Source organism: Meleagris gallopavo, chromosome 20 (assembly GCF_905368555.1).
Source record: "Meleagris gallopavo chromosome 20, MGAL_WU_HG_1.1, whole genome shotgun sequence".
Classification (NCBI taxonomy): domain Eukaryota; kingdom Metazoa; phylum Chordata; class Aves; order Galliformes; family Phasianidae; genus Meleagris; species Meleagris gallopavo.
In genome coordinates, this window is record NC_139423.1 from 2,402,976 (window position 1) to 2,674,845 (window position 271,870).

At 46.3% G+C, this 271,870-nt stretch overlaps 3 protein-coding genes across 4 annotated transcripts; 1 reads left to right on the forward strand and 2 right to left on the reverse strand.

Annotated features, from left to right (window-relative positions):
• Positions 1-48,612: 48,612 nt before the first annotated feature.
• Positions 48,613-73,194, reverse strand: LOC100547284 (heparan sulfate glucosamine 3-O-sulfotransferase 3B1). The gene is made up of 2 exons (XM_085240255.1): positions 72,664-73,194; positions 48,613-51,922 (listed from the first exon to the last, which is right to left on the reverse strand). The coding sequence occupies exons 1-2, from the start codon at positions 73,077-73,079 to the stop codon at positions 51,304-51,306; spliced, it is 1,035 nt and encodes a 344-aa protein (XP_085096381.1). The 5' UTR covers positions 73,080-73,194; the 3' UTR covers positions 48,613-51,303.
• A 9,639-nt stretch (positions 73,195-82,833) lies between these two features.
• Positions 82,834-177,827, reverse strand: COX10 (cytochrome c oxidase assembly factor heme A:farnesyltransferase COX10). The gene is made up of 7 exons (XM_003211410.5): positions 177,700-177,827; positions 177,043-177,167; positions 175,291-175,594; positions 166,626-166,750; positions 117,765-117,835; positions 97,923-98,155; positions 82,834-84,725 (listed from the first exon to the last, which is right to left on the reverse strand). The coding sequence occupies exons 1-7, from the start codon at positions 177,740-177,742 to the stop codon at positions 84,283-84,285; spliced, it is 1,344 nt and encodes a 447-aa protein (XP_003211458.2). The 5' UTR covers positions 177,743-177,827; the 3' UTR covers positions 82,834-84,282.
• Positions 90,247-98,324, forward strand: LOC146543061 (uncharacterized). 2 transcript variants are annotated; one of them, XM_085240254.1, is made up of 3 exons: positions 90,247-91,372; positions 95,569-95,732; positions 96,286-98,324. In XM_085240254.1, the coding sequence occupies exons 2-3, from the start codon at positions 95,702-95,704 to the stop codon at positions 97,290-97,292; spliced, it is 1,038 nt and encodes a 345-aa protein (XP_085096380.1). In that variant the 5' UTR covers positions 90,247-91,372; positions 95,569-95,701; the 3' UTR covers positions 97,293-98,324. The 2 variants fall into 2 exon arrangements, with proteins under 2 accessions (XP_085096380.1, XP_085096379.1); XM_085240253.1 differs by lacking the exons at positions 90,247-91,372; positions 95,569-95,732 and adding an exon at positions 95,757-96,142.
• Positions 177,828-271,870: the final 94,043 nt, after the last annotated feature.

Consider the following 271,870-nt stretch of genomic DNA (forward strand, 5'->3'; position numbering starts at 1 on the left):
TCCTGCACTTTCACTGATGAGATTTGTACCAGTTCTGATGGTGTTTCAGGTTCACACTTGGTCTGTTCCCCAAGCCCAACCCCAGTGCCACCATTTTTTGGTTTCACATCATGTAACACAGTGCTGTGTAAATGGGGCACACAGTCAATGGCCCCACACAACACAGACCCACGTCGCCCATTCACCGTCTCCTGCAGGAGCAAAGCCTCAGCAATCTGCCCATGATATATAAATCAAAGAGAGCAATTGCTATGCTGGATGAAGAAAGGGAAGGAATTACTTTCATTTGACCTATTTTGACACACTGGTTCAAAGACAAAGCATTCCACAGCCATTAGACAATATAAGTAATAATTAGAAATGAAAGCAACAAAAAGTAATTTTTTTTCCCACCTGTTTCCCACTGGAACTACTGCCGTGTGGAGGATGAGAAAAAGGAAGGGAAAAATAAGCACTAAAGTGCTGTGTGCTTCAGTTCCATTTATTTTAGTTATTTCAAGATTTCTCTTCTATGGGTTTGCTAAAATGCTTGTTTCCAAGTGATATCAAAACCAATTGGAAGGGAAGAAATGTTCTCTAGTATTCTTGAAGTTGAAAAATAGAAAGCTTCATTCATATTATGGGGGGATGAATATTACACAGGGACATTATGTAGGATATGTAACAGCAAAGGGAACATGATGCTGAGGGTAAGAGCACAGAAATGCACCAGGGCCTGGGTACCATTTTCTCCTGCGAACCAGCTGCCCTCCCCACACTCCATCTCATGTATTTCTCATGGCACCAGGTAAACCAAACCATTTAAACCATTTTCTAACAGAACCACAGAACAGAAGGAGGGAAGAATTAAAAGGAGTTTCTTTCCCTATCCTTGAGTGTCACTGAACCCCCGTTATTGTTGCATAAAGAAACCCAGAGATACAGTTGTTCAGGAAACTATGCGTTGCAATTATTTCTATAGAAAGATCTCCCAGGTGCACAACACTGCAGGCACAGAGATCTGTTCTGGCTGTTTGTGAGCTGTCGGTGTTGGTACGTTCTCCCCAGATGTGGCATCATTCCCTCAGTGTGCAGCCAGAAGCACCAGTTCTGCTAATAAAAAGTTCCTCAGGAGGGTTACAGAAGAGCCAAGGTCTTCATTAAGGGCTTGGGTCATTTCATTGGTCTGTTCTAACTAATGCAATAATATTTGCAAAAAGGCCAGGTGGATAAAGGAGTAAGCAAACAACGTCAGCAGTTTCCACGTAAAATAGACCCTTGACCATGACCATGGCCATAACCATGACCATGTGGCTGGAAAAATGATGCTTCCATCAAAAAAGGGACATTGCACCTTATCCTACTTGCTAGAGTTTGCACTCGGTTTGACTCACTGCTTGTTTTTATTCAAGAATTTGCCCTAGGGATGAGCAGGCCCATGCTGAATTAATGCAGGATTTGCTCAGCCACACAAATGGTGTCCTGGTGCTCCTCTGCCCTGGTTGGATGGGTAGGAGTGGAAGTTTGACTTTGATAAAACAAAATCGTGATGAGTGATGGGTGCATCCCCAGGAAGAAGAAAGGAAAAAAAAAAAAAATACTTTAAGAAAGTAAAGCAAAGAAAAAAAAATCTCATTCTTTTTTCTCCCCGAGAGCTTATTTCCTAGTTCACTTTATTAAAAAAACAAAACTAACCAAAAACCACAAAGTTCTTCCCCCAAAAAAGTGGAAAAGAGTGTCTCTGGTTTTAGAAAATTTCAGTACAACGTAAGGAAGTCGGAAATCTGGCAGTAGAGCAGAGAGCATCCTCCTGCCCCAGCCCATGCACTTTGCCCTGGTACCAGCTGCATTTTAGGGCTGTGCCAGCACTTCCTGGAGCTCTCCCTCCTCTGTCACCCCCAAATTGCTCTGCTGTCTGTGGGATGCTTGTCAGACACAGGGCACCCAGGAAGATGAAACGTGAAATGTTCCAAACAGACCAAAGGAAGCATTCTTAATGCGAGTAATTATCCTGTGGCGCTTCCTGCCATGCGATACAAGAGAAGCAAATAATGCAGAATAATTCCTCAAAGACTCAGTTACCGAGTTGAATAACAGCATCAGCTGCAGTCTCACTGCCTCGGTCCAGTATTATGGAGGCTCCTGGTCCTTGTGCTTCAAACTAATCCCCTGCTGGGATTAGAAAAGCAAACAATATCTGGGTATCAGTGACACTCACAACTTCAGGTAATGAGGAGGGATAAAGCGGTGCTCCTGGGGGCTGCTGGCGGAGGAGATAAAGCATTGGCTCTGCTTGCTTCTTTTTCCATGTGCTGGTTTAGTTTTGCATTCAGTGCAGAGGAAGCCTTTCTCTAATGGGGATATCTCTCTATTGCTTAAAGTTATCTGCTTAAACACGAAAAGCATCGTAACGGGATAAGGAGGCTGTGTTTTTCTGCACCAAACAGCGTGTTTGGCATCTGCCAGCTCCTCCTGGGCACCCCCAGTTCTCGGCAGTGTATATCACAGTCGTAGCCTTTCAGATGCTCTTCCTGTGTCCCACACCAAGCAGTGCATGGCCACACCGTGTCCCTGCTGTCATGCACGGCCACTCCTCTCGAGCAGGTGCCATGGGTTGGCAGTGTCCTTAAGGAGCAGCTATTTCGTGTCCTTACACAGTAACCCCGATGCTGCTACACGAGTAAATGGCGAAGTTACACATTAGGTCGTAACATTTCAGGACCTATTAGGAACAAAAGTGCCTTTGTGAGCACGCGGGTTACTGAATAACCTCCTCCATCCTCATAAAAAGCAGTGAGAGGTTGCAAGCTTTTTTCTTCTTTTTTTTTCAGCAGGATCTGGTTTATATGCAAGGCAGGATCCTGAGGCTCTTTTTGCATCCCCACAGCTTGCCTGCCTTGCTCTGAGCCCATCAGCTGTCCTCAGTGCAGGACTGAGTCCTAAAAAAGCTTTTGGGTCCTAAGACAAAGGGCTGTGAGGTTTGGCAATTTAGGGTAGGAGCAATAATACCCCTGAAACGCCCAACCCGCCCATCTTTGGCTGCGTGACATCTGCTCAATCTACCCTTGAGCTAATGGGAAAACAAATCAGGGCTTTCGGTTGAGTTTTGCAACCCTTTGGGGAAGGAGAACAAGCTACGTGTGGCCATGCTGCAGTTCATCCACTGGCACAGAGCACCCAGGTTAACAACCCTGATGTCAAAACCTGACCTCTCCCAGACTGCTGTGGTTGGTCAGCACAGCTCTGCCAGGGAGCCCTCCGGCTGTTGACTGGCCCAGCAGCAAGGTGGGAGGTGTACATAACCCCCCAGCCACCTGGTGCATCCCAGCTCAGTGGTTTGCCCTGACTGCTTGTCACAGCAGCATTTCTCAATCATTGGAACACAGCTGGGTGCTGAAGGCTGCTCACCTCCCTGCTGCTTCCCCATCTGCTATCGCCCCTGGGCTACCTCCTAACCAGCTTGCTCCACCTCCAAACTAGCCACATTTCTTTTTGGATTAGCCCTAATGGTCACAGCAGTGCACATCAAGCCCTCTGCCCCGTTTCTGTTCCAAATTTCTCCGTAGCACTTGCTGATGCACATCCAGCCTGCAAGCGGAGTATGGTAAGAAGCCCTAGAGCTCAAACAGTCCATCAGGGATGCTGAGGTGCCCCACAGCTCTCTGTTCTTGCACCCAACCCACATGGTACCAACCATGTCTCTAATGTCTACCTATCATCTCTCACCTCTGTGTGGAGATCTCCTGCTGGAGCCCCCCTGCACAGAGCCTGGGAACCACCCGTCCTGTGCTGTTTGACCTTCATTTCCTCTTCTGAGCTAAAGAGAGCAATCATCCCAGAACCTAGCTTCCCAGATCTCACACTTGAAGGAACATTAATGTTGCTGTAACTGATTACACTACATGCATTAAATAAAGTGGCATTACCCACCATGTGCAATGAGACATCATTGGGCAGTGTCAGATGCTCAGGATGCAGCATCCAAGGGTGCTTTTGCCATCATGTTACCCAAAATCCCAACAAAAGCAGCTGCAAAGCCAGCACAGAAGCTCTCCCATTGCTATTCCCAATCCAGCACCCAAACCACTGAGTAATGCACTTAAAAGCACATCTATAAATAAATTCGTGCTTTATATAAACCTAATTAGAATACACTGGCAAATTATCCAAGGGGGCTGGCAGACACATACTTTACTTCAGGTGTCAGCCACAGGAGAGCGTTATGGGTTTCACATTACAGGGAATGCATTGTGTCTGAGTTATACTGCACTTAGCCTGTAAGTGAAACAATAACAGCTTGGTCTGTGGAGATAACACCCCAGATCAGCTCCTTACAATAAATTAGTGAAACGCTCCACTCCCCAGCTCTGCAGTCTCACACCTCTAAGTATCAGCTCAAACTCTGAGGGTTTGATGGAAAAAATGGTGTTAAGTCTCATGGTGTTTGAGGAATTTCCCAATATGCACTGAATTAACTTTCTGGCTGCACTAAACAGAGCAGGAGAAAACAGCCCCATAGGAGACAGATGCAAGGCGAGAGATCCAAGCAGCTGTTTTGCAGATGAAATGAGATTGAGATTAACAGTCACACTTGGAAAAAGGTCTTTGTCCGTAAGTAACAACATTAACTCACATGCACAGAATCATTATGGTTGGAAAAGACCACTAAGATCATCCAACCCCAACCCATTCCACCAAAGTCACTGACCACGTCTCTCAGTGCCACATCTCCATGGTTTGTGAACACCTCCAGGGGCAGTGACTGCCCACTTCCCTGGGCAATTGTGCCAACGCCTGACTGTTCACTCTCTTTGTTTCCCCTAGCCTGGCATTTTGAGGATTTGTCTTAAATCTTTGAAGCCTTGCTCATCCACTTCAGTTGGAAAAAAAAAAAAAACATACAAAAAACTCTCATCATGATTTGCTGTTGTAAGAAGACCAAAACAGTGAAGTCTTGTTCAAAACAGCAGCATCTTTTCCAGGCTAAGCAGGTGGAAGAAAGCAGGCTTCATGGGTACAACCCCACAAAGGTTGTGCACCAGCGAGCTGAAAGTGCCTTTTTCTTCCTTATTTTTTTCCTTATTTGTTGTTATTTACATAAATCCAAAGTCCTGAAGGAGAAAAGGAATGGTCCCGGTGCCGATCAACCCAAATTAACCCATCAGGATCCTCTGGATCCTCTCCCTTCCCCACTTCAATGGGAGCATCCCCAGAGCCCGGCTGCACGTCCCTCAGGACTCCGCTCATTTAGGCCACTGCAGATAACACGAGTTTGTTTTCAGGGAGGCAAAGCAACCTGTCCATAAGGATTTCTCACGCTTCATGTGACAGCTCTGGTCAGGGGAAATACAACATTAGCTACATCGAAAGAAATCATAGAATGAATAAATTATAAAAGCATTCAGGGCTCCTGTCTGGGGTATTATTTCACATGCTGGTGCCGAGCAGGTTAAAGGAGCATGTTTGGCTGTTATTGCATTCCCAGATCTGCTTGCAGGGCTTCGCCATAGCCGTGAAAGTGAGATGATGGACACGAGTTCCTGCCAGCACAGCAGGACGAGGCACTGGCTGATGTCACATCGCCTAAAGAAAGGCAGCCCAAGCACTGACCTTACCAGCACCAAGGGAGCAACGCCTTACAGACACAGCCAAGTGCAAGTCCATCCAAATACAGCCCCAAACTGCAGTTTTACAGAGCACAGACAGTGCCTTCATCCCTGTCCTCCTCCTCACCGCCCAGCACACCATCACTACTTGGCTTAGCCAGCACCCACCACCACCATTCGTACACACGCCCACCATTTCACAAAGGAGGATTTCAAAGAGCTTTGCAAATATCACACAGTTAAGCCTCCCAACCCCGGTGTGGATGGGCTGGGTATTATTCATCACAGTTTCTCAGCTGTGGAAGTAGAGGCAGAGGAGCCATTAAGTGATTTATCTGGTATCACACAGAAAGCCTACAAGAGAATTAGGATTATCACCCAGATCTCTGGATTAACAAGCCTTTTTTAATGCAATTTAGTCCTGATCAAAACCATACAGTCCACTCTGTGGCTTCGCTCACATGGAGATTTCTAATTGTGCAGAATTTATACAGTCACATTTTTTCTAATGCAGGAATTTTCACATACACAGTTGTATTTTTCATGTATACAGTTGTGGGATTTTTTTTTATTATTCCCAGAAGATGACAAAAGGCAAGAAAAAGGGAGCAAACTAGCATTTCAGTCAGCAAGCTCGTGCAAAGTTTGCACCTTTGCCTTTCAGAATAGCCATCAATGGGATTTCAGTCCGATGATTCCTACAATTATGGGGAGCAGAACCCAAAGACAGGGGTGTTGGTCCCAGAACAACCTCTCTTGCGAACACTGAGCACTGAGGTGAGAGCTTGGCTATACAGAGGTGAGGGGTTTGCTGCCATTCCCAAAATGGGGCCAGGGGCTCGCTTGGGGTGATTGGTGGGTGAACGCTGTTGCCTTTGGCATGAAAGAGCTCCCTGGGTCGCTGTAAATTATAACAAAATGGTATTAATTTTGGCCTTTTACCCACAGAAATAAATGCCTTTTCAGGACTAAAGCCTACCCACACATAGGCTACAGGCCTCACCGGGGGAGAAAAAGGGCAGCTCAGAGCCAGAGGCAAAAGCAGGGCTGTGCTGCTGCCTCATCAATTTCAGCCCCGCTCCTCATCACAAAGGGCTTTCATCCACCCTGCTGCATGCCCACGGTCCCCATCAGGCTGATCTCCCCAGGCAAGCAGTAAATTGCATCCCCTGCAGCCAGCCCCAATGCTGGCCCATATGGTGACCCCAGTTCTGGCCCATGGGGCTCAGGTGAGCCCGAGCTCCCACCCCGATGTTCCCCACGTCGGCCCTGTGGGTGACTTTAAGGCACATCGTCACTGCTGCCTCCCAGAGGTGCCATTTACCATCTGGAGTTGGGCATGGATTTCACACTAAGGCATTACCTGCTGAAAGGCAGACTTTCCTGCGAGATCAAGTTGTTTGCATTTGGAATGTAGCTTGGTTGTGGAAAAAAAGAAAAACGCTGTAAAATTAAAATAGTGGGGTTTCGAAGCAAAACACTTCGGTTTTCTTTCGAAACAGCATCCAGAAGTGAGAACAAGCTTCATTTATAGAAAGAATTTAGAAAGGATTAAAAACTTAAAGCCAACAGAATATTTTCTGTCTGACTCAGGACCAGATGGTGGAATGGAAAAACAAAAAAAGACAATCCTCACACCCAAAATAAATTAAAAAATAAAAATAAAATCAGCCCCACTGCCTTCATTTCCCTCTTTCTATATAAAAAAAAAATCGCATCAATCCTGTCCAGATTCAGCAAGTCCCACTAAAAACAAATCCAGGTTCCCAATCCCTCTTCACTGATAGAGCTGCAGATCAGACATGGCTGGTGTAAGGGATTCCAGCCAAGATACCCCCAAACCCATTGATATCTCCACAGAGCCCCATGGCTGGTGTGTGAGAAGCAAAGATACAGTTCCCATTGCTCCCATTTTATTCTGCCTGGTGCCAAATGGTCCAACACTTTCGGCCCTGAGCTTCTGGGGGAACCTCAAGATTTTACTCTCAGCTCATTTATTTGTGGCCCTGAGAGACATGGTTAGTGGGCAGCGTGGGGATGGGTTGGTGGTTGGCCTAGATGATCATTTTTGTATTTTCCAACCTTAATGATTCTATGAATCAATCTATCAATCAATCATTCTACTCCCGCTGCATGGAACACAACCATTGCACATAGGTCTTATATTCTAAAAGCCTTCTTGGCCCTTAGCCCTGATGTTGGCCATCCTCTCTCCAAACCAAAGCTTTGCAAGGACCTTCAGATGTGCCCACAGCAAGCTACCATGGATGGTGCAAAATCCCAGCCCATAGAGCCAACACCATGAGCAGAACCTCAGAGACCACTGCAGAGAGCGTGCTCAAGGATGAGGACAGCATGCACGTTGCAACTACAGGTTGAGGCTGTATTTTTTTAATTGTCTACAAAATGAAAACACGTCGATTCCAAGCTCTTTACTGCTGTCACATCTGAAAGGGATTTTGCCACTTTGGTGTCAGAAAATTGGGTCTGCGAAGGAGCTGTAACAAAAATCTCTCCTGATAAGGAGGCAAATCGTTTGTAAATTGAGCCATAGTGTCTTTGGTTGTGTGACATTAATTTAATTCTCTTACTGCAGTGCATAGACAGAAACAATCTCTACCTACTTCACGATCATAGACAAAATGGTAATAAGCGTATAACAAGGAGCCCTGGAAACAAATAATGCCGGGTTTCTGAAGGGATTGTGTTTTGGAGTATTTGCATTTCAATGGGACAGAAAGCATCATTTCTCAGCAGTGCTTTGCCAAACTCTCTGGAGCACCCTTTTCTTTCTGTTGATTAATCATTTCATGCTCAGAGCCCTTTGAAACAGCGCTGCTTCAAGCAAGCAGATAAGTGTACATCTCTTCAGATAAATGGTGAACCTTAAGGCTCTGCTGTTTGCTCTTTTCAGCTACTTCAGCTCCTAAACTAGCAAACACACAACACATTTTCTAGCTGCATAAGAAGAGGCAGTGGATGTGAAGGACTGAAGCAGTGCTTCCTTACAGGTCCTTCAGCTGGGGCTGGGAAATTACAAAAGCCAATCTAATAAAAAGGTGATTTTTTCCAAGTGCGCAGCATGATTAAATATCAGCCAATTAAAGTTCTGATTTAATATAAAACCTGAACGTTTCCAAATGCATAAAGCAGTTGACACCAGCATGACACCTGCCCTTTCCCTGCAGCTCTCCATATGGAAAAGAGATCGACCTGTTTTCCCCGTGCTGCTCTGCAACAGAGGAGCTTGGACTGAGCTAAATTCACCAGCGAAAGTCTCAAGCTCAGGTCCAAACTGCAGACCTGTTTTGCTTTTGCCAAGTCCTCAGGATGCTTTATAGCAAATAAAAGAACAGAACAGTGTCAAACCTCTCATGCAGGTTGGTCATACATGTCTGAGAATGACAATGGCAGATGCTATGTGGGGAGAGCACATGAGCCCTGCTGCTTTCTGCAGTCCCTTCCTTTTGTACCGTGCAAACTGCTGAGTGTGGGATGCTGGAAGCACCCACTGCTCCATTACTGCGGTGTCTGCATATGGTGCTTCCTGCAAAGCCTTTTTAAAGTTCCCCATTAGAACCATTCTCATCAGTTTGCAGACCTCTCCCATGAAGCTTTCTCATCTCCAAACTGAAGAGTCACAGCCACAGAAGCAGCTTTTCCATCCCCATTTCAATGCAACACCTGTTCCAGTGATACCAGTACTGATTTCACTAAGCTACTTTACTAGAGATAAAAAATGAGACAGGTAAGTGTACATTTTTGAGGAAGCGTGCTGCACAGGGATGAAATTATGCTGGTACACCTATGCAGGGAGCAAGAACCCAGGGGGGTTCAGCTCAGGTCCAAGAGCAGTAACATTCCCTTAACACTTGAAGGAGTCCCATTTTTCATCACCATGAAGCCATCTTCTTTCCAACCAGAGACCACTGGGTCCCACTCGGCAATCCCTGCCCGACACTGCAGTGCATGAAGTGAACACAGGCATCATGAGTGTTGGAGTTCCCCTTCCTCCTCAAAGGAAAGAAGAAGGGCAGTGACACGAACAACAGGCAGCTTGAAAGCTGACTGATATTTTTTGAGCCACCAGGGAAATTGAAACTGGGTTCAAATTTCATTTTAAGTGATCGTTCCCCATTCCTAGTGCTCACATACATCAATGTCACAGGCGGTGGGTAATATATTATACATGTATTCCATGAGTGACTACACACTCAAGTATGAAATAATTTGTGTTCCACTTATGTACATATGAAACTACTAATCAGCAAAAGGCAAAGTTTCACAGGAAAACAAAAATCCAAAGCTTTATCAAATGTCAAATGCAGAAGTAGTATTGAAAATACAGTGGGGGGAGGGGAGAGAGGAATAACTTAAAAAGAGAAAGGGAACAAACAGACCAAACTACAAACCCAAATCGATGTTTTGGTTTGGGAGGGCATGGAGGAACCTAGGCTGTGTTTCTGGGGAGCTGAACCTTTTGTTCTTACGACGTGCTGCTTTCCTGACCTCCGCACATTCTCACACTTCCACTAACCAGATTAACTCATGAGCCTGCACAAACATTCATTGGCCGAGCCCACGGGAACTGCTGCTGTTTTTTGAGAAACCCTCTGGGATTTCCAGTTCTCATCAGTTTGGACAGCAGCATGTGAATGCTGCCATCCTGGCAAGTTACCCAGGAGCTGTGCAGGGGAAAAGAATCTGCAAGAAGTTTTTAATAGACACAGTGGAATGCATTGGCTATTCCATTCTTTTTTCCTTTCCAGCAGGTCTTTGCCATGCCAAGTCGGGAGGACATAAGGGATACATGCATTGCTCTTGCAGGTAATATACCTCTGATATTATCCATGGTTTTCCTACCCTTACACTGAGGGAATTCTAGATCTATTCTGGCAGAGCAGCATTTCATGAGGCATTTACACCTCCAAGCGTAAGGTCTGACTTCTCCTTACATAACTGAACATGGTAACAAACATATTCTTGAAAGGATTTACCAGTATCTTATAGTAAGAAAATAACAGGAGAACACACAGGGTGGGTGTATGCCCCTTCATGTAGCATAAAGGCTGCCCAAAGGATGCTCAGACATGGCACGGTTCAGCACTGAGAATGTCCTGGGATGTCTACTGCAGGATGAGCAGGAAGGGAAATTCATGTGTTCCTCCCCAGCCCTCTTCTGTAGCTCACCCCATAGGGAGATAGACATCTGTCCTTCTTCTAGGAGGGAGCTAGAGAAATGGGTCCATCCTGATGCTTTTTAATCTTGGACAGCCCAATGAGATGGTACATCTAAGGCAGCACACATCTCGTTTGTTTTTAATGAAACCCAGTTCCAAAAAGATTTGTGAGAATTTTAATTTTAAAATGTGTAACTCAAGCCAGAACCACTTGTGCCTTTGCTTTTCTTGCTTTGATCTTGGCTAAAACACATTACAAAAATAACATCTAAGAGAGAGAGCAATGAGCAAAGCCCAACTCAAGGAAAAGTTGTGTCTCTATACAAGCACACACGTGCCATCCTCTTTCAAAGACATCAGTTTGATAACTCTGTCACAAGGAGATCTATTCAAGCTCACAGCTCTTATGGGCAAAGAACTGCTACATTTTAACCTGAAATGCATCTCAGTCTGATATTATTTTCCATATAAGCCTGTTTTATAGTATCTCACATCCGGGTGAGCTCTAACAGTCTATTTCTCACGGAGCAGCTATATCCCACTCTTAGTGAAACCTCTTCTGTTTAACATCCACACTGCAGCTTAATAAATGCCACACTGTCATTTCCTCCACTTGCTGGTTTTTGCAAATGTCAAAGGGCAATCTCATAGCAAAAACTAAGCTTGGAAAAGGGAAACACCAGCTACCAATAATCTCAGAAGGGTTTGCCATGCAAGTTCTTTCAGGTTTACTTTGTGCTCATGTTTATTTTGAAGAAATCAGAGGATTTATTAGCACTGTCTGAAGCCATGCTGTGCTGAACACCAGCCAGCTGCCAGTGGAAACTACAGATCGAGAAGATATCCCTCATTTTCAAAACCTCAAAGCATCAGATGGCCTCTCCCTTTTCTAGTGTACAATAAAGTGAGCAGAAAAGTCAGTTTGATTCAAGGCTTGCTTGGAGATATTCATAGGCCCATTTGGCATTCCTTAAAAAAAAAAAAAAAAAGGCAAAACAAACAAACAAAAAAGCTTAAGCTAGTATTTCAGCATATTGAGGAAAAAAAAAAAAAGGTGAAACTCTTGATTAACCACAATCCTCAAGTTACTGTGAAATTTATACAGGGAACACTGAACTATTCTTCCTCCTCTGTCCTGCATTCAGTCAAAACAATATTATTAAAATATACATCACAGGCATTAAAGAGGCATTGAGTCCAAGCCAGTGCACTGCGTTGCCATTGGGGGTTTGGAGGGAAAAGGTGAATGGGCAGAGATGTTATCAAAATTGAAGTGGTTTTTTATGATGAATGTAACTGAGTGACAAACCATTGCCTAAACCAGACCAGCCCTGCATGTGGAGCAAACAGGCACAGTGTCTGCCTGTGCCTCTCGCCATGGCCAAGCCCATGCGTCCCTGCACCATCCAAGGTCTCACCCTTGCATGGGAGGATTCTGTGTTTCTACACAAGAAAGGCTCATCTATTCATAGTTCTAGGGCAGAAATCCAAAAAGGCTATTGGAAGCATTCTGCTCCACAGTGAGAAGCTGGCCTGAAACAAGGGCATCCTGTGGGGCTGCTCCAGACACACGCTTGGCCAATCATCCGCCCGATCTGCAGGAAGGCAGCACTGAGACAAGCAGGCACAAGGCAATATTCTGCTAGGGATGGGCCTGGGGCCTCTCTTACACCATGTATTCTTTGTCCCGAGCTGCTGTGCAGAAGGGAGGCGGGTGATGGATGCTGCCCCAACCCAACAGCATCGAGGCCTCCAGGCCTTGACCCATGCAGGTTCCAATTAGCCAAAATTAGTCAGCTGTGGCCAGGGTTTGTCTTCTCTTAAACACCTAACTGTGTGAAAGCAACAGTCCCTTTCTGCCCGTCGCCCACTCAAGCCTTTGTGGCTATACACCCTTCCCCGGGGAGCCTCCTCCGGTTTTGTTTCTCCCCTTTGCGAGCCGTGCCGATCATTAAAGGGTCTCAGCAGCCCCATTATCATCCTGGGCAATTCTTAACTCATTAGGCTTTAAAACTGTTGGACTACAGGAGGAAAATAAAACCACAAACCGAGCAAATGCTTCAGCACGATAAAAGGATGTTAATGTTTTACCCCACTGACAATGACGGAATCTGGAGGATAATTATTATGGATATTTCCATGGGTTTAGTGTTACTTTTTCCTGACATGAGGTCCTCCGTGCAGCAACTAATTAAAAATGGAGTTTAATCTGCAGCCAACCTCGGGGGTTGATTTGAATTCTCCCACTGTGAACTTTCAAACACGGGAGCACGTCTGTTTGCACCAACAGGATCCAATATCCTGCCTTTGCGATGGACTTCTTACATTTTGGCAGGCTGCGTGCCTATGATTATGCCAGACTGCAGCATTAATAATTCACCACCTGAACTGATCTTTCAGCATGAAACACAAGTAAAGACGACGTTAAGTGCTGCTTGGATTCCCTTCCACTGCTGCTCCCCTATTGTGTCTTCAGATTGTGCTTAATCTAGTGGGAATTTAGTACTAAATTAAAAAAAGTCACTTCTTAAGAGGTCAAACCCACATTTATGGCTCAGGAGAGAAAGCAGTTTTCCTGTTGAGTTTACCATTAATAACATCTTTGGTTTTTGTTTGAATCTCTGCATCAAAAAGAGATAAAACACTGTTAAATGGAGACGCAGGAGAGGAAGGAGGAAATTTTAACCACTTCCTAGCAAAAAGCTTATTAATGCTCCACCCTCCTTCCCTCTGCTTGTGTGAAGAAGATTACCTGCAGAGATGAGAGGGCATCCCCTCGAGCAGAAGGGTAATACTTTCCAGTTTGAAAGTACTTTCTGCACTGAAACAGAAGAGAAACCTCTTGTAGTGGGAAAAAGAAATGACACTAAAACATTTTATATGGCTGAAAATAATCTGGACCTCTTCACTATGCTCAGATAACTGCCAGCCTCACGTTCAGCTGCATGGGTTCCAGCAAAGGAGCCATGGCCAGGTTCTCCCCAGAGCTTTCTGCAGTGGCACAGCTGCTGTCTGTGCCCTCTGGATCCCAAGCTTTAGCAAGGCATGCATTATATGCCAGGTCTTCCCTTTCTCAGGTGTTGCTGTTATTGTTTCAGGTCAAAAAAAGAATGCGAAGGAAAAAAAAAAAAAAAAAGGAGATGGGAAGAAAAAGGAAGATAACCTCCATTTTGAACAAAGTTTCAGAGTTTTCCATAGAACTTGCTGTTTTCACACACTTCCGTGTGATTTCCTCTGCTGCCTTAATTGTTGCATCCCAAAAGCTATTACAAGGAAGGGAAAGCACTTTGCTTTCTGTCCCAAAATAGGCAGCGCTGCTATTTTACACACATCCACTGTTCAGGTGCCATTATCACATTAACACTCAAAGATCCCAAATAAGGTCAATGCCTTTGTCTGTCAGTCTTTGTACAGTGAAGAGACAGTCCTTGCCCCAAAGACCTTAAAATATAAATAGATAAGACAGACAAAGGGAGAAAGAAAGAACATTTCTATCGTTGCCACAGATAGGAAAAGGAAAGATAAAATGGTTTGCTGAAGGTCAGTGACACAGAGCTGAGGAAAGAACACTCTCAAGTCTCTATCAAGCATCTTTAACCATGGAGCTGTCAAAAAAATAACTCTATGTCCTCCAGTGTTTCATTCAGGCCTCTGCAGTGATGCCCAGGCGGGGAGCTGTAAGGAATCTCTGCAGGCTGTCACTAGTGCTGGGTTTTCAAGAAGTTCTGGAAGGGGTCCCAGGGGCAGTGCCAGGTAGGTCCAAAAAGGGATCCCCAATATCACAAGTTTGGACCTGACCACCAGTAACACAATTCTCAGAGGAAAGCTGGCATGGCTGCTCGTCAGCATCCATCAGCAGAAGTGGATTGCTGCATTCAAGCATCCACCCTCCAAGCAATGGGGTAAGAAAAATACAAAAGCAAATGGGAAAGGGTGCAAGAGACTAAAATCTACCAGTTGTGCCAACCACAGCACTAGGACAGGAAGGAGACCATAGAATCATAGAATTGTCAGAGTTGGAAGGGACCTTTAAAGATCATCTGACCACCTCCCTGCACTGAGCAGGGACACCCACAGCTCCATCAGTGCTCACAGCCCATCCCCTGACCTTGGCTGTCTGCAGGGATGGGGCGACACAACCTCTCTGAGCAACCCGTGCCAGTGAGATGCCTAGTTTAGGTCTACATGCTCCAAAAAAACAGGCATATTAAAAAGACTTCTTGGACAGAAGTGAAAGGACTGAAGGATTCAGTTCCCTACAATGCTTTTCACTTCCATAGACAGCCAGAGGGGGAAAAAAATAGGAAAAAAATGGCATAAGCCAGTCTGCAAAATAGCTTCTTCACCCCCAGTTAGTGGCTGGTGCATGCCCTGTCATCTGAGATTTTCCATCCTTTATTCATTTTTCTGGATGTCAGAGAAAAGAGCCCTCTTACAAGCTTTATGCCCCACTATATCCTATGGCAGCTGGCTCTGTGATTAACTGCGCCGTGTGGTGGCTCTCATCAGTGGCTATGGCATGCCAAGCAGGTAATGTTAGAAGTCTTATGTTGAAGCAGAGTTTAAGAGTGTGTTTAGTTAACCCAGGTTAAGGTCTGCAGTTTCTCTCTCTTTTCTCTGCCTCCCCCCAGCATAACTGGTCACAGAAATTTGTAGGTTTGGGATTTGGTGTTTCTTTTTTTTTTTGAAACCTTTGTCTTCATAGAGCTGCTGGTGTTAGATACACCACAGCAAATATGGATGCATATATAAAATAAGTGGCAATGCATGACAAAAATAAGTCACAGCTCTATCACCAGTGGCTTTCCAGGTGGGATTTGTGTGCTACCTTGGTGCAGGATCGCCAGCTCTGATGCAGGTAATGAAGCTTAATTTTAGAGCACAACAAGCATTTCATCCCATGCAACCATGAGAGCTGGTCCCAGATCAGGCTCTGGATTCGTCCCTGACCCCTCACATTACCACAGTTAATGACCTATAATGATATTTTAACCATGACTGTACCCCAGGTGACCAGTAGAGCTCATGGTTCACCCAAGACACTGACACCTCCCAGTCCTACAGTCCATGACCCACCTTGGCTCTGCCCCCTAAGCTTCCTTTTGGAAACCAACACCTCTTCTTAGACACAGTCTTTCCCGTAAACAACTGAGCCTTGGCTGTTACTGCAGCTACTGCAGCCATCCGGAGCCATTACCAGTGTTTAAAGACAGCTTGAATTACTGATGGATGGGGCACTCCAGCTCACAGTTGTCTTTTGCTGTAACTCTGCTGGTTTTCACAGCCCCAGGGGTTGTTTGTGTTCAGCTCTTCCAGGGACAAGGCAAAGATGTGGGGGTCATGGGAGGATCCTTCCAATGTGCCTGGGACCAGACCCAACCAAGAATGAGAAATAAGAGAGCTGAGAGTAACAGAAGCACACAACCAAGATTAGAAATACAGTCTTTCTAAACAGTATTAATGACACATTCTGCATTGTCAAAGTGACCATCTTTAGCCCAACTTGTGGAATATTTCATCTTTTTTCCCCCTTTCTCACACTGTTGCTCCCTGCTCCACACTTTTCACAGGGACTGATGTCTTCCAATTCCATCCTTTCACATATTTTCCCCAGATGCCTGCAGTACAAACAGTGTGAATAAGAGCAGTCCTGGTTAATAGGGACATTCATGGAGGTGCTCATCTCAAAGCATCTCCTGTAAGGCAGCCCTGTCCTGCCCACACCTGTCCTTTGTCACAGCTGGGCAGCCCAGACCTGGAATCCAATCCCAGGAGGGAGGTTATTTTATCTTCAGAGAAAGGCAAACAGAACAGGCACTCATCGATCTTGAGAAAGAAACATTAGCCAAGTCAAACACACGCAAATGTCTGAAGCAACAGGATGTTCATGATGTAATGCCTGGATTCACCTTGCCAGCTCCTCTTACACCAAGGACAGGCTTGAAGGGAAAGTGAAGAGACACGAACACAGGGCAAAAGATTTGTAAAGAACATTGACCAAACCTACTCTGAATCAGAGCTGGTTGCTCATAACAGCTCAGCTTTAGTGCTGGCAACCTCCACACAGCACTGCCAGACCCAGGGAGTCACCACCAGCTGTCCAATGTGTCCACTTGAGCTGGCTCCCCTCCACTGGGCCGTGTCCTACTGCCTTGTGCCATCCAGCCATCCACTAGGATGATTTCACGGGACTGCTGTGAAAAGTTTTGCCTTTTTATCCTATGGAAGGGCCCCTAGGGAGACGGGGATCTGACTGGGAGAAGAGCCCAGGCAGCTCCAGCTGCAGCCAGCTGTGGCTTTGTGAGACAAAGGCACCTTGGCAGAAAGAGAAAGAAACAGCAGGGCACCAACCCTTCCCCACATCACATGCAACTTTGTGCTAGGATTGATGCAAGGACTCCAGCAAAGAAGCTACTGCTGTCAAACCTACCTTTATCCAAGGCTATGAGCTGTATTTTAGTTATTGGCTCAAACTCTCTCACTTCTGGCCAAAGAGCATGTAGGAGGGATGGGTGTAACCAGCCTCACACTATCCCTTTCTGGAGCCAGCTGACAGTTGTCCCACATCACAGAGTTTGCTCAGAGCAGCAATGGGATGCATAGGGACAACAGGAAAGGATGCATTCCAGGCTTAGCTATAAGGCCATCCATCACAAGTTGGGAAGTTGTTTTGCCCTTAAAGTTCTTAAGATAAGTGCAACATAAAATAACCTTTACAGTCAAAGGGCAGTGAGGCCCTGGCACTGCTGCCCAAGGAAGTGTGAGTGTCCCATCCCTGCAGGTTTTCAAGGTCAGGTTGGATGGAGCCCTGGGTAGTCTGTGCTGGCAGCTGATCACCCTGCCCATGGCAGGGGGTTGGAGCAAAATGGCCTTTAGGGTTCCTTCCAACCTTAATCATTCTACGATTCTATGAAAAGTGGCCTTGGCTTCTTAATTCTACATCTCAACACACAGTGCTCAGCACATCTGAACTAAGGAAACCACTGTGGCTACAAGCACCAGCAGTGATTTAGCTTGTAAACATGCAGGGACAGTCTAGTGGTGTCCATAAGGATTACACTGGTCTGGATTGATTTCAATCACTGATAAAGGCTTACACCATTTTGAAATCCAGTTACCTGGCCAAACAAAAGCCAAAAGATTCACTACTCCTTTGCAAAATCTAGCTGCCAAATGAAGGAATCCCCTTGAGCACAGCCAAGAAAGGCAGCAGAACCTGGGTCCCAGCAACCCTTGGTCTTTTGAAATCTCCAGTGCTTCCCAAGTCTGGCTGGGAGAGATGGCACTGGGAGGAATCATGGTCCTTCCCCTGAAGCCAGTTAGAGGAATGGGAAGAACAGACATAATTAAAAAACACTGGGGGAAAAACTTAATGGAAAGACTGCAAAATGGGTGGTGGCTTTTTTTGAGTTGCAAGTCAAAGTTCTGTTTGATCTACTCATTTACCAGAGCTAGTTCAGAGAGCTAACTACTGGCATGGACCTCAAAAGTTTATTTCCTTGCCAGTACTCCCCGGCTTCTATTACTTCCTTTTAACAATAACACCATAAAATTAGACCTTCATTAATGCTGAATTCCACTTTAATTCACAGAAGAGAGCAAAGAGACCTGATGTGACCATCCAAGCAATGACTAAAGCAAATACCTCAGAGGATGCTATAACAAAGAATCAACACCTCACAGAGACGTGCCATTTTGCAATGATCTGCCTCATTAAGCCTGGCATGGTGGACTGACCATCCCTGCTCAGATGCCTTCTGATACCTGAAACGGGTGCAGGTGGGAGGCAACACACATCCCATAAGATTTCCCTTTACCCAGCTGGCCTTCTGCTTCTGGTTAAGAACTTTTAGCAATCATTTTTAATGCCAAAACACAATGTTTCTCAGCTGATAGGAGAACTGAATGATTCCAGTGGGAAATGAGAATTTGTTTTAGAGGGCTTTTGCTAGAAGTAAGCATTCAGTAAGTGGGGGGTCTTCCCTCGCCTTGCTGTTTCTGAAGAAGCAGAAGTTCATATTTCCTTTTTGGAAGTTTTAATTATTTCTGTAAAATACAGTTTGTTTTTAAGCTGGATTTTTTTAGTTGATTTGGCTGAAGTGGCATGTTGCAGCCTCTTGGGCTTTAGTAGTTTGTTTTTACTCTTTTGAAAAAAAAAAGGATTAGAAAAAACACACCTAAATGGGAGCCTTTGTTAGCAAAGGTCATTAAAAGTTCTGGGGAAACTTTTGTCTAATTTAGAATTGTTCTTAAATAACACTGTGTTCCTGTTCACATTTAATTTCTCACTATTTTATTTACATTCTGCACCATGGACTCTAGCATGAGACATGAGTCAGCCCCAACCCTGGAGATACAAACAGCCATTCTTGAACGTGCTACCAGAGATTTGTGAGCACTGCCTTTGAATCAGCAAACATCTGAGGTGCAAGCTTTTAAATGGAAACTTTCTTCAACATATCTCTATTTAGGATCAGCTCGTTGCAAATTTGCATTATCACAATCAATTCTGACAATTGTTCCCATTTCCACTGAAAGTGGAAAATGTTATCAAGAAAGCAGTTATCAAGAAATATTTAAAACACAGACAGGTTTATGGGAGCAATTCATTTATTTTTTATTACATAAAATCATAAAATCATTAAGGTTGGAAAAGACCTCGAAGATCACCAATCCAACCACAGACCCACGCCCATCACATCCCTCAGTGCTGTATATTGACAGCTCTTGAACACCTCCCCGGACGGTGACTCCACCACCTCCCTGGGCAGCAGTGCCACTGCTCACCGCTCTTTCTGAGAAGAAATATTTCCTGATATCCAACCTGAACCTCCCCTGGCACAATTTAAGGCCCTCGTCTCTCGTCCCATTGCTGTTACTTGGGAGAAGAGGCCAACCCTCACCTCAACACCACCTCCTATCAGGGAGCTGTAGAGAGCGATAAGATCTCCCCTGATCCTCCTCTTCTCCAGACTAAACAATCCCACCTATGTATGTTTATAGATATTTAATAGTCCCGGTTTTCTCTTTGGAAATCCACAGAAGGCCAACATCTGACACAACACATTCCTACCAGGGACAGCCCATAGTGATGCTCCATTTCTGACCAAAGAGCAGAACTGCTCTAAGCAAGTGCCCTGGCCCCTCTGCACCCCACAGCCCAAAGCTGCCTGGGCTGAGTGAGAAATCACATGAGCCTGTCTTGGCTTAGCTCAGAAGGGAGAAAAAAACTCTTTCCTTTAGAACTTCTGTTTTCTCATAGCCTGCAAAAAAATAAAGACCTGAAATCAACCCACCGACCTGGCAGCAGCCAGTCTTGTGCTTTATTCACGTGCCACAGTGGAGCCAGCCCAAGTGTAGCACCAAGCAGAAGGAGCCAGCAGTAATTCTGTGTGTTTATTTTCCCTGGGTGTGTGCAGCCAGCTGCCAAGCAGCGTTGCTTACCTCATGGGCATACAGCAGCAGCGTTGTGAGCCGGGCTGGGGTAGGGGAAAGGCTCCAAGGTTGGAGGTTCAAGAGGTTTTGTGTCTTCCTTAGGGTAGAAAAATCCAGGCTAGGTTCCCAGCTGGAAAAAAAAAAAAAAAAAAAAAAAAAAAAAGTAATAAAAATTACTTTATTCCTACCAATTATTCCTACCAAACCCAGTGCTTCTGACCTCCGTGCTGCTGGAGGTATCAAGTGAAATGAAGATTTATTCCACAATGAAATATTTCTACCCCAAGCCCCACGCCCTTTAGAGGCTCTGGTCCATTACCAGGCTCTGCAGGGCCTCCAAAGGCTGCTATTCAGACACAGCCCTGAGCATCCTCCAAGCTGTGGATGCTCTCATCCCTGTCCTCTATCCCCTTCCAGACAGCAGTCTATCAGAAGAAAGAAGTGTCCTCACGGCCTTCCTTCCCCTCCAGTCTGCATTTTTCATCCCCACTTCTTTTTCAAAGTAGAACAGCTCACTGCCACAGAAAACGTCTTTATTTTCTTCCTGTCAATGGTCCTTGGAAGCCCTCAGAGCCATCACTTCTCTGTACTTTGATTCATTCCCTTTCTCCTCCCCTGGCCCTCGTTCTGCCCTGCAGCCCACTGTTTGTTCTGCCCCTTTGGCTTCCCCATTTGCCTCTGAAAATGGAAAAAAAAAGCAGTAGAGAAGGGATGGGAAGAGAAGAGCAGAAGACAGACAGAATGATTTAAGTCACAACTGGGGACAGCTTGGGACCAGATTCCTTTCTTAGTGTTATTCTTGCTCAAAACATCAATAATTTTATCATTACGTTCAATTAATTATCAATCAGCTCTATCTAATCTTGTTGTAGGAGGAGAACTAAGAGATGGGTTGGACAAAAAGAACCCAAAGAAAACGATGATTTTTTTTTTAATCTCCATTTTTAAAACCAGCTGCCATCCTCACAACCAAGCAGAGCTTTGCAATCCTTTCCTCTGGGGTTTCTCACAGGTGTTGGGTCTCTGCTACATTTCCATGACTTTTTATTAACTGCATTCATTCTTCTGTTCCCATATTTCAGGTCTCAGGGCAGGGGTGGGGCACTTTCAGGATGCTTACGTTGATTGGCAATGGGCTCCCAAGTACTGGGCTGCCCACAGAGCCTTCAGTGCTGCCAGGGTTCCAGCCCGGAGCTCTGGGGTATTTGAGATCTCAATTATTTATGTGATCATGCTGTGGGTTAATGCTGACTGACACTAAAACACTGCCTAGATTTAGCTTCATAAAATTTTTATCCCCGCTATGAACTGCAAGTCTTTCTCCAATTTCATTTAAAGGAAACAGAGTATCGAAAAGCCTACTGAGGAATTCATGAGCATCTTGCTACAACCTCGCTTCTCCTCCTAGCCAAATCCTGGGACTTGATTACCATAGCAACATATCATAATTTTAATTCCCTTCCTGATTGCCCCTGCACAGAGCCCAGTACATCTGCTTGCCTTTCTAGGAGCTTGCCATGCAATTTGGGGTGGGTGTAGGGTGTGTGGCACTTGCTCCTTATGGCTCACGAAGGACTCAGGAATGGACAATCCTTTTTGGGGTGAAATACCCAGAAAGGGTCAGTAGAATTCAACTAACCCAATCCAGTCAAAGCTGATGCTCTGATGTGTGGGCATCGTAAAGGTGCAGGTTGATTGATGGGAGATCCTTGGAAGGAATGATTTTGGGGTTCTTTTCAGGATTTTACATATGGCAGCTTCCAGCACTGCAATGGAACTGGGAACACAGTGAGCAGTGTCTATGAAGGTGCAGCATCTCCAGCAGTGACAATCCCCTGCTTTGAGATGAACCTTATTTTAGCACTGGCCCCACTCAGAGGCAATTACAGGATTATAATCTCTTTGTCTCACTGGAGTAAGGTGCATGCACCGGAGACACCTTTCTCAACTCATCCACTGTAACTGTACAAATGCACCATAATCACTGAGAAGGAACAACCGTAGAACATCCTGAGTTGGAAGGAAGGCAGAAGCATCATCCAGTCCAACATCATCACCTTGCCAAACCTTAGGGCTAGACTCTGTGCTGAACTGTGGGCAGGACCTCGGCCCGACACCGTCAGAATGGTGAATTCAAGCACGTAACATTAATGGCTTGAGGCAGAAACCCCTTGTTCATACACAAGAGCCCATCAGGAAGCTCTGTTGGGTCATAGCATCTGGGTACTTGTTTCAGTGTACTTCATATATAGAAAAAAATAATCACATCAGAAATCTAAATGGAATAAAAGGAATGTGGGCACATATTTGTTATGGGACAGACTAACAAAGTGTTCCATTTTGATCAGTACTGACAATGTGGTTCTATGCATCAGTAACGCATCCCTGCCAAAAGGGCCAGCAGCAGCATAAACCTGCTATACAAGACATGCAGTTACGTGTTGAGCATTTTATGTACGTGCATGGCATTATGTACATAAACATACAATACATACTATATATCATATACAATATGTAACATAAAATATGCCCAATTTTGTTGCAGACCCCCAGAGAGCCACAACTCACTGAAGCACAAGGAAGACACAGGAGCTTCGCCTTTTCCTAAGGTAGAAATATGAATGAATGTGGCACTGAAAAGAGCAGACTGATTGTGGCAGTTGGGTGTGTTCCTCCACCTTGAGGGATCCACTTCTTCCTCTTGCTGAAGGGTTAAAAATTGGAATAGAAACTGCAGTGTTTTCCTTCTTTCTCTGCACTATTTTATTTAGTTATCCTTTCATTATTGTTTTCCTTCTTCTAAAATAAAAGTAATCTAAGTAATTACAATCATAAAATGGATGTGAGCAAAATGGGTACTGCGGGATTTATAAAACACAAATTTCCCTTTTCTGGGAAATACAGTCTCTTCTGCACTTAAGCTTTTCAAGCCCTGCCCAGCTCCGAAGGTGGCACAGACCCCATAAGGCTTGTAAGCCACAAAGAGGAAATCACTTAAATATCCAGCCCTCCCCAGGACCCACTTCAACACATGCAGCAGAGTTGCAGTGTGCTTTAAGCACACTAGTAGGGATGCTCCCTGCACTGCAGCAGGGAAGAACTGCCATTAGGAGCAAGTCAGTGGCTGCCCAACAGATGAGTTGGGTCCCACTGGGACGCACCACCATGCCCTCAATTGGAAATGGTGCAGCTCAGCTCACTGTGCTCACACTTAGGGATCCACCACCGGGCTGAATACCCAACCTACGTAAGGTCACCCAGCACCAGGCAGGAGCCAGCTCCTTCCCCAACAAAGGAGCCCATTGGGTTTTTATTTTTCTTCTTTTTTTTTTTCTTCTTTTTTTAAACTTTTCTGAATATGACCCAAAAAAAACCTTCCTTGATGTTAACTAAGCAGTTACTGGCAAAATTTCACCAATGTGAAAACAAGGAATCTTTCTTACAGGTTAAATGTAACCAAATTGCTCCAGTCCCGTCAAGCCCCCTTTTCTTTTCACCATTCCTTTATTTAATTTTTGAACTGATAACTGCTCTTTGCGTTTACGTCAGCCAGAAAGGGGGAAATCCACTTTGACTTAGGGAAGCAGAACATCAGTTATCAGCCTGAGACACCATGTAACCTCCTTTAGATATTAACAACTGCTTCCAAACTACTGGAAAATCCTCAGAGGAAGGCAAGACAGACCACTGGGCCCCTGTCAAAGAGCTGCATTTCCTCCATGGTCTGTTTTCCACAGTAGCACCAGAGCTAGAACCATGTGGGAGATGGCCGTGTTTGGAAATGTGGTGCCCCAGATACAATTCAGCATCTGAAATGGACTCCAGCACATCCCAAATAATTAAGTTCATGGTTAATTATACAAGGTCTGTGGATTAAAACTTTCCTTACAGATCATAACATCAAGATCATTCTAGAGATGTTATTTTGCCCAGAAAAATCAAGCGTTTTCGAGTCGATGCCTCATAGATACTGATTTCCTCAACAGCAAGAAAAAAAAACTTCATTACCTTAAATAAGCTCAGTTCATTTAAAAAGAATTTACAATCTGACAGATCAACTTTTTTTTATCACTACTTCCTAGAAATGAGAGATGGAAGAGATAAACAAAGGATCAGGAAGATGCACCAAAGATCAGATTTTACCTTCCTACCACAGTGGGAAGCCCTGATTTCACACAGTCAGACACCTGTGTACAAAGGCGATGAGTTCTGGCTTACCTGGAGAACTTCCAGACCTAAAACCCTGATTTTCTTCCCTTGTTGACCCAAAACCACAGTCAAGTAACGCAGGATCAGCTCCTGCAGACGCACTTGTTGCAGACCTCGGTGAAATTCCGGGAAGACAGATGCACCATTGGCAGCCCTGTACAACAATGTACATTTTTATGCTAAGTACATTTTTTTTTAATGTGCTGTTTTTTTGGCAACGTGACAGCGAAGTTAATCAGACCTTTCATTGCTTCAACCGGCTTTAAAGGATTTGTAATATTATACTCACTTCTTAGAGAGCAGAAGGAAATTGTTTGTCTGATTCAGAATCTGTTATTTATTGTGCATTAAGAGCACAATCACCTAATGCAGTCAACAGCAGGATATTTCATCCGTGTTTTAGGGAGGTGGGATTGGAAAGCCTCTACGCTGTCCTACCAAGTGACATAAACCTACTCTGATCTCAGAAGCCACCTCCCGAATACTAAGGAGCTGGGACATAATGGCTTTTAAAGAATATAGTTTCCAATTAGGTCATTGGTTTCAAACACGGTGTACTAAATTAGTAACATTTGGTGGTAAATTTCTTTGAAGTTCTCATTAATTTTGGTCTTGGATTTGAACTTTTCTTGGCCATGTTCCTTATAGAATTTGGATCCCAGTTATGTCAAAACAACTGATTAGCCCCGCAGTTTGAAGGCAAGGGGGATTAGGTAGGGCGGGTGTTAGATTTCATGAAAGGCCTATTTACCTCATCGTTTAGCATGACCAAATGGGAGGGCAGCCAACAGGGGCTACACGCTGGAAAAATTCCAGTGCTCCCAGCTCATTAGGGATCTCTGCTGCAAATGGCAGCGTTGCGCTTGCGATAGCAGCCACTGGTCACATCCAGCTCCATGTTGGGACATTCCCTGACCCATGGGCTCTGCTGCCCAGACAGGCTGCCCGCTTCTTCAGCTCCTGTGAAGGCGGTGGGAAGGAGGAAGTTCTTTAAGGAACCTTCACACGGTGCCTTCATCCTCATGAATGGCTCAAAGTAAGCTTTTCCCAACAAGTCGATAGAACTCTTTCCATCAGCTCCAACGAGTTCAAAACCAGGCTTTTGAACAGATCAGAATCACCAACGTGGAGAATTGCTAAGGAACTCATGGGGATGCTCTGACACAGCTCCTGTCTAAAGAAGCAATAAGTTTAATTCCGGAATTAATGAACCTTAGCCCAGAGGAGAAAATACACGGTGAGTCATGGCAGCAGCGAAGCTTGGGAAATCCTCAATGGGACATGCTGCAGTGAATGGAACCTGCAACACACACTTGTGTCCATGGTGCACATCTCCTTCCTGAGGGCTCTAATTAGTCACAGAACAAAGGAATGCACCCTGGGCCTTCCCTGGAGATCAGGGCCCGGTGTCACGGATCTGGCAAGCAGAAGGCTCAGAGGTCACATGAAGAAAAACACTCTCATTGAGAGCAGGCTGTGAGACAAGACGCTGTCTGTCCCCAGGGGACGCTTGATCTTGAGCCAAGATGGAGCATCAGGTTTGGAGGGTGCAAGGCCAGTGTTATTTACACGTCAAGTGTAGGCTTGGCACTGCTTTGAGCCCTCCCTGGGCAGCCTGTGTCAGTGCATCACCACTCTTTCTGAGAATAATTTTTTCCTAATATCCAACTTGAACCTCTCCTGGCACAACTGAAGGCTATCAGCTCTCATCCTATTGCTGTTATCTGGGAGATGAGCTGATCCCCCCAGTGCTTGCTCAGGAGCTCTGAGGACAGCAGTGGTGTTCAGCCATAATAACAAGGTGTAAAAGTGAGTAGAACTCATCTTTTCCTCAAAAGGAAAAAAAAAACAAACAAAAAACAACAAACAACCCATCTTGATATTGTGCTTTCATTTGAGAAAACAATTGCTTCTTATTTCCATCTCTAGACAGTGCAGCATCACTGCTCACAAAGTCCCCTCTTACACCAAATCACTGCAACTGTCCCAGTGCGGACCCTGTTCTCACCAGCCCCACGCACACGCTCAGCTTTCAGCATGGATTCAACCACTCCAGCAGGGAACTCTTAACACAAATAACACTCCTACACATGCAGAGGTGTTTGTAGGATCACGGTCACACAATTAATAGAGAACTAACTTTAATAAGCCTAATTAGGGTCGCTCCCCTACGGTGCAGAAAGTAACACTGATACCTTACTGGCTGGGAAGAGAGAAATCACAAGTCTGATGGAGCTCCTTCCCACAGCTTGGTGATCTCAGAGTGGGACTTCAGCAATCCATCCTATAAAGCTGGAGCTACTGAACACTGAGCTGGATGCATTCAGATGGAGCCATGGAAAATACTTTTTAATTCTTTGTTTCCCAGCAGTAGACCATGGCTTGGAACCATTTCCTTCACAGCTCAGAAACGTCCTTCACATAATGATGTCCAAGTATGGAAAAAATAACAGGGGGAACAGTGAGTGAGAGCCTTTTAGGAAGGGTCTTATCTGAAAGAAGTGGGGCCTTTTATAGTGTTTAATGGAAGTCTCGCACGGGAAAATGAGAAGACTATTGTGGCTCTTGCTGTCCTGCAGCTCTGCATCCATCTCTGCATCTGCAGGAGGAGCAAAATCCCATTCCAGACCCTTGGACAGCAAGCAGGCAGTAGGTAAATGTTTGTTCACCCTTGGAGTTTTCCAGGGTAGAGCACTTCCTCTAGTTCTTCTCGAATTAAAAATCACTCAGTGGCCTGCAACAGCTTCTCATCTGGCATATCTTGAAACCAATATTTCAGCACAATTTACAGCCTTTTGGGGAGGGGAGGACTTGGTTATTTAGTAACTTCCCCGCTCGCCCTTAGGAAGGTCAGATCCTTTTGTTCCCTGCCAGAAGAGTGAAAGCCATAAAGTAGAGGAAGGAGAGCACTGGAAGCTTGTTCCTCCAACACAGTGCACCTGGATAACCCCACAGACAGCCTGCATGCAGCCAGGGCACGTATGGGGAAGAGAACATTGGGGGTCTGATGCATCAGAGCACAGTACACGGCAGCAGTGCTGGAGGGCAGTTTAGGAGCAGAGCACTGGGACACAGAGTCCATGGATTATGTGCATTTAACTGAGATGTGAATGAAATCTGCCACTTGAAACAAAGCACTCAGCAGAAGCCAGAAGGGGCTGACCCCTATTGATTTCCCTTCGCTAGCCTTTTTCCTGCTAGGAGGTGGAAAATAGCAAAGCAAAGCACCTGTATAACACAGTGTGGTGCCCAGCTCTGCTGCCAGCAGCTCCTTCAGCTTGCAGAGCACAGCAGTGCTTATATGGGCTTAAGGCAGGCTGAAATAACAACAACCATAACAACAAAACAACGCTTCCCTGGAGGTGTTCAAGGCCAGCTTGGATGGAGCCCTAGGTAACCTGACCTAGTATTTGATCCGAAGGTTGGCAGCCCTGCCTGTGGCAAGGGTGTTGGAACCTGGTGACATTGGAGGTCCTGTCCAACCCAAGCCATTCTAGGATTCTATGAGCAAGAAGGCAGGAATGAGAGTAACTTGCCAAGAAGACCCTCCCAGGAGAGAATATTTGTTAACAACTTTTAAAATAATAGGCATTTTTAAAGGAAAAAAAAAAGTTAGCAACATGATTTCCATGCTATTTTATGTCCGAAGTTCCTTGGATATTTAATTGTTGATGTTTTCAGACACCCCAGGTAGGATCGCATTGCACGACACAGATGCTGCACTGTCTGTGCAGGCAAAGTTGTTACATCCATTTTCCCCCACAAACCCCCCTAAGCTCCCAGCCAATATTTTGGGGAATGAGGTTAAAAGCCCTCAGGTCTCAGAAAACCCACCAGTGGGAGAAACACCTTTCATTGCCACCACACATTTGTTAACATTTCGTTTCAGAAGAAATCAGAACAAAAACATCAAGGAACAATGGCCCAGGCTGCCGCCTACCTGAAGTCTTTCCTCACCCCGCTGAAGTACAAAACAAACATTTTTCCTCTATCTCCCTTATTTATTCTGAACAATATTTACCCAAGAGCTGAGACTTATCTCCAGGAAGCCTCCAGGGGAAAGGTAGCAGAGGAAGAGAGAATCGAGGAAAGCATTTTGAACAGCCCAGGCAGAGAGGCAGTAGTTCCTAACATCACCTCCATCCCAGCTTGCTTGCTCAGCCTGACAACCAACAGCTCGTTATGCAGTCCTAACATTTCTGTGCAATTTAAACATTGGTAATGCTGCGTGGTCTCCAAGGTCACTTTCTGAAGAGCTGTCTTTAGCCCAGTGGTTGCCAGCTAGTTAGGAATAAAAATGACAATTTCACTCAAGCAAATTACATCCTGGAAGTATATATAATACATTTCAGTGAGTGCAATGGAAATGATCAGGTGGGGGTCTGGCTTGGAATACATTAATTTACATGGGTATAAAACAGGTTCCTGGTATCCAAAAACATTCCAGCTTAGTCCTCAGAAAGAGCACATGTCCGCCTCACTTATCTCTGGATTTGTAATTCTAGTCCATTAAAAAAAAAAAGCCACCTCTTGCTACTGTAACTGCATGCAGCAGCCTATTTAGCAGGCATTCCTTTGGATATTCTTTATCCTGCAAGAAAGAGTGCATCCCTTCCATGTGCATCTTGTGCACAAAAAGCTCCTTTAACCTGTCATGTAATTTCCATTATTCCATTATTTCTTTTTTTTTTTTTTTTCCTGTTGTTATCTGAAGGGAATCTTTTTCTTCCTCCATCATCAATATGCTCCTTCTGCTTTAGCCAGAAATTGCCTGGGGCACCACAGCATTCCTTTGATGACTGACTGATATCACCCAGGCCAGGCACAGAATGGGCATGTTCGTTTTTGGAACTGATGGAAATGGTCTACTGGTATTTAACGTTGGCAAATGCCACAGGGTGTGCATTTGCCAAACACACAAGGAATATTTGCTCACCTTATAGGTTGGGGAAAAGGGAGAACTTTTGACCAGGCACATTCAGACCCACCTGAAGGGAATGCATGGAGCCAGTGGTGGCATTATATGGGGTGAAGAGAAGCCCTGGTGGCGAGGAACATCCATGAGTTTGTTGGAACAAGGTCCTAAAGCAGCAACAAGGTTGCCTACTGCAGAGCATATTGCTCCATGCTGCGCAGGACCGTCTCCCAAATGAAACCCTCTGCATTTAATTGAGCATATATTACATACCATGATGCACTTACTGGAAAAATTTGAAACTTTCATGAAACTCTAAGCACTGAAAAACAACTGCCAAGACCACGTGCTTGCAACTTGATATCCCTGCCTTATTCCTTAGAGTCAAAGGAAGCCTTCAAGGATGCCAACATCTTTGTTCAAAGGCACTACAGCCAGACATCCCTCTGTTGTAGAAGCCAGAATAATGCCACCTGCAAACCAAACTTAAAGTCATTCTACTTATTGCAGTCTGATCTCTCCTTGGCATGAGACCCACAGAGAATGGTGGAGCAACTGCCTTGACACCAAGGAGAGAAACTTTCCATGAAAAAATTCCTTTGGGGCAAATCTACTATACAGAAGTTTTTGAGTGAAGTTGCAACAGAGATAGAGCACAGTGATGGCACCAGTCAGAATTAAATGGAGCACAGGAACTACCAACAGAAATGTGCTGGTGGAGGCACTGTCTCTCAGGCAGAGCAGAAACATTGCTCTGTGTTATAAACTCTAGGTAAGACCTGCTCCCATTATGATGAGCCCATCCATATCCTGGTGGCTGGCAGAGGAATCCGTGGAGCTCCTATAGGACATATGGGAGAAGTACAGCAAGCACTGGAGCCAATAGCAATGACCAGAAGAGAACAGGTCCCATGGGATGTGCTATGGTGACTTTGTACACGTGGCTACACCCTGCCAGTATAAACACCACTGGAAGGTAATGTCAAGTGTTTTCCATTGACAGGTCTTAAACCTTAAGAGACAATTGACCAATGGGAAACACATGGTTCAGGCATGTCATCGTGATTTAGACCCAGTGCATTCCTAAATCTGCATGTATTGCCCATTTTTATGGTGTCAGCAGTCTCCACACATCGAAAACTTCAAACCCAAGGAGGGGAATAGGAGCAATTTGTCAGGAGCTCACAGACACAAGATTAAAACCTAAAACATTAAGAGCCTTCTGGGGTTTGGGTTTCTCCCCCACTTCCTCTCTTACCGAAATCAGGAAGTGCAAAGAAACAACTGTGAAAATAGAGCAGTTTTTTTTTTTTCCAGAAAGTTAAGTGAACTTTTTGAACCTTCTGTTCCATTCCCATGTAGGGCAAAGATCCAAGATAGTTATTCCTGTATTTAAGCAAGGTTCGGTCATCCTTAGTAATTAAGGGCACTAGATCAAGAATGAATTTTATTGTACCAGTAACACAATCACAATGGACCTTCATAAAATTTAACCACATAGAGAAGTGGGTTGTTTGAGATCTGCCATTCAAGCAGGCTTTATTGCGTTTATATATAGAATCATGAAAAATAAATTAAGAATGGGGATGACCCTTTGTCTACCTAGAGGCCCAGAAAAGATGTTTACCTCCGATACAGTTGGAAAATTAGCATTTTATAGGGCCTGGGATGCTGCCTAACATACAAAATACTTTAAAATTCTGTAAATAATGTAAGTAAATTAACAAGAGATAGTGACTGCAATGAATAAAACATAAGTTAAGTACCTTTCCGTTTCCCCTGAAGCCTGAAGGAAAAAAGTGACTAGATTCAGCTCTTTGGGAAAAAAAATTGCAAGTACTCATAGTGCCAGAAGGATTAGAGAAACACCATAAAGTCAATCTGAAGAATTTTCAATGGAAGGAGAAAAGCCAGGCTCCTGTGGCAATGAGGAGTCCCCAGGGTTGGCACAGATGCATCCAGGACAGTGCAACCCATCGGGTGCTCTGGTGTCACCAGGCTACTGAGAATACATCTCTCACCCATCCTCATCACCCTGGTCCCCCTTGGCTGTTCCCTGGGTACCCTGGCAGAGTGGCTCCTTGGATCAAACACTTCTGCAGGCTTTCGGTAGGACTTTGGAGAGGAAAACGCATTGCCTATTGGCTAAACAATGCACATGTCTTGAGGAAGACCTGTGAGGTGAAACGCATGCCAAATGGTGAGGCATTTGGTTGACACAACCTGTATTTTTACATTTACATTTGGGATCTGGCCTTGAAGCCCCAGCCTGATGTCCTTGGCCCAGCCAGAGCAGGAGCCTTGCAGCAGCACGCCTGCTTCAGGGCATGAACTTTATCTGATGGGCTGAAAACGTGGCCGCAAAAGCCTCTCCCAGGATGTTTTGGCTTGTGAGCCAGATGAACACCTGGAAGCAAAGAGGAGCCTGAAACAGATTAAATGAATTGGACAGACTTTCTCATCTTGTTAACATGCTGCAGGCTTCATTTATGTTTTGGGCAGGGTTTCAGAGTGGTTCTTTATTTGATTCAATCAGATAGCCCCTCACAAATCCGAAGCTCCTGCTTGTATCAGCATCACCCAGATGCTGTCCCTACAGAAAACGGTCTTTGTGACAAAGGCATCTGACAAATTCAAACAGCACAGACAGGCTGGGGCTGTGCTGCATGTAAAAGCCAGTAGAATATTCCACTTTGTCTCCTCTTTGCCACTTTCCACATCTAGTTTCACTGCCCCAGATCGCAGGAGGACCCCAACCATGGCAGCTTCCAGACCCCGAAATAAGACATCCAGCTGCAACCTGCACCAGGACAATAACCATCAACACCTCCTCTCAGAGCCCCAACCACAGCCACACCACGTGCCCTGGTTGGGATGCACCAACCCAGCCAACAGCTTTTAGTAATTTTCCTCTTGAGCAGCAACTTTCCTAACTCCCTATTTTTGGAAGTGACTCAGAGGTCCCTGTGGGGATGAGGTTTTTGCAGCCATGTCATGTCTGCAGGAGATGCATGGAAAGGACAGGGACAGGAATGCCCAGATGACACCAGCAGTGACGTACGCACACTGCCACAGAACTCTGCTTTGAGCCGCCAGCCCTGTCCATCCCCAGCACTCAGAAACACCTTCTCTAAGACAACACAGTGCAGTAGAAGATATAAGTGGCCTCAAAATTTAGTTGAGTGACTGTGTTCAATCAAGAGGAAGGACCCAAGACAGCAACACCTGTCATGTGTTTGAGAAAGACAAGGATCATTGACCTTCAAAGTCTCCATTTATGGTGCTCCCAGACCAAGGGTTTCATGACCAGGGAAATCCCAGCCTGTTTGCATCTGAAGTTAGCAAGTAAGAATGAAATCCTCCAAGAGAAATGTAGCTTCTTCTCTTGCTTCTGCTGTGGACCCAGTATTACATTGATTGTTGCCATGTGGTTTTGTGCTGACAGTATGAAAACACGCTCCGCGCAGGCATTAAACTGCTAACAGCAATTACCAAATCAGGTAAATGGAAGGATTTTTATCAAGCACCATTACTGTCAGATCTGCCTGTGTGCAATGCCTTCTAGCGGGCAGATAAATCACTGAGTTAGCTGTCTGGGAGGGCACACATCCCCACTGCACTGCTGGGAGCTTGGCTCATGGGAAGGGGAACAGAACAGAGCCTGCACTGCCCTGGGCATGAAGGAAGAAAAGTTTGGGTTATTTATTCCTTTTACAATCAGGTGCAAGGTACAACCCATTGTGCCTCAGTTCTTCTAATTTAGAATGGAGACGAGCCAGAACAACTTCCGAAAACATAGAAAAAAGAAACAACCCAACGTGCATACATCTTAGAGATGCTCCAATATCAGGAACTGACAACTGATTTTATTTTCTTCATGATAAAAGAACGACAGAATCATTAAGGTTGGAAAGAACCTCTAAGATCATCTAGTCCAACCCCAGCACATCCCCACCGTGCCCACTGACCACATCCCTCGGCAGGGGCCGACCCCCAGCTCTACAAATTCATTTCAGGAAGTTGTAGAGAAATCTGCTTATTTCCTTATTTGATGATTTCTGGCAAAAGTAGCCGCAGCTTACGAGCTTTTCTCAGAAAATGATAGGATTTAAAGTTCATTGCATAAAGTACAAGCAAGCAGAGTGGTTTTGTTTTAAAAGGCAATTTCCATCAAAAAATGCCCAAATAATTTGCCACATCATTCCTCTGCCTTCGCACACCAACACCATCCATTTAGCTTTAGCTTCGTTCAAACGCTATCAAAGACCCAGAGAGAAAGTTTCATCTGTGTCAGAATCCCCCCGCATATTTTTAGAAGTCTCAATTAAACCCACTTCAGGCCTGTCTGCCTTGGGCTGAGGGCTTGCATCCTGGCTGGACACATCTGTGCTCTAAGGGAAGCAGAGCTGTTCCACAGAGCAATTTGCCATTCCTGGGGCACAACCAGGCTGATGTACCCCAGGAGCAGCACCCAGAGGGGACCTGGACTTCAGGTACATCTGCAAAGTGGCCAACACTGCAAAAGGGACTGCAGAGCAGTGAGACCCAAAGGACGAGGTGGTGCATGGGACAGAATTAATCAGCCTGCACTGAAGAAATTCTCTTTGCTAGGGAAGGAAGCGGCTTTGCCCACATAATGAAAAATTTAAGAACCCTGGCCTGGCAGTTTCCTCCTGGGGAAGCAGCAACCGGAGGAGAGAGGCAGAGTTTTCCCTTTGCACATGTACTGCAGGAGGCTGCACCACCTCCTTGATTTCTTAAACAAATTGCCTTCTCCCCGTAAGTCCCTTCCTCTCAATGGGAAAGAAACAACAAAAAGAGGAGGAAACCTCGCCTTTCCAGTTAACATTCTGCTGAGGCTGAACTCACGTTTCTGCAGCACCCCAGCCTGAGCTAATCCCTGCACCTCCCTCTGCAGCTACAGCATTTGCCGCTCTTATTTTGTAGGGAGAAAGCTAAATTAGCACATATACCAGCCCCAGCATCCTTCCCTGCAGACCAGTCGACTCCCTGACCAAGGAGACTGCATAGCTATAGGAAGAAGCAGCAGCTCCTGTTCTTTGGGATCTCACTTTGGGGTGGGTAGGAACATCATACCCTGCAGCTCCGCTCCACGCAGGGACAGCACAGGCATTGTATGGAAATGTGCACCCATGGCTGGGAGCATATCCTCCATCCTCAGAATAGAGACGAGGGCAGAGGAGGTGGTATTGGCTGCGCTCCCTCAAACACCGTGGTTAAAACCCCAATGAAACCCCACAGTGGCTTCAGCAAACAGAAGCGGGGTCAGGCAGCACAGCAGCAGGACCCGCAGAACAAGCAGGGCTTTATCCACACATCTGCACCTCCGCTCCCATCGCCCGTCAGGCCAAACAAAAACAAAGGCACAAGCTTTCCATTTTCTCCTTTTATTACTCAGCCTTAAAAAAATAAAACAAAACCCTGCTCAGCCCCAGGATTCCTATTTTTATGGAGCCCATCCTGCCAGGCTATTGCTCCACGAGGACGTCATTAATGCTATTTACAGCTCAGCTAATAACCGGGCTCCCCGTGCTCGGCAGGCGAGAGCTGCACAGAGCCATTATAGGGGCGATCCCAACAAATCCCATTCTGCTGGCAGGACCCAAGCAGCAATCTCAGGGCGCCCCGGCTGTAAAATCAAATTAAATTAAGGATCCCACCTCACCTAATGCTAATTTGTGTAGCATTTCCATTAAACAAGGCTAGCTACAGAAAACATACACGAAAGCACTTCAACAATTTAATGGGGAACATTCCAGTAGGAAACATTATTAGATTTTCCTATTAAGCTGCTCAGGGCACACACTCGCTTAATAGATGTTAATTACATTAGCGAGGCTGCAAATTCAGCCCTGGTGGAATCTAAGTGACTTTTGCAAAACCGACTCCATTCTGGAATTTCTGCCTTGGTTTTTTTTTCTTCTTCTTTTAAATCCTTTTGTCACCATGATAGAAAATTGGAGCCAAGCCACCATGTCAGCACTCAGCAGTAGCTTTAAACCATTCCAGCATACCGGGGCATTTTGCTTTCACATTTCTAGAATGGAATTTTCACTAATTTCCCAGCTTGGCAAAATACTTGGAGAGAGCTCACGATACTTGATTAATGGCTGTTTTTGCCAGTGGAAAGAGTGGTCGATGTTCAAAACAGCAAAAGAAAAAATAAAGGCTGAATATTTCAGTTCAGTACTATTGCAAAGCCACTGAAGTATTTCATATTTCCTCCAGCAGTGCTTACATTCTATTGTCTTCAATGGGGATTCAAATACACACCTTGAGTTAACAAAGCATATAATGATTAGCTTAAATCAAGATCTAATTACAGAAGATTGTTGACAAATGATTTCAGACAACATATGAATACAAGCCAAGCAGTACAGTGCTTGCACCCAAATAAAGTTTCTTTTCAAGATAATTAATTTTGGCCTAAGCATATAACCCCTAATGTTTGGGCCCACCTCTGCAGACAGCAAACCTCAGCCATTTTTGGAAGCATCACCAGTTTCCCACTGGCTACCTGTAGTAATTAGACAGATCGATACAATAGGAAAGACATTACAATAAAGGTGTGATGATGGAAGGAACAATGTGATGGAAAGGTGCTGTAAAGGAAGAAAAGAAGATCGCCCACCTGTATCAGAAGATTCTAGGTTCAAAGAGGAAAGCTTCACCAAAGGGGAATCCCCAAAAGGAGATCCTTTCACAGTGGGGATCAACTCTTCAACAAGGTCTAAGAGAGGTGCAGCCAAGCTCCACCTCTTCCTGTCTCACAGGTGAATTGCCTTCACCTGTGTTCCCAAGGCTGATGAGGTCTTTTCCCCAGGTGATCTGTCAGGCCAGGACTCAACAGTTCCCATATACTACCAAAGGAGCTAAGCATGGATTTAAGACCCCATAGCCCTATAATGTTTCTAGCTCAGTCCTTGCTACTTCAGAGATGCAATTTTAATTGGGTTGCATTGTCCACCTTAAATCTTAACTTTTCTTCATGAATAAAAAGCAAGATTCCTGAAAGCTCAATAGCCTGAAAACCCAATCCCATTTCTGGGATTGGATGTGGTTATCCAGTGGACACGGTCAACTGTTGGCCAGGGCCAGAGCTGGGGCACATTCCGGAGACCCCAACTCCATGCACACCTCAACCCTGAGGGGATTTGTGTACCTACAGGCACGGGAAGGGCACTCCTTCTTGCAGAACAATCTCCTAAATCTTAATTAGTCCTGCTGTACCTTAAATTCAATAAAGAGCTGATGACTCCAGGCCCCGAAACAGCTTTTCAGTTCATTTAAACTCCTTAGTATTAGAAACAGTAAACACAGTAGTCACTTTAAATACATCCAAAACCTTACCCTAATCCCTTACTCTGAGCCCGCATGATTTCGAACAGATGTGTTGCATTAATAATTAAGATGAATTCAAAGGAAGATTAGGCCTGAATGCAAGAAATGGAAGGTGCTGCAGCTAAGCACAATGGCACAGGAAGGCAAAGGGCTCACCTGAGCCATATCTGCCCTTCCCTTCTGGAGGGCATCCCCATATTTCACCCACTTCAGTAGTGTGGCCCCTTGGGATATGATCTCAGTGGAGCCTTCTCAGCTGCAAGAAGAGGAAATCAGCCCTGAGGTTTTCTTTTATTATGATCCTTCCACCTCTGCTGCATTTTCCTCAGATGTGCACCTCCAAGACTTGTAACTTCCAGAGATGCCCATCTCAGCAGCAAGGAGCATCCATTTCTCTCAACTCTCCCAGTCCCTCTCCCATAAAAGACTCTAATCCTAGTGTTCCCATGCATGAAAGTGCTTCACGTTGACCTCCTGCATTGAGAAATCATCAGGGTCAGACACTTGAGGAGCTCAGACACTTTGGTGCAGGATGACTCCACAACCAACAGGGACTCATAGTGCTAGCTCCTGACCTGCGGGGAGCTGGGTGGAGATGGAGAACCATGGAAAAAGATGTTTTACCATGGCAGTGCTGGACAGACCTAACGTTTGAGGGAACTTCAGTAGCCCTCCTCCATCAGCCCCTTGGAGTTTGGTCTGAAACTTCTCCATCTCCACATCTACAACTCTCTGAGCAGACCAAAGAGCAGCAGATGTTTGCCTTCAATGCAGAAACAAGGAACTGCTTGTCTCGACACAGGATTTCTGACAGCTTTAAAGCAGACAGACACGAGCTGAAAGCCCCCATTAGCAATCTGTCGCCTGGGCAATTGCTCATATTCCGTCATTTTGGCTAAAGTGTCATTTAGACTAATTGGCCTTTTTCAGAGGCCAAATACTACTTATGAACTCTCTCTTAAAACTACACACAGCCAATAACTTCTCCAGATTGAAGTCTGTTGGGCTTAAAACATCTAATTAAGCAGATGATAACATCAACACAACTTCTGCTCAACTGCAGGAGCTGTCAACACACAGAACTGCCATTTTCTCCAGTTTTTATCATGAAATCCATCACATTTGGCATTTCTTCCACATCCCTAGCACAGGGCTCACACAATTATGTATGCAACCCTCAACTCTCTAATTTAACTCCATTTCCAGCATTAATGCTTGTAAGAAAGAAAGGGCTCTAGAAATCATGACCCAAGTGTAATTGAGGCTTCAGAAGTAGAAGCTAATTCAAAGAAAAACAGAACCCCTCCCTGCCATCATGCCCTCATTTATGACAGCAAAGCTTGATTGATTACTTAAGATATTATTCAGCTCAAGTGATGCATCAGGAACAAGGCTGCAGCTAATCCACTGAAAGCAGCACTAAAAACCCAAAAGCTGGAGAGACCTCATTCCATCTCCCACATCTCCCTGTCTGCTGTGTCAAGCCAAGAGACTGAGCTTAGCTGGACACGACAAGCATATTTCTTCATGAAACCAAAGGGCTCTTCAAAGGATGAGCATAATGATGCCAGCTGTTTTATCCACGGTCCCAAAAATAAGCATTAGGCTGGAAACACACAGCCTCAGACAAGCTGTTGTATGAGCAGGTCGAAGGACTGGGAGGGAGAGATAACCAGAAGGAAGATTTTTTGTATCCAAAAAGAAATCTTCATTTTGAGTAGCTGGTGGCACTAAGAATGATAGAGAATGGCAGAGAACACGTCAAAAGGAAAAGCACTTTGAGGCACAGCTAAACAGCACCAGCACTCTGCTCAGCCCAGGAAAAGCCCCATGCCAAGCAGCTGCAGGAGGAAAATCTAAGCCCAAGGAGGATGTTTAGTTTGGGACATCAGATTTGTTTTCCCCCAGCTGCACTCCAGACACTGCTTTTCACATCGCAAGTTGTCTTCAGCTCTGCTCAACGTATGCACAGAACAGGGAATTTGGACTGATGGCTACAGCCTCCTGCAATGGACAATTCCACCATTTTAAGGGCACAGAAGGTACAACTGAGGCTACTTTTAAATATAAGGAACTATAACTGAAAAATTGCTTCTTCACCTCAAGAAAGGTCTTTGCATTTATTCATCTCTACCTCTCCAAACCAAAGTCTCCTCCTGCAGATCAGGCAGACTTGGAGCCCACATCTGGTCATCTTACAAGCTGCTCTCCTCTCTGCACCAAAGATAAGTCCCTCTGCCATCAGGTAGCTCCATCTGAAACTGCTTTATCACTGTGAAAATATGCCTCTGCCTTGCTTTCTAGTGAAACCCTTCCAATAACTGCTGTACCTTTGTTTCCTTCCTGGGAATAACACCATCGACATTTGTTGGGGTGTTTGTGCTGTTGGCCTGCCAAGAAGCAACTCTGGCAACTTTCTGATATTCAGCACCTCATAAAAATATTGGAGTATCTCATAGCTTCCAGCAAACAGAAGCTGTTGCTAATCCACGTGCGGCAAACACCAATTTTTGTCGATAGGTTTAGGATTTCAAGAAGATTCTGCCTGTGAGGTTGTGGACCTGCCCCTCTGCTGGCAATGTCAGGTGAAGACTAATCCCAGATGCTCAGCCAACAGCCCATATCAGCATGGCCATCCACACACTTGTACTCACCCAGAGCTGAACTCGCCTGACCTCACTTGGCTTATGAGATCCCAGCCCAGAGAGGCATGGCTGCAGGCCAGTCAGGAAACAGATGTCTGCTATAGACACCACTCATTGATACTTTATTCCCATTTATTATTTATCTAATACACACTCTAGGACGATTAGGGTTCTGTTATTGCGAACTCTGTACTAATATTTTTATTAACAAGGTCTGACTAAGAATAACTGCTTAAGAAATGGAGAGGGTCCTCTGCTACCTATGGATAATTTCTAAGCTGTTTCTAAGCCAGCTTTGTCACCTGCATGCTAAAGTTCTTACGCCCGGGTTTTCTTCAATTACAGTGGGTGGAGATGGAAGGAAACACACAAACAACAGGGAAAATACATATATGTATATATATATTATTTTAAAGATCATAAAAGCAGCTAATAAGTCAGTGCAAACATTGACCATATGAATATAAAAGCAACAGCTTGAAGAAAGGGAAGAAAACAAAAGTAACTCCATGGGAGGAGGAAGGAATTCTGCCATTGTCGTGAACCCTTCCCACAAGGAAATGCAGAACTGGAGACCATATTTTCCTTAAAAAGAGAGATGTTGAGTTGGCTGGGGTCTTCTGACCAGGAAAGAAGCAACCAATTACTCACATACATGAAACCAGAGCAGCTCTTGAGTTACTGCTGTTTTGCTGCAGCAGAGAAGTCCCTGGAGGTTTTCAAGAAGAGGGTAAACGTGGCACTGAGGGACATGGTTTAGTGGGCATGATGGGGATGGCTTAATGATTTTAGTGATCTTTTCCAACCTTACTGTTTCTATGATTCTAAGTCCCTCGTTTGCTTTATCAGATCTACCTTAGGAGGAGAGATCGGCCCTGTGGCTGTTGTGGTCCAGAGTCACCTCAAGCACCAGATCCCCAGGACAGGGATACAGCTTGGTAAATTCCACCATCACTGGCCAAAGCAATGCAGGGGAACACAATGTTGTTTTATTTTATACATATCAAGGCCCAAAATAATGTAGAACATCTCACCAGGGGAAACCAAAATCAGCGTAAGTGAGGATCAGATCCTTTTCCTGAATTGCGATGTAGGAGTGAGGGCTGGGGGACAGCCTACACAAATGCAACCAGGGAATTATTACGCAATGACATTTTCCTTTATTCAGAGATAATTGATGATCAAGGCATTAGAACAGAGATTAATGTCAAAGGGTCACAGAAGATAGTCTAGAGGGGACCTTGAGGTCATCTAAATCCATCCAACTGCCCCACAAAGGGCTCATATGTGACAAGGTATTTAATTCCAAAGGAAGTAGGAATATTCTCAACAATATTTTAAACAAAAACTTCCTTTGGGTGGCTACCAAACACTTCACTCATTTTACTCAGGTATTAAAAAAAGTCTCTTAAGAAGCTATTTTTTTCCCCAGGTATTTTCAAAACAGAATCAAACTCTTAAGTGTACCCATCAAAAGAGGCACTTTTGAATTCTAGAGTGTTTCTAGCGAAATAATTCATCTTGGAGCAACCAAAACCCTGGGGGATTATTCTTTCCTTTCTTTCAGGCTTTGAGATCTGCCAAGAACTTTGAGCTGTTTTCATTTAAAAAAAAAAAAAATTGCTTAGCATTGCCAGGGGAAAAAAGCAACAACACAAAAACACCCAACTGCTTGCAAAGATCCGAGGATCATTCATTAAAGACAAGAGCCGCTTAGGGGACATGCTGGTGCACAATGCTTAGGTCTGCCTCCCATAGAGCAGCAAGGACACTCAGAGAATTTGTTCAGAAGAGCTTTGGTGCACTGTACATCTTTTTCTTGCCTGGTTTGAGTCTTGGTTCCTTCATGTGCTCAGCCAGGCAAGCCTGTAAGCAGGGGGTTAACAGACCTCAATTCATTTCTTTGCTGAGCTTGACTGAAAGCTGCCACCTAAGCATGCAGTTCTGGGATGACGGTTAGGAGAGCGTAATGCAGTATTTCCCTCCCATAATTAGAATTTTATCATGTAATAATAATGGGCAATGATTGATCGTGGCCCTTCACCACTGCAGGATGTTGGTCGTTACGAGGAACTGATTGATCACTGGGGCTGCCATTTGGCCACACCGAGCCCTTCCACTGCCTTTTAGAAGGGGAATGAAAGTCTCTTTAAATAAATAAAACTTGAAAAGTTCCCAGATCACTATCAAGAGACTCTTAGCCCGTTCCTACACTCATTGCAGCAGACAGGAAAACAGAAGGTTGTCACTGAGCTGCTTCAAAAAGCATAATTGGGGTGCTAGGAGCCCACAGGTCCTCTCCATGGTCACCCATCAGATGGGGAAACACCGAGTTGTAGGACAGCAGGGACTGTCCCCTTGGGCACAAGAAGGGCTTTTTCAGCTGGTGGCTCTGGCACAGAGGCCAGGTTTCTGAGCTCTCAGCGGGGCAGAGTTCCCATCCTCAGGTAGGATTTCTATCCGCTTTAATGCTGAAATGAATGGTGGGCTTTTTGGGGGCGAGGACTGAGCATCACACTGAGACGCAGCTCTTCCATTCCAACGGGTCTCAGTGTGGCTGGAGACCCCCTTTACCAGCCAACAGACTCAAGGTTGCATCCCTTCCATCCTTTCCCATCCCCTTGAGGAACCCAACAGTTTCTCAGGTGACTTAATGCACTGGTTGATGACAGTACATTAATAAACAGATCTGCTGCCTGACAGGGACACAGTGCCTGCACTCTGCTAGCAGCTGCCAAGTGTTGTCAAGCAACTAACTGCCTGTAATTGAGCTCTCTGAAGTGTCTGCCCTGAGGTGAGCCATGGAGAAATTTTACAAATGAAGATAATAGATGTTTATGTCACACACACACACACAATGGCAATCTCTGATTGCTCACTTGATAAATTCACCTTCAGCAGTGTCTGCAGCAGCTCTGCCTGCAGCTGGGTCCAGGTCCCTATGACAACCTTCAGTGTCTTGCCAATAGGAGTGACAGTGCTCACTGCCCTGCACTGAGCCTTGCCCACACACTTAACACCATCTCTATTATCTTTATCCCACAAACATTCATAAACTTCTCTAGATTTCCAGACAGGATTTGTTATCTGAACATCTGGAGGAGCGGAGCCATTCATGTTGCTAGCATTAATCAATACAGTTCCCTTGAAGCCAACACAGCCATACCAACCTGTCCTTGCCAAGAATTAGTCAATCTTTCCCAGCATACAAGCTCTTCCTGAACTCATTGTTTATTCCCAGGGCATGTCATTATTTACACTTTTAAATAGGAGAGTGAAGGTGGTGAATAGCAAAGGAGATGCACATGCGTTGAGCTGTAATAGCCAAGCACTGCTCCAAAATGTCATCAGGGTAAGTGAAGGCAATGCCAAGAGCTCTGCTTTGGGGATAGAAACAAACCAGAGACATGCAGGCAGGGTCAGCAGCTTGCCAGAAATATCCAAACAACCAAGGAACAAAAACCAGACCTCCCAAAAGGCAGGATTTGTTTCCTCTCTTTAGGTGACCTTCTAATAGGGTCATGGACTTGGGAGGAATCAGAGAAACAAATCAAGCACCTGGAGTTTAAATGTCTGAGGTAACATTTGCAGAAGTGATCCGTTCTGAAGATCACATCCCAATTAGCTGTGTAATTACCCAAAGCGTCAGTGCGAGCAAATTGATTGATATCTTCAAGATAGAGGCAGGCTACAGGAACCTGGTTTCCATTGCCTTTCCATAGGGAAACAAATGCCAAGTGCCTAAGCTGCTTTGGAAAGTAAGATTGTACAGAATTGGGGGGGAAAAAAAATAGAAGTGCTTGAAGACTTCACAAAGAATTTGCAAAAATTGCCAAGTGACACCCAGAAGACTGAAGTCTCCCACCACTCTCCTTCCTCGAGAAGAGCAGCAAATCAAGTCCCTGGAAACATTGCAGCTTCTCAACTTGACTTTCTCCATCTGCAGTGATTTCTTGGCTTGATCACCTGTGCAGACTCAAGCAAGGACAGTTGTCTTCGTCTCTGCAGAGCTGCATGTGGACCAAGAGCTTGTTTCCTTCAGTGGGGGCTCTTCCTGGGCTCTGCACAGGCAGCACACAGATGTGCACTCCTTCCACTGCCTTTCCCATCCTCATGCCCCAAACCCATTGCTCAGAGAAGTCCTGTGCAAAGCCCATCACCCAGCATCGCCCCATCCCACTGCACAAATTGCATCCTTCTGGCTGTCTGGAGGCAGTTATTCACTGTTGATACACAAATACTGAATGTTTTCCAGCACAACAGCTGAGTTTCCAAGCGTGCTCCCAAACAAAGCACTGTAAAACAAACACACAGAGAGGAAGTGTAACGAGATCCTCCTCGTGCTGTTCCCCCCCAGGGCTGGGTGATGTTAGCCCCACATATGGCACATGCATTTCTCTAGGCCTGACAGCCAGCTGTGTTTCTCTACAACCTCTCTGGCCAGGCCAAGGGAGATGGAATAAATCAAATCCCACCAGTACCACGGGGCAGGATGGAGCAGCAGGAAAGTACCACTGCCCATGTATTTCCTCTAACAAAGCTGCATTTGTAGTTGGCTTCAATTCACTTTTTCCATCACTCTTGCGATTAAAGAAAGTCAAGAACAATCTGGTAGCAATGGGTAGAGCAGCTCCACCTCTTCTTGGTCAGCATCTTCCCAGGCAACAGTGATAGAACAAGAGGTAATGGCCTCCACTTGCACCAGGAGAGGTTCAGGTTGGATATTAGGAAACACTTCTGTGAAAGAATGGTCAGGCACCAGTACAGGCTGACCAGGGAGGTGGTGGAGTCACCACCCCTGGAGGTGTTCAAGAACTGTGGAGATGTGACACTGAGACATGGCCAGTGGGCTGATGGGTGATCTTAGGGGTCTTTCCCAACCTTTGTGATTCTGTGATTCTCCAGCAGGTCATTCATAACATGGAGTCTTTTGAGCCTAGCACAGAGTGCAGCCTTGGATCAAGGTTGGGCTGCCTGGGGCCTTTTCAGTTTTGCAATTAAATGTCATGCACCAGAGTCCACCTGCCTTATGGTCTGAAGCACATGAGCATGATGAATCTGCTCACTTCTCTCCCTGCTCCTTTGTGAGCCCAGCTTTGGGAATTCAGCACAGGAGACAGGCTGGTTATCCAGGAGAACATGGATGGGAAGATTGTGGTAAATCCACACCAGCTGTGACTCTAATCCCTCTCGAAGGCTGTTGGTGAAGCAGGAGAGAAACATTGAGCTGTTGGTGACTTCTCTTATCAGAAGGCAGTCAGAAGTGCTATTTCAGTCCTGATGAGAGCTCCAAGAGCTCTGCCCAGCCAGCCCTGCCTATGCATTGCCTTAGCGGGCATGGCCCACTCAGTTTCAGAAACACCAGACATAAATACCTCTGAGCAACCGCAGCCCACGTGAAGGGCAAAGAAAGACAATATCTGCAGCATCCCTTTACACTCCTACCTCACCCATTTTCCCTATCACCCTTCAGTCATCTGCTATTGCCTTCAGCTTCCTCCCCAGCTCACCTTTGAAGGCAGAGGATCCCTGCCAGCTGGGGCTGTGCCCACACTGCTGGAGCACTGCTTGCTGCCCTGCCTGGGGCAGCTGCCAACCCAGTCACCCCGCAGCAGCCCAGGCTGGCTGCTAACCACAATTCCTCCCACACGAGGTTGCTCTCAGTGACTGTGGGTAGCTCTACTTTTGCACAGGTTGGAAACAAAGGAGTCTATCACAGGTTCAGGCCAATGTATGGAAAGCACCAAAGACTTGGATGTCTTTCCGGATTACCTGAGTTTCTTTGATCTGCAGCTGAGATTGGACGTTTCAGAAGGAGTATTCACTCATCATTTAGGTTATGTTCAATCTCTGCTTTCACCAGAAAAAGGGCTCAGATGCACAATGGAGAACACAAACCTCTAAGTTACAAATTCAGCACTGCTCACCTGTGAGTAGCAGAACAGAAAGCTCCCTGGTTCTGGGAGCTGCCTGAGGTCAGAGTTGGGATGCTGGCTGCAAACTGCACTTGTCATCCAGTCTAAGTTTTGTATGGGAACTCCAGGGACTGGGGAATGAGTTACTCTTCAGATAACAAATCATTAGTGTCTCTCTCTCTCTATATATACACACATACGTGTGTGTGTGTGTGTGTGTGTGTGTGTGTGTGTAAAGACGTGAACAAAAGCAGTAAACCAGAAAGAGTGACACTTCCAATGATCAAGACACAAGTGCCTGGGACGAAGTTACACACAACAGGTGGAAGAACCAAATTTAAAGCCCTGGCAATAGCCTGTGTACTTGAGAAGAGCCAGGATGCTTTGGGAAACAGAAGAGTCAGAATTGTTGCTTGAAAAGCACTTATAAAAATTATCTGCAAAGTACAGGAAAATGCCTTCAAAAGCCAAAACCCAACTTTGTACCAGAAGAAAAGAGAGGTTTAAGGGAGAAGGGCCAAGCTGAGGTCCTGAGGAAGACGTGGGCTAAAGCCCACAAGGATGGCTGGAATAAGGCTACAGCCTTGCCCCAAAGCACCAGTGGGCTCCCTGCCCCCTCCTACACACACCACAGAATTACCCAGGGATGCTGGTCTTATTAAAAAGAAAATTCTTTGCTTCGATGCCAAAGACTTATATAAAAAAAATTCATGGTCAGATTAATGAGAGAGAAAGTCATTAGAAATCAAAAATGAGATAATTCTGCTGTAGACATGAGTGATGGTGAGAAATAAATTATATTTGGCTGACATGACTTAATTAGTTGGATACATGGCGCTTTCTTAAATTTGCTTCAGTGAAGCTTTTAAGCTTTTGACACATAAATTCCCAGCTAAATAACCTACATGTCAAAGCAGCCAGTTGCATCTTCCCTGCCAAGAGATTTTTGATCACGTTACTTTAAAACTTCATTCTTTTGTTCAGGGTTTTGGTTGTTATCAGGGCATGGCACTTAAACAAGAGCCAGCTCTGAGCTGGTTTTTGAGGACAGCTGGTACTGGTGTCCTCCCAGCAGCTCCTGGTGGGATGGGAAGAAATCAAGCCAAGACAAATGGCAATGACTCCATTGCTGTGAGCAGCCTGAATAACCAGAAATACTTTGTGCTGCTGCAGTGCTTCTCGTCAAGCACCTCAGAAGACTTTAATGAGCATGAATTAAGCCTCACAATTATAGCTGACTGTATAAACAGTTGCAAATATTCCTCAAGGATGCTCTTCAGTTCCGAATCGTTACAGCGATAGTGGCTGACTTCAGCAATCCTATTTAAATCCCATTTGTGAAGGCAAAAGTCAGGATCTAGAAGTCACGAAGGACTGGATTGTGATCCACTGAAAACAAAGGGAAGCAGCAGTAAATATGGCTAATAGGTTGGTTGATCTCCCTGTTTCTAAACCCTTCTCTATCCCCCACGCTATCCCATCTTCAACACCAGTTGGTTCCTCCCAGTGAATTAGTGCATGGGACCCTGCAAGGAGCTGGAATATCCCTCCTAATGAAGTCACATCCCCCTCATGTTGGGGAATCTTGGTCGGCCCAAAGCTCTGCAAACTCAAAGTGCACGTGAAGTTTTATCCCAGCCAAAGGTGCCAACACTAATGTTTGACACAGGGATTCATCCCTCCAATAAGGAGGCCATTAAACAAGGTGCTGAACACTTGTCTCCCATAGAAACTCCTAAAGGATTTATTACTAATTTATTGCTATTACCTTTTTGAATACATGTATTAAGAGTTAACACTGTGATTCTTAACCACAGAGAGAAATTGGAGGATAATAAAGAAGGGCTTTATTTAAAGCTATTAATTCAGATCTAGTGGCTAATTGAGATTTTTTTTTTGAAGGGGAAGAAAAGCACAGATAATTGAGGAAGAGAAGCAAAGCAATCCCAATTGCGGTTCCCCGGCAGCTTGGGAACCAGGGCCACCAGCATCTGTGTATGGGAGGTACACAGTGCACACCAATCCCAGGGAAAACGCTCACAGAAGTGACCCCTCCCTGAAGCCAGGCCCAAGCAAAAAGCATCTCAGTCTTCAGAGTTACCTCAAACAAACCATTTTTGGTCCCAACAACTACAAGCTCCCTACAAAGACCACTGATCTCATCAGTGCCTTTCTCAAAGCAGACTCATCTCTACAAGTTCCACACCTGACTTTTGTGCCTTGCCCACGTGAGATGAAAGTAAATCTACCCCAGTAATCACCATCATTAGCACCAAGCTTTCAGCCTCACCTGCTTCTCTATCACATCATTCCAGCTCTTTGGGAGCCTCCTTCTACAGAGGTCCCCAGAGCCACCAGAAGGCTTCAGCTTTCCTCCTTCAGGGAAAATGCTCCTCTATATTCAGAACCTAATCCCAGAACCCTCACTCTCATCTTTCAGGAGCACCTGGCTTTGGGTGGGACCCAGGCAAGGTGAGAGTGGGGTAACGAGGTGCTCAACCCCTTCACCTGAGGTCAGCTCTCAGCACATCCAGCTGCAGCCCTCAATAAGTACATGGGAATTTTAAAGTAAAATCTACACTTATTATACATCTTAAAAACGACTCACCTACAGTCTTAGTGTTGCCTGAGGTTGGCAGCAGCTGATTAAAATCCTGACAAGCTGGAGGCATGCGGGTCAAATTCCTTTTAAATTGCTACATTGCACCCTGTGCGTAGTTCTGACTGCCATTCCATGTCTCTGAAAAATGGGCAATCTGAGAGATTCCATCAATTACTCTGCACCGGATGCAAGACTTGCTAAGAAAAATTAAATTATTTTAATTCAGTTTAGTTAAATGGCAATTGCTCTGTTACATAAATCTGCACTGCTCTTTAGGCGCTGCTTTGTATAGCGCTGGCCTGGGATTCCTCTGAACTTAATGATAATGAATTTTTATGTCTTAAAGTGCTGAGTGTGTAGGAGTAGCAGCAACCACTGGCCCCAGAGGTTTGGACCAGCATCAGCACAGTGACTGCAAAGCTTTGGAAAGTAGCTTGGTGCTGGAAAGGTCCCCCACCACCAACAGCATGGAAGGACCAAATCCATCCTCCAGCATCCCAGCATGGGAGAATGGCCACCATTCACCATGAGCACCCGAGTCTTGCGGTGGGGCTGAGGGCAAGACTTGGGTCTTCTTCCTCCAAATCACATTTGATGAGATGTGTTGGATGGGTCAGACTAGCCCTCAAAATGCAACTGAGCAAAACTCCACCCAAGGATGCCTCCAGCTCCCAAACACACCCTGGGGCTTTGCATGGAGCCAGCAATGCCCAACCCAACTGGGGAGCACCCTCAGCCCGAATGAATGCAGCTGCACCCATCGCTTGGTAAAATAGAGTTTTTATTTGTTCATACAAATAGTATGAATTATCAGAATTTCATTTTCCTAGAAACATCTTTCTCTGTGTAAAATTAATTTGTGTTGTACATACCACAAAATACTTGATTTACAATTTTTAATCAGAGTTTCTTTTTTGTGGGTTTTTTTTTCCTTTCCACTTTGTTTTCTTTAATTATTATTATTATTACTATTTTTTATTTTTTTTTAACGAATGGGCTACTCTACAGTACCATGTTACAGAGAACGCATCACTAATACCTGTACTGCACTTCAGAATACAGGACTGAATGAAACTCAGCCATAAATTAATGTTACAATGTGAAGATTAAAAAAAAAATAAAAATAAAAAAAGAACTTCTAATCACACCTCCAAGCTTAACTTCAAACAAAAAAACAAACAAACACCAAAGGTTTTGTTTTTAAATGATGACAATAGGACTGATTCCAGTATTAGCAACCGGCCGTACAGCATGGGGAATTCACCTTTATTGTCACACTGTCAGGTAAGGCCTTTATAGTGAATGAAGTCTACTACACACTTCATTACAGAAGATATTGAGGCAGGACTAACCGTTTGCTCACAGTTAGAAGAGTTATTATTCACTCTCTGTATTTCTGCTCTTCTACAAGATTGCTTCATGAGAGCGTTTTGAAGCAGGGTTGGATAACACAAATGAAGCCTGAGCTCTGCCATGCAGCTGAGAAAGGCATCAGGATATTAAGTTGTATCCTAGAAGACAGAGGGGATGCTGAATCTTCCAGCACAAAAAACAGGCAGGCACGCGCACCCCAAAGGGAAGCACATGGCAGGGAAGCCACAGAGTGGGAACCACTTGGGGAAGGCAAGCTTTTTCCTTCTGCACTTTGCATAAGCCAGCTAGTAGGAATACTGAGAATTCTGGGACCTCTCATCACTTTTCCAGCACTGTTTCCTTCTCACCACCCCACCAGCCTCAAGCAGTTCCTTCTCCCAGGCCACCCAACACCATGGGGTCTGCAATGTGCTCGTGCATTTGTCGGTAGGGAACGGGGCTGGCTGGGCACCAAAACCCCCAAATGTGCATAGATCCAACAACCACCATGGGTTTCAGCTGTGTTTGTGGGACAGCAGAGTATGCTCTGCTAACCTGTTGGGTCCCACACTCCTGTCGGTGGCTGGCAGCCCTAAGCATTGCTTCATTGCCAGAAAAGGCTTGGTGCAAGGAGGAAAGGATTTGCATCACGTCCTCTTTTTGTAGGAAGACGTGTCTGGAGGCAACACCCACATGGGGAGCTGGTCCTGCTCACTGCAGTTTTGCTACCTGGCATCATGCTTGACATCTCCCATTCCTTAAGGACACACACACCCCACACACCCCACCAGCATGGACAAGATTCCCAATGGAACACTGCTGTGTCAGCCCACAGCCCATACAGCTTCACCACAGCCCTGCAGGTGTTCAGCTGAGCTAACAGAACCTCTGACAGTAACAAGGCATTGGGCACACACAGTGATTACCAAAACCTCCTGAGCATGCAAAACACAGCTGGAGCTTTTCGGAGAGCCCTGCCAACCTGTTCTAACGTTCCAACACACTCAATTCCACTTCTGGGGAAGGATTTCCAGGTCACTGCACACGGCTTGACGGTGAGGTGCTCAGAGCCTCCCACCCTGCCCAACTGCCAGCCTCCCCCTGCTTTTCTATAGGTTTGCCCTCGTTGGCAAAGCAGCATTTTTCCCAGTTCTAAGCACATACTGCTCCTCGAGAGCATGGGAAATGTGTTCAACCAAAATACAGCGGGAGTAAAGAGGGCCAGCTGTTGTTTCCCAGCAGGTGCAATGCCCTGGGGGGCACCGAGGGGCACAGTGCTAGGCTCAGACTTGGGGCTCAGGTGGCTCTGTGGGTATCTCTGGCATCTCCCCCCGTGGGGCAGGTACCAAACGTGGCTTCCGAGCAGCACAGAGTGCATCGCACCCACATATACATGCATTTTCACATTTGTCCTGCAGTCAAGATTTAAAATGCATAGAGGGACTGTGGGAAAGAGCCTCCTCGACACAAGGCAAGGGGCAGCAGGCTGAAGGTCCACTCTGCCCGTGCCGCAGGCTCTGCAGCATCCCCATTAGGAAAGGAGCACAGGACACCAGGCAGGGGCTCTATGGCTTGGATTCCCCACGCTCTGACCCACCAGCTCTGCACCCACCCGCCCCACAGAACCCCTGGGACGAGGGAGCAGAGACCGGGACACCGGAATAGGGAAAGCAAGTGTTTATAAAGGCCAGATACCCGTAACAAAAATAAATTTGTGCTTTCCCTCCCTCCCTTCCCACCCTCTCTTTTTTTTTTTTTTTTTTGCCCTTTTTTTTTTTTTTTCTTTTTTTATTTTTAAATACAAATCTTCTGTAGGAAAAATGGAAGCACCGTCTGTTACAAACCAAATTAAAAAAAAAAAAAAAAACAGGAGAAAAAAAAAAAAGAAGAGACATATTAGAATTAAACACGGTGGAATGTTAAACAGGTTACAGGCTACCGTTCTAGCCAGTGCGGTTAGGCAGCTTAGTGAATTAATTGCTTAGGAATTAAAAATAAATTATTATAAAATAGATTTCTGTACATTTTACATACATATATATCTCTTTATATACGCAAACTGTGATGGGCAAGTAATTACAGGGGACTTTCCCACGCCAGCCTCAGTCCCAGCCGAAGTCCTGCCCCGTCATCTGGTAGAACTTCATGTTGAAGGGCCGGTAGAAGTCCCGCAGCCTCTGCACCACCTCCTGGTCGATGTCGGGGTGGGTCCTGCCTTTCGTTTTCCCCAGGCAGTGGGGTTTGCTGCTGCCCTCCGCCTTCTTCAGGCAGGGGAAGCCCTTGGTTTTGTTGAAGTAGAAGTGTTTGTCGGTGATGATCCTCTTGAGGCCCAGAAAGTCCTGGACCCTGCCCAGCTCCCCCGCGGGGTCGCTGATCAGCCTCTCCCCGCTGACGAAGAGGATCTGCCCGATGGGGAAGTAGAGCAGCCAGTTCTCCAGGTGCTTGGCGTAGATGCCGATCTGGATGGCGCTCCACGAGGTGTCGATCAGGCCCGTAGTCCTGTTTTTGAAGGTCAGGCTCTCAAAGGTGGGGATGTCGGGCTTCTTGGAGAGCGTCTGTGTGTAGTCCGAGATGGCTCTGGTCACGGGGTCCCGCACCACCACGATCAGCTTCGTGCCCTTGGCCATGGAGGAGATGCGGGCTGGGGCCTCCTTGGTGACGAAGTAGCTGGGGGTCTTCTCCATGGTGATCTGCCCCTCCAGGGTCCTGGGCATGAGGTCCCTGCCAGCAAATCATGCAGGTTAGAACAACGGGTAACAGCAAAATACACACATATATAAAAATACACGTACACATACATACACAAGTATTTTCTTCCTTAACATGGTTGTATGGGCCATTTAGCTCATATGGATAAATCCATTTTCCAATGATCTAGGGGCTATGGATATTATTAAATAGCACTGTATTGGAAATCCAGCTGAGCAGTGTCCCACTTCTCCAGGGGTAGGGGAGCCAGGCTGTACTCCACACCTGCAGTGTGGCTGCATACACCACGCCAGATGGTCAGGATGAGTCCACAGCAGCACTGTGCACCGCTCAGGTCAGCACCAGACTGCCTGCATGCCCAGCCCACAGCTCATCTTCCCAAGGGTAACAAGAGGAAGGTCTACTGAAAGCCAGGAGCTCACCAGAGCTTGCCCACTCTGCTTTCCTTTAGCATTTCCAGTGTTATATTTCTCTCAGTTCAGGCAAAAAAGAGCTATTTGCCCACAGCATCTACCTAGCTGGTCACCCAACCACTGGGTTCTCAGCAGAGTATTTCCCTGCCAAGCACCAGAAGGAGCATCAAGAGCTGCTGGAGGCATCTCCAGCACATTCCAGCCAGTACCCAGCAAGGACAGCCTGTCTCCTCCAGCACCACATGGACTACAACCAGTTGGGATACGGGATGCAACCAGGAGAACACAACCTCAGCTTGCACACCCTCACAATACACAAATCCTTGAATTCTGTCCTATTTCCCTGGTCATTTCTAATTAACAACGCTGATAAAAACTGGAGAACTTTCTAAAATAACTGAAATAGCTCAAAGCAAGAAAAGCCATTTTTTTCCTAACATTCACTAGGCAAGCCTAAATATTTTAGACCCTTTGCCAATGCTTTCCTTTCACAACCCCATGGGATTCATTTACTCTGGGCTGAGAGACAGTTAAAGACAGCAAGAGGGGAGTCTATCACAAAATTAAAGCTATAAAACTTGATTAAGTTTTCAAAGCATCCACCATTGCAGAGAAATGATTGGTGAGTGTGTGATCTGCAAGCTTCAAGCAGCCTTACCCCAGCTGTACTGCACTGCACACAGAGGCTGCTTGTTCCCCTCCCACACTGCTTTATGCCTCTACAGCAAAGATCACTGTGAGCCCTCACGATTCCAAATGCTGCTGATAACTTGTGCTAATGCCAGTGGTTGCCCTGAGTAAGAAGGCAAAGGGAAAAATGACCCATCTGGGGGTAAATAGCAGGAAAATCCATAATGAGTGGGCTGACAGAACAACAAATTGCTGCATGGCCATGGAATTTGGTCTGTAGCTGTTTAGGTAACTGCTGTTTGATGTAGATTGTACACAGTACTCTATTTCACCTTCTGGCATTAAGCTTACGCCATGTGTTTACTGGCAAGGGACACCCAATGCCCACACCTGTGGGCTCTGCATTGCACTGTTCATAGAATCATAAGACTGGAAAAGACCTCTAAGATCATCTAGTCTAGACCCACATGAGTCAACAGGGCAGTCAGTGGACCTGGGACAAAGGGGCAAGCATGCTGGGGCAACCTCCAGCCAACAGTGGTGGCAAATCCTAGGGCTGCCTTCTCAGCATCACAAATGGAGTTTCTCATGCAGACGAAAGTCACCCCAGCCTATGAGCACCTGGGATATGAATGCTGCTGCAAGTCAGGAGCTGGCATGTGCAGACAAACAGAATCAAAACACAGCTCTGACTAACCCTGTACCTTTCTGGCTCACTCCACAAACCGGTAACGCCTTCGGAGAACAGCACGAGTCAGTAACGCTCAGGGAGGGACTCCTAAATCTAACGTGGGCTGATGTGGATTTCGACAGACTACTCATTAAGTGGTGTCTCTTTTTTATGGCCACATTAAATCTGAGCTCTACATCCTGCGCTGGCCACCAATTGATTTAAGGTTTCAATCCACGAAGCCTTTAACGGCCAGGGACCTGCCAAGAGAGGAGACTGCTCTCCATGATGGGCCTAGGTCCAACTGAAGCAGTGAGTCCAGCAGGTCATTCTGCATTGAGGCCCCGGACACCAAGGTCAACTTCTCCTGCAGGGCTGCTGCAATCAGTGTTTACTGGACTCCTGGTAATGATGCAAGGCTTATTTTTTCCTCCTTGCACAAGAGAGGCCTTAGGCAGGGCTCTGCCCTGTGGAAGAGGAGGAAATTGCTGGGGGCAGAGTTGCTGAGTCAGGTGATTGGGTTGAGAAACTCTTAATGAGTGTTTCCACGAACTCAGAGGAGCATACTGCAGAAGTGGAAGAGCACGAGAGGCACCCATAGGGCCAGCAGCACCTGAGCCCACCCCTGGTTTGTGCCTGAGGACGTGCAGCATGTCTTGTTTCCAACAGCTGACCCAACTGAAAAGTGGCTGCACAGAAACTGGAGAACAGCAGGAGAAATCAAATATCATGGCCCATGGATGTGGTTTGAACCTCTGACAGCAACACATCCAGGAAAGCAATGTTTCATTGCACGTGCCTGTCTGTAGCAAGCAGCTTTTCCATGGCTTCCATAACCTCCCACACAGGCATCACCCATCGTGCCAGCAGCCAGAGACAGGGCCTTGGGGACAGAAGGAACTGGTAAGTTTGCTGCTGTGAACTCACACGGGTGGAAGAGTCATTGAGGAGGGTTTATTCCCATTCAAACCACACCTGGAGAAGGGCAAACTGGCCTGGGTGTAGCACTGTGGCTCCGACAAAATACACCAGATGCGTACATTGATGGAAGCAGGACCAGACTCCAACTCTGAATATCTGCTCCCGGTGGCTGCCTGAGTGGTAGACGGAGAGAAAAGGAGCTATCACGGCTGGAAGAGTTGCAGCCACGGTGTGCTGGTGGGATATGGCCCCTGTGAGTCATACAGACACAGGCAGCTTCCCTGTGCAAGGCAGTGATGGCAGAGGTGCAGCCACCACCACTATCTGTATGGGGAAGGGAGATGATAAAGCTGAGGGCAGGCCGTGGGAAAGAGATCTGAGCACAGACAAAAGCTGCTGCACCAGTCGGGACAGGGCTGGATGGAGACAGCACAGAGGGCTGCACTGGATAGCAGGGTGGGAAATAAAGATGGTATGAAAAGCTTGGCAAGCAGTCTTCCTGTCTTGTCATCCTCCTGCCTTCTGGCAACCTGGAATCAAAGACCTCTGGAGCCACTGTGTGCACCCAAATCATCCCATTTTATATTGACTGTGGACTGACTGAGCCTTTGAAACCCTTTTTGCCTTGAGAACATCTCACAGCAGAGAGTCCCAGTGTTGCAGCCCTACCTTTGAACCCTTCCCCTGCATCCCCACTAGGGAAGAGACAAGGATTCTGCTTTGTGAGCACAGAAAAGGAAAGTGAGGATAACAGTGCCAGCAAATTCCTGCATCCCTGATTTGGGCAGCCAGCACCAGGAGGACCTGCAGGTCCCATGGGATGATGGAGATACAGTGGGATCACAGCCATGAATTTCCTGCAGGCGGAGAGCAGAGCCTCTCGCTCCGAGCTATGAACATGTCAAGAGAGACAGAGGAAAAGCTTTTCCTCTAATGAATATTTCCTCGGTGAAGCTTGCATCCTCCGTAGGCGAAGTGATAGGCTTAGTCTAAAGATGGATTGGCCTACTTTACCTATTAACCACTTAGACTAATGTAATAAAGGCCCTCCTCATTCAAACATCCCTAATCCCCAGCCCTGCTCAGCTCTGAAGTCCACAATTAGACAGGATGCTAAAATAACCCCACCAGGCTGCTGCCTGAGGGACATGGGAGGAGGGGGGACGGGGGATTTTATTTTGCTTTTTAAGTACAAACTTCTCTAATGTGAAAACTAGACTCAGAGAGACATAAATTTACAAAGTGGGAATGACAGGTGGCCCCACGGTAATCCAATCCTGAAGGCTAATGCCCTTTGTGGCAGCTTTTGTCTGCGCAGGGGGGGTCCAAGCTAATCTGCTGCCATTTCTCCAGGAGGGGCTGGGGGCTGCAGGGACCTCCGTGTCCTGTGGCTGCAGTGTTGGTGGCAGGTAGCACAGAGTGGCACGCAGGACAGACTGCAGCCTCCTGGGGAGGGAGGGCAGCAGAGCTGTGAGGGATGTGCTGGAGCCTAGCAGGGCTGGTAGCATCACCCAGTTGGGAATCCCATGGCAGGGAGGGACGAGTGGTCCCTATACCTGCTGCACTGCAGTGTCACTTCTGCCACCACCACTGCATGGCTGCAGCGATGGCTCGTTCCAGTCTCAAAGCCCCCACCTCCAGCCCAGTCCTACAGCTCAATCCCCTCCAGACAACTAAGCTGTCTCAGGTTCCCTCTGCAAAGACAACAAATCTTCCTTCCAAAAGGGAGAGGGCTACTATGTCTGTGTAGGCAGCTCTAAAAAGAAGAGAAGTGTCATTGGTGCTTGAGACAAAACACCATTTCCGTATGCTACCAAAATGACTGCAGGCTATGGGGCAGACTGAGCAGCGTTCACACAGACCCTGAGGCAGATATGATGAGAATGGATTTTTTGTGCAGGATTTCTAGACTTTCCCCAGAGCTTGCCATAGAAGTAAGAAAAATAGGGAAGAAAGGGGAGAAGAGCAAGTCAAACTATTTCGGATACCAGCCATGCTCACATCGAGCTCAGCCCTGTAATCCAGAACCATATGCTTGGCCACACAGCAATGAGCATGCAAAGCATCCAACCTATTCCTGGCCACTTTGCACCCAAATTCCTGACTATGTTTCAAGACAACCAAAATTTGGAAACATGACAGTTTCTGGGGAATGTACCCCCAAAACCTCACAACAGTGAGGCAGTCTGACAGACCACATGGATCAGATAGACCAGAAATGGAAAAAGCAGACACATTCTCCCAGCCCAGTAGGAGGCTTTTAGCCCTATACCAGCAACAGAGAATGAGCAAAGGTCTGGGAAGCAAAAACCCAGAGCATCACCAGCATTGCAGCACAAGGCCAAAGGCCACCACACTGGACCCATCCTGATCCCATGCCTTTAACCACTGCTCATCAGTTGGAGAACCAACCCTGTCCCAGTTTTGCTGGGATGCAGTGCAAGAGAACTTCCAAGGCTCCAACCACAAAGTATGGCAGCACCCAGATCCCATTCACTGGTATTTACCATTGGCTTTAAGCTGGCTTTATGGGCTTCAATTACATGCCGTTATCTCTGTTATCACTAGCAAGCAAAAACCCCTTATATTTCTTACAAGAAAGCAAAAGCCGAAACAGACTGTGCTATTAGGAGGACCTTGAAAGTCCAGGATGAGTTTTGCAGAAGATTGGAATATGACCAAAGTTAGAGCCACAGGGACAAACAGCACAGCTGAGTCACCCCACAAGACTCCGAGGATTTAATGGCTGCCTTCTCCCAAAGGCTGATCATAAAATCATCGAGTCACAAAAATATTACTTTAAAGCAGGAACATGGCAAACAAACAAGGAAAGAACGTGAGAATAACAGAGCTTTAACTACACAACAGATCAGGACCAAGGTCCACTGGCTTTGGCATCACCAGCGTGGCTCCCACTTTGCTCACTGTTGGCAGCTGAGGAAAGGGGAAGATAATGGAGAGGAAGGAGCAAAGGAGACACAACAAAAAATTCCTTCCACTTGCTGGTTTATTATTTGATACACTTGAAAATTTCTTTGCAAAATTTCCCTGCCTTGGGTTGTCCTTTCCTCCCATCGTTGCACTGAGGACCTGTGCAGTAGCATTCAGCCTCTCCTCTTTTTATTATCAGCCCTAAGAGCAACACGTGTGTCTTTGTCTCAAGCAGGAGCCCGTTGTTTGGGTTGGAGAACTGTACAACAATAAAAGGGAACGGCTGTGAAGCAGCCCCAGCCTTTTTGAAACGGGTGTAACTCTATCCAGCTCCATCAAACACTCGCCACGACATTTACACAAACCAGATGATGGGAATTAATGAATTTCGGGGGTGAGAAAGGGGAGATAAAGGAGAAGGGAGAAGGGGAAAATAATCCATGGGCATGAAAGTCATGTTTTTCTCACCCTCCTTGCTCCCTGCCCCCAAATCTGCCAGGTTCCTTCACCTGTTGGGGAGTCTGGGGATTAGGAGAGGGAGAGGAAGGTAACAGCGTGAAGGCTTCCCATCAAGAAGCCACTCCTTCTGTGGGCTTTGATGATGTCTGCAGACCCAGGTGTCCACCACCACATGGGAACAGGCTCCAGCCATGAAGTCTGATCTCAACTCTTTTGATGCAGATGCAAACCCCATCACATGCTGGGGTGAGAGCGGGGACATGGGGCACCAGTCCTTACACTGCATGCAGACACAGCACAACAGGAGGGGACAGTGCAGTACACGGTGCATCACAGAGTCGCAGCCTATAGGGGAGGGAGTAACTTCTAGCAGCAGCAATGCTAAATTGGCAGAGCTGTCTGTCTGCATTGGAACTGGATTTGTGCTTTCATTGGAGAGAGTATTAGGGACCAATGTGCCTCAAAGGTTGTGTGAGGCTGAGAAGGATATGCCAACCCTCAGCAATGGGCACAAAGGCACCAGGTAGGTCTCTGAGCCTCAGACTCCTAGGTGCAGCAGTTCCCTGCCCCAAGGCAGATGTCCAGTGTTGGGAGGAAGGGCTCAAGGGGATGAGAGCTTGGGAGGCAGGCATGAAAGAAAGCCCTGCTTGTTGGCTGGGGGTCCCGCAAGCAAAAATCTCAGCAGGTCTCTCTCCCAACACTTCCTCCCAACCAACACAGACATTCCATGTGCACAGCCCACCCTGGCTCCTTGCTTTGCACCAACTCAGCGCCACATTTACAAACACTCACCAAGAACTTTCTCTCCTTGCTGTCTGGAGCCAGCCAAGATATTCATCAGCTCCACCACTTCATTATATCGGTCTCCTCTTTATGTAAAGAGCGAAGCCTCTTTCTGTCCCCCATCATATTTAAAAGCTCGGAACTTCTACTAAATAATGATCTCGCTGAGGGGAGGGGGGCCAGCACTTTACATATCAAAGGGCTGCTTTGGTGGGATTTACAATAATTTGAGATGAAGTGGTAAATATTCCATTCACTCCACTTTATCTCCAGTAATAATTATAATCCTATTAGCAAGGTCCCAAGAAAGTGATTGCATTATCATCTAGCGAGCATCTATGTGGATTTCTTGGAGTGGGAAGGCCATAGGCAAGTAAAGAAGGAAAAGCAACAAAAGATGCGACTGCCAGCACCTCCCTTCCCCCAGCAGGATTTGGTCTCCATTGTCCCTACGCTTCAATAGCGCTTTGCTCTGAAAATAACAGCTTTTGAGTGCAGAAAGGGGGTGGGGCTGAAATGAGCATCTTGCTCCTCCCGGTCAAGCCTGGTCCCATTCAGGGCCACCAGGTCCCCCCGCTGCCACTCTGGGCACAAAGAGCCCCAGTTCCTCTTCCTGCCGGGCACGGCACTTCAATTAAAAGCTAATTGCTGTTTCTGGGTGACTTCTTCAGAATATCGCACAGCAGCACTGCCCACTGCTTGAGTCATGTGAGATTACTCTGTCTTCACTTCCAAGAAGAAAAATAATAATAATTAAAAAAAAAAAAAAGTTTTTGTTTCAAAGAAGGACAAGGAAGCAGAAGTTCTGTGATTTAAGGGGGAAAACTAACTCTAAACCCAGCAGGAACCACGCCTGAGCTAACTGGCAAAGCAGAACCAAAGGCTTTTTTCCAGCAGATTGCAGGGCCAGCTGCGTCTGCCAAACTGTGTTTCACCCCTGCGTGCTGCTGTCTCTTGGTGCACCCCAGCAAAACGTGTAGCTGTGATTCACCCTGTGCAGCCCTGTCACCTCCATCCCTCTGCCAGCAGCTGTCACCCACGTGCAGTGGCTCCCGGCTGCAACACGCCGGCACTGCCTTCACAGTGCCCAAGAGTTCAGCACAAAGTGGTTGTAACACTTCTCCCTATAAAAGAAGCAGACAACAGCCCAGAAAGGTGGAAGAAAGAAGAATTTGAGGCATCTGCTGGGATCCAGCACTCACAACTCAATCCTTGGGAAAGATCAGTCCCCCCGGCTGCCTCTGCCTGACTTGTGGCTCTTACTGTCACAAACAGAAGGACCAGCTGCTTCTCTTCCCTGTAATGCATCTCGTGCCAGAGATGCTGCTTCTCAAAAACCCCGTACTGAGCAGCACGGGGCTCACACTCCATGGGATGCTTCAACCGTCACCTGCTGAGCTGGGACTGGTCCAGCAGCTACAAGAACCAAAGTGATGTCCCCATCCAAAAGCAGGCTGACCTGGAGGAGTGCAAAAAGAGCTCCTCAGCATGGGATCACTCAGCCTTCCTTGGAGCCTGCAGGGGCAAATCACATCTTCAGGAGATGATTTCAGACTGTCTGTACTTCCTAGAAGATGCGGGGTGGCAGAGGCTGTGGGTTTGATGGCTGACATCTCTTTGCCCCTCAGAGATGGCAGTACTGTGGAAGGAAAGAGTGGCCAGCAGCAGCGGCACTCAGCTCCCAGCAGCACATGCACCAGCCCAGCATAGAGTCTATAGCCCCAAAGTGCTCCCACACCCACTTATTTCCTCTGCTAATTTGTAGGAACAGCACTAATCCTCTCAAAGACATTAAAACACCACAGACACTGTCCTTTGGGCATCTCTCCTTACTTCTCGGAGAAGTGCTTCCTTGCAGTGATGGGATCAACCTCCATAGGGTTAAACCCCATGGATGTGAGAATGTGGGTGAATACAGTTTGTTGGCTTTCAATGGTTTTCTTAGAAGCACCAGGTCTTTCAAGAACCCCAAACCCAGCAGCACCATGGCTAATGCAGGAACAGAACCACTAATCAGCCCTGCAGAGCAGAGCATCCTCCTGGCTGCCCCAAAAGGATGTCTATGGGGTCAGACTCTGCACCCAGCCCCAGTTTGGGGCTTCTGTTAGCTTCAGGCTATCACACTGGGGCTCTGGATCTCTTGTGCCCTGCATCTGGAGGTATTTCCTATCCCTGCCACATTCCTATAACTCAGGAAGCCACAAGAGGTTATCCCATCAGCCTCATCCCTAAAGCCCTTCTCCAGGGACCCCCTGTGCCATATGCCAGTGGTGGGGAGCCCAGCGAGCAGAGCAAGCCTCAAGCTGGATCCAACAGGCATATCTTCAGTATCTTATGCAGGAAACAACAGTCACTCCAACCATCCCCACGTCACTGTAGGACACCACTTCAGGATACCTTAGCAAGACCTTACAAGCTCCCAGCCAGGACAGGACCGTGGGGAGACGAACTGAAAACCAGGGGCACACAAAGCTCACACACCACACTTCATCCCAGGGATGAGCCACAACACAGGGACGAGCCAATGCTTCCACACCCCTTCCCCTTCCCATGCTTTCCCTCTCCCTGGAGCAGCCCAGACACCACGTTTCACCCGCTCCAAATGTTGCTAGAGGAGAGCTAAAAGAAAAACCCACCACCTACTGAGCCAGCCCTTCACTAAACACAGCACAAATCAACAGCCACCAAACAAAACCAACCCAGAGACAGGCGGGACCCACACTCCCCTCCTGCCCGGTTCATCAATCACAGCCCACCGAGAGCTCTTTTGTGTCCTTCCCTGAGCACACAAATGCAAGCCCCCAACCTGTGTGCCTGCACAGGCAGGTAACAAGCTGCACTGATAGTGCTGCCTTTTGTCCCACACCCCCGAGCAGCCTCCCGTTTGCACAGGGAGGGCTCTGCGTGCACCTAGACACACACTGCTCCCATGGAGCCCTGCTATTAAATAAAAGCTTGGTGATAAAGCCCCGTGCTGCCTGCAGGGACGCCTCGCTGTTTGTCACTCCTGCGAGGCACCTTTGGGGTGGGACGTGCACACAGGGTGTGCAAAGAGAGCCAAAAGGAACTGGTGCTGGTGGCAGCTGTGTGACAGTCCTCCTGCTCTTCCTCACCGTGGGGAACAGAGCAGAGAGGGGAGCAGGAAGACCACCTTGTCCACGCAGCAGGGAACTCCTGTGAGCACTTGGAGCCTCTGAGGATCCTCCAGAGCAGCCTGGCGCCTCCACAGAAGGCAGAAAGGAAGCAGTTTGGGTGGCAAGGCCAGGGCAGGCAACAGGGAAGCCCGCAGACAAATGGGCATACGCATCAAGAAAAGATTGCACATCCTTAAAAAGTTACTTCAGGAATCCATCCTCTGCAGATAAGGAAATGCTGAAGGCAAAAGGCAAGCAACCAGTATTGCCCCAGCTGCACAGGCCTTGGAAAGGACAGCTCAGAAAGCAACCAGCCTTCCATTTTCACCACCATCCCACCCAAAAAAGGTACAATTCCTTCTTCCGCCTTGTTTGCCAACAGCCACGTGCCCATGGATGCTGCCAACAGAGGCTGAGTGTGGCCATGAAGCTGCTGCACAGCCCCAGCTCCCACTCAGCAGAACCACTTGGAACGTGGGCAGCCTCCGCAATGGCCCTAAGCACCACAAGGCAGCCCTCTGTCCATCACAGATCACTGTCCCAGTGAGAAGAACCACAGTGATGAACAAACTTCCTCGCTACAGAAGGTGACAGCAGCTGCCAGGTGGCACAGCCGTGACCTGACCCAGTGGCCATCCGGCCACCAGCTTGTCCCACCTCGGGGTGAGTTGTGTTTGCTACCCACTGGAACAAAGGCCCAGGAGCTAATACACCGGTGATCCTCTCAGCACTGATCTCTAAATGCATTTTAGCACAAATGGGATTGCTGTCTCACCTCATTCCTTAATGGATTTGTGATTACAGCCAGAAAGGTGTAGGCGGTGCATTGGAAATTAAGCTTCCCATTGTAAACAGATCAGGTTAGTGAGTGACAACACATTTGTCCGGGATGGGATTTTCTCCCCCAGCATCTCCAGTCAGCCTGGCATGGCCTTCCCCTCCCCTCCCAGCCTCTCCCCACCTTTTTACCCTTCACAGAAAACTCCAGAGGCCAGAAAAGCAATTAAACACCAGGACAAAAGAGTAGGGTGCCCACGTTCTGCTGGGGGTGGCTGTGCCACCATGCCACAAGGTGGGTGCCAGCAGTGCTGCAGAGCTCTGGGTGCAGCAGAAGGAACACCAACAGCCCTGGGAAGGAGCGAGATTCCCAGTAGAAGAGGGAGACAGGCAGCAATTAGGGAAACAAGAAGGAGCAGGTCTGTCTGCAGACACCCCTCCTGCCCCAGTCATTACATGGGACCATGGCTGGTCATAAGTAGTCAAGAGCTCTTTAAAGAGCAGAATCAGATGGTGGAGATGCTCTGCTGCAAGTACAACAGATGCAAAGCACTACTTCTAATTAAGAAGGCATTCACTTAATTAGACACTGCATTGCCATACCAATGATTTGATCTAATCCTACACATTTGGGCTGTGTTTAGGAGGGCTCTTCGTGCTGGCTGCTCACTTCTGACTGCTTGGGTTGTCTTTTTTTGTACCCTGATGGCTGCAAGGCAGGTCCATGGCTGCAATGCCAACCCAAAAGGACCTCGTGGAGCAATGTCACACTTGCCAAAACCCAACCACTGGGAGCAGATCTACCTATCAGACAGGTCATAGGAAATGCATGCACAAACCAACCCTGGCCTTGGTGCTGAGAGCTGATCTCCTGAATCCATTCCATGCCTCGGCTTGACAGTCCCTGACACAGGGAAGGCAGAGGGCTGGTATGCTGAGAGATGGAGCACAACCCAAGTGAAATGACTTTTCCCTGAACACTGAAGAGTCTGAATGAGAGCCATTGTCATTCAGATGAAACCGAGTGTCAGATTAACAAATCAATGGGCACAGGAGATATAAAATGGATTACTATTGAAGCCTTTCAAATACTCAAACATATGGATGAACCAAATGTGAATTGTAATTGACTCACCCGCACCTTTGATCTCTACACCCTTGGGTTCCCAAAGAGACGGCCGGCCCCCTCTGACGGGACTGAACCAACTCGGAGCTCCATTGTGAGCTCTCACAAAGCCTTTTTTCTCTCTGCTTCCATCTCCTCGATGTAGCCACATCCTGGCTCTTGGAAACCAAGACAAGCCAGCTCTGTCTCAGAGAGCCACAGGGCTGCAGGAGGGAAGCTCAAATCTCCTGGATGCAATCTCTTGCACGGAGCCCTGGATGCAATCTCTTGCACGGAACCCACCAGCCCCAGGCTGCTCTCCCCATCACCAATCCATGCTTCACACTGGCCCATCTGGTCTCACACCAGAATGTGCCATGAAGGATCGGAAGAAGAAAACAATCAAGTGTGCAGCAATGATGCTCACTGCTCCACCCTTCCTGAAACTGGCCTTGGAGTCTGCTTAGGATTTTCCAAGGACTTTGCTGATGGGTTCTGTAGCGTGGGTGTGCCCTGACTACAAAACCCTTGCTGATCTGGAAGTACTGAAAGCTGCTCTGCTCCTCCTCCCAGCAGCATCTGACCATGCAGATCACTTCTACTTGATGAAGAGATGCAGCTTTTAGTTTTCCTGGAAGGTTTCTGCAGCTACATCGAGAATAACCTGAATATAAACTAAACTTTACCTCTAAATGCTTACTTCTGGAGTTTGCATAGAGATTCCACCCATTTTGGACATCTATCCAAAGACACCTCGAAACAGTAAAAAAAAAAAAACAAGCTTCTTTTTGATGCTGTACAAATCACAGCTCCAGAGGAGTCACGCAGCAAGCATTTGTTGGGCTCTAATTTCATGCCTCGTTACATTAGGTTGCTCTAGGCCTTCTAGAAAACCCTGCACAATTCATTCCTCCACCTCCAGCTTCACACCTCCACACCAACCAACCTTTTGTGGACGCACACCAAAGCCTCTCCTCATCGTCACGGTGGCAAATGAAAGCACTATGCAGCTCTGTTACTGCCACGCTGAGCCAAACAGCAACAGCAGTTCTTGAAACACTTGTTGCTGAAGGGAAATCCCAACAGCTCTTCCAGTACTGGGCACCAATGTAGAGGGCAGAGAGGTTGCATGTGTCCCCTCCCTCCATCCACAGCAAGCAGACTGAGTTTAATCAGGGTCTAGGGGACCCTGGCGTCTGGGGGCAGGCTTTTCTCTGCCCCCACCATTCTCCAGCTCAGCCCCAGCCCTGCAGCTGCTCAGCACTGCTGGTGACCTGTGCTGGGATGGCCGAGCATGACAACTGCATGGCTCACAGCAGAGGAACCCAGCGAGGAAACGGCCACGGGGAGGAAACTCCTGTGCTCCTAATCTGCTTTAGGAGTGCATGAGCTTGCTGTTTATATATAGCTTAATTAATTATTACACTGCATTTAGCAGCATGACCTTGAAGCCATCTCTGGGGGGAGCCAGCAGCCCCAGTGCAGCAGGGTGGTGTGTGAGGCACGAGGACACTCCTCCCTACCAGACTGTAATTAAGAGACTCTAGAGCAGACAGCAGCTCCTGGCCCCTCTCAGCTCACAAAACACTAACCTGCTATTCCACTTCTGCTTTGGCAAGGCCTGTATCTGCTCTTAAGGCTTTGCTCGCTGCTCAACAACTCCTGTTAGCTATTCCCTCTGAAAACACCATGCAGACAGCCCAGGGCTTGCTAGATAGCAGATCTGCTCAGAGGGGGAATTTTATAAAGAAGCTGTGAGCTCTCTGTGAAGCTGCAGCAAGCTGGGTGCACAATGCTACAAAGGACAGCAGGGATTTGCTGATCCCCATCCAGCTCCCTGAGGAGCGGCGATCCTGTGGCTGCTCAGCTCCCACATGGCTCTGTTTGCAACCTCACTGCCCAGAGATGCAGTGAAGTCAAGGCAGACACAAGAGGATCCCCACCCCATCACCCCGCCGAGCACCTCTGGGTGCTCTCCCATCTCACCCCGTGTGCAGAGGTGGGGGATGGCAGTGTGACTGGCTCAATGGGTGGTCATAGGGGGGGTGAGAGACTGCAGGCATCATTGTTCACCATCCCTTACCTGCCCCTTATGGGGCTCACGAAGCTGCTGCCTCTGCCCGGTTGACTCCAGCACCTCCTGCCTTCCTTCCAAGTCTAAAACAGCTTAAAAAAAAACAAAAAAAAAAAGAAACCAGCAAGCAGCAGCCATGCCAGAGCTGCAGGCCTTGCCAGTTTTTAAGCAAATATTTCACAGCCTGACGAAGCAGCAGAGCACTCGATGAATAAAGCATCGGGGTTTTTTCCTCCCCCTAGTGACAGAAGGTCTCGGCTCTGAGTGCTCAGCCTCCTGCACACAGAGCACATGGGACAAAACCTGCAATCCTGCTGCAGTTGGTTCCCCAGTGACTGTGCTGCTCCCCACGCACAGCTCACCAGTGTGCAGCAGACTTGCTGATTTTCAGACAAGCTTGCATTCAATACCCGGAGGGGCTTCCAGTGTTAGAACAGTGTTGTTCACAACACTGTTTTTCTAGTTGCTTTATTGAAGTTAATCAAAGTAATGGCTTTTGCCCAAAAGGACAATGTGCGTGCTTCAGGAGCAATGTTTTCCAGCTCCATCGCTCAAACACACACCAGGGACCTGAGCCTGTTCAGAGGGCACTGAATGCAGCAAAGTTTTGGGGCCACATCCAGCTGGTGCAGAGCAGCCTGCCCATGCAGCAAAGCATGCTGAGCACCGGCATCAGTGCTCCCACTCCAGCTGCACTGTGCCACAGGACTGCAGGGCAGCAGCCCAGGATGTGGCCTCACGTTCACACTCAGCAAGGGATGTGTAACATATATATCCACCTATAATGCTCTGTGCAGGCCTATAAAACAAAAACCTACACACAATCCCCATTTGCTGCTGGAAGAGCTGACTGCAGGTCTGCCAGGAGCTCACACTGCTGGGAACTGGCTGTGCCAACTCGATGGGGAGACTCCAAAATCTCTCCCTTTCTCACACACCAGGCACTTGGTGGATTTCAGGAAGGCCCTGCAGCTGCACAGAGTGGGCTGGCAGGGTCACAGCTCTGAATTGGAGCAGTGTAATATTGAGGATGGCACTGCACCAGCCTCATGAGTGGGACTGCTGCCCTCGAGCTGCAGGTAAGCTCAGGGTTGGATGTTCCGCTGCTGTAACAGAATCAAAGGCAGCACTAAGTCACAGTGTCACTCAGTGGGGACAGATACTGAACACAGCTGGCTCCAGGGTGTTCCTGAGGAACTGGAAGGACATGTAAAGAATTTAGCAGAACGTGGCATTCTTCTTTAAGTTCTTACCTTCCCTGCTACCCACTGTGCGAAGGGGCCCTGTCACACTCACGTATTCCAACAGAAGAAGGGAAAAAAAAAAGTGAATTATTCATTTACTCCAAGTCAGTGTGAGGTCTTCTGCACGCACTTCTGTACGGCTGGCTTCTCCTCAGATGTTCCCAACCACCAGCATCACAACCCCCAACCACCCCAATGTCTCAGCCTCTCCATACAGAATCACAGAATCGCAGGGGTTGGAAGGGACCTCCAGAGATCATCGAGTCCAACCCCCCTGCCAAAGCAGGTTCCTACACCAAGCCCCTGAGGCAGGAGCACACAATCTCCGGAGCCAGCGCACTGATTTGGGATGCCAGCAGCCCATAAACAGCCCCTCACATGCCCGCTCCTCTCCTCCCGAGGTCCCTCACTTCTCCAGCGTGGGGACACTGCATTCAAAGCCACCATCCATGAGTGTACTCTTGAAGCTTCAGAGCTACTGCAAAGAGAAAAGCCACCACAGGGAATTTCTGAAGAAGAGATAAGAACTGATCTCCTTTTTGCAGCACTTACGAATGAACTGTAAGGCCTTCTGCACATCACGCCTGCACAGTCCCTGCTGTCCCAGGCAGGAGGAGCACAGAGGACCCTTTGCTGGGACCTTGGTGACCCTTCTGAATGTGGCTCTGTGCACCTCGCAACCACCTCCGTGGAACCACAGAATATCCCAAGTTGGGAGGGACCCACAAAGACCACCAAGTCCAACGGCATCACCAGGACCTCAAATTAACCCAGGCTGCTAACCGACACGGCACCCCCAGCCCCCTCCTTGCTGTTAACAAAGTGAAGAAATGGGCCATCGACCCAGCTGGCTCTGCTGACAGCCACCAGGCCGAGCTCCTCGCTGAAGCACCCAGCGTTCATTGCTCATGAGCTAATTAAGAAACTCCCCATCAGCTGCTGAAAGACCTGAAATTGGGCAAGCCTGGTACAGTCAGCAAGTCCCAACCCAGCACTTACTCACTGCCAGGAGGAGGCGTCCCCTCCGGTCACTCCCTGCAGGGTGACAACAGGTAGCGTCGATACCCCCTGACCCCCTAATTACACCGCTGAAATAACGAGCCCTGGGATTTGTTGTTCTTGGAGCCACGTGCTGGCTGTCCCGCACCGCTCAGCCCGTTGGTTAGCCCTGTGACCCACTGCTCACCCACGGTCACACCGGCCAGAAGAGGTGAGCGCTGCTGCTGAAAGATCGCTTAATTAGGATGGATTAATGACACCGAGTCCGAGCTGGAGCAGACGGAGCAGTTCAGCGAGCGGGGCCTGATGGTGAGACAATACAGCTCCATGAGGGCAAGTTTTAGAGCCACCACATCCAGCCACGAATGGGGAAGAGATCACAAAGCTCAGCCCACCATAAAAAGGAAAAAAGAAATACACAAAAAATTCACAAACCCCCTAAGCCAGAGCCCAGCCCATGGCTTTCCTCCCACCATTCCCATGCCTGGGCGCAGCTCGCGGCACACGGCGCTGCCATATCGATGCAGCAGCCCACCACGTCCCCCCCAAAGCACGGCCAACGCCGAGGAGCTCAGCAGCTCGACAGGTGAGGCCATGAAACCCGATCACTGCAGACAATGTCGTCCCCCCAGCGTCGTGCTGGGAAGGCCTCGTCACGTGCGTCGTATCGGGCAACATGCTGGAAGCGCAGCGGAGCGCTGAGACCCCAGCGACACGAATAATCTTTGCCATCTGTTTGAACAACTCAACCCTCCTCAGATCTGGAGGAATGATCCCATGCGAACACAAGGGCCTTGCTGACTGATTCCAGCAGCCCCAGCCCCACGATTCGGGGCCGTTCGCTAAGGAAATTGGCCTGGTGGTGTTGGAGGGGCACCCGGGACACTGAGGCTACGGGCAGGGCGCTGGGAACCCCCACTCACCCCAGCACAGCACAATGCAAAGCCAAGATTTGTTTATCTACATATCACATATCTGTATTTAAACATTACAATATAGATCGATTGATAGATACATCTAATATTTTTAACTTTTTTTTTTATTATTTTTTAAACATAAAGCAAATAAAATCTCAGCAGGATTGGCAAAGCGACCCTGGAGAATGCAACCTTCCCGTTGGGATCTGCTCACTGCCAGCAGTGCAGCCCCGGCATCGCACTGGGGGAAATGCTCTTTGCCCAGCTATGGGGCTTTCACCCAAAGCTGCTGGGAGAATCGCCTCCATTCCCAAACTCCCCAGCGATGAGAAGCCTCCAGGAGCAATGGGAGCTGTTAGCAAGTGCCTGGCTGGGGGGACAGAAGACATCAGGGTGTTACACTCACTGCCACCATAAATTCAGGCTTTACAATGGCCAAATGCAGGGTAAAACTGTCTCGCTCAGATTTACCCTGGCTTCAGCATGGCTACAGCCACCCGATGTGTTACCCTTCCTCTGCTTCCCACACACACTCACCCTGGGGGCCAAAAAGGACGCTTCTGGGGGCAAAAACAGGAAACAACACCAAACGAGGGTGTTTTCCCATCGAGAATCAGCACAAAGCAGCACCCTGTGCAGTAACACCCCCACTGCTTACTGGGGTGACCGGGGAGTTTAGGAACGCACTGCACATAAATGGATCTGAACCATTCGGGGGGGAATGAATTGGAGAAATAAAACTAATAATCAGAATAAAAATATTACATAAAACACAAAGGGGCGGGGGGAAAAAAGAGAACACGGTCTGGCTCCTCGAGCAGCCACAGCCAGGGCATGGCGTCCTGGTGAAGGCTGAGAGCTCAGCAAATAGATCAGCGATGGGCAGCAGGGCCATGAGTGCACAGTGCAGCCCCATAAGGCACGAGGCTGAGCCCACGGGGCACAACATGAGCAATAAAGGAAAAAAAAAAAAAAAAAAAAAAAAAAAAAAAAAACAGCCCAAAAATGTGTAATCCTAAGTGTGATGTTGTTTCCTTACTGTACATTAATTAAAGGACGAAAGGGTTTCAAGTCCCCGCCCTGTTAAAAACACACTATTAATGCCTGAAATGATAGGAAACTAAATATATATATATTTTAAAATATATTATTTTTATATATATATATAAAAAATATTTTTCCCTGTATCCCAGGGAAGAAGCAATTCCCATACGAGCAGCACCCCACACGCACACAGCAGCTCCCCGCAGGCTGCTCGCGGTGCAGCCCGACTGAGGAAACTCATTTATCGCCCCAAAGTTCCACGTGCTCCTCACAATTAGTTCTCAGCATGGCTGGATCCCATTTCTCCTCTGTCATGGTGGATATTTTCCCTCGGACTGGTTAACATGCTGCTTTCATTACCGGGGAGAGCCCCGCAACACGCGCACGGGGTTGTTTCCATTGGATTCCCAGCTATCCCACTGTTAGTGAGTTTTTTCCTCTCTTCCCTCTGCTTTTTAGCAGCTCAGCACCACTTGATGCTGTTCTGTCTTCTGCAAGAATAAGGGGAAATGTATTTTATTCCATTTAAACACCTCCATGAAACAAATGGAGCAAGAAAAAGTTTGCTCTCCCTCCTTCACAAGTTCCTTGCTGTGTGCAGGACCTTCTGGCACGGCACAGCACTGAGATCGGTACAATTAATCACAAATACACCCGAAATTTAAGCTCTCATCAAAGCAAAACTAGCAAAATTGCCACGACTTCTGCCTCTCATCAATCTGCACAAAGTTTCTATTGGAAGATGGCATTGCATGGCAGGATTAAAAAAAAAAAAAAAAAAGAAAAAAAGAAAAAAAGAAAAACACCAAACCAAAGCAAAACTCCCAGATCCAACCTGATCAGCTCAGATCCACGGGAATAAAATCTCCTTCCATCAGCCAACAGTTGTGTCCCCGTGGTCCCAATGGCGATGGGTTGAAGTGGCAGCGATGTGCGCTGCGGGCACAGAACGGCCCCATGGAAAACAGTGCGAAAGCCCCCGAGCAGCAGAGCTGAGGCACACCCTGCTCAGCAAGGCAGATATTTTACAGCGGGTTTTATCTGGTTTTATGGGGCCGTTAACAACCAAACAGAAACGCTTCTCCTTATTGATGTTCAGATAATAAATAAAAGCCTCAGTGGGGCTCGTGGCAATAAGCACGCTCCTGTGGAGCGCTGAGAAACCAAAATGCACTGAGGTTCAGGGCAGTTTGCAGTTATGCAGGATCTGATTTGTAACACCAAAATTCATCCCGCCCAGTTCCTGCGTCTCATTCAAACCCAACTCAGAAATAAGGCAGAATTTGCAAAGCACCCAGCCATTATTTGGGCAAATATTACCATTCTCCTCAGTGCACTGAGCACGATTTTGCATTCCTTCCCCTCAACGCATTCGGGTTACAGTCTCCCAAGACACCACGGCCACCCAGAGCTGCCCAGAACTCAGCTAAAACAGCAAAAAACCCCAGCTCAGCCACCCAGCAGTGCGCTCACAGGGGTAGGGCCCATACTGCTGGAAATGGAGCAGCTGATAAGAAGAAAGCATGGGAGAAGTTGTGCCCAACTTTGATGACAGCTCCTCTAAACGTTAAAAATTCCATGCGTCCCTTCGATACCGACTGCCACCCCCCGTGCTGGGACAACAGATTGCTGCAATCATAAGCTTTATTCTCTCCTTTCCCCCCTTCCACCTCTTCCTTGTAAAAGATTAATCAACCATTTTATGGTCTAATTTAGGCGCCTAATTAAAAACACAGTTCAACACCTACAACACCGTCTTGCTAATAAATCCTGACAGCTCCTCCGCTCTGCAATATGCAGGTTCTCCTTCCCAAACACCAAGTTAATATTTGATGGGATATCAGTCTCACCCCGTGGCCGTGGGACACCGCATCCTCCGCTCAAACCTCAGAAATCCACTGTACGAAACGGCCCGATCCTCTCCCGCATCCCCTTCGGGACGGGATGGCGGCATCAAAATCCCATCCAGCGACCCGGAGGATCGCTGTAGGGTAGGAGTATGGGCGGCAGGGCTGTTACAACTCCGAACTCCGCCGCTGTGCCCGCCGGCTCCGAGCTGCTTTGGTACCGCACGGATCGGCCCCGAGCGCTCCGGGCTCACGGGGATGCGGTGCCCGTGCGGCCGCCGCTCTGCTCCAATTTTCAACTTTTAATCAACGCCCCGCGTGTTTCTCACTATGTAACCCCTTTCTTTCCCCTCCTCCGCTTCCTCCTTTTTATTTTTATATATATATTTTTTTTTAATTTTTTTTTTATTTTATTATTATTTTTTTTTGGTGGGGTTTCTGCTGAAAGCCGCGATCCGGAGCGAGTTCTCATCGCGGAATAAGCCAACGCAGCGCAGCGCACGGGGACCGCCCCGCACCGGCAGCGCTGCCCCGGTCCGAGCGCGGCCGGAGCTCCGGCGCAAGGGATTAAAAAAACCACCGCACGGGGAGAGAGAGCTGGGGAAGGAAAAATTAATATTTAACTCTATTTCGAGATGACGTGCGCTTTGCTCAACGCGAAGCCCGCAGCCGCCCGGCCGCCTCCCGCACCGCCTCGGACAGCGCACTCCGCGCGGAGGCTTGATAGGAGCTAATCGGGTTTGGGGGGTTATTTTTCGTTATTTTAAGGGTATCCGGGACCGCCTCCCCCATCCCCGCCCCGTACCTGTACCAGGCGAGGCCCTGCTCGTAGTTGCGGTCGAAGAAATGGGGCTCGGCGCCGACGGCGCGCACGTCGGGGTGCACCCGCAGGAACTCCAGCAGCGCCCGCGTGCCGCCCTTCTTCACGCCGATGATGATGGCCTGCGGCAGCCGCTTGCTGCCCGAGCCGTTGAGGAAGGCGGAGATGGGGCTGAGCGCGGCGGGCGCTGCCCGCGGTTCCCCGGGACCGCTCTCCTCCGGCGGGGCAGAGCCGCGGGGCGCCAGCCCGGGCAGCGCCGCGCAGGAGCCGGCGCACGAGTAGAACATGTAGAGCCAGAGGAAGAGCATGATGGAGAGCAGCAGCAGCCTCCGCTTCAGCGGCAGCAGCGGCGGCGGGAGCGCGCCGGGCACATCGAGGCAGCGGTTCAAGCGCTGCCCCATGTGCCCGCGGGCGCGCCGGGCTGCATGGCTGGGGCCGCCCGCCCGGCTGGCTACCGCCCGGCCCGGCTCAGCGCGGGGACGCCGCCGCCGCCCGGCGCCGCATGGGCTCCCCCGAGCCCCGGCCCCGCGGCCGCCGCCCGCCCCTCGGCCCCCGGCCGCTGCCCGCCCAGCGCCGCTCTCCCCGCCGCCGCCGCGGGCGGCGCAGGCAAAGGCAGCGGCGGGGGCGGAGAGCGAGGCCGGCCGACGGGCAGAGCCGACACCCAATCAGCGCCGCTCCACTCCGCATAATGAGCCCGACCGCAGCCTATGAGGAGAGAGGGTGGGCCGAGGGGGCGGAGCGCCGGCGAGGTGGGCGGTGAGGAGCGGCGCCGATTGGCTGAGCGCCCGGCAGGGCCGGGAGCGGCCCGAGCCTCGCGGCGCGCGGTGCGGCGGATCGGGCCGTGTCGCGACAGGGCGGCACGCTGTCGAGACGGGCGAGGTCCGCGGTGGAGCGGGCGGCCCCGACGGCGGGAATGGGGTCCCGGACCGCTCGTCCCGCGGCGGGACGGGGCGGGCACAGCCGGGGCGGCTCCGTGCGGAGCCCCGCGGGGCTGAACGAACGCAGCGCCCCGTGAACACCGCGTGTCCAACCGAACCGCGGCACTGCCGGCCCTGGGGCTCTCGAGGCCGTTTAGCGACGCTTCACAGCCGTCAGTGCTGTCATCTGAAACACCTCTCCCAAAATATCGCATCACTCCGGCTGTTCTGAGAACGCAGTGATTAAAGAAACCTCGGAGGATGCGCGCAGAACGGCCGATCGTCAGCCGGGAGAGCGCGGAGACAAACGCGGACCGCCTCGCTTCCCCGCTATGTTGGGCTGGGTGGGATTTGCAGGGATCCTCAGTGCTGCCAATCCAGCCGCTGTTCTGGGGATGTAAAACCACCGCAGACCGCCCTACACGGTCAGGATAAGGCCCGAAGTCGGAGGGCTTTCGGGATGCTGTCAGCTCCCGTGTGGGAGGGTTCCCTCCCCGACCTCCCCCCGTGGCTTCATCGTCCCCCAGGGTTCTCACTCAGGAATGTGAACCAAACCCACCCTTATCCCCAAACCAGATTTAATGGCAAAATAGTAAGCTTAATTGCTAGACTAAAGACGACGGTTCAGAGGTCTCCCTGCTGTACAGACACACAAAAAAGAGCCGTAAGACAAGATAATGCAATTCTGGATTATACCTGTCAGCCCACGTTACCCTCAGCTCCCGCAGTGTCTCTGTTAGCTGAGGATGCAGCCGTCCCACGGAGGGGCACAGCGCTGCTGGACGCAGCAGGAAGGCAGCATGTGCTCCTGCAGGTCACAGGCAGGGTGGGATTTGTACCATCACAGAATGATAGGATTACAGAAGGACAGAATCAGGATCATTCAGATTGGAAAAGATCCTTGAGGTCAAGTCCAACCATCATTAACCCCACGTCCTTGAGCTCCTCACTCTCTGTTCACCACACTGCCAGCCGGGGCTTGGGCACGGGGATGTCGTGGTGCTGCGGGCATCTCAGTCAGTGCCTGCTGCTCCCCAAAGCATTGGGAAGTACCTGACAATCGATAGAGGGGACTGAGGTGCAATGCGATGAGGAAATTCTTCACTCAGAGGGTGGTGAGGTCCTGGCACTGCTGCCCAGAGCTGTGGGTGCCCCATCCCTGGAGGTGCCCAAGGCCACGGGTGGGCTCTGGGCAGCCTAATCTGGGGGGGGAGCCAGTCCATGGCAGGAGTGGAGCTGTGAGGTCCCTCCCAACCCAACCATGCTGTGATTCTATGATTCTATCTGTTGGCTGTTTGATGAGCCACACTGTACCACTGTATTTTATGAAATCCCTGCCTTTGCACCAACGCCTGGCAAGGTTTGACGCTATCTATTATACCAGGAATAAGACAGCAAGCAAATGCAGGGCGGCAGCCTATGAAAGCAGAATTTGAGTGTTGGCAGAGGAGATGCTGGCAGCTCCGTGAGCTTCTCCTGCAGGACCAGCTCATGCCAGTCCTTTCCAAGGAGCCCAAAGGAATTTTTCACGTTCCATGGATGTTCCTTACCCAACATCCCTCCAGCAAACACCCAGCCTGGTAACTTCAGTGCACACGTACGGCTTTTCTACCATGTTGTTACTGAAAGTGCAGATGGACCCAACCCCAGAGCACTGTTGCTTTAATGGAACCTCTGCCTTTTCTTAATTTTGATGCCAACGTGTTGCAGAACAGAAGGCAAACCTCCCCACAAAGGACTTTGATTTTCATGTGTGTCAGAGGTGACATCACAATGCAGACTTCTTCATATCTCAGGTGCATGAAGAGCAGATTGTTCCCACCACACTGGGTGTTGTGCCATCATTTTTTTTTTGAAACAATCCCTGCTACAAAGAGTTACACACAAACTAAACCAGTGGGAAATAAAACCAGAGGAGGAAATAAAACCCAGAAGTCACCCAGAGAGTAACAGCAGAGCTAAGAGCACTCCGGACCCATCAGTGCCAATGCCAGGAGCACCATCCTGCCTGGGACCAGGAGCTGGCAAAGCACACGTTGGGAGCACATCTGCTTGTGGAGAACATCTGTGCTGCAGCTACGGAGTCAAACAGCAAAGCACTGCAAAGCACTTCTCTGCTGCGAGCTAAAATAGATGGCGTTGCTGGGCTATCTATGGTGCAGAAAGGGGATGTGAAGCAAGCAGGGATGTAACACAGGAGGAATCACTTTCCAATTTCCCTCACTGCGTTGGTGAAGCTCTGCAGGCTGACCCAGACTGGTGACTGGGAGCAGAATTAAACAGGAGCTGGCCACATAAAGCCCATAAAGCAGTGGCTGCTCAGCAGGTGATATCGTGGCTGTGCCCACCTCCCCACCCTGAGTTCCTGCACAGCTCGCTGTGACACCCACAAGGAAAGAGGAAAACCCTTCAGATGGAGTAATTCTCATTGTTCCTTATGTCTACCAGCACCAGCCGGGATAACATCAACAAAATGTCATAGAAAGTTTGGTTTAAGCTCTTAATATATGTCAGCTGTAGCTTGTAAAAGTTGGATTGGCTTTTTAAGCAAAATAGCCCCAAGATAGGTTTTACTGTAATTGTATCTTCTGAGTTGGGCTTTGGGAATTTTCTCCTTAGGAGTGGCAAAGGGGAGAGTTATCACCAAGGGGTCTGGGCAGAGGGGGGGCAGCTCCATGGAGCAGCACTGGGGAGGAAAGGCACAAACTGAAGTGTGGGGATGCAGTGCTCGTGCTTCCAGCACCTCCTTGGAGGATTACCCTGCACAGCATCTCGTATCTCCCATCCTCTGGGCTTTTTGTGGAGCTTCTTGGTGCTTTGCTTTCCCCAGTTAGAAAATCCATCCGTTCTTTTGGTGAAAGTTAACTGTCTGATAGTTCTGAAATGCAAAGTGTTTTCTTTACCTTTATTTCTGAAGTATGGAGACTTGTAGGTTTATGACAGGGCGCACACAGCTCTTTGCAAGATCTGCGAGGAGCAGCTGGTCCTGGCACCCAAAATCAGGGCTGGGCGCTCCTGGTTCTGCTCCAAGAAGATGCCATTTTTCTGATGTGGTCTGAAAAAGCCATCTCCCATATAATGATGTTCAGCAGGTGTGCGTTCATGGGAAGATCCTTGGGCTGTGTTACCCAGGAGTGCTGTGGCACGCAGAGATCTGGTCAGAGAGGAGGTGGCCAGCCAAAGCCTCCTGCTTGGGGGAACTGAGCTGCAGTGCTTGGCCTGGGGCTTCTGCATGCTATTTCATACTCAGATGTGTCTGCCTATAATGCTTTTGTCCTTAAGGTCTGTCACAGCACACTGATGTCCCTCATTGGTCCGTTTCCTCCATCCTTGCCCCTGTGCAGAGTCTCAGAGAAGAGAGCTCCTGTGTACGTTTACTCCATTTGCTCCACCCTAGGGGTCCTCAGAGTCATCCCCTCCTCTGCCACATGTGCAGGGGGTGCTGGGCGATGCTGCACCGCTGTGATTTTGAGGCAAGAGGGGAGCTGAGGACTGGGGATGAATGAACTCAGTGCATCCATTGGCAGCTGCCTCTGCTGTTATCGCACAGCAAGCCCATCACCACACACATCTGCTGCACTCATATTGATGCCATGACAGTGAGGTAACAGCCAGCAGAGAGGGCTAAGGGCATTTTACTCCTGAAAAACACATGAGTTAGTGTTACCCCAGGGAGGCATAGGCAGGATCCCGGGATCAGATCGCTGGTCCACCAGCCACTGCCCATCCCTGGAGGTGCCCAGGGCCTCATGCAGTCCCTGCACAGCCACACCAGGTGCCACAGCTCTCAGATGTGGCTCGGTCACAGCGGTGCTCGGGGCTGTGCACCCCAATGCAGAGCTGGGCAGTGGGCAGCGCCTCTGTACAGATGTAAGAGGAGATCTTGTTTCTCTCAACCTGAAACCATTTCCTTTCCCCCGCTGCCCTCCCTCCCCTCACCCCCTAATTTGTCCCTGGGGCTTTAATATCTATTTCTCCAAGTGCCACGGGCCGAATTTACTGCTCACATAACTCCACCGACTTCAGTGGGGAAGAGCGTTTAGGGTGCTCCAAGGAGGCGTAAGTAGGAGTGATGTGATGGAATCGAGCAAAGGAAAATAGAGCCTGACTGTCAAGAAGAGTTTCCTACCAGGGAAATCTATAGGCTGTGGAAGTTCCCCACGGGAACAAGCAGAAACCAAGTTGCTGAAGTCATTTTCAAACAGCACAAGAGAATAGGAAATCAGCCCAGCGACTGGCCAGAAGGAAAGGCGAGATGACATAATGCTACTTCTCCATCTCTAATTTCTGTGGCTGCTCTGCTTTGTCCTTGGAGTTCTTTTCCTGCAACTGGATTTATCCTCTCTGTCTGAGCGATGCGACGGCCCTCACTGCTTCTGTTTCAATCCCTCTGCTAAGCTCTGCCCTGCACTACAGAAACATGCTGTGCTCCTCTTTGTCCTGCAGGGCACAAACCTCTCTCCAGGCTTCACCCCTTTCCTATCTGAGCAGTTGGCTCCTGTAGTTACGAGGCTGTACCAAACGAGTTGGCTTAATCTTAGACTCACTGGGGTGAGGATGGGCCACGGGAGCCAGCAGAGGTGCATCCGTAACTCACAGACAAGCAAAGGACAGAGCAGGGCTGAGAACCTTCCTACCACCACAGACCCTCAGGCAGATTCCTGCAGATCCTGCTGGAAAGTCATGAAGGCAATCAGCACATCAGGAAACACCGCTTCCCCTGGCAGCCTGGTTCCGATCAGCACTGCCTGCTGCGGGCCCAAACAAAGCCCAGGTCCGTGGATGGGGACGTGCCCAGCTCCCACCCGCTGCTCTGCAGCCTCTCGCACACGGCGCTCCCTCTGTGTTTATTAATGACTTCACATTCGCTCCTCATCTCAGCATCAGCGACTCGAAGCTCTGCTGCTCGCAGCCTCCTACCTCGCACAGATAATTACAGATTAGAACCGGCTAATTTTTATTTTTGTAAAGCTGTCAGAGATCTGTGTTTGTTATTATTGTCTCCTAGGTTGCCAGTTGCATAAATACATATGTAAAACCCCCTTTGATCTCTAAGTATAATGACACAGATTTATCAAATGTTTGCCTTTTTCTGTCTCTTTGAAAAGGCTGATTTATGGAGTGCAGTCCCTACCTCCCTTCCTCTCTTGAAATATGAAGTGTTTGTGAGCAGCCAAGGTAATATTTAATATCCTGCCAAGAATCCTTTGCACTTCCTAACAAATGAACTACAACCTAACCAAATGGTTCACATCTGTTTAGCCTCTTCTCCTTTTTAACTAAACAAATTAGCATTAGAATACCTGGGAGGCACACAAAGTCCCTTTCTAGATGACAGAACACAGACAATTATTAGCAAGGGGAGTAACTGTACTGAAAGGCTCAGGCAGGGACCCAGCAGATGCTTTCACATCTCCTGTCGTGCCCATCAATGACCCACATGGGGCTGACACACAGCCGCGGCCCCGGGGAGGGCCGTGGGGTCCTGAATGCCATCAGCAGCGGCCTCGGTTGCTTCAATGTTTCATTTCATTCATGCAAAAGTGCATTTTGGGGTGGATTTTTGTTGATCTCCAGCCTGCAGGCAGGCGTCCTGCTCGAAGGGAGCGCTCCCAGGGGTCAGGAAGGGGATGGGTTATTCTGCATTTATCTCTGATGTAGGCAGTGGTTGCTCTTCCCGAGTGCATCATGCTTCATCACCACTGCCCTCTGTGAACGGCCACTGTAACAAATTGTTGGGTTTTAGAATTGCAAGGTGTGAACCAACATCTGCACAGTAAGACTTTGGGTCAGCATGGCCTTATGCAGCTGATACGTGGGCAACTCCAGGCTCCAACCGTGCCAAGCACTGCGCTTCTGGAGCCTCAGGTACCTTAGAATGACACACTTGGGTCTGATCTGGGGGCTGCTCAGGACGGGAGGCGCTGGGATGAACTCTGCTGAGCCCTCACTTCATTGGATTCATCGCTGAAGAACGGAGCCAAAGGAAACACAGGTTTTATTGGGGCTAACGCTCAGCTTTTGTTGTAAATGTTTTGGAAAAGAAAGCACTTTAAAGCCTCAACAGATACTGCTATTAATATATCATCCCAAAAGCAAGTGATTAAAACCAACAACAGCTACTATGAAAACGCGGTTTTGTAGCACAGGACCGCATGGGATGCAGCAGGGAAAATCATTATGAGCACACCAGCAGGGTGCAATTATAAATAAACCCAGCTCTGTTCAGGCTACAAAAGCAGCAGTAATCAGTTGGGTCTGCGGTTTAGGAAGGACTAAAAACATTTACCAAAGGTGCTATTTATTACCAGAGACAGGGATGCAATTGGATTATGGGGTGCAACTTCAGGAGAAGTCAACAGAGGGAGTTCAGTGCCATCATGGTGAGGTCAGGTGCAACCTTGCACCCTGGCAGGCAGCAGTCTGTCTGTCCACCCGTCTGTCCATCCATCAGCGTGGCCTTCCTGCTATCCCTACTATAAGCAAAGCATCCCAAAGGCTGGTGGCCTTGCAGCTCCTGGGTCAGAGCTGTAGATTTGGGTGGATTCTCCCTGTTTTGGAATAGGTTGAGCAGCTGAGAACCTAATCACTATTCCTCCCTCTGCCCCACGGTGACTGTGTGGCCCCAGCATTCTGCTGCCCCCAGCCTGCCTCAGTTTCCCTTCTGTGCTGCTTGGCAGTAGGGTAACACAGGGGCTGCTCATGGCAGTGTGTCCCAAAAGCCCTCGGGAGTTCAGAAAGCAAAGCTGAGTCCCCTCAGCAGAAGACAACTCGCAGTCAGACCGTCCCCACATCTCCATCCCACCCAGGCACCACACTCTGCTCCCTCCCCTTTCTCCAGCCCATGGACTCCATTTTCCCTCCTTCTTCTTGCTGGAAGAGGATGCAGGGCAGCCTGGCAGGGTTCCAGTTTAGACGAGGACCTTTCAGGTTGGATATTAGGACAAATTTATTCTCCGAACGAATGGTGACACACTGGCACAGCTGCTCAGGGGAGTCACCATCCCTGGAGATGTTCCAGAGCCATGGAGATGTGGCACTGAGGGATGTGGGCAGTGGGCAGTATTGATGGGTTGGCAGTTGGACTTGATAATTTGAGTGGGCTTTTCCAACCTTAATGATTCTATGATTCTGTTTTCAGTCACTCAGGGCCATTCCCCAAAGTCTGTGTTTCTGTTAAAGGAAAAGGCAGCCTGGCTCCAGCTGCAGTTTATACTGGTACGAGCAGTGGATTTTGTAGCACATAACTCATATCCAAGGCACACTGTAGTTACAATAGAAAGCATTGAAAACATGAATGGTGGCCAGAATGGACCTCACCATTGAGCAGTGCTCCAGGAAGGCCCCAGCTCCTTGCAGCAATGTGTGCCATCAGTGACCTTTCAGAGGCTCTGAACACGTGGTTCTGCACAGAGCAGTTCAACGCAACCCAAACCCAGTGAACCCACTGCCAGAGCCTCAGTTCTCGTTCCAAGGCCTGGAGGTGCCAGAGTTGGTTAGGAACAGGAGGAAAAACATCGCCACGTTGTGGGAAAGCTGCTTGCTCTGCCAACCCTGCTCTGTGAAACAATCCAACTGTGCCTTTCGAAACACTGTGAGCTTCAAACCAGCCCGAGGCACTGACCGAGGCTGGAAAATCTTCAGTGCAAACACTTCATTTTGGGAGCAGAAAACCAGAGGAGTTGAAAGGCAAGCAAGGCAAAGCTGATGGGCTGCTCCTGCCAGTCTGTCCAACACATGGGTGTCTGAGGGCAGTCTGTGGCTCTGGGATGCTGCAGTAGGATGGCTCAGTTCTTTGGACAGGCTCTTTAGTAGGGTCTGCTGCGATAGGACAAGGGGAAATGGTTTCAAACCCCATCAGGTTTCCTCATTCCTGCAGGAACAAAGTCACCGATGAGGCTGCTTCATGGGATGCCCATCACACGGGGTTACCACAGGCACAGCGTGGATCCGTGCAACAGCCTGGCTGCTTGAGGCAGTGGCAGTCACACAGCTGAGCCTTCTCCATCCTGCCAGGCAGGCATTGTTCCAAGATTAAATGATTTGCTGAAGATCAACACAAGGAGCAGAAGCTGCAAGAGCCAGCCATCGTAATGCTGCTCAAACACCAGCGCATCCTTAAGGGCTGTAGGAGATAATGGGAAAGGGGCTGACAGAAATGTGAGCTCATCCGGCCGGGCAAAATATCATCATCCCCATTTTACAGATGGACTGCATTGCTTAAGCAGAGATCTGGAAAGAATGAAGATTGCTCGAACCTCCAGGCTACCCCTTCATCCACAAAACCATGCTTGGAATCATACAAAAGGTTTAAAGAGCAAATCGAAGCAGGCTGCACCTCAAGCCACTGCCCAGATCCTTCTGTAAGCCTCAGCACAAGCTTCTGGACGTGCACTGCTGCCAGTGAGGGATTTCCTTTGCAAAATGCTGTAATGGCATCACCCACATGGGCCATCATTGCAGCTACCAGCAGCACCGCAGTTCTGAGTCTTTACGTAACCAACATTTCAGCTGGACAAAGTTTTCATTTCTAAAGTACATGCAGCAGCCTATACACTGAGCTGAAAGAAAGCATTTTCTTCAAGTCTCTCCTGCAAAAAGAGGGTATTTTTACCTTCAAATTGCAGATTCACTCATTCTAGCAACAGGCCCTCCCTGCAGGCCAAGCTGCCCAGGCGATGGTGATGGTGCAATTCTGTGACCTGCATTTTGCAGGCACTCAGCAATGATTACAAAGCTCCCGTCTGGCCCCAAACCTGTGAATGTTACACATTTTGGCCCAAGAAAAGAAGATGGCCACTCTTCAAAACCGAACCACAGGCACGTCCTCAGGCCCTTTAATCACAGCCGAGCCTGGCAGGACAGCACTCCAACCTCACAGGCCATCCCGAGCTGGGATGACCATGACCGAGGAGAAAACCACAGCTTCAGCCCCACTTTCTGCCTCAGGCAGCCAAATCCGTGGCTTCTGTGAGCTGTCTGCTATTTTCAGGTTCCTCTTCCAGCTCAAGGTTCACCAAATTCTTTGGCTTTGCACAAACTCTTTCCACTCGCACACAACCTGCTTTCAGTGTGCTTTTTGCACAACAAGCCACCGTTTTGCAAGCTGTCCTCGCCCTTAAGGATCAAGAAGAATATCGTTGCAGGGAGAAATGCCACAAAAAATACCTCTGTGATGAGCAGCACCAGAGCTTCAATTATACCCAAACTGTTTAAAACAAACAACTTCCAAGCACTCTTCTCTTCCTGTACAGTATGTACTTTATTGCAGAGAAGACCTGACGCATTTTTAAAACGAATGAAGTAGTTGCACAGTTGTACAGTATTGAGACATTCCCACAAAGTGTTCCACCCAGTGACTCAGAACAACGGAGCTGCACAGAGACAGGGAACTCAATCCAGTGCCTGTAGAACAGGTGGCCCTGCTATGCCAGCAGCTCTGCCAGCAGTACAGGGGTTAACGGTGCCACGCTGGATTTAAACCAGTGTAACAGGGCAGAGGTTGGGTGCTTGGCATCCAGGCACACTGAGGTCTGGCACAGCCCTGGATGGGCAGCACAACCACATCAAATCATGGCCAGAAATGCATTTCATCTTGTCAGCTAACGAAGATGATGCATTTTCCTAATAGGACCATCCCCATGAGTTTCTTTGGAGAGACACCGGCTGCGTCAGCAATGTGAACATTATGATATTAGGTACAAATCCTAAAGTTTTTTTTCTGTAAAGTGTTTTCTTCCTGATGACAAACCCCAAGTGAGACCTCTGTGAACCACAGAGGTGTGATACCAAACACAGTTCCAATTGTTGATACCCAGAGCTCACCTGGAGACACAGCCTGAATGGGCAGCACAAGGCACATCAGCAGAGAAAAGCCTTATAAAGACCAGACTCTGGGGCCTGGCCCTCACCTTTTCCAATACCTTTCCAAAGCAATGTTAGGTTTTTTTGTCAGCTGAAGCTTTGCCACACAGGGCTCAAACCGTAGTGACGGGAATGTGCTGTGATGGATGTACAGTGAAATGGCTATGAGAGTGTTCCAGTGTGTGCTACAGAACAGTGATCATTGGGAGGCTGCGTAAATGCTGATGTGCAGTGTGCTGAAAGGCAGCTCTCCTAACTCCTTTAGCATTGTGAAAGCCTCGTGAAAACGATATGAAAGCTACAAATCTACTGGGGTGAATGATAACCTTGGGAAAAGCAACTGATAGAGAAAAGCCTCAGAAGATGAAGGCTTCTGTGTAACAACAGAGCAGGGACAGCAGGGAACGAGACAAAACCAGCTCATCTAACCCACCGTGAGCCTTAAAGCCTAATCTAGGAAGGGTGCTTGGGACAGGGGTGGCAAATCATTCATTTGTCACTTCCTGACTTCTTTGCCAAGTGTGTGTGCGCTTGTGACGTGTTATAGGAGGACCAGGAGCCACAGGGACCTTGGAAGGCCGTCTGAAAGCGATGTGCTTCTGGCACAGGCTGCACTGGAATCTGTGCTGAATGAATGGGCCTGTGGCAAATGAAAGCCCGAAGCTCTCGTGTTTATTCCCTTTAAGAAGAAAGTAGAAAATTATCACATGAAGTGGTCACTAGGCACAAATGATTCTTCTCCTAACAGATCCCACAGGTTTCCCCCTCGCAATTACTAAAATATACTACCTGATGTGTCATGAGGATGACAAGTAATTGACATTTAAGGCAATCTAATTTCCATAGCCCTCCCATGACTTCCACTGAGTGCATCACCTGGCTCTTCCTTCTCCAGGAGAGACTTCTTGCAGGACAACATGACCAGCAGCAGCAGGGGCAAATGCCAGAGGCTGCAGAAGAAGAGCTTCCTGGAGCTGCTGCGGTCTGCATCCCTGTAGAACCGAAAGCCGAGGTAGGAGATGTACAGGTTAAGGGGGAGTGAAATGATGGGGAAAGTCCACGTGGTGATGTCGAGGATGGGAGCCACCGTGCAGAGTCCAATTAAGGCCACGCAGTGACGCAGAGCCACCCGCCTGCACAGCGCCGGGTGGGTGACAGACATCATGCAGTATCCTCCACGTGAGTAATCCTCCCGCAGCCCCCAGCTCAGCGCGTTGAAATGAGGGAACTGCCAGGAATAGAGGATACCTCCCAGCAGCAAAGCACCTGCAGTGGGAAAGAGAGAAGGAAAGAGGCGTTAGAGGGTCCAGCTGGGCCACTGGAAGTGGTGCACCAAGAACTCAGCAGCATTATTTGTCAAAAAAGCAGTGCTACAAACCTGCTGCACTGCTCTGTGCAGAAGACAAGGCTCGCTCTGCTTTGAGCAGCTCTTACATAGGGCTGCAGAAGGTGGCTCTTCTACTTTTTAAATATTTAATTTGCTCCTTCCTAATGAGTTACTGCTACCTATAAACGTCAGTGAAGCAAAGCTGGGCAAGAGACTTTTGGCAGCCCCCTGCTTCCAATGCCACGCTCCCAAGTTGTGCATTCAGAGAAAGGCAACGGGCAGACCATCTGTGTCCCATCTGTAACAGTGACCAGAAACAGGGCCCTGTTCAAGGAAAGCAGGGAACTGGGGAACCACCAGCACCCTGGCTGTCTGTTTGTCCATCGCACGAGAGGAGGAGGTTGGTTGCTCATGGACCTCAGGGCCAGCAGAACTGGCGCAAGTGATGTGACAGCAGATGGAGAACTTTCCTTCAAACCAATTTCAGTGTCTTCTAAGCAATTTGATCATTTACCTTTTGTGTATAAAAAGAAGAAATAAACATGTGACATTTTCCACATTGTCCCAGCTCTCCTCAGGACACAGGGCTCAATAAGCACAGGGCTGATGGAGGCAAAAACAGTTCATGCCGACTTCAGTGAGATTCAGGGAGGCCCTCAGACCAAACTGCTCACTATTTTTGTCTGCAGATGCAAAAATCCCCCACAACTGATGCACATTAGGAGCATTCCTGGATTTTCTTTTTGTTTCCCAGTTCCCAAGCGCTCCATTCCAGCATTAACACTTCTGTTGCATCTTCCTGCCTCCATGAGTTCACTCTAGGGAAATTACCTCGCCGTTAGAGCCAAGAATCTACCATTTTCTTAATAATTTGACAAAAATAGCAGCATTTATCTCTTATTAATGTCCTTCACCTCTTCCCAAAATGCTCACTTCTTCCCCAGCATCCGCTTGGGCTGTAACAAGACTGAGCACCACCTCCTCTGATCTGCTCTGTGCTTCATGTCTGCTGCCCTGCTGTTCTGGCTTCCTTGGGGCTGGGCACGTCCAGTTCTTGTCATGCTAAACTTCTTGGACCACGGCCCCAAAGATGTGCAAATTCTGCTTAAAGTCTTTCAGAGGATGGACGCTCAGCAACTTCTCTATATCAGAACTTTGTACAACGATTCAAAATCACACACCCAAAAATTACCTGAATTTTTCATTTTGGAAGATTATGGCCAGTGGCAACAAGAGTAGTTCAGTCCCTGACAAAACAAGACTTAACTCAGTTCCACTGAAACCGAATGGAGTAGGCTCTACTCCGATCAATGGAAATACAACTCAACCGAGGTTTTCATAGCACTGGGAACAGCAAGTCACAATTATCCACCAGTAGAGGAAATGCAAGTGGCTGGAGCTGGGGCCAGGACTCACAGCAGGGCTGCCCCTGCTTCCCACGGCCGTGGCCCTGCCTGCTTTCTGCCTGGCACGAGCAGCTTCGCTTGTTCCGTTGTTCAGACGTTGTCTGCAGCCAAGCTCCAAACACACCCTAAACCTCAAACACACACAAAAACCTTTAACAGTTCTCAAATTGTAACGCCATTAGAAAAAAAAAAAATAAAATAGTCATCTGGAGAAACTTTTAAACACAAACAGACCGACTGAACTACTTGAGGCTGGGCTCCCATTTACAAAGCTCTGGTTTTCACATGCAAGCCTTTGGAATGTAATTGCTTTGGTTACATTACAACCATTGAGATAATTGATATTTTACAGAGAAGCTGAACAGTAAAACAATTTAATAGCCCATTATGAGGAGTGTAACTGGCCTGGTTCTTTGTTATTTCCCACATGCCCTGGACATCCTGCCATCTCCCTGCCCGGATGGGATCGCCAGGTTGTTGGAGATTTTCAAGTGTCACATAAGGCCGATAACTTGCAAAGCACAGCACATGGTGAGGGATGATCCAGCACCAAATGAGCCCCAGGAAGGAGTCCTGTCAAGCCCAGAGCAGACACTATAATACTGGCTAATTACTGGATGCATGTTAACTATGTCATAATTAGGTCAGCGGTGTTTTTAAGCAATACTGTAGACGTTCTCTGGAGAATCACCTGGTTCCAAGCACTGCAGTCTGCTCTGTTTATTCTGTGTAGTTCCCAACAGCTTGAAAGTCAGTTTAATCAATGCAAATCTTTTTCTTCACACAGTTTATAATTAAGAGAAGAACAGACGAGGTCGTTCCCAAGCGATACACAAGGAGCTGGGAAAACCTCAGCTCTGCATTTCTACCGGGAGTTTGCATCCTTGAGCTCCATGGGCTCCTTCATGGCACGTGAAGCACCTGTGCTCCCTCACGCCAGTCAGCATGGAACACAAGGAGCATCTTTAGGCTCTTCACAAAGTGTTCATACACCGTAGGAATACAGGTGCCTGGCTCTTGGAAGATTTCTTGGCCACATTTTGAGTAGTGCCGCTTCCAAAGTCTTTGCTTCTCCAAGTGAGAGCCTGGGATTGCTGCAAGCAGGCACCGATAAATCCTGGTCACTTGGCAGAGGTGTCCTGTTTGATCTCTGAAAACAAATCAAGTCTATTTAGGGAAACAGGACCCAGCTCTCCACTATTCTTTCACTGCTGGGTGCAGAATAGGCATTAAGTGTTTTCACATTGAGTTCCTATTGCTTAATTGCTTCGTACCAGCTTAAATCACCTCGGAAGTCAGTCCTGCAGAGAACCAGGCATGTCCCTGTACCATATGCAGCGTCAAGGAACAGACTTTACCATTCATCATGAATGTTAAGGTTAAGCTAAATAGTAATAATAGATCTTTTTTTTTTTTTAATAAACAAGAACAAGCTGAGATTTTTATTTTAATATCTAAGATAAAGCCAAAATGTCAGCTGGAGTTGAAGAAGGTGGAAAACGGTTATTTCTTTCTGTAAATATATTTTTATCTAGCAAAATACTGGAGCTCTATAAATTGCACTTTTTTCCTAAAACAAACAAAGACACTAAATTCCACAGACATTCGGAAACTGCTTGGCAAGACATTTTAAGGTTCAACAAATCTGAGTAAGCCTTGGAAATAACAGCGAGACGAGACTTCCAAAAGCAACCAGCGATGCTGGGCTTTCGGACCAAAGCAGCTGGCAGTCTGATTTGTAGAATTACACAAGCAAGAAGCATCCCCCTCTGAAGTTATGCTCTCCATGGTGTCAAGGCCCTTCAGTACCTCTAAACTCTGATTCAAATCCCATGCTATATTCCTTTGGAAGCAGTTCACGATGACCTCAAGTGCTGCATGTCCTGTAAAGGATACACAGTTCAGTCAATCTACACATTGTCTGCTCAAGATACAGCGAACTCTTTTGCCCACTGAGCTAATGGTGCCAAGAGGAATCTTGCTGGAAAAATGCTCTGCATAAACTGTTTCATTCACATAACACAACCTGAGGACTGGAAGCCTATTTCCTCATCCACTCCGGGGCAGAAGTAACACCTGATTATCGTGTGAGCATCCCATCCTTCATGCTGCCCATGCCTTCCAGTCTACGCATGGAGCAGCAGTGATGATTTCACCCACAGCTGAATTAGTTCCATTTGTTACTATAAATAAAGCACAATCCCACTGCAATTCTCCACAGCTATTTGAAGGTGAATTGTTGCAGGGCAGGAGAGCTCCAGAGCCAAATAGGGTGAGAGGTTGCAGCCTGGTGCCCAGCCCTTTGGGCACAAGGCTGTGTGCCCACGTGCACAAGTGGGACAAACACAGCCAAGGTTATCTGCAAGGCTGCTGCTGTGCTGACATTGTGTTCCTAAAAGCACCAGGACCACCAGCTGACTGCCTTCTTATCCTTCTTGCTGCTCCATGGAGCTCGCACGGTGCGTTCCATTACAATCTGCTATCGCTTGCAAGCTCTAGACAAGACAAACATCCAGATACTTCGTCAGTAAAACAAAACAAAGCAAAACAAAGCAAAAATAAAGAATGGGAGAGCTGATGCAGAGCATCCATTCAGGAATGGACTCGCCCCACTGTCTTTTCCTCAGTGCAGTGCATGTAGGACTGGGAAGTGGCCAACCCGGCATTAAAATAAACACAGAATGGTTAAAATATCAGCTCCAAAACAGATGTTGAAATCTTACTGCATTTCCCAAAGCTGGTGTTTACTGCCTTGGCAACCTAAGAATGCTGTTTTGCTTAAAGCACAATTTTAGTAATTCTTCTGCCTTGAATAATGTGAAGGAATTTTAAAATTATTTCCAGACCTCGGTAGCTGCCTTATTAGAGGGAAGCACCGGCCTTTTGTCCCGGGAAACTGCTCGCGTTTGGCTCCTGTCAGCAGGGGAAGGCTCTGGGAGCTTCGCCTCTAAATGGACCGTAGGCAGGAAACAGCCACACACCATCGAGAGCCCCCAACTGGTGCTCCTCTGTTAAAGGACGTCGAACAAATTGCTGCTCTTTAATCCAGACAAGGTAGATTAGAGCTCCGAGGCTTGAAGTGGCCCAGCTGTATCCACCTGCTCACGCTAAGCGTGCTGTCTCCAACTGTGTTTTCACCTTTTCTACAAGAAATTTAATGTAACCAGTGCAAACTGTTTCTCTGTGGCCCTGCCTGACTTTTACAGGATGTTACACAAGCAAAAAAACATTACTTGACACATCCCCAAAGCTCTTATTTTCTGTCTTTTGTGCACGTTCACAACAGGTCTAGCACAGCAGCCCTCCCTGGAGATCTCTAACAATGCAGCAATTACAGGTGTAAAGGAAAGCTTTGAAGTCTCAACACAACCTCGCTGCACATGGCAGATGCCATGCCACCTCAGACACCCAAAGGGCTCTTTGGGACACTCGGTGCCAATGCTCAGCATGGTTTGGAGCGTGCGGCAGTACTGCCCTGCTGCACAAAGACAGCCTGACAACACAGGGGTTGCAATCTCTGCTTGTGCAGCAGGGTTGGGACTTGTGGTAATTAGGTTCTTTCTTTCAACTTGTTTCAGTGATGGGAAATAACCACTAGGGTAAACCAATTGGCCTCAGATTACACGCATTCAAGACGCTGCCCTGATAAAATCTCCCCGAGGAAACACGTTACCTGCTATTGCATTCTTACCGTTGTCTTTGAGAGCAGCAGTGAGATTAGCAATATAAAATTTACATCTTAATTTGTGATTATGAAGCATTCTCAAACACGAAGGCATTCGGGAATTATCTGTTCACCAACCTTAACAAAACCAATAGAAATTCCCCCGTGTTTTACCACTGCGGTATTTCCTATATTAGCAGCGGAGCAAGACAACAACTGGCACTTCTGCCTCCCCAGGAAAACAAAGCATACGTTACTGCTTGTGTGGGGTGACACGTGAGTGGCTTGGCAGCCTTGAGAAGAAAAAAGGATCAAAGCATTGCTAGGAAAGCCTTGCCCAAGGTCCCTGTGCTGCTGACAATGGCACTCGGTGCGGCTATGGGCACTGCGCTCCTGCCCGGCATTGTGTGCCGCCAAGGCTGTGCACGGGGAACACGCTGCAGTGCTGAAAGGCTCATGGTCATGGGTTTGTATAGCTGCTTCTTTGGAAGGATGACACAAAGGATGCGTGGAACGGGACGGCCGCAGAGCTGCAATGGACTTCTCCACTGGAGCACTTAAAGGGGAGGGATGGCGGCTGTGCACGCTGTGAGCGGAACAAAAAGAGCATCTCGGTGCCCACCACAAAGAGGGAATGGGGTTCCTCACCCCTTGGAATGCTCCTGGCTTTGGGAGGAAATTAGGTGACCTCAGGTGTGCTGCCACGAGAAGAAAAAGAGCTGCTTGCATGCAGGTACTGCATAAAGACACAGGTATTGCATGCAGATGCACACAGACTTCGTGCAACACAACACATAAGAACAGGTTATGACTGCTGACAGCATTACAGGGAAACGCCTTCCATTATACAGCCACGGCTGTGAAAAGCAACGCTGCAGTGCATAACTTGTCTCTGCTACCCCAGCAACACACATCATAAAACATGTGGGCCTGTTGGGTAAGATGAAATTACTGGAGCACTCATTTCTGCAGATACGTTCAAGAAGTATTCACCAAAGGACCATGTGCACCAGAGGATGGAAAACTTCAGGGATGCACAGGGGCTCCTGTGTGTCACCCAGGGCCCCAGTGTGGGTACACCTGTGGGTACCACGTGTCCCCCGTGTCCCCAGGCTGGCCATGCAGTCTAGTCACCCCAGCTGCCCCAAGCACAGCGCACAGGGCTGGGATGCAGCACTGGGATGCAGTACTGGTGCACTGCCTCTGAACTCTTGGGGCTGCTCCCCCAGGTGTCCCACTGCTGGAGCTGCCACTTCTTTTGTTTCTTTTGAAGATGGAGAGAGGGGAAAAAAAAAAAAAATACAAAAAAAACCCCAGCTCCCTAGCTTTTGTACTAAATTCAGACCAGCTGCTAACCGGCATTGTCCCTCCACCCCATTTTTTGCAGTTTTACCCACACAAAGCACACTCCTGGGCCCCAGCTTCCAAATCTCAGATGTCGATGACATGAATATCTCTGCTTCCTCCGGAGCGGACCGCAAATCCTGTCGTCTTTCATCTGAGAAGCAAAACCTCGGTGAGCTGCAGGGGGGGCTGAGGGCTGGAGTTGGGGGCTGCAAACACTCACAGCTCAGAGAGAGGGAATGGGACAGCGAGCTCTCCGAGCTCATTTTGCATGCAATTAAGCTGTTGCTTTCCTTTCTTCCTGGCAGACAAGTGCTACAGCAGGGAAGGTATGGGGGACCCCGGGCACTGACAGGTTGGACCAAGGCCTCCCCCCTCTCCTATTTTCCTTTTTTTTTTTTTGTGCCTGAAACTATCCATCTGCCAAATGTCACTAGCTGATAAGAACTGCCCATTTCAAATCCCCATTTGTAAATAGATGTTGGCTGACATAATTAATGTCTACCATACAACATAATTTGAATTACAAAGTAAAAGCAATTTAAAAATCAGCCTCCACATGATTACAATTGATACGCAGCCTATAAATTCCATAGCCTCGGGAATTATTTAAATTTCTCAAAATGAATGAAAATCAGTACAAGATGTCTTTCAGGAAAACGAGACCAGAAGTGGAGCATCTGAGATAAACTAAATGGCCTCTTGAGATAAACACTCTTTGGTGCAGTAATACCTATGGCTCCAGGCCACCGCGGGTCTGCAATGTCTGCTGTGCTGTCAAGGCTGCTATCTGCTATGCCACCGCCACCTACTCAGAATAAATCCCCTTAACTGATAAGCACATTATGTGGAGGACCCCTGCTTGTCACTTCCATCTATCTGGGTGGCTTACGTGACGGGGATGGCACTGAGCTCTGCCCCAAGGCACTACGCTGCGAGCCGGGATCAGCCATCAGGGCTGGTGAGCAGAAGCACAAAATGTACACGGCAAGATATGGGCTGTGGCACTTGGAAATGCTTCCTGCAGATTTGTTCATTTGCTAACTGAAAATAACAAGCTAAGATGAACAACAAACGCTGCTAAGAAGCAAGCAGCAGAATTAGGCTGGGGAGGAAGAACAGCAACACGAGAGTAGCTTACAGCAGGCAGACGTGTGCCTGCTTGCATGCCAAAATAAATAGCTCTGCTACTTCCTAAAGACATCTGCACTACCAAACACGCCCAGGCTCAATAGCAGCATGGCACAGAGAGCAGTGCTGGGAGCACAGACCTCGCACACAACAGCACTGCTGAGCTACGTCTCTTTCCCCTGTCTTTACAGCACAACTTCAGGCTTTAAGAGAATGGCATTATTTTCCTGCACGGCATTCCTTTGTAAAATGGGGAGAACTGATTTGAGAGAGAGTCTTGATTTAACAGAAAAACAAGTATCTTTGTAAATAAATCGTGCCACAGAGGAGCAATGAAGCCTGCTTTCAAGGAAGCAAATGTGTTACTGCAGCTCGCAGTCAAGTTCTGCATAAACACACCAGAGATGTGGCAGTGATATCTGTGTGATGAATGATGCTTATCACACACCTCTGACCATCTCACCTGCACTCAGCTGAGGAAATGTGAACATTCCTGATCTTTCATCGGTCTCAAACAGCTGCCATTAAAAAAAAAAAAGAAAAAGAAAACCCACTTCAAACCCACAGCAAAGAATTCCCAGAGATAACCTTATCTTTCTCTTTTGAAATGCGAGGTTTTCCCTAAATTGCATCGGCATGAAATCCAGGGTTGGGGGCAGGATGCTCAATCAGACTTAAGAGCATATAATTAAAGACCTATCAGGGGCACAAATGGAAGTAAGCACGACTGGGAACCACCATAAGAGGTGCAAATCTGTAGCATAAGAGACACAAACATGTATTCCTATCGCTGGAAATAGAAGCTCACAGATTTTTATCTGCAAAGATGCCATTTTTTTTGCTTATCTGTCAAGGAATTACTCTTCGGGATAAGAGTGTTATAAACGAAATGAAGACAAATGACAAGAGAGTGCAGCTCAAATCAGAGATATTTCCTTGTTATGTCTCGAATCAGAAACCGGGAATCATCTTCCGTTCTTCCAGCTGAGTGAGGGCATCTCGTGGCACTACGAACCCGCTGGCAGCACATCCACAGCCTTAAGGGCACAGTAAGGGAAGCTCGGCACATAAATGCTACAACCAGCAGCATGTACAACAGTGTGGCTGCTGTGAGATTACAAGGAGAGAAAATCCATCAGAAAATGTCAACTGGAAAGGGCCTGGTTAGGTGTGAGAGCCTTCTTCTCAGTTTCCTAACTGCCTTCTTCCACCTTCCTCTTTGTTACTGAGTTGAATAATCTTTTTTTTTCTTTTCTTTTTTTTAAACGAGCTGCAAATGCATTTTCACACCTACAACTAAAACGAGGTTAAGGCTCCGAGCTAATTACCCTTTATTAATGAGCTCGACAATGGTGTGTTGGCCTGCACATCACACATGCACATGATGATGCACATTTGTGCTCCAGGTGGGATGGATTCTTCCAACTGCTGAATTCTTTTTTAGTAGCAAAATACTTAACACTGCAAATTGTTTACAGTGCAGCTGTTTTCCCCCTTAATTCTATTTTTTTTTTTAATATTGAAATATATGACATTCAGGTCACCATTTTCAAGACTGTTCTCGGATACTTCATTACAAAGATCTGCATCAACTCAATAGCTCTTCTAGCATTGTCAGACGAGCTGCCTTGCCCTGCTGGCACCCACTGGGAGGTGGCTGTGGAACGTTTCAGCTGCCCAGAACAGCCACAACAGCAGCAGTTACGCACCAGCACATCGTGGTCTGGCAAAGTCTGCTTTGGTGTAGGTCATCTTCCACCGACTGCATCCCTGCCAGAGCTGGCAGAGGGAAGTGTGCCCACATGTCTAAAATTAATTGCAAATTAGATAGGAAGAGATAGAAGATAGGAAGACGTGGACTCTCTGCAGAGAGAAATTTTGTTGAGAAATAGGTCTAGAAGAGCAAGTTATAACTTGATGATAGAAGATCATTAAAGATAATGAAAACCAGTGCCCGTCTCCTTTAATGTGGTGGGCTTCGGCTGCAGTTTAGCTGTTTCAAAAGGGATATGGCAATTTGACAGCCTTTCCAGCAGTGTCCCATGGAGAGCTGCCCAGAGCAGCTCCCCGTGGTGCAGCTGAAGCATCCTAAAGCATCAGCCCCACAGCACCAGGCCAACCCTCCGGACTGAGGCTCTAAGCCATGGCAGCCACAGTGTCTGAGTGCTTCAACATAAACATGTACTTGATGTTTTTGAATCATTCACTTTGTAGAAACACAAAGCTTCTAATGACGTTTGTTACGCACTCCTTAACGCGGGACACTATGTATGCACATCCACATCACTTCTAAGGCTAAATATATATGTCTAAATATTACTGTGTCCCTCAGGACCACATCTAAACATTTCCTGAACACCTCCAGGGGTGGTGGACTCACCAACGGTCAACAAACATTTCGACGTTGTCCTGAAGGACATAGTTTAGAGGGGAACACTGGTGATAGGGGGATAGCTGGACTGGACCTTGGAGGTCTTTTCTATAAAAAAGTCTACCTTCAGAGGCAAATGTTTGTGTAGAAGTGACATACAACTGAAAAAAAAACAAACAAAACCCTTCATCCCAGCTCTGGATTTGATCAGTATCAGAAGACTTGTAGCCAAAGCCTGCTCTTTATCTGACATTTATACCAAGTGCGCAGCGTAAATGAAGAATGGAGTGCTACGGATTTTGCACAGATAACTTCTGGGTAAAAGCTGTGTTGCTGGAAGAATTATTCAATGCCACGCTGTGGGATGAATGTGTACTAAAAAAAAGTTCTTAACAAACCTGCTAATTGAACTTCATGAGTTTCTTCAGAATATAACTATGCACAGCCACTTTGACTTTTAAGTTCATAGCTGGCAGGACAAACAAGCCCTAATTGTGTCAGAGTTGCTGCTGAAGAGATCAGTGTTTTATGAGAGATGTAAAAAAAAAGTTTCACAGTTTCTAAAATAGAAACTCTTGTTTGCTTTTCAAGGAGTGGGGGAGAGGAATTATAACTTAAGAGCCTAAAAGTGACCAATTAAAAAAGAACATCAATAAATTAATCTTCCGAGGATATTTTCTGGCTTGTGGAAAGACAGTAGTAAACATCTGGGACATTTCCATCTGAAAACTCCCAACTCAAAAGTCAGATCTAAATGTGTATGGGTTTAATACTGAAATTATAACACGGAATCCCAGAACTGTAAAGGCTGGAAGGGTCCAGAGATCCCCCAGTGCAGCCCCACTAATACAGGTTCCCTACTGCAGGTTGCACAGAAAGGCATGAGCAAACAGCCTGCAGTGCTGTGAGCATCTGGTACAGAAAGGAACCCAGACGAAGACATTGCCACCGGTTGGTACTGCATGAGAACCAGAACAGGACAAAAAGTGTATCTCAAAAATGAATACACAGAAGAAGGATTTGTGTGAAGGTAGGAATGGTGTGCAACCTTTATTTTCCCAGATCTACCACCATCACAAAGGGCAGTCACTGAACATGAGGGGTGATAACGATGCAGGCCCAGCCTGGTGCCCAAATACACGCAGCCCTGCACTGTGAGGTCACCGACCAAGGGGCTGTGACAGCAGCGGGAGATGGCTGTGAGCTCAGGGAGCCTCCCTGCAGAAAGCGGGGCGCAGCAGAGCCCAGCATCACTCGTGCCTGGACTCCGGTCGAGCGCAGCAGCGAGACTTGGAGGCGCGGACGAGAGTTTGTTTGGGCCGTGCTGCGGGGCTGCCGGCAGCAGTTCCTGGTGCTCAGCCCGCGGCATCGCCAGCGTTCCCCCGGCCCTGCCCGGCTCGGGCAGCCGGGGCCCCGCGGGGTGCGCTCGCAGCAGCGGAGGTGAGCGGGGCGGGGACGCGGCCCCGGGGAGGGCGGCGGGGAGCGGGGCCGGGGCTTTGCGCGGAGGGACCGGGGCGTCGCCGCCGCCGCCGCCGCCGCCGCCCCGGGGACGGCGAGTGACCGCGGCCTCTTCTCTTTTGCAGCTGCTGACGGCTCCGGCCCGCTGCAGCCACCGAGGGGAGCGGCTTTCCCAGCTCGGCTCTCCCCTGCCCACCGCACACCCGGCGCCATGGAGCTGCCCTCGGACTGGACCTGCCCCGTCTGCGGGCAGAGCCGGGACGACGCAGCCTACGTGACGCCCTGCCTGCACCAGCTCTGCTTGGGCTGTGCGCTGCGGTGGGCAAAGCAGCAGCCCACCTGTGCTGTCTGTAAGAAGAGCATCGAGGCCATCCGGTACTCGGTGCAATCGGAGGACGATTACCTCGAGTGCCCCATCCCGCAGCCTGCAGAGCCCTCCGAGGACGAGCAGGAGGAGGAGCAGGGCTCTGCAGAGCCGCAGCTCGAGGCTCCCGAGCCCGGCTTCCCAGCCGAGGTCTGGGCGGACTTCTTCCGAGGGGATCCGGGAGACCTCGAACCACTGCTCCGGTGGCTCCAGCAGGAGCTCGAGAACATCACCGGAGATGAGTGGTGGGAGGTGGTTGCGGCGCGGACTGCCGTCATGAACCTCCTGTGCGCGTACGGGCTCGACCAGGATGCCCTGATCCTGATGTCAGAGTCACACCTGGAAGACCGCACGGAGGAGTTCGTGGCGGGGCTCATCGACACCGTGACGGCCCTGTACGGCCCAGAGCTCCGCCGGCGGCAGGACAGCCGGGCTGCCCGTGAAGCAGGAGGGCAGGACGGCCCCGCGGCCACCCCCAGCCCCGCCACCTCCCAGCAGGAGCCTCCCGCCTCCGGCCCGGGCCGCTCCGCCAGCCCCGCGGGCCCCGGCGCCGAGCGGCTCCCCGGCGTCCCTCACGGGGGGCCCGAGCCCCGACCCGCCGCCCCCGTGTCCCCGCAGGAGCCGCAGGAGCAGCCGGGGCAGGCGGCGGCAGCGGGCCCCTCCGCCCAGGGCACGGACCGCTCGCCTGGGGGGCCCCGACGCCCCCCGAAGAGGAGGGCCAGCAGCTGCCCCCCGGATTTGCCCCCGTCCCCCAAGAGGCGGCGCTAGGCCGGCACCCACTGCGGTGCTGAGCACGGCTTGGCGTTGGCAGACCAACAGCGATCTTGGAATATTCTTACAGATAATATAATATATTTTATTCTTTTGTTTTAAGGAAAAGTCTGTGTGTTATTGATGACACTGTTGCAGTTGCTGTCCCTATCCATTTAGGTTTCTCCTGGCCCTGCGGGAGGCCACAGAATCATAAGTTGATTTCCATAATCAGAAATCAAGAGAGCATACTCCAGTTTGGGCACTGCATTGAGATGGATGAATGGGATCAGTATTTTCTTCCGCGTGAACCACACTCCTCTCTTAATATTCTTTTTACTACATTCTTAACACACTATTTAGGACATATTCTTTTACTATCTCATGTATGCCCTTAAATGTCCCCATGAAAGGATTGATACCATCATGCCTACTTCTTCAGTCCTCATGCTACTGTGACGTAGCAGTATTTTCTCATGCTTGCACCATAATAGCTGTACTTCTGAAGCACTATCAGGCCAAGGAGCAGAAAGAGCAGTGTTTAAGGAAAACCATTACACACTGCCTTTTGTTCTGGTATTTTTAGCTGTGCCAAAGGCAAAACTAACAACCGATTCCCCGAGATGTCAACATGGATTTTCCACTTACCAGCATCAAGACTTCCAGTCGCTGCGGTCCAGCCCATGACAGGGGGAATGGCTCCGACGACGGCTCCCACCCAGGTGTTGGCGATGCTCATTCTCTTCATGGGTGTGTAACAGCAGGTGTACAGAAAGATGTTGAACGCTCCGAGAGCACCGGTGAGGGGGTTGACCCCCATGGTCAGCAGGGCGATGCCTGGCACGCCGCAAGATGCTGCAAAGCATACAGCAAGCAGGGGGCTGTGGGAGGAGAGAAGGGGCTGCATTAGCGAGTGATGTCTGCTTCTCTCCCTTTGAACTTCTTCCTACTCCTCTAGAAAGCTAACATTGGATTTTTGTTACTTTTTATGGATTTTTGTTACTTGAGATTTTCACATCTGGCCCCATTGTAGGGCAAGCCTTTCTAAAATGCTAAGACTATCTTTGTAGAGTCACAGAATCACAGAATGGTTGGGTTGGAGGGGACCTGAAAGCCCACCCAGTTCCAATCCTCTGCCCTATGCTGGTTGCCTCCCACTAGACCAGGCAGCCACAGATTTGCCATGAGAGGTTATTCTTATACTCCTCACTGCTGTGTTTGCCAAGTAAGTTTAAGCTATGGAGGTCAACGCAATCGGTGCTTCCAGCAGATCATTTTCTTTTATTGTAATCTTAGTAAATTTTGACCTCTGGAAATGGCACTCAGTGTTCAGAGTGAATGAGAATGGTCGTAGCCTGCCAGAATTGTAACTGATTGCAATTTTCCAAGGGGCTTTTTGGCTGAAATACAACAGAATTAGACACAAAATGAGGAAGCATTTAAGAGGAAAGGAGCACATTCAATCATTTTGAAATTATGCTAACAGAAACAAAGTAATTTTTGGCTTTACTGAAAATGACTGAATTCTCTGTGTTGCCATTTAGCTTACAGGCTGTGCTAGGCAGTGGTAGCACAACAAAGCCATTCTGGTAACAAAACCAAAATTAAATCTCATCTTGTAAGCGTGGAATTAACCAAAGATATTTCAGGCTTGCCTGAAAGAACCAAACAGAAAAAAGATGCTAATTATTTCTGTTGATTTTTACCATGCAAGAGCTCTACAAGCTCACGGAAAGTTGGAAACTCCTGTTAAAATCTGTAAGAAAGTGGTTGAAGCTGTGTAAACTTCTGCTAATAAGTTCCACAATAAACATCCAAACACAAGGAACAAGGATTTTTTGTTTGGCTACCAAAACCACATTCGCAGGCAGCAAGCACCATGATGCAACACGGAGGAAGCTTTATTTGTGTGCCTTTGCATCAGGTCAACACATTTGCTGCTGGAGGAGATCTCTTTGCATGCACTTGTTCAGGGGTATCCGGTAAAGTGGGATGAGAACTAAATGCCATTGAGAGAAATAACTATGGAATCACAGAATGGTTGGAGTTGGAAGGGACTCTAAAGGCCATCCCTGCACTGAGCAGGGACATCCACATCTCCATCAGTGCTCACAGCCCATCCCCTGACCTTGGCTGTCTGCAGGGATGGGGCATCACCGCCTCTCTGGGCAACCTGTGCCACTGCCTCACCACCCATAGTGTACATCCAACCTAAATGAAACCACTTCTCTTTGTCCTGTCACATCAGACTCTGCTTAAGAGTCTGTCCCCTTCTTTCTTACAGCCCCCCTTTAGATACTGAAAGGTGTGGGAGAGCTCTGGAAGGGAGAAAAATGCCATTAACTGAGCTGCGTTAAATACACGCTTTCAGTAATACATATAAGAGCAGAAAATAAATGCTCGCAGCAAATGTCTGCGTGTGAACTTTAGCTTTACACATTTTGTCTCATTTAAAACTATGTAGCCTTTGTATTCTACCATCACCCTGCCCTCTGGCCAAATCTTTAACCCTAAAATACGTGTTGCAAGCACTGCTCCAGCCTCATAAGGAGAATTTGCTGGTGGGGATGAATTTTATAGGAGTTTTATCAACCAAAAAAACCTACCTTTTTAAAACCTTCATCAAACCAGTACTGTATGAAAATCCTAAATAACCACAAGTACTACAGCGAGCAAATCTCACACCAAAAATCTGCCTCCGATTTAAATTAAATTGACTGAGTCAATACATCCCAACACAGGTAATGGAGCACACATACACCATGGTGCTGGCTGCGGGCAGGTTCCAGGCAGGAACAGATGGAGCAGGGTGCTGCCTGGCTGCCCAACAACAAATCAAGGCCTACAGTTTGGGAACATACTGCAAGGGGAACCAGGAGGTGCTGTGCCCTTCGGTTTTGCAGCTAGCAGTGCTTTCCTATGCTAAGGCAACCCATCACAGTCTGCACGGTGAGGTGTCTCAGCACTGACTACAAACACTACTCCTTCTGCCTGTTGCCCCTCTACAGTGAAAGCCTGACTGGTTTTGGTTAAACAAATCCATCCTGACTGATTGTTGAATAAAATAGAGCCAGACGTACAGCTGAGCACCAGACTGGCACAATGCATGCATTGGAGGTGACAAAAGACCAGCGGGACCCTCAGAACCAGGCACTCCCATGGGGTGCACGTCCTCAATGAGGACTCGCTTTGACCCAACGCATGAGCTCTCTTCTCACTAATCGAGAGTGAAGACTCAGCTGTGTTCCTCCAGATGAAAGGCCCAGCGTGCATCCAGAGCTGGTGATGAAGGGCTGACACCAGAATTTAATCACAGAACCACAGAATCACCGAATGGTTGGGTTGGAAGGGACCTTAAGGATCATCCAGTTCCACCCCGTGTCATGGGCTGGTTGCCCCCCACCAGATCAGGCTGCCCAGATCCCATCCAGCCTGGCCTTGGGCACCTGCAGGGATGGGGAACCCACAGCATTTGATAAGAAATTCAGTATTTCCTTCATCCCTTGCCCAGGAGATGGGAGCAGAAGCAGGGAGCACCAAGCCTCCCATGCTCACCTCAAGCTCTGCTCCGCAGGATCTGACTGATGGAGCAGGAAAATACCTTTACAAGACGTGGCTTTAGCAGAATGGGAAGGTGAAATGACAAGATTCCAAAAAAATCGTTCACCTCCTTGTAAACAAACCTCGTTTTTGTTTCTCATTTCTTAATTTTTGGTTCTTTTCAAAAGGAGGTTCCTGAAGGCAGTTTGATTTTTTTGTTCAACGTCTGTACATTGCTCGTGATCTCAGGGGAGGGCATCAAGTCAACGATGGCCGTTCTTCACATGCAGTTTTTAGACACCTTGAAAGTATCCTATTTTCTACTTCTCTCCAGTGTTTCCTTAAAACCAAGGAACTGTAAAATCCTTCTCAAAGAGTAATTGCCTGACTGACAAGGGCCTGCACCAGAAACTCCAACTGAGATCAGAAACTCCAACTGTGATCTGATGATTCAGCCTTGTTATTTCTGCCCCATAAAACTCCTTGGCATTACAAAGACAACACACTCAGAAATTAGGACCTTGCTTTCTTGGTGATACATGAGGCAGAATTCAGCTCACTCTCCCATAAATACATCGTATTGATAAAGACTAGGAGATGTATAAGCAACGCCTCATAGGGAAAGAGGCAATTTTTGAGGAAAAGACAAAGTTTTCAATTACTGCAGCAGTTTTTACCACTTTCGTGTCTGAGAGGACTTTAAGAAGGAACACTTGACCAACTTTAAGTCACAGCAGTTTAAGGGCACCCTGATTTCTAACAGCTGATGGTCTCCTAGGGACCATGATACATCTCCTTGCTCACATAAGATCTGTCAGAATTCCCAGATGAGGTGTGATGCTCATTGGTTTGGCACACAGTTCCTTGCCTGCACCTCACTGAGACAGCACAGGGGATGAGGATCCCAGTGTGCAGCAGGAGGAGGGCTGTGATGCTGAGCTGTCACCAGCTCAGTCACCACATAAGGTCCACAAAGTCCTCCCAGGACCCCAGCACCAGGGAATTCTCATGTGAGAATGGGCTACGGGGTCTCTGCTGGTTTCCTTCATCCCTAAAGCAACCCCTCCAGTAAGTGCAGGCTGATGACAGACGCTGGTACATAAGCCTCATTTCACTTGGGCGTTCACTTATGCTGAGGGAATCACTCCCATGGGAAAAAAAAGGCAATCTTCCATTGGAAAATTGGCCAAGCAGCTAGCTGGGAAAGCAAACATATTGAGTAAGAAACTGGGTTTTATGATGGATTCTTGGGAGGAGTTGGTTTCAGTTATTTGACTGATTAAAATCAGACTCTGGAAAAATACTACAAGTGCCAAATGAGTTCTCTGCACATTTCAACGCTAAAATACCCACGTATGTCACCACATACGACACCTCCTCCAGGAAAACCAAAAACCAGTGGTTCTGCCTCATCCCTCTTCTCTCCTTCATTGAGAATGCAAATGTCCAATAATACTGCTCAAAGACACTGACATTCAGCTAAAAGCTCCTGAGAGAACTTCAGCTTGAGCACCGAACAGCCAAACCCCACCAGATCCGAGGAAAATTTGCTGAGGTGTCTCTCCTGCTCAGCTCACCCACGATGAACCCATCCCAGTAATGGTGCCCAGGAGAGGACCCCCAGCCATCACACTGCTGATGGTGACGTGGGCAGCACAGCAGGCTGCTGTGATCCACGAGCAATAGCAGCATCTTTGGATCTAGGTGACACTTACAGATGAGCTGGTTGCACCTATCTAACGATCTCACACACGTGTGTGTGAAGCATGATTACTTAATAGGCTCCAGAGTCATGGCTAACAGTACTTATTGACTCTCGGTGTTACTTGGAAAAATGGAAAGGGGAAAACAAATCAAGCATTTGCCCATCTATAAAATTAACGTATTATCTTACCTATTTCACAGCAGCATTAGCAAGCTTAATGTGTACAAAGATCAATAGCTTCACTACTGTGCATGCTCTCCCATGCTGCCTTTGGCAAAACATTTTGGGAAGATGGCCATCAAAGTACTGAAAGGACCACAAATTAAAAAAGCATATTAAAAAGGAGATAACAAATTTAAAAACAATGGTGTTAAAAACCGCAGTCTACGTGAAATTTCCTCTCAGAAGATACCAGCCTTCAGAAATGTGACAAATTCCAGTATCAGCATCTAACACTTGGACGTGGCTCTGTGAATACACTGACACTCAGAGACCAGCACAGCCATACCATGCATTCTGAATAGGTGCATTCAAGCAATCAGCAATTGCATGCAATTCATGTTTAGATGTTGTGTAAATACATAAGAAACTTAATTTGTGACCTTGCGTTAATGGGAAATTGGGCACGCAGAACGTATTTACATTAAAGTGAATGCTTGAGTCTAAGTGTCCATTTAAGACTGCCTGCATATTTTTCAGGTGAAGCAGAAGTGCTTATGTTCGAAAATTAGATTCAAAGCCTAATACAGAAGGTAATAAAACAAATCCTCTCTTCTCCCTGTCTGTCAAAAACCTTTTATGGAAACATCATCCACTTCCAAAATGGCAAAGTGGAAAAATACCCAACAGATCAAACAAAACAACAGTGCCCTTTTGTTTAGTGCAGCATGCACAGAACACCTCAGCGGACTGAAATGTTTACATTCTCAGTTGAGTATTTTGTATTAGACCTTATTATTATTGACAACAGCCCCCGGAGCCACAAGACCATTCTGCCCAGTGCAGGATGAAGACCCAAAAGCAGCAGGAGGGGATGCTGAGAAATGGGATGCAGGGAACAAATGCCCCACTGACTGCATCACCCTCCATCGGGAGAGGGAAACGAGGCAGTAAAGGTGAAATTGATGCCTCAGACCAACCTCAATATTGTTACTCTGGAGGAAGATTTCAGCTGCAAAGAGTGTCAGAACAATCTGCTGCAATAAGAAGAGGAACAGCCAGAACCAGGCTGGACTGAAAACAGTGGGGCTCTAAGGGAGCCATTGGCAGAGCAATACCAGCCCGGTCCGCATCCCAGAGGCTCCATTCTGCCATCTCGGTCTGGGACAGAAGACCAGTGCAAGAATGCTGCTCCAAAGCCATAATTAAAATCAGATTTGGGGAGTAAGCATCATAAGCTACTTATTATTTCTGGAATGGGTAGGTACTAAAAATGTGCCCAGACTCCTTGCCAGCCCGGCTGACAGAGGAAGCCCCTCTTCCCAACTTTTTCCAGGTCAGCAAGAAGCTATTCAGGCTTCTGAAGCCAATTACAAGCTCAGACAAAAGCATCGGGCTGAGGTTTTTGCATTTTCCAACAGAAACAAGAGGTTATACAAACTGAAGTCACGTCCCTTTGGCCATTCCTACAGCCATGAAAGCTGACTCTGAATGGACCTGGCTCCATTCAGAAAACCACCACCTCTGCACTTCTGCTCGTCTCTTGGCATCTTCTCAGCTCCCGTGGCCAGACAACATGAAGGACTGCCAAAAGCCAGTCCTAAAAAACCAGTGCCAGGGTGGGATCACCACAACTGCCATAGGGAGCTGAGCTACGTCTGGGCCACCTCCCTCAGCCTGCAGGTTCTTACTTTTTATTTATTTCTTGAAGGATCAGAACTGCCGAACCCTCCTTGAAAACTCTTTGAGACCCTCCAAGAGGATTCAGGAGCCTCGCAGCTACAAGCAATCCCACCTCACTTGGAAGGGAAGCAAGGAGCCGAGGACGTTACACACTGCAACAACATATGACCGTATAGAAGCCTTCCTGCTCCTCTGACTTAGGTAATGGGGAGGGAAGTCCGTCTTTTTCCAGCACACATCTGGGCTGTGTTTGCACAGTTTCCAGCCCTGCTTCCCCAGATGCCTGCAGCCAGAAGCGGGGCAGCCTTCTGGCACTCAGCTGATGGCAAAAAACGAGCCAGAAAGCTGCAAAAGGCACATTTTGCCCCGAATAGCAACGGTAGCTTCCCTGAGATGATCGTGATGGGAGGCTAAAAAAACCACTCCGACAGCTTCAAAGCTCAAAGCAAGGAACAGATCTTTCAAACCCAATTAGTAATCATGGCAGACAACTGAATGATGGCAATCTACCAACAGCGAAATTGAATTTTAACTTTCCACACAAATCCTTTCAGGCTGCATATTTATATATTTAGTAATAAAAACCATATTCACGACCATTGTCAGCTGTAAAAGTTATATAGTAATAACAACAAAGCTAATGGAAACTGAAACTGGAACAACACTGCCTGGCTCAGTAGCTTCATCATGAATGAATGAGTGGTGATTTTTCTAAAATGATTTTAATTTCTCTGCAAAAGGTATTAAATTCCAGAAGAGCCCTTCGGATAGACGGGGGGATGCACCTGATAGAAAAAACATCCACACTCGGACCTGAGAGCCTAAATCAAAGTAGTGCAGCATGACCCCAATCAGTGCAGCCTTGAGACAGCACATCTTTATTTCATACGGTGCTTGAAGCATGACTAACACAATATTTTTATATGCAGCGATAGCTTTCAATTACCGATTTGATTCGTTTCGAGGAACGGTATTTCTTTCCAACTAAAAAATAGCTTTACACTGATCTCTTGCTAGACTCCTTTCTTCTTCCATGTAGATTTGATTCAGCATCCGCTTCACTGAACACCCGTGACCTGCTCTCCCCTTCCCAAACCACCCTCCATGGGTAGTGTGGCTGAACAGCATGAAAAGCCCCCGACCTCCTGATGGAGGTGCTCACATGTACCCACTTGTCCTGTCTCAGTCGTGGAAGAAAGTTTGTGACTCATGACGAGGGCTGGAGGATGATTTATTTTAAAATTGAAACATGAAACTTTTTACTTGGGAATTTGATTTTTTTCCTCTTGGCTCCAAGCACCAGAATATGGACTTGTCTATCATTTACCACCAGTGATTGACAAGATGTCCTTCAGGAGGAGCAAATGAATGGGAGCATTGTCAAATCTCCTTTTTTATTCCCTTAATGAATTACTCAATGTTAAATCTTAACTAGGAGAGAAATCTTCATTCTGCCAGCGATTCAAGCTCTGGTCTGCATTGTGAACAAATTCCCAGCAGGCATCTCATCCCAAAAGCTGTGTTTCTGCAGCACACCACATTCTACATGCACTGCAAGAAGTGTATTTGATATCAATTTCCCTTTAGGTGAGTATGACATACCACAGTTGTTAAGATAGAGGGGAATCCACTTGTTGCATTTCTGCCTGCTAATGTTTTTGTGACTGGCTTTTTGCAATGCAGTTTCTAGGGGTAACCATAAGAGCGATGCTGATAACCTCCTATTGAACTGCATTGTTCTCCACATCTAAATAAATAAGTAAACTACATATATTTGAAACGTTCTAAGAATGACTTCTAACGCAAAATCTGAGCTGAGGAAGAACTAGTCTGAGAGGGGGTGCTTCCAAAAGCCTGACAAGCTGGGTTTGGGGCAGCCCTATGTCAGGGGCTCTGACTGCCATCAAGCACTGTCTCCTGCTGGAGGGTTTACAGCCCTGAACTTCACATGATGAGAAGCTGCCCATCCAAAGGCACTGAGACCTGACTTTGTCATCGTGGAGGTGGTTCTCAGGACGCTGGGAAGAGCAGTAGGGCCATGGGGCAGATCCAGCACTGAGCAACCTTTGGATGTCCCCAGGAATGCCAGGCACTCACAGAGCTCAGCAATGGATGAACAGCACTGCTGGCTGGGTGCTGTCAGGGAGCTGCTTTCAGGAGTTTGGGCACTAAACTGCCAAGCAAGCTCTGGCTTTGCTATCCAATATACTTGTTCAGAAGCTTACTTAGTGTAAATAAATACAAACGAGGATAAAATATCCCATGTCTATGTCAATTCGTTTCTCTCCTAGTGAAGAAACAACCCATGCATGGAGCCCAAGCCTCACTGCCAAGGCTGTGTATCACTGTTGTTTAAAGGAGTAATTGACACTGTATTTTAACCAAATTGGAGGCAATTAGTTTCCCTCGCTCCTCAAGAATCTGAGCTGCAGATGTTCAGCCTCCCTTGCCAGAGTCGGGGACTTTAAAACTATCATAAACAAACAGGGCTAATTTAAAAGAATCATTTCATCCTGAAGGACACATCTCTCTTTTTTACGCTCGCATAAATCAAAACCGGTTCAATTGATTTCACTGGAAGTTTCCACAAAGATGCTACGTTCATGCTAACGAGAGGGAGTTCAGTTCAGCTTAAAATAAGAGAAACTGGAGTTCCACCATCAGCACGGGGCCTTCTGAGCATCTCCTGCCCGTTCCACCAGCCAGCTCCATGGAAGTGATGCTGGGATCAGTGATGCTCCGAGGTTTGAGATCAGCTGAAGGATGGAACCATAGCAGCCACAGCTATGGGATGAGAGCCTAACACAGCCTGGGAACACTTGCAGCTTATTAACAGCGCGGTCAGACAGAAATAAAACTTTTTATGCTGCCCTTTGGTATTAAGCAGAAACACCAATTGGGCTCCATCACTTCAAGGTAAAAAAAAAATAAAATAAAAATGAAAAGAAGCCCTACTTCTCCAATGTTTATGCTCTCATTACGTTTGCTATACACAGCAGAACACTAACCATAACAACCCTGAGCAACCCCGCCGAGCGTCAGCACGCTCCTTGTTATATGTCTCTGTTAGGTAGGAGTGAAGGGGTGAATAATAATATTCACAGCTTCCCTGCAGTCACAAAAATGTAAATATTTTGTTAAAGTGCTTACAAGACAAACCCACAGTAAATTTGAAAAATGTCCCCCATAATATTTAAACTAAATCCTCCTCTTTAACCTAACAAACCTAACCTTACAGCATGGCAGTTAAGTGATCCATTCATTTTATTTCAAAATCTCAGTTCTCTCTCTCTGTAAGAACCAGAGGCCAGCTGACAAACAGACTGGATAATATGTTCTCTGCAGAAACATTTTTCTGTGATTTAGAGTGATTAAATCTAACACATGCTGCTGCTTAGCCTGCAGCCAATGCTTAGAAAGCAGCAAGCAAAGAAGTCTCGGGTCAGTTCTCCATCTCACTGAGATGGAAAAAACTTGGAGTTCTAGAGTATGAATCAACATGGTCTTCAAAAAAGGATCACTGACTCTAAACATGTTCCTGGGAGCAATGAAAATGAAGGAAAGAAGTTATGCACCACATCCAGAGACATCAGGGCAAGAAGCAGTGAGTGGACGGCAGCAGGAGGAGGATCCATGCTGCAGACACCATCACGTGGAAGAGTAAGTGAGCAGCTGAGACCATCAAATTGCAGTTTTAAGATCCTACCTTCCTACCTGCAACTCTCTGAGCATGCAGTTGATATCTTGGATCACTTTAAGTATTTGCTCCATATCCCCTGACAGGTGAAATTTCTTCTGTGGAAATAGAAATATTGTGCAAGCGTAGAAGTTATCCTAAGAGAAAGATGTCCACAGCACTAATGCTGTAGAAAATCCAGGGAAGGCTACTGCAAAACATTCAGGAAGATCCAGAGGGTGAATGGTCAGCAGAAAAACCACAGAATGGCTTAAGTTGGAGGGGACCTTAAAGATCAGCAAGCTGCAAACAGCCATGGGCAGGGCTGCCAACCACTAGATCAGATGGAGATGCTGGACAAAGATGAACAAAAAACATGTGCTCAAGCAGGGCAAATTCCATTAAGAGTTTTTTCATCGTATTTTTGTATTTCACTGCATACTATTGCTAAATGCCATGGTTCTGACATACCCACCATTGCCAAGCACTTCCACCTTTAGCACTGTCAAAAACAGCTCTCACGTCACCGCTGAACATGCCAATAAAACTGCTTGGTTATGTTCAAACATAGTAACACTTAACTCCATAGATTTAACAGGAGCACAAAGAAAAGTCCAGCAGATGATAGGATATAGGGAGGACTAAGCACAGAACATGCTCCTAAACCACATTTGGGTGCAGCTGCCTCTCTACAGGCTTTGTTCTACCACTTTGGGTTCAACAGTGCCCTGTAAAACCAGCCTGTAAGCTTTTTTTTTTTTAGTTATTGACATTGAGAGCAGAGAACAAGGAACCTGTTCTTGCAAATAAAAAAATAAACCCCAAGAACAGCCACTGTCAGCTGAAGGTCCCAGAACAGCACTGCACAGTCTGCAAGCCACTGCTACAATGGAGAACTACTTTCCAAGTTACTAATTCCATTTTTCAAAAGCAAAACCTGTAGTTACCCTTCCAAGCTACCCGTTCTTTGCTAGTGATAATCCAGATACGCTTGTATTCTTAAACCAATCTGAAATTCTGCTTGAATCGATGGCACTGAGAACGTAAAAGATGGCAACAAAAAACGTCTCAGTGGTCCACAAGAAAAAGACATGTACTATAGACTGTGAGAGAACTGAAATGAGTGAGTCACGTGGCAGGCACCAAGGGGAAGGAGCAGGAACGAACTCTCCAAGAGTGCTGGGAACACTGGGCATGATGCAGGGATGGTGCTTCAGGGCAGGTGAAACAGCCCCAAGGTTATCCACTGAGAACAGAACCCTCAGAGCCTTCATTTCTGCTGCTTAACAAGCTCAGAGGTAGGGCTCCTCTTCCCTGCAGCACAACCATGCATAATGCTTTTGGGAAAAGAACCTTAAGCCAAAATCTCAACTACAGAAGAAAGCTGAAGCAGCAGTAATGGAGGCCTACAAGAATCTTCTCAACAAGGAGCATTACCATGCCCAACAACTACCAGGCACCAAGGCAAAGCTGCTGCTTTCCATGGGAGAAAGGATGGGAATGATCACATTTTGGGATTCCTGCATTATTATTTTGGCATCTGGAGTTAGATTTTACAAACATTCAGATAAAATAAACCTACACCCCTTTGTACCCCAAAGAGCACAAGCGTAATGCTGTCACACACAGGCAGCACTGTGAGTCACTGTGGCTCATGCTCCTTTACAGTATGATTTAGAATATAATAATCCTGTGATTCCAGGACCCTAGCAAAAAAGTTTAAATAAAACAAATCAAAGAAGTTCCCTGCATATCTTAACCTCAGGAATGCCACTTTTCTGGTAATAAAGACTAAAGAGCAAGCATCTCTGCTAGAGAAGCTAATTAAATTGTAAGAAAAACCTCTTCTATATCTGCCTTGCAAAGTTGATAACATGTAAATTATAACTTGTGTAAGACATGATAAACTCTGTCCTTCACAGAAGGAAATGCACTTCTAACACGACTTACTGTAAACAGATCTCAGGGTATAGCAGCTCCTAATCAGAGGCAGCTCTGTAATGGACTTGTTGAGCAGTGACATTTCCTCCGACACTTGGCACCCCGTGAATAATGATGCTGCTGTGGTTAAACCAGATAAGGTTTAATACTAATAGAGGGAACAAAGTGCGGGGATTCTGACTGCATTAAGCCAAAATTTACAAACATGAACCTGAAATGTTTGACAGCCACGAGGAAAAAAAACTGTGAATGAGTCAGAGATAGGATCCTGGGCTTTAAATTTCGTTTTGCTTTGTTTGTGCGGCAAAGGAGGAAACGTTTTAACATCGCCTCCCAAGAAAACCACTCCTCACACATTCCTCACAAAAGGAAAAGTAAAAATCAATGGCTCCAAGCGTTGTCCTCTGGCCATCCCAGCGGACAGCAGGGGCACAAAGCAGGGCTCTGCCCCTCAGCGAGGAGCTGACACGGGGGGATAAGACATCTCCATTAGCAGCGCTCCCTGGGAGCAGATGGAGCAGCTATTTAGCCAAATGCACCGTGACTCCTGGTTTATACATGAGCATCTGGGATGCTTCCTAACGGGAGGCAGGGCACAACGTCCGCCGATTTATCAACTGTTCCGCGCGCAATTAAGGATCCTGATAAATAATTTGGTCGGCGAAGGCCTCTCAGCTGAACTGAAAGGCAGCAAGGCGTGAGGGGTCAAGTGTTTCCGCGGGATTTATGTTGAGCACACAGGGCTGCCTACAAAGGAATGCCCGCGCTGAGTGCTGCGGGGCTGCTGGGGCAGAGGATCGCAGCAGGAGCTGGCGGGTCCTTCGCTGCAGCTCGAATCTGAACGCGATGTTCCTTAGTAAAACCACCCTCCTCATTGCCTTGAGAAACAAAACAGAGATGTAGTTAGAGCTGTATAATTTCCTGCTAATACACATTTTGATCTAAGGATAATGTGTGGTATCACCACTTTCCCGCCAGCTCTACAAAAGGACTCTAATACCTCAGAACCATTTAATCAACATCCTATGCAGGCAGTGAATGGATAATTGAAATATAAGTACTGTCATCCATATCCCCCTTGGGAAAGTGACACGGTAAGCATTATATCATTCCATTAGTCCACCCTTTGATGTGGGTTCTATTCTCATCAAACTATGTTTTAGCTTCGAGGTTTCTCCCCCCACCTCTCCATGATGTGGCCACACCAGAAATAAAGAGAATACCATGCTGTTCAAAACGCACCGTGTACATTTCTACACGGACTTGGACATGTCACAAGCATAAAGCTGCCTTTTTCATTTCTTGTTTACCAAACACAGTCAATGACAGCTTCTGGAAAACAGGATGAAAACAAACAAGGCAGCCAGGAGGGTGGCGGTGGTGATGGAATGCATTTACTTGTTTTCAAATAAAAAAGGTTGACTGCACGCAGGATAAAAAATGCTTGGTAAGGCTGCTGTGATGGTGCCTGCTTTGAATCGTGCTCTGTTTAAACAAGAGGAAAGCCTCCCACTGAAAAAAGAAACATTTTTATCATTCGGAACCATCTCAGGGCAGTCCCTTTAAAACGAGGTATTTTCTAAACAAAATATCGGAATGTTTCCCTGCGGGGAACGAGCATCGGAGCTCTTACAACCATTTCCCTTGAAGAACTGTAGATTTATGGAGTTTTTGTTTTATTTGTTTTAACTTAAATGCGAGGAAAACCCATCTGAAATGACCACCCAAGGGAGCAGCCCAAGCAGCTCAGCAGGGGCTGATCTCTAAATGGGAACCAAAGTCGTGCTGAAAGCCTCGGGGAGATTTCAAACCACTGCTTTAAGCCCCAGGGCTGTCTGTGTGCTGCAGGCAGGTCTCAGCACAGCACTCGTGGATTTCCTCCCACTTACATCAGTGGAACTCCACCAATCCCAGCGGAGACGTTCCTGATTTGCATTCGTGTTAGCAAACAAAGAATCAAGCTAATTACCCCGAGTTATCAACAGTGATTATGGGAGATTTTTTTTTCTATTCTTTTTAATGCATTTCCTCAGCATGGAGTGCTTCTGCTGTAGCAGCAGTAGGTCTGCTCCATGCGATGGAAGGAGAACTCAGCCTCATGCGTTGCCAGACAGATCCGCTCCTGAGGCTCTGTGAGTTTCTGAGTCAATAGGAAAGCCTGACATGCTGCAATTTCCTATCAGATAATGAAGCTTCAAGTTGTGTTTGCAGTTGTCACCACAGCTCATAAACATAAGCCATCAGCAAGAAATACTACTGATTTGGGGGCTCTTTTTGGTCCGAATCTTCAGGAGTTTATCTTAGAGTTGAACTGACCAAAGCCAACACTGCACTCAGAAATGTCAACAAGTGGGAAAAGCATTAAAGTCTCCATTAATTGCTGTAATAATTAAGAGAGGCCATAAGAACCGGGAAGCTCATATACAGAACACAGCTCCTTGTTCATTGCTAAGTGAGGAAGTTAATGGGATTCCAGGAAAAAAATATTTACCAAACAACATGAAGATTTATTTCTTTTGAAGCATCCGAGGCATTATCTGTGTTGTGCCTTCTGCCAAGTTAATAGATTTACGCTTCTTAATTGCACAAGGAAAAGCAACTTGAGAGGAGCAAATATTTTGCATAAGGAGAATACAGTTGAATACCACAGCATGTTAGTCACATATTGAAGAGTTTTTGGACAGGAACTGAATAAAACCTGGAGCAATCTCCCAGCTGCCCCTGCAGGGAGCAGGAGATGGGACTCCTGGGAGCAGGTTGCCCAAGGAAGCTGTGGATGCCCCATCCCTGCAGGCATTCAAGGCCAGGCTGGATGTGGCTCTGGGCAGCCTGGGCTGCTGGTTGATGACCTGCACACAGCAGGGGATTGGAACTGGATGAGCATTGTGCTCCTTTCCAACCCAGGTCATTCTATGATTCTATGACTCCACTCTCCTGAGGTCCCTGCAGCCTGAACCACTCTGATGCTGCCAGCACAGCCTGGGTGACACCAACCAGCCCAGAGGTGAACCAAGAGAGAAATCATGGCCTCAGTCCCAAGGAAAGGCTGTAGGAATGGGTGTAGGGAATAGCTGCAAAATGCTGCAGGGGCAGAACGGAGCGGTGTTGACACGGCCGTGAATTAGTCAGCTATTTAGAACAAGCTGTTTGATGCTGGATATGGAAATTTCCCCCCTCTTACTTTTTTTCTCTTTGTTTTTAAGTTGAAAAACTATTCCTGTACAACTATTAAGTTTTTATGAGTACTTAGTGCAGCAGATCCAGCAGCACTGTAAGTTCATAAAAACAGATGCTTTTTAACAAGTCTGCATGCAGCTCCGTGTCAGACTGCAATCAAAACTGTCATTCTGTACAATGTAATGGAGCAGGACACTTGTCATAGTAGAGGCTAAGCTCACTCAGCTACTGCAGCTAATACTGGAGATTTATTTAAATTAATCTGCAGGAAAATTAAATCCATTACTGTAAGAAGCAAGGGAATAAATCATACCCAACAGGAAACTAGAAAAAGCTGCTGCCATTTCAGTCCAATCTAAGGTTGCGTGAGCACAGCGACTTCTTTCTCTACAAGAGCATAAAAACAACCCATAGCAGGAAAAATAAGATCAGCTGTTGTTCTAATGCAAAACACAAATAGCATGCCCGATGAGTTGAACGCTGCGGCCAAAGTAGGAGGAACATCTGAAGCTGTCTGCGTTTCCAAACAAGACTCGAGGGTCAGAGGAGGGGAGGGGACGTGTGGGCAGGCTGGAATGATGGATGGTGTTTAGTGGCATGCTGTGTTTGGGTCTACCCGTGTTATTTTTGCAACAGGATGTCTCTGATTATTCTCTGAATAGAGAATAAGGACGGTTACGTCTCATTGCTCAGAGGGGAATTTTTTCAGAGCCCTACAAATTGAATAGGATGCTGGAAAGCAAGAAGTCAATGAGCTATCAGGTGCTGTTTGTCACAGACCTAGCAAGAGTGTCAGAATTTTCCCTAGGGGCGCTGGCAGGGATTTGGGGTGGGCAGAAAGGTGTGTGCACTCCTCCCAAATGCACAGGAGACTCCAGCTCTGCAAGGCCCATTGGCATCCCTGCCTGTATGCTTTGCCTGCTGTCAGAGCCAGGCCAAAGCGTTCTATAGCAGGGGCACACCGAGTGCCTGGGTAACTATTTCAGCCATAAAGTTGATGCAATATATATAAGAGACTTCATACAGGACAGAAAGCAATTACTTTCCCAAACTGCATCCTTCCTGAGAACCCTGCAGAACCTGCTCCTGGCTCGCAGGGTGCTCCTGCCTGGTGTGACAGTTCAGCTAAAGCTGCCTGATGGAAATACCCCCTGAACCCCAGAGGCTGTGGTGACACAGACACCCTGCAGCACAGCCCTGCTTCCTTGAAGCGTGCTCAGGTTCCTCAGTGATGCTGAAGGACACTGCCAGCCCTCAGCAAATTGCAAAAGAGGATCAGCTGTAGGACCTTTGAACTCCATGAATATGTATGCAGGTAAAATGAGCACAAAAAAGCGTTGCCAAGGTAGGTTTGGTTCGGTTTGTTTTCTCAAATTAAAGGTTTCAGACAGAAAGGGAGGGAAGAAACTTACAAGTCAGGAGCACAAGTCTTATAAGGAGTGGGTGAGGGAACTGGGGCTGTTCCCAATGGTCTGCAGAAGAGAAGGCTCATGGAAGACCTCATTGCTCTCTCCAACTCCCTGACAGGAGGTTGTGATGAGGTAGGGATTGGCCTCTGCTCCCAAGTACCAGCAATGAGATGAGAGGTGATGGCCTCAAGTTGTGCCATGGGTTCAGGTTGCATATTGGGAAAAAATTATTCTCTGAAAGAGTGGTGATGCATTGGCACAGCTGCCCAGGGTGGTGGTGGATTCACCATCCTTGGAGGTGTTCAAGAGCCGTGGAGATGCTGCACTGAGGGATGTGGTCACTGGAAGTACTGGTGGGGATGGGCTGATAGTTGGACATGATGATCTTAGTGGTCTTTTCCAACTGTAATGGCTCTATGATTTAGTTATATGGCAGCTTCTCTTAAACCTAATGAAGCCCATCTAAACTTTGCTGAAGCTGCAAATGAGGGCCACAAAGCCAAACACATGGGAGCAATTTCCCTGCTACAGAATGACACATCTAATGAGCCAGTTCCATGAGTTAGCTTAGTGGAAAAGAAGACACGAACTCATCCAGGGGCTGGATGACTCAGGGTCACTCAGGACCTCATGCTGAGGGTTACCAGCTCGATTTTGGTCCAAGTTCTGAAAATCTGAGAGTTGCCTACAAAAGAAGCCCCTGGTCCCAGTGCAGCTTCTCACTGAGCATAGGTTCACACCAAAACCACCACCGGAAGCCTTTCCAAAGAGGTGCAGTGAATCAGAACCAGGCAGAGTGAAGGACTCCTCACTCTTCAAAAGGGGTCTCAGGCTCAGCACTGGACTGCACAAAAACTGGCATGATCCTGCTACCCATCCTGCACCAGCTCTATAACAAGACCTGTGAGAACTAAACAAGTAAATAAAATTAAAGAGAGAAGGGAAGAATGAAAAATTGAGGCCATTGCATTTTATTTATGAGCAGTGAAAATGTGGACTGTAAAATGATGCCTCGTTTGCACTGCATATCATAGATATGAGTTTAAAAGGCACCGAATACCTCATGATACAAAACAGTGAAAGAGAAGAAAATATCAAAATTCAAATGTCAGACAGATTTTGGACAAGAACTCTGTATGTACCCCAAGCTCATTGAGTCCTTTCCCCAAGGTGAGATACCATTCTCTTACCTACAATCCATCTCTGTCCAGTCTGTTCTTGACTTATAAGAGGATAATCATTTAAGGGTCTTATTTAACCAGCCGGAAATGAAGGAGTTCGAGGAACACCAGGGAATACGTGGCAAAAAATAACAAGCTTACATCACTTGCACTGGATTATTCTCCTCTGGCACACAGCAGGAGAAATAAGGCCAGTCATGGTCTGCATGCTCAGAAGTCTCCAGGGAATTAGGTCGGCATTATTCAAGGTAAGTGACACTTTAAAGAACTTTAAATTAGCTGTTGACAGTCAGGTAGATAGATTGACGAGCGATTACATGAAGTCCCCAGCATTACCATCTTGTGGTGAAAGTAAATATGAAAGGGGGGAAAGCAGAAAATATGTTAAGTATGGTTTTGTCAATGCGTGATGCAGTTGGGAGACAGCAAAGTTCATCTAAAGATGCTGGAAACTTCTACAACTAATTGCTTTCTCTAAATCAAGAGTTGTCAGAAGGTTTCCTAGCAGAATCACCACAAGCAATAAAAGTAGACTATGCCCCAAAAAAAGGGAAAAAATGAGAGGAGAAGCATTCCCCCGTCACCTTTCTCCCTAAGTGAGAAAGCATCCCTGCAGGCATTCAAGGCCAGACTGGATGTGGCTCTGGGCAGCCTGGGCTGCTGGTTGGCGACCTGCACATAGCAGGGGGTTGGAACTGGATGAACACTATGGTGCTTTTCAACCCAGGCCATTCTATGATTCTGTGATTCGAAGTGGCTGCAGGGGAAGCCAGCGCTCCGCCTGGTGCTGCGTGGAGCAGTGCCCTGAGCTGCACAGCTGAGGAGGACACTCTGCATGCACAACAGATGTCCTCACTGCAGTCGTCCCTAAAATATGTTTTTAAATAAAATTAACTCAGCTCAAGCATCTGTAATTAGCACCATCTTCGAGAACAAACCAGAACAAGTTTATTGAAGCTCTCTAACTATTTACAGTGAGAGCGAATTTACCCTCAAGGTTCACTTTACTATTTTGTCTCAATTTTCTTGTAATTTCATCCATCACAATTTTTTTCAGTCTTCCAAAGGTGATGGATAAAACACAGAAATAAATAGGACCAACTGTTCGCAGAAGCCTAAGGGAAAACAGAATTTTGTTATAAATAATCCTTGGCACAAATCATGGAAACGCAATACTAAAATTGTTTGTTGAATCATTTATGAATTGGGCCCTCAGTTTTAGTTTGCAAATAAGTTACAGTTTTTGTTGATGTTCTTTTTCACTTTGCTTTTTTAGCTGGGAAACAGCCTTTGAGAAGCTGAAGTGATACGTAATACAGAACAGAGTGACTGAAGGATCTTTTTAAGGGAAACTCTATGCAAATACAGCACTCCTGGATTTAGAGACAGGTGATGAGAAGCTGAACGATGACACTTGTACAAGACTTCACCAATCTGAGTTCTCATTCCAGCTTTACATGTAGAAAAGGCAAAGACAGCACAGTGCTCTATAAAACCACTGAAAAAAAAGGAAGATTTTTATGCAGGTAATTTTTAGCAGCACCTCTATGGGATGGTTTCTAGAACTGCTCGGGAAATGACATCCCAGGAGACTCAGGCAAATGCATGTGGTCTAACAGATAAAGTGGAGGGATAAGAACAGCACACCATCTCGTGTTCCTTCCAAGATGGGAAGTTTTGAATATTTTTTGTTATAATCCAGTACAAACCTTCACGGGAACGTAATGACACCCTGCTGCACTGCATGGAGTCTGGTCACACGTGCAGGAGTACACAACAGGAGTGGAAGGTTTGCTTTCTTGAGGAATTTGGGATTGCAGAGGACAGCTGATTACCCAAACACCTCACATGAAAGTCGCAAACATGAAACATGTATCAAAGAACAGAGAAATGCGTTTCTTTTGTCTGCAAAATGCTATTTTTCCTCATCTGAAAAGAGCAAGAGAGACACTTGGAGACAGATAAAAGCAATATTAAGACCCAATGCTCATTAGCTGGAGCAGGTGTGTGCAGCCTTACCTGATCTGTCCTCGCACCAGGGGTCTGTTTTTTGTCCTGTTCATATTTGAGTCAAACGGAACCTCAAAGAACTGTAATGAAAAAAAAGAAAGGGAAGAATCAAAATGAAAGGATGCCGGAAACCGTGCCACGCGTGGAATGCCGTGTCTGCATCTGCACGTGCTTTCATCTCTAGTTTTTGAAGGTTCAGAAATGCAACTAAAATGGCAAACTCCTTTTACGGAGCTTTGATAGTCTGCAGTAATTCTTCTGGCATCCCTTTAGAAAGAAAATCACCTGGAGGACAAAAATAGTTTGCTGAAGTCCCCAGAAGTTCCTTACTTGAAGCAGAGGCTGATTCCAAGTCCTCGACAGGTTTGACAGAGCCTTTATGCACACTGTTAAATACACACACACACAACACACAGCTCTGCCCCCGGTTTTCTATTAAGACAAACAGCCCTCACCAATGTTGTGCTTCTGAGATTTTAAAGACAGACGCCTTTTTTCAAGATCTAACATCTGAGAACCCGTAACCCACCCCAAAACCAATCAGCTCCTGTGAAATGCGACCCAGACTGCACTGAGCTCCTCTCTTGGGCAGCAGCACATGCTGTTATTTAACAGCACAACCCAATCTGACTTTAAACGCTGCCTATGGGAACACTGAGGCAGCACTATCAGCACACTACAAATTCCTGCAGGCTTCTGTAGAGCTGTAGAAAATGGCACTGGAAAAGCTGAGTGCGGTTTTCTGTGTAGCAGCATAAAGCTGTTTCGTTTTACATGGACAAAATAGCAATAAAAACTGAAATATATATATACATAAACCCCAGCATACTTCAGAGATTCACCAAAAGCTATTTATAGGCAGTGCAATACGTATTTATAGAAAGGATATCTTCTACTGACGTTATGTCTGAGGTTTTGGGGTAGGAACCCAATTACAGTGAACGTGTAGGAAAAGCAGCACAACAGATCAGGATTTCAAGCCATCAGAACGACGACATGTTGAGCAGTCAGACTGCAGATGGATTTAAGGTGACTGCTGTATAAGATCTACGTCACTTCATCAGGCTCATGCATCCTTTCACACGACCAAAGACAAAGTTTGCAAACATCCTGGCTCTGACAGTGCCAAAATCTGTGTAAAAAATGAAATACTTATGGATTTTGTTTCATTGGTATATCACAAAACTCAAAGCATCTCCCACATTTATCCACACAAAAAAGTATTGCAGTGAAAAAATGATGGGATTAAAGGAAATCATAAAGGTTTTTGTAAGGGCAGCACCGGAGGAGAGATCTTCAGCTGTATTCCTGACAGCTCTACCATCCCCAACACTGAGGTTATAGGAAATTCCCACCTGTGTGTGAGAGTGCTCAAGCCCACGTGCTACAGTTCTTCAGCTTGAACACAACTTGCCAACAGCGTGCCCTAAAGCCAAAGGGTTCAGCAGTGGGCATCACCTTCGTATTTTGAGATGCTCCTAAAAGTGCCCAAACTTGGGAACAAATGAGGTGGAGAAAGGCAGAGGAGGAGGCGAGGGGATACCACTGGCACCCCTCGGCCATGAAAGTCCCAGAACATCCCTGCTGTGAGCTGCCCAGCCCAGCAGCACCGAGCCCCAAGGCAGTGATGCACAGCAGCTTTGAGCTGTGGGTTGGCTTTGCATCGCTGCAGCAGCACGGTGTGAGTGCTGGGGGTCTCACAAAGACCCTCTGTACAAAATGGCAACAAGTACACCCAGGGAAGTGAAAGCACTCTGTCTGGATTGGAAGGCAGTGATTGCTTCTGACAGCTCAGCATTTTGCTAATGGGTTGTTTCACTGTTACATTTCAGACACAATTATGCTAAACGAAGAAAAAATATCATCTGACATCAGACCGGTAGAGCAATGCAAGGGAAAATTCTACAGAGTCAAAGTCTTTTCTTTCTCTTCCGAAAATATTTTGGGCTGTGTGCAGTTTTGTTTCATTTTGTTGGCACAAACCTCCCTTATTTGTATTTGCACTGACCGCCCAGAGCTGATGTCCAGCTGAAACTTGGGCACGCACAGAGATCCTGGCTCTTAAGTACTCACAGCTGAAGGTGTTCAGTGTGTGATGGGTAGAACTACAATAACGTGTAAGTTTTAAACCCCAACTGAAACATAAGAAGGCAGAAACGAAGAACAGTTGGACGCTCATCACCGCTGAGAGAACTGGAAGGTATGCATTTGGTATGATGTGACAGTACTGTATCAGTTTATGACACATTGCTGTATATTTTATATAGCAGTTGACCCCTGAATAGAACATATTTAGACCAAGAAACTTCTCCCTGAGTGAGGCAGTCCCAAAGCATCAGTCCCTGCTGTACACAGACATCTCTGCTCCCAGAACTAAGACTGCTGCATGGCTTAGCTCTGAACTCCTTTGCTTTTCTAAATCTGACAATCTGAACAATCTGTTATGTCAACTACACGTAAAAAATTACATATCTCATCGAACAGCAGCTAAGAAAAACCCTTTTATTTGTAATGGCCCGGATTCTTTCACTGAGCAAGTTGTGTCAGCAAGATGCCATGAATCAAACTTGCTACATTTTGTTCCCAGATGTTTGACAAAATTCCCTCTCCACTTGGAATTATTTCCCCTGATATTCCAGGAAGATGAAAAAGATGTGCATCTAAAACATCCTGCCACAGGGATGAAAGAGTGAACTCAAACACACTACGTCATGCCGGGCCAGCACAGCACTGCCTGCTTTAGCAAACAGTGAACTCAGCAGCACGAATCCTGGATAAATAAATATTTCAGAAGCTCTCAAGATGCTTTTTCCTTGGAAGCCTGAATGCATCAGCCCAGACAGACAAGGCAGAATTCTCTTCCATAGGTATTTGGGAAGGCAGCCACCAAAGGGCAGCAGGAGGGTTAAACCTACAGCATCTACAATCCCTGAGTGACAAAACTTGGCAACGGTTTTCCAGACCCCATCCTCAGTTTTTATCAGTGTGTATGAACATTCAAGACACGACGTCGGAAAAAAATAAATCAGCTACACTTTGTGGTTTATTTCTCTGGCAGACTCATCAGACTCTGTGTAGATCACATCTAGTTAATATACAGTAATTATATCTTAAACATCTAACAAATCTTAGATTAGCTGTCACACTAGTGCTTACTGTTATTTACAGCCGTGCTTTTTATCCTGAGCTGCTTCATATTGGTTTCCTCTATGTTTCTAAGTGAAACATTGCAGACTGCTTCATTTCTTCAGGCTCCCTCCTGGCAATAGCAGCCCGCAGCACTGACTGGGACACACATTAATGACATAATTTAGACTCCAGCAGGACTCCCAAGCTCACTCCTTCCGCACCATCACCAAGCACTTGATTTGCAGTTAAATACAGCCACCACCTATTAAGTTCTCAGATTGAGTGGCCTGACTATTTGCAATTAATTAGGGATGGAAAAGTCTGAGCACGAGCTGTTTGCCTTCTGTGGTCATTCCTGCGGGAACAATTTCAGCTCCTGAATTATGACAATTCAATACCCCGATTCCTGTTAACACACAAACATAAATAGAGCACATTACGAGGAACAACATGTCGTTTAGTTTATCAAATGGATGGCTCACATGGAGCTTTTCCCATCCACTCTGCTGGAATCTGAGCACCCAGAGCCAGCTCTGAGTTGGGTCATGTGCTGGAACAGCAGACGCTGGAGGAGCAAACTGGCCTCCATGTATTGACATCACATTTCCCTCTAACTCTAAACACACGTTTACATCAGAACTGATAATCTCACGAGTCTAAAGGCAGAGTGTAACCTTGCTATTAAAAAACAGTTTAATTTGTGGCAACGTGGGGATCTCCCTGCTGTGATACCAATGCCAGGGCCAGCGAGCCCCTCGGTGCCAGCCATCACCCTGCCCCCCCCACCCCAACCACAGGCTCCTGACCAACCCAGACCCCCAGAGGAGCTCCTGTTTAAGGGCCCTGTGCTCTCATGGAGCACAAAACCTTCAGCCTGATTCTAAGCACTCCAAATGATGTGCTGCACCCGGGGTCTCACCCCAGATCTAAGCGTCTACCGAATGCAAACAACTTATAGATACGCTGCAATTAAAGCAAGGCAGATTGAGTTTCAGTGCAAGCAGGTGGGCTTAGAGAGTCATCCCACTTGACTGTGGGGACTTAAGTGAGGCACCAGGCAAGGCGTGCTTTGCCCCTGGCTCCTCGTACCTTTAATCTCAGCAGCCTGCAGGTGGCTCAGCAGCAAAACAGCTCTCAGGATGGATTTCTTCCTCTCTAGACAGCACAGGGCAGTTTGGGTGAAGTGGGGGCACAGCAGGGGAGCAGAACATGGGGCTGTTGCTGCAGGGACACCACCTCCTGCTCCACAGTGCAAACCCACTCACGTCCAAACTCATGACTGCACGGTGAGACCGAGATATGGGGACAGCGGTGGCAAAGCCTCTCCACAGCAAAACCTCTTGTTCCAGCTCCTCCTTTGAGCCCTCTTCCCCTCTGTACTATCTGGTTATTTCTACTCCGTGTGTTTCCAGTGATTTATCTCATATTGTGATAAAGTAACATATAATTACATAAAAAGCAAAGAAAAACATAACATATAATTTATGGTAAATAAGATCAAAGTCAAAATTATTATTATAGGTTTTCTCCCAGTTTCCTTTCAATCACTTTTATATGAAAACAACGAAGAATAATTAAAGTATATTACAAAGGTCTTTTTATTCAATTGTACACAGATGTGCCTAAAAAAAAACAAGCAAGGGAAGGATTTTCAAAAGCACTCATGCACTGATCTAACACTGTTCTCACTGAAGTCAATGGCAGTTTGACTTCAATGAGAGCACGGACAGACCAATACTGAGTGATTCTGAAAATCCCACCCTAATTGTACAAACAAGGGAAGGCTTTAGAGATTGCTGGCTTGGAGATTGTATATTTGAGAATCATAAAGGGCACGCAGCACCTGTTTGTCTTCAAGATATGAAAATAAAGCAAGCCAAATATTTTAAGGATTAGAAATGGCTTTTTTTCTTTTTTTTTCTTTTTTTTTTCTTTCTTTTTTTTTTTTTTAAAGCAGTATCTGAAAACCCTCTGGCTCTGCACTTCCCAGCCTAGCTATAGACCTGCTTTAATATTTTCCATTTCAAACAGGATTCTAATTAAAAACGAGACTGATGCAAGCCTGAACAATGTTACCTACAGGTAGAGAAGGACAGCTAACCCCCACACTGTCACTCTCCAGTGAAGCCAAGGAAAGCTGTGCTCGTTTTGAAGACACGTCCCTCATAGCAGCCCATTGCTATCTGCAGGGAAGAGGACAGGAGGTAATTGCAGAGAAAGTGTTGAGATCTGTCACTTCAGAAACATATTTTCAAGGCTGAGAATGCAAAGACTCGCAGACTTCAATTAGCACTTATTTGTCCTGGAAGATTAATGACATGCTGTGCAGGCTTAGCTTTTAGGCGCTCAGGAGAGGACGTGCTGCTATTTCTCTGGCCACTTACAGGCACGGGACTTTTTGAGGGTCCTCAGGGACATCTGTCCCCTGCCCTGAGAAATCTTACAGGTTTTTGAGCTTAAACACTGAGTGCACTTAACCAGAAAGTGCCATGAGTTCCCATGGTATGCCGGGAACTTGTTTCAGTGCCCGTGAAGTGATCCCAGATGCCAGCCCAGCCGCCCCAGGCCCCGTGCTCCAAAACAAAGGGAAACCCCAAAGCCACCCAAAGTGCCCCCAGCAGTGACATCTATCTTCCACCCAGCTTCCTGTGACCAAGGCAGCAGGGAGATGCGGCCACTCTGGATTTGTTGTCAGCTCATCCAAACCCCGTTAGAGACCAAGAAAACAAGGAGTCATTAAAGGCTTGTGACTTGACGGCCTCTTCATCAACACTTTTGCCAAACAAAGTCCTCTGGTGCATATCACAAGTGCTGTTACAAGGAGCTGGAACAGAGCGTGGCTGCGCTAACACTCAGGGGTGTCAGTGACGTGGTCCAGACAGCAGTGTGCCTCATTGCCCACGCGGTCCACAGATCCCGTTGCAATGGCCAAGGATTGGCACAGTCGTGACCATGAAGTAGGAAAACATAATTAAGGGCTACATGCGGTCTTTGATTGTATGAATAACTTCAGACTTGTCTGTCACCACCCTGGGCTCCCTGAGCCAAAAGCAGCAATTTCCAGGTGCAATAAACATCTTCCCACCCCATCCTTTGGGCATGGACTTGGGCACCATTGTGCTCTTCCTTTGCACCTTAAAACCCAAATGGCTATAAACGTGTCTCACAGGTCTGAGCTCCACCTCAGAATCACAGAATGGCCCGGGTTGGAAGGGACCTCAAGGACCATGAATCTTCAACCCCCTCCACACACAGGGCCACCAACCTCCACATTTAATACCAGACCAGGCTGCCCAGGTCCCCATCCAACCTGGCCTTGAACACCTCCAGGGATGGACGGGGCATCCACAGCCTCCCCGGGCAGCTGCTCCAGCACCTCAACGCTCTCATAGTAAAGAACTTCCCCCTGACATCCAATCTAAATCTTTCCTCCACCTCATGTCCTTCCCTTGTACTGATCCAACAGTGACCCAACCTGGATACATTTCCTTTCCTGTTCCTTTCTGCCTGGATCATTTCTTGATCCTTTCCAGTGGATTTGGTCACTCCAGGCATTCTCTCTCCTTTAAGATTCACACAGTCCTCTCTATCCAGGCTTGGGATAAGGCAATAAAGCAGCATTTCCCTGGAATAACAAGATAGAACAACCTATTTGTACAAAATTCAACACTTGGACTGCAGTCACCCAAAGTCAACCACCTACCCATGCAGGATTTGTGTATGATCATAAATGATGAACTACAAGTTGATGCCTCCAAGCAGAGGTACATGTTTTCTGATCTTCAAGAACTATTTTATTCCTATGTATTTTAGGAACAACTACAAAGCTGAAGAAAAACACCACTTTTGTGCTTACCAAAACACATCCCAAATCCCTTTGCAACGCCACGCTCTCAAAGAGATTCCTTTGCATTAAATCACGTTTGTCATGACACCAGCATGCCACGAGGACAACATGTAATTCAAAAAACAAACACAACTGCACACAACAATCTCTTTGCTGAAGATAGGAATTGCACAAGGTCGGTATCTGGTTTAAGTTACTCTGTGTCCTAAAATACACCAGACCGGGTCCTCTGGACACAGTGCAGCTGCTTAGAGCAATACTGCAGATAAAACTCGATACTGAAAATGGCTTAGACAAATTCCTGCGGTGGAAGAAAGCCGTTACTCAGGAACTCTTAGGGCAGTATTTCTGCTGTCCAATGCAAGTGGGAGATGTGCATAACACTCAGCCGGGAGGCACGAGCATCCTCCAGATGGCAACTGAGAGCCAACAGCCAGCAGCTTCCCCAGCGCCTGGCTGAGATGCAAAGCCTTTACTGCTCTCTAGGAACCAACCACAGGGATCCTGAGCCCTCCACAACATCGCTGTCAGCCACTTTTTGGTCTCCTGGGACTACTACAGAGAGCTATAAAACAAAGTAGTGTCGCTGCTGCTCTGTTTTTCCCCCAGGAGATTAGAGCACAGAAGCGTAAAGGTGAGGTTTAAATCATTCCCACACATCTCCCATTGCCTACCCATGTGTCCAGGATCCAGGTCATTTTAATCAGCTCTTTATAATTTGTCACTCCGACGATAAGAATACTAATCCACCACAGTGTGCTTCCTGCCAGGCACCCGAATATTAATCCATAAACTGGGCTCTTATATCACGCGTAGATGCACTCATTTTCACTGCTCATGGCTTTCTTTCTTACAATACAGACAAAAGTAGCACTGTACACAAGCAGCAGGCTTGCCTGCTTTAGGCCACAGAAAGGTTATGTATTTATTTGCATACATGCAGTTTAATTACTCTTAAACACTTCTTAAGGTTTGGAAATACAAAATTACTTTCTTCCTTGCACTTGCTGACACCTGAGAAAAACGAATTTGCTTTGGTTTGTCGGCATTTGGCAGAAGAGCCTTCAGCTCCTTCTGGAAAAAAAGCCTCGAAAGCCCACCAGTATTAAGAAAGGAAAATAATAATAAAAAAAAAACAACAACAAAAAATCCCACACCAAAAAACAAGGAACAAAATCTGGGCTCAAGATTCTAAGTGTGAACAAGGGTGTAAAACGGCATTAACACTGACTAACAGAACGGCGTGATAACTTTGCCCAACTGTCACAGAAGCGATCTGCTGGACGTACCAGCAGCTCAGACCTCTTAATATTAATAAAATCATCCCCCGAGATTTAATTCAGTGAGGCACTGAAGAGCTGATGTCAGGGAGAGCTGAGAAGGGGAAGGGCTGCAAGTCACGTTCTTACACATGGTGCATTTAGGCAATCTACTGAGACTATAGGAGATAGAAGTATCTCTTTTATACAAAAAGAAATTAAACAACTTTGGCCATTGTTCAGATGTCTGAAAAAAAGAAGAAAAAAAAAAAGCAAGAAATATCTGCAAGGGATTTGAAGACTTACATTTAACTGGCAAGAGAACTCGGCTCCAAAAGGCGCTCATTTCTTTGATTAGGAAGAGCTGTGGATGTTGAAAGGCTGTATCAAAGGCACACTGATGGGTGCAACACTACCTACATTGGTATGACACTGGTTTTATTTAAAAGCAGCTTGGCAATAAAGCAAATTAAGACAAATAGCCATCCCCTCTCCCATCTGCTCAGAACTTAGCAGGGAGCTATCTGTATCCTTCTTACACCCATTATGTCCTGATTTCTCTGACCATGGGCTCCTTCACAAAGCCATCCCAGTCCTGCTGATCAAAAGGCACTGAGAGCTGCCTACAAAACTAGATGGAGTTTCCCTTCAAGGGTCTTTTGCTCCGAGGGGTTTTACCCAGAGCAAAGTATTTTGGTAAGGGCTCTATCTTCAAAACACCACGTTTTTGTGCAGAATATGCACAACTGCCAAATATAGCAACAACCAAATAACAGATGTACAAGATGCATTTAATTAGCTCCAGTTTTGCAGGTAAAATGCAGTAGTTTTTTCTTCTTATAAAAACACCACCACAAGCCGGGACCATTAAATGAGGGTGACCATCATTATGCTCTTCTGTTAAGGGCTGGATGACAAACCTCTGCATGGAGAATCCAAGTTACAAAGACATCCCAGACCAATAAATTGGTCTCACCTTTTCTTCCCCTTCATTAAGATGGAAAGTGAAGCAACAGCCCCACCAGGACCCATCAGAAAGCACAAACAGCCCAACCTGTTGCAGGGCATCACATCATCCATCTTTCTAAAGCTGTCAAGAAATGTTTGTCATTCCAGTACTGCTTGCATCTCCCAAATGCTAAGATAACATGCCCATCAATCTCAGCTGGAGTTAAAAGAGGAGTTGAAAAATAAATAGTTCTGAGTCATGTTACTAAGAGGGATTCCACACACTATTAATTTTAGCTTGGAAACCAATTAAGACACCAAATCAGCATTACCTCCCGTGGCTTTTTAAGGCATAATGACCTATTTGCTTGCTTAAATTTATTTATTTTATGACAGCGAGCCTTTGAAATGCTGTAGGAGTTTAAACAAAACTAGGGCAGCACGGTCCTCTCTATTTCAGTAGGCCACTCTTTAAACAAAAGAACAACAATAAGGACTGCAATGGGCACAGAAACGTCAGTGTGGCAGAATGAATGGGGCTCGTGGAAAACCATCTGTCAATCCTCTGGCAAACCGGTGACTAAAGGAGAGCTTCCTGCCTGCCCAACAGCCCTGCACACACCGTGGGTGTCACCATGGATGTCACCCACAGCAGCCACACACTTGGAGCACCTTTTTAATACTGACATGCAAATGCTGCTCGTGGCAGTTTTGTCTTCCAGGTGCCTCCAATGTGACACCTGTTTGTTAAGTGTTAGTTCATATGACGTTTCCTGACTGCTACGGAAGAAAGAAATCAGCCCTCATTCCTTTGGGTGCACGCAGTCACAGCAGAACTGATGAGGGTCCTCCCATGGGGTTAAAGTCAGGCTCTGCCTCGTGGACACTGCTTTTATTTTCCGTGGAAGTAAACCCAGAAGCATGGGAAATCTGTGTGTGATAATGGAAGCACATCATGGTGTCTGATCTTCCAGCAAAACCAGGAAAGTAGGAATACATACATGAGAAGACAAAAGATAGATCCAGCACAAGGTCCAGCTTCCACTGCTGGCAAATGTAAGGTAAAGAATTTAACTTGCTTGTCCCAGAGCCCAGGACAATCAGGTATGATGCCATCCACCCAAGAGTACCTATGGGCAAGCATAAAAACATTAAAAACCACAGAAAGTCACCAAGAATTCTCATGGGAAGACTGCAAAACAAAATTGCATCTCTCATGGCAACTCTCAAAATCTAAAATAAATCATTTCGAACTGGAACTAAAATGAACACTGTAGTATTACTATGACAAAGATAATATATATAATCTGTTGAAACATCTGCTTTTGGGCTCCATTCAAAATTCTTCCATGGAGAAAGCATCTCTACTTGACATACACCAACTCTGCCACTCAAAACCAAATTTGCAACAAGTTTCTCATTGCAAAATAAAAGTAGTGATAAAAGAAAACAATTCTGAGGAAAATAAATCCGCTTTAAAATTGACATCCTACTAAAATCCAAATGGATTTCCCTAGGTAGCCCTGTCCTTAAATGCATGCCACCATTTCATCACAGCGCAGTTCCTGCACTGACAGGTCCCAAGATGTGCTTATGTGATCATCGTTAAACATGAAGTGCTGAAATGAATTGCAACATTTAGTAATGCCTCTTATGAACGAAGATTTATAGAGGAAGCATGAAATGAAACTAAAAAAAGCACATGGTTACAATGCCTTGTGCTGTACTGGACAAAAAAAAAGAGACAGATATGAAAACAGACATTGAAAATCACGGAGAGCTGAGCACAGGCATCCTACCAAGAGTTCTGCTGCAGAAGCTGATCCTCATTTAATCCTTGTAACAGGAGTTCTGGTCTTCCAATACTTAAGGGGAGCATACATACAGGAAGGGGAACAGCTGTTTACAGGGAGGGCAGCGACAGGACAAGGGGGAATGGTTATAAACTAAGACCAGGGAGGTTTAGGTTGGATATTAGGAGGAAGTTTTTCACCCAGAGGTGGTGAGGCCCTGGAACAGGTTGCCCAAGGAGGCTGTGGATGCCCCATCCCTGCAGGCATTCAAGGCCAGGCTGGATGTGGCTCTGGGCAGCCTGGGCTGCTGGTTGGTGACCTGCACACAGCAGGGGGTTGGAAATGGATGAGCATTGTGCTCCTTTTCAACCCAGGCCCTTCTATTGATTCTGTGAGTATTAACAACAAAATGAAATCTAATTGGGTTTTACAAGTCACTTACACACACAAGCCATGTTATTTAGTAAATACCATTTTTTGCTTTGCTCTGTGTCTCAGTTCTTGTTTAAACGGAGCGATGGAAAGTTCAGGTGGAACCCTCAGTTTCAGTGTATAAAAGATGGACAAAAAAAAAAAAAAACATTTTGCAAAACAATCACGTACATATGGCTGCAGAAATAAGTGCAAAACATATCACATGTGCTCCCAGCCAAAAAATAAAAATAAAAAAAAATATAAAAGAACAGCAATCAGGTGAAAGAAACTGAATGCAAGTGCCTTGCTGCAGAGAGAAGCAGCTGCGCATTGCCTCCTTGGTGCACCTCAGCAACTCCTGTCTGAAGATCCATTCATACACATAAAACTTGGAGAGGTATTTTCTGCACTGAAACATCACAAAACAGGTTTGGAGGATTGCTCACATGGTTGGAAGCACTTCGTTTCCACACAAGCATATGCATTTACTATATAAATATTTATAGTTTGGCAGTTCGTCCTCCAAAGCTGCATGGGTTTTCTCCATTGGGTTGAACCAGAGAGATTTCCTCTGAATTTCCACATTTCCAGATGCTTTGCTCAAGCAGCCTTGATGGAGAACAGTTGTGCCTATTAGCAGACAAGCTGCTGACAACTGAGTGCAGCTTCTCAAAGCTGGCAGAGAGATAATCTGGCACCGTGATCTGATAAGCTACAAAAAAGAGGCACGGAGGCCTGCAAACAGAGCAAAGTCAGGGGAAAACCTGGTCAGCTCCAAGTCTGTCCTTGGGGTGTTGCCATGAAATTTGGAGGAATTAACAACAAACATATTTAAAACAGGGTTTTTCCCTGTGTTAGTTGTTTAAAATGTGAGGAAGCCAAAAAAAAAAAAAAAATCTGTATTTTGCTATGTCCTCCTGCCTTTTCTTCCCATAAATAAGAAGCAAAAATTTCTTCATTTTACAAAAGGCATTATTCTATGGTGAGGATGAACAGAAAACGCATCAGGAAGGCTGGAGATGTTTGCTGCCTGCACTCTTATCTTCTCTGCAGCTCTGCTGCTACCACCCAGCATTGGTACCAAAGGACATGAGCAGAACAAGGGAAAACCAACAGAGAATCACAGAACAGCCTGGGTTGAAAAGGACCACAATGATCATCCAGTTTCAACCCCACCAGACCAGGCTGCCCAGAGCCACATCCAGCCTGGCCTTGAATGCCTGCAGGGATGGGGCATCCACAGCCTCCTTGGGCAACCTGTTCCAGGGCCTCACCACCTCTGGGTGAAAAACTTCCTCCTAATACCCAACCTAAACCTCCCCGTCTCAGTTTCAAACCATTCCCCTTGTCCTATCACTACCCACCCTCACAAACAGCCGTTCCCGCTCCTGTTTATTCGCTCCCTTCAAGTTCTGGAAGGTCGCAATGAGGTCTCCCCAGAACCTTCTCTTCTCCAAGCTAAACAAGCCCAGTTCCCTCAACCTTTCCCCATAGGAGAGCTGCTCCAGCCCTCTGATCATCTCAGTGCCCTCCTCCAGACCCGCTCCAAGAGCTCTGTGTCTTTCTTATGCTGGCGGCCCTAAGCCTGGATGCAGTACTCAAATGGAACCAGCAAGATTAGCAGTGCATCTCCATCTCAGTTGCTCACTTTCTAGACTCCTTTCTCATATGGCTTTAGTCTGGAGCCACCTTACACAGCACCATCCACAGCAATGCCATCCAGGAAAAGCCGTTACTGCACTTCACCCCCGTGGTTTGTATTTCCATCGTGCCACAACCGCCTATTTCTACGGGGATGGCAGTGATGAGGAGAGCTGGGCTCACCCTGCTTGGTCCGGAGCACCACGCTGGGGCTGCTCAGCCCAGGCAGGACAACTGCACCCAGCCCAGCAGCAGGGCCATCCTGGTTTCCAAGCATGATACTCAGCGAGTCCCTGCACTGTGCCAGACCAGACAGCAGTAGTGTTCAGGCAGCACTGGAGTCATTCCTGGGTAGATAAAATCTGTTGCTATTTTTTCCAGGCAAAGAACAACAAAACAAAACAAAAAAACAACCAACCCATAAAAAATATAAAACCTCATTTATACTCTTCCACTCCTCCTCAGGCAATCGGTTTTGGCCACTGTTGAGAGACAGGATTTCTTTGTTTTGACCCAGAATGACTTTCCCAATGCATTTTCCAGGTGAAGGGAATTCCCTCCTTCTCCCTGCCATCCTCCCACCCGCCCCTTAATTAAAGTCTGTACAGAATCCCTGCTGCAGACAGAAAGTGCCCGACGAATGTGTAGGCTGGGGAAAACACTGTTAGCCATTATTTTAGAGTTTATCATTTTGAACTGATTAAAAACAGATAACGAGGAGGATTATTGAAATTAACAAAGAGGAGGAAAAAAAAACAGAAGATGCATCCAAAAGCAGAAGGAAAGGCGTCCATCACTTTCTGATCCACTGCCAAGGAACGGGGATCTCCTTAAGAGTATAATTAAAGAATATCTTTAATAAAGTGGCATGGCAAAGGGAAGGGATGTTTGAGCAGAGCTGTCAGAGCTCAGAGCCGCAGCCCCAGCAGCCGGGCTGTGGTTGGGAGCACACAGGGGCTCCCAGCTCCCAGACATCAAGGCACTCGCACGGAGCCGAGCTGCCTCCGCGGTCAGGTTCACCCAAATACCTTTTCCATGAACTAATCAAATAGGCATTTATCAGCCAAAAGAGGAACACGTAAAGCAAAGGGGCTTATGGAGGAGTTTTTCCCCTTCATAAAGAGTCCCGAAACTTTCAGTCCAGAAGGTCTGAGATTATCAGGGCAGAGCCAGCTCAGCACAAAGCATCCTTGATGTCTAGACCAAATGAAAAGATTAGCAGGTCTGTGGCAGGGCTGATGCCAGGCCCATGCTATTTTTCCAGCGGATGCTTTCATAATTAAATATCAAGTAACAGGAGGCACTTTCACATTTATGTCATCCTCACCTTGGAAAATAATAAAAAAAGTTTTCGCATTGAGAAAAAGAAAGGATTAAAAATCACTCTGTCAGGCTGCAGAGAGAAATGCAGATTTCAGAGAAGTGTCCCCTGGGAAAGGGACACTGTGTGCGTGTCAGCACAGCAGAATGCCCAGCACATCACACCTATCACTATCACAGACAACGTGGAATGAGAAATAAAAGCCTGCAGAAAGCTCTAGCTCTTATTAATGATCATAAACTAATAGGCTGCAATTGCAATTAAAAATGTATGGCACCAGCAAGCGTGCAGAGTCCTCCCAGCAGCAGAAATGCCACGGTGCAGCTGTCAGAGCAGGAGCCCGGCTTCGAGGTTCCTTGAATTTAGCAGTGGGGCTCTCCTGGAAGAACAGCACAGCTGCACCAGAAGAGAACAGGTCTCAGGGCAGCTCTGCCAGCTCCCCATTGCCTTTACACAGGGAACAGATCGGGTCCAGGCACAGCCATCGGCTCTTGAGGATGCAGAAAGGTGACAGGCTGCTGATGGCTGGAGAAGCTGTTGCTCTGCACAATGCAAATATATCACATTTTCAATTCAGACAGAGCCTTCCGTAGGAAAAAAAGAAAATAAGACTCCAAATGGAATGAGAAATTATTGAAGAAACAAGAGAAGAAGAATCTGTTAAATGACACTCATAGTTTCATCAAAATACAAGGACAAGGGTCAGGCTTTAAAGGCATTTTTTGCTTTAAACACAGTGCAAACCTGGAGAAGTCCCTCAGCCCTTGCTGAAGGAATTCCCTCTGACATGTAGGCAACCACACTATAGAAAAGGGATTACCCTTCTATTAATTGCTAGAAGCTTACAATGGTTGAAAACATCCACCTAATTTCCACCTTACAGTTACTCACAGCTGATTTATGCCCATTTCTTTATTTCCCAGCACCGTTCTCAGGTTTAAATAAATGCTCTCTCCCCTGCATCCCCCCCATGTGCCATGGCACAGAGCAGCCGCCGTGCATTTGCCTTCTTCACACTACTGCACAGTCATGCTCTGATTAAGAAAACGTGTCTTTTTTTTTTTTTTTTTTAACCATTCCAGCTCTTTCTACCTGAGAAGCCTTCAGGCTTGATTCAAGAGTAGATAATATGCAGAATGAGAAAACAAAACCTGGCTGTTAACCCAGGTCAGGTCCTGACAGCCCACGATGCTGCAGAGGTCTCCTGACGTCTCCACGTTCTCTCCTTGGTTCCCACACTCACCTATTTAAATCCAAAAGTCATTCAGGACAAGAACAACTGCAATCTAAATTCAGTGCCTCTCAAGGATCCTGCTTGTGGCTGGAAATCCTCCATGCCTCCCAGCTTGGAAAGCTTCATGAAAGACTCTATTTCTCGTGATTTGTCACTGCTGGGGCAGAGCCACATGTAAATGCCCACATGTAAATGCACACACACACAGGTGGGATGTGACCGCGCGTGCAAATCAAAGGCCAGCTGCTGACAGTGCACTGAATCACGGCCAATCTGAAGGCATTTCCAGCAACTTGCAACTTTGCAATTCCTTTTGTGGATGCTCCCATAAACGTCCATCGCTGAGCGATCTTTGGGGAAGCTGCGACGGGTGTGAAATTTACTGAAAATGAGAAGCAAAGTGGGATTGAGGGAGACATAAATTCTGTGGGCAATTTGCAATGTGTGCTGTAAAACCTGCCCGGGGGGGCAGCGTGGGTTACAATTATTCCAGTCTCACAGCCTTACCCCCCCTCTTATAAACACGGGATTGTGGACTGAAGATGTATCTTCAAGCATTTATCTATAAACTATAGAAACTGGCAGGCAGGGCTAGCAATTCTCACAGAGAAATATGAAAAAATTGAGAAAAATTGTCCATGCTAGGATGAAAGCTCTTCTCTAAGGGCGTTCTCAGCAGAGGAAAGCAATCCTTCCAGACCTGTCCCAGGGAAGTGAGCGCCAAGCACTGCCATTAACAAGCCCTCCCATTTATCAGAGATGAACCACACACTACTGGCAGCATCCAGCCAGGAGCTGAACGTCTCCTGCTGGGTGACTCGCTGAGCTGCTCTACAGGTTTCAACTTGCAGACACAAAAAGCCAAAATTCAGCCGACTGCAAACCAAAGGCGGCCACTGTCACTTCTAATTAAAAACCTAACAGCGTAAGCTATATAACTATATTAAACAGAATGATTTCTGATTTTAGAAACATTGTTCTGGAGCTCAAAGAGCATTTGGGCACTGTTCTCAGACACGGGGTTTGGGTTTGAGTGGTGCTGTGTGGGGCCAGGGGTTGGATTCAATGACCCGTATGGGGCCCTTTCAGCTTGGGATGCTCTATGGTTTTGTGAAAATAATACTGGATGTGGAAGACACCAATAGGAGTATCCAGCAGGATAACTCAAGGCAAGAGGACAAAAAAAAGCTCAGCCAGCCTGTGGGTAGCAATGATGCACGCTGCAGGCCCTCTGCCCATGGGGACCATGGAGATGTGGCACTGAGGGGTGCAGGCAGTGAGCACGGTGGGTGGGTTGAGGTTGGGCTTGATGGTCTTAGTGGACTCTTCCAACCTTCACGATTCTACGACTCTACGAAATGCATGAATGCTGTGGATAACGTTTCTAATGGCGAAACACAGCAGGGCACTTCTGCTGGTTTTGTATAATTGGAGAACAGTACATCGTACCACACCGAGCCCTCTGTGACAGAAGCCCAGCCTTTTCCTCAAGAAACAACAGCCATAAAACAGTGCACTGTGAATATCAGCAATGCTGTAAGAAAATTCTTTTTACTTCCCACTATATAGAAGATTACCTGAGAGGTTATTATTATTAACTGCAATTAGCATCGCACAGCAACGCGTATTTCCCAAACCCAGACACATGCATTAGCAAAATGTTTGCCAGCAGAAAGCCGTGCTTGTTCCCATTGCGTGGGAAACAAATGACAGAATTTGAACAATTTGTGTCTTTACAATTGAGATGAGAAGCTGGTACAAGACTTATCATGCAAATGGTACATTGGGGATAGTCTCAGCAGCTTACAAATTATTCCGAGGCTCTCTGAGTCACTCACAGACAAAATATCCTTCTGAACTCTCCTACAGGCAGACTTTACTACGAAGGAAGCAAAGCTTAAGAAACCACTGCGAAGCAAACACCAATAACATTTTATAAAGAAAAAAAAAAAAAAAAAAACACTTGTAAAACCATCATTATTCAGAATTATATTTGGACTCCAGGCTGAGAACTCAGCTGATGTAAATCTATCCTAATGCCATTTAATTGAGTTATAGAGATGTAAACCGCCAAAGAATTCACTCCCAAGCCTACCAGGAAAACAATTTCTGCTCACATTCTTCACAAATGTTGGTCACTATAAATACATGATAAACATTCAAGGACAAGCACACACACGGGGGGTTGGATAGAGGAATATTATGTACTCCTGAAGAGCTTAACAGTGGATACATAACGCTCGGAGTGAAGGATGCACTTCTACCTTATGGCAGACCAGCCGTGCCAGTGAGTCCCACCCTGACCTCTCTGCTGCTCTGGGGGCTTCAGGAAGGGTTTGGAGGTGGAACAGAGCAGGGATGCCCAAATCTCTGCAAGAAGCCAAGCTGGCAGCATTGGCCTTATAGATCCATGAGGATCTTGGCTGGGATTTTTGGGCTCCCCAGCACCAGCAGCAGAGGCTGAGCTTTGTGCCAGAGACACATCTGTAGCAACCACCGTGTCTTTCATCCAAAGCACCCTCACATGCTGCTTCTTCCGCGCCTGAAAGCAGTAGGCTGCAGGGGAGCTGGGGAAGGGGTTGTTTCAACCTTAATCTATCGTAATACTTCCAGTAAGCGACAGCTTAAACAATACTTTTCAGACAGAATCGAAACATCTGATATTTTGTCTCCTCGAATCACCACCAAAAAGCTGAATTTTGGAGTACAGCAGAGTTACGAAGCTCAGAATTGAAGAATAATAAGAAAAAAGTGGGTACCGAGGGATTTCTCAGCAAAAGAGTGATATACTAGACAAAAATAAAAGGATATACCATATGTCGAGTAATAAAATTGGCAAACCTACTAAGGTTCAAATACTACTATTATACACATCTGGGCAAAACGGGGAAAAAAAAAAATCATTAAGCAATCTGAGAACCACCAAACAAAGAAACTGTAAAATTCTGAACTGTAAAGCAAAGGAAACGCACTTAATCCCCCAGGAGTTGAAGTATGTATTTCAACTGGGCTATTCCATCCCTGTTGTGGCCGTGGAAGCACACCAAAACCTATGGACACAATGCAGCCACTGTGTGCTGCAGGCAGGCGGCCAACTGGCCCCGTACCCGGCAGCCTGGGCACCTGTTGGGTTTATCATCAGCAACTGCCGTGCCTCTTTGGGGCACGCAGGGAGGAAAAATACTCTCTGAAGTGCCCGTTTGCTAGTGAAAGCGCATGACTGTGCACTGGGAACGTTTTAAATTGAGATTTCCATCTGCAAGATGAGCCTCCTTCAAGGCTGGAGGAGTTGGGGCTTTTGTGTTCCGCTGCGACAGGCAGGGATCAGCAGCAAGCAGCCCATCAGCCAGCCCTGTCCTCACCGAGCTCCGTGCCATCTGCAGGCAGCCATCCCCAGCCTGGCCTTCCCGGAGCCTAACAGAGCTATGAACGCTCCCCTTAAAACCAGCAGTTCACTTCCCATTGGGAGGGAGGCAGGATGAGTGTGTCTTAAGGAATAGATGTCCTGCGCCAGGACAGCTCTTAATGCAACATCAGTGCAAATTGCATTTTCTTTTCCCTTTGTTTTTTCTCGAGTCCTTAAGTTTTTTGGCAGCACGGAAGGTGGTGCTAGTGGTGCCCTGATGGCACTGCAATGAGCTGGCAGTGCTGCAGGTACAGCTCGCTCAGAATGGGAATATAAGAAAAGGGCTTGCAGGGGAGTCAGAGGGAGAAGGGGGAAAGGGAGAGAACGTGGCAGGCTATGGGAATGGGAAACTTCCCAGAACATAAAGGGTGAAATGTGATCAAAACAAAAAATAAAAAAAATGCAAGAGCAAAATGCAAAGGGAAACGCTTTGAAAATGAAGAAGGCTTTGAGCAAGAGCGGGGCATGAGCGGAGGAAATCGAACTGAGATGCTTTTGAATGCCGAGCACGCAGGAAGGAAAATCTCTGCCATGCTTTTCATCCTGCACAGAGCAAAATAAACCCGCAAAGGAGAACAAAACAGCAACAAACACCTAGTCCAAAACCCCTATTTTCTGCTCCGTTGGTAACTGACTGCTTTAAAACCAATATCCAAATCAACTCTGAAAGTTGAGAATGCCAGACATCACCTGAGCTTTGGGCTTCCCCTTCACCGAGGATCCCAGCAACACTGTTGCAGCAGCACAAAACTTCTCTGGTAGTCATAGCGGGTTGGGAAGGAAAAGCTTAAAAACAACAAAAACCTGAATCCAATCTTTGGGAGGGGGAGGAGCTGCTGCAATTACATTTCACATTTACTTAAACAAATCCCGACAGCCTGAAGCCATCGGGTGCAGTTCTCTTCCTGCCATTCCCAAAGCAAAACAAACAAAGATCTGAAGGCAGAGGGCACTGGTTTTTCCACCCGAGGTTCCAGCTATTGCCTCCAACAGTATTTTAACCTTCCCAGAACACAAGGGGTGAAATGCATTCAGACACAATGCAGCTCCCATGCAGCGTGCCCCATAGCATGTCTGGTTGCAAACACTGCATGCAGCAGCTGGCAGCAGGCACAGCTCCAAGCTGGGAACCCTTCTGCACACACAAGCACGGAAAACAGGGGTTTTTAAACCGAATGAAGCCCTCAAATGCAATTAAATCTATAAAAGCTAAGAGGAGGTGATTCCGTACCGAGTAATGATGCTTGTGTTTATAAGCAATGGGAAAAATCCTTCGGGAGAAAACAAATTAAGTCCTACATGTTCATGTAACAAAGTACAGAAACTCGTCAGTGAGTTACACTTTAATGTCAGGCCATCACCAAAAGCAATGTTTGGGATCTCAGCTCTCCTGCTCCATAGGAGCAGTGGGTCAGAGCCGGGGGGACGTAGGCAGAAGGTTTACAATGTTAGAATAATACAAATAAATGGGGATTAGGTGAGCTACTGCTCAAAGGGCTGAAAATTTAACCACAAAGTGGTGAGAAATAGCAGCAAACCGGTCGTGATTCTAGACAGCAGTAGGTTTTTTATGATGCAGAAGGAAAAAAACTGATGGAATACACAACTACCTTTTTGTGACATCTCATCCCTTCAGAAAATCATATTATATACGATTTGATATTATTATTATTATTCCAGAATAAAGGGTATTTTTTGTCTGTAATAAAGCACTATACAGTCCTATACGCATGGAAACTGAAATCAGTTTCAGGGCAATGTATGTTGCATTCAACTACTTAAAGTGTAATTAACAGCATTCTAGGGACAGCCTCAGCCATTGCTCAGCCAAAACGAGGATTCCTTTTGCACTTATTTCCTAATGTGCCACCTCTGAGAGGCTCTGGTCTGAGCAACGTTATCCATCTCTAAAGGCTTCCCCAGAAGTGACGCTTCATTCCCAGAGGTAATCTCAAAGTAGAACATCAAAGTTCATATTACTTCTCTTCACGTATTTTTTCAACGCTTTCTTCTTTATTTTTTACTTTTTCTAATTTTGGAAGACTTTCTAAAAGCCAAGGAGCACACGATCTTAAGCAACGTGAATCTTCCAAGGACTGCTGAAATATCTGATGACTGCATCCAGAAGCTAAATAATGGGATTTCAGGCACATTAAATACTTCCAGCATATTCACTGCAGAAATTACACACGGGGAAGAGCACCGTCGTCTGATTGAAATGCAGAAGATGGCTGGAAGCAAAGCGCCGTGCGTCTTTAAAGACCATCATAAAACAGCGCTATTAGCGTGCTCATCAGATTCCTGATTTCCAACTGCGACGAAGAAAACCTCATAGATTTCCAATATCGCACGCTGAGAAATCTCATAGATAAAGACTATTTATTTTCATCCCACCACGTTTTTTAAGGACGCTGCAGCCACATCTCTCCTTGTTTCTGTAACAGCACGAGAGGCAGGAAACAAAGATTTTTGGATAAGGAGGGAGAGCAAATCTGAAGCAAATCCCCACGGCGTTTTCCCAAACAAGGAGCATGTGAGAACTGAGAGAATCTGGTCGGCTGAGAACCTGGAGCTGCACAGAGGAACAAACCACGGTTATCTGATGGCTCCGAACAGGAAAGTGGAGGAGGAGGGAAGGACGCAGGCTGCCCCGCACGCAACTTCGGCAATCGGAGTCGGAGAGACCATGAAAGGAAATATTGCAGCTCTGTGGGTCCCCGCAGGGCTGTAAATTTTGGGGCTCTTGGGAGCAGGTAAAAAAAAAAAAAAAGAAAAAAAAAAAAAGAAAAGCATTTCAATCATTAAATAATAAAGAGCGGTGCTGAAACCTTCCTGGTGATAGCATGTGCAATCAGGTGTTGGCCAGACGGGCTGCAAGTGATTTACAGCACGGGCTGCACGGGGAGAGCTCTCTGTGAATACAAAAAGATGGATCTAATTTACTGGTATTAAAAATCAACATGTAGATTTGGATAAATTCTCTAATCTCACAATGAATTTTATCACGGGGGAGTTCTCAGCCAACTCTTTGTGGTTTCTGAAATAGCTTTACGAGCCAAGGGAAAAGGATGAATGAAATTTTTCATTCGTAGGCACCGTATTAACGTAAAGCCTTGGGCTTCCAACTAAAAGCAATTAGGTTAAACGTGGAACAACCCCACAAAAAGATCTGATCGCTGCAATAAATATCAGACAACGGCAGCAGTTTCTTCACTGAGGAGCCGATTCCTTTAGTAACCAGCTACGGATCACCAGTGGAACGATGCACAGCAAGGAACAGGAGCAGTGTTTTACCTTCTGTAAGGAACTCAAAGTCAACAGGACTCGAGCAGAAGACTCCTGTGGGCTCCTTCTGATTGGGATACCACTACAAAGCTGGAAACCACCCCCCAGCTCAGCCCCACGTCGCACCTCCCCAGCGCAGCCCACCGCATCCAACTGCTGCAGGGAAATAAAAATACACAGATAGCATCCATTATTTATAACACAGCAGAACATGCGCAGCGTTAAGTGGCAGATGTTAACAGGAACAGGAGATTTTCACTTTTTTTTTTTCTTCTTTTCGTAAAACGCTGCGAGCTGCTGACAGAGAAGAGACAGAGCAAAATTAGCTAATTGAATTCCCAGAGCTCTTTCTAAACAGGATGGGGTTGGTTTACTTAAAAGATCGCCAGCATTTCACAAGTGCGGTTAATTTTTTTCTTCATGTGTGCATATACTTTAATGCACTGATAATGAACGATCATTTAGATCCAATTATTTATCATTCTAATTAAATTACACAGCAATATAGGATTTCAGATATTGATTTAACTAATCTAAAGCTACATGATGAACGATTCAACTGCAGGAAACAAAAACTCTAATGTTGCTCTAAAGAGGCTTTATAAATTGTAAGGACCCAAATCTTGCAATTAAATTGCTCCCAGCTTTTAATCACTGTTTAAAAGAAAGAGCTGCGCTGATTTCCCTCCCAGTTAAAAGTTTTGCTCGTCGTTTGATCGTTTCTCTGCATTCAGTTGCTTTTATTTTTCCAAGATCCATTAGCACAAGAGCACAGTACAAGCAGCCATGCATTCTCCCTAGAATTTCTTAAGCCACGTCCTGAGTGCGGCAGCAACACAGACCAAGGGGAGAGCACTGCCGACTGACTCTGCTGGAGGCTTTGCTCTGAGACAGATAAATGAAAACCCAAAAGCGTTCTGCTGGAGAGAGCTGGCTCAGACCACCTCCCACCACTCGGATGGGAAGGTAGATTTAGCCGTATTCTTGTTATCCCATTTCTTACACGAGTTTTGGGTGTCCACCCACGCTGAGTGGACTCGGTAGCTTAGGGATGGGCAGACATGGAGGCTGTGTGCAGAGCATCCCAAACACAAAGCATCCCAAATCCATCACCCAACCATTTCTATGAAACCGCTGCGTTTCCATCAAATCTCCTCTTAGATTTACTTCGCTGTAATCCAGCTTGCTTGCAAAACGTTAATGCAGCCTTGCTCTGTATCAATTAGTGCTGTTACAGAGGGGGTGACCCCTCACCCTCCCAGGCAGTGATTAAGGGTTAGAAATTGTATTGATTTTGCTGTTAGCTCGATTCCCTTTGGCCACCCCGCTGCCTAGAGCACACTTTCTGCCACTTGCTCTGCTTACTGCCCACAGAGCTGCACCTCAGCCACGAATCCTGACTGCCCACACAGGGCAAAGCAGCACCAACATCACTGCCTCACCAAAGCTCAGAAATGACTGGATGCCATTCACTCAGCAGCAGTTTATTTGTAAGAATGGGCACCAGCCCAGTGCCAATGCTGTGCAGCGAGTGCTCCCAGATGTTACAGCCACACTTTGGGAAGGATTGCACCAGGGAGTGAGTGTTAAAGATGTTTGTCAAAATAGAGTAAAAAGCAGGGCTGACTCATACTAACACAGTGCTTCAAATGTGGGAAATCTTCAGCAAATAATAGCTGATGCACCATCCCCAAAAATCTAGAGCCCAAACAATGTGTGTATCACTGTTAAGGAGCTGATTTGGTGCACAGCAACCAGCCCACGGCACGGCTGGAGCCTGTGAGCTTTCAGCTCCCTTCCAACCCAAGCCATGCTATGGTTCTGTGATTCTACCATGGATTTTTGTGGTATCTTCTCACCGACGACAATTCCTCACCAATCCAGCAGCAGATTTCACCGCACATACAGTGGTTCCACCTCTCCGCCAGCAATCACAGCCTCAGTAAAGGGCAGCAGAGCTTACAGGGCCACCAAACACCTCCCAAAATCTGCCATCAGACCGGCAAAGACAGACAAAAGGACGTGTAAAAGGAACTGCTCCGCTGTGCTGAACAAGGTCAGCCTCCAGGAACGGCAGAGTGGGGGGAGAACAAGCAAAGCTATGGAACTAACACCAGCAACAGATCTACTCGTGTTTTAAACCAGCCCTGCTACGTGTTTTCCCAAAGGAAAGCGAGAGAAAGCAAAACAAAGAAAAAGCAAAGCAAGGGAAGCAAGAGGGAGGAAAAATACAAAAAGTTGTGTCAGCCGGATTAATGCAAGCATTGGGTAAAATGCGGAAAACTGACAACAGATGGAAAACTTTCCCTTACACCAATTCGCCTTTATTTCTAAAATATTCTGCAAACATTGTGCGTTACAAAATGCACTCACTGGACCTCCCCTCACAGGGACGCATTTCTCTTTGTCTGTCAAGCTCCATTTTTCCTACTGAATCTAGATCCTGAGTAAGCCAAATATTTCTTTTCCAAGTTATCTCCCGTCTGCCTACATAAATACATTACTATCTGGAAAGACCCCTAATGTTCTTATGAGGGCAAAGATGCTGAATAAACACCAGCTCGGTTTTTATTTATATTCCCGTTTGAAATAGCTTTTAAAGCATTCTAGGGAAGATGATTTTTATTTATAGCTCAGATTTTTGTGTGTCACATTTTTAAACAAAGGAGAGAGGGAAGAGAAGCTCTGCCGCGCACATTAGGTGTCAAGCAGACATCGGGAAGGTGCACAATAGCAGGAATGGAAAGTCCAAATTATAAAAATAACGCCGTGCTTGCTTACATTACCCACTTGTCTCCTTACTATTCAAGCTGAAATTCTGAATTGCAGTGCATGTTGCTCAGAGCACTACACAAGTGCTGAGAAATCTGCCCAAAAGCTTCGCGGCATCGCTGCAGCCTTGAGGAGGAAGCATTAGAAATGGTGACGTTTGACAGGCGGCGGATAACAAGGTGCAAAAACTGCAAAGTTGCTGGAGGTAGAACGAAAGCAAAGCAACGTAGTGGAAGAAAACATTCCTGACAGCTCTGACACACGGGACCTATTTTTCTCCTTGATGCACACGTAGTTCTCTCTCCTGTGAGTGGGATGAGTTGTGTGCATTTAGGGAAAACATCACACCGTGCAGCAAACCAGCCACCTTCACAAATATGACGTCAAAACAGAAATGTTTTGGTAACTTTTGAGGCAACAAACCTGTTTGCAAAGACTTTAGGTCTCTTCAAAGGAGGCGTAGGAAAAGGCAGATGTTTATAGCAGCTCAGTGAATGCCTAATGCCCCAAATCAATCACCTGTCTGCACAGGAGATAAGTCCCGAGATTCAGGTCCCGAAGTAACAGCTCCATCAATCCAGCAGAAAGCAAAGGATAAGAGGATTGATTGTAAAGAGCCAGATTTCGGTGATTAACAAATATTGTCGAATAGCTGAATTACTCGAATGCCTCCACTGAATGTCATCTGTGAATTACTGCAAGAAGGGGCCAATAAACCCTCGTTAGGGCAGAGCAGGAGAGCAGCTGGAGGACAAAGGCAGAGCAGCTGTGGTTAAAGCACTCAGACCTGAGAGGCACAGAGGTATGCTGTTGTGGAGGAGGAGGAGGAGAACACACCTGGGGTCAAACCACACTGTGATGCTGTGATCCCCATTTTCTGTGCTCTCTGGCACGCTTTAGGTTAAAACACCAACTCTTAACAACTTTCTGTGATTCATCACAAGGCTGCAGAGCTGCCCCTCCTAGCGCACGGCCAGGCTCTCCAAATGAATGCTCTGCAGATCATAAGGGAGAAGGACTCATTGTGGTCATATCAAAACACAAAGTCCCAATACAGGTTTGTAAGTTACCAAATGCACCTTTCGTATTAATTAAAATGTGGTCACCCTTTTAAAGAAGTAGTGCATATCCACACCTTTCTTTTCTTCTATGAAGTTAATTCATAGGAACATTTGTTCCTAACATGAAATTTCATTCTTAATACAGAAAGCTTTCCAAAATACAGGAAGAAAAAAAAGTCATCAAGGGAAAAGAAAACCCTCTGTGGAGTAATGCAGCCTCGCCAAGAAGTGAGCTTCGTTTCAAAGTTCTTTGCATTTTAAAGGAAATTTATTCTTGAAAAAAATAAAAAATAAAAAGGTAATTAACCTTAACCTCACTGTTCCATACGGAGCTTCTCAGGAATGTTCTCCCGTACCCTGGTTCACTTTGCAGTGCTGCAGCACAGCAGACAAAGGGGTTTCTGCTTCCCTTCCCTCTGCCTGCAGAACCCACAGCTGGGTGCAGGAATCCTCCTGGCACTGACCTGCTCAAAAGCAGCATGCCAGAGGCCAGTCCAGAGACATCAGGCAACAGGTGAAAAGAGGGGAAAAGAGAGGGAAGAAACAAACCCGTGGTAATGGCTACTTTAAACTGCAAAGTAGTCAATGAGATCTGTTTTCAAGGCATCCTTAGCCTGGAGCAGGCTCTGAACAACCTGACCGAGCTGCAACGTGCAACATTCAGTGCAGAGGACCCTTAGGAGGCCATCTGGTCCTTTCCAACTCAAACCACTATGATCTGAAATAAGAACGAAGCCATTTGGTGCTCCCTACCTTACGAGCCACTCAGAGAGGCAGGGATGGGCCGTGGGGCAGAGATCCACCCTCAGCATACACACACATAGACCCACACGTAAATCCCCCCTTCAACCATTTACAGAGTTCCTCATCTGACTGAACCCCTAAATATTTGCAAATTAAAACTCCTAAGGACTTAAAAAACCAGACAGATATTAGAAAAGTGCTTAATAAGGATACAAACAAAGCAGCCTTCTGTCCTGCACCACCGACGTTGTACAGAAACATGAAGGAGTGACCCAGCTGCCACTGAATAACAGTGATCCCAGTGAGCACCTGGCAGCTACATCACAAATGCTGACGTATTTGCAATGAAACACTTTTTCTCTCTAAGGAAAGTGGACTTTATAATGAATTAGCACATGGATCTTTCTCTTCTCAAGCTGATAATTGGTGGCGTTAATTTTAAGTTGTGCACTTCGTCCTGTATTGCAGCTACCAATTATTTCAAGTTTTGCAGCTTTACTGCCTCCCAGCAGACTGCAAGCCACACGCTAACAGTGCTCAAAGTTAACCAAAGCTGGCACAGAAATCCCACCTAAATTGCTGGCTCTCAAGAAAAGTACAGACTGCTACGTAATGCACAATATCCTGTTAAATATAACAGTCAAAACTTAGGAAAACGAGAAAACGTTACCATGTGTGAGGATGGGTGCTTCTATAAATTAGAAAGAACACAATTTTAAGAATATATCTTGCAAGCAATGCATGCTGGTGCAGTATAATGTTGGAAATGGCACGCGGTGCTGCCGCTGCCTCGCACGAAGGGCTGACACCGACACCTCTGTGCTCCGAGGCTGCAGTGCAGCACTGGAGGGCACAGGGCAGCCCTCCCAGCACCATCAGCTGGAGGCTCAGCTCTGCCCTGCGGAGCCCAAGCGCAAAGGCAATGCTGGAACAGGCAGCACAAGGAAAAGCAGCGTCCTATAACATCCTATTAACCACGGCTTCCAAAGCACTCGAGAAATCATTCCTCACACTACCACTTTCCACAATCTAGATCTTGATCCTAAGTTATTTTGACAGAATCCTTTTAACGTTCTCCATAGCAGAAAGAGGGGAAGCCGGGCAGATTTACATGCAGGAACTGCAAAATCTGGGCTGTGGGCTTTTTGTCTTTGCGGTTTGCTGCCATAATTTAAAACCCACACACGGCGCTGAAGTCTGAGCCCACCATTAGAAAAGCGACTTCGGGATAAATTAAGAACACTCGTGGGAAGGAGGAGAGAACTTTCATGTGGCTTCCTGCAAGCTGTTCTGGCACTGCAGGCACTACACTACGCAGTAGTGCATTGGTAACAAAGCACTGCTGCCAGGCACGCCGCGCTGCGGGCAGAGCACACATGCAAGGCTGCAGCCCTGTGCATGCTGCATTCCTGCTGCAATAGGAACATCTCCCTGTATACATGCACAGAGGAGCTCACAGGCAGAGGGAGAGGTCTATGCTCCAAGAATGAGGCTGGAAGGGTTTTTCCAAGCAGCTCTTCCATTTGCTGTCCTCAGTCAATAACTGTTTTAAAGTGCTTATTTTACAGGACCCTGTGTTGTCAATATTAAATGCATCGTCACTCAGGTAATAAATGGGGGGGGCTGTGTAAAACAAATACTAAATTTGTGAGATAAAGCAGAACTGCTCGGGTCCTCAAAACAAGGAGGAGCCCGGCATTCAGCAAGCGTAAAAACACACGCACCACAAAGTGCTTTTTTTGTTGTTTTTAATATATAATTAAAAGCTTCATTTCTAGCAATTACCACAGAGTTTCCTCAAGTTTTCCATCCTCTTGAACAATGATTTAATTCATGCTTTAATTACGTTACAGGGAGATTATAATTCTGCAGCAGATAAATAGCATTAAGTCAGCTACAAGTTATTCTGGGCATGACAAAGTTACAGCAAAAGTCCCGTATGGGGCATCCTGTGCCCTGCAGCATGGCTCTGCTCCCTGCTGGGACCAGAACACAGGGATGTGTTGGAAGATTCTTAAAAAGAAAGATGCAGTGGCACAGCTGCCCAGGGAGGCGGTGGAGTCGCAGTCCCTGGAGGTGTTTGAGAACCGTTTAGATGTTGTACTGAGGGAGGTGGGTTAGTGGGAAATACAGGTGGTAGGTGGATGGTCGGATTGGGTGACCTTGGAGGTCTTTCCCAACCTTGGTGATTCTATGAGACTATGAATTAGTCAAATAATGCTTTCTCTATTTTATTAACGTTTGTATTTCGCTCATCAACCAAAGGAGCTCATTAACTCCCTCCTTTCCCCAGACCGCAGCTGATGCCACAATTTACCTTCCCAGGCAAACTAACCCCGGCCCCCAAACACTCCCATTTCTCAGCAGAAAGCCACGGAGCAGTGAAACTCCACTGCTGGAGGCAACGGGGAGAGCAGCACGGGGAGAGCACTGCTCATAGAGCACAGCATCCCCCGAGAGGCCCAGGAAAATGCACTCCAAGGGCACACAGCACAGCGCAGCCCCACCGCCAGCCCAGATGTACAGCTAAAAGGCCAATTAAGGGAACATTAACCTTTAACCAAAAATATAACAGTAGTTTAAATTAGTCGGGAAAGTCAGAACAGAATGTTATTTCAAACTCCTTTTCCGACGCAGGCTTCTTTAAAGCGTTATCCATTCATTTTTGTTTTATGAGGGCAACGCTACCCATAAAACTAACATTTTTGAGGTTAGCACATGGCTAACTTAGAGAAACAATGTTTTCACAGGAATGTTGGGGGGGAAGAAGGGAAAAGCCAGAGTGGTCCCTGGGTCTGCATTGCACATTGCATAGGCTGGGAAAGCAGCAGTGGCTCACCAATGGGACCCCATGTGCCACTGAGGTCTGTACAGATTGATTCAGCAAAGTTTGCATCACATTTCCATGCCTTGTCAAACTTAAATCTGCAGAGAAAAAAATTTAAAACGGAATTCTGGAGACAAAAGAATTCTATAGAGGGAGGAGCACAGGGTTACAGTGGGATGGAGTTTTTGCTGCACAAACCAAAGCATCTACAACAGGGCACCAGTGAAACACATCCTGGTTGTTTCCCCTTGTTCTGTTTGCTTTGTTTGCTTGGGTTTTTTTGTTTGGTTGTTGGTTTTTTTGTTGTTTTTTTTTTTTTTTGCCTTACTATTACCAGCAACATTTCTTTTTTTCCTGTTACACAACTTGCGTCAAAAAATATTTTGCATTTCAGAGTCTGTAAAGCTTTACCTAGTCCCAAAATGCCATCTAATACATTTTCTCCTAACTTCCCAAGTTAGTTCTCTTAAAAAATACTTTAATAACAGCAATCAACATTTGTTTCTCATCCTGTATTAGAAGAAAGAACGAACTGGTTGTTCGATGAACGATTTGAAATAAGAAACAGATTAAAAAAACACTCAGAATTTGCCATGAAAATTATTTTGACAGTATTTTGGGATTTAATAGCATGCTCCATACTAGGGCTATTTCAAGGATCTGCCAAAGGGACATTTTTTCCCCATGCGCCTCCATGTGAGCCACTGCCAAGCAGACTCCCCAGATGAAGCTGGATGTTAATTAAGGTTAGCTTACAAAAAGCAAATCCTACCAACGTCTCAGGAGTCAATTTATCATCTGATTTTGAAGCTGTGCTCTGAAGAAACGAAGGCCACTGGTACAACTGATGAACTTGAAATTAAGCTTCAAAGGGAAAACATGACACTCCAAATTGCTTTAGTACAGGACAAGTAAAAGCTTCCAAGGTTGGTTTCGGAATTCGGGGGCAGGATGCTGCACCCCATGCTACCCCATAAGAGCAATGTGTGGCACCGAGGGGGTGCATGCACCACCCAGTAAGGAGCCCACGGGGCAGCTCTGCCCCAAGTCTGAAAAATCAAACACTCACCATCAAGCTGAAGTGGATATCCCCAAGGAGGAGGCACACAGGGATGCTCACTGCTCAGCTGTGATGTCGGTGTCGCTGGATGCTGCGCCAGCCCTCCAGCAAAGCTTTCTCTGTCCTCGTTCAAGTGCTCTTTGGTAAAACTGTTAGTCCAGAACACGAAAGGAATTGCAGTTCACACGGATAAAACCGTTTCCTTGGACAGCAGCGAAGCTGCTCTCTAGTTGCTATACATTTTCAAACGTGTTTGGCTTGACCAAAGCAGAAAAACGCTGTATACCGAGCATTTCCATTCTCTCTGCTTTGTTTTCACTGCATCTGTTTTCAGATATCACAGAAGATACAGTGCTGAAAGCTGCCCACCAGCCCTGCTCCCTGCATCCACACTCAGGGTACGTCTCCAACCCAGGCTGCTGCAGAAGCATCTTTAAACCTCCTCAGCCCCACACATTCCCTACTCTTGAGGGCACAGGGGCAAGCAAACCGCCCTGCAATCTCCCAACTGACCCTCGTGCACTTGTACCACCTGCAGCTGTTACTTTGGAGGGGGAAAGATTAAAACCCAGCAACTGGGCATTTCCCACATCCTGCTGCTGGGTGCTGCAGGAGTCTGATCCACAAAGGCTCTGCTGGCGGCTGCCTGGGTAGTGCAGGAAAAGTAGCCATGGCCCCATATGGTTTGACTTAATATGAACTGATTAAAGGTATTTTGACTAGTTCAGCAGTCAAATTACATGCACCTGTTACACACATTAGTAGCACCTACATCCTACAGCAAGCACAAGGACACTGGCTGGGGGGATGGAGGACTCCAGGAGATTACATTTCAATGTTTAGCACTGGAACAGAGTAGATTTATTCATCAATTTCACAGTTCCCTTGAAATAAACCATTTGCATTAAAATAATTCCACCTAATATGGCATAAAAGTAACATATAAATACTCTAATTTATACCATTTTATATAAATTGTTCTTTTATTTTTATGATCTGTGTAAAAATAACTTTATCAGCACCTTGTTTGTATTATGTATTTCCATGTTTTCCAGTGCCAAACTATACAGATCACAGGGAAAAACCATCCCTGCCTCACTACTAGCTTTAATTTCAGTAATTAACCACAGCAAACAAAGCCAGCCTATTGAACCTGTGTAACCTTTTGGATGCATTCGTTATTTTGGCTCTGACAACCTTCAGCCAGCCACCAATGGATGCTCCCTCCCCACAAAGTGGCTGCTCCTTTGGTTCACCAGAGCAGTGACACCGAGGAGATTCAGCTTGGATTTTAGGTCCATTTGGGTGAAACAGAAAGAAAAAGGGCTATTGTGAATATGAACATGCCAAATGACATCTTGTGGGTACACTGGCACAGCAGAATGTAGCTATGCTGCATTTCTAAACTTCTTTTCTAAATTTCTTGTCTGCTTTAGTGACTCCTAAGGGAAAAGATTTGCTGGGAGACAGAATGTGTTTTATTGGAGCAAATGATAGAGTTTGGGGGGGGGGAGGAAGAGACGGGCTTCTGAGCACTCCAGTGAGCCCCTAGATCTGAAACAGATACCACTGCTGGGCCACGCAGGGAAAGGAGTCACTTCTGCTCCTCGAAGACAAATGAGAAAAAGCTCAGTGACAACGTAGGAGTACTCAGTTCCAGCTCCAGAGGTCCCTGCAGTTCAGAGCTCTGAGCAATGTTACCAGGAATGTGGGGTAGCTTCGCGTGCACCTCCCAGCTAACTGCAAAATACACAGTTCCTAATGCAAAAACCACAGGCATGCACAGCCTTCCTCAATGGCTGTGCAATGCATATGGAAATCAAGGCCCTCCAAAGGAGGCTCCCAACCTGCCCAGCTGGGACCCACGTGAAAAGAAAAAAAAAAAAATCATTGGAAAGGCTGAAAACAGAGCCCTTACCACTCAACCTGTCCAGCAGGTTGACAAGGAACAGGGCAGCAAGCTGTCAGCACTCCTGTCCTGGGTGACACAGCTGTGGCATCCCTTGCAATAGATGCTCCTTGCTTTTCTCAGTTGGCTGCAGTGAGCTCTGAGCCACCTTCCTTCATAAATGACACAGCATGGCAGTAACAGACAGTCTGTGAAAGTCAGCCCCTATTCAGGAGTTGTTTTTAAAAGAAAATAAAAGCTAGAGACAGTGTATCAGAGAGAGCTGATTGCTGTGATTGATTGCTGTCCCAAGAGCTCTCACCTAATTTTAATTACACTAAGGACTCGATTAATCAAATCTGCTGTTCCCAGTCCTACCCACCAGCAGTGTGTGTGCATGCAGGTACATGCACGTGCCTGCTGAAGAAGGGATGCTGCCCTGCATGCACAGTGCTGCTGTGCAAGTCCCTACCTATACCTCACTGCACAATGCAGGCTGGCTCTCTTTTCTCAAGAAGCTCCCAAGTCTGGCTAAAAAAGCACAAAGGCAGTCAGAAGTACAGAGCAGCTTCCACACTGGAGCACCATGAGGAGCAGCTCTACTCAGCCTGGATAGTGAGAGATGTCTATAAAACAAGCAGAGTGGAAAAGCAACAGGGAAATGACTGGTCACTGCCTCGGCCAGTGCTGAAACTGGAAATCAGCAGATGAAGTGATCAGGTACAAAACAGATGAAAGGAACAGTTTGTCTTGCAAGCATCCTTTTGTAGAGAACCCTTGTGTCTGACAGCCTGACCTGAGATGGCCACTCTTGTGTAAGACAGCCATGCAAACAAAGCTTGCTTTGGTTTAAAACAAGCGAGGAAAGCTTTTTTCCATTGCTTCTACCAGTGCTGTCCATACCCATCCCTGAGCAAGCACTCAGAAGCTTTCCCAAATTCTCCTTCAGGAACACTGAGCAAAACCCCACCATATCCCATTCCCACCTGCAACAAGGGCAGATCCTCAGCTCAGGGATGTCCCTGGAGTTAAAGTAGGGGCAGCTCAAGCCCTAAAAACAGGCTTATAGAACTGCTATCCTAACCTTGGAACAGTTCAGCAGCCTGGAATCTACGTGCTGCACAGTCTGCCCTCGAATGGAGAAACGGATTCGTAAAGAAGTCAGAACCCATCACAATTAAGCTACTTTCAGTATTCAAGATCATAATCAAAATCAAAGAGATGATTTACTCTGAAGATTTCAGATGACATCTGCTGAAATATAAAAAACAGTTTGGAAAAAGACTGTAAAAAGATGACTACGTTATTACCAATAACTTTTACATCTGTCATTAATTTTCACTTGGTTTTATCTGCTCTCCTAGTCTGCATCCAATTTCACATTGACTTGTGTTTTATTACAATCCCAATGCGGATCCCATCAACTGAAAAGACTAATAATTGCCTATGAAATGCCTATGAAACGCAGCAAATAGTGAGGATATTGTTTCCCCGTACAGAGCAAACCAAAAGGTCTTTAGGCGACTCGCAAAAAAGAAGTCAATAGCCTTTAAACTTCCCTTTCCCAAACATAAAAGAGGGCACGGATATATATATGTATAAACCAGATTTTTTTTTTTTTTTTTTCCCCTCTAAAACCTGCAAAGGGTTAATTAAGTTACACTTCTTGAACTGGTTAGTGAATGACGTTGAAATGGCACAGAGACATTTTCTGGCACGGTGGACCCAGACAAACTTCCCCCAGTGACCATAATTTAAGGCTACTTCTTAAAGAGCCTTTGAAAGCTCAGTGTTAGAGGGAACTGCTGGGCTTGTAATAGTATCTCTCTCGCCTTCCTTCCCTGAAAATACACCCAACTCAAAAGTATACTTTTAACACCCAAGGGTCCTACCTGTCTGTAAGGAATTTTTATAAAGTAGATGGTTACCTCAGGCTATTTAAGTACTTTGTAGTAAGACATCAATGGCATGTATAGAGATATTCCTTTGATCCTTACACTGATGGGAAAAAAAAAATAACGAAAAAAACAACCCCTAACTCTTCACTGTATAAATTTACACTTGGAACTCAGCTACGTAAGCATCATCATACTACAAAACCACAAACAGCATTCAATTTATTCCCCGTGTTCTCACTACTGTGATTGCCTTTGATATTCCGGAGGATGAAAAATGAATACATTTTTACTACAAAGACGACTTGTGAACACAGCCCCTTTATACTGCAGTTTTCCGCTGAAGAAAAAAAGAAAATCAAAAGTTAAAGGGTGGGATCAATAGCCAGGCCAATTATTAACCAGTGATTGCCAAATGCAATTGAGATTTTTCCCTTCTTTAACGCCTACCAACACGTTTTGTGCTGCATTGTTTTTCAGTTCGGAATTCAAATGAGGATCCGAGGCTGAATTTAAACTGTTTTCATTCCCATTGCCTGCACTGAAGATATGCAGCCCTGTCTGCCTTAAGAAGCCTCAAACAAAACAACCTCAGCACGGTACAGAAGTTTTGTTTTAAAGACGGCTCTTGGAGAGCAAGAGGACGTGAACATCTGCGAAAAACAAGTGCAGAAAGAAGAGCAAGTTAGGTAGATAAATCATTAGTTATATTAAGATACGAAACAGGCACTCGAAGAATGGCATAAAATGTAAATGAACTTTGGGATCTGGTCTCTTAATTTGACAGCTGTTTGACAACTGCAAAATGGAAAACTGACCTCAGACAACTGTGTATAAATGAGACTATTAAGGAGAAGAATTTCACATGGAATGATACAATATACACTGCAGTAACTCCTCACATGGGAATAGATAAATGCAGGCTGGAATTTTTATTGTCTTTGAAGGTGGTGATGTTAAAAAGAGTTGAATTTCACAAAGAAGAGCAGTGTGCTACATTATCACAATTAATGGTGCTCTGAAATACACTGAGTGTCACGCACAGAGGTACAGTCACACTTACCCAGCATTTAAAAAATAATAAAGGTATCTGATGAAGCAGCTCTGGAAGCACAGAAGAAAATGTCTTTTGCTCTGGGGCCTGGGATAACACGTGCAGGGGCAGCCACACTTAGACATGGAAACGTGTACCTGCAGAGAAGCAGCAGACAGACAGGAACTGCTGCGTGGGGAGAACGGGTTCAGGAAATACTCTGCAACTCCATCCCGATGGAGGAACCTTCCTGGAGGCAGCTGGGAAAACTAAACGGAACACAGGGAGACAGACTGCTTGGGATGTAAGCAGCCATTTGGACTCAACGTTCTGCTCCAGATCCCGGTGAAACAGAGCAGATCTGCCATCAGCATCCCCCAAGCGCTACTTCTTCACGTTCCCTAGCAGTGCAAAGAGCTATTTGTGATAAACATATTTCAATCCAAAGCAGTTAAGAGCATTGCTGTTTCCTTTATTTCTCTCTTTGGGATAAATACTTAAAATCAGCTTTCCTTGCTTTTGTTTTTTAGCTACAAAAGTGGCAGATGTACAACCTGCAGCACACGAGGCAAAAAAAAACACGCAAGCACTTGCAATGAAATCCAGACTCGAAAAGAAAGATTACATCTCTCCAAGCACAAAAGGTTAGCAACAACAGCAGCAGAAGCAAAGCAGCTTTTGGAGGTCAACTGAAACCAAATGGTGGATTTCTGGATAAGAAAGTCATTTACTGTGCAGCTTCTTTAAGTTTCAGGAGTATTTTGTTAAAAATCTCACGTTTGGTTGTATGTCTAAATGTCGTTCTGTTTGTAGCTAAAATGAAACTGGAAAAGAAACAACGCAAATCCCAAGGATGCTAAAGAAATGAGGAGCAGCAGCAGAGCCTCCACCACCAACCTCCTGCAGCACAGAGTCCCGCAGTGATGGAGCACTGGGTGAGGAGCTGCCTCCTTCTGCCCATTTCAAACGGCCTTCTGCTGGGAGCCCTCATCCTTGCTTCCCAGTGTTCGACCATTTCCTAAACGCCTCCTCCACTTTCATTGACCTTCATCACCTTCTGCCTCACTGCCACCTCCTTAATCCAAATTGGAAAGCAATTACTGCATTGATTTACCCTTACAAAATCCTGGCATAAATCCAGTTCTCAGAGTCCACTACCTGGTCTGTAGTTAACATGAGTTTCGTAACCACTGCTGCACGATGGCTTGAAGAAAGTTTGTGCTTTATAGGTTATCCTTTTTCTCTAACTCCACCAGTACTCTCAATAAAGTATTTTAACTCTGCCTACAAAAACTGCCCTGCTCCCAGACATTTGCATCACTTCTTGGCCCCACTTAAAAGAAACTTTAGAAACACCCAAGTCAGGAGGGAGTTAAGTTGGCCATCCCCTCACAGAGGAGGCATGAACAGTTTCCACCAGGAGCAGTCCTTACCCTGCAGACTTTACTCAAGGATGAGGAATGCGAGTCTGACGCACAGATTGCAGCTCCAAGCTCCCACATTACAGGTGAAACTCTGCTAGATGATACTCTGCGTGTGCTCCTTCCTCTGCTCCTTACCCACGAGCTAAGGGAAACATTCCTCAGGGTGAGAAAACCCCGGACCCAGATGGGGATGGGGAGCAGGCAGGCAGCTGAGAAAGCTACCAAAAACGACAACAAAAACTTTAACTTCATCCCAACTTCTTCAGTTACTTGCTAAGACCGCCTCAGACAAACATTTGTACAAAGGATGCCCTTCAAAGATAATATTTTGGTTTTATTGCCCTTTAATAAACACAAGACATTCTTAGTCTTAATGCACCTTGTAAAAGATCATTATTTTAAAAAGCATCTAATTTCAGAACATAAAAACGAGTTTGAAGCTGAATCTACTCAACTTGCTTTCAAATGCCATCACCTTTACGACGCTCTCTGAAGTTAAAACGGATTGTCATGTCTCTGTTAGGAGCATCAGCATAAATCTTGACTGTAATAAGAAACAAGTCTTAAAAGGAAGATTATGGGGACAGATTTTCATCTTCGAGAAGTCTGTTTTCCTTCAAAAATTTACATAATCTACACAGATCCAGACAGAGTTAGCCTTCCCAGTGACCTGAGAATACCAAACCTCAGAGATCTGCCAGCGTGTTTGGTTTCAAGTCAAAGCTTATATTATTAAGCTGCTACAACTTTTATATTTCCATGCACGTGTCCCATTTTATTTCTCATCCTAGTTTAATGATGCTTTCAACATGCCTTGTGCTTTTTAATCTGAATGATGCACCTAATGATTTTGGTATTGAAAACCAACCTCTCCCTTCAGTTTCCATACAGATGTCATAAAACCCAGAAGAAATGGATTACTGCCCAGAGCTGTGGTTTACTCCTTCATTAAACAGCTTACGCTTAGAATCCTCTTAAAAAGTCACTTAGTGGTAAATGGCTATTCGACACTACAAATAAAAATGTTTTAAAGAATTTACTACAGCTTTCTATTCATACCAGTGTTATAATCCCACTGGGGACACCGCTGATGGCTTTGGTGCAATGGGGACAGTCCCTTCCCAGCGGAGTTCCAGGCACCACAGAGCAGCAGAGAAGCAAGGAAGGTGTCAGATGTGCACCTACCTAAAGCAGGAGAAATCTCAAAAGAAAAAAAATCCATCCGTCAGCAATTGTGGGCAGAAAAGATCTTTCAGGATAACTGACAGACGCCCCAGGAGCTGGCAACATCAGTATGGCACATGCCACGTTAGCTCTTCCCATCATAAATTAGGCAGATGACATATTGGAAACTTCTTGAATAGAGTAGGCAAGCTTCCAAGAAGCAAGTAACATACCTTCCTGGTGCCTAGAGCAACCTCCAACCCGACTTGTGAGCAGGGAAAAATTAAAAAGCATTCTAAGAACAAGAACTTATATCAGCTTAAATCAACTCTCAATGTCTCTTTCTTCTTCTAGGATGTGGCGTGTGCTTCTCTCTAGAGAATTCTAGGTTGACAGTAGCAAATAGCTTGACCAACAAGCAAGAGTTTTGCCAAATCCCAGTACTTCCATCACCACTCCAAGGCTCAGTGCCACCACATACAAAAGGAAGATGGATGGGTCCTGAGTCCTAACATGCTTCACTCAGCTTGTTTCTGCTCCAGATTACAACCCCTATGACAACAACCACCTTCTTTGATTTCTACAGGCCAATCAACTTACTCTCCAACCTCCCCTGAAATGCTGAAGTTCATGACTCAGAGAATGGTTTCCTTTCTTAAAGGCAGGCACACACTTGTTCCTATTCTGCAGCAGGAAAGACTCAGACTGCAAACTCTGTAGGACACACATCATTATCTTAAGCTCCAAAACTGCTGGGGGCTCAATGAGAAAATAACAAAATTCTGTGCTACCACCAAGAACTTGCTAAGTACAGACATGAAGCAAAGGATCATCTGTTAGTTGCATCTACCTAGACCTGCTGGCTGCTTGCATTTGCTGCTATGGGGCCTTCAGAAACAGAAATGCCACAGTAGTGACACCACAGCAGATGTATTGTATATGACAGGGAGTTCTCAGAAATGGAACCAAAAGCATCTATTGGTGCCTCCCCTGGGAAGGAGTGAGCTTCAGCAGGCACTCATGACCTGCTACCCTGACAAACCTAGAAGTGCCTTTCCAACAAACCACCTATGGAGTTTGAAGGAAAAATCAGAAGAATTATGTCACTGTGGTAACTGTGCCAAGCTACCAGGAAAGTTAAACTTTCTACGAATCGAACAACAACAAGAAAAAAAACCTAATGTGAAAGGAAAGAAGAGGTGAAATCATTCAGCATTTCATGCTACACAGCCTTCAGTCTTTCTGATACTCGTTACTGCATGGGTTGCAGAGACACCCAAGCATGCCCTACGTAGGCTTACATTTACACCATTTCTTACATTTACAACTGCTTCTTCACTCTCTACTGGAAGAGGTACATGCCAGCATCCTCACCTACAAGAGAGAAAGAGATGGTTCCCTGAGGACACCCATTTGACTGGAAAAAAAAAAAAAAAAGACAAAATTGAGCTCAGGCAGAATCAAGTTTGTTCAAAACTTTGTTTCAAAAATCACAGTTTGGGAAAAAAAATCAAGAGCTACATCAGGTAAATTAATGCCTTGTAGCCCATATAAATGAGGATGCAGTGAGTGCTTTCTGCAGCCCTACCTGCCCCTGCCAGTGCCAATTGCAAAGCACGCCCTGCGTCCTGCCCTGCTACCCCCAGCCAGGGGCTAAACAGGGCAGCTGGTGCCATGTGCACAGAGCAGAACTTGGTGTGAGCAGCAAAGGGGTCACTCAAAATTAAAGAAAAGGGACTTTTATTCTGTTTCGCTGGACAGAAATCAAGTGCAACAGTATGAAGACAAAGTAGAATCTGAATTCCCATTATTTACATAGTATTTCTCAAGCATAGGAATTTCAAGGGAAAAGCCTAAAATCATTCAAAAGGAAAGGGACTGTCAGAATGCTCTGGGTTAGTGTTTCACCGAGCTGTTCCCTAAAGACATGGCACTGGTTGGCTGGCTCAGGGAACCAGGAAACAATGAGCCTTAACCCTTGTGAGCCATACCTCCCCATGCACCCATGCAGATTTTAAGCAGGGCAAATATGCACCATTTAAATCATAAAAAGATGATGACATTTCAATAGTTATCTAACCAGGTTATAGAACTTAATAGTTGCATGACTGAAGAGACTTTTATTGATTTGGAAAATGTCAAGAACATATTTAATACAGACAAAAAAAAATATTGACGAGTTATTTTCCCTTTTCTCTCTCACAGCTTAGAAAGGCATTGCCCCTATGGATCAAAAAGCCAGATAAATCTTGTTAAGTACTACGCTTTCCCTTTTGTCTAGTGCTCTCTCCACATTCCATCATTTCAGCCCTTTGAAATTCCTTTGTTCTGCCTGCAATCAGAGTTTCCAGGGGATAGCTGGCATTGGATCTAAAGGGAACCCCACACCACTGCAGTACTCCTGACAATTAATCATTTGGCAAATTCTTTCTTTCCCCGTACCTCACTCACCTCCAGTATTTTCAGAGAGCGTTTCGGTACGGTGCTAATGAGACCAACCTTCCCATGGTCTCACAACACCTCGGGGATTCATTTATGCACAGAAGTGGCTTCTGCGGATATCCCCCCAGTGCTCCCATTATCAGGTGGGACAGGAGTTTTCCTTACATCCATCCTTGCAGCACACACATCACCAAAGCCCACCGTAGGAAAGGGCAAATTCAGCTGAGGAGAAAGCAAACAGCAGGGCTGCTTCCTCACACGTGCAGCCCCTTCCCTGTACCCGCTCCTCGTGGTTTCCCCTTTTGATATACATAAAATGGAACAAGGAGAAGAACCCCAACGAAACGTTTTCATTTAAACTCCCCCATAATCTGAAGCTTTACTCTAACACACAGAGGGAGGCAAAAGCAGTGAAAATCGACGCTGGTTTATTTATTTTCATACGACCTTTCAGGGTCCCTTCCAACTCAAAGGATTCTGTGGCTCTCAGTGCAGCTCGAGGTGCCGCCTCTTGGGGCCCTGGGATGACATCCAGTTTCTTCCTAAACCTCTTCATGTGCCACACTCACTCAATCTGCATATGAGGAGAGAGAATTTCTTCCAACAATGGTATGCATTAATTTATAACATTTTCCCAAGATCCTTTATCAAGTTTCAGTTGTAGGTCAAATAATTTATGCTTTGGAAAGATAATCTCTGCATTTAAAATTTATCGTTCCTTCAGAGGTTGGTTCTCATTAGTGCTCATCATTTCCACTGCTCATGAAATACATCTCCACAAGCAGAGCCATTCCCACTCGATATCAAGGATTCCTCCACGCTAACTCGATCTAACTGTCGCAATTATGAATCATCTGACGGAGCCGTAAGTTATGATCCTCAATGACCGCTAATGAAGGCTGTCTAGCAGTTAAAATATCAAAGCTGCATATATCAGCTCACTTTAGAGCGCAAGATAGACTTCCAGTGTTGCACTTCTCCTGTATTTATTATATACTGTAAATTACATCCCGGCTGCCTCCAGCACGGCCAGCCCCGCACCCCCAGTCAGACACCGGGTTTTAATAACCACTGCTGACAATCTTTTGATCGCTGGGGGCGAGGGGGGGGTGTGCAGATGAAAGGCCCGGCCGCCTGCTGCAGGCAATCTGCTCAGTCAAAACAAAGGGAACTTCAGAGGGAGACAGAGATGCATCAGGTGTTAATCCCAAATGAACAGGGAGGGGTGCTGCTGATGGACTTCAGGCTAAAACCAGGGAGCGCCAGGGAACGGGCTCAGCCAGGACACACCAAGCAGAGAGAGGTGCTAATAGCCAGGCAAGAAACGCTTTGATTTGGAAACTCAAAGCTTTGGAAAGCCTTTATAGGATCCTTCTACGTTTCTTTAAACCGATCGTGCAACTACCTGATTTTTCAAATATGCTGTATGGAACTCATCTCTGGCATTGAGAACAAGTTCTCTTATTCAGAAATGGCCTTGTAATAATCTGCTAGAGGAAGATGCAAAATAAATTTGCAAAGCTTTGAAAAAAGTGGACAAAACATTGAAAAGAATGGGGAAAAACCACCAACATGGAGCAGAGCTGATCTGCATCTACCAAAGGTCATCTCCTCTAATGTAGGTCTGATTGACAGCTTATTAATAATGCTAGTTTTGTCATAAATCCAAGTTCTCCCTGCCCTCAGACATTTAATAAAGCATGTGTTTGGTAGGAGAAGTTTAGGCACGATGGCACAACAACAAAGAAAACCTGGTTTGGGGGCTACAGAAAAAAAAAACCACTACTGCTGCTCCCTCCTTAGTGTTCAATTTCTTCACAGGGAAATAAAGAGAGCGGGCCCTGGGGAATTGTCAGCCTTCTGCTCTTTTTCTTTTCTTCAGTAATCCAAGTGTCTAACCATCATTTTCTCTTCATCAGAATCATAGAATGGCTTGGGTTGGAAGGGACCTCAAGGATCATCAAGTTCCAACCCCCCTGCCATAGGGATTAGCTTAAACCTTGCTTTACTTTCTTCTGCTGCTTCAGTCCTTTTAAGAGATTTCTCTGTAGATTTCTTCAGAAACCACAACAGCTCTGAAAGGAATACAACAAGTAACATCACATCGCTTCAAATCCCTTCTTACAGCCACAGGAAGCAAAGAGTTTACTTGGGATCTTACGGTCCAATGTGAAACATTCTTACTTCCATGCTCAAAAATCCTGCAATAAACATCTCTCAGATGGAGAAACTTTGAATCAAGAATATTTACAAAGCTCACATAAACAAAAGAAGATGCAAGTGGAAAAGCTCAGCACTCACAGCGACAGCCAGACCCAACCACACAAACCTCCCAGGTGCCAAATGAAAGCTGTCTGATGGGGCTGGGGGGCAGCAGGGGAAAGCAGGGTTGAGTTAATACTCGAAACTTGTTTCAGACACCGTGTCTCATGCACATAAAATGATAATTGTTAGTGCTCGACAGCCCTGAAACAAAATGTGGAGTTGATAAGCAGAAGGCTCCTCTTCACCCTGGAAGCTGGCAGCACGTCTCCAGCCGCCCTCCTCCTCTCGACAGCACAGGTGTTGGGATAACCAGTTCCTCGTGGGTGTTTTTCTGCCTTTAAAAATGAATTACATTTTCAACTGAGCAAGCAAGTTAACACAGCCAATCTGTCTTGAGAGAAGAACAAGGTGTTGGATTCCTGACAACCAGTGCTATGCATTCTTTCATAAAATTGTATTCAAAGCATATAAAAAAAAAAAAAAAAAACACGCCCCAACTTCTTCTTACTCCTTGCATCTAGATTATGGACCTTAAATATCAGTTCAGAAAACTGCAAATATACAACATCCATCAGTTTGCTGATTGCACACTGGACTACAAGAGCATTATTATGACTCTGATGGATTACATTCCTCCTTAGCCACCAGGTTAAAAACTGTTCACTGGACACAGACCAACTTGCCTGGTTTCTCCCTCGGGCTCCAAGTACTGCTGATTGACCCATTTGTGTAAGAACAATTGTAACAATGCTGGCTTCAGACCATAACTACAGCTACCCATGGCATCACCTACATGCAGCGGAGCAGGATTCAGAGCAACAGCCAGGATGGCTGAGGTGGGAAGGAACCTCTGGAGGTGATCTGGTCCAGCCCCTGCTCCAGCATGGCAGCCTGGAGCCAGCACTGCACATACCTGAATACATCCATTACGGATACCCCAGCAGGACCTCCTCCTCATACCCCCTCACAGAACTTGAGAAACGTACAAAATGATATGAAGTCTAACAAAAATAAAGAGCGTTTTCAGCAGGAGTGGAAGTGCCTTAACCAGCACCACATGATTTTACAATAAAAATATACTATATCCACTCACTTCGGTTAACTTTCTTTGGAAGAGATGGCAGTAATTGTTTATTTAAGTAGGTTTATTAATTTTCTAGCATTCATTAAGCTGCACTGTGAGTAGTGGTCTATCAAGTTACTATAGAATAGTAAAATATCAAAGACCACAATTATCCCTCTGTCAGTGCAGAGATAGAAAGTGGATTAAAGACAGGAAAGAAAGCCACTCTGGTTTGGTTTTGGTCTAGAGCCCATCCTAGCACCCAAATGCTCACGGCAGTTAATACAGAAGATGAAACAGGGGTCCATGAGCTGGCAGCTAACTCAGATTCTCAGTTTCTCCATTTTTTAAACACTGAACTTGTCCTTCCCACCCACTGTGATCTATGGGATCACAGCTGTCAGGAGAGGCTGACACCAAAAGCCAAAGGCAGCCATCAGATCAGACCCCGAAGGGACAGGGATGTGAACTGTCCCCACGTTTGTTCTCTCATTCTGAGAAAGGCATTTACCAGGTTCTTGTATTTTGCTCTCCAGCTTCAGCTCAGACATCCAGCCCAGCCTGCTTCCTTTCCAAGGTGCTATCAGTCAAATCCAACCACATCATTTTATCTCTCAGTTACTAAATTCAAACCATTTTAAACATCCTGCTTTCATCTTTATAGCTCTCTCCCACTTTTTAAACCATGCTGCAGTTACAGAAGAATGTACTTGACATATAAAACGCGCGTGTGATTCTTTTAACATTTTAATGCCATGTATTGTGCTGTAAACATCTCTTCATGTTTTATCTCTTTTCCCATAAATCAGAGGCTAGTATCTTAGAAGTCTCAAAAGTGACATGTTTTCTCCACAATATAAATGTAAGGCTCTACTCCTTGAAACTTGAGTCAGATTTCAAAAATCATCAAGAAAAGAACAACCCAGAGCTAAGAAACAGCAGCAGATTATCAGCTAACTTAATATTCTTCTCTCCCACTCCATTTCAGTGACAGCATGAGCATAAGGCACAAAAATACACAGGATGAGGTAAGCCTTCATCAGGCTATCACAAAACCAGCATCTTGATTACTCTTTGTTGTCACTTCTGTGGAACAGCGTTGAAGTGAAATACCTTCTTCTACCTCTATACCAGTACGCACCTGAAAGAGTCAGGAAAGCAGATATTTTTTAAAATGTGAAAAGCTAGGAATAATTATTTGTTTTACTCATGATTGCAGTGTTTACTAGATTCAATCCCAAAACGTAATTCCATTTCCTTACTATAACTGCAATTAAGAAGTCTGGTCTCTTATAATGGGATTTTCCAGTCGTTTGTCTGACTCTGTAGGGTTGGAATGAAAACGTGTCTCAAGCTATTCCTTGGTAAATAAATTAGCATTTTATTTTTTAAATTAAAACCAGTGTAAAACACCAGTTCTTTCAAAAAGAAAGAACACCAATAGGGAACACCTGTCCAAAATAATTTCCAGTTGCTTCCATGCTGGAAAAAAGAAAGATTGCCATTAAAAAAAAAAAGAAAGGAAGAAGAGGAAAGCAGTTTGAGCAGGTGGGACTGAAACGTGGTGACATGTTGTAGTACAACAGCGAAGGGCTGAAGGATATAACACAGTGTTGTGTGATGTGGAAGAAAACTGGGGACCACTGGATTAGCATGCCACTAAAATGCTAGATGAGGTGAGACGTACAGCTCTGAAGTATTGTGATGGAGAGAAGTGAGGCAGAGGCAGAACTGCTGGGAGAGGACAAGAGAAACAAAACACCATCTTTTCCTCAGCACCTCCAGCAGGAATCAACTCCCACATAAGCTCCGTGCTCAAGACCCAACACTGATTCCAGGATAACCAAAGGATCCTCTGATATGTACCCAGATCACCAGAATGCAGCACAGCTTCTACAAGCCCGTTTCACCCACTGTCCAACACGACTTATTGCAGGGTGCTCCTCTTGGAATTCTGTGAACAAAGTTCTTGAGTGACCTGCATGTAGAACACACACCGTGCTTACCGTGCTTCCTGCTAACGCAAGCCCAAGCTCAACTACTTTTTATCTGCATTTTCCAGGATAATTTCAAATAATTCTTTCCCTATCATTTGTAAAGTAAAAATAAATTTCTAAAATAATTATCCAGCGTCACACAAATGTCATAAAAACATATTACCTCTGCTTGCATCAGAAACTACAGCCAGAAGTAATGGGTTGTGAAAGGAACTTTATGTAAATGCATGCCCTTGGTTGGTAAGTACCCCAACCAGACTTCTATTGCTCTCCTTTGTTACAGTGCCACCAACTCCCACCACTTCTTATTAGGACAGCGAAGGTGGGTTAAGAAGCTGCATTCCAGCTTTTGTGGTTAGACAAGAGAAACATTTAAAGAATGGCACACACCAACCCCAAATCAAGAGGGCAAGTGATAATTAGAAGATTATTTTAGAGTATTTCCTTAAAAAAAAACAACAACAACACCACCCACAAACCATGACTTCTTGCTCTCTGTGCAGCCCCACCTCCCCCCCAGCAGTCCCCATGCATCCAACTTCAGCTCAGCCTGCAGGGCAGCCCCAGCTCCCACCACACTGCGCCGATGCGGTCGAGAGAAAGCAAAAAGCAAAACAAAACCCAGAACTGGAACATTCATAAGTTTGGAACTGCGCATCCACGAGTATGATGGAATCTCTATTGCATTTCCACAGGATCAAGTTCTTCACATCCTGTCCTAAATCACGGGCAGGAATCTGACATAATCAACGCGCTGCCTTCCCACGGCGTATTTGGGGACTGTAAATTGTGAATGTAGATTTATCAGGGAAATGAGGGGTGGGAAAGACGAGTTGCCCTTAAAGATGCACAGATTTATAGCAGTGAGGGAAGCGGAAAGACGGTTATCATATAAAGAGGTCCTTGAGGGACAGCGAGGAGCGGCGAGGGAAACATGAGTCATGAGCTGCCAGGGAAGGGGATGTGAGCTGGGAGCAATGGACAGAGCAAAGTAGCAATAAAAGGAAGTTCCAAGTCAAACGTGCTTCTTCCCAGAGGTCAAGACACATACCCCAGCTTACAGTATTTACTGAAAATTAAATTCCTGGCCCATTCAGACACAAACAGCACCAATAGCAACGTCAGGAAAGGGATAATCATCGACTGAAAGGATCTATTGATAGACAAGGTCATAAACCACAGCTGCTTTCTTTTGCTTTGTTACCAACTCTGCTTTGTCTCCCTTAGTAAGAGTAGCTGCCTTCAAGGCCTGCCTAAATAGCCAAGAAAGAGACTAAAAAAGGCAAGGGTGCAAATTTAAAACACTCAGCCCCAATTGTGCAAAAGAATTTTACACTTCGAGAGGCTGCAATAAGCCTCCCTGCATAGAGCACACAGTTGACCTTACAGTGAGATGGCACTGAGTAAGTAGCAAATTATGGACCCAGCCACAAAACTATCACACTTCCAACCCTTCCTTTCCCATCCCAAACTCCATATTACGGTGTGGGCTTCCTGATACAAATATGTCAAGAGTTTGAAAAGCAAGAGGCTAAAAAGGCAAAACACAACATCAGGCAATACATGGAAGTCAGAGAGAAAGAACACCAGTTTTCTGTGCATGAATATTGTCTGTACGAAGACGCATCTCAATCTCAAGAATGACACATTACACAAGAGTGTCTGAACAAGAAATAATTCCCTTTTGAGTCCAGCAATATCCAGGTCAAAAGGGAAGGTAAATATGATAGTAAATATGACAGTAAATATTTCAAAGGATTGACAGGTCCCAAAACAAATCTTTAAACGTTAAAAAACCTGCAGAAAGGGAGAAAAGGTACCTCTGAAATTATACCAAAGCACTTCATCTTACAACAGCTTTTCTGTCCAGACCACCCTGTATGAAACATGAATGCATCCTTCATAAGCACAGCATGACAGTCTTAAAATCATTTTTCAAGCTACTTAAGTATTTTCACCTAAATATTTCCAGGGCACTAAAAAAATGCAGCACCTTTCCTGTTTTGTAGAGCAAACAGACACAAGGCTGGTGGCCCTTCCTAATTCTAAGCTCTGACAAGCAGCACCACCTGCACTTATCTGAGTCAGAACAAGAGGTGTATTACAAGAGCAACCCTAAAGAGCACACAGGTGCCTTCATCTGAGGTGTTATGAGGTTTAAGCATCAATGAAGCTAACCCATGAGGGGCTGCTCCATCACAGGAGTCCCAGCACTCAAGCCCCCAGGCGATTGCAGAACCCACAAAGCAAAGATGTCACTGACATTTCTTTTGCAGGCCATATCTGTAACTCCACTCTGCACCATAAGTTCACTAGTTCAGCTTTCCTCTGGGGCTTCAGAGGAGTATAACAGCAACTCTGCTTCCCAGTTAGGCTGCAGAAGAGCTGAGAGATGCCACACATGAAAGGAAGCCAAGCAGTGGCAGCTACAACATCTGCAGCATAACACAGCTACCCAAGGCTGAGACTTTCAATGTGTTTTAGAGATGCACAGGAGATACCCTGATTCCAAGCTATAATTCAGTTTTCTCAACACAGGCACAAACCCCACCAACATCTCACTCAATGAACAAGCAGCTCTGAGCCTCCCTTCAGACAGATCCCACAAGGTCATGCAATGCAGCATCCAAGCCCATCAGCCTGGAGCCCTGCTGGCTATTCCGATACTCCAATTACACCATTCTTCCTGTGTCATTTGCACTGATCCATGCACGGTATTATCAAGATAAACATTGTTATTGGGAGGCTTAAAACCTCATCAACTCAATTCTGAATAAACACACCGTGCCTAGCAACTCCACTTTAATTCACAGACACGTCGCCCTTCCGTGGTGTCAGTTTTAACAGCCCAGGGCTGGGGCTGCAGCTGAAGGCACAGCACACCCTGCCATTCACTCCCACCAGGCAGCATTCCCAAAGCTGGGACACAGCAGCTCGCAGAGGGGCCGAGGTACTGACCTGATTGATGGAGTTGGCAGCGCAGGAAGCCAGGCCAGTTCCCAGAGAGGCGAGCAGGAAACAAGGCAGGTCAAACGGGACGGGGGCCATGGCAAAGCCAGCAGACGCCGTGCTTACCACCAGAGCTGCAACACAAGCAAGAGCATGGTTCAGGGCATCAACAAGAAACCATCTCCTTCATGCACACCACTAGTGTTAAGGTGTTCATGCCCTGAAAGAATCCCAACGCAGATTCACTTTTTGCTTGTTTTTGGATCGAAGTAGCCCCAAGAACAAAGCACTGTTAACACCAATGCTGCTTAACTAAGGCAAAGGTGGGAGGGAGAACAGTCAGGAATGACATGAGAAACCCAGACCCATCAGCATATAATTAGAAGTGAGAATAAAACCACTGTACTTTTGCTGTATGGATTGATACAGGATCGTACTGCCTCATATAACACACGAGGTATGTTTTTTCCCAGTAGCCCACATACCATTGCAAAGTCTAACAGTAAGGAAAACTGCAAGCTGAGATGCATTTTATATCAAATTATAGGAGCGACTTAAGCAGAGCACAAAGCCAAAAAGTGTACGGGGGTATGCAAACAACACCTGGTGCACTCAGTAACCTCGCTGCACGAGCATTTGCTATGCTGTTTCCATGGGACATGCCCACCTCAGGCAGAAGGTACAATCACATCACCACGCAGAGTTAGCAGCACTTAAAGAAGTCCAAATTCCAGCGGATTAACAGAAATCCAGATCAGTTTTGTCATTCAAAATTATAACTTCAGCATAGTACTGCAAATCACATCTTTAAAGTTACCCAAGTTTCAGTCCTAATACTGTAATCACCTAAATAATAGGTCATACAAAACTTGCATTTGGCAAGAAATGGTACAAAATGAAAAACTTCTTGTAATATAAAGCCAGCACTTATTGAATTTCTTGCTTATGACCTCGAAACTTACAATCAAAAATTAATACAGTTATTAAACAAAGCAGTTAAAAAACATTTTGCGTGTAACTATGTTCCAGTCCTCAAATTAAAGGTATGCATTAAAGAATCCAAATGTTCTCATCTTCCCAATTCCTACAAAGCCTCCTATTTATCCAAAGTTAAGTGACAAATAAATAACCTTTGCTGACTGAAAATACTGGGATTACTGCTGAGCGGTGTTACTTGAGATGAAAACGTAAATGACATGGCAGGGATCTGTCAGCAAGGATGTACATGCAAAGCACTGCTTTCCAGAACTGTGCCTACATAAGAATATTAGGATTTAATCATAAAACGACGCTGAAGATGACTTGCTGCTCATCAAAACTTTCCTCCAAGTATTAAAATCCATCAGCAGCAGAATATTATGATAATAACGTATCTAATATTGTTATAAACATGACTTAGCCTCGTGACGGACTCACACGATGGCTGTCACACAAGCTGTCTGCAAGTGCAAGGCTTACAAGAAGCAAAGCCCACGGCTTTGCCTCCCCACACCAGCACCTGGCTCTGCCCTCTGCTCCTTTCAGCTGCTCCTAAGCCACCAGGAACCTGTGATGAAGCCTCATCCCTCTGAGCAGCTGTGAAATCACAGAAGAGCCTGTAATCCCCAGGCAGACCAACAGACATGCAGGACTGTTGTTTCTGAGTGCTGCACCCAATTCTTCAGGAGTCAGAGGCACAGCATCCTCCTTCCACAGCTTCTAAACCCCCATCCTTCATAGCAGAGAGTACAAGAAAATATTAAACTCATTGGTTTACAACCAATTTAAAAAAAAAATACACTCCAAAGAGGAGAGTAAAACAGTGGCATTTGTATTACTAAGAGTGATTGCATTCATCTTTTGGCATAATAAATCACCCTTCCACTTCTAGACAAGAATTTAATTAAAACTTATCTTAGAGAGCACTTTACACCAATTTATTATGGGAAAACACCAACTCATTTACTGAAGAGGAAAGGTGGAGCAGATTGGCAAACAGTCAGCGTAACATTACCATACACTGACCTCACAGAGATCCTCATACAGTACAGCTCCAGGGCTAATTAAAGTCCCAATTGATTTCTCCAGATTAATTTCAGCCACTCATTTCAGTGCGACTTATCGGGATCCTGTTAAAAGAGGCTGCAGCACATCTTCACACACAGCCAGCTCCAACAGGTACTCGGCTGGCCAGGGCTGTGCTCTGAACACAAGGCTTGCTGCTTGTCTCATCGTCCTGCAGTTCGAATGCAACACATTGAGAGCAAATAGGAAAATGTTCCCTTTGCATGGAGAAGTTTATTTTCCTTTACTGTGGAAGCAATAATTTACTCTTCTACTTTCTTGGTGGAGGAAAAGTATATTTAACTGAGATCACATCAAGGGAATGAGGTCATTGACTGTTTGTTTTTTAATCTCTGTTAGTTTAGTGCTTTAGGGACCAAATTAACTTCACCTTATTATAGAATAGCTGAAATCGATCCTTTCAAGATTTGTTGATGAGAGCTGGCATTATCTTCAAAAAGAAGCCAGGATTTAAACTTATGATCTCAACCTAAACCTAACTTTACATCTTTTAAACATCTTCACCAGCAATTAACAAGGCACGTTTGTCTACAACTTCAATTTAAATGAAAACAAAAATGCTAATGCACTGGTGCAAAAAAAAAAAAAAAAAAAGAGTGAATAATGGTGTTTCCAGCAATAACACATTCAAAAGCTCTACAGTGCACTGTATTCTTTGCATTCCTTTTCAGTTTCATTGTAGTGTAATCTGCCTTTATAACTCTGTATTTATAGCATGCAAATCACTGCACTGTATTTTGTTTACCTCCTATTAAAAAGTAGCCAAGCCAAAATAAACGGGTAAGAAATCCAAAGCAAACCAATTCAGCTTTACATTTCCCTTCTGTCCCTGCACTGATGACACACCAGCATGCATGGAAGAACAAAAGCAAATAGATTTCTATTTTAAGACACAACTTCCTTGGTCTATTACAAGAGTTTAGGTACTGCTATAAGGGACACTACCTATAAGGAAGTACCTTTCCAAGAGCTGATGGAATTCCTCCAGTGTCACACCTTGCTGTCAGGGAAGCTGAAGGCAGAAGAAGGCCTACCTACGTTTTGTTGCAGATCGTAACCCACACACTACAGACAGCCCAACTCTCAAAGCAAACAAATTTGGGACACTCATTTGAAACAAATCTCATATAAAATTCAATTGTGCAATACCACAAGGCAAACAGCAATCAGCTCCCACTGTTGAGCAACTTGAAAATGCATGGAAAAACTGCAATAATCGTTTATTTTTCTTTCTTTAGTGTTCTTTGTAGTAACTGCTAGTAAAATATCACTATCAAGCTTTGTTTCTTTGATAGGATAATAGTTACTACTTTAATAACCAGAGAATGAGAACTACTGTGACAGGCCTGTAAGATATATTTAGGACCAAAAACACACGTAGACTTCTAACAATCAATACAAGGAACACTGATAAATCTTTCTCAAAGTTTTGTGGCTTTAATACAGCCAGATTTCAAGAATAAATTTTGCTTTCAGTTGAAGCAGAAACATTCTGGAACTCTACTAAAGCAAATGGATTTTTTTTTATATTTTTTTTACTAGGGCAGCTGCAAGCAGACTTCCAGCCCATGCACACACAGACACCTTATTTAGTCATCAATGCTCCACCACTTGGCAGCTCAGCAACGCTCAGAATCATTATGCAAAGCTGGATAACCATCATCTTCATTTTGCAGATGGGTGATGGATGCAGGGATGAAGCAGGGTGTTAATGAGCACAGTGCCAGGCAGGAGCACACATCCCCATTCCTCATTTCCACTTCAGTGTGTCTGTGCAGGAGGATCACTACTACTATACAGACAAATCCATATGTAAGCAATGCATCTAATAAGCTCTGGTTGTTTTCTAGTAAATAATATAGGATTGTTCTCTTAAAGGAGGATGTAAAAAAGAACTGAGAACAAGAGCACAGATTCTTCCAACTCTCCTTTCACAAGGAATTTTGGCCCCTGATTTGGGAACATCCAGATCTTCCTTCCTGAGGAAGGAGCTGCCAACGATTCGATAGCAGCAGAACAACCCATAAACCTCTGCCTTAAAAACAAACACCAAACAAATCCACGGGCTTCCTCAGAGCACCGATTCCACCAGCCCTGGAGCCAGCCCGTAGCACACACAGCACCCAGGCAAGGACAAAGCACAGCAGGTTCCATTCTGATCTGACTGTGGTAAACCCTGGAATGACTCTATTAAAGATGACAAATGACTCCAGAATTACCAAGGTATGAACAGCCCAAGGCTTGCCTTTTTGAACTCTCTCCTAAGGTACAGATCATCATTCTTATGCAATAGGATTGTAGGTTGAACCCTCTGAGACACAACCAAACATCTCACATCTTCAGTGAGAGCAACACAGCAAAACAAACTTTATAGAGTTTCCAGATTCCTTAGTGCTTGCAGAAATAGTAACACACTTAAATGGAAGCAAAAGTGGGTTTCTGTTAGATCTGCCAAGAAGCTTTTCAGCAGAAAGGACAGGGGCAAAGCCGGTTATTACCCATCCCTGGATGGTTTTTAGAACAGAACAACATGAAGTCAGGAATGAAACACCTGAAGTTGGTCCTGGGAAAAACCAGCTTAGGTGGCCTCCTGAAGTCACTCAGAGGCCTCTGTGACTCACGGATGCTGTGCACACAGAACCAAAGCAAGCAACCCAGCCCAGAAGCCAGCCAGTGAGATATGAAACAAGGCTTCTGTAATCAGAATAGAAAGAAAATGTTCATCGTATTCTAATGGATTAACTGTTAACTTGTATTTTGGGGGAAAAAACTACCAAATTTCTAAAATGGCTTTGAAGAGTCAGGAAATAGAAGTGCTTTGCAATGTGATACTATAAAATCTGAAAACTTCAGGAGGAAGGACTCTGGGTAAAAAGCAAGCAGCTAATGCATAAATGTGTAAAACAGTCACTAGATGCAAATTCATGTGTTTAAGAGGTCAAATGAAAATGTTCACTGTATATTAAAATACGGGATAAAAGTAATTAAACACCTGAAACATAAGAGTATTAGCATGTATTTACCAAGAACTGCAGGCTGGTATCACAGGAGGCACAGGAGAAACAAGAGCCAGGACTCAACAATTCCAGGCACAGCCCAAGAGAAGCTAAAGACACAGCCCCACAATGAGCTTGCAATGCAGATAAAAACACAGCTGTTCAGAAATCAGCAATTCCGTTTACAACGTACTGATGATACACACCCACTCCTCAGACCTGCACTACACAGCATGCTGTAATGCCAACCAGTCACCATCACCAGGAGAGCAAAGTGCAAGGCAGCCCTTTGTACAGGAGCAATAAGGGGGTTCACAAAGCACAGCTCACTAAGGAGGACACCCAATGTTCTGCACACTGTGCCTTCATCACACATCCCCACATTCAAAACTGAAGTTTAGCTGCCCTGCACAGCTCACTTTAGCTTTCATCTGCAGCCACAGGGGAAAACACTACACGAAGTTTAAGGGGATGAGAGAGCCTGAAATTCTTAATGTGTTCACATTATGAATGATTAGAATTACTGCAGTGCCACATTTCTTTCTGCGTTTCTCAGCTCCATGTGAACTTTGTGATAAAGCTGAAAACAATTAAATTTATAATTCTGAACACTTATCAGGCAGATGCATTCACTTCCCAAGTGCCAGGATGGTAAGAGACAGCTGTTCAGCCAGCAGAGAATGCAGGGATGGGAGAGGATGGAAACCGAAGCCAAGAAGGTAGATTACATGACAAGTAATTAAAAGTCCCCTAATCATTTCTTATGGCAAAGGAATACAAACAAAAAATCCTTCTCTGTTGGGAAGGCAGTTCCTAATGGCAGAGTCCTAGGAACTATAGTTTACATGAGGCAGGAGGGTATGGTAATAACTAAGCTCATTTCCTTTCAAAGGTGAATTACAGTTCAGAACACAAACAAACACGCTCTTTACTTCAGCAGCGGGAAAAGATGGGGGCACAAGGAAGTCCCATTTCAGCATAATGCACAGTTTGTTTTTTTGTTATTTTATACTCCAAAGAGTATAAATAAAGAGCCCGCCAAAAACAACACACAGGATATGAGATCTATCAGAACTCCATGGCGAAGGGAATTGGGTTGTGTGCCATTTGCAAAAATAAAAGTGACCTCAGAGAATCTATTTTCTTCTTTAATAAAAGAAATAAATAAACCAAAGACCTCCACCACCAGACTCTGTACAGAATACGGATTTGCCCGCACGATAACACAACTCAGATAAAAAACTAAAACCATTTTCTAGCTTCACACATTACACCCAATATTGTTCCTTCTTGCCTCCCACGCTATCCTACAACCCAAAGGACCAACAGAACTCTCCTCCTACAAACCCCTCTTCACCCAAATTCCAACTTACGCTTTCATACTCCCCAATTTCTATAAAATCTCCCTGCCAAATACACGAAGATCACAGCATAGAGAGAGATCAAACTTTTTCTTGCCTTGTCTTTATACCTTCCTCACAGCTGCAAAGCTCATCCCCTCACTCCCTCACACATCTGAAGACAACAGATTTTCACCAGATTAAGTTCTGTAACCTTCAGCTTCCCCAGTGTTCAGTAACACTGCACTTTAAAACAGAACTGCATTATGTTTCCTGCAACGTTGTCTTCAGCACTTAAACAAGAACCACTAAAGTTCTGAAGTTTGGTAGCAACAGTGAGGTTATACAAAGAGAGTCCAGAAAAAAGATACTCTTTCACCTAAGGGCAGTTCCTGCTCTGAGAAGCACTACTGTAACACACAGCTTCCCCCTAAGGAATAGCAGCAAATTTAAGAATGTATGTTTAAAGCATTTAAAACACCAGTTGATTCTTCCTCTCCTCCTCAACCCCCGTATAAATTGGATGCTCTATCACAGAATTTTACCTTTTTATTCTGGATCTATTGAGGATTATTATTATTTTTTTTTTAATTTAATCCTACTTCAATAACTAGCATAGGCTTCAAGCTCACATAAAACAGTCACTTGAACAAAATCACCACGTTGAAAAGATGCCAAGAGCTAATTGTTCATGTAGCCCTTATGTATTATCTGTGGTAAGCACTACAGAAACAAAACACTGCTAAAAATCTGACAGCACAGTAGGGAGAAGACAGATCAGTATCACACCATAACACGATGGAAGGTGCAGCAATGACAGCAGAGCAGCAAGGTCCTAGGCTGCAGCGAGTGCGGACTTGCTCAAATGCAGCAGCTGTGGGCACAGAAATAAAGGAAAGAAGCTGCTTACCTTTGGAAGGCCCCAGGTACAGAGAGATCTCCAATAAGACCCCCTTGCCTCCATTGTCAACCCTTAAATAAGGTCTGGGAAGGGCTGCATCCTGATTCCACCCCTTCCAGTCACTCAGATGCACTGCACACACCTGAGCTCTCCTGGGTTGGCCCTGCCTTCCCCCCAGGTGCTTAATCACTGCTTCAAGCTGTGACTTAGCATTTCCACTAAGACATGCAGAAAGAAGAGGCAATAATTTTGATTGCACGTCACAAAGCTGTTGCAAAACCTGAAGTACGATAATCCTGAGAACTGATGAACGTGTCAATAGGAGTTTTATATGCCTAAATCTGAAATCACCGAGGCTATCAATAAAGTTTAATCAGTTTAGTGAAGTCCAAAAGGTGAGATGCCTCACCAACACTGAGAACTAGAAGGCTTCTTCAGCAGAGGAAGATTTAAATGGCCATTGTACACTGCATGTGGTCAGTACAACTTCACCATAGAAAACAAAGAGTGAAAACACATACAGCAGAACAAAAATGATCAGAAAGTAAAGTGAATTCAGGATCTTTGTTATAACAACTTGTTATGGCAAAGAATAACAGCTTTATTATCAAGAATCTATTTCACTCTCCGGAAACAGCACCACAGTAGGGACTTAAGAATATTTCTGTTCTTGGCCCTGATAGAGACAAAATGTAAGGCTTTGGTCAGATCATTACACCTTCCCCTACATATAACACCAGCACTTCACAAAGAAATCATTTATAGCTATTGTGGATTACTACTGGAATAAATAAATGTAGCTAGGCTACAAGGCAATTGCTAAAACTGCTGCTTTGAAGGTACAATTCCATTATGGACTACTCAGGTAAGTTTTGCCTTATTTTAGAAAACATAATTGATCACACCCCAATTTTTTCCTTTATAAACTATGAAATTATTCACATTGTCCTTTCTTCATACTGTTAATATGATATGATACCATAAATATTTAGCTGTACTAAAACAGAAGGTAAGTAAAAAAAACAGAAGGATGGTAAGCTTAAGAAAAGAGGCCTTATCTTAACGCAGTGCTTATAAAATCACTTCCTAACCCAGTATTACCTTATTTTTTTTGTATCAGCATTCACTTATGATCCCAAAAAGCTAGCTGATGATATAATGCAAGCTCCTCCTCGATGTAAATAAATTTAATGGGCAAAGAAATACTTGCTCTAAATTATTTTTCCCTGCACACATTTGATGAAATTGATTCAGGTACTTTGTGTCACCCAAGTGGACATTATCACAGAAAAACATACACAGTATCATTAACATGGTAGAGAATTCTGAATACCAAAGGGGATGGACAGAAGTGAAAAAATAACCAGTAGTACCTGTTAGCTTAATTTTGGACAACCGTGCCAGAATTCCTGGCAAATCATCCAGCCGTAGCTTCATTTCTCTCCATTGCCTTTCTTCTTTGGATTCTGCTGTTAGTGGGGTGGCTGGGTCTCCAATTTCTGCAGCTGACTTAATTTCTCTTAACTCAGACAAAGGTTGATGAACAGGTGAAACTGACGTCATCTTGTGTATAACCTTTCTTTCTTGATCCAACTGACTCTCATGGAATGGAGACACAACTGAATCTGACTTCGGTTTCGCTCGCTGGCTGAGGTCTTTGTTGTACTGTGTTACATACTAGACAGTGATAAATTTTAACATGATTAATTAAGAAGATATTTTTGTCAACTTCACTTTGTTATCATCACCAATATTACTGCTACGCTACTCTTCTTAATGATAATTACTTCCTATGATGACATGACTGAGTTAGCCTGAATTTCACACCGATTTTGTGGACAAGAAAAGTTTCTTAGATTGGATAACATACAAAAAAGGCATCTTTTCATTTCACAATTATCTCAATGACATTTACTTAATCTTGAAGAACTGCTTCTAAACAAACTCCCTTTTTCCTTCTACTTTCAACAGCAAATTTTTCTTAATGCATTTTTAAAACCATCAGAGATTTATGAATGATTAATTCAGGCATATGCAAAGAGGTACACGTAGGTTTGTAATAACTTCAGCCCCTCAAAATAACTACTCGACTTTCTACATCTTTATAAGAAATGAATGATCATCTTAACAGAATTTTAACAAATAAGAAATTAATTCAATTTCCTGTTCTCCAGCAGGAGATGAGTACCACACTCCACAGGCACAAAAGTCCCCTGTCAGGAGAGGATATGGGGCAACGCACAGCATTATCCCCACTGCAGCAGGCCTTCTCCAACTTCAGATTTTACAGACCTCAACTGCTTAGCCCTTCAATGCAGAAAAGGAGATGCTTGGACTTGCCTGATCTAGCCAGATATGAGAAATATATTTTTTTTTCCTAAACCACTCTCCAGTATTAACTCATTGCATAAGACAAAACTTAATATAAGCCAGCAGTGTGCCCTTGCAGCTCAGAAAGCAAACGGTATCCTGGGCTCCATCAGAAGAGGGGTGGCCAGCAGGGACAGGGAGGTGATTGTTCTTCTCTGCTCAGCCCTCTTGAGGCCCCAGCTGGAGTACTGTGTCCAGGTCTGGGGCCCCCAATACAGGAAAGACAAGGAGCTGTTGGAGAAGGTCTACAGGGGGGCCACAAAGATGATCAGAGGGCTGGAGCACCTCCCCTACGAGGACAGGCTGAGGGAGCTGGGCTTGTTCAGCCTGGAGAAGAGAAAGCTACGGGGTGAACTCATTGCAGCCTTCCAGGACCTAAAGGGAGCCTACAAACAGGAGGGGAGTCAACTCTTTGAAAGAGTAGATAACAGCAGGACAAGGGAAAATGGTTTTAAGTTGAAGGAGGGAAGATTTAGGTTGGATATCAGGCGTAAAATCTTCACAGAGAGAGTGGTGAGGTGCTGCAACAGGCTGCCCAGAGAGGCTGTGGATCCCCATCCGTGGTGGAGGCATTCACGGCCAGGTTGGATGGGGAGCTGGGCAGCCTGGTATTAAATGTGGAGGTTGGTGGCCCTGCATGTGGCAGAGGGTGAGGAGACTGATGATCCTTGAGGTTCCTTCTGACCCAAGCCATTCTATGATCCTATGATACTTAAAGAATAAGAAATATAGGATAAACACACTCCATGACTTACCATTCGTCTGAGAAAGTTAAAGTACTGAAATGTAATCAGTCTGTCATTAGGCGCTCGGTACAGGTGCACAAACTGGCATGGGACTTGCCGGATTCCTGTTTTCTTCAAGTGCCAGACAAATATTCCTATCGAAAGGAATGAAGAGAACGGTAGGTTTCAGTTCCTCCTCTTACCTGCAACTCAGCTTGCAGCGTGTCACCTGAGGGGACACTGCCACAAGAAATGGGAACCAGGCCACTGAGACAGGAAAGACAAATATGAGGAGACCCGATGGGTGAGCTAAAAGCACAGGGCACGGGGCTTTACTTCCAAGTTTACCCACCCCGCACCGACACGCACTGCTAAACTTGTCTTCTTCCTCCTGCACTCCACAACCACCTCAAATACGTGCAGTGTTCAAAGAAAGCAGCGGGCACAAGGCAGGACCCTGACACCAAGACCAGTGCCCTGTACGTTAGTAGCCTGCGTTTAGCTTCAGAGATGAGAAGGGGTCACACAGGAACGCTACTAAATGGCGCGACCCCGAAGGGCAGAATCAGCCCCGGCCGCTCCGCACTGAGACACCTCACAGGAGCCGGGATAGCCGGGGAGCACACACCGACCAACTGCCCCCGGATCTACCACATCACCGGCCCAGCTTTGCCCTCCCCGAGGTACCTGCCAGCGCCTGGGGCGGGCTGCAGCAGCGGGCAGCACTCATGACCGCGCCGCTGCTCCCGCCGCCCTCTCCTCTCACCGCCTGGGCGCCGCCATGTTGCCCGCTCTGACCTCTAAATGACTTCCGGGTCGGCACTTCCGGTGGGGGGAGGATCGTGTTATACGTGGAAAAAGAAAGCAGAGTGAGGTGCACTAAAAATAAAGGTGAATCGCAGCTGGGCTGCTGAGCACATTCTGTTCGCAACATCACGCGAGTGTTTAAAACGAACAACCAAAACACGCTGGTATTTAGCTGCTGAAGACATTTTGGGAAGTTGAAATCAGCTGTGTGTTGCAGGAGGTCACGTTTCAGGTCGTGTTTTAGGGGCTGATGCTTCCCAGTGCAGTCTGCCTTCCTTTGCAGCAGAGCTGCTCCTTGCTGGATCCGCCAAGCAGACTCAGCTTGCTGACCTCAAGAGGAAAACACACTCACTTTGCTGTTTGAGCCCACCCAGGGCAGGAGTGACAGGCTGAAAGCTGGTGCAAGGCACTGCGGAAGCATCCTCTGCTGCAGTCTGACCAGAAAGGGAGGAGAACAGCTCGGACTGCTCAAGCTGTAAAGCATAATCACACCCCCAGACAGCTTTAAAATGTTTTCTCTTAAGAGTTCAAGCTCAGGGGATGTGGGCTATAAGTCACTGAAATGTTTAAGAAAATGGTTCTCAATATTTTAACATGGAAATCTGCCTCAGAACTGTCTTCCCCCCAGGCTTTCATTTCTTTATAGTGCTTAAATTCATGCAAAAGTCATCTTAAATCATTATTAGGAAGATAAAATGAAAACACTCACTCTAATTCACCAAGAATATCCTACTTGGAAGCATTTATTTCCACTTCTAATCTATTTGGGGAGCTGGGGAGAAATTAGGACTTCACATTTCTTACAATTAATATCCTGTTTTACTCTGAGTTCTCATCACTCAGCATATATCACTTCGCAGCTCCTGTTTGCATCTCAAGTTTTTGTAACTTTCAGAGATTTGGTCTCAAGTTAAATTTACACCTGCGGAAATAAAATAAGCACCACGTAGCAAACACACACAATGGCTACATAGAGGGCTGGGATGGCTGGTTGGTTTTGGGGCAGTTCGGGTCACAGAGGAAAAGGTTGAAGTAGGCAAGGGTTCTGTGTCAGGGCTGAGATTTAAGGTTTAATGATTTTCATTGCCTTTCACTTGGGCAATAAATTGCACCCCTGTAGAGAAGGGGTAAAACACTACTTTCCTAATTAAGGAGAATGTTATCCGTGGGCCTCAAGGCAGAGAAATACCTCCTTATGAAACGATAACGATGATTTAAGGAACTCTGAATGTCACATACCCGTTTGGGTTTAACCACTAAAGCTAATCGTAGGGAAAAAAAAATAAAAAGATTTTTAGTGAACACAAGTATCCAAATGCCAGAGTTGTATTTCAGCCTAAAGACTCTGCACAAGCTTTGGGGCTTGTTAGCAAGAGTTTGGGTCTTAAATTCTGCAGTCTGCCTCCACGAAATACTGAATGCTCCAGAAAGCACCAGGCACTCTGACTGGTCGTTAGAAAGCACAAACGGCCCTTCCAGCATCCGTACTGGGCTCACTTTGTCCCACAGTCTCATCCCCCAGTAGCAGTGCTGCAGGATGACCGGAAGGCTGCAGGAGGAGAACCTGCCTCGTCTCAGTGCTCCAGGGCCAGCTCTGTTTGATGCAGTGATTCCTGAGGCGTCTCTGACTGTTTTTTTGTCTACTTGCTAAGATTGCTTGGAATCTACTGCTGCTTCTACGAGGTTATAAAATAAACACTGCACCTACAAGTCCGTTTTCGGGGTGATGCACGGGGTGTTTAACCACGCGACTCCCATTAATGTTAATTACGGAGCACATATTAACAGCATTATACGATCCTTTTTCCTATTAGCACTATCATAAATCTGATTGGTGGGGCTTAATTAGATCTCAGCAGAAAAATGCAATAGTTTGATATACAAAAGGGCAAATTCATGGAGACAGCGTACTATTATTATACCCTAATCTCCAAATCTTTCCTTCTCTTACTCATAACACCAACAAGGCTTCTTGTGAGATTGATTTGTTGTCAGAAATTGATTTAAGGACCAACTGTAAAAATATTATATTTTCCTTGCTTCATAGAATGCAGCATTGATGTTAAAGCTCCACAGAGACTCGATGTACTTTCAGATAGGGAACTTTAAAAGCCAAGTGCAAAATAAATAAGATGGCATCCTGCTGTTATTGTGGTAACCTTTACAGATCATTTCAGAGCTGTGGCTGTTGTGGAGTTCAGTAATGCACCACGTGGGAAGCTGTAGCTTAGTGCAATTCTATCCCCATGAGCTTGAGCCCCACTGAAGCTTTTTTTGGGTCCAGTTGCAGTATATAACATAAGAAATGGTATACAAAGCAAACAGCACTAAAATATATCAGGAACACAGAAATAAAGGATAAGAAGAACTCATGCAATGCTAAAGGCCAATCCCAGTGCTTTGGTGTAGCTGAAGCTTCCAAGAGCAAATGAAAGAGTCGTCCTGGTAGATGAGGGCTCAGTAGTCTTTCCTAACAGGTGTGCCAGACCGGTTTCTTTCCCAAAGTAGAGTTCAAATATACCATTTGTATAGTTCAGAACTGCTGCCTCTTCCCAGCTGTCCAAGGCGGCCTCGTGCTGACCCTGTGGTATGCTGATTTTGGCAAGCCCTGAGTAGCCTGCTCACCACCTGCAATGGACTATGAGCTGTAATAGCTTCCTCTAAGGAAAAAACTTCCAGCCTTTCCTTAGGTAGAGTTTTGTTGAGTGGTGTAAATTCAGCTGTGATTCAATTTGGAGTTGACATTGAGTCTGGTGCAAATGAGTGGGTAGTGGGAAGTAAGCAGCAAGGTGAATGGAAATGAACTGTGCTGAGGGAATTACTCCTTAAAACACAGTGAGACCTACAGAACATTGAGTAGTTCCATTGGAAGGGGCCTGCAAAGATCGTCCGGCTGCCCGAACTCCTCAGGCTAACCAAAATTAAAGTATATTATTAAGATAATAATCCAAAAGGGAATGGGAACAGGGATGGGGATCATCGCCCCTGCCCAAAGCAAGGGGGTTGAAACTAGATGATCTTTGAGGTTCTTTTCAACCCAGGCCATTATATGATTCTATCTATCTATTATATGATCAGCCACCTCCTTAGGAAGCCTGGTCCAGTGTCTGACCACCCTCACAATAAAGAACTTCTTCCTAACATCCAGTCTGACTTTCCCTCGTGTTTCTTCATTGACTACTGCAGCAAAAACAAGCCACGTGTTCACACAGGAGCTGCACGGAGCCCTGCAATCCCCCATTGTGTCAGCCATCCCTTCTTAACTCACCCAAACATTGCTGCTTCTGACAAGCAGTGATACCCCTTATCCCTTAAAAGTTCTCAGCCAGCATCAACAATGGATTTTTCCAGCAACTCTTTGCCCGGAAAATGACACTCTGAAGAAAAGAACCTGTGTCCTGTGCTCTTTCAGCTGAGAATTGCAGCCTGAATATCTCAAGACCCTGTTTCTTTTCTTTTCCTTTTTTTCCCATACCTCCTTTCAGAGGTCTTTTTTTTCCCTGGAAAATCTATGTGAAATTCCCAAGCTGCCCACGACTCAGAAGATCTAATAAAAATAAGATTTATTAAGAGCAGAGGGAGGAAATCAGATTAAAACTAAAGAAACAGCTTGCATAACTGATCTCTTATACTCAGCAAATGCTCAGGAAGTGCTCAGTGCACACATTAACTGTTTTGTGGAAGCCCTTTCCAGCCTGACAGCCAAATGGAGCAGGCACACAGTCTACAGAGTGCGTTCCCTTTGCAGACATGGCCATCAGCTGCACAAAGCCCACCAGCACGTTCTTGCAGCTTTTCAGCCCCAAATGCTTTTGCCACCTCACAATTCCCTCATCCTTGTAGCCATGCAGGAGGGGCAGCTCCTGGCCACGGGTCCCATGTATGCTATGTGCAAAGCACCAGGACTCCCAGCCCCACAGCTCTATGTTCTCATCACAACCAGTGTCTCTGCTTCTGCCTACCACCAGCTCTTGTTGTGAGCGATGCAGTGCTGTGGCTCATCAGTGTATGCTCTGAGATGTTCGGGATTTCTGCCTCTCATCCATCTGCCCATCATTCTTTTCTTCTCACACCGAGCCATGCTTTGCTCTCCCATTCATCCCATTACACTACAGCTTCTACTTTGGCAAGGTTTAGACCTCTGCCTGCAGCACCCACGTTGCAAGACTCTGTTTCTGACTCATTTTTTTCTCCTGGCAGCATTTTTGCCCAGGTAGGCAGCACTCTGGCAGCAATGCTCGTGTTCAGGGACACAGCAGCACCTATCTGCCTGCCATCCCGCTGTGGAGGCTGGATGAGTGTCAGGAAACAGCTTCAGCTTCCTCCTCATTCCAAACGATGCCCAAACAGTCCTAATTCAGTCACAGTGGGCTGCAGCTCCTGGAAGCAGTTCTTATGATTTACTGTTCTCGTTTGGTTGCTTTTGCATCTGTTCCTCAAAATAAGATTTTTGCACTGATGGGCTCCACCAGCCCCATTAACCAGGCATCTCCCTACTTATCCACTGTCAAGCCCAAGCAGCACATCTTTCACTTCTGCTCCCACTGGTGTAAATTCTCCACTTATGGTTTTTTACTCCTCCTGGAAAACATCTCACTTAGATGGGCTGCTACTTCACTATAATCTTCATAGCTTTTTTGGCTATTTTTCCTGTTCTCTCTCCAAAATGAGAGGGAGCAAATGGATTTCATTTTACATCTCAGCACGCACCCCATCCTCTACTGCTTCTTGGATGCAGTCTTGCTCCACGTTTGTTGCCACCTTACCCAGATGAGGAGGGATGCTTGGGCCTGGAGATTCAGGAGATGGCCACCATGAGACGAGCTTTGTTTTGCAAAATGTTCCATGCTGTAGCAGCAGCTGTGAACCCTTTTTTCTACACCTGCAGGAGCCTGCATGGCCAACTCTTCCTCACTCCACAGCAGAACAGCATGGTTGTCCTAAAACACCTTTGCCTAAACCTTCCCAGCAGTGTGAGTCCTGCAGGTATCTGCCATTCCCAAGGTAGGGAGGGACGATTTGTGCTGTCTGAATTACTGCCCAACCCAGCGTGTGAGAAAGCAGCAAAACCATGCCAGGATATTTACACATTATGTTTCATAATTATATGTCATTTGTGGATTCTGGACTTTTAAATAAACTCAGCCAAACTTCAGCTGGGATTTCTGCACATCTTTATGTTCTATCTAAAAACTTAAGCCCTGATCCAGCTTTTACTGATATCAATCAATAAATGCTTCTGATGACATTAAACAAAAGCTGGATTAGATCCACTTGCTAACACTCAAGCATCCCTAACAAACTGCCTGCTGCATCACTGGGGCTGAAGCTCCACTGCATCTCATGCCTGCCCACACTGGGGTTTTAGCATTTTGTGGAACGTGTCTATAGCTTGAACACTGGTAACATCAGCACAGCTTGCTCAGTACCTCGTGTTACTTGGCTCACCGACTTCACAGCTTTCCAGCAAATTTCCCGTTCTGCATGACTTCCTTCTTCCCTGTACTATTCCAAGCCTTTATGTAAGAAGCATTGCAAGCCACTTAACACTAGTTTGTTTGGACAGTTGTTCTGTAGCAGAATTTGTTGGATTCAGCAAAAATGCCTTCTGCTGTCATAGCAGCACCAAATACATAAGTGCAAATGACTGACTTGCAAGGGTAACAGCACTCCCGAGCCTTGTAATTATGCTATTATATAATTGATCTGGGGATTTCATAAATTATTCTTTTTATAGTTTCTGAGAACACCCAACGTCAGGTTAGGGAGAGGTTTAATGGTGGCAGAAAGGTACCCGATGGCTGTGTGTCTGACTGGAAGGGCTTTCTGCCCACCTCAAACCAGCACAGAAAATCACAGTCTTGGCAGTGGATGCACTGGCGCTGAGGGCAGCAGTGTTTCCTCACAGGGATTCTCCTCCATACCCCTCAATGTCAGCACGGCCCTGTTGCACCCACCAGGTGCTGGGCCAGGTGAGTCTCTCCCAGGAGCAGCGTGAGAAACTCCAGCATTTCCCCTCACTGTGGTATTTTTTTATTATTATTTTTTAAAATTTGTGCACAAATGGGTTTAGTTTCTAAGGACATCATGTCACGTATGAGAACCACACCATGAGAAGCTGGGGATACAAAAAGGCCTTCAGCCCTGCTGCTCCCAGACACGGCCTGAAACTTTCTTAGCATTTTGGGACACTCAGTGACCAAGAGAAACGATTGCCTTGCATGTGTCTCCATCTTTAAATCACAAAACGCAGCCAAGACTCAGCAAAACTCTTCTTTAGAGAAATACCATGTGTCCTATTGACTGCAAACACCACAAGACAAACCACGTCCAGAGAAACCTCCTAAAGCTAAACAAAACAAAGGAGAGCGAGAGCAACAGGATGTCTTGATTACAGAAAAGCAGAGCACCCATTCTCCTTATTTATGGACAAGATGCTCAGGGACTCAGAGTCGCTATAAATCATGCAGCCAAGCAGATATTTTTCTGAAGCTCTCACATCCCAGACCAACTAACCATGTTCACATTAGCTCAGCAGCTGACAACCATAGCAAAGAACTTGCAGGAAGGATAACATTTATGAACATATCAAAATGATTCATAATGGGCTATTAAAAATAGCAAGAGATGAAAGAGACAGCCTACAGATAAGCCATTTTGAGATCCTCAGTAATTCAGAACGCTGTTTTAAAAAGTCAAGTTTTAGCTATCACAGAGCCATCCCTGCTGCTCAGTAGATAACAAGGTGGGCTGTTCCTGTTGTGGTAAGGGCTCTCCTCCACCTAGGGCTCTTTATTTCATTCTGGCAGCTATCACACAGATACTGAAAAAAGCTGTGCATAACTCACACCCACCTTCCATCTCTTGTGCTCCGTCATGCAACCATCCAAGCTCACACCACATTCTGCCTCTTCTGTGGGCTGGCTCCGCTCAGCACAAACATATTCTAAGGGTTAAATTTGGCAGCAGAGGGTAGCTGGTCAAGTACACTGCATGTGTACCCCCTGGGCAGTTTTCAGAGTCTGTCAGGCACTTGTTAACACACTAACCCATTCATTTTTTGATGAATTTGTGGCGTGTTGGACGTGAGCCAGAGGCTGAGCTGGGAACAATATTTATTTATATCTACACACAATAATTCACGTCTGCCCAAATCATGGACTTTCCCTAATCTGCTGTATTTCAAAACATTTGCAGCTCTCTCAAACGATTAGCATTGGCTTCGCTTGGCCCGATCCAGTGGAAAGAAATGTAAGACAGTGAGTGCAGCTGAATGCTTTGATTCACTGATAGAGGCTGACGTTCTGTCCCCGGCTGCTCTACCAGTCTGTAATTTAAAGATTCTTCTGAGGTGTAAAGAGCCGTGTTTTGTGCCATGACAAGTAATATTGGACATCCAGTCCTTGTTCTATGAGAGAAGCCCTGCCAAAGTGCAGCCTGAACAGAAGGATGAGAGGTTTGTATGCCACTGAAGCAAAGAAGGAGCCTGTAAAAGTTGCTTCTTGAGAGCTATATCCCCAAAATGAATTACTATCTGCAATTGGGAAGGAGGGAGCTGATGCAGCCTGCACCATCAACTTGATGGATCACAAAGCTTTCATAGCACAGGATTCCAGCCACTGTGCTCCTCTCTAGCAAATATAAACCACAATGTTTGGGCTGAGAAGAACTGCACAGCAGTGTATGGAGCTACTGAAGGTAAAAAAAAAAAGGCCCTGCATACGTGTAAAAGGAAAAAGAAAAAAAGAAACGTAAAGATTCAGAGCTTTGTTGTTCAGGCTTGCAAATTATTTCAGGAAAAAATGCAGCCTAGGTGCAAACAGGTTTAGTGTCCACTGTAAATAGAATGAGACAAATGTGCTGGAACCCAAACTGCATTTGCATATGACCCGAATAGGGTGATGTCTCTGGATGGAGACACTGCTGACTGTAACAGGAGGAACAGCTTCTGAAACACATATACCTTTCAGAAGATCAGTGGCATGGAGGCTAGCATATAAGGAGGGAAATAAAGCACAAATTGGAGATGAGACTTGCTGAGATTCACCCAAAATACCGTGAAAAATCCTGTGTTCTCTCCAATAAACTATAATATCCTGGGTTTAAGGGCAAATAATCAGAGGGTCTCCCTGTCTGCAGCTCTGAGAGGGAGATGTGGGTACAGCCACACCTCAGGGTGCCAGCAGGCAGTAAGAGCTGAAGCAACACAAGAGGGTTTTATAAAGGCAGATCTGTATTTTTTACTGGTCTGTATGGGGATGGAGTCGAATCACCCTGGCCAGCCTCCCTTATTCACCAGTCCTACATTCGTTTGTCAAGGCACTGTTTGTTTTCAAAACAGCCAACATGACTTATTTATATGTGGTGGTAGCCTGGTCTTTTTGGTCACACATTCACCTTCGGGAGACCTTTGTAATTTTCCGTGCAGTCTGAACAGTTCATCTTTGGTAATTCCAAACCAATTCTTCCTTATGGCTGCAAAAATGAGTGTAGTCTAAGTCTGATATTTTATACCTGAGGAAACTTGAAGGGGTTGCATCATTAACAGCAACTTTATCTGACCTGAATTTGTCTACTGCATAGTTTAAGTCCCTTAGGGGACCTTCATTACTACGGCATTTAGGAAGCTTTTGGAGTTTTTAAAATCCTTATAAATGTTCTTTTCAGAACTAAACTATAAATTCAGCTTTTCATCATAAACTTTTTCCCTCCCTAAATAAAAAACTCTCAATTTATTTCACTCTATTTCATGACAGTGTTTTAAAACAGAACTTAATGCTCGTGAAGTGCTCTGCAAATCAAAGTTTTGTGTATATGGGCTGTATCGAGGAGGGGATGTTCCGACTTTGGCCAAGGCTTTTTTAATTCTCACTCCATATCACTTGAATTAAGTTCCCTACATATGCCAGCCAAGATCCAAATCAGATGGCACTAGGTGCTATATATATAGCATAAGGCACAGTCCAGATCATTGATACCTGAATTGAAGAGGGAGGGAAGCATTGCTAATCACTGCTCTACAGGTGGTGACAGCTGTATCCCTAAGAAACTGAAGTGATGCTTATCCCCATTAGGAACAGGGCAGCCCCTCACCTCCACAGTGAGGGAACAGAAGGTGTTTCAAGGGGACAGAAGGGGCCCAAAAGGTCTCAAAGAAGAAAATAGAAAAGCAGACATACCCCAGCACCAAGGAAGGTCCCAGAGACTGCATCTCTGCACTGATGCAGCTTTGTCCTGCTGCTAGGTGCACTCAGCAGGGCACCTGGAAAGGAGCACAAGTCAGGTGGGGCAGGAGGAGAAGCCTCTCTCATTTTTGCTCTAAGGAGTTAAAACTCAGCTCTTTTTCTTTCTTCACCTCCATCCTTTACATACACTTGAAATTGTTTCTAGACACCACAAATAGAAGCAACTCAGCCAGGCATGCAGACTTTGGTACTGTATTAAATAACGCTGATAGTAACTGATTATTTCCCTATGCAACAGCATCAAAGGACACCTCTATTTACATTTTCTACTCTTCAAAGCTCTCAGCTGTAAGCTCTCTTATTGACAGCCTGCCTTCGCAGCACACTTTGCTGCCAACCTGGTGCCCATTGCTGTACCCTCCCCCAGGTTTTGCCAAGACACAGGAGTCCCTATGTGACAGCCCCAACCTCTCCAATAGTGCAGGGGGGCACAGATTGCATTGGAAAGACTAACATGGTATGTTTGCCAAACTCCCTGACCTACCTGGTTTGAAACAGGTTGTACTAGATAACACAGACCATCCACAGCACTTCACATCACATCACAGCCCCAGCCCCAACAGGTTCATCCCAGGCAATAGCAGTGGGCTGCAGAGTCAGCTATTCTACCTTCAGGAAAGGGGCTGTATTTTCAAGCAAAGTGAGAATTTCCCAAATGTAAGACAGGTTCTGGTTTGCTTAACTTTTAGATTTCTCTTTCAGATCCATTCTCCATCCTGCTGAATTATTTCGTCCCTTCCTAACCAAATTGCCTTCCAGCTCAATGACCTTCAATTAGGCCAAGGTGTCCTGTGGCTCACACAGAAATCCCAGTTGCAAACTGATAGCGGCTGAATTCCTCTTTGCAGTGCAAGATAAGCTGTAGGCCAGAGCTGGAGAATACTAATGCCTTCTCCAAAAGAAACAGGAGTGTTTTTCTTAAAGTAAAAATGAGTTCAAACATGTAGGTGTGTAACCAGAAGGGCTGGGTGTGCTTGGAGCACACACTTGCTATGGAAATGTCAATGATTTCTTTACGGCACAGCAACTATTCATTTCAAAAATTAATGCCACCAGGATTTTTGATGTATTTTATAACAGGTGTGTCCGTATATACCCACATAAAGAGGATAACTAAACCAGCACCATCTCCACGTAGTGACCCGGTATCCACTACCCACACAGTGTCAGTGCCATGAAGGAAAGTGCAGGAAATCTCAATGGATCCATTTCTCAATGGCTTGTTGCATCATGGAGGCTGAGCTGGAGCTATTAGGATTGGAGACTTCAAAGCTCATGGCAATGCACCTCAAGAAGTGTGTGACACTTGAACAAGCTGAACTCCTTGCATGTCCCTCCATTGCTCAACTTGCATATGAGACTGTAGGTTTGGGAGCCAGAATTTGGATACTCATTTTCAAAAATAATAGCCTACATTTCTACCGGAGGCAGAGAAAAGAGAAATTGTCTGCCCTGGAAAATAGCCATTCAGAAACAATTTCCCCTAAAATTCTCACTAAGGGTGATGAAAATCCAAAGCAAAGAGTGGGAAAATAGAGAAGCAAGATGAATTAATTCTCTTTTAAAAAAACTTTTTACAACTGATTTCTAATGAGCCATGGCCAGTGTTGACATGCCATTGGATCAGCTTCAACTCCAGTTCCAGCTGCCGTGGAAGATCCGCCCAGGAGGTTGCTTAGGACAAGGCAGTCAACTACATGCCTCAAGACTGCCTCCACCAAGAATTAAAGAAGGGTAACTGTCATAGGCAGTTCCTTTCTCAGGGGAACAGAAGGCCCCATATGTCAGCATAACCTACCTGAAGGAAAGTCCGATGCCTCACTAGAGACTGGGTCTGGGACATTATTAAAAAACTGCCAGGTCTGGTTCACCCCTCTGATTTTTACACCCCTCTGATTATTACCCTTTATTAACAGTTCAGGCTGCCAGTAATGAAATTAATAGAAGCTTGAGGACTATCAAAAGGGACTTCAGGGGATTGGAGCAGTTAATTGATGGAACAGGAGTACAGGTTGTATTTCCTCCGTCCCTTCAATGGCAGGGAGGGATACTGAGAAGAATAGGAAATATGTCTGATAAATATGTAGCTTAAAGGGTGGTACCATGGCAGGAATTTTGGCTTTTTTGACCCTGAGGTGGTTTACTCAGTGCCTGGCCTAATAGATACAGATGGGTCTCACCTATCTCAAAGGGAAAACAGATCCCAGCCCGGGAGCTGGCAGGGCGCGTTGAGAAAGCTTTAAACTGGGTGTGAAGGGGATAATGAGGCACAGCTGGTAAGAGAGCCTACCAGAGAAGATGACGATGCTCCACTAGACCTGCTGTTCACGAACAGAGGAGGACTGATGGGAGCTGTGGAGGTTGGAGAGGAGGAGGCTCAGGACAGACCTTACTGCCCTCTGTGACTCGCTGACAGGAGGTTGTGGCAAGGTGGGTGTCAGCCTCTTCTCCTGAGTAACAGCGATAGAACAAGAGGTGATGGCCTCAATTTGCACCAAGGAAAATTCAGGTTGGATATTAGGAAATGTTTCTTCTTTGAAAGAGTGGTCAGGCATGGGGCTGCCTAGGGAGGTGGTGGAGTCACTGTCCCTGGACGTGTTCAAGACGTGTAGATGTGGAACTAAGGAACATGGTTATTGGGAAATATTGCTGATAGGTGGACGATTGAACTGGATGGTCTTGGAAGTCTTTTCGAACCTTAATGATTTGATTCTGTGATCCTGGGACAACTGTGTGATGAATGGACAAATTCCAGGGCTGGATACAAATGCTGCCTTCCTCTCCCACAACTCAGCGCTTCTCCTACAGACTATTTAAACCTCCACCAGAAATGACTCTATATTTGTAGTTTAATTAAAAGTTTCCATACACAAGTTGCCTTTACTCTCACTGGCCCCTGAATGGGGAAATTAAATGTGCAGCAACAGGGGAAGGCTTTGAGATGGTTTTATGGGGAAAGCTGCTGACTCACTCAGTGACGTTTACAACCCACAGGCTGTACCATGCCTGGCCCAAAAGGCAGTGGCCAAGAGAGAGGCTGTGCCTGCATAAAGCAGCTCTCTATAACCCCATCTGCACATCTATATATATATATTCTTAATCTATATATATATATATATATAGTCTTTATCCTAGATAAAAATCCTTGTAACTTCTTACAAAAAGTAAAACAAGAAGGGCATTAATGGCAGGAGTTGCTCTTAAAGTCACCTGTGTTTGCAGACTGCACACCAAATGTGCCTTCTGGGGAAAAAGAAACAAGGTTTTGACCTATTTGTGTGTCTATCTGCAGTTCCTAGGCCTGAAAACTCAGCTTTTGGCTGGATGCAACCAAATCCCATGTACAGAGCTTCTCTTCTGAGCCAATCCACCAGAAAGAAGTATGGCTGTGATGCTGTATTCAGCTCCCACTAGGAAAAAAAGAGGCTCGCTCTGGGCACTGAAACAAAAGCAAATGTAATGCAAATCTAGCTTCAAAGAAGTGTGGGAAACGGAGTGGTTTTACCAACGTCCCAAGGGCTCGTGCTGCTCAAGGGGGATGTGGGCAGCCCCAGCCCAGCTCTGCAGCATGCCCCAGGGATCAGCACCATGCCATAGCACGGTCTCTACTCTTGGCCCTGGAAAAATATTTTGTAATAGATGGAACTGGTCCCGCTGTGAAGGAGCTTGCCTGAGCATGCATTAATGGTCTTGCTGGAGTCCTCGCGTGGAGACGGAGGCCCTAAATTGTGATCAGGCATCCGTGGGAACTGTGCTCCATCACTCACATCCTCATCACCCGATCTGCTGGAGGGAAGAGGGAGATCCCCACGACAGGGCACACAATATTCCTTGTCTAAGCAGAACAATTTGAGCTCTGGGAATGCAGCTTAAGCCAGATAGCTTTTGTAGATTTTGTAAAAATCACAACAGCTTTGCCTTAACTCCAACCCACATGAAGGCAACTAAAGGACAGCTGTCTAGACAAGGTCCCTGTGCCCCATAGGCACCACTTGTGGGTCCCAACTCAGGCTGGCAGTGGGAAGGCAGGCTGCTCGCCCAGCCTGTAAGCAGAGATTTAAGATTCACATAGGAAGCCCAAAACTCTTGGCTACAGTCTAGTGCCATCAACCATGCACCTTTTATGAGCATTTTATTCATTTCAAAAATCATCTGAGTGGAAAAAAATTATATATATATAAACATGATATAGGGAGTGAGCACGTTACAAATGGGAGCTGGGTCGAAATAAAACCTACTGCAGCGCTTAAAGACTATTCTAAATAGATTCACACAAAGCTTTGCTATTTCATAAAACATTAAAGGGTTTAAATGACTTTAAATACATCTCTAGAAATACAGGCCATATTTTATTAAAGGTGTCAGGTCTGTCTAATCTCTCCTGTGTAAGGTGTTCATTTCGCAGTAGCAAAGGCACAGAGATCATTAAGCCCATCTCCAGTGCTAGCGAAAGAAGCCTTTGCCAGCTACCAAACCTTCTCCTCATTAATATTTTAACATTTGAGGTAATGCTGAGAAACTGTCCTTTGTCACAGACACCGGAGAGATTAGCAGTAAATCTTTTCAAAGAACTACTGCATCCTCTGTGCCAAAGGATTAGAATTTAAAATTGCCCTGGTTCCTGCGTGACACAATGGGACATGGCCACCAGGCAGGTACTGGCACGAGCAAAGAGGGTTGTTAGCCTATCAGTGCAGTTTTGGGGTTTCTTGTGGCTCTGAAGCCTCCAGTGCCAGACAGGATGCTGGGCGAGACAGATCCCAGTCTCACCCAACGCAGAGACGCTGGAAAACAGCAATGTGAAAGCCAGAAGACAAGCAGGATACAGAGGGAGACCTAAGGACGGACTGGGAACAGTTGCCTTCTGTTAGGGATAAATCTGATCTGGTGCCCACAGAAAATAAACAGTGCAACCTCCAGCTTTGAAAGCAGGAGCATCAGGGGAGTGACAGCAGGGAGGGAGAGCGTCAGAACATGGAGTGTTCGGAGGGAAGGTGACAAAAGGGCACAGCAGGCAGTGGGGACACAACGGGGACATGTCACCAACAACACGAGGGCCATTGGATTCTGATCAATTCAACTGTCAGAGCAACTTCAAGGCTTCTATGGGACAAATCTCTTCCCAACACCTCAGATTTCCCCATCTCTGGCACGGGAAAAGCAACTCTTCTTCCACACGTGGAAGGTTTCTGTGCAGATGACGATACATAAGAAAATGGCATCACTCACGCTTAGAGCTGCCTCAGTAGTCACACATGGCACCCTTGTCTGCTGTGCAGTGCACGGAAGAGTCAGTGTTAATGACTCTTTGGCCCAATTAATGGCCAAACTGGGCAGTGGAAACAATGCAGACACCTTGCGTCTCAAACCGTGAGGTCTGGAAAGGAACTTACGTCTCCTAACTACCATCATCATTGCACTGATGATAAGATGGAAGGGTCCAACAAAATGACAAGGTGTAGAGATGACAAAATGGGACAGAAGGAGATAACCCAGTGATGGGTGACAAACCCTGAGGAATACTGAGAGACAGATATCAGAAAGCATTCCATCGGCATAATGCAGGCGCCTCTGAGAAGCACCAGAGCCATGGAGGACAGCAGTAAGACAACAGATGTTCTACCACAAGGACAACAGAGGGGGAAAAAAGCAATTACATGCAAAGATGGCACTCCAGTGCTTGCATGCGTGGTTTTCTAAATTAAAATAACAAAAACAGAACAAAACAAAAGCGAAAAAAAACAACACCCACAACATCAGATCTGTTTTGGCATGCGATGCTGTAATGAATTTCCTCTGCACACATGTTTTATGACCTCGTTCATCTGCTGTTTGTGAGCTGCAGCTAACGGGCACGCTGTTGCTGCGGGGCTGAGCAAGGTGTGCTGCTGCACGCACAGGAAGAAGAGAAAGCAACAAAAATCACGAAGGGAAAAGCATTTGAGTGCAGGAAAATATGTAAATGGAAAGGCAAGCGAGGAAGCTTGCAGACTGCATATGAGCAAGCTCCACTGAAAATGGCTGTGGGAATATGTCCCACCAACAGCACTGATCAGCATCGTGCTTTGGAAGGTGCAGCCCTGGCTCTGTGCAGTGGTGGCCATGGAGGCAGATTGATGCCATTCAGCAGAGCACAGGCATTCTAGGAAGAGTTATACGGCCTTCTCCTCCTCGCCTAGTGGGTCAGCTGCACCATTTTATACTGCCCCAACGTGAAATGTGTTGGCTTGTGGCCACCAATTCAGGAGCAGCCTTGAACTCTACTTTCTGCCCCACTTCGGGTGAAGCAGATTTATTCTCAACTCACCGCAGATTTGCAATTCAGTGTTTATTTGCAGGATGCCTGGTTCCTTGGGCAGCGATGCCGGGAGCGCCGAAGGTTTGTTTTGGATCCCACGCTGATTGCAAAGGAAGGGTTGGTTGTGTCAGATTCCTTCTGGTCACATTTGCTGTGTGGTATACACAATAAGTGTCTGTTAGGAGTCAATGAAAATACCATTGAGGTTGCATTAACATAGCTAATAGCTGTGTTAATAAATGCCATATAATAAAATGAGAAGGAACATTTTCAGCCAGATCTGAAACTATGTGAAAAACGCATTTGATGAATGAAATCCATTTCTGACTGAATGGGAGCTTTATGACCAACTGACAATCTATCTGTGTCTAATTCTTGCTGGGTAAGTATTTGCAGCTCAGCTTTTTAGGATATATTTCACAAGAGCTGCTATCTGCTCAGCCTTTTTCATAGGCTGCTTGGCAGGAGATGCTGGAGGATACCTGCAGCTGTGTCCCCTTTGGAGACAGAACAAACTGAAGTCACCCAGCAGTATATCAAAATGGCAGATGCATAAATGTGCCCCAAACTCTGCCCACACGAGCTGACTCTGCTTCCCTATGCCTTGCAAAGGCATCATGTTATGCAGCAGTGTCTTCCCAATCTGACAGCTATGATTTCATCCCCTGACCTGAAAACAAAGGAGCATTTTCTTTAAATTATTCCTACTGGAATTGTCAAGGTGAGATGGAGTACAATTAATAGGCAGGAAGTCTCGGATTTAGGAAGAATATCCATTAATAGTAGGTTTATGTGCCTCTTAGCAGGTTCCATTTTGAATCATATTGATTCATGTTTGGGATTATAGAATCACAGAACCACAGAATGGTTGGAGTTGGAAGGGACCCCTACAGACCATCTGGTCCCACCCCCTGCACTGAGCAGGGACACCCACAGCTCCATCAGTGCTCACAACCCATCCCCTGACCTTGGCTGTCTGCAGGGATGGGGCGACACAACCTCTCTGGGCAACCTGTGCCACTGCCTCACTGCCCTTAACGTAAAAAGCTTCTTCCTTATCTCCAGTCTAAATCTCCCCTCTTTTAGTTTGAAAACATTTCCCCTTGTCCCAGACAACAAAACTGACCCAGCTAAAGAGTCCATTTCCTTCTTTTAGCCCCCCTTTAGTTATTGAAAGGCTGCTCTCATCTCTTCCCAGAGCCTTCTCTTCTCCATGCTGATTCTCCAGTTTGTGTTTAAGACACAGATGTGAGAACTCATGCAGTCACCTGCAAACAGTGCCCAAAGTTGCCACCCACCTCCTTTTAGACAAACCAAGAATTAAAGCAGTGATCTGTTTTCAAGAAATCTGAATTGCGTAACCCATCTGGTGATGGAAGAGTCACCAAACAGCATCGCAGGAGGAACTCACTCTCTGCTGGCATTACGTCTCCATGTGCTGGCCAGATGCTTCCATTGGAGCACCAGCAAGTCGGTGCTGCTGTGATCTGCTAATTGTTTTGACACCAGGGGAGTTGAAAAGCACTGGTGAACACTTGGCTCGACTGAAATGTGTGTTTTAGTTAAACGACCCCAGGGATGATCAGAGTCAATTTTCCTGCTCGTGTCTGCTGCCCTGGTGCTTGAGGTGGTTATGGTCAGTGCTATAGAAAACAAGCGAGTATTTAGTTAGTTCTGTCTGCATAACACACAGAGAATGGGAATGCCTGTTCAAAGCCAGAGGCTCCAGCTCAAGGAGCCACTTAAGCACATGCCCTAATCAGGACACCACTTGAGTGCATTCATGCTTATCTGTAAGCACTTGCTTGAGTTCCTCTGGGCTGCGTGGGGTTCACACCCAGGTCTGAACATCAGCACACACTGAAGTGCTTTGTGGAGACGTTTTCCAGAACCAGGGCCTAAGTGAGAAAAATGAATGTGTCACATCTGACCACATTTGAATATATTGCTGCTGCTTTTGCAACTTGAGGAAATACTGACAAACTTGGTTTCCCTTCTGGTCTTATAAATTATTTTCCACTTATCCTCTTGCTCTCTCCTCAGACACCCGAGGTGGAGGAGGACTTTCACTGCAGAAGACGACCTCAGTTCTCTGCTCATTCGGGTGCGGGTTGGAGAACAGAAGAATGTTGGCTCTGGAAAGAATTTGTTTCGGACTCATCCATTAAAACCAGCGTGTTGATTCTTCCACAGTTGACTTGTAATGACTCCCAGGAGTTTCCCTCCCAGAAGTGAGGTCAAACTTATTGACTTTTCTTTCTGTCCTCGCAGCTTTTCAACACTGGACAAATGATTGCTGTGATAATTAAACTTTCACAAATTCAAGGCACAGTGATGGTAAGGAAGGACTTTCTCTAGCACCAAGTGCCCTCACTTGATGAACTTGCAGCCTGGTAGAGACTGAGGATCCTTCATGAGCAGAAAAGTTGTTAATTAGAGACAGTTGCAGTTTAAAAACAAAATGCTGAGTTCATGAAATTCCCCTGGCTGATGCAGTGCCTTGTTCTGACTCTTGCTGAGCTCTTTGTTGCAGTAGTCATGCTATTTCTAATCACGGCACAGTGGAATCAAGACATGGAGAAGTCTTCCAACAGATCAAGGGAATGGGCTGCCCAGGATTCAAACAGGATGAGTTAAGATCAGAAAGAGGATTTTGAAGGGATATGGCTTCTTACAGTGGCAACATATATGTCAACAAATTACAGATGTGGTTAGGAAGATCTTCCCTTTGGTTGCAGCTGTGGAGCACCTGGATGCAGCCATCTCATCCAATCCTGCATTTTTAAGGACCCAGGGCTGTTTTGCACTAAAATGGAAGTGCTGCTAAAACAGCGTACACTAGAAGTAGTACTGTTTCTGCCTTACCTTTGTTCTTTCACCTTGACAGAATGGTGTTAGGGTCAGCTCAGTGCAGGCAAGCTCTCAGGTACCAGAGGTTTGCACTGAAAGGCTTCTGAAGCTGTCTCTCACCTTGCACGTGAAATCAGTGCAGCTTTTTGTGGTCTTCTTTCCAGCCTGCACGCCTGGGGAGTTTTCCCAAGTCTGTGTGATGAGTATGAAGCTCCTGACCACAGCCTGGACCCCTGCATCCCACTCTGGAGCTTAGTATCCCTGGAGGGTGAGCCAGGACAAGGAGTAGGGCGAATCCTCCAGCTGCCCTCAGCCACAGCAACCCTGATTTCAAGTGCTGAACTGCAGATATCTTCCTACCACTGCCGGGCAGTTTGGTAGCTGCAGGCAAGACTAAAAATGCATTGGTAGCACAACAGCCCTGAGAAAGGCTGCCCCATCTGCAGCATCCCACCCTAATCTCCTCCATTTTTCTCCCTCTTAACACACATCACAAGGCACTGCTACATTCCTCACTGGGACAATCAGTTCTCCCCCCTTCTTTCATGACAGCTGCACCTCAGATGCCCTCCTCCAACCAAAGCTGTGTGTCAGAGCCCCCCAAGCCAGGAAATCCCCACTTCCCTCCCTGACAGGGATACCTCCTCCTGCAGAGGCTTCACCCTTTATAACCCTATCCATCACATTAATTGGGCCTCTGACCAGTGTGATCCACTTCACACTCTCCATCTTGGTAGTGGAGAAATCTACTCAGCTATGCTTACCCTGAATCATTTAATGCTGCTCTCTCCAGGTGGTCTGAAAGCTGAAGCTAAACAAATGTAGACTGAAAGCAAGGTGAGCTTTTTTTTCCCCTAGCAGTGACCTGTCTTAGCTTCAGCTGGGATGGAATTTTTTTCTTCAGTGTCTGGTATGATGCTCTGTTTTGGTCCTGGGAGAAAAACAATGTTGATAACACACTGATATTTACAGCTGCTACAAAGCAGTGCTGTACAGAGCCAAGGCCATTTGCAGTGAAGGGCCCAAGGAGCTGGGAGGGAACAGAAATAGGACAGCTGACTTCAACTAGCTAAGGGTATTTTCCATACCATATGGCATCACATGGAAGGAGTTTTTCCCCAGTCCTCTCCCTCATTTCACTGGGAAGGGGGGAGAAAACAAAGGACTGTGTGGTGCTCAGCCACCTGCCGGGTTAAACCACAACGTGACCCTAATTAATCTTTGGAAAAACTTGCAAAAGCCATGGCAGATTTTTCCCTCACTGGAAGTTTTGAGGTCAGGATGGGATGCTTTTCCATGCTGTGGTTCAAACAGGAATAACTCCCACAGGCTAAGAACGAGACTGGGTGGTCATGATGATCCCTAATGTTAATGAAAACATGTCAATACTGACCTTGAAGAGGTTATCCCAAAGTCATCCCAGGTCTAAATCCAGAAATTGACTCTGGCAATGTGAGAAGCAGCTGCAAAAGATTCCCAGAGGCAAGAACTCCAGGTTGGATGGGGCAGGACATGCCCTGTTCAGCATTTGGACTCTGAAACTCAACAAGGTTATCTCCAGACCCTTGGGCGCAGATGGGCTCCAGGACATCCCACAGACTGGCAGCTGTGATGCCAAGACATTTTAAATATGCTAACAAGCCTATCATTGTAAGGCCTAGCTGCTATTAGTGTTTACAAATTTACTTCAGCTGTTTTCATAAAGCTTCAGAGGCAAAACATGTTCTTCCAGCTCCAACCACACCTCCCGTCTCCATCTTGTTCTCCATCACACACACACAGTACTTGGGCATTCAGTCCCTAATTTCATCAGGAACTAGTGAAAGCCTGATGTTATTACCTGAGACGAGGAAGAATTGAAACATACAGCCTGAGGAGGCGATGACTCAGAGGCTGGTTTACCAGTGGTCTCAGTAAACATGTGTTTACAGACACCTCTTTCAACCCTACTGGCTGCTGTGGGTTTTCTTGGCATGACGGGAGGTGACACTAAATGAAAGAGTCTCAGTTGCACAGGAAGAAATCCAAGATCTCTTGTGATGCAGGGACAGATTACAAGAAAGTGCCCACACTGTCCGAGCAGGATATCCTTTACGTGGAGAGCAAACTGCTATAAATGAATGAGGACACCTTGTTCTGAATGAATCACACCTCTGTTTTCACTTCGCTGCCTCTGTGCTCCAGCCCCGTGGAAACATTTTTCCTTAAAGACCTCCCGACATTGTCACTAGCTTTGTAGATTGCTTGTGTTTTGTAATGGGAAAAGTCACTTTTGGAAGAGCATTTAGGTGAAAGAAGATAGACTTTTCTGCATTGAGGAATAACTCCTCATAAATCTGCCAGAGCACATTCATCTGTCTTGCAAGCTTGCCTCAAGCCCCCAGTATCTCTTCTCATCAAGGTCACATCTGTTTGAACGTGCACAGGGAGTCTGAGCCAGCCACTGGGGAAACATTGATTTGTGATCCTGTATTGCAACAGCCTGAGCAATTAATATGATCAAAACATCCCATTCCATGTCATTATTACAGACCTCATGATATTTATTTTCATTACCTACGACTTAAAGATGAAAAGGGCAGCAGAGGCTCTAGCATATGGCTGTAGGTGGGAGAACCCTAACTTGTCTCAGCTGCCTACACGTGCTTAAATGAAGAACAGTTCTGATAGCCCAGGGCAGGAGCTGAGGGATATTTCAGCCAAGTCATGAGGCCATTGTTGCTGGTTTCCAGCTGAAATGCCAATGATGTGGGTCAGGACATTGGAACAGTAGTGCTGGTACAAATCAAGGGAATAGAAACATACTGCATAAAACTGAAGTACTGCAGGGATCCTTATTACTCTGACTTTATTCACCCATTATTTTCTAATGGAAAGAAGCATTACCCCAGCAGAACAACCACCTTTGAAGACTTGAACTGTTCTCACTGGGAGCAAAGCCATCCCCTTGGGTACTGCACAGATCAGCATCCATCCTTCCCACTCAAGAAACTTTCAATAAGGAGCTCTAACAGAGGCTCCTTGGTTCTGCTCCACGAGCAATCCTAATCCTGCAAGAAGTCCCTCCATCCCAAGGTTTTCTGGGCAGCTTTTTCTCTGAGCAGAGCAACACAAGTGAGATGTGGAAGCAGACGGAGAGGAAGCGTCGTTAGCATTCATTCATTGAATATGTTGTACAGACTGTCAGAGCTAATGAAATTTTATGACAGACGGGCAGCAATCAGCTTCTTGGTGTTATTTATCTTTCTCACTCCTGGCCCTACATCCCAGGTAATTCTTCATTCATCTTTAAAAATGCCAGGATGACTAAGCACAGCATCCACCCACCCAGAGAACCAGCAAATTGTGTCAATGCACAGGGATAATTAATAATCACCTGGCTCAAGCGATGAGTGACTGCAAGGCAACGCATTCCTCTCCCCCCCTCCCTCCCCCAACACCCCACTTCCTCTCTCCCACTGAGTTCCCAAAAACTTCAATCACATCCATTACCGGGGGCTCCCGCCTCCCCCTTCTGCCATCTCTCCTCAAACTCCAACAGATGTTTGCAAAGACGTTCCTGGGGCTGACAGCACGCACGGATGGCGCGGTGGGCACGGGCGGCCCCGATCCGCATCATTTATCCTGCAAGGTGCCAGCAAGGCTTGGCAGGTCCATTTGTAACAGCTTTGTAGTAGATTATGAAAATTGATGCAAAACATATGAGAGAAGCTAGCTTCATTCACCACCTGTTAATGCATGTTTGTATCTTTACAGAAACTGCTGAATTGGTAAAAGTTGCCTATGCTCAGGCTGCTTAGCGTGAAAGTAGCGAGAGGAAAAGACAAGGAACTTAAAAATATACATTTTTGCCTCAGAATGGGAGGATTTACCTTCTTACGGTGCATGCCATGTAGAGGTGTAAAGATCTATATAGATCTTTAAGATGTAAAGCCCTTTAAGGCCCCTTCCAACCCAAGTCACTCCAAGCTGGGGTCTGCAGTGTGCTCGGCGCTCCATCTCTCAGCATCAGTCAACAGATACTGATTTTTCACTTGGCAGTGTATCAAACCAAGGCTGATTATCTCCAAAATTCTTCCTTAAAATATTATCTGTAGGCTGCAGAGTTTAGAACACAGCTGAAATGAATGAGGCAGTCAGCTCTGCCTGGAGCTGTGGGGCCTGCAGACCTGGCTCATTGCTTCTCTTCTATTTGTTCCATATCTAGAGAGCCAGATTCTTGACACTACTATGAATAAGCATTTCTGCTACTGATTTTGGACCATGCATTCAAGATCAGTCATATTTAGGCACTAGCAATTAAGAAAGTTACAGTAGGAAAGGAGAAACATGGTTATTAGCTGGTGAAATTTATAACTTGTGAATGTGCATGTGACAGCTCAGTTCTTTACGTAGAAGGGATTATGATGCTCTGAATGTCCACGTGGGTGCCCCAGGTTAGGGTGGGGGGGATGGGGGCCCCACTGGCTGCCACCATCCTGCTGTGCCAGTCCTGGAGCTTGAACAGCTGCTCTGCTTGAAATTTTGCTTCTCTGGAATTGCAGCAGAGTTTTGGTGACTGACAGAATGACCTTTGGGAATGAGGGCTAGAGAAATCAAAATCCCCCCAAAAGGGATACTTTCATCCCCTCCTCTCCTTAGATCTGGGGATGGTGGGTCTCATGGCTACAGTTCCACAGTTACTACATACTCTCAGAAACAAACTGCTGGGACCACAGCATGAACTATGAATTATAAATGATCAAAACCCTTTTAGCAGGTTAAGGAAAGCAAGAGCTCCATTTGGAGCCTCAAGGCCACACTGCTTTTCCCCCTGCTCAGCAGAAGTCAAAATAGAAGGTCTGGGATTCCTTCTGGCAGTGGTACACCTCCAGCTCTTCCTCCCAGCTGATGTAGTGGTGCAGTGGGAGCTCTGTGATGGCTTCCTCCATTGCATCCATGCTGGGCATTATGTGGGACCAGCACACATGCCAGGCTCTGTGAGCTGGGTCTGGGCACCTGTAAGCCCACAACAGGTGTTATCCTTTCAGACAGGAACTGCAAAATCTCTAAGGAAACTGGGCCTGGCTCCCACTCCAGGGTCTAATTTAATGAGCAGCCTCCAATTGACTGTAATGGGTCTGGACTCTATCACAAGCAAGAAATCAGGGTCTGGATCTAATAAGAATGTCTTCACCACATTTTGTTTTGAAGTCTGCTTCAAGGAGGGACAACTGGATGCAGAAAGCCAGTTTGCTCTGTGTTTATGAGTGCTTTGACTCACTTTTTCCAGCACAGACATTCAACCAAGCCTCTCAGTCCCCATACAGCCCTAACCCACCCCGTTCATCAACAGAGCTGCACTCACTCTAAAAAACACAGGAAGATTGGCCCAGAAGTACAACAAGTCCTGCTACCAGCATCCCTGGCTCACCAACACCTGTAGCACCCACTTCACCATCAGCCCCCTATTGCCATGCAGCTGGGATGGAGTTAATCCCTGTAAGGAGCTGAGGCAGCCAAGCCCCACAGCTACGGGACGCTGTAGGGCCTAAGGAGTTTTCCCACTTGGCTGAATTGGCCACGTGGACTTAGCAGCAGATCAGGGCTGCCCATGCTTACGAGGTTTAATTTCCTAATTGAAATTTCATGGAAAAGCTGCACCTTTCTGATTAGTCACCCCAGCATGAGGCTTGCCTCGTAACACAGACATCTGCCCTCTGGACTAACCTTTCTAGAAGCTGCATCAACAAAGTAATGCTAATAAAAATATCCATCTGTGCTTAAAGATAAACAAAGCATTAATACACAAAACTGAGGCTTAGATTATATTAGAGTCAGCTTTAATGATATTACATATCTGTTAGGATGTATTTCCCACCCGGACCATCTCTCTCATGCTTTTTAAATATTTTCATAGGAAAAAATGTGTGCATTTCCCTGGAGCCCTTTGCATGCGTCACAGCCTCTGCTCCGAGAGCCCCTTCCCTGCTTGGATGGAGCCCGGGGCTGCAGCCCTGCAGGAATGTGCCCACCAGCCACCATCCCCAGCAACCCTGCTTGGGTTTCAGAGCCTTCAAAGGCTCTTTGCTTCCCTTCCCTCGACAACAGGGGAAGAAATCTTCAAACCCCAGAAACCAGACACTGCTCCAGTGCCTGCCTGTGTAAATCCAGAGAAGACAGACTGTGACTGTCCCCCTCTCCCACTTGCTTGCTGCAAAGCTATGGACACAAACTCTGGCATTTTGTCCCTGTGACATCCCTGTGCAGTGTATTTGGGATGTCAGAAATGTGGATGCACTTCGGATTTGCCCTGGTTTGTTGTAATAGCCCACCAGCCCCTCCAAAAAGGAAGAAAGCTGAAGTAATGCGATAGCAATAAAGAGAAGTGATAAATCCGGATCTTCCAACAGTTCTCCTAAAAGGGTGATCTTATCCTGTTACCCACAAAGCTGTCTGGAAATTGAAGCCTGGGATTCATAGGATTGGGATGTAACTCTGCCTTCCTCCTGCCTGCACATCTGTGAGATGGGAATAGCAGCCCATCCCAGCCCTACAGGGTGCTGAGCTGTGGGACAAGCAGCATTCCATTCCACCAGGCCTTTTGAGCTATGGTTGAAAAAGCAAAATAGAACATCTCAATCCTCATTGCTGAAGAAACAGCTGCTTATTCAGCACCAGAAACCCCAGTGCTAATTACAGACCAATATCTGACAGTGCAGAAAAAGGACTGTCAGATGTGAAATGTTTGACTACACCCACTCCATCGCAATTTCCTCCTTCAAGCACTGCTGCCATTTGAATTTCCCTGAGCTCCAGCTGAGTGCAGGGCTCACCCAGCCCTGGCTCTTCCATCCTGTGGGGCTTGGGACAAAGCTGGAGGTGCCAGGAGTGCCCAACACCTCCCCTCCTTTGTGTACAGCCACACTACAACCACTCTCTCCCCAGGAGAGCAACAGCCCTATCTGACTGTTGTATGGTTACACAAGAGCAGCACATGCTGCCATGGAAAGCCAGAAGCTGAAACACTGGCTTAGAGCAAGCAAAATATTTAGGGACCTTTATTTCCTCCATTACAGAATCACTATAGAAAGCTATCTATATGGAGCGGAAGAGTCAGTGCTTGCTGAAGTGCCTTAAAATCCATCTAAATGAACTATAAAATAGAAAATAGCAGTACAGAGAAGGGAAATAACCTGGAGAAATCGGGAATTGCAGCAAATCCAATATGCTTCAGATAGCCCAGTGTCCCACACTCCTGTGCTGAGCTCAGAGCGGGGGGCTGAAATTTCAGCTTTATGCATTACAGTGCTATGTTGGATGATGTGCAGATGTCGAGACATCCAAGGAGCTCAATAGGTGCTTAGAAAGATGCCTTAAGTATCTGCGTGCTCCCCGGGAGGTGGGAGAAAGCAGGTAGCAAATTCTCCCATTTCTGCCTATCCCCGGTTAACAGTGTGGGATGTCACTTTCCCATCTGGAGAGATACAGCTCACGTATCCCATCGTTAGCACAAGCAGGGTGTCTTGCCAGTGGGACTCAGCAGCTTCCTTCCAGGGGAGAAGACAGCTCACAGGAAGCTGCAGATTGAAAAACCAGAGCCATCCCAGCTAAAAGGATCAAAAACCACTGGTTTCCACAACAGAAAACTATATTCCTCTCGTGGAACATTACATAGGAAACAGATCCTTCTGCAACATGCAGCCAGCTGATGCTTCTCCTTAGAATATTTACAACATCACCAGCTTATTAACAGTGATATTCATGGTGGGAGAGGGCAGCAGTGCCCAGGAAAGCAGGGTGATGGGACAGAGACGAAGACATCTCAATAGGACTGCACTCCTGAACCCTGCAGTACAGAAGGAGCTGAAGAAGATTTGGGAGCAGCCAATCTCCTGGCCCAGGGGAGCAGCTGTACCACCCATGGGTCCTCCTGCACAGCGAGCAGCTGGGAATGGGGCTGGGAGCTCCTGCCCAACATGGGTGATATCTGGAAGCCAGGTTTCTTCAAAGGATTAATTTATCTTTTGATGCAGCAAACACTGACAAATGCAGCTTTCCCTATCACATTCAAACACACACCATTTTAGAAGTTAATAAACCTATTTGCTGCCAAATAGCCGTGTGTTTTTTTTTTTCTTTCCAATTTTGCTCCATTGGGATGATAAGAGGTTTAATGTCTTTGTGCCTCCTTCTTTTTTTAGTAGCTAAATCAGGTGTAACTATGGCTGCAGAGAACAGCACTTCTTCCCTATTACAACCCCCAGTTCTCACCTATGGCTCTAAAGCCCTCTGTTGCAGGGCACAGCCTGAAGGCTGACCTTTCCTCTCATGTGTTCTCCAGTGAGCCCAGCACAAGCTGGGTGTGCTTGGGGTCATGGCAGCCACCTCCTTTTTGACCCTCAACCCAAACAGCACCCTGTGTGGACGCAGCCCATCTTTGTCCTCCTGCACAGCACAGTGTCCTCATCAGTGGGGACAGCATGGCATGGGGATGCTTTCCTTCTCCAATGCAGTTTGGTCACAAGGAATCTGCTGCCCTCTATTATTACCATAGGTAAGAGCAATCCAGGATTTAAAGCCCACAGGATGCTTCATAGTTGAAGTTACAGCAGTGCAGCACCAGAGGTTCTGCAAGCACCTTAGAATCATACAGTCATTAAAGTTGAAAATGACCTTTAAAGCCATCTAGTCCAACAGCCCACCCACCACTAGTATTGGCCACAGACACATCCCTCAGTGCCACACCTCCACATTTCTTGAACACCTCCAGGGATGGCAACTCCCCCACCTCACTGGGGAACCTGTTCTAATGTGTTACTACTCTTTCAGAAAAGAAGTTTTTCCTCATACCCAACCTGATCCTCCCCAGCTCAATTTGAGGCCATTCCCTCTCATCCTATTGCTGTTATCCAGGAGCAGAGGCCAACCTGTTTCATCCCACTGGCAGAGGAGCACCATGGTGCCATTGCCATGCCAGATTCATGGGGCTGATGGAGAGCAGCCATAGGAACACCACAGGAGCTGGCTGTGTGGCACAGCACATTGATGGAGTTCTATCGGATGAGAAGGGCTGGGTCTGCAAAGCATGGTGTAAACTATCTCATTTGAAATAATAGTTGTTATTCTGGTGTTGGTTATTTTCCCCCTGAAAGAGAACTCATTTCAGAACAAATTTCAAATTCCCTCAGCAATTTAAGGAAGCTGTTTCTTTCACATCTATGCCAGCAAAAAAAAAAGTATAAACATCATCTAGCTCAAAGACTGAGAACTTACTGGGGCATAAACTACAGATAACTAAGTCAACAGAAAACTTTCCATTGATTTCACTGGACTTTGCATCAGGATCTAAGAGTAAAAAAAAATGATTAATAAGAAGATTCCAAGGAGTAAAAGATATGGTTGGAGACAGGAAAAGGACTATAAGCAAGGGCTGTAAAATCTGAGAACCTTCTCACCACAAATGCTCAGTAACCTTAAACCAGAACCTGGCATCTGGATACAGCATCTTCCCTTGCTCACAGTCTCAGTTTCCCAAGCCTACGATTCCTGGTTTCCCCCTGCCAATTTGATTCCAGCATGCACAGCCTTCTCGTTTTTCAGACGATGCTTGTGATGAATCCCGGAGCTGTAAGCTCTTTTTGCATGCTTTGCTTCCAAATTCCAAGCGCTGAAACCATTTCAGTTGTCTGCAGAAAGATCACAGCCAGCCACTTGGAGCTGCATCGTAATCAAGATCTGTTCTCTCCATTTGAATGCATCAATGCTTACACCGGGAGATTTTGACTGTAAAATGTACACTTTTTTTTATCCTTTAACTAATTTTAATCTCTCTTTTTCACTTGTCACCACTGCTCAACAAAGCATGCTTTTTCACTGAGGCTTTCAGCAGAACATGTTAGAGAGAAGAGAGATAATAGGACCTAATAACCCTCTTTATCACAAAATAAATAAGAGAATAACTCCTATTTAGGTATTGCGGATAGAATTGAATGTTCCTTTGAAAACTCTTTGATCGCTGTAACTTGCTAAACTTTGGCTTTTGGCTCCTGGTCTTTTCATGGCAGTGGAAAAGCTCAGCTGCTCTGCTCAGTGTCATCCTGCAGTAACTTGTGGGGCATTGCTGGGTATAGTTTCCCCAGGCTCCCCCCAGCCCAGAAGATGACTGCTAAGCTCCCTCCCACCCACGAGAGAAAGATTTACCCCAAAAAAATCTCTGAGAAGTGGCACTGGGGCTGCCTTGTCCATTTCCACCTTCACCACAGCAGTACAGTATTTCCCATGTACATTACACAGACAGACTTCTCTGTAGACTGCACACACACACACAAAGAATAAAAGCATGGGTGCCCCCAGGTCTTGGCAGGTTTACCAGGAAAGAAATATTTTCCTGGCAAAAGTCAGAGCCTGACAATATGAAGTTAATGCATGCTTTGTTTTTCTGCATTAGAGGTATCACAGGCCTAGAAAGATCGTAGGTTCATCTGGTTCAGCCCTGCCTTAAGCCATAGGAAGATACTGCAGGAAATCATAGAATCACAGGACCACTAAGGTTGGAAAAGACCTCTGAGATCATCCAGTACACCACCAGCATATCGCCATCATGCCCACCAACCATACCTCCATGGTTCCATTCTGGAACACCTCCAGGGATGGTGACCCCATCACCTCCCTGAGCAGCCTGTGCCAATGCATTACCACTCTTACAGATAAGTTCTTCTGGAAATCCACCCTGATATTAACTTGTGAGGAAGAAGTAAGAAACACAACATATCACTAACTGATTTGTATGAGCAGATTGGTAAACAAAAGGCTCATTAAGTCACTATAAGATATCTGAAGACTTACTATTAAATTAAAGAGCTCTCCAGTCATCTCTAGTGTAACGCAATGCAGCAACAACAGCAAGATCCTAGGCTGCAGCAAGTGAAGACTTGCTCAAACGCAACAGCTTGGGCACAGAAACAAAGGAAAGAAGTTGCTTACCTTTGGAAAAGCCTCAGATACACAGTGATCTCCAGCAAGATCTCCTTGCTATTACTGCCAACCCTTAAATGAGATCTGGGAAGGGGTGGATCATGACTTCACCCAGGTGAATTGCACACACCTGAGCTCCCCTGGGTTGGCCGTGCCTTCCCCCCAGGTGGTCAATCACTGCTTCAAGCTGTGACTTAGCATTTCTGCTACATCTAGATAAATTGAAAGAAGAGAAGCCATGGAATGACTGAAGGGCACGAATCCCCCAGTATGCAGGGTGTCAAGTCCAGCCCAGCCTGTGCACTCAGCAATCTGGCCTTGTTTGCAGCATCTGGGTGTTCCATTTTGGCAACAACCTGCTCATGGGCAAAGTTCAGCCCATTCTGCCTTCTGGATTCAGCAGAGCTCTTTTTCTTTTGCCGTAATAGGTGAATAGCTTCATTTTCTTGCCTCCCACTCCCTCCCCCACTTGTCTTCATCACTTTTTCTTTTGTTCCTTGACACTAAATTAACAATGCATGCCCACTTGTCCTAAGTCTTTCAACCAAAAGATAAAAGATAAATTTGGAATCTGAAAAAGTAGATCTTGCATACAAACGCCTGATTTTAGCACCTTTCAAGAGTCCCAGGTATCCAGTACAAATACTGATATGGAGAGAGAAAAGCACCTGCTGAAGCGCCAGTGCAAGGTCCACCTTGGGTTAGGACCCAGCATTCCTGCATCTTCCACACCGGAGTCCTAACTCCTTTGTGAAATGCACGGTCTTTTCTGTAAGTGTACTTTTGAAAAGTCATTGAACATGTGAGAAGGATCTGCTTTTAGATCTGGGGGATGATGGTGATCGTGGGTTGATGGTTGGACTGGATGATCTTTGTGGTCTTTTCCAACCTTAATGATTTTATGACCCTGGTGGTCCCAGAGTTGGCTTGCCCACCCCAATCTGTATTTAAAAGAGCAGCACTGCCCAAAGGATTACAACTTCTTGAAGAACAGAAACCAGGGGGGCTCTGAGGTCCCTTCCAATCCAATCATTCTGTGATTCTATCTTCCTGACAAACTTTTAGGCAAGGGTTCTGTTGAAAAGTACAAATTCCATAAAACATCCGAGCTGTAACGAATGGATGAGTCTAACAAAATTCCCTTTAATGTTCTCATTTGCTACTTGAGTGGACCATTCTCTCAGATCGCTTAATAAAAATACAGTTTCCTTAGATGTCCAGCTATCTCAGGATTTGGTATTCTGGCTCTAAGCCTCAAAAGCCTTTTTCTGTCTTTGCATGTGAATAAAGAGGCTTAATGGGCTGATGTCAGAAGCTGAATAATAAATGAGTGATATTCAGTTTAGTTGTGGGATTTCACTTGTTGTCTGTTCTCAGGAGGGACCAATCAACTGGAATTATTTTAAAAGTATGAGAAACTGGTCAGTCTGTTGCAGAGCAATTTTTTTGAGCAGTTTTCTCTGGAGCTAAGTTTTGCTGCTTTTTGTGTCAAGCCCAATTTGGAGGTTGTTACTCCAGTTTAACTCCTCATTTATGCAGGCAGAGAAGGTTTGAGCAGAAACTTGGCAAAGTCCAGGGATCCTGGCCGAGTCCCACTGCATTTCTTTGCTTGCTCAAAGCGTCACAGATCTGTTTTCAAATGGGAGAGCTTCAAAAGCTGGCTGCCAATGCTCAGATTTACAAACAGGACTTTTGTTCGATGGTTCATGATTTACATGGGATGGATCGTGTTTTCTAACACGGTCCCAGTCACATGTGGTACATCTGAAAACACAAGCAGTTATTTGACAGTTTCCTTTTTGCATTTGTAATGATGCCAGCACTGGCACTAAGTCCTCAATAGCTTTTCTTTCCAGAAATAATCACACACTTTCGCACAGGGAATGGTATTCCTTGGGCTCGTACGAAACTGAGGACAGGGAACTGCTGTGGCTGGAGCTGGCTGAGGTCCTGGGCTTTGCTTTGCTTCACAGTTGTTATGTCTTTAATTTCTAACATGTCATGACCCCATCTCCCTGGGTCAGTCTGTAGCACTGTGGGTACTCTGGGGCATCCCCCAAGCCTCGCTGCCTTCAGAGGATGCTGTAGAGCAACTTTTCTGCAGTGAAAAAAACCCACCTAGGCAAATTTTGCTCCTTATTCCTCCCCCGATGCACAAACATCGCACAGAATCAGAGAAAGGCATTTAAAAAAAATACAAAACAAATCATTCCAAACCCTGTTTCAGCAGTTGCTCTTTTGCATAAACAACTGCCACATCTATTATCTCTCTTCCCAGCTCTGAAATCTCAGCTTTACACACCTGCCACAACCCTGATTTAACACCTTACCAAAGCCCAGATGTGTCTCCCAGCATGCTGTTTCGCTCTGGGCTCTGGCTGGGATGAAGCAGCAGTTCCCTCCTGCTGCATGCCAGTGTTTCCTAAGGATACAAATGTATAATCTTATGCTAGGAGTACAGCTGTGTCATCCTATATAATGTATAATCCTATGCTCTGACAATGGCGAGAAGGAGAGTGCAAAGCTCAGCTCCGAGGTCGCTCAAGCTGCTTGGGTTCCCCAGGAGCAGACATCTCCAACACTGCTCAGTGACAATGGGAAAATGGTTTCATTCTGGTTCACCACACAAGATGCAGCTGAGAGCAGGAGTGTCAGCCCAAGGTCCTCCCTAACCAAGGGTTCAACATCTTTGTCCTTATTTTTTTCGAATTGTGAGGCCACAGCTCTGCTGCCCAGAGCTGTGTGTGCCCCATCCCTGGAGGTGTCCAACACCATCGATGAACCCTGGGCAGCTTGAACTGGTGGGAACACCCAGCCCATGGCAGGAGTGGGGCTGGGGGCTGTGAGGTTTCTGCCAACCCAACCATGCTGTGATTCCATGATTTTGCAGATGGAGGCAGAAGTGAAATGACCGAGGAGATGTGGCACTGAGGGACGTGGACCACTGGGCATGGTGGGGATGGAGAGATGGTTGGTTTGCATGATCTTGGAGGCCTCTTCCAACCTTAATGAATCTGTGATTCTAAGAACTAAAGGTACTTTCTGTGGGAAATTCTGTGAGACCTGGCATAGGGCACCAGGCAGATCAAGGAGCCAGTTCCGTGGGAATCAGACACTCTGATGAGTGCAAGAAAAAAAAGTCAAGCAAAACAAAATATTCCATTGCTGTGTTGAAGGATCTCATGGGGCATGTGGTCAGCTGCGAGGCCAAGCAGAGCTGCAGTGAGGTGTTTGGGATTCATAACCTGGACAGCTTTGGAAAGGAGGCAAATTCAGAAGCAGTAGTCAGAAAACTTCTAAGAAGTAAAACACAATGAGTTATGAGTTAATTCATCTTGAGGAAAGACTACCAAAAGGCTCAGGTAAATGTTCCAGCACACACTGCTTTGTCCAAGATGATGCCAACAAACAGATTAAAGAAAGAACCCTTCAGCTCTTCAGTGGAAGAACGAACACTGCATGCAGAGTATCAGAACTTACAGTGAGCACAGCCTGCCACGTATTTCTCTTTTCTCACTGTAAACTGAGCCCTTGTGAGTAATACTAAATCTGAAGGCATCTCTAAGCTGTTCAGCCACCAAACTGATGCACACTGGGCACTGGCTGAGATGTCCTGTGATCTCCCACTGCCTCCAGCTGTTGGAATCACTGGCATTTGTGATTTGTGTCCTGTTCCTGCTAATAACCACAATGCATGAATAGCACAGCGCTGAGGCTGGGAGCTCCTTTCCAGGTGGGAAGAATTACTGAGAAATGTAAGTGACAGAGACAGCAAAGGCAGGCTGACTTGATGTTAATGTTGATGTGAATTGCCTAAAAGATGGCTTTTTTTGGCCTATCTTGTGACACAAAAAGGAGCTGTGTTTCAGTGGATTAAATAATCTCTCTCGCCAGTAGTTCTATTTGAGCTTCTCTGAAATGAGAATTCGGAAAGAAAAAGGGTTTGGCATCATTTTGCCCATTCTAAAATGTTTTTACTTAAAAAGCATACATTGAAGTGAATTTAGTCATTATGAATCTTTGTGAAAGGAAGATTTGGAATATTTTACTTCCAACTGGAATGTTCAATGCTTTCTCAGTCTTTTGGCCAGTGATATTTGCCACCAAATCTGTCACAAGTTCACAGATCGATGTTTTTGGCTTAAGTATTCCTTAGTCAGCAAATGTCACTTTTAAAATACGACTTGGCCAAAGAGCAGCCCAGCAGCACCTCCAGGACGGGAGCAGAGCTCCTGGGTACCTCCATCACTTTCCATGTGAAATCCACACCACAGGAATGTTTTTTCGTCCAGGCAAGAACCAGTTCAACTACATCCCTGTCAAAGCTCTTTCCAAACCAAACTTTGTGTTTGAGGCTTGCAAGCTTTCAGCAGCAATTTGCTGTATGGGCTTCTGGGTTTAAACTCGTGCATTTCCGTCAAAATCTGACTTCTTGAAACAACAGAAAGGCCATTCAAATATTTTTCCAGCTAATCCTAAATACAGACTGGTGGCACAGGGAAAAGGAAGAGATTTTTACAAGAGGTCCAAATCTATATACAACATATAAGCTATGGAATATGTCATCTGCATGGAACACTAAGAGCTCAGCTTTGCGATATCCAACCCTGTTTGAACAAAGTCATGCCCCTTTGTTGCTGAGTTGTGTGTTAAGCAGTGTCAGCCCAAGATTTTCAGATTTTAATAGAATCATTAAAAATGGAAAAGACCACTAAGATCCCCAAGTCCAACCATCAGCCGAACCCCACCATGCCCGCTGACCCCATCCCTCAGCGCCACGTCTCCACAGTTCTGGAACACCTTCAGGGACATGACTCCACCGCCTCCCTGGGCAGCTGTGCCAGTGCCCAACCACATTTTCTCAGAAGAAAGAGTCCTAATAGCCAGCCACAAGCACTCCTGGTGCAATTTAAGGCCATCACCTCTCATTCTTTTGCTGTTACCTGGAAGCAGAGGCTGACCCTCACCTCATCACAACCTTCTGTCAGGGAGATGTAGGGCGTGATGATGTCTCCCCTGAGCCTCCTCTTCTCCAGTCTAAGCAATCCCAATTTCCTCAGCCGCTGCCCATCAGACTTGTGCTCCAGACCCCCCACAGCTCCACGGTCCTTCTCTGGACACGCTACAGGACTTCGATGTCTTTCTTGTAGTGAAAGGCTCAGAACTGAACACGGCACTCGAGGTGCAGCCTCACCAGAGCTGAGTAAGAGGGACAGTCACCTCCTTTTCTGCTGGCTGCACTGTTTCTGATACAAGCCAGGATGCTGTTGGCCTTCTTGGCCACCTGGGCACAGTGTTGGCTCATGTTCAGTTGATCACCAACAAGCACCCCCAGATTCTTTTCCTTCGTGCATCTTTCCAGTCACTGCCCCAAGTCTGCAGCGATGCATAGTGTTGTTGTAATCAAAGCTATCAAAGACCTGGCAATTGGTCTTACTGGACCTCATCCCATTGGCCAGTTATCCAGTGTCTCCAGGTCTTTCTGTAAGGCCTTCCCACCCTCAGGCAGATCAACACTTCCTCCCAACTTCGTGTCATCTGCAAACTCACTGAGGGTGCACTCAACCCCCTCATCCCATTCATCAGTACAGATATTAAACAGGTCTGGCCTCAGTACTGACCCCTGAGAAACACCACTCATGACTGGCCACCAGCTGGATTTAACTCCATTCACCATCGCTTGGTCAAGCACAGGACAAAAAGGAATGATCCTGAAAACCTGCTCAAAGACCATTGCCACTGTGAGAAGGCAGCTCACCCAGAAACCAGGGCACCAAGAACTCAGATTCCAAGACAAGACTCTAGATGAGACTCATGCCCATCAGATCACCCCTTTGTTGGCCAAGCTGCTAAGCCAGCCTTTTTCACCAGCACTCCTATACAGTGAAGGGTGTTTAGCAAAATTAAAATGGAAAGCTCCATAGGAAAAAGCATTTTCTGGCTACTGAATAGTGATTTGACACTAAACAAATACATGCATACAGACAGATTAGTATCAGCTAATGGTCTGCTCCAAAGGCTGTTGAAATCAAAGTCAGCCTTCCCTTTGATCTTGGTATTTTCCTTAGCTCAGGTTCCAAGTTTACAAATCATATGTTATAACAAAAGATGTTTCACAACACACATCCATTCATATGAATGAAACCTATGTCTAGAAAGACTTTTTTTTTCCTGTACAGATGCTGTAATGTTCTGCTGCTGTTACTGTACAGGTCTAAGCAAAGGGAACTCACCTGCAGAGGAGGAACTCGGTTCTCCAGGCAGCTCCTCTTGCCCCAGCAAAGCCACTACACACATTATGTGGGCAATACATGGTCCCACAAACTGATTTTTGTGTCCACTTCTTCTGTAGCTCTTACCAAGCAATGAGCTGTAGATAATCCAATTCTGCATAGCAAAACCCATTGACATGACCGGTGTTTCCAGTTGCAAACTCTTGGCAAGTTATCTTTACTTACTGGAGGTATCAGATTAGAGCCATCTATCTACATTTCCCATGGATTGCTATGGAGTCCAAGAGGACATGCTTGGATACAGTGCCTGCTACAGACATGCCTTGCTGCCGGCATAAAGCATCTGCATTCGCATGCTACAAAAGATTTGGAAGAGCTGAGAGCTGGTCTAATCCCATGGTTATACTTCTGCAAACAGTCATTGTGGCAGAACAACTCCTCTGGGTAAAGCCTTTGATTTCCCTCTGCATTCCCCTTGCCAAAGCCTGGGAGAAATGGGGCTGCCACCTCATCGGCAGCTCTGCTGCTGCCCATCAACCAAGGAACCCATCTGAGCAGAACACTTCCTAGCTCAGGTCTGGTTTCTGACCCAACTGGTTTTTGGTAACATAAAGCAGATTAGCTTGAGTTAACAATAGTGACAGTTTAGAGAAGGTAGATATAACTTTAACCACTTAGTTGCCAGATGTCCAGGCAGCTTTTAAGCCATTTTTTAAAATAGCAGACATAGACTTGAAATGCCCTCACATCTCTTCTTTCACCCAAGCTGGAGGCACACTGGGCACTTCTACTGACAGTGTAATAAAGGAATCCTAGAATCATAAAATGGCTTGGGTTAGAAGGGACTCAAGGATCATCAAGCTCCAACCCCTATACCACTGGCAGGGTTGCCAACCTCCAAGTCTGGTACTAGACTGGATTGCCCATGGCTCCATCCAACCTGGTCATGAACACCTGAAGGGATGGGGCATCCACAGCCTCTCTGGGCAGCCTGTTCCTGCACTTCACCACTCTTTCTGTGGGAGAGATGGACATCATGGCCCAAACTTGCCTCCAATCTGGTGGCTGTAATACGTATTTTTAAAACTCTTTAATTACACTCCCAGCCCAACAGCTATCACATTCCTGGTTAGCTTCAGAGTTGCTGGGTCTGAGGCTGTAGGCAGGAGAGTGGGGGTGATGGCAGCACTGCCTGCACAACATGGAGCTAACACAGCAGGGTTTGGTGCAGCAGCTCAGAGAGACCATTCCAAGCTTTGCATTGCTTGGTATTTGTTTATTGGTAAACAGCATCTAAAAACAGAAAAAAAAAAAATCCCACAAGCACAAGTGAGTATGGCTGTGGTGAGGTACATTCACAGCCCCATCAGCACCATTTTGAAGTTTTCAATATGAATCTGAAATTATCCACTCTATGAGAAATGTTGGCTAATGAGAAAGCTCTATTTTGTTGCTTCCCACCCCCTCAACAAACAGTGAAAACAGTGCCATTCCACAAAGAGATCCACTTCTCAGGCACTGCTTTCAGTGAGCGCAAAATGGTTCCACCCCAAATTCATTCCTTGTGAAATCCCAGCTTTGTGTTTTGTATTACAATTCATCACTTACGCCCCAGGAATTCTCAATCACAGGTAATAGGTATTTAAGCAGTTTCCAGTCCGAATGCAGACCAAAACGTCAGAAACATTTTCAATCTGTCAACATTTTCCCCATCCGCTTCTTTTCTGAATATTGTGGACAATAAATGCGAGCCACGGCTGATCAGAAACCTGCAATCTCATTCTGAGAAACAATTTGAGGTTTTGCAAATTGTTTTCACTCAGATGCAAAAGGAAACCAAAGGGTTGGGAAGCTCACAGATGACGTGTGGCTCTTGGGCCCCTCTTTTAGGGTAGACCCCTCTCGAAATCCATGCCCCCTCTGCCTACTTGGTGATGCCAGCAGCATCCTGACCCCGGGTTCAGTCTCTATTACACCACAACAGTTTCATTTTCCTTCAGAAGTAAAGCAATTTCAAAGCCTCGCAATGCTCCTCATTACGCCTGTTGTTTATGAGTGTTGCGTGATCACTGGAGTATATGTGAAGAATTTTTGCTGTTTCCCAGTGTTTTTGAGCTCCAGCCAGAATAACATCCATAAAAGCACACCACCACCTCTTCCCTTATCCAGCCCTGCGTTTTTCTGAACATTGCCTGAGCCTCATTGTGCTAAAACTCCAAAATGCAGAATTTCTGCACTGCACTCTGGCTGTGATTGAAAAAAAGTCTGGTCAAAATATTTCGGCCCTGTCTAATTTATTGTCCACCGTAAATGCCCATGGAGTGAACTCATCCTTCTTATTTGCCAAACTACTGACCCAATCACTTTCTGTGCTGCTGGATCAATTTTAACTTAAATTGCTTTTGTCTGCATAAATTACATCCCTTAGTGAGCAGGAGGGCTCTGCCCCCAACCATACACAGCTTGCAGCATCCGAGAAGTTGATCCTTCAGTTTCAGGAACCTCTGGGTATTTCAGAGATAACTCTTAAAGGACTGGGGGTTTCTTTTGTGTTGCACTGACTGCAATGTGTGTTACTCTGCACTGGGTTATTGTGTGTGTTATTCTTTGCACTGAGATCATCAGAACCATTCTCCCACGCAAAAAGTGTGGCCCAGCACAAAACCAGGGATTTGACTCGATGACTCTTTCCAACTTGGGATCTTCTGTGATCCCAGAACAATCTGATGACTGTCTGCAGGACCAGGCACAGATGTGCCATGCCTCTCATTTGGATGCGCAGGAATTAAGCATTGTACTCATGGGCAGCATTACTGGAGATGTGGCTACACAGGAGGGCTCAGACCCATCCCCGTCCCGGTGGACGGCTGTCACAGCTCTGAACTCAGCATCCATCTGAAAACTCGCACTGACAATCAGCTGCAATTAACAGCTTCCACACCTGCTTTCTGAAGTCCGAAGTAATGTTCAAATACATCTGTGCCCAATTTAAATCTCGGGGGATAAGTGATGCGGAGCAGGGCTGACACATGCGATAGACACAGTGTCTCCTATCATAAGCTCATTAACAAAGTAATCAAAGTGCAGGCGGATCGCTGCGCTAATCACCTCGCCCAGCCCTGTCTGATGAAGAACAGAACTTCACTCACAGCCCCAAATTTGCACCCGCTCCCCCCAAACCTGCTCTGATCTTTGATTTCCCTGTAAAGGGTTTGACATCAGAGATAATGAGACGCCCTTTCAAGAGCCTCCCCTTCTCAGGGTCTGCATGTTAATTTGGCCCATCGCTCATTAAAAAGGACAGTGTCACATCTTCAGTCTCTGCTACCTTGGGCGTCATTCAGTGAGATCAAACCTGCAAAGAGCACAACGCATGGGGTGACCTGGCAGGAACACAGCCTAAAAACAGGCAGAGTGCACAATCTATCTGCTGCCCGTGGGATGGCTTCTACTGGATAAATGGCCTCAAGCAGCCGGGAAGGGCCCGTCCTGCCTTCTGCTGGAGAAGTTACTAATCTTTGGCTTGCTTGAGAAAGCAAGAGTGCTTTCATTTCTTGCAGTTCCTAAAATGCTGTCTGTATTTATGAAATATGCAGGAGGATGCTTCCCTGCAAGTGACAACTGAAAATTAAGGCTGACATTAATCCTGGTGCTGCAGGGCGCTCAGCAGGGGAGGATTCTCCCTTCAGCTGGTGATGATTTGTGACTTTGCTCAGGAACCAGCACAGTGACAAGGCAAAGGCTCGGGACTTATCCTGAATAGCACATGTAGTGCCTGACCTGTATGTCTGCAGCCCTGAAAACCTGGGCAGGCCCCAGGCTGACAATGTGACAATACAGTCACTTCTTACCTTCTCTTTTGGGCTGCATCCCCCTCCACAAGAACTGGGGTGAACCATCTCTGGAGGTGATGCTGCTTTTCCTAATGGTTTTGTCCTGTTCAGTTGCTGGTGGGTAAAAGAAAAGAATCTCACAAGGGTATCCTAATCATAATAAAATGCATCCTAAAGGAGATGTTGCCCTGAGGCTCATGGCGGTTTTGGGGCTTATGCATGTGATGCTAAAGCCATCCTATGGAAAATGCAGTGGTTTTTCAGATCCAGCCAGCACCCAGAGGATCTCACTATGGCTGAAGGAAAGCCTCATCCTTCCACACAGCCTCAGTCTTCCCTGGGTCAAGCTCTACATCCCCATCATGTCTTAGGAAGGCTGAGCTGCAAACACAATGCTGCCCCTAGAAACAGTTGTTTTGATCTGCATCCCTTCCAGTTACAATCAATGGAGGAGCTGCTGCTTTTAACCATCTTTCCTTCCAAAACTGCAAGTCCATGGTTGATGTTTCCTACCATTACAGCTGGCACACCAGCCCATGTTAGTGCTGCTTCAATGCTGGCTTTAAATGCAGTGAAGTCCCAAGCCCAGGAGCACTGGGAAGGATGAGCCTTTGATTTTAGAATCATAGAATCATAAAAGTTGGAGAACCTTTAGGATTATCCAGTCCAACCGTCAGTTCATCTCCACCATGTGGGCACTGACCACATCCCTCAGTGCCACATCTCCATGGTTCTTGAGTACCTCCACGGATGGTGACTTCTCCACCTCCCTGGGCGGCCTGTGCCACTGCATCACCACTCTTTCAGAGAAGAAATTGTTGCTAATATTGAACCTGAACACCAACACGAAGTGGCGCATGGCAAGAAAGGAAAGGCAGAGGCACACTGGCTGCAGTCTCAGTAAGAAGGAACTCTGCTAACAGACCTACAGCATGGCTTGGTTGGAAGGGACCTTCAAAATCATCCAGTTCCAACCCCCACCATGGGCTGGCTGCCCCCCAAGCTCAGGCTGCCCAGGGCTCTTCCATGGCCTCCAGCACCTCCAGGGATGGGACACCACAGCTCTGGGCAGTGCCAGGGCCTCACTGCCTCTGGGTAGGAGATTTCCTCTGTGCTCCATGCCCACAGATACTGCAGGTCCTGATTCAGGCCTGGCAATACTGCCTGCTAAGGGCGGGATGTAGAAGGCCGAGCCGGCGATGCACAGGCCTGGCAGGACATGAAAGCTGACCTGGGCAGCAATTAGGGGAAGGCAGCTTGTAATGAGCAGGAATTGTGGCAGGACAAAGCTCTGCCCTGCTCACACAGGACAAAGCACTGCCGTGCTATTTTTATGAGATCATAAAATAGTCGCGTTCGGTATGTTACGGTATTTTGTAACTACATTTTTATGAACCTAAAATAGCAGCTTGCAGTTACTACTTGGGATAAATTGCTACCATATTTGCCAATCACTTTAATACTTACCGTCAAAACAGCTGCTGCGAAACGCAAGTAAATTATATTTTACACTCCTCTAAGGTTAGTTCAGAGGCCTAAGTCCATCATTTCATCTCTTTGCAAAGCACATCCAGTGGGTTGGAAAATAGGAACTTATTTGATGCAAGACAGGGAGGGGAGTGATGTTCTGCAAACAATTTCAGCATTTGGACTGATTTTATTAAAGCAACACACAGCCATGCTGATCCCCAGGGCTTTGCAATTAGAACTACCTAAAAATAAGAAGTTTACCTTAAAAACAATGAAATTTTTAACTAAACTTGATGTTCCTGTTAAAATCTCATACCCAAGTTTTTCTTCTAGCCTGGAATTCACAAGGACTGCTGCAATTTAACTGCATTGCTTGAAAGCATCACGTACTGCTGTGACTCTGGTAGATGGGCTTTGACTAAATAGCAGAAAAAATGTATGTACTGAATATATACATGCACTCTGATGGTCTTTCATTTCTTTTATGATGCTTTAGAAAACAGCAATTACGACTGTCTAGAATGACACTGTGTCTCAGCACTTCACCAGACATTTCCAAACCCCTTTTGCTTTTCTGCAGCATCTCCCAGTTTGATGGCCCCTTGATTTCAAACCAAGACCATCCCACTGGATTTGCTGCTGTCCCCATGCATTAGGCCAACAGCCATGCATCCATCCCAGTGGGGTCTGTGCCTACAGATTGCACAGAGATTGCATAGATGGGCCCGGCTGCACAAGGAGTTGGAGCAGAGCCAATCCCAAGAGGGCTGTGCCCCAGTTCCTCCATCCCTGACCAGGAAACCAGGGCTGCCAGTACCATGAAATGGCCGATTCCACCCTGGGTCATGATTTGCTGTCCATTTGAACCTATAGGTAATGGGTTTTGGTTGAGGACGACAGTATTATATTATTATTCTTATTAAACATTGGCAGAAGCTTGCAAAACTCTGACCTCATTCCAGTAACTTTGCAAAGGGCAAAGAAACTCTATTACTGGTGAAATGAAGAACTTCAAAAAAATTTAAAAAATGTTTAAGTCCTCAACTCTCTCTCATAAATTACAGACTACTCTTGATCTCCGCTGCACTGGTATAAATCCAATTCAATTTCAGCAATGCAAATTGACTTGGGGCTTATTTACTCCAAATAACGGAGGTGTCTATTTGACCTACATGTGAGATATTTGAAATGAGGAATGGCATCGCTATGCAAAATATTTTGGTAAGCTACGACTACCTTTTCTCAGCTGCTTGTACTTGCAGAGCACTATTAGCCTGGAGAGGGGAATGTGGGGTGGGAGATGGGACAGGGATGCAGTTCCAGCCACCACTCTGTGTCTGAGCTGTATTACTCTGTAGTATATCATCTCCCAACCTCATCCGATGAGGGGAGATCAGCCCACGGCAGGGACTGGGGCTGTGGGGGCTGTAACATTGCTCCCAACCCAACCATTCTGTGGTTCTGTGATTGTGTGATTTGCTTGCTGTGTGCAACCATCCTTGCTCTGAACTTGGGGCTCCCCTGAAATGGTTTTGGCTTAAGCCAAAGATGCAGAGCATAATGGGCAGCAGGATCTGCCATTTGGTCAGGATTTCTGCTGCAGAAATGAGTACATCAATGCCTAAAGTGTCCACTGCACAGCACCTTGAGTGAGAGATAATATTCATCTTGCCTGCAAAGCACTTAGCAGCCCCATCCTGTGCACCCCTTGTGCAAAGAGGAAATTATTTCAGATACTAAAGTCAGACAAAGTGAGCAGCCATAGATTAACATTTTTTCTTTAGAAGTATTGCCTATGAGGCATCTGATGGAGCTTTCCCAGCAACACTATGCAAAATGTACAGGAGCAAGAAGGGCACTTCAGGGGCTCATCCCATCCTCCCAGCACTCTGAAACGAGGGGAGTTCAGAGTCATCCCTGAGGATAAGCCCCGGAGATGGGCGCCTTTGAAGGGAGTGACAAGCGAGGCAAGTGTGGCCCTGATTGGCATTTCCAAAGACAGAGAAGTGCTGCAGCTGCTGCCGCAGCCTTGGCACGGCCGGTGACAGCCCTTGTCGCATCGCTCCGAGATGAGAGACGGCAGTGTCTGAAGGGACCCTCTGAACACCAACAAAAGCAGCAGTTCAAAGTCCCTCTCCTCCTCCCGGAAAGGCAGCCTGGATGGTAATGACACTCATTTATTGTCAGGTTCTTTTTTTTTTTTTTTTTGAGATTACAGTCAAAGGGTTTTATCTTTGAGTCTCTTTGGTTGGATTGATAGCAGCATTAAATCTTACCTTGGTTGTAATGAAGGCTACTAAAGGGATGAAAAAAAAAAAAAAACAACCCTCAAACAGAAAGTTTGGGCCTTACAACTTATTTACTCTCCTGGCCACGGGCCAGATTAATTCAGGGTGTAATTTCATGGGCTCCTGAATTTCATCAAGCTAAGAGGCTGACTGTATAAAACAGCTGACAGGTATCAGTGGAGGGTGATCCTAGGTCAGCCCTCATCATCAGTAGGTGCTCCCAAGACTCCTGCAGCACATTCCTCTACCCCGGCCCTGTCTGCAGGGGGGTTTTTTGTTGTTGTTGTTGTTCTCTTTGATGTTTTGCTTTGAATCACAGCACTGCAGGAAATTTGCTGTGCTCGCACTCATCTAAAGCAAGTGGATGAGCTGAAGAATGAGTAAAGAAGCAATAGGACAAGAGGTAATGAACTTAAGTTGCACCGGGAGAAGTTCAGGTTGGATATTAGGAACAATTTCTTCTCTGAAAGAGTGGTAGTGCATTGACACAGGCTGCCCAGGGAGGTGGTGGAGTCACTGTCCATGGAGGTATTCAAGAACCATGGAGTGTGGCACTGAGGGATGTGGTCACTGGGCAGACTGGGATGGGTTAGGGTTGGAGTGGATGATTTCAGTGCTCTTACCAGCTTTAATGATTCTATGGTTAATTATGGTGGGTTTCTTTAGATGTCCCCCTGCAACCTGATGTCCTACATCTGCTTTTCTACAAAACCACTCCCACACCACCCTGATGGCAGCAGCACGGTGGATCTTAGAGAAAACTCAAGTACCCCTGAGCCAGTGCTCTCAATTTGTTTCCAAAAATGAGATGTGCTATGGCAATGCAGAAGATGTGCCTCTGGTGTGAAGCACATTTCCCATTGATTCTCTCACCCCAAAAGTTGCTGGCTCCTCCAGCTCCACCCCAAGCAGACAAGTGCCTGTTTGGCTGGAGCGTGGCTGTCTCCCATTGCTAAAGAGTTAACAGAGATCCTTGGCTGCAATCTCAGCATGATGTGACTCTTTATCTATACTGCAGGCCTGTGTTTAAACATCGTCATGATCCCAGTAATATGTTTCCAGCTGCTCGCCACCCTGGATAGACAGTTATTAAAAATAAACTTGCATAAACACAACATTTCTTTTGCACAGCTCATACATTTTGACCTCCTGCTCATGCTAAGAGGTCACTGAGCTCTGTCACATTGTCATTCCTCCCTATGGGAGCAGCCATATGCAGCAGGTCATGTCCTGCACTGCAGATGGGTGAAGAGGAGAGAGCTAATGCAAAGAAGACTCAGAAAGATGTTTTGGGTACAAAAAAATTTTCTTTATTCCTTAGAGAGAAATGTTACTGAAGATTGATCTTGAGTTTAATGATGGCTTTCAACAGTTGGGCTGCTGCCTCTGAACATGACTGAAAGTTCATTGGGTGCATAGGGAGTGGAGAAAGATTAATTAAAGTGATCTGAGTGGTTAGTCTTTCTATTGGAAGTGATCATCTACAGAGCAGTATAGCAGTATATCATTAATCTGGAAAGGTCAGTTATGAAGAAGTATTGATTTCAGAAGTTTGGTTTGATTGCATCGCTGTAAAGTGTGACATTAAAAACCTGGCTGTTTATGTCCCTAGTCTGAAATCAATGGGGAATGAGGGTTTGGATTTGTTTCTCATTTTGTTTTTTGAAAAATAAAGACTAACAAAAAAAAAGAAAGCTTCCAATGGCATTAACTACCTGGAGTAAATTGTAACTTGACTGGGGATGATGGTTGGTTCCTATTAAAAGGATCCTGTCAAAATGCTTTGGCCCAAGATATATAACCTTGTTGAAAGCATTTCCCCATGATTCTGCACTAAAATCCATCCCTGATGTCCATCAACCCCGCAGGCTCTGTGCAGGTCCATTCTCAGTCAGCCTACCAGCACCACCAGGTCACTACGGGATGCTTCACAGGGGAACACATTTGCTTATTGTTTATATTCTGCTCTCACTATGTAACCTGCTTCACTAAAAGCCCCAAATGAGACAACTGCCATTAAAAAGCCATCAAGCAAGATTTTATAGTTTTTCCCCTTACGAAATTTATTCTGTGCTGAGCTCTGTTCCATTACAAGGCTGTCAGGATTTACTCTTAGGTTTTATCTCCAAGTTACCTAGCTTGTAGAAGCCAAGGTTTGGTTTTGTCACCTCAAGGTCTAATCACTGTGGGATTTGCTGACATTAAGTCAGCAAACATACCTACAGACATCAGCTATGTAGAAATGCTTTCAGCTGACATGGGGTGTACAAAGGGAGGGGATTGCACACTCCATTCCGGTGAAAATGCCAAGCAGGGAGTAATTATCCCACATCAACATCCTAATTCCCAGCACTTTGATCAGAACACTTTGAATTGTAAATACTGGGGGAAACAATGGTGTCACCTATTGGGTGTAATGACTCCTTCACCAATCTCATGTCACCAGAACACACAGGGAAGAGATGGAGCAGATCCAGTCAGTACCAGTGGAGAGTTTGGGAACTGATGTTACAGTGTGGGGCTGGGCAGGGAAGTTGTGAATCTTTCTCAAATATCACCGTATATCTTCCCAGCCATCTATCACTGATCACCATGGGACAGAGTGCTCTGACCCAGGACAGTGGCAATCACCTGTGCTGGGATCAGCCACTGCTCACCATGATGCTTCCAGCACAAAACCCCACATGCAGAAGCATGTCCTCCATCAGGTGTGCCAAAACATGGCAAGTTTCCATATATTCTTTTGAGAACACGCATGGCCAAGATGATATACATTCCTGATACCATGGCAACCTTACTCAGATGGTTACTCAACATGAGTTGTGTGAGCAGCTGAGGACTTAAATCAACTTCTGATATACAGCTGTCCCTGCAGCATCCAAGGCCTCCATGGCCAAAAGCTCATGTGGGTATCAGAGGGACCATGGATGTTCCCCTTTTATAAGCATGGAGCACCCACACTGCAGAAGGGGAGCAAATCAGTGAGGGCTGGGCTGTGAGCACTGCTTGCTTTGCTATGAAGTTGTGTTAATTAAAAAGATTAAAGCCAGAGTTAGAACATGGACTGACAGGTACAGCTCCCTTCCCCCCCTTGACATGATCGTGAAGTGTTAACAGCAGACGTCAGTCCTCAAGGCTGTAAAAATGTTCATTTCAGAGCTATTAATGCAGTGCAGTGGATGGGAGGGTGGGGGGGACTCGTTAAAGAGCATATAGCATTAAACCTCTAGCTAGATACTGTGGGATTTCTTAACCTACAGAGTTATAGTTATGTGCAAAAGAGGGGAGGGGAGGCAGGGGGCTTAATTAAAAATCCATACTTCCCTGGCACAACATTGTACTAAAGGGTTCTGGAAGAAGCCATTTAAACAAGTAAAATACTACCCCAAATGCAGAGATGTGTCTCAGATAAAGAGGCCCTTTGTATCTTTGATGTCCTGTAAGTGCCATTCTCTTTAATTTTCTCCTTCCTAACAGCCATAAAGGATATTTTAAATGCATGAGGGACACTCAGGCTGCAGAGGCTATAGCACAGGTGTTGAGTGCAGTGAATGTTCCTGGAATGGGCTCCAACAAGGGCAGCAGCCACTCAAAAGTCAAAGGAGCCTGCAGGGATCCTGGAGGGGATGAATTCCTAGCAGGCAGCATGGCACCACCTGCAAGACCAGATAAGGATGCTCTGTTCCTGAATGCTCAGTGTGAAAACCAGAGAATCATTAAGATTGAAAAAGACCTCTAAGACCATCAAGTCCCCATCCCCACCATGCCTACTAAACCATGTCCCTCAGTGCCATATTTACCTTCTTCTTGAAAATCTTCAGAGATGGTGACTGCAAGAGGACAATTGCTGTCCTAGGCAGCTGGCACTGTGAAGATATATATATGCTATACAAGGAAAGTATATGTGACATAGGGAGCCCTGCCCATGCAGCAATGGCTTTCCAGTGGGAATGCACAGTCTGCTGGCAGAGCAGCAGCACTACAACTCCAGTGCATCAGGTGGGGGTAAAACTTCTAGACTTGCCCAAATTAACAGTTTTCTCAAGCATTGTTATGTTCCTAGCAGTAATAACACATTCTCTCTCCACTCAGACCTCCACAAAAGAAGCAAAAGTAACAAAACCACTGAAGCTCATATAAGGATCGAATTAAGGGTTTAAGCAAATGCAATTTTCTTGTTACTGCAGCAGGCGAGGCGCGCACTAACAGTGAGCTACAAGCTCAGGGCTGAACCTGCATCCCTGCCTGCAGCAGGAGCCCTGCCAGCACAGCAACCTTACAAAGGATGTGCATTTTCTCTCCTCTTCGCTGGCACTGCAGCAGAAGTGTAGCCTAGCTCTGTAGGTAGCAGGTGAATATACTCAAAGGCAGTAAAACAGGGCAAGACTGATGCCCACTCAACCTGCACAGTCCCAGGGTATGGTGGCAGAAGATGCAATATCACAGAATCACAGAATCATTAAAGTTGGAAGAGACCACTAAGACCATCAAACCCACCCATCAACTCACTCCCAACGTGCCCACTAAACCATGTCCCTCAGTGCCACATCTTCATATTTCCTGAGCACCGCCAGGGATGGCGACTCCCTCACCTCCTTTTTCTTGAAAATCTCCAGGGAAAGTGACCTCTCTCATACAGCAGTTCATACAGCAGAACGTCTCATGCTTTCTGATCTGCTAGAGGTGCAACCGTACATATGACCCAATTTGCAAAAGAATTCCACTCATGCACTTACTCTTTGGACGTAGATGTAACCAGCCCATAAATTATGTACGACTTCTGAAAGAGTTGGGTTTGAAAGGAGAGGGAACACATACAAATGCAGGCCGATGACTTTTCCAACTTCAAAAGAAGGGGCAGAAACAATAAACAAGACTGTTCACACAAGACTGCCTGGGTCAATGCAGGATGGGATTCCCCAAACCCAGGAGCAATCCTTGAGCCAGAGGAGCTGCCTTCATCTGACTCAGACCAGGACAAAGCTGGCAAACACAGGATTCTCCCAGTCCAATGAATGTAAATGAGGTTAAGACCTTGTTTACAGGCAAACTTTTTCATGTAGACAGAGGTCTCCATTAGTGTTAAGTGTCTGCATAACTCTGTGAGCCCTGAAGAGTGGACAACATCTGATCCTGTGAAGGGTTGCTATCTAACACAGCATGTCATGGGGTCCTTAGCAGAGCAAAGAGAAAGTATGGGCAGAACTGACAGCAAGAGAGCAGCTCTCAACTCTTATTCACATCAGTCTGCAAATTTACCTTTGCATTAGTGCAAGGAGAAGAGCTGGGATGGGCTCTCCATCATACTGTGACATGGGCAGTCATTTATGCAGGTGCAGACTGCATATCTGGTCAGAAGCACCCACACTGTCTCAGCATGACTGTATGAGGAGCAGCACGACTCAGTGGGGCAGATGTTTGCTGCTCAGAGCACTGAATGTGGTCCCTGTGGGCACAGAGACTGAGCTCTCCGTGGGTGAAAGGCATGGGAGCTGGAGAGATTTTCTTGTTACCTCCATCCTCAACAACATATCAGAAAGCAGTTATCCGTGCTCATTCTTCACAGCCTGCTTCTGGCACTGTTTTCCTTACAAGTCTCTGTCCTTATCCAGTCCACACAGAACCCAACAAGTTACCAGCACTTTGCTGGAGCTGTCAGCTTGGCAAGGGCACAGCTGGCCATGCAAATAGCTTGGGAAACAGCAGGGAAATCACCACAGCAGAAAATACTGCATGTCAAGGTAGTAGAAGTCCTCGAGAGAAGAGTCTTCGTAGTTCAGTAGAGAAGGTCAGGCAGAAGTTATGTTTGTGTTTTTCAGCGTGATTGGATTATAAATATAGTCAGGAGCTCAGGATATGGGGAGCTCTAGATTGTGTTGGACGTGTCACTTTGACACGGGCGGATGACGCCTTCATAAACCTGACTTCTCTATCACCAGCACAGCAGAACTGCAATGGGAACAGGCAGAGAATAAAAGGCAGGAGCACGCGGGGCAGGCAAAGCAATTATGAAGTTATATATGTTTGGCTCTGTGCTGTGTTTTACTCCAATAGCCAAACAAAGGTAGATTGTATCATTAAGCTGTGCCCATAGAAGCAACGAGGGAAGAGTCGCCAGCTCAAGCAATTTCATGAGGTCATGATGCAGCCAATACATCTTTGATGTACACAGGATACATCTGCTCACTAAAGCCTACAAACTTGGAGTGCTTTGATTTTTTTCTGCTCAACAACTCTGGAAAAGATTTTCAAAAGTATTTAGAGAATTTACGACCATGCACTCCTTCAAAATGAGCTTCCTGCCTGTGTGCTAGGCAGGTTGCTGGGCTCTGCTGAAGGTATTGGCACACTGTATGGTTGGTGCTGGCCAGTCAGCAGGATTTATGCTCCCAAAGCTCTCAGGTGTGTATAAATCTTCTCCAGGATAAGTCCTGCTCTCCTGGTCAGATCCATGTTGAAAAGTTACGCAGGATTTCACTAAGTCAGTAGGACTTCACTTCAGAGGAACGGTCTTAGACCACTGTTAGTTCAGAGCCAGTATCTGGAAAGGGATTAATATAACGTTTGTTATATTTCCTATAATATAACGTTTGTATTTCCTATCATATCTGTGGTATCACAGAGTGTTTAAGTGACTACTGAGCAATATTTGCCCTATTCACAACAGAAGTACTAACAGCCATATCACGAGTCATCTGTTTTCAGCTTTTGGATTCATCACTCATCACCACTTACCCTTTTCTAAGAATACTGCATTCTAACAGAGATGATTTACTCAATGAGGAGGCAGATAGATTAGATGCAGGGACACACAGTAGATATAGAGATGGAACAGGACGTTATTTAATGCTTTGCTTCTAGAGACAGAGCGCTGGATTCTCCTGCTGTCTCTCACATCCCCCTGCCATGGGAATACTCAGCAGTGGAGAAGTGCAAAGGGACATCCATGGGGGATCTACTAGTGAGAGCTCAGCAGATGGTCACACTTCAGCATTCCCCGGCCACCCTGCTGAGTGACAGCATGCCCTGTCACCTGTGACCCAGGCAGTGAAGGCCACTGCCCCTGCACAGCAAAGGCCACTGCCCCCCACCCATCTTAGTGCTGTCAGCCACAGAGCAGGGAGGCCTGCAGTTGTACGGTTGTTTCCTGGAGCAGATGTGTCACTGAGGTATCCTGGCTATCCGGTGCCTGAATTGCCTGTGGTTACCTCCCATGTTGCAATTAACCGTTAGGATGCAGAAGTTTTGAGGTGAATTCTGAAAGAGAACTAACAGCACCCCGAGGCTGAGACATGGGAAGAAGTTCCTTGCACTCACACAGGACCCCAAGTTCAGCTGCCATCTTGTTATTGAACCAGGCAGATACATCCTTAATCCATTCACCCCAAGTCAGAAGTGAAATTAACTCTCACCCTGTTGTCACAACAGAATTATTCTGTTAAGATCAGCCCAATGGAATAGCCCAACATTCATCCTCATGCGAAATCCCACTTGCACACCTACAATCCAATCTCAAAGACTCAGACCTAAGCCCAAGGGCACATGATTGCGTGCAGAGATAGCAGCAGAACCAGGGAGACTCCACAGAGCCAGAGAGAATACTGCAGTGCGGAATGCCCCCTTGTTTGACTTTCACTAATATTGTTTAATTATATTGCTACAAGGCAAGAATTCCCATTTGTCGGCAACTGGGAAAGTGCTTAAGGTGATGATATTGTTCTGCTTGGGTGGTCTGTGCCTGAAGGTAATCTTTCAAAAGCAGCTGCTTTAAGTGTTAGTTAAATGGTACCTAGGGATTCACTTGACACAGGTGTCATGTTTAATCTTATTCATATATCAATAAAACTGGTACCATATGTGTTGGTTGGCAGCACTGAACCTCCGAGACAATCAATATTTCCATTAACAGGCTCATCCCCACCAGTCAAACCCACTGCAGGCTCCAGCTGCACCTATCCCCCACCTTCCCATAGGCTCTACCAGCATTTGTCTTCCAGAGAGTGCACTGCAGGTACCTCGATATTGCAGCTCAGCTTTTATTTGTGCATGCACTTCCCCTAAACACACATTAGCATGTAGCAGGGAGGTGGTGGCTGTCAGGGTTTAAGTATATGCTGTTACAACATATGTTCATCAAATACTTTTCAGCAGAGGATCTCAGAGCACTTTGCAGCAAGCTCTGCTGTCGCAGCCACAGAAAGGTCAATGGTGGCTGTGAGATGGAAAGCCATTGCCCCACATGTGCTGAGGGCAGCAAGCAGACAGCTTGGACCCCTGATGATCAGCAGACAGCACCATGAGTTCATGTACATAGGAGAGCCTGCACATTTTCAGCTCACTGCATGCAGCTGCTCAGGCAACAAGATGGTTTTATTTGGTAGTGCTCTTCATGGAATCATTAAAGCTGGAAGACCTTTAAGATCATCCAGTCCAATTGTCAGTTCATCTCGTCCACAGGCACTGACCACATCTATTAGCACTACATCTCTATGGTTCTTGAACATCTTCAGGGATGGTGACTCTGCCACCTCCCTATGCAGCCTGTGCCACTGCATCACCACTCACTGTTTCCTAATATCCAGTCTGACCCTCTCCCGGTACAACTTGAGGCCATCACCTCTCATCCTATCACTGTTATGTGGGAGAAGAGCTGACCCCCACCTCACCACAACCTCCTGTCAGAGAGATGTATGGGAGCAGCAAAGTCTCCCCTGAGCCTCCTCTTCTCCAGGCTTACCCATCTCAGTTCCCTCAGCTGCTGCCCATCAGACCTGTGCTCCAGATCCCTCACAGCTCCTTCTCTGGACATGCTCCAGGGTCTTGATGTCCTTCTTGTAGTGAAAGGCCCAGAACTGAACACAGCCCTCAAGATGTGGCATCATCAGAGCTGAGTACAGAGGGACAGTCACCTCCTGCTCTGCTGGCTGCACTATTGCTGATACAAGCCAGGATGCTGTTGGCCTTCTTGGCGACCTGGGCACACTGCTGGTTCATGGTCAGCCCTTCAGCTGCTGTTTCCTCTCACACTATTACAAAGTTTAAGTTAGCAGCTCTTAAGGAGAGCCCAAACCAAAGCATCACCCTCTGATTCACCTGCCATATCAGATGAAGCAGGCCAGCAGCAGCACAGCCTCAATTCCCCCCAGACAGGAATAGCAGAAATGCTAATAGCAGCACCACATGTGGGAAGCCTGCACAGAATTGCTTTTCTTTTCTTTTCTTTCTTTTCTTTTCTTTTCTTTTCTTTTCTTTTCTTTTCTTTTCTTTTCTTTTCTTTTCTTTTCTTTTCTTTTCTTTTCTTTTCTTTTCTTTTCTTTTCTTTTCCTTTTTTCTTTTCTTTTCTTTTTTCTTCTTTTTTTTTTTTTTTCTTTTGCTGAGGCTGCTCCTCATTTAGGTAAGTACAGATTTAAAAATACACTTTAAGGTTGCTCTCCCTGCCCTGCCTTTGTTTCCCCTGGAGCACAGTGCTCCTTCCATAGCAGGGAAGCACCAGGGAGAGGACACTGCATGGATGGGATCCATCCCTGGACAAGTCACCTGACAGACCCAATCCCTAAGTCAGCATGAGAGACAGATTTAACACTCCCAAATGAAATGTTAATGCAGGAACAATCCCCTATAACATCCGCACCGTAAATAATTTACTTTCCTTCCAAGCGCTGAGGAAGATAAATGGAGAGTTTTTTTGAGGGGGGGGGAGGGGGGAGGGGAAAAAAAAAATAATTGAGTTGAAACATTTGCAGGCCCCAGTGTCATTGCAATAATAGGCAGCACGTGTAAACACTGCAAGGGCTGCATCCATTTGGGGGCTCGCAGACCACACAGAGCAGCGCAGCGCCGAGCAGAGTGCCCTCGCTATTAAGGGGCCATCCCGAGTTTCCATGCAGGCAGCAGTTATTTGTTATGATGAACTCTCCGAAATGAAGAGATTAAAATAAGTCCAAAGTGTTTCTCAGACAAATGTTTAATGTCACCCGCAAGATTTATGGCACTTCTGTTCCCCCTCCGAAAGCTTTTAGTTCGGTGGCAGAGGTTACCCAGGGCTTGTCCACTGGCTGCCGGCTTTATGGTTTTAGCACTGGCCAGAGAGTAATCCAAAGTTTCAATAATGAGTAATAGCACTTTCAGCTCACCATCATCATTTGTCCTACATCCATTATTGCCCTGAGAGAGCCATCTCGCTGATGTAAATGCTGCTGGCAGCTGGTGTGTCAGCACTTCACACCTCCGCAGCTGCTGGGCTGCGCTGACGGCCGCTCTGTTCCCACCCTTCTCCCAGCCCTGAGCCTAGGAGATGCCCTTGGTGGCACTGCAGGACTTGGAGCTGGAGCCCTGGCTCTGCAGGATTGAGGGCTGTGCAAAGCTTTGGAGATGCTTTCTGCTCTACCCCTGAAACTGTGCTATGATGCAACAGGAGCTGTCGCTCTCCCTTATGAGCATTGCTGGAAGCACTCAAGGAAAGCATTGCCACCTCTTTGCCTCATCTCAGGGATCCCTCTCGCTGATTTTCTCCCCTCCTTCCAGGGGAATGAAACCACCAGAGCAGCAGCAGCTCACTCACAAGGAGCGTGCACAGAGGATGGGAATCCAACTCAGCTCTGCTCCCAGGGATGGAGATGTAGGGTGAGTGTTGCTGATGGGCACCACTCTCACCACTACACCCCAAACCAGCCACCGTGTGGCTGAGGCTGTCCTGCAGCCTATGGTGGTCTCCCCTCCACAGCTCCCCCTAAATCCACATGGCACAGCCCACACTACTCTGAGCTCAGTGTTCCAGTGGATAATCTGACTGTATAAACACATTCATTTTCTTCCCTTGTTTGCTTTTTAAGGAGATTGCAGCTGTTCCAAACATCAGACTGCCCATGTTGGAAAGTCAGCTCTCACACTGCTAGCAGTGTGCCCCGCCAAGAGAGCAGGATGGGGGTATGTGGGCTGCAGCAGAGTTTGCAGGGTGTAAAATGGTGCAGTGCTTCCCTTGACGTGGCTGATCCTCACTGCTACCCAGATGGCTGGATGTTCATCCATCCCACAGTTAACATGTGCTCCTGTTTGCATCATGAAATGCATTGCTCAGTTTGCATCCATCACACTGCTTTGAATGTTCTCACATTTCCTTTTTCCTTCTTCCTCATTCGTTCAGGTAAAGGTGATAGAGCCCAACTACAACCCAGCAAGAACAATAAGCCAGCACTGACAGCAAACCAGGCTGATCTACAGGTGCAAACAACTCCAGGTGATGGGCCAGCTCCACCAAAACCATTAGGAGAGCAAATCCCCACAGCATCAATTAACACCTCCCAGCCATCCCAGTGCTGGCTGGACACTAACAGGTCAGCTGTTTCCCAAACAGAGAGCTCAAACACCTCTCTGCTACTTTGTGTAATTGCAGCAGTTATGGATCTTATTCTTCACCAACCTCTTGCACATCCAGCCCGAGGATCTGACTTGTTAACCTCATCCACGCTCTGCCCCGCCAGGCGCTGCGGTAGGTAGGATTTTAACCAAGTAATAAATCAGGCCATTGCCTCAATGCTCCTCAGAAGTGTGGCTCTGCTAAGAGTGGTGAAGACCCCATGTCCGGCACCGCTGACCCCAAAGTCAGACCAAGGCAGAGCTGGTACATCTGAGCCAGCACAAACGCAGGGGCAGGCTGTTTATCTTCTGTCTAACAGTGTGCTTCAGCACCACTCTTGGGTTTCCTCTTCTGCAAGAGCCAAGATGCAGGCATGCTTGCGGGACCCCAGGAAGAGGAGCTTTGAAGTGGGAGCCCAGAAATTCAGGCAGCTAAAAAGCTGAACTGTAAAGTCTTCATTGGACTTAATGACCTGGGACAGAAACTAAAGGTATCTTTCCGTAAGATAAAAACAGTGAGATTCCCTGTTCAGAAAAGGCTGCACCTCATCATGTGACTGTCAGAGCTCTGCCTTGAATTAGGAACTCACCCTCCAAATCGGTCATTTGAGATAATGACCCACCCTCACTGCACACCCTCCGTCCCCAAGAGGATTCTTCCTGGTAAAGTGTTCAGTATTTTCCTATTTTGTCTGATAAAACCAAGGAAAGCTACCCATTTGTCACTAGAATTGGGGGAAATTTTGCAAAAACCTGACAGATTCAGAGCAGGGAAGGCATGACTTTCCAGTGCTCAGAGAAAAGACATCCCATTAGCAGATCTCTGATCTGCACAACCCAGACAGAATCACTCCTCTGCTCACTGCAGCCTCCTCCTGCTGCCTTATCCCTGAGGGCCAGCACTCCCTCATGGATAAGGACACTGAGAAAAGCCAAATAGAATGGACAACAAACACAAACATCCATATGAAAGAGACACACTGAAAACTGCAATCGTGAGCAACCAGTTCTGCATTGCTCTCCCCTTACATTGGGTCTTTTTTCTGATACCCAGACTTAGCAAACTGAGCTATCGCATCTTATGGCACTACGTGCCACCAAAGCCCCCACTGAAGGATAGAATCATTAAGGCTGGAATTGACCTCTAACGTCACCAAGTCCAACCCCAACCCACCCATCATATCCACTGACCATGTCCCTCAGTGTCACATCTCCGCAGTCCTTGAACATCTCCAGGGACAGCAACTCCACGCCTCTCTGGGCAGCTGTGCCACTGCATCACCACTCTTTTTGAGAAGAAATTGTTCCTATAATCCAACCTAGCATCCACCAGCTCCAGCTGTGCCATGCAGTGCTGAGCTCAGGGAGCCTTCCTCACCGTACACCCCTACAGCTGCAGCCAGGGAGAAAGGAGGAGGTTGGTTTTTGTGTAACCACTCCAAACTCGGTGCTTCGGGTGGCAACCTGAGATCACCTTGAACACCACCAGAATGAACAGGGGTAACTCCTTATATCCAGTTACTCAGATCACTGCTACCCAGGGCTTTTAAGTGTATTGAAAGATCCATAAAAGGATTTGGTGTACACCAAGGTTATGGTACAGGTCCAGGCTAAAGCCACAAGGATTGAAAAGGGAAAGAAAAGTTCAGAAGGAAAAAAAAAAAAAGGCAGGTGATTTAAAGCAGCAAGGTTCTGCTTTGAAAGGAGGTGTGCTGATTCATACCAGTGAGTGATTTAGCCCATCTGAAGTACCTGAACTTAACTGCTGAGCTTACAGCTGAACTCAGCAGCTTAACTGTTGAACCAGCCAATCTGTTAAAAGCCACGTTCCTTCCCACAGCACAACCAGGAGGCACAGGCTGCGGGAAAAGCCTTTGGAAGTTAGTTGAGGCAAATCCAAGAGCAGTCTGTAAAACAACTCTTAGATCCTAGAAGATTTATGAGAGATTTACTGCTCAGGCCATTTGCAGGAAAATAAAGGAAGGAAAATCAAGCAGCTACCTTGGAGCATCAGCTCCCTGCTCTCCTACCAGGTACCTGATGTGATCCCAGCTCTGTCCTTGTGGCCCTTACATGCAGCTCATTCACCTCCACAGGTACCATGGGGAGCACAAGTGATGCAGAACCCAGGTGCTGCAGCTTTGGGCAGTTCTCAATGGATAAACCACAGCAGCAGCACAGGGCAGTGCCCACTGAGCTGTATCCTTGGATATGGCACATCAGAGAGATGGCTGCTGTAATGTTTCCTAAATACCCATTTCAACAGGGAAAGCCTTCCCCTTCATTTTTCAGCTCGCAGGTATATGCAACAAGCCTAAGCACAAAGAAGAGCTCCCACTGAACTACATTAACTTGGAGTTAGACCACACGTGAGCTCCAGAATGTGCTGGGGCTGCAGATTGCAGGCTGCAAGCCGCGCTGCAGAGCTGACCACAGTGTTCCCAGTGGGTCCCTTGTAAATCCACCATCTATCAATTTCTCCTGTGTGGAGAAATCTAATCCCAGGGCCAGAATCAGGAATCTCTTTCCTCCCTTCCTCTCTAGGCCACCTTTTCCCACTAAGTGAGATTAATTTTTCCCAGCTGTAATATTGCCAAATACAGTAAGATCCTAGGAAGGGGAAAGAGCTTCATCCCAGAAAGTGCTGCAAGTTCATGTATCAGTAAATCAAAAAATAAAACAGAATTTCCTTTTCTATACGACTGATGTTTCCTCAATTTTTATTTATTTTTTTTTTTTTCTGGTAGGGCTTGGAGATGAAGTTAACAAGGAACAGGCAGAGCTAATGATGTAGTCAGGAAATCCAGTGGCTGACCAGCAGTTGAGCTGAGGTGGCTCACAGCTCCATGTTATCATTACAGAGTCCTCTCCAGACAGAGCTCCTTCCTGGCTGCTGCGCTGCTGCTGTTGCTGCATGTAGGTGTGCAGAGTGCTGCCAGCAGCCTGCCTGTCCCCTGCGTTCCCCCTGCATTCCTGGAGCTGAAGCAGGGATTCCAGCAGCTTCCCTGCTGCTGTGCAGCCCCCTGGTGCCCTGGGATGTTCAGGTGTTGCTGTGAGCTGCTGGCTGTCTCACTGATGCTCATCTTTTACGGGATGAACATCGCCCAGGTGTACAGTGCAATGGGGGTCAGCAAATTCTGAAAATCCAATAGGCATGTTCAGACTTTTAGCTGGGGCTTCTAGAGCAGGGTGTGTGTGTGTGTGCATCACGGCCGTCCCAGTGCTGACCATCACCTGCTGCCACCACCCAGTGCAGCCCAGCCAGGTAGCATCGTATTTATTTCTTATGCTGGGGGCTGTCACAAAGTACTTGATCCAGGATAGGCAGGAGAGAACTAACAATAGCATTAACCTTTCCTCACAATAAAATAACCTTTTTAAATGTGCATTATTTAAAAGAGTGACATTAAAAGCCTGGCATCCTACTGGAAGTAAATCTTCCCATAATAGCTCTCCCTACTGGACTCGGTTCCAAGGAAATGCTGTGATTTCAGGAAAAGCTTGTCCAAAGGTTATTCTGTTTTATGTGCCTGGCTAACAGGGCTTTTCCCAGGGTCCCTTCTTCATAAAGAACATGGTGATGTGGGGAGGATGTGAGTGGTTGGTTTGGGGGCCTCTGGAAATGTTGGGGTGCTGCTTTGGGAAGAGCTGCATGGGTGGAGATGGTTTGCATGCACAGAGCTAATAGATGTGGTGCCAGTAGGTGGGGCTGAAGAATATATTGTTTAAATTCTGGGTTTGTAGGTACTGTAATAGCACAGCGTGCAGGCGTTGGCTGAACTTTATTTGTGGTGCCCAGTGGCACAACACTGCTAAATAGGAAAGGAGAAAATTAGAAAAGTGGAGTGGGAATGTCCCAGCTTTATTGATATTCAGTTCTACCTGCAGAGCATAACTGCCCATTGGGAAGTCGGGGATTAAACATGATGCCTTTGGGTCATGCTGAGTAAACCCTGGGTTATCAGCCAAGGTCTGCCTTGACCACACATTTCTGCTATGGGATGGGCCTTTGTGTCCTTAGGGGCAATAGGAACAGGTTTGGATTTGGGTTTGTCTCCTCTGTGACAGAGGCAGTGGGCTTGATATCTTCATGGGATTCATCCAGTCCATGGATGCCGTTTGACAACCCTCAACCATGTCCTGCTATTGCACAAAGTCTACATTGTAGATGTCCCTGTTCATTGCAGATGTCCCTGTTCATTGCAGAGGAGCAGGATTAGATGACCTTTAAGAGTCCCTTCCAATTAACTAATTCTCTGCTTCTATATAGGTATATAAGATAATGGGATGTAATGTGTTTGGGAGGCTGCCCAGGCTGTGCAGGGCCTCTGGGCACAGCTCCCTGTCCTTGGAGGATCCCCACCTGCACAGCATTCCAGAGAAATCACGTTACAGATCTCATCTGAGAGCCAGAGGCAGGGGCATTTGTAGGCTGTTAGAAATAAAGGCCTGGTACTCCTCAAAGCTCCATCAGATTCATGTTTCACAAGCAGATTTATAACCTTGATGGAAAAGCTGACAAGCCAAACTCCAACCTCATTCGGTAACGTCGTACTAAATTGAAGAAGCCATAAACCACTTTAAAAAATGAAAGTTAGGACCAAAGGGTTGAGTGCAAGCAACTAAAAGCTCAGGGAAGAGCATCACGAGGGAGACGAGGAGTGGGCTTGGGCAGGGATGGGGCTCAGTGCTTCAAAGTAATGTAAGACTGAGAAATGGCACTGGAGATGAATTTATTATAAGGATAAAAGCAGATACTGCAGAATAGGGAGGAGTGAGTAAAAAGAAATGAGACTGAGACAAAGCCAGGCAGTGGATCTGACCACTGTAGGAACTGGGAAAATGATTGAGGCAATGCGTGGGCTGCTTTGTGCAGTGGGGATGGATACAGAACAGCCCTCTGAGTAACTGGAAACAGCAGAAAGCAAAAGAAATTCTCCCAAGGAAGGAAAGAATTACTGTCCACTCCAGTCTGGGAAGATGGAACCGAGGTAGGTGAGAGCCCTGAGTCAGCCTGAAAACTCCTGAGATCAGCTTAAAAATTAAAACATGTATTTTTAGATGCAATATGGTTGTGGTTTTCTTCATTTACTTTTCAGTTTCCAAGCATTTGGGATGTGCTTGCTTCCTGCGGGTGTTCTGCTGTGAAACCACGAGGGGTGGGAACATGTAATTCCATTTTCAATAAGATAATGCCGTTGTGCAATTTGGTGAACGCAGCACCCGGGGTTTGGGAAAAGCAGTGAATACTGGAATGGTTTACTTCATACCCAGGACCGGGTGTACCGTTTTGGTTTCATAGAATCATAGAATGGTTGGAATTGGAAGGGACCCTAAAGGCCACCTGGTGCCACCCCCTGCACTGAGCACTGACTCCCACAGCTCCATCAGTGCTCACAGCCCATCCCCTGATCTTGAGGCTCCGCAGGGATGGAGTACTTCATGGCACATTGTTCAGGGAAGAAAGGGCAGAGCAGTCCCCAGGAGCAGCTTACCACCGGGATGGCTATTGGACTGTAGAGCCAACCTGGAGCTTCACCTTATCCCAAAGTGAGCATTCAGCCCCATTTCCGTGCTCCTGGCCATCACGGTGTGTGTGTTATATGTAGCAGGAACAAATGCAGGCACTGGGTCATGAACTGAGAGCTTTTTAGAAATGCAAACATTCAAGCAATGCCATTCTTAAAGCAGGAAAGCCCAAGCTTACACCTGAGCGTTGCTGCCCGGTTGTTTTGAAGCACTGCTTTTGTTGGAGGACAGCAGGCTGCCATGGCTCTGGGCTGCCAGCAGCCAGGATGAGGCAGATCTGATGGGAGAGCTTTTAAGGGGAATCCATTGCAAGTCATGGAATGATAGCATTCCCTACCTGTGCTGGGCTGCCTGCGTGCTCCTAGTTTGGGCATTTGTGTTGAATATCAACCAAACTGGGGCATTTTCACTCCAATTTTCCATTTTTCTACTTTCTTCTTCAGCAATTACTTGTCATTGATGTTTCCTGAATGCCACCTTTTAGAATCAGGAGAAAAACAAGAATTTTCTCCCAGTTAGGATCTCACCCCTCCATGCATTATATAAAAGAAAGCCAGGGTCTGAATCTGCCTGCCATCCCAACACAAGACCTGCCCTGTTAAGCCTTGAGTAAATATTTCACTACAGCAGCAGCAGTTGGGAGCACTGCAGCTAATGCTCACTCAGAGCACATGTCTGGCTGCAGGAGAGCTCAGGTCCCTCTTCACCTGCGCTGTGCCCCAGCTCTGCCCAGCAGGCACGGATGTGCCCTTGTGCCAAAAATGCATGTACAGCAGCTGATTGTTTGCAGTTGTTTTTAGTTTTCCTTGCTCTGACCATGAATTCTGTTTTTCCAACAGTGTACGTGATAAACTTCTGGGATGTAACTCGGAAAGAAAAGTGTGTAGTGAGCTGAACTAATTCCTCCATTCAGGTCAAATTCATCACATCGGTTCCTAACCCGTTCCTCTTCGCATGGGGAGAAATGAAATTTCAGGAAGTCAGAATGTTTCATCTCAACTTTTTCCAGAGTGTTTTATTTCAAGATGACATTTCTTTTTAAAACGGCATTTTTCAAGGAGGTTTGAGAAATAAGAATGAGCACAGGTGAAACAAAGTTTTGGTTCCTACAAAGCAAATGGTGTGTGTTGTTTTTTTTTCTTTCTTTCTTTCTTCCTATTCAACCAGTGAACTGAAAAATTAATTAGTCACTAATTAACATAGCTCTGGTGTTGACTAATTTATGTCCAGGGTGATGGGCAGGGGGGAATGGATGGCTGGCGTACAGCAGCAGTGTGGGAGCAGAAAGGGCAGAGGAGTGGGGGCTGAGAGAAGGCAGAGGGAGCTGGGGGCTGTTTTGAAGAGTGCATGGAGGTGAAGGAACTGACGCAGGTACCTCTGGCTGTGCCCCATCCAGCTTTCCTGCAGTGTGGAAAGAAATAGAATCTTGAAATCATTAAAGTTGGAAAAGACCTCTAAGGTCATCAAGCCCAGCCATCCACCTGCCACAGATATTGCCCACTAACTGTGTTCCTGTGTACCACATCTCCGTGGTTCCTGAACACCTCCAGGGATGGTGACTCCACCACCTCCCTGGGCAGCTGTGTCACTGTATCACCACTCATTCTGATAAAAAATTGTTCCTAATATCCAACCTGACCCTTCCCTGGTGCAACTTGAGGTCATCACCTCTCACCCTATCACCGTTACCCAGGAGCAGAGGCTGACCCTCACCTCACCACAACCTCAGACAATGAGGTCTCCCCTGAGCCTCTTCTTCTCCAAACTGACCCATCCCAGTTCCCTCTGCTGCTCCCCATAAGATTTGTGCTCCAGATCCCTCACAGCTTCATGCCCTTCTTTGTTGAGATGGAGGCACCCAAAGGATAAGAGTGACAACAGGGATCTGGGCTCCTAAAATGAGCACAGCTGGGATTTTTCTGCAAGCACATGAGCAACTCCCCAGCATGGCAGGAATGTTTTATTGCAGAAATGCTGTCTGGGATTCAGGCACCCGCAGCACTGCAGGAGGACAACCCACACACTGCCCTGGCTCAGAGCTGCTTGGCCAACGGAGCAGCTTGCCACCTCCTTGCAGGGCAGTGTGTCCGCAGGCTCTGTAATCACAGGGCAGGGCAGGACCCACCACCGAGCTGCTGAATCACGCCGTGCCCAGTGGTTATTTTAGCTCCTCACTGATGTGGCAGCATTCCTGGGGCAAAAACGGAAATTATCCTCTGTGGTTTCCCCATGTCCATCCTGAGCATGGTGTAATTTGCATAAAAGACAGAACTTGCCCTCAGCATGAGTGGTTCGGGCTGCAGACAGACAGACTTAACACCATTGGGGTGCAACACCAATGCAGAGCAGGGAATGGTGAGAGGCAATCAGAGCACTCCTCTCAAATGAGAGCAGTGGTGGAGAATTCAGAAGGACCACCACTAGGACTGCACTATTTATGACACCGATCCTCTTTCCCATGTGTGCTGCTCACCTCCTAGTTCCTACCAGCCCTGTTACGGTATTTTTGTTTGTTTTTCCTCCAGTTATGTGATGACGCCATTAATTAATGTACTGTTAATTAATATGTGGATCAACAATAGGAAAAAAGGAAAAAGGGCCAAAAATGTAAATTGTGGAACAGTAATACTGACACTTTAGGGAACTCTGCAGTGGTTTTACATTGGTCTGTAAGGGGAAATGCAGACACGGAGAGGAGGCATTGTAATGCCCAGTCGCTATCAGAATGAAATATACATCAGGACTGTAGATTTGCATGTCAAATAGGATTCTGTAGACCGTGCTGTATTTGGTTAATTAAACCCATCCAAAGCCTTGAGGGGGGTGTGTGCATGGGGTAAGTGCTCAGCTGGGAGCTGCCATGGGGCTCAGCCTGCTCCCACCTCCCTCCAGCACCCAGGGCAGGGGCAGAGAAGGGGCAGCCCCCAGAGACCTGCCCAGCCCTGGTGCTGGGGAAGCATGGCTGGGGCAGATGAATGGGTGGCCCTTGAGCTTTATTAAGCCCATTCAAATTTACTTTCTCGTCAATACAAACAAAAAACCATGAGTGGAAAGGATTTGGTGCTAAATGCAATCCCTGTCCAAGCAGACAGCAGCAGTACCTGCGTGGAGGGTCTGTTGCTTTTCTTTTACCTGGCCATAAAAGTGTCTCGTAAAGGTGCTGTGATGAGAAACAGCAATGGGAGAAAGCAGCATGGAGACAGCAAGGGCTGTGGAGTGACAGCATGAGCTGACACATGGATGCTGCTAGTGGTGATTTGTGAACTTGTGCTGGGACCAGGAGCAGCCACGGCAAGGTTAGCCTGGTGCCATGGCATGAAGTGGGCTGGGATGCAGGACTTGGTGTGCTAGGATGCAGAAAATCTCTCCTTGCAGCACCAAACCATAGGAAGGAACCAATTCAGACAGCTGCAGAGGTGGTTTCCAGCTCCATGGCTGCATTGCAGGGACTCATGCAGTGCCTAGAGCTCTCAGAGGGTTGCAGCATTGCTGCATGGCTGCTCATTGCTGCAGTGAGCTCCTTTCTACTGCCTCATCCTTCCTTGCATGCAGTTCTGGAGGGGTAGGGCTGGAAAACAAGAAACAAACTCAAGATTGCAGAATTCACCTTGATGAGAAGAACAGGAAGAACTTGGTAGACGAGCTCATTAATTAACTGGTCCCCTAATTATCTTCCAGGGGAACCTGGGACTGCTATTTTGGAAATGCATGTGCAGAAATAGGTTGCTGCTTGGAACAAGTGCCTGTGGCATGCCTGCAGTGCAGCCAGATGTGTGCAGGGTCAGGAGGAACTGGGAAGGGAACAGCCCTTGCAGGAGCAACACTGCACCTCCTTACTGCTGCAAACCGGCCATGGAAGCCCCCCAGATTTGGATGAAGACAAGGCAAACACTTGCTGGTCAAGGCTTTTTCCCTTCTGGAAATTCAATTTCCATTCTCCCTCTGCAGCTCTTTTGGGTTTTCTCAGTGGCTTGATGCCGTTTTGGATAACACAGGGCTGATGCTGGAGGAACAGCCTCTTCCCTCTGCAAGGAGTTTGCTCTAAGCGTGCCCACTTACAGGCCTAATTGGAGTCTAGGTGAGCCTGCACACCAGAAGAGAGCCTAATAGAGACATTGCAGTGCTATTAGCACAGATGGTTGTCATATGTATGCAAATGAGGAGCAAATTGAATTTGGTGTCCCCTCTCACCAGCTGTCCTATCAGCACTGGCTCCTGCAGCAGCAAAAGGCGCTGCCACTGCTCTGCTAATCTGTCATTGCAGATTAATTACAACTAACACATTAATCATCATTTGTTTCCCAGTACAAAGGAAGTATCTTGTTCTTTCAAGTGCATTCTGGTGGCGTGGGGTGTTCCAACCTGGGAAAAGAAAAGAGGAATGGGGAGAGGGCTGGGCAGCATCATTAGCGCTGGTGCCCGGGGCTGGTGCTCTCCTTCTGGCACCCGAGCTCCTGGGACACCCAAGGCATGGTGTCACTCCTTGCCCAAGCTGGCAGCATCCAAAGAGGTCATTAACATTAGCACGGGTTGTAGATGCTCCTAACGGGGACACAGTGCCCATCAGGGTGCTGCTGCACTGCAGGTAGGGCACGTGAGCAGGGATGGAGGCAGTCCATTGTCTCAGCACTAATTCTGACAGCGTGATGAAAAGTGAAATAAACTCTTCAGATAACTTCTTTTTTTTTCCAGCAGAAAGTGTTGCACCTGAAGTACTTCACAGACCTCTGGAGCTCAGTCTTGCTGTGACTTTTTGGATGGAAATCTATCCCCTGACTTTGCCCAGTTTTGTACTGTTTATTAGAGTAACACACAATTCTCCATAGATCTGCCTTAACTTAGTGCTTGGACTCTTGCCTCTGCTCCACATGTGGTCTCTAATACCGTGATCTGAAGCGTTCCAATGACAAATATTAACAATGTCTATTTAATCAGTCTGTCTGTAGAAGCTCAGATCTCTCATATCCCAAGAGCTGAAGGAGCCAGCAGCTCAGGCCAGACAGGGTCTCCCTTACCGAGCGGTAGCTGAACCAAACAAAGAACTGCATCCGTCCTGGCAGTGCTTTCACATGTCCTTCTGATGCCTTTAACTATCCCTGTTTCTGGCTGCGTTGCCAGTAAGAGCTTACGTTCCCTTTAGTGCGTGTCATAGAATCATGAAGGCTGGAAAAGACCTCTAAGATCATCCAGTTCAACCGTCCACCTACCACCAGTATTGCCCACTGAACCATGTCCCTAAGTACCACATCTACACATTTCTTGAACGCCTCCAGGGATGGCAACTCCACTACCACCCTGGGCAGCCTGTGCAGTGCCTGACCACTCTTCCAGAGAAGTTTTTCTTAATCCTAATGTCTTAGGAACCCACAGAGGACATTTAATGACTGCCTGGAATTCGTATCACTTCTTCCCTTTGCCTGGTCCTGCAGGAGCACAGACATTTATGTACGGCTTTGCATGTTCTCTGCTCTAAAAGCCAGCCAGGCATTCCAATCCTTTTTTATCCTGGGGCCATGAAGCTGCTACTGCTAATGCTGGGGGAAAGATTTGTCACTTTCACACCTCACAGAGTTACATGCTCCATCCTGATAACATTGCTCTGAAGTTGGATAGGAGAGGTAACATCAGCACTGGGACCATTCTGCAGTGGAGATGCTGCCAAGGTTACAACCTGACTGAAGCAATTCCCAGACTGGAAAAGCCAGGAAAGTGGAGCTGTGGTTGGGGAGTGGGTCAGGAGCTTGCGAGCAATAACCGTTGCAGAAGTGTAATTATTCCTAACCAGCCATAACCAACAGCAGAAAATCAAAGTACACGGTTGCACTTTCCAGCAGGAGCAGAAACCTTTCATGTGGTTACCTGTGAGAAGTTTTAGCGATGGAAATATCTGAACATTTGGGCAACATAAATAAATGAAGCAGATTTTTCTTTTCCTTTTTTTTCGTAGTTCTAAATGGTAACATTTCATTTGATTTCTCTCACACATACGTGATATGGTTCTCTATCCTTCAGACAAGAAATTGCGTTCTCTGTGGTTCTGATTGACAAACCTTGTTCCCAGGGTGCCTGAACTGGTCTGGATGGCAGGGGAATGGATTTCATGGGGAAAATTGCTGGTAGCTGGAGAAAGTGAGCCTACAGACTCAATAAATGCTTTAATAACTCTTATGGCAAAGCTGAGGAAAAATGTGGGTTTCCGTCAGATGGCACTTTCTAATATTTAAACATCTTCTATGCCAAAAGTATTGCATCATGTTCTGAGCATTGAAACCACACTTCCACTTGCCCCAGACACCACCCGTCTCTCACACCAGCTCTGCAGACTGCGTGTCCCCACTGCTTGCTCTCCTGGAGCAGTTTTGGGGCTCTGCCTTAGGCTCCAGCCAAAGGTGGGGTGAAGATCTGCTCCCCTGGGCTGCAGGTTTGACTGCTGGAGAAAATCCCTGAGATGGGCTTGTTGTACTGCAGGAGTGGCTTTGATATGAGTGTCCTACATGGCACCAAACCACCAAAATTCATAGAGCAGCTGTGGATGCTGGTGGGGTCACAGACATTCAGATCCCAAGTGGCCTGTGGGGCCGACATGGCCTTGCCTATGTGACACAGGAGAAAAAGATCAGCAGATGCCCAGTGCAGTTCGCATCACATTTACTGTCTTCAAGGGTACTCTATGCACATGGTTACAATGGTTTCTTGCTATCGCGGAGTTGAAATATGTGCTGTTCTGTTGGTTGACACCAGCATTGACATTCCTTACAAGGTGACCTTTTGCTCCCACATCACTGTTAACTTTCCAAGAAGGCTTCCCCAGGCTCTTGGTTTCTGTGGCTGACTCCTGGGATCAGAGTGAAGTTGACTGCAGTGTGATTACACAGCCAGGACCACTGTGGCCCCATCTCCCACAGCAGGGATGGAAACAAGTAAACCTCTGACCTATGGGGCAACTCCCGCAGGTCCCAGATCCATGTTCACAGTACCTTAACCCAACTTCCTGAAGATGGTGTGTTCTGTGCCTCCTCCAGTCCATGCAGGAGAGCTGGAATCGCAGCCATCACTTTGTGATGGAAGAAGTGACACTCACCAGCTGGTGGGTGCACTTCAAGTATGCAGACAGGCAGCAAACTGGTACACAGCTGTAGAGCTTTCTTCCCAAATTCCTTAAAATGTATCATTGCCTTTAAAACACTGTGCTTCTAGAGAAAAGTGTTTTCTACATTGGTGTTACAAGGAGCACAAGTAGAAAAATAAGGGAGAAATTATTTGGTTTTGCAGTGGCAATTTGGTCAGTCCTCGAGGCTTCACCAGCTTCACCAGAGGCAGCACTGTAGCTAATTCACTGCCTCTCAGGTGTCTTCTGTGCCAAAATATCATGAATTATGGCTGAGAACCCCTATTGGTTTGATACCGAGGTCTGCTTTTCCCTTGTTTTTTGAATCGAGCACGTTTTGAGCATCCCCTTCTTCACAGAGAAGAGGACATGTCTTCAATTACTGGGCTCTGAGTACTGATCAAGCTGTAGATATCCCTGTTAATTGCAGGGGGGGTTGGACCAGATGTCCTTCAAAGGACTCCTCCGACTCAAACCATTCCATGGCTCTATGATGCTGCTGAACTTTTGTGCCACAACCCCAAACTCCAGCAAAGCCCCTACAGCCCCTTCAGCCATCTCTGTGTAGGGAGAGCATTGCTTAGCGCTGTGCCAGCGAGCAGAGCTTGCTTCCTGCTTTTCTTCATCTATGCAAACCAATTCAAAGCACATCCTACCAAGGTGATGCAGTTGTTGCCACCCTGAGCATAGCACTTCCTAGGTGGCAGGATCACTGCAGCAGCCGTCTTTGTGCCACTGGTGCTCTCAGTGCCTTGTTTGCACTCCAGCTGCGGCCACTTGCACCTCTTGGGATGGATTTGGATGCAAACATGCATCCAGACACACAAGTTGCCATCACTGGTGCCCGAGCCCTGCTGTCTGGGTAAACACTGGATCAAAGTGCCCTGCACCCTCTGTGTGTAAGCGAGCAGGGCAGGCTGCACACTAATGGCACTGGCTTTTCAGCAGTCCCCCGGCAGTGCCTGGATGCTGCCCAAATCTCTGCTAATTGGCCCCAGGAGAGCTCAGTTCACCACTCCCTCATCAGCTCTCTGAGCCCAAGGGGGAACAGAATCCTTCCATGGGTGTGGGGGCAGTGCTTGGCGTGCACAATAAGTATTGAAGTGCTGGATATCAGCTGGCATCCAAGAACAAGAGCCCACTGGTGTGCATGTCTCCAGCAGCACCCAGTCTGCCCAGCACAGACAAAGAGACAGCACTGGGCTCTTGGGTTGCACTTTGCCCAGCGTTTTCCAGGCAGAGCTGGAAGCGGGGAGCAGCTGGGAGGGGATGGGAACCTCCCGGGGTATTTTTGACAGTGGATAATAAAGGATTACAGTTTGCGAGAGGGAGAAGTGGGGCTTCCATGCTGTTAGCATAACAACGAGATTCCAGCCCCACGGTGGGTGAGCTGACCTGGAACCCACATAAATCACTGCCAGCCCTAAATTGCCCCTAGGCAGCAGCTCTGCCCGCAGCACTGGGGCAGGAGAACCCCTGGCTCCAGCCTCACCCAGCGTATCCCCTCTCCCCCATGGTGTTCCAGGAGGGTCCGGTTGACTTCTCATATGGAGCCCTTCCTCCTGAGTCTGTCTCTGCACTGCTTGTTTCATGCCAGTTTGTAGTTCTGGGGGCTTTTCTTATCAGAAACAGTCCCACTTACAGCAACTTCTGGAGTTGGGACTGTACAAAAGACAGGTGTTCCATTTTGGAGGATGATAACCTTTCCAAAAAATAGATCCATTCTGAGTTTACCTTAAATTAATTTGCTTCCCACAAGAAAACTATGAATACATTTTTTCCCTCCTCTTTTTTTTTTTTTTTTTTTTTTTTTTAGGTCAATAAAACATTTCATCTGCCTCAAACTGCTGTGCTTGATGGCTCTTTCTCCTATTTTTAATTATTAAAAGCAGTTCTCTTGTGCTTTGTTTCCAAATGAAATGTCAGAAAATTCTGAGTTGAGAATATCAAGAAAAAGCATTTTTGATGTTTCACGTTTCTCCTGGTTTTGTTGCCAAACAACCCAGTTAATTTAATGTGAGTTTGCCATTATTAGTTTCAGTTGACTGTAGTGCAATGTTTTTAAAAGAAGAATTTTGCCTCGAAAATACAAAACCATTTGTCCGAGGGCGTAGGGCTGTTGGGTAACGCATGCATGCAGGTGCTGTGCAGGCACACAGCAAACAGTCATTGCTCCAGAGAGCCCATAGCAATGGGTCAAAGAAAACATTGCTCTGCACGTGGGGCAGCACAGAGCTGAGGATGGGCTCTGCTGGATTTTGACTCTGGGATTTCTCGCTTTTGGTAAGGAAGGAAATAAAAGGGCTGAATAACAGCAGCGTTGCTAAGTCGAAAGACTGAGAATTATGAGTCAGGTGAAAAAAAAAAAACTTTAAAAAACATGTTATTTTTAGGGCAGTGATAACACAGGATTTCCATTTGCCTCTTGTCTTTTGAGCCTGTTCAGCTTGGCTTTTGTGCTCAACCTGGCTCCAAACCTATTATTTTGTTTAAATGAAAGATGGTTCTGATACATGGCTGAGCAGCAATCCTGCCAGCTTGTGCAGGAGGATTGCAACACCAGGAAAGAGCAGGTTAGAAGTTAAAAACTCTTTTTCATCTAATAACCCAGAGTTGTTATTAAGCACTTGCAGGTAAGAAGGAAAGCAGTACACAGCTCTGACTTCAAAAGATACTCTTGAATAGGAATGTTTTTCCCATCAAACTTTGCATATACAGTAATTCCTTCTTTGTGCACTGAAACCTCATTAAAATGTGGTCAGCTCCCAGTCAGGCTTGTTTGCTGTGGGTTCCTGACTCACAAGGGCAGCTTCAGGAAGTGTTTGCCAGGTGGCTGATGTGCTCTATCAGTGTATGCTCCAGGCAAGGTCTGGGTCTGCATTGGGTGAGTGGGTGTAAGCGAGGAAGAGGAGGGAGAGGAAGAGATGTGATTTGTCTCACAGAAACAAAACCAGGCTGAAAGGCAGCAGAAGACAAACAGGAAAACTTGACTCTGCCCAGCTTTCCTAGGATCGTTTTCTTTTAATTGAGTGAACAATTGTTTGCTGAGTGTAACCTCATAAGTGTGCTCCCTACTTAATTAAGAGGCGTGAAAATGGAATATTCCATCTTGCTGAGGGGGCAGGAAGGGATGCAGCTGGGACTGCTCCCTCATACAGCACTGCACAGCTTGACACGACCCATCATTCATCCTCCCTTTGCAGCATGGTACAGGATGGGCACAGTTGCGTTGGCTGGAAATAGCCCAAAGATCACAGTCACCACCAGGCAGGGCTCCTCTGTGCCATGCCAGCCTGGATCAGGTTGTACCCTGACTCTCAGCTGCAGAATGACCCAAATCCCTTTTGGCATGGGCTGCTTGGACTCACCAAGCCATCATGATGCCAAGCATCAACCAGGGCCATGGGCTGCGTGTGAGGACATTTGTCATCTCTGGATGGGGTAGAAGAGAGAGAACAGGAGGGAATGCAAGCCAGAACACTTTGGTAAGGGGGTTACTGCCAACAAGCCACAGAGCCTAGATGGAAGCCAGGACGTATTTGAGTCACTCTTGCAATGAGAGTTATGCAGCTGTGTGCACTAAATAGTTAACTGCCCGTGTCACCGGGGGTTGCCACGCACACTGCTGTTGGAGGATTGATGTGCTGGGCACACGCACACCTCCCTCCAGATAGTACACACAAACACAGCGCGGCTTTGTGTGCTGCGAGGGTTCCAGTCACCTCTGCGCCAAGGGGGAACATATGGTTTATGTATTTCAGAGGGGGGAACATGAGATTTTTAGTGTGATGTCTGCTGCACAGGGATGAAACCCTTCTTGAGCTCAGTGTCAGGGCTGCTGGTCCTGAAGAACTTGAGAGAAATGGGGAGATGTGTTAAATCCCATTTGTTTGCATTGCATCATCCTGCTGTACCCACATTATTTCCCTTCATGGTGGTGGTGGTAGAGGGATCTTAGAAGGATTGTGGTGGGGAAGGGATCAAAAGCCATGTTTGGGGCTGACTGGGTTCCTCCATTATATTCCTCCGTGTTGTTTTCAATAACATTGAATTGGGGCATCTTACCCAACACTGACCTGGGGTTTTTGAAAATACCTTTGGGTATGTACAGACACCTGGACCTGGAGAAGAGCTTTTCTCCTTCCTGTTTCCCCATCCTTCCATTTCCACACATTACGGATGTGTTGCAGAAGCCATGGGAATACACAGGGAGGAAGTCTGGCGGCTCCAGAGCAGTCTCTTTCTGCTGTCCCAGACTGTCTGCTTGCAGCAGATCTTCAGGATATTAGCAATACAACGTCTGCCTTTGCATTTTTCATTAGTTCTCTGACGGTTTTCCAAAGGGAAGAAGCACTCTGAAAATGGACTGTGCAAATACTCTGTTTTCCAGCTGGAGAGAGGATGTGATATTTTTTATGACTGCGATTAGTCTGCAGTAATTTATTTGTTTACTCGTTGGGTTGGTGTCTGTGTTGTTTGTTTTTTTTAATCCTTGAAATAAAAATCCAGAAAATTGCATTTTCCTGCAACCTGAATTGCAACCTTTTGTTTTCAGGCTTAGTAACTGAAGATTTAGGCTGCTGCTGCTACAGCGCTTTCCCCAGCATTAATCAGTAATTAATACTCTCTTGCCCAAATGTTAGGGGATTTGAGCTCCAGACTGCAGGAGAATTACTTGGTCACTATATGAGAGCAAGAGGGACCCCTCAGTCCTTCCTTTTGTGATATTACTTCTGCTCACATATAGCTAGGAATGGAGCACATGGCTGATACTCCAGCCAGAGGTTAGGGCATGCATTTAGGAACCGGAATTGCTCCATTCCAGTCCTTGCTTCAGTGAATGTGACATTGAAAAGCTGACAATGGAAAGCAGCTTTATTAATATTGCCAGCTCGGAGCATTCAAACATCACATGTCAATCTCCCAAATGTTTTTTATATATATATATATGCATGGCTTCTTTTTATTTCCCATTTGAGTTGTAGCATTTGAGGGTTTTCAAACTTTATCTTATGACCACGACTAGGAAGAGTTGTGTGCATAAGCCTTCCCTGAACTCCATACTGACCCCCTTGGAGGGAATGTTTCATTTTATTTTGGCAGCAGCTTTGTGCCTTTCAGCAGAGGAGACAGCCCTTTGTGAAGGCACTTACAGGGCTAAAGAACCAATCTCCTGCCCCAAATCCTCCACGCGAGGTATTCATACGTCTCTTTTCCTCTGGTGTTGAATACAACTCACTGATGTAAAAAGAAATAACCTTGAAATGTCATTTACACATTTAGCACTATTTCAGACCAAAATTATTGCTCATGTTAAGTTTGCAGCAGAGCCTGACCAGACTTGCTGCCAGTGACCTGCTCTGAGCAGAGCTGTCAGGTTATTTTTTCCTCTTTCTCTCTCTGTACCAAAATTGAGCTAACAACTTGCTATTGAGCAAACGGGTCCCTATTGACCTAGAACTTAAATTTCAATCTTAGCCAATTGCTTTGGAATTTTTGCTGGAGATTTTCAATGCGAAGTCTTCTCTGATGATGATGAAGAGGTATCAGAGCCCACAGAGATTCGCCAGGCCAGCCTAAAACAAAAGATAGAGCCATTGTACTCCATCCACAGTGCTCTGTACTACAAATGGTCAGATAACAAAGCCTGGGATCGATTTTAATTCTCAGCTCTACCTGCTGCTGCTGAGTAACCCTACCCCACATTAACAGCCCCGTCTTGTTGCTGCTCATGTATAATGCACCTTTACTAACATGCAGTGATAGCAACCCGGTGTCACACGTGTTGCAAGGTAAGAGAGGGAGGGGAAGGAGCTCTCTGCTGACATAAGGTCTTGAATCCTCCCGGGGATGCTCCAGTCTCATAGTGGAGACTGCAGACCAGGGAGCAGGGTTTGTGCATTGCATGTTGGCTCACAGCAGCACCAGGGCAGACAGGACCATCAGGAGATGGTGCCATGTTGCTCGTTGCCCAGTTCTGCCATTAGAACAAGAGGAACTGAATTTTATAGGTGGTTGAGCTGGCATGTATTCATTTATACATAAAATAACCATCTCTCCCAAAAGCAGCGGGGTATCTCCATTTATTTAGAAAGAATACGTGGAATCCAAGAAGTCTTCCCTTTGCTTTTTGTGGTACTGAAATAACGAGCTGAAGCAAATTAGAGGAAGAGTGAAGTAGTTAAAAGCAATCCTGCCTTTAAATTCACAACATTCAAATAAGTCCTTGTAGAATTCCAGCAAATGCCTTAGCGACTGATTTCAAACCAACTTCAGTTGAAAACACAGTATGTTCTGATGTGATCCCAAGAGAGACCAGCACCATTTTGTTCTTATTTTTAGTTATTAGGAATAATAAGGCCATGTTCCAGAGATAAGACCTCTCTAAGATGCATGACTTCAATTTTGGAAAGTAATTTCCCCTCGTACACTGAATGTTTCATTCTTTGAAGGCCCAGAAGTGCTGAAGAAAATTAAACAGCCTTCAGAGAGCAGGCAGGCACTCACCTATGGCTTCCTACATCCCCAGCCATAACTTGACAACATTTAGCTGTTATTCCTCACTTGGCCATTTTAGAGATTGGTCATGCCCATGAATAGCTTTGTTCCAGCCCACATGTCGCTGAATGGTGTGATATGATACAAACAATGATTCATAGAAGTTCCTTGGAAGTGACTCAGGAGAGATTTGGGATTTTTAAACAGTTTTTTTTTTTTTATTTTTTATTTTTATGTTCATGGCTGTTTGTGAGCAGCAACAAACAATTTCAACTGGGGATGATTCAGATGAAAAGGTTCAAAGCATGTTGGTAGGAAGCAAGAAAGAGATGCTGTGAAAACAGAAAAAGTGGTATTTTGCTAAAATAGTTCAGAGTGGAAACTGCAATTCCTTCAGGAGGAGGAGTGTTCCACTGGATTACAAGAACAGTGCCAAGAGACTTCACTTAGACCAGAAACATTCCAAAGTTACTTGCTTGCACACAATGAGAGGTGAGCAGCGGCTGGAGGTTCTCCAGGTTTATTACCTCAATAGAGGGAAGCAATTGGTGATGGAGATGCTGCTTTTGTGAGCCCACCATAGGCTTTGATTGAAAAGAGAGTTTGTATTTTATCAGTCTGCTTGGTTCAGCTACTTGTAACAACAGGGATGCAGTGAAGTGCAGGTTCCTATGCACACAGCATCCAGTAGGCTAATGGGCAGGATTTGGTTTCTCATTCAAGTCCTTGGGCAAGTCACTTCATCTGTGAAATGGGGATAATCATGTTTCTTTTCTTGTCAGAGAATTACAAAGTTAAGCACATTAAGAATTACAAGACTGACTACAGAGGTCTGTAAGAACAACAGCTGAAGGTCTTGACCTGGTTAGCTTTGTATTCTCAAGTGCTTTCTCTTAACCAGTGGTTTAACTCAAGCTAGCTCATGTAATACACCTTTCTGAAGAGGAAAGCTGGATTCAGTCTCAAGAAGAAAACGATGATGTAATGTAGGAAAACCAACAGGAATCGACTGTTTACATGCAAAGGATCTTTCATGTGACGACGTGCGGTTGGCCTTCCGCTTTTCAACACCATTAATCCTTAGCTGGAGAGGCACTTGGGACATTTTTCTTGTGATAGAGTTAGTATTCAGCTCCGGTCTTGAGAGCAAACCATGGAATTCAGGGCTGAATCCTGAGCAACGCAATGCGTGAGAGTGGAGAAAGAGGGTTAGGCTCTAAAGGAACCTCATTGGTGGCAATGGCTGGTGTAGGCTCACAAGTTTGTTGGAATGCCCAGCGTGCAGCCCTCACGTTTGCTCTGTGAAGCCGTGCATGCCTGGCACATGATTTATTGCTACCAAAGCAAGTTTTTCCAGCAGTAAATCCTGCAGCAATGAGCTTACTAGCGTCCAAGGCCAAACTGTAAAGTTTTCCAAGTCTACCTCTGCATAAACAACACATTGCAAAGGGCTAATTTAAAACCCAGAGTGGTAGATGTTCCACAAGGCCAGGAAGAAAAGAGAGGTAGAGCTGGGGCACAGCTGATTTCACAGGCATAGGAACCAGGAAGTCTGGGCTGTATTTACCCAGCTGGAAACATGCTTCACATTTATTTATTCCCCAGTTTTGCCTCAGGTGCATACTCTTCCATTAGGGCTAAATAGCCGGAAAAGGCCAAATACATCTGAGGTCACTTCTGGCTAATTAACATGGCAACAAGTGCTGATTAATTAGCTTGGGCCTGAAATTAGCTGAGATAATTTTTGCAATGGCATAGGCCATGGATTTATGAGAGCTTCTTCTCCAAGACAAACAATATTCTGAAAACATTGTTTGTATAGAAAGCTTCATTCACCCTGTAAATTACTACCTGGATTTCTTGGAATTTCAGGAGTAGCCATTTAATTTCATTTAAATGCATGTTTTTATTTCCTTTACCTGATGGAAAAACTTACTTACCTTACAAGGCATCCAATGACAATCACGTGTTATCATGAATCCCTCTGCTTGATGCATAGCTGTGTATTAAAGCAAGCTAGAAAACCATTGGGAACCGAGGTCCAGATTCTCAGATCTGCTAAACACCACATCAGGCAAAAGGTGTTGAGGCACCAAAGAAAATCCTGACGTCCTCTAGTCATCAACATGCTTAATCACACAGACTCGCCAACTTTAACAACTTAGTAAAGTACCAATTTTGACGATGATTTGCTGCCCTGCTAATGTGGGCTGTGGTGTACCTGACTTCTGGATACCCAACAGTGGAGGACCTCGAGGAGTAATGGGGAAATGCCCATTTTGGTGTCCAGATGGTAAAGAGCTGCTTCTGCTCATCTCCTCCCAGGGCAGAGCCTCGGGCATCTCGCTAGCAGATTGCCTTAGGGGAAGGGCCCACCAGCATGTCTGCATCGAGTGTTCCCTTTCCAAGAGATTTATTTTGTGTTTGGCTTTCATTGTCCATCTGACTGCAACCGCTTTTGAAATATTAGCTTGCAAATGGAAGCAGTCTCCTGTGTCCCACTCTCAGAGAGATCAGCTCTACTGCCACTGCTGTCGCAGCTGGTTGAGAAACAACATTTCCTTTTTGTGGGACCTATTTAGCATTAACTTTTCTTCCAGTCCAAATCAGGCTAAATCCAGAACTGTGCACATTTCCCAGGAGCTGCAGGCTCTCCACAGAGATGCACAAAGCAGAAAATGCTAATAAAAGACCAATTCACTGAGCAGCTAGGAAAGGCTGTTAGCTCTCCAGCACTGAAGGGACCTATAACAGCTCCTCCTCGGGATAACAGAGGTACCAGAGAGGAAAAGATCACTCAGACCTTAATTCGACTTAAACTCCTCAAACTGCTTCAAACTTGTGAAGTTTTGGAGGAGTTATTTAGGCTGGGTAACTTAGCAGGTCATGTCTTTTTGCTCCTTGGTATTTCACTGCAGCCCTCCTCAAGGGCTCAAGGGAAACAGGGAACACCTCTCACCGTAGTGTATATCTGAAAGAATTAAACCCATTATAAATAACCCATCCTGTGCACTTTTTTCTTTATTCAGCTTTTCCCTTTTGCCCTTTCAATAGGATTTTTTTGTTATTATCTTTTTTTTTTTTTAATGATGATCAGATTTTAACAAGTGTTTAACAAGAGGGAGTCCATAGAAGTTCTTTTGATGCACATTTTTGCCACTAAAGCCTCTTCAGTTGCAAATCTTTTCCCACCTCCTCTTTTGCTTTCACTCCACACTGAGAGGAGCTGACAGGGCAGGATGCTGCCCAGAACCAAGAAGCATTAGAACCAGTCTAGCAGGAGGCTTCTCTTCCCTGATTGGACTCTTCTTAAATGAAAATTTATGGGGATTTGCGGGGCCCTCATTAAGTGAGTCACACCATTAGCACAAGGTGTGTGTTGCAAGGGGTCTGTTTATCCCAGTGCTGATGGAAGCCAGAATCCTGCCACCTCCACGCAGAAGTGATCTTACAGCAGATAATGCTGTTGCAGGTGGAAACCTCAGAGAAGGCTCTGCAGCTCAAACAGCTTTTGACTTTTTTTTTTCCTTCTTTTTTTTTTCTTCCAAAGACTAAGTCACTAATGATGATGCATCGCTTCGTTCCATTTGATTTCATTTCTGGAGGTTGACTGCAAATTCCTCCATGTGTGGTTCCCACCAGGGCAGCCTGCACAGATGAACAAGTCCATGCCCTCCAGACAAGTTATAGCTGAATGCAGTATCCTACCTTACAGCCGGTTCAGATTCTTTCTGCACCATTGCCTTGTGCTGCTCCATAGCTGCCACAAAAAGTGCCCCAAAAGTGTGTAACTTGGGTTGGAAGGGACTCAAGGATCATCAAGTTCCAACCACCCTGCCACAGACAGGGCTGCCAACCTCCACATTTAATACTACACCAGGCTTCCCAGGGCTCCATCCAACCTGGCCTTGAACACCTCCAGGGATGGGGCATCCCCAATCCCTCTGGGCAGCCTGTTCCAGCACCTCACCAGTGTCTTGGTAAAGAACTTCCACCTGATATCCAATCTAAATCTTCCTTCCTTCAACTTAAAATCATTTCCCCTTGCCCTGCTGTTATCTACCCTTGTAAAGAGTTCACTCAAACTCAGAGATTCTTAGAGCTAAGAGTGCTGTGCTCAGTATTTTGCTGTGAGCTAATTCAGACCAGAGTCTTCTGCTGGATTTCCCTTGCCACATGCTTGTTCCAACATCCAGATTAAGCTTTGCAGCTCTATGACCCCCTAGCTACTTCAGAGCATCTTGTCCCATGACTTTCCTTCCAGTCCATCTTCTTGCCAAGTTTTCTTTGCTGAAATACCTGAAATACCTTTCCCTTTTTGTATGATTTCCCTCTCTGGGCTTCTATTATATGTAGCCACAACTAAATCCTTCCCGAGTTCCATCAGCCATTTTACTTCTGCTCAGTGTCCCATCAAGCCTGAGCTACCCTGTTTCTCTGCACATCATTTCTCACTAGATGCATCAGTATGTGGTCCAAGCATTTTGTAGCTCCTAATGCATTTTCTTCTCAATTACATACTTGAGTGAGACATTGAACTCACCGTTCCTCTGCCCACTGATCCTACTGAATGCCAAGATGCTCTGAAAAAATACCATCCTTAAAGAACTCTTTGAATTATTGGAATCAAACCAGGCCTGTGCTGCTCAGCAGACGCTAATCCTATCATTTGGTCATTTCAGTTTCCTCAGCAGTTTGTGAAGAGAAAAGACATCCCTGGAGAGCAATTCACCCCAAGTGTTTTAAGTCTGAATGAATTGGAAAATGCTTGTTACATTCCTGCTTCTGCTATTTTCAGACTTGAAAATTCAGTGTAGCCTTCAAACACCGACGCCTCTATTTTATACGGTCATGTACAGCAAGAATTGCACTTTGAATGGCGATGTTAAAGCGAGAATACCTTGCTCAAACATCATTAAGACTAAACAGGGCAGTACTGGTGAATTTAGGGTGACGGCACACAGATCACAAACTCAGGCTTTTGAGAGAGACTGGAAAGCTGTACACCATGGTAGGCCCTTTGTTCCATGCTTATGCCACAGTAACTCAAAATAAAACCATCAACATGTCTGCATTCACCTGGCATTTGCATCAGGCCATGAGTACAGATCCTAAGCCCTCGCTGGCTCCTTAAACCCAAAATGCTGCTCACCACTCCAGGTCAGCATTTGTTGGAGGAAAACCCTCCAGTGGTCTCTGCACTCCCCACCTTGCACATGAGACACAGCGGTAATAACCGACTGCTGCACGTTCTGCTCGGTTTGTGGTTAATACATGCTGCAACTGGGGAATTCAGCAGGCCTATAAATAACTGCATTTACACATACCTGAGCTCCCCGAGCATTGGACCACCTGCGAGGAAAGCAGAGGTGGAACTGAACACCGTCAGCCCCTCTGCTGTGAGCAGAGCAGGGCAGTCGGATCTCCTTTCCCGACCCTCCAAAAAAGGGCTGCAGGTGGTTATAGCATTTTCTGTTTGGAAGTTAGAGGCTGTGGTCACTCTTCTAGTTTGGAACTGGGAGAACAGAAGGGTTGGAGGTCAGGCAGCGCGGCCTCCTGTTTGTGTGTTTTCCTCTCTGACCCTGTTTTGCAGGACTGGTTGGAGCTGTGTATTGGGACAGTGATGCCTTGGCCTGATCTGACAGAGGTGATGGGCCAGAATTTGGTATGAGACATCCACACACACACACACAGCTTGAGCTCACCAGTTTCGTCCTTGTAAGAAGCCAATGAAGACACATGGACAAAAGGTTCAGATATTTCTCAAGGGGTCTCAGCGGTGGCTTTGGTAATGTTGTTTCATGGGAGCGAGTACATAATATTGCATACTTACAGGTTTAAATCAGTCACAGCCCCTCTGCCTTCTCCATATGTAGAATGCATCAATAGCAGCTTTATGCAGGCAGGAACATAACCTGGGGACTCGAGCACCAACACGGTGTCAGGGGAAGTTGGTGCAAATTGCTCCATCGGCTGGACATTAAAGCAAAGAGTGATATCACTCTTAAAATAAGAAACCTAACGTAATGTGCTTTAATAGCTGAATAATTGCCGCGAGCAAAGAAGGAGGCTTTTGTGAAAGGAGATCACCAAAAGCCAGGAGTGAGTGCTCATGACATCACGGCCATGCACAAGAGAAACTTTATTCTCACAGCTCCGCAAAAAGGCCTTGTCAAGCTGCCAGGCCCAGATAACTCGGTGGCAGACTTTAGAGAAGAGTTAATAAGATGATTGATTTACAGCTGGAAAAAATTAAAGAGTCTGAACATTGACAGGCTGACATTGTTTGACAGATTCTTCGCCGGCTCTTTGAAAGACGCTTCCATGGGTGTTCTGCAGCCGGGCTGGGAGCCTGCAGCACTGCACAGGTATTGTGGGGGGCTCACTGTCAGCTCCCCTTCGTGGCAAACAACCGTAGGGCTGTTATCATCCTACTTGAGCTCCAGCAAAAATAGATTTGAAAAGTCTGCTCCTTCTTATGAGAAGAAAATGGGTTGAAAATGTTTTATTTTCATTTACCAGCTGTGGATCAGATCCAAAAGCTGTGTGAAACTTCTGCATTTCTTATTGTGGGATTTGAGGGTGGTGTGTTTTCTTTACTTGTTAGGGAAAATTGTCAACTTTGTCTCAACCCTGTATATATTTTTACAGTGGTTTGTGAGCACGAGGGAAACCAAGGGTCTTTTCATGACTTTTGGAGCTGATCCACTCTATTTTTATAAGAATTTATTTTGTGAAGTACAGTTCACATTGAAACTCATTATTTACTGTTGAGAGAAAGAAAATGTCACAGGATTGACACTGCATTGTTTTGCAAAAAAAACCAAACCAACCAACCTATCCTCAGCATGAAACATCTCAGTCTCAGTGCTGGACTCAGCTCCAGGAGCAGCTTGAGCCTTCAGCAAAAGGGAAATGCATTCATCAGAACTAATTATTGAGAGACAACACACATGCATTTTCAGTCTTCAACCACTTCTCAGAATTCTTAAGAACAGGGTTTTATTTTTAGCCTCGTTGCGTTTGATCCATCAGTTATACAGCTATTAGGGGACAAATCTGGCTTTCAGAAACCCTTCATGGGCTTCCAAAAGCATAAAACCCTTGCTTCAAAATGAAATTGATTCAGACTGCACATGAAAAAGAAAAAAAAAAAAAAAACTCACAAAAATACATGCAGGTTGAGAATAACGAAGTAAGATGTAATGAGCAGCAAGAAGAAGGATTTGTCATTTCAGACGAAGAGGAAAGAAAGGGCAGGAAGGCCAAACATACACTTTGAGGTAACAAATACAATGACGTTATGTCCACAACTCAGCTGTTACTGAAGCCACTTAGGAAAGTGAGTGCCTGAAAAGCAGTGACATTGTTGACAAACTTAAGGCTCTCTTGGAAAAATGAACGTAAACTCAATGTTAGGTTTCACGTGAGATAAGTATTAAACTGTTTGGACTTTGGAGATACATGCAGAGGACCAAGGTTAACTATTGAAGCTGGGAGGTTGCTTGGAAGCTTTCTGGTGCTGCAGTTTCTGACAAGTTCTGGAGTCAGGTGAGTTTTACCAAGAACTTCTCCCCTAATTTAAGATGTATTTAACCTTCATTAGAAGGTAAGATGTATCTTACCTTCATTAGATAAGTCATCAATATATCAACAGTCTTCTGAGTTTTGGAGTCTAGTGGATTAGACCTACTTAAAAAGTGGTATATTGTGCTAAAGCCCTCCAAAACAACCCAACAACTCCTCTACACCAAAAAAAAAAAAACAAAAAAAAAACCTTGATTTTACCTAAATGAATGCTGACATGTCATATTAATTTCATTTCCTCTTTTGGAATAAGAGCCAAGTGATACAAGTGATGGCTTTGGAGTAAGGAGGATTTGGACAGTGCTTGGATTGATGCTCCCATAACTCAGGACAGTGTTGTCTGGGGGAAATCACTGCTTGAAATATGTCACTGGGATATACATTTTGTTGAAAGCACCTTATCAGAGCAAGACGATCTTAACAAACCAAGTACCTGATTAGTAATCTAGCAAGGCAACATTCAGTAAAGGCTGTAGAACGGTACATTTAGGAAGAATACTAATGCACAACTGCCACATCAAGATTGACTGTGCAAAGAACAGTATGCAGAAAAGTGGATCACAAGCTAAACGTGGATGAAGATGATGTCATTTCACAGTCAAATCTCATTTTTGGGTGTATGGAAATAATTTCTTTGCTTTTTCAGCACGTTTGAGATCTTGTCTGAAACACCATTTCCCCCTTTGAATGCAATATGGTGAAAAACAACAGAAACAATTTTGAGCCATGAGGTCTGCAGTGAGAGCAATGTGGGGCCTGGAGAACAGGAGGTGATACTGTGACAGCAGTACGAAAATAGTGTAGGAGCTGGTGTTTGTGTGCTGCAGGAGGCAAAACTTGGCAATCCCAGCCAGTGCTGCCAGGTGCTGCCAGCAGAAAGAGATGTAGCTCTGGTGTCCCCCAGTGCACCAAAATCTGTAGGGAAAGAGCAATCCCACAGCCACTCTGACACATTTTCCCAAGAAAAAATCTAGGGCTTATGAGGCAGGTCCATGGCACTGTTTCTGATTGCACAGCATCCATATTCTTCATCCAAAACAACCGTTTATTTTTAGCAATAGCATTTTTCGTTCTCACAGTATTGTTTCTTAGAAAGAACTGCCTAACCACAGTGAAACTTTCCTATTCCTCGTGTCCTGCTTGCTGTGCAATGCTTCAGTTTTCAGGAGAAGTGAGGTAAGATCACTGGTGTAGCAGGAAATCAGTCCCCTCAAATGCCAGACTTTCTTTTTTTTTTTCAATTAAAAGCTCAGCTAAAGCAGAAATCTGCAGCTCAAGGGTGGGAGGCATAAAGAGTTTATTGCTAAGAAGACCAAAACTGGGGGATAAAATGTCTAGCTTTTGAAAAGTCCTTTCATAATGGCAGAGTTCTCTCTGACTGCAGATGACAGAATAAATTAAAAAATATTCCTGCCAGCTTTACAGATACTGCAAGAAAATGTAAGGTTGCCTAATGGACTGGAATATAATCTCTGTGTTTTTGGTTTCCTCCATGTTACCCGAATCATTCATTAAAGGATAATGAGCCGAGCAGTTTTCCCCTTCATAACCAGCCCTCTGTGGGGAGAAATTCAAAATAATAATTAAAAAAAAAAAAAAAAAAGAATATTGTGTGGTGAACATGCCTGCAGATAATAGGAATATCCTTCACTCCCATCTCCTGGGGCTGTGGTTGCCATCCATCAGTCAGCTGCCATGCCAGGAGATGCTGTTAGGGACCAATGGAGGGCCCAGGCACAGGGTGATCCATCACAGCCCCAGTTCCCAGTACAGTTACAGTCACTCTTCTAGGAGATGGGTTCGTATGCATCCGTGTAGAGACCTTCATTGATTAGGCAGGAAGATAAATGGGCTAGCACTAATTATAGCAGTTCTTCAACTTTTTTTGACCCCTTCCCTTATGCCATCACCTCTTGGACACACTGCATTTTCCAATCTGTGATGGGGAAAGACAGCCAAGGAGCTGCAAGAGAGGATTTTATCTGAAAAAAATGCATTTTATCCATTTTTAAAAACTGGGTGGAAAACCTGGAACAGTTCAATCAGGAAAACATCCCTACATCTTTATGTTCACATACAGATGCAGATGTTCACTCCAGCCACTGTCAGGCACTTCCAAGGGTGCCCAAGGCAATAGCCATGACCCTTTGCTTCCTGTCTTCGGTGAGAACACATAGATGCCTTCAGCCTGTCCCCAATGAGGACATGTAGATGGTGATCCAGTGACTTCAGTGATGTCCTGCGCCATGCAAGAAGCAGCTGTCCTGACTCATGCCCTGCTTTCTCCATCAGTAATCTGAGCCCCTTTTGCATGTATTGTTGATGAGGACTGGGCTTTCACAGGAGATGGGATTTAAGAAGCAACTTGTGCCATAAAGGTGTCACTAAAGACAAATCAACATCTGACAGTGTTAAGGAAAAATCCCATCTTCCCTTCCCTTCCCTTCCCTTCCCTTCCCTTCCCTTCCCTTCCCTTCCCTTCCCTTCCCTTCCCTTCCCTTCCCTTCCCTTCCCTTCCCTTCCCTTCCCTTCCCTTCCCTTCCCTTCCCTTCCATTCTTTTCCTTTTTTCTTTTTCTTTTTCTTTCTTCTTTTTCTTTTTCTTTCTTCTTTTCCTTTTCTTTTTCCTTTTCCTTTTCCTTTTTTCTTTTTCACTCTAAAGGCACACAGCAGTATCTAACAGCTTTCCATGCTGGAGTCTGGGAGATTTTCAGAACCATAAAATATTTATTCTCATTTTTTTTTTCCATTAGGTCTTAATTCTCAATATTTTATAAGAACTTAAATTATCCAGGAGCGCTGAGCTTTCTTTTTTTTTGGGGGGGGGAGAGAGGGGGGCGGAGGAGGGGAATAAAGAAAACATACAAAAAACCATTTGCCCAATTAGAAAATGACCATCATGCACAAGTGTGGAGCGAACATTTCTAAGGCAAAGAAGTGAGCACAAACTTAAATCCTGAAGAGCTTCTTTTCCCTCTCAAAGAGGATTCGTTTTAAGAATGGAGCAGACTGAGATTCATTTACACTCCTTTATCTTCCACCCCAGAAGCAAAACTGTGCTCCTGCAAGGCCAGGTGTGCCAGAGGAGCCCTGCTCTGTGCCACATCCTGCAGAGGGGGAGTTGGAGAAAGAACCTGAAATGAGGGAAAACAAATTACAGGGCCGTGTTCCATCAGAGCAAAGTCAGCTACAAAAAATGTAGGAATATAAAGAAATTATTTTAGGTGTTTTCTCCTAGGAAGAATCAGTTTGGCCAACAGACAGGGCAATAATCGTGAGCTGCCATTTGCATGGGCAGAGGCTTAGCCTGCAGAAAAGGGAAGATGTGAGGTGGTTGTATGCTGTGTGATGCTTAGGGGACAGCACGTGAGTGGTGACACATGTGGGAAGATTCAGCACTTCCAGCAGTGCCACTCCCATTGAAGTGCTCTGATTTGTGTCCCTGTGCCCCAGCCTCAGCTGCAGAAAGGAAAACCCAGCAGGCGTGTGTCAGACCCTGCGTAACCACACAACAATTTCTCCCACGTCCCACTTCTGGGTTGGAGTAGCCAGCCTCCCTGCTGACACATCCAGGGCAGCCGTGCCTCGAGATGTCACCTCTTTGTCCTGGCAGGGAGCTGTTGGCAGAGAGCAGTGCTCGGTGCCCTTAGTGACCAATGGACACTGCTGTGGTGCTGCCTGGTGAAGCTGGGATTCACCATAACCATCCTCATTAATGGCATACACTTGAAGATTATTAATTCTGAATTCCATTTGTAGCCATAATTAAACTGTTTTCCCGTCCAATGGTCGGATGTAAGGAGCTGAGGACTCATCCTTCCCTCTGAGGAACCAAGCACTGTCCCCAGCACTCTCTATCCCCACCCCCTCCTCATCCCCTAATTTGGGAAATCATTTGCATTCTTTCTCTGAAAGCATTAATTGAGAGGAGAACAAATGGAGTCCCCAGTAATTTGAGCAAGCCTCATTACTGCCCGAGGGCTTATTTGGAACCAGCAGCCGTCAAAACAACAATTGCAACGCCCTGGCCCAGCACCAAAACTATACTGGGGAGGCTGGTGGGAGAGACGGGGGTTTTGTTCTCCGAGAGCCAGTTGTGCACCTCTAATGACAAGTGCCACAGCCAGCCCCGGCGTACGGCTGCACGGCCGTGTCTCTCCCTTATTACCAGGCTGCAGGAGGAGAGCCCGGCAGGGCAGGGGTCCCAGACAATGTCATGCTTCTGGGGCCAGAGACCACCCACAGCAGGAGATGCCACTTGTAATTAGGATGTGGTCGTTTGCTGCCTCGCCTGACTTCGCCCCGGCTGGAGGAGAGCTTGACCCCATGAGCAGAGAGGAGAGGGCTGATGTTCTTTCTGCTTTAACAGCCTCATGTTGTGCCAGGGGAGGGTTGGATTGGGTGCTGGGAAGAATGGGTGGTCAGCTTTGGAAGGGGCTGCCCAGGGAGGTGGTGGAGCCCTCACCTCTGAGGTACTGAGATGTGTGGATGTGGCACTGAGGGGCATGGCTTAGTGGTGGGACTCAGACAGGTTGGTGGATGGACTTAGCAATCTGGAAGGCCTTTTCCACCCTGGATATTCCTACAGCTCCATGCAGCCCTCTGTGGAAGGCAGGATGATGTTTGGGGCCTCAGGAGTGCAGACAAAGGACAGCAGGGTGAGACTTGATGACACACTTGGTTTTCTCCATTAACTTTATGGAGATCAGCCTGTTGACTTTCCTCCTATCTCACTGCCTTAAATCGTTGTATTGCTCTATGCTGGCTGGTAATTCTCAAAAGAGTGAGAAGCACATAAGGAAAGAGAAAGGCTTTTAGCAGCATCCAAGGCTGATGGGACCCAGAGCCTTTGCTTGCAGCCCACCTCTGCTTTCTGCCAACCCCTAAGAGAAAACGGGTGGGAAAAAAAGGCAGCCAAAAATCAGCAAAAGATTTGAGGCTGCTGCTGGCTTCCCCTGATGCTGGATCAGCTCTGTGGGGCAATCACCGAATCCATAAAGAGCTCAGGGATATCTTTATTAGAGGTAAGAGCATTTCAACAGCTTGCTTTGTGTTTGCTGTTTTCTGGAAGACCAGCATGCAAAAGCAAAGGAGCTTCGTGTGCTTCGGGACAGCGACTCGCACAGCTCCTCACTGGGCCAGTTCCCATGCAAGTGCCTAGCTGATATCAAGTGGTCCTCAAGCAGCCTAATTGCATCTGTTTTCTCTAAACATTTACAACCAACAAAACATGCATGTGTACGTTCAGCTGAGGGCCACGGAGAAAAGCAGCAGCTGCTCCCCACGTTCCCACTGGAGCTTGTATATATTGCAGTGCTTTTTAAAGCATCTATTTACATTTTCATTTTGGATCCCTCTTCACTTCCTGAGCAGATTTGGCCAAATCCAGCACTGGTGAAAAGAGGGTGCATTGCCCCAGGGTCAGCATAGACACATTCACTTCAGCAGGGTGGGAGGATGGGTCCACGATGGGTCTCCTCTATTGCTCATTCTTGTGGAACCAGATATTGCTGCTCTGCAGCCTTACTGGAGCACCAAGGCCATGCTCTGGGCTGGAGGATCCCATGCAAGCAAGCATGGCATTGCTACAGGAGGTGGAGCATGGTGTAGGAAGACAGGAGCCAACAGTTGGGTACTTGTGTTGGCTTAAGCAAGGAGGACAGAGCCACAGTGAAAGGGCTGTAGGATGCTGCACGGCTTTCTGCTCAGCAGGAGCCACAGTTTGGCTCTTGTTGGCTGCTTTGGGGAAGTAAGGAAGGAGCTTCCCAGCTTAGGATGTGACAGAGAAGTGCCATCCAGAGACCTGTGTTGAGTCTTTAGCCCTGGAGAACAGTATTTCTATCAGTCAGTATATGATATTTTCAGTCTTTCGTTTCTTAATGCCATCTTAGAGCAGAACAAACCACATTTCATTACCCACAACATACAGTGAGACACTTAGTGAGTGATCTATCATTTTAAGGAACAAGGGGTGTACCTAAGGCCAAAAACATAGGTGCATTCTCAGAGCACCGTGTTAAGGCCAAAATTGCACTGGCATTCCCTGTTCTTTAGGTAAAGAAAGTTCTTCTTCCCCTAACTTCTTCTGCAAAGACAAAGACAGAGCCCCATGGACCCTGGTGTCACTCTGTGGAGTTCCAGGGACCTGCTTCTCCCTCCCCAAGGCCCCTCCCATTCATTTGCATTATCCAGCACACCACAGCAGGTATCTCACATGCTTGGTCAACTCAATGGCTCCTCAACGGTAGAGATTTAATTAAATTAGCATCTTCAAAAACAAAGTTGGGGATGAAGAGAAAATAGGTCTGGTGTGTTAAGCATAAAAAAATCCATCACTTAACAGTGACATTAACAAATGATGTTCATTACTTATTTTCCAAATGACCAAGCTTGATCTCTGATGGAGATGTAGGGGAGTCCAGTAATTCCCTTTTAATCATTTCCCTTTGCATGATGGAAGAGGGGAGCTGCTCACACAGCCCTGTGCTGCTGAGGATGTGCTATTCATATTCTTCATGGAATAATGTTTTGTCTCAGTGCAGCATCGATACAAGCCTACATGTGTCTGACATGAGCTCCTAAAAGCACGAGTTTGTTTGTATTTGTGTTGCTGGTTCCTGTGCTAGCAGCCACCATCTGCTTTCACCTGTGTGGGCTGTGCTGCACGTCCCATATCGGTCCCCATTCATCTCCAGAATTCATTTGCAAAAGGGAAAAAGGAATCTGGATGCTGATGACAATGCCGCACTTCATTGCTGTTTGGCACAGGGGAGTTTACATCTATCGTTGCTTTATTTTCTCCTTGCTCATCTTTTGAAGCTGCCGTCCCTCAGCTCTATTCCATATGCAGAAATGTTTGTGGCTGATTCAGTGCCTGCAGAGGTGTTTGCTTTTGTAAGCAGATGTGTTCTCAGGAGAACGTGCGTGTGCTTTGTGTAGGCTGGGACAGCACACGCTGTACTGCAGCACCGTGCTGCAATCACTGCCAGCTCCATGTTGCCCTGTCCTTATCTCAACCCTGAGCCCCTTCCCTTTCTCCCTCAGGATGGGGAGCGAGAGGTGTGGATGCCCAGCAGAGTGAAACCAGCTCATCTGGGCAGCATGCCTGGCTCTCGTGCAGAGGAAAACTGTTACTGCAAAACCTTCCTGCTTTCCTGTGCAGGACTCAGCACAAGGTGTGGATTCCCTTAAATGTGATGGGATGCGAGCCTTGCACTTGGCTTGCAAAAATAGTATGGAGGTGCAGCAGGGCTTCCTAATATGCGGTTCTGGTCCAGCTGTGCTTCATATTTTGGAGTTTGCTTTGTGGTGTAATAGAAGCCCTTTTGTGATCTGCTGCCAGCTGTGCAGCCATGCTTTCTCCAGGCACACTTGTGCACTTATCCCCACCGCACAGCAGAGAAACGGAGGCGCTGTCATGGCAGAGCCAGGCTGCCCCACACATCAATCCCCTGGCAGCAACCTCAGTGCCAACAAGCAAATAGTCCTTCCTGCAAGGACACAAAATGAAGGGATCCTGGCTGAGCTGCCTGGATCTTGCTGCCATGCAAGGAAGGGCTGTTCCAGGTCAGGAGTCCCTCGTGGACTTCATATTGGGAATCCCAGCCCAACTCCAAGGTCAGGGCTGCGCTGCACCAGGGCTGGCTGCAAGCAGAGCTATTTCTGCTCACATTTGGTTTAGGTTTCAGAGGCATCACATAAACATTCCCAGTAAAGATACTTCTTCCAAGGAGTTAGGCCAAGTGGGGCTTCCTCCTTTGTGTTTATGGGAAAGCATTTTGTTTAGACTGAAAAGCAAACGAACAGCTCCACTTATTCCTCCCCGGCACACTGCAACCAGCTCACAGGCATCTGGGGTGGGAGATTCAGCACAAGCTCAAGCAAAATCCACATTAGAAGTCCCATAACAAGACACTTGCATTGTAGCCGTGGCACAGAGGGCTGGGCAAGGGCAGGAGGCACCATCCACCATACATCCTGCACAACTAGGGTTGTCCTGGGATCACAACAGCAGATAAACGCTTCTCTTAAGCATTATTTTGGCCTGTGAATGAACCCCCACAATCTACTCACTGCCTGGGAAGGTTGGAAAATGCAATACCTCTTGCCCTGTGGTTTTTGGAACTATAAAAAAAAAAAAGAGGTATTTTGGATTTTGCCTTTCAGGGCTACCACTAGGTCGAACAGTCACCTCTGTATGAACACCAGAAGGCTTTACACCCAAGAAGTACCACTCGGAATAGACTGTAAGTGAGAATAACCTGGTGTCTATACCTCTGAATAGGGGGAATTTCCCCAGGGGTTGAAAGAGTTCTGTCCGAGCCTTTCATGGAGTTATTATTTCTTTGATTTAAAGGAGGGAAAAAAGCGATGAAAATCTCTGCCGAGAACAGCTGGCTAATTTTTACATTTTCTTTATAGCAAATCCCAGCCAAAATCTGGCTGCTGGCAAGCACAGACCCAACATCTGCAGGAGGAGAGGCCTCCAGCCTCTCCAGCTCACTGGAATTTTCCAGCTGCTGTGAAACATTTCCCAAGTTCACTACAGCGTCTGTTGAGGTAGGGATGGGGTGTTCAGGTGGGTGCTTTTTGCTCTGTCCTGGTGCCAGGCTGAGGATGGTGAGGGTGGCTGGAGAAATGCCCAGCCTTGTTCAGGGCTGGACTCCATAGTCATGCTCTGAGGGATTGGCTTTTCCTTCTGGGACCAACTGGAGGAACTCCTAATCTCATGTTGGCCTTGTCCCTTTTTCTCCATGATTAGGACCTTAAACTGTGTCCATCACAACTCAGTACACATCCTGTTGGTCTTGTGAACACTGACACCGTGGTGTCTTCACTCGGCAATCCCAGAACTTTGCACAGCTGCTCAGTGAAGATGGTTGTCCCCATGTGCTGAAGCAGGCTTCCCAAGCTTACTCATACAGCAACACCATCAGCCATCCAGGGCTGACATGTGCCCATCCTCATGGACCTACAGGGAAGGCTGGTCCTTCAACTCCGACAGCTTCCTGATTTGAGTCCAACTGCTTCCAAAAGTCCTTTCCAAGGGTGGCTGATGGCTTCAGCATGAAACAAGACAATGGGGCTCACCTGAATGTCTGCAAAGCAGCAATCATATATTCACTGGTATTTGCAGGACTGGCACTGAAGGAAAACGTGACAAGTGGCAGATCTGGAACGATCTCAACTCTATTTCTAATCAAACTAAAAATCCCCAAGTAGAGATGTGAGCAGGCCCTGAATTAGCTGCCTGGTACAGTGATCCAGCAGCTCCCACCTCCAAGTCCCTAAACACCCTTCAAACTCTTCAAAATTCACCCACAAAAAGATGAGAGCCCGTTGCTGCCTGCTGACACTCCAGGCATCCACGGGAAGGAGGCAATGCAAGGGTTAAGTCCCTTGGCAGCAATTCAGTTGCACGATGCAATAAAATATTTTATGACATTTTTACAATATTGTGCAATGGGATTTTGAGCCCTCAAAAGAAAACATGATGTGAAAGTAAGATGCATCAGCGTGGAGCAAACAGCACAGGTATGAGATGCTTTCCTTTCCTCCCATCTCCTCCCTCTGCCCTCTGTGCAACCAGGAGTCCTCATTCCTGCCCCACTCAGCACAGCATCCTCAGTGCTTCCCAGCACATCTGCACTAATTTTATGTGCATGCTACATACTTCCATGGTGAGCACATAGTACTTGTTGCTACAAACAGCCCCAATAAATGTGGGAGCCAAGTGTGCCTAAATATTACAACATATTAAACACCTTTTAGCCTGATCCATAACCTCGTAATTGGTATAAAAATAACAAGATTTGTCTTTACATGGGATTCCAGTGTTCTTGTTGCTGTCCATTTGCTGTTTGACACCGTGGCTCAAGATACCAGTGATAGGGCAAACTTGTGGTGAGCAGCTAAAATCAAGTAGGACACTAAGTCAGTGTGTTCTAAACTAACTCAAATGATACTAAGACAAAGAAAAATGTGTTCATCTCAAAAGAATATGGGGATGTTTCATTTAATGGTGAAACATGGATGTAGATGTGGCACTCGGGGACATGGTTTAGTAGGCAAGGTGACGATGGGTTAACAGTTGGAGTAGACGATCTCGGAGGTCTTTTCCAACCTTAATGATCCAATGATTGTAGGGAGAAAGTGAGGATGCTCAGGTTGGATATTAGGAAAAATTTCTTCTCCAAAGGAGTGGTTACGCATTGGAAGGGCAGCAGGGAATTTGGGGGGTCACTGTCCCTGGAGGTGCTCAAGAAAGGGGTAATTGTGGTACTTAGGGACATGGTTTGGTAGGCGGAGTTGTGATGGGTTGACAATTGGACTAGATGATCTTGGAGATCTTTTCCAACCTTAATGATTCTATGGGGAAAGAGAGAATGTCTAAAGCACCAAAGTAAGTTTCATCAGAAATAGTTTGTCTCAGAGGTTCTCCACAATTATACGGAGGTGACCCTCACTGGAGAGGACCAAGGCTTACCTATCAGAACAGCTGCAGCAAAGAGACTTCAGCAGATGTGGGTTGTCACCAAATGCGTTGAGTATGATTGTATCTGTCATTGCACCACTGGTCCTTCTAGAAGCTGATGTAAGGGGAAAGCTCATGTTGTCCTGGAGCTGCCACTGAAGCTGCAAGTGTCAGGAGGTGCCATTGTCCTGGAGACAGCATGGGAAAGCATCCAAGTGGTCATGACCAGCAGGGTCATTTTGATAAGCTCCTGGTACTGCTCTAGAAAGGAAGCTCCCCTTTGAATGCATTGGATAGGTGGAAAATTTATCCTCTATTCAAGGTGAATTTGATCAGTGTTCCAAACACTCAGAGATCAGAGACCACTATGCAATGGGCAGTGGAAGAGAAACCTCCATCTCTCCCTCACATGCACTCCGTTCCCTGCTCCAGTCTTTCTGATAACAACATGTGATGGGAATGTACTTTTTTAACAGAGGACACGATGAGGTTCTTCTGTGATCACTTTTTTTTCCAGGAACTGATGCTCTAAGAAAAATCCCAGATATCACAAGGCTTGGCATAAAATCGTATAAATTGGCAACACTGTATTCAAAAGAAGGCAAGTTAAGGAAAGCCTAATCCAATCTCATGCTCTGGAGGAGCAGCAGAACAGCTGCAGCCTGCTTAAGTGGTGGGGATAGGAGTGTTCGTGCCACGCAGGATGTGACTGCAGTCCTGGTAGGGTACAGAGCAGCTCAGATGGAATCCCAGCATCTGAACTTCTGAAAACAGAGACATCCAACATCACGGCTTATTTGTCTGATCAAACAGAGCAAATCCCTCACTCTGATCCTGCTGATGGCTCTAAATTGCTTTAAACATTGTTAAATGAACCACACAATACATTCTCAATGTAAGTATTTTTTCTTTTTAATGGTGCCTTGGCCTGACTTTAGTGGGTGTTTCTTCTCCTTTGGAGAAGCACCTGCTGAGCAAGTGGTGTCTGTGAGGATTCACCTGAGCAGGGTTTTGCTCTTTTGTTTCCACCCATCGACCATTAAGTAGGGTTTTATTACACAGCTCCAGCCATGGCCCAGAGCTTCCTTGTGTTCTGAAGGGTGCAATTACAGGCTAATTAGGCAAGAGGCAGAAGGTCAGTTTGCACAAGGCCAGCTGCCAAATTGAGGCTGGACACAAGCTGTCTGGCTCTTCCTGAAAAGGAATCCGTGGGGGTTCTCACGCTGCATCCCATAGGATGGGGCTGCCCATGGGGAGCGCACTGGGAAGGGCTCTCAACCAACCCATAAATCTGCATTACACACCTGAAAGGAAACAAGAAAAACCATTGGCCTGGGAGGAAGGAAAGGGATTCTGCAAGTGAGGGAGGAGAGAAAACTTGTCTCCTCTGAAGCAGCTGTGACTCCAGCACTGGGCACATCGAAGTTCTCCACTCTGGATGCCCCTTCAGCTCAGGAAATCCCATGCAGTGGGAAAACCCTTCCCATTTCGCTGCAGGTTTACCCAAGTTCCCCTCCAGCATCTTGCAGGGTGCCCACCATCACCCCTTGGTCCATCTTTCCCACCCTTGGCATCATTCACACGAGGTTTTTGGTAGCCAAGTGTGGGATCCCAAAGCACCAGCAGATCACCTTGAACGCTTGTTCCAGAGATCTGCTTAAAGCACCTGCTGGTGGCTGTCCTGAGAGAGCTGGAGGTTGCCCAGCCAGCTGCTATCGATGGCATCACCACTTGGATTACATCAGTTCTTGTGACACTGGCCAACTGAAACCTTGCTCCCCAAGGGAGGCCCAGCTTAATTGAGTGTGGTTATTAATACTGCATTATCAGCAGCCAGATGGTCCAGGGACAGGCAGTTTTTATACATTTTACTGATGTCCTTCAGTGGAAAATTATTTCCACTTATCTTTCGTCCTCTTATACTTGAAGTAGAAGGAAGTGTGGACAGCGGCACCCTCCGCTGCAAGCAGTCACCACGAGGAAGTACCTGGCTGGAGGGTCTGATGTGGGAAGCTGTCTGCATGGGGGTTAATTAAAACAGCTCCATGGGATGGCTGGGGGTGGGAGGCAGTAGTGGGCCCTTCCCACCTTGCTCAAGATGTTTTTTTCTCCGTTGTTCTTTCCGCCTCCACCTTCCCTCCCCCCACTTTTCCTGAGTTTTTAACTAAAAGAGCTCTCTGTGATGGATTCTCAGAATCCTCAACCCCAAGGGCATCACCAAAGACTTTCCACATGCTGACAGATGGATCCACACATCTCCCTGGGCCAGTCAGAGCCTAAAATATGGAGATAAATAGAAGCAAGGGGCATTCTTAACAGCGTGGTCTTA

Excerpts from the sequence above, each read along its gene's own strand:
- LOC100547284 (XM_085240255.1), bottom strand. The coding sequence starts at position 73,079 with ATGGGGCAGCGCTTGAACCGCTGCCTCGATGTGCCCGGCGCGCTCCCG. Across the intron at positions 51,923-72,663 it reads CAGGGCCTCGCCTGGTACAG|GGACCTCATGCCCAGGACCC; the intron begins GTACGGGGCGGG and ends ATTTGCTGGCAG.
- COX10 (XM_003211410.5), bottom strand. The coding sequence starts at position 177,742 with ATGAGTGCTGCCCGCTGCTGCAGCCCGCCCCAGGCGCTGGCAG. Across the intron at positions 166,751-175,290 it reads GTCCAAAATTAAGCTAACAG|CTCTGGTGGTAAGCACGGCG; the intron begins GTACTACTGGTT and ends CTTGTGTTGCAG. Across the intron at positions 98,156-117,764 it reads CTGGTGCGAGGACAGATCAG|CCCCCTGCTTGCTGTATGCT; the intron begins GTAAGGCTGCAC and ends CTCCTCCCACAG.
- LOC146543061 (XM_085240253.1), top strand. The coding sequence starts at position 95,896 with ATGGCTGTGAGCTCAGGGAGCCTCCCTGCAGAAAGCGGGGCGCAGCAG. Across the intron at positions 96,143-96,285 it reads GTGCGCTCGCAGCAGCGGAG|CTGCTGACGGCTCCGGCCCG; the intron begins GTGAGCGGGGCG and ends TCTCTTTTGCAG.